General features: G+C 34.1%; 1 protein-coding gene and 1 long non-coding RNA gene across 8 annotated transcripts; one reads left to right on the plus strand and one right to left on the minus strand.

Annotated features, from left to right (window-relative positions):
* Window positions 1-2,971: 2,971 nt before the first annotated feature.
* On the plus strand, window positions 2,972-227,940 carry LOC129948599 (protein scalloped). Of its 6 annotated transcripts, none has more exons than XM_056059741.1 (11): window positions 2,972-3,535; window positions 193,128-193,264; window positions 193,749-193,887; window positions 219,420-219,550; window positions 224,110-224,391; window positions 226,673-226,713; window positions 226,782-226,974; window positions 227,033-227,095; window positions 227,160-227,326; window positions 227,390-227,624; window positions 227,693-227,940. In XM_056059741.1, exons 2-11 carry the CDS (start codon window positions 193,223-193,225, stop codon window positions 227,804-227,806), a joined length of 1,407 nt encoding a protein of 468 aa, XP_055915716.1. In that variant the 5' UTR covers window positions 2,972-3,535; window positions 193,128-193,222; the 3' UTR covers window positions 227,807-227,940. The 6 variants fall into 6 exon arrangements, with proteins under 6 accessions (XP_055915716.1, XP_055915715.1, XP_055915713.1 ...); XM_056059740.1 differs by lacking the exon at window positions 2,972-3,535 and adding an exon at window positions 26,773-26,874; XM_056059738.1 differs by lacking the exon at window positions 2,972-3,535 and adding an exon at window positions 136,661-137,511.
* On the minus strand, window positions 3,569-4,800 carry LOC129948600 (uncharacterized). 2 transcript variants are annotated; one of them, XR_008781901.1, is made up of 3 exons: window positions 4,577-4,800; window positions 4,220-4,504; window positions 3,569-4,118 (listed from the first exon to the last, which is right to left on the minus strand). It is a non-coding gene; the product is annotated as an uncharacterized LOC129948600 (long non-coding RNA). The 2 variants fall into 2 exon arrangements; XR_008781902.1 differs by lacking the exon at window positions 3,569-4,118 and having other exon boundaries at window positions 4,148-4,504.
* Window positions 227,941-232,828: the final 4,888 nt, after the last annotated feature.

Below are 232,828 nucleotides of genomic sequence, written 5' to 3' on the forward strand. Positions count from 1 at the left end.
GACGAAGCTATGATTTACAAGTAAATATTCCATGCGATTAGTTAAACTTTTTTTTCAATAAATCTGACCAATTATTCAAGAATTACTAATTTGTCGGTATAATTTCTTTTACTTTACCGTTAATATCAAAACAAATATGAATTTCTCTCAAAAATTGCCGTTACACCAAATCAAAAACCTAAAATGCAATTTTTTGACTTAAGACCTTTTTAATTCCATAGGTTAGGTAAGGTTAAATTGGCTGTTCAAGATGGAAACGGACACACTTAGGCCAGTTTAATGGCCCATTGTGATACCACATGAATCTTGAGGCTTCCTCCTTAGCTCAATTGAACCAGTTTGAGTCTCTTACGAAACGTGAGAGGCTGATTGTGCTGATATGATTTAGATCGTTTAGATCGTTAAAGAAGAATTCTCCTAGGTAATTCTTGCGTTTTCGAGCCAGAGCAGGGCATGTACAGAGAAGATGAAGAACTGTTTCTTCCTCTTCCAGCTTCTGCAAAAGTCATTTGAGAATACGCGTTGCGTGCTTTCCTATTAGACAGAGTGCGGTTACGACACCTATTATCGAGCTTATATGCGATTTGCTTAGAGACAGCAAGCAACTTGAACGTTTTAAATCCAGTGTTGATCTGATGTTTTTTGTGACTTGACACGTGGTGATGTTGTTCCACCTGGTGCCTGCCCTTCTCACAGCATCTTGCATTAGCAACAGTTTACAAGTAGCGATTGGTATACCAGTATCTGTCAAACGTGGTAGGATGGGCTGTACTGTACCGATCCTGGCGAGTTCATCTGCCTTATAGTTACCTGGAATGTCTCTATGGCCCGGCACCCAGCCAAGGTGAATATTAAACTGTTGTGCCATCTCCATCATAGATGATCAACAGCTATGGACTGTTATAGAGTTTATAGAGACAGGGTCCAGAGATTTGATAGCGGCATGGCTGTCAGAGAAAATACGGATATCAGATGTTGATATCACGTTTTCTTTGAGCCAAGACAAGCCTTCCTTAATCGCCAAAAGTTCCGCCTGGAACACGCTACAATGATTGGGAAGGCGGAATGAGAGACTTAATTTCAGTCGTTCAGAGTACACACCACCACCAACCCCTTCTTTGGTTTTTGAGCCATCTGTGTAAAAGTGGATTGACTCATCCTCCAAGAATGTCCTATCCTCCCAAAAAGATCTGGTAGGTATAGAAATCTGAAAATTCCTGTCGAATTGTAGTTGGGGGATGGTGTAGTCTGTGTGCTTTGGAATTGATTCTAAGTACCTTAGAATTACGGAGTGGCCAATGTTGTTGTTAGTCCACTGTGACGAAGCTTTGCGGCGAAATGCAGCTTTTTTTTGCTAAATATGTCAAGAGGTGTTGGGTAGAGCAAGGTGTCAAGTACCGCAGACGGGGTCGTGCGAAGCGATCCGCTTATATATACATAGGCTAGCTGAACTTTGGACTTTATTTTATTTATCCCGGTTTATTCCTTTATCTAAAGCAGTCCACCATACTGTCACACCGTACATTAAAATGGTCTGATTACCGATATGTATAGCCAATGCGTGATTTCAACTCCATAATCCAATACAAAATGATCACAAAAATGAAGTGCCCAGTTAACAGCGCTATTTCTTGAAATAAAGTTGTCGCCGAATTGATTTAACAGCAAATTATTTGTTGAGCGAGGCTTATGACAATTTGTGCCGTTCTGTTAGAACCAAATATTTTCAGTTTTAGGGTGATTTTTTTTTTAATTTCTTGACATTTAAAGAATCGTCATGTCCTCTTATCCATTTACATACGGAATTTTAAAAATCTTATAGAACGAAAATGTCAATTCAGTTTGACATTTTCAACTGTTAAAACATAGAAAATAAACATTGAACAACATTTAAATAAATTTAAACCACCCCTTCTTTATCAACGTCTTCAAAAACCCAATAGGAACAATAAGCTTCAGTGCTGATACCTTTTCATTAATTTTGTTAAAGTTCTGCCATTACTTTTACTTAATACTCAATTTAAAACGGCAACACTTACAAATAAAAACACCTTTAAAATAAGGCCTACAAGTCTTAAGCTAGCATATGAGGTCTCCACCAGCTTGGTCCTATAGTGCAATTGTCGAGTAAAACAAAACTAGTTGAACTGGTTGGTTTTTGCTGAAGGAGCTGTAATGCATCTGGATACAGGTTGTTTACCTCACACAATCGAATGTTTGTTCCACTAAACCAACCATATCACCATAACATAACCAAACCAAAACCAAAACCAACCCACTCAAAGCAAGTTCCAAGTTCCAACTATCCAACAGATTGCTCATTGCATGATTACAACGACCACGACGACGACGTTATAACTATATACCATCACAAGTTGCCTCGATTGCAACCAATCAGCAGAGCTTACTGCATCGCTCTACCAGCAGCGTAGCGTAGCGTCGAAGTCGAACTAACCAAACAACTTGATGCGTGATTGCTCAAAGCTTCAAACAGCACAAAAACCGGACCATGTTCTTTATAATAGAAGCTAAAGAAGAAGAAGAAGAAAATGAAGACAAAGACGACCAAGACGAAGACAACCAAGACGAAGACAAACGAATAAGAAACGGCCAAAGAATGACTCGTAACAACCAACAACGACGAAGTCGAGGTTTTCCAATCTAACCCAAACAAATCAACCCAAACCGAACTCGTTTTCCAATCCCCGATCCGATCTAAAACCAAAAGCCATCATCAAACAACGGAGCCGGCTGCTGCGGGGCTCTTGTTAGTCTTACTTAGCCTTGCGTTGTTTGGATTCCTGGTGCCATTCCATGAATTCCGTGAACGTAGCTGCCATCGTTGTTAGAGCTGTTCTTGTTCTTCTTGGTTACCCCTTTTTGCCTCCATCATCATCAGAGATCAGATATTGCCAATCGGCAAAGATTCCAAATAATCGACTTGACCAAAGACCAGCTACGACGACGACAACGACAACGACGACAACTCTCTATAGAACTTCACCTGGAGACCTGAGATAGAGATTCCAATTCCAATTCCAAACCAGCAACAAACATAAAAACAAAAGTCACAAAGATATTTTTCGCAATAAAATCAAATTAAAAAATACGAAGACTGTAATTGCCAATAAATAGTTTCGCCGCGTCGTCGCTGTCGTTTTGCTTTTGCGTTGCGTGTTTTGTATACGATACGTATACGTACTGTGTTGCAGCAACAGAAGCAGCAGCAGCAGCATCGTCATCGTTGTGGCTGCCGCTCCGTTCGTTTCGTCGTGCCTCCGTCCGTATCGTATGTGGTGTCCTCCATTCCTCTCGTGCTCATTGTTGCTTTGATTCTATGTTTGTTGTGTATTTTTCGAGAGAAAGAATTTCCCAGGAGAATTCCGCGCACTTTGGTATTTTATCTTATCCGCTTTTGGCGTGTTGTTGTTTATTTATGAAGTGAAGTGAATATAACGAAGCGAATTTAAACAAAACCCGAAACAAACAAAAAAATTAAAACAAAACGAATCGAATCTGGAAGAATTACTTGAAGGTAAGCTTGCATTTTTATTTAAGTTAGTTCTTGGTTTTTGTGTGTTTTCAAAACATTAGAAAAAGCAAAAACCCTACGCTGCTTCTCAAAAAAAAAAGAAAGACCCAACAACAGGCAGCTGGGTCGCTAATTCGCCGGTTCGCTGGGTGGGAGGAATGAGAAGGAGGTGATAGATAAATTCGCCGCAATCTACTCTCCAACTTGTTTAAGTGTGATCTGCTTCCCCTTCAAAAATATCCAACCAACTCTCACTCGCTCTTAACCTCTCGCTCTTATATTCATATATCATATACTCGCTGCTGTTGCTTCTGTAGGGCGAGGGCGGCGAAAACAATACACGTACACGTGGTGGTAGTGTAAAAATTTTGGAATGTGGCAGTTTTTCGTGAGGAATTTTCGCCGTGAATTTTTTTGAAGTTTTTGGAATAATTGCGTACATAGTGTACACATAGCCTGAATAACTCCGTTAGTCGAAATATTCTAAGACAGATGGCGTCTTTGTTGAAAGTATGTTTTTGTTTTTTTTTGTTGTTTAGATTCTCTCTCTTAAAGACAAAGCAAGAGGTAAATAGCCAATGCCGGGCTAGATAGAGTGAGAAGAAACGAACGGTACGTGTTTTGCTTCAACAAATTTTTATTCAATGAAATTCCTATTCCGCATTACTGTATTGTGTGTTTACTCACCGTTAAAAATGTGTGATGTGCGATTGTGAGACTGACTGAGAGCGAGTGACGAGTGAGTCTTTTTGCATTCCATGATGAATTCCTCCCCCATTTGTCTACTATTCTTCGTCGCAGGTTATATATTATAATTCTAGTACACTCTCTATAAGCTATAAACTCGATTCAAGATGATATGACGGTGAGTGTTTTTATTTTGTGGATAAATATGGCTGCTGCCGCCGTTACCGCACCGTCGTCAGTCGGTTGTTTGGCTGATAGTTGATTACAATTTACAGTAATCCATCTCTGGCAAAGCGGGTGGAGAAATGGCGAATTGAATATTCTTTCTTTCTTTTTATAAGTTGTAAGTATACTTACCAACTTAAATATTTATTCGTTTTTTTATTGTTGTTGTTGTGGTTTTTCGTAGTCGTCGTCGGCTTCGTGAGTAGGGTAAGCAATGAGAAATCTTATTCTGACACCATCACAAAAGTAAACCACAATATTCACGTTCCTAGTCCGCCAACAATACGCATATAATTTGTGGAAGCACCTGATCAGTTGCTGTAGCTTGAAAAAAGACTGAAAAAGAAAGAATTATAAGTAAGCAGGTAGGTAATTGATTTTTGAGGTTTTTGACTCGAAGTTTTTTTTTTGTTTTTGTTTCTTGTGTTCGATTGTTTAATGTGGAGATGCAAGGTCTTACATACATTACTCGCCTATGTATACCTACATTGATTTTGTTGCAATTCTTGAATTATTTTGAAATCTGTATAAATTTTAAATAAGTAAGTTAAATGTTAGCGCGTTGGACTTTCATGCGAGAGGTCTTGGGTTCGATCCCTCCCTGTGCCACCTAAAAAAAAAATGTGCACGGGTACTGCCTCGTGCAAGGAATTGACAAATTCTCCAAGAGTAATTCTTGTCATAAAAAAGTGTTGTTTTAAATTAGCCGTTTGGCATATAAACTGTAGGTCCCCTCCATCCCTGAAATTACTCGCACACAGGAATGGTTGAGAGTTGTGAGTCACTAGGCCCTGGTTCTCTACGGGCTAATTAATTTATTTTATAAGTTAAATGTCTAGTCAAGTTTGTAGTTTTTAGTATTTTGTTTAAATGGCGCCCGAGCTGGGATTAATAAGATTGGTGATTTTCAATTTAATTTCAGATTTAACCAGTCAATAAGTATAAAAATGAAGTGTTGTTTGCTTATGCCTACATAATGTATACTTTTTCTTAATTGATGCCTATCCTGCTCATTTCAATAGAATCCTCCTTTTCAGGTTCTAATAAATGAACTCAAAAGTATTAAAGTAAAAAGAATTGATTTATTAAGAACATAGTTATCATGTGAGTTATGAGCAAGATCTTTAAAGATCTAAAGTCCACCGTTGGGCGCCATTTCGTTAAAATTTAATAATATTTTTTTTGTGGCAGTTTTATTAACTTAGTAGGTACTCTTTTCAATAGAACCTTTTTGTTCTAGATTCTAATGACTGCAATCGTATCGTTTTTTTGAGCAGTATTTGAGTCCCATGTTAGGCGCCATTTCATCAAAATGTATCAATTGAATGTTTGTGGAAGTTTTCTTACTTCTCGATTCTTTAACTACAGGGTGGGGCGTGGTTATTTCCTTATCTGAAACTCTAGCAACTGAGCGGCTATTAATAGTAAGGCTTTGGTTTATGGCTTTTTCGAAAGCTTCGTTATGACTAGTTTAGTTTCAACAAAACAGTGGACAAATCAAGAGCGCGCGTTCGCCGTGGAGGCTTTTTTTTATTTCAGCCGTTCGATCATCGCAATTGAGAGTGCTTTCATAAATCAATTTAATATCGCCCCTGCAGGTCGTGTGTCTGATCGGAAATCGATTTTTTTGTTTGTGGATACGTTCAGGGATACGGGTAGTGTACAGAAGAAACATAATGAACCTTCCAGAGCAGTCATGACGCCAGAAAACATCGAAAAAGTAAGGGCCGAGATTTTGAAATCCCCTAGGCAATCTGCACACAACCATTTGGTTGCTTTAGGGACTTTTAGGCACACATTGAGAATTCTTCATGAAAATTGACATACAGTTTGGCACTGGTGGAACAACTTAATCTACGCGATTATGTTGCGCAAAAAAAACGCATGTGAAGCCTTCCTCGAAATCCTGCTTTAGGAAGCCCTTGTTTTCTTTAGTGACGAGACACTTTTCCATATTTCATGATGTGTGAACAAACAAAACATGCGATATTGGAGCCCCACTAACCCGAGAAAACTTCATTAGCAGCAATACAAAACGTGTGACTGAATCGGCAATATTGGCCCATGGTTCTTTGAAGAGAACGAAAGAATATTTACGATCAATTTTGAACGTTATGACTGTCGATTTTTTTCTGCCCAAAACTTGAAGAAATGAATGTAGGGGAAGTGTGGTTTCAACAGGATGGCGCCACAGCTCACACGGAGGTCTGTGAATATTTTGCGTAAACACTTCCCGAACAACTCATCTATCTTAGAGGCGATCTTCAGTGACCAGCACGATCACCAGATTTAGCCCCATGCGATTTTTTCCTGTGGGGCTACCTTAAATCGTTGGTATACACTGATCGTCCAATGACCCTTCGCCATCTTAAAAATAATATTCGTGTTCGGAAAAAGTGGAAAACAATTTCAAACTCCGACTATTTCAGTGCATTGATGAGAACGGTGGCCACTTTCGAGATATTGTTTTTAAAATCAAATAAAATAAAACTTTAAATGTACTTCTATACACAGAAAAAATAATTAAATCAATATTGCCAATACTTTTTGTGTTATGATTTTTGAAAATAAGGAAGTAACCACGTCCCACCCTGTACTATCTACTCTCTTTTCAATAAAATCTTTCTCTCTAGATTTTAATACATAATATCAATCGTATCGTAATTATAAAACAAGATCTTTAAAGGTCTTAACAGTATTTGAGTCCACCTTTGGGCGCCATTTTATTAAAATATAGTAATTGAATTTTTGAGGAAGTTTTCTTAGCTTTCGTTTGTTAAACTACTAATATACTTTTTTTAATAGAACCTTCTTTCCTTGATTCTTAAATAAATCATCTCAATCGTATCATAAATATGATTAGGATCTTTAAGGTTCTAAACAATTTGAATTTGAGTTTATCGTTGGGCGCCATTTATTAGCTTAGCTTTCGTTTGTTAAACCACTACTCCACTTCTTAAGTAGAACCTTATTTTCCAGAGTCTAAGAACCGTATCATAATTATGAGCAAGGTTTTTAAGTTTCTACTAAGAATTTGAGTCCACCGTTGGGCGCCATTTTATAAAAATATAATAATTGAATTTTTGAGGAAGTTTTCTTAGCTTTCGTTTGTTAAACTACTAATATACTTTTTTTAATAGAACCTTACCTCCTAGATTCTTAAATAAATCATCTCAATCGTATCATAAATATGATTAGGATCTTTAAGGTTCTAAACAGTATTTGAGTTCATCGTTGGGTGCCATTTCTTAGCTTAGCTTTCGTTTGTTAAACCACTACTCCACTTCTTAAGTAGAACCTTATTTTCCAGAGTCTAAGAACCGTATCATAATTATGAGCAAGGTTTTTAAGTTTCTACTAAGAATTTGAGTCCACCGTTGGGCGCCATTTTATTAAAATATAATAATTGAATTTTTGAGGAAATTTACTTAGCTTTCGTTTGTTAAACCACTACTCCACTTCTTAAGTAGAACCTTATTTTCCAGAGTCTAAGAACCGTATCATAATTATGAGCAAGGTTTTTAAGTTTCTACTAAGAACTTGAGTCCAACGTTGGGCGCCATTTTATTAAAATATAATTAATTGAATTTTTGAGGAAGTTTTCTAAGCTTTCGATTGTTAAACTACTAATATACTTTTTTGTAATAGAACCTTCCTTTCTAGATTCTAATAAATGATCTCAGTCGTATTTGAGTCCAACGTTGTGCGTCGTTTCATTAAAATTTATTTATTGAATTTTCGTGGAAGTTTTCTTAGATTTCTATTGAACTACTCTACTCCGCTCTTTTCAATATAACCTTCCTTTTTAGATATTATGAGCAGGATCTTGAAAGTTCTAAGCGGTTTTTGAGTCCAACGTTGGGCGCCATTTAATTAAAATGTATTAATTTAATTTTGTCTGCAAGTTTTTTTTTTGGGTTCAATTGTTAAACCATTACTTTTAAGAGTATTGAAAATGAAAATCCAGGTGCAAGCTGTCAGTTTAAAGCCAAACAGCAAATAAATTTGGCTCAAAAGATTCATCAAAACAATACCTTTAAGACAGAAACTATTATCATTTGAGAGGCTTTCGTCAATTAATTGTTTAATGATGATTTGATAAAGCTTGTAGCTCTAACAGTGCCCTTACAGTTGATTGCTCGTTTTCTTTTTTCTGGTAAGGATTTTCTAAGCTATACAAATTGTTAACGATTTTACACTCCACAATTTAAACTAAATTAGCTGCCAATGAATTACCCAACACTAATTTAAAGTACCTGCAAACAAAAAATAAATAAAAACAAGGATAAATTCCCAAACATTAATCTTCGTTCCATCAATTCAAGTCATTAATTCAATGTCAAGAGGTTGGACGTTGGGATTTTACTCCGCATCCACCTGCCAATACATAAGCTTTCGATTCATCAATTATATCTATTTCGCTATAATAACACGGCACAATTTTATACAGATTATCATTAATACCCCGATTACCCGTTGGGTGATAAACTTCCATCAACCGTGAGTTGTCTACGTCACCGTCATCATCATCATCATAGTTACTATCAGAGTCTTAGGGTATCGGTGGTGAGTCGTGTTGGCGCGGTTGTTTGTTGCTGGAAAAAGACGCGCGGCGAATTAAAAATTTTGTACGCATGCTGAGATTCTCCTGAATGGCGTTCTCAACGGAACTCAATGCGATGTTAAGTATTTTTGGAGCACAAAGTAGAGTTTAGTTTAGTTTCATTTTTTGTCCCGAAGTAAAAAAAAGGCTAGACAAATATTCACTTAGAGAGGTTAGCTCCTCTTCGAAAATATCTACTTGACTCAGTTCAAAGGTTGAGCAGTTTTCATAAAGTTTTATTTTTATAAAGGAGAGGAAACGCAATTGTTTGGAAATGGATGTGTTCGTATATATGACACATTCGAATCCGATTTCAATTCGAGATTGAAGCAACAGTTTTACTCTATTCCTCTTTTTTTTCTCCCCAATTCCCTGAGTCAAATAAATATTTTACACTTCTTCACTGAAAACACCACCTCTGTTTTTGATTTTGGACTTTTGAGGGAACTTATTGGTATTCAAGTAATAGAACCACCAAACCACACCAAGCCCTTTAGGTTAGTGAGATTTTAACACGTCTGTTCTGTCGTCGTCGTTGTGTAACCGTATAGTAGTAGAGAGGTCTTGAACGCACCATTTTTATTATCGCATCTACAGGTGCGTCGTCGTTGTTGTCCATAATAACCATGGTTGTTGAACATGCTCACAACTAATTAAAGAGGTAATAAACTTCGGGGAAGTTTAAGAGCAATGAGAAGCTATAATGGATCATTTAAATGTGATATTTGAACTTGTAGCTGATAATGATTGATTTTGGTGTGGTTTCCATGATTTGTAAGTGTTTTGACGCATAGTCGGAGCATACAGTTATTTTGTATGGGTACGAATTTTGTTTCCAATTTTATTATATGAAGTTTAAGAAAATTTAAATTAAATAAATGTAAAAGCATTCATCTTGAATCTCCTTTCCTCATATAACAAGGAGGTTAAAAAGACGCAGGTACACTTAAGTGGTAAAAGAAGATTTAATGAGGTCTATGGAAAGTGAAATTTTGAAGGTTGACATAATTTTGAAGTCCCCATTATGAAGCTACAAGCTTAGACGATGGCATAAGTTTTTGTTTTGTTAAATTCGACTGACTGATGTTTTTGACTTTCTTGTTCATTTTCATTTGAACGATGCAAATCAACTTTACTACGTTGACAGTTAAGTTAAGAATTTTCCTTAGGTAATATTCTAAAGTTTTATTTTTATTTGAGGTAATTTATAACTACTTTTTCGCATATTCAAGGTATCCATTAGCGGAAATAATGAACAATCAACTAAGACACTTCAAATGACAGCTGAGTTTGATAGATCTCGGGATGCTTCACAATATGCGATTCTCTTTTATAATTTTAACCACTTTTCGCACATTAAAGTGATCCGTTGGGGTAAAAGCATACATTCAATTAATGCTATGTTCCTACCCACTTAACCCCCTTATGGCTTAAACGTAATTACATATGTTGCAAGGTATAAATTTGGTGGACTTTTTAGATTTTAACCTCAAGACTTTTTTAGTTAAACTCCGTCTCCTGAGTCACACTTCCCCTCCACAATCTTGGGTTAGGTTCTTAGTTTATTTAAATTAGATTAAGAATCAGCTAGCATTTAAGCCAAATAAATTTCTTTATTTTTAACTTCCCATAGGAAGTTATTGTCATGGGTCCGATTTGTCAAATTGAAAATTTTGACATTTCTCGACGTTTCAAGGTCCCTAGATTCAAAATAAAAGATTTTTAGAAAGATGTCTGTGCGTGCGTGTGTACGTACGTTTGTACGTCCGTACGTCTGTACGTCCGTACGTTCGCGACGTCCTCCATAGCTCAAGAACCAGAAGAGATATCGACTTCAAATAAATTTTGTTATACAGATAATAAGGCAGAAAGATGCAGAAAGTGTTTTTTTGCCATAGCAGTTTAAAAAAGAGGTGAACATTTTGGTTAACCCTAAATACCTTAAGAACCAAAAACGCTAGAGACTTGAATTAAATTTTATATAATATATTGTAACGTGATATCGAAGAAGTATATTTTTTGAAAAAAATCCATCTAACAGTTTTTTCTATAAATCAAAAAAACTGAAAAACAAAATTGTCACCTCCAAAATCTTACGACTAAAATATGATTTCATCTCCAAAACAATTTTGTGCAACAAAGAACAATGTTTTTGACATCTCATACAATTTTGAGAAAAATCGAATTGACAGTTTTTTACAAAAAATAAAAGCCTAAAAAAAAAATGTATACAAATTGGTAAAAATTGATTTTCGACTCAAATATCTTTTCAAAAATTGTAGTATTGGCTTTAAACTACTTTTATCTTTCAAAAAATATTGTTGTTAACATTAAGTAAGCTTTTGAAAAAAATCGAATTGACAGTTTTTGTACGAAAAATTAAAAGCCTAAAAAAAAAACTTAACAAAAGTTGGTAAAAATTGATTTTCAGCTCAAATATCTTTTCAAAAATTTTAAATATTGGCTTCAAACTAATTTCATCTTATACGAAATGTTATTTTCAACATTCGATAAAATTTTGAAAAAAATCGAATTGACAGTTTTTTTTTTACAAAAAATGAAACTCTAAAAAAAAAATAATACTAAAACTTAGTAAAAATTTACTTTCGACTCAAATAGCTTTTCAAAAATTGAAAATATTGGCTTCAAACTTATTTTATTTCACAAAAAATATTGTTTTCAATATTCAGTAATTTTTATATAAAAATCCAACAGTCCGTTTTTTCATAAAAAATAAAATCTACAAAAAAAGGTACGCACATTTGGTAAAAATTGATACGAGTTCATATAGACAAACTTTTAAGCAAGACAAATCCACAGACTGGATGGGAAGTTATCAGTGTGGTCGCATCCCAGCCTCTTTTTTTGTTAGAACATTATGAAACTTTAATGGCTGAAACACAAACACGATTGTCGATTTGGCTTCAGCTTCGCCTGACGTTTACGAGTTCAGCCATCGAAAATCAATGCATGCTATCACAAAGAAGCTTCGACCGCACGTTTCATTTGACAATCGTAAGGAAATAACGTAATGTTACGTAGTGGGACTGTAAACTGAAGTTCTAGTTCAAATTTGCTGAACATTTGCTTCGTCTGACAGCTCAACAGCTGTAAAAAAGTCAACAATGATTATTCTAGGCTGTGTAAGCTACTTTCGGGATAAATTTAATTTTTTCGATTTTAAAACTCATATATTTTTATTTTGAGAAAAAATAACAGCTGCTAATGACAGAAGTGCCATTTTAAAAATGCCATATTGGAAGTGTCATTCAAAGCAACCTCGAAGCAGGCCCAACGTCACGCAGAAGAAGCCGAAGCTGAAGCGTGTTTGTGTTTCAGCCATAAATGTCAGTTGAGTTTGACAGTTGTTAAATGCTAGCGCTTACAACGGGAAACTAAGGAAACTACGAAATACATACATGATCATTTGCTTCCTTAAGTTACTATTAGAGAACTAGTTTTATTATTACAACAAACGAGTATTTTTTAAGAGAAATCAATAAATGCTTTTTTTATGGTAAAAAAAAAGGTATGAATGTCATTAATATGATGACCACGGCTACATTTGCAGCACCATACCATAAAATTTTCTATGTCCAATTTGAACATTTGAAGTCTTCGATATCGATTACTTCAAGAAATCCATTTTTAAGGTCTTGAATCTATTGTGAAGGATTAGCATATACATTATCTTTGATGTGGCTCACAATAAAATTTTAAAGGTGGTACATTCCGGTGGCCAATATATTAAAATCACCACTTGGAGAAATAACATGGCCAGAAAAGATTTCTTTTAAAATTGTGATTATTTCGTTGCTTGTGTGTATCATGTTTTTTGTAGTGAATCTTAATGAATGTTAAAGCTTGTATAGTTCCATTTCCAACCCTGGTCTTTACTTGTCAAATGTTGAAATATGACAGATCTTCAAATGAAACATTTGTATTTCAAAGCTCTATGGAACAGTTCTTAAATTTAGAAAGGGATTTGTATCAACTGCTAAGACGAGAAAACTGTTTATTGTCATTAAAAGTAAAATAAGAATAGATAAGATTCAAGAAATGTCATTTTATGACAGTAATGTAAAGATGGCGGACGAAATTTCGGTCGTGATCTTATTACAATGAATTTGATACAAAAAGAATAAGCACAAAGTTTATAACATCCGGGCTAAGCTTAACTTAATAGTGGGACTAAGTAACCAACAGTCTGTTGTGCAAGCGTAACGCTTTCTTACACAGATTCAAACAAATTATCGTATTGGTCAGTTATTGATTCAACCATCATTGAAACTTTTTTGACAGATTGGCTACAGTTTTCATTGAACATTTCTGTCATTGCACGCAAATTTCGTGATTGGAATCAACCATTTGAAATTAGATCTGACAAAAATGACAGGTGGGAATACACATAAAATGGAACACTTTCAGTGATCGTTCCGAAATGTTAAATCAACAGTCAGCTGTTCATTAAAAACAATTTCAATGTACACAAAATTGAAATAAACGTAAAAACATTTCGGGATTAACTAACATATTTTTTACAACAAATCTGCAAATTATCAGATTTATTTCGACACCAAACATAGGAAATTTGACTATTTTACTCGCTTTTGAATCTCGAAACAAAACTCTTAATTTTGAAAACCAATGACAGCTAGGTGTGTCAATTAAGTTCCGGGAATTTGTCAATTAAAAAACAAGAAAATGAAGTTTTAGGAAAAATGTTACTATCGACCTTCATAATAATCACCCTTTAACTCTTTATTTGAAGTCGATATCTCTTCCGGTTCTGGAGCTATGGACGACGAAAAAACGCACTCACAGACATCTTTCTGAAAATCTTTTATTTCAATTTTAGGGATCATGAAACGTCGAGAAATGTCAAAATTTTCAATTTGACAGATCGGACCCATTACAATAACTTCCTATGTGAAGTATAAAAATCAAGATATCAGGAACTAGATTTTAATAGACAGATCAATGAATCCTGTGGTGCGTTTTTGACCTCTCTTTTCTTTCAGGGTCTTAAATTAACAAAGGGCCGGACCAATGACTCCGGTCAACTTAAAAAATGCAGAATGGAGAGTAAAGCGTTTTAAGTTTTGAGTAGTAGAAAATCATGGTTAACTTTATTACTTTTAAAACTTGAATTCGAAAACCGAAAACTTAAAAGGGTTTTTTCCAAGGAATAATGTTTTTTAAACTCTCGGATAGCTTGAGGCCTTGTGGCTGAATCACAAACACGCTTCAGTTTCGTCTGCGTTACGTTGGGCCTACTTCGAGGTTGCTTTGAATGACATTTCTATTATTTCATCCCTCCAAAGGGCAAACATTTTGTTGGTTGTGAGCTGTCAGACCAAGCAAATGTTCAGATAATTGCACTAGAGCTTTCGTTTGGAGTCACATTACGTTACACTACGTTCTTTTCCTTACGATTGTCAAACGGAACGTGAGATTAAAGCTCCATTGTGATAGCATGCATTGAATTCCTATGGCTGAACTCGTAAACGTCAGGTGAAGCCTAAGCTGAAGCGTGTTTGTGATTCAGCCATTAAGAGAATCATTTAAGGACTTATATGCTCTGAAAATAAAACATATGTTCTAGAATTGCCATTGTCTCTTTGAAGCGAAAAAGAAAGAATTTCTGTCTTATATCTTTTTGATCTGGCAATCCCCCAAATAATCATTACATTGCAAATTCATAATTGCAATGCATTTTCCTGCTTAGACCTATTCTCGTTTTTCATTAATTCATTCCTTTTTATTATGTTCTTGTAATTTTATTTATGGCTGCCATTTCGTTCTTCTGTGTGGTTCTATCCGATATATGTAGATTTACCAACCCCCTCTCGCCTTCTATCTCTCACACCCCTTTATGTCTTTTTGTGCTTTAGTCTTTTTGAATTGTGTGTAGGAAAAGTATTTTTATCTACTTCTATCGCGCATGCTGCAGAACATTACTCATTTCAATCATTTTTATATTAAACAACAAACTGAAGATACAAAATAAAAGAATAAAGAAGTTAACTCCAACCAATTACCCATTCCCATTCTCATTTTTATCAAGTCAATGAAGTTGAAAACGATGAGAATTGAGTAGATAAGACAATTGATGCGAAGAGAGCCAGGCGTGTAACGGTCTGAATCCTAAATGCGTGCGTTTTTAGCGTAACGTGTTTTTGTTACGCCCCTCAAGTGCTGCACTCTACCTTCAAAAAACAAAAACAAAAAAGAATGAAACTTCAAAGTTGTGCACTATTATCTCATAAGTCATAGTCATACAAACATGTATTTATCTAATTGTTTTAAAAGGTTGCAGATGGCGCTGCAGCTGTACATATGGCTTTGTATTTGTACCAATTTATGTTATTTTGAGTGAGTTTTAAGCTGGATTTCGAGTCAACTTTCACAATTCGCGCTCTTTATAGCTTGAGTCCCCTCCCCACCAATTGAGTCACACATTTTTGAGAGAGAGAACAATATAGAGAGAATGCCTAGAGAGAAAAAGAACTCCCTCACTGAGTGCTGTATGGAAATCGTGCCCAAATAAAAACTGAAACCGAACCCCGACCCCGACTCTGAGTGCCTGAATAATCCCTGATGCGTGGAGTTGAATTAAATTGATATTTTGGTTGGTTTCGTCGTTGTAAAGGTCATGTCATGATTTCAATGAAATCGCTTTTTGAGTGTTGTTCTTCTTATTTGTTAAACCCCTGCCCACACTGCGCACCACACCACACCAAGTACCGACCGTTAACAACTGTGAACTGAACAACCCTACTCACTGGTGAACAGTTTATCAGTCAACATGTAGTATAAAAGATAGATACTGTTGCTCTTGCTTGCTCAGCTCAATGATATCATCCCCAACTCGTTTACGCCCGGCCCTGGGAAGAGTGTTGCTTGTCTTTTATATCTCCTGAACGAAATGAATCCTGTTTATTGGTTTTCTGGATGAGGACAAGGACGATTCTCTGAAAAGCGGCGCTGTCGACACAACGATGACATCGAGAACTACTCTGACGTTCCGTTCGTTTGTTTGGAGATGAATAAAGGAGCACTTTTGCTTAAGTAGAAGTAGATACACAACAGAATGTAGAGAGAGAGAGGACGAGGAGGCGGGAGAGGGGAGAGCCTGGGTCATGATGTGAGATGACTAAAGGAAGTCGAGGAGAAGATGGGTTACAAATTATTATTGTCTCGGTGATTAAGATAATGGCCGGGAAGGGTGTTTATTGTTTATTGACAAAAGCTGGTGGCGAAGTGTGTTTGTTGCTGCTAGCATTTAGTCTTGATAGAGGGGGTTGATGTCGTCGGGTTCTTTGGGATGTTTTTATTGGATTTTTTTTACTGTTGTCTTCTGGGTCGGTTGGTTATGTTTTCTATTTGTTGTTGTTGTTTACAACATGGCTTTAATGTGGATTTTTGTTTTGTGGGACTACAGAAGGACGAAAGGAGATTGTGTGTAAATTAAAAGAGAAATTGCTCAAAGATATACCATAATACCGGGGTTAAGGGCATAAGACGTTTCTTAGAAAGGAACACGTTCGTACAGTTATATATATACATTAAGTTTTCTATATATGCCTTTTGGGGGACTTCAATGTCAAGTATGCCTTGAGGGATATTTAATGCAATAATTGATTTGCCTTTGCGTATATTTGTTTCTTGTTTTTTTTTTTGATGGTGTTTTTGTTGTGTTCTTTTATTTTTGGGGACTGAGGTTGATAAATTTGGCACTGATTTTGTGATTATATAATATATTCATAGAAAACGAATGACATACATATTAACAAGATATAAATTTATTGCTTTAATTTAGAAATATTTGCAAGATTAGAGATGTTTTCTGTTGCCCCCAAAAGATTTATGGTTTTCAATTAAATTTCAAAAATCAAGCAAATTAGTTTTCTTATCGAATGGCGCCCAATGGTTGGAGGAACCATTGGGCGCCATTATGTCATTTCGAACAATTAAAGATGGAGTTAACTTTTAAAACTATACGCATATGCTCAGTTGTTACTCTGAGACCTTACCATTTGAAATTTCATTGATGATAATTAAATGGCGCCCAATGTTTACATTAACTGCATAATAAAGGGTGTTTCTACAGGTAACCTTAACTTTGAAATAAAATTAAACAAAATTGATTTTTTTTAAATTGACACGAAATTAATTTTATTATTATTTAAATATGATTTAAGGTATATGACCGCAACGACATTCTTCAGGTCGAATGTTCGAAAACTTTTTACAACGTTTATGGCCGTATTTCGGAAATAACGAGGGAATTGTTGTCCTTCACGTTGCCTGTCGTTGAGAAAACTAAATTGACCATTTTATAATACAACAACGATGGAGAAAAACGCTGCGATGTGAGGAAAGAGAGACGTGCAGATGCAGGAAGCGACCATCATCTGCTTTTAGCGACAATTCGACTGCGAACAGCTGCTATGCGGAGACGTACAGACATGGCAACCAGACAAAAATTCAATACAATCGCTTTTAGTGACCCGAATACTTGTCGTGATTTTGCAAACACTATTAACAACAAGGCTTCAAATGAGAGGTTTAACGCAAATGTTCCCATTGAAACGTTGTGGGGCACGGTTAAAAGAGTTTTTATTGAAGCTGGATCTGAAACGGTACCAAGGCAATCTAGAGATAAAGATTTGTGGATATCTCAAGACACGTGGGACAAAATTACTCACCGCAGAGCACTCAAAATAAATATAAATAATGAGACTGATGCTTAGTGGAAAACGGTTTTGCGAAGTGAGTATAGAACAGCTCATAGAGATAGGAGGGCCAGATTAGACAAATCACTAAAGATCTGGTAGGCCAACAAAATATTGTCAACCATCCTGTTCGTGACACGTACGGTAGTCTTTTAGTGTTAATGGAAGATCAATTGCGGAGATGGAAAGAGCACTTCTGGTACATTGCAGAACGATGGCCGGATTTCAAATGCAAACACTGATGCAAATCATCAACTGCTGGACACACATAGATCTACCAGAGGCATTAATATTGACCCCCCGACATGCACGGATATAAGAACTGCGATACACCTTTTGAACAACAACCTTTTTGAAAGAACAACAAAGCAGCTGTGCTGGATGGCATACCTGCCGAATTCCTCAAAGCAGACCCCGACTTGGCTGCTAGTATTTTGTTTCCACTTGTTAAGTCTGTTTGGGAAAACGAAACCTTTCCCAGGAAATGGAAGGACGGGGTAATCGTCAAGCTACCAAAAAAAGGTGATCTTAAGAACTGCAATAACTGACGTCGAATCACTATTCTGTCCGTATTTCCAAAATTAATGGCAACCATCATTCTTGAGAGGATACAATTTAAGATCGAGTCTACGCTCAAGAGGCATCAAGCGGGATTTCGCAGTGTTCGATCATGTGCGACCACATTAACACCTTGCGAATTATTCTTGAACAATTGTCTGGAGTACCAATCGCCGCTTTACCTCACGTTATCGTGATGTTATCTGGAGATCGCTTGTTGCTAAAGGCATTCCTGATCAAATTGTTGCTATAGTAAAAGAGTCTTACAACAACGCAGCTTTCTGATGCATTTGAAGTGCGACAGGGAGTTAGACAGGGTGATGTACTGTCACCGATTCTGTTCTTGCTTGCTATTGATGATGTTATGACTGCTACGGTGGGTGAACAAGAAAGATTGGGTATCCAATCGTACCTGAAGGAAACATTAAGCCATTTGGACTATGCTGACGACATATGCTTAGTGGCAAACAGAAATGGAGACCTCAGCCAAATGTGCCACTCTCTTCAATAAAATGTGGAGGTTGCTGGCTGGAGGATTAATTCCAGTAAGACTAAGTTAATGCACCCCAGCCGAAACCAAAAACAACAGGTTATTGCGAGACAAGTAGCAGTAGAAGAGCTCACCCAGTTTAACTATCTGCGAAGCTATTGGGCACTCGATGGTGGAACGGACCTGGATGTCACCAATAGATTAAATAAAGCCCGTTTTGCATTGGGAATGATGCCTAAAGTGTGGAAAGCGCTCCGTACCAAGTTAAAGTTGTTTGATTCCAACGTAAAATCCGTGCTGCTATGTGCCTGGGAAACGTGTATTTGCTCTGCTGGCATCTCGAGAAGGTTGCAAATTTTTGTCAACCGTTGTCTACGTTACATCCTGAACATCCGGTGGCCACAAACCATATCTAACGATGAACTGTGGCTCAGGACTGGGCAAACAAAAGTGGATGTTGACATCGCGAAGAGAAAGTGGTGCTGGATTGACCATACATTGAGGACGCCGGGCGACAACATAGCAAAGCAGTGTTTTTAATGGAATCCTTAAGGTAGAAAGCGGCCTGGAAGACCAAGAGAAATATGGAGATCATCTGCCATAAAGGAAGCTCGATCCCAAAACTTGGATACGTGGTCCCAGCTGAATTATCGTGCTAGGAATAAAAAGAGAGATGGAAGGAACAGGTTGGCACCCTATGCTCCAAGAGGAGTTAAAGTGCTGCTACTAGCAGCCGGAAACGAAGAAGAAGTCGTTGCCTGCTTATCCGCGTTAAATCGCAGGATCTTGGAGGCCAATCTACTTGTGGTTAACGTAAAACTATGAGTTGTTAACAAAACGTTTTCTTTAATAAATCAATAGTGACATGTTGCGCCACACTGGCCTTCCAAAAACCAGTGCTGTCTGTTGTTCAATTGATGAACGAAAAGTTCAGTAATTATGAGTTTAGAGTGGTCACCATTGACGGTAACGTTCTGGCCAGGAAGTAAGCTCCCAATTATTATTATTTTTGTGGATGTAAACCTGACTTAACCTACACTTGAGAATTATCAGGCTAGAAATATGGAAGTTTTGTTTATTGGCGTATCTAGTCAACCAAAAGTGAACTTCATCGCTAAACAAAATGAATGAATACATGATTTTCGAAATAAATTTAGAAGCGTTCTTCTAGCATCAGTTCTATTGATGTTGAAATGCCAAATCAAATTAAAAATAAATCACAATAAAATTGTGTTGCCAACTTAAAGGTCTCTACTACTAAAAACAATACAAATTGTATGTTTAATTTTGTGAAGAAAAAAAAAACTATATGTGGAGTGGTACAAGTTCAAAGTTAACTCTGGAATCCCACAAGGTAGTCACTTAGGACCTATACTTTTCATTTTATTTGTAAACGATTTAGTGGCTTTTGTTGTTATAAAATAAGAGCATTATCTTAATTATGATGGCAAATTGCAGTGTGACCCTAAATCGTTTTTTGATTTGATTATTATTTGATTATGAGCTTTGCGAGGAATATTTCTGTGATTTTTATCAATTATTTGCTTGACTGATTATCATTCTTTCTTGTAAGTGATACGTCTGTCCTTGGTCTGTTATTTAATGGAAAAAATTTAGTTCCAAAAACTGATAAGATCAATAACTAATAAAACGATTTTAATAAACTTTCTATCTTCCATTAGATACAACTCTACCAAATTGTAAAGTTGATATCGTCCTTTTTTTTTGAAATGTCAAATAATGAATTGTAAGTTGGCAAGAGTTCTCTTTTATTGTAATTTCAGAGCGTTAACTTCAGTTGGATTAAAATGGTTCCAGGTAAATTCAAATGTAAACAAATTAAAAAAAATGGCGCCCAACAATTTGAATTCAACTGCATTCAAAATGTCACATCCCATCATCCTTTATTTTATATTATTGGTTTGGATAATTATAACTTACAACTTGATGATAAGTTAAGTTTAAAGTACATGCTAAAGTAATTGAATACACTTGGTGCTTCTAGGAGGCTTTGCCTATTCTTCTCTAGAGTCAGTTCCCTTGAAAAGAAAACTTGGGTGGTACATGCAGGGTCTGAACTCAGATATTTGGCATGACAGTGCTACGCACTATAACCATCCCGCCAAGGTTACTTCAAACTAAATATCCAGTTACCTTGCCACTCAACGGAATAAGTATTTAACAGGCGAGCTGGCTGGATAAAGGTTGCTGTTTTCTATCACCTCCAGAATGCATTTCCACCAAAGTAAGAAATTAGGTAAAAATAAAGATAAAAGAAGAGAAGATTCTAAATAACTGCCACAGAACTTCATAAAACATATTCCTGACTTTTTATTTTCATTTTCACTTCTGAACACAAAACTAATTAAAAAACATGTGTGCTATAAAATGTTACCAACAAAAATGGCGCCCAACAATTGACTGGTCATAAATGTCATCGGGTTGAGCCCCTAAAAATATTCAACAAATTGATTTTTATTTTATTTTAAAGTAAATCTTTAGTCTCTCCAAAAAGCTAATCTATTTTAGAAGAAAAATCCTTAAAGAATTTTTCATTGCAAGAGGGAAAAAAACTACGTCAACTTAACTCACGCACACACTGATATAATTTACTTGGAACTTCTTTTTTAATTCATTTTCTTTTGAATGTATTTACTTTGATTTTTATTTTATTTTTCGTTTTATTTTTTTTCAACCATGCATCCAGAAGTGCACTACTGACAAAAAGAAGAAAACAAAAGAGCAGAATTAATATTTAATGACAAAAGAAAAGAAAATTCTCATTTAACCCGGCTAAAATGGGGAGTGTGGGCCAAGGGGCAACCCGCACCCTTCTTGCATATACTGTTGACTGGTTTTCTTGCTTACTTGCTGTAGCTGGCTTGCTGGCTTGCTTGCTTACTGGTGCTCCATCTCTTGGTGGACTTTGTTGTACGATTCGCTGTTGTTGTGTATAGAGTATAGCTCACTCATTTTGAAGTGGCTGTCGTCTACGAAGTCTGTCGTTGTTGCCGCCGTCGTCGCTGCTGTACGTACGTGGGTCAGAATGGAGAGTTCATTATTAAATTCTTTTTTCGTACACACGGGGAAAAAGAAGCAAATTGTTGAATTATTCATGAGAGAGGAGACATTTATGTTTTTTTTTTTTGCTTTAGCTTTTTTTATTTTCTCATGTTCTTTTCTTTTATTAATCTTTTATTCCAAGCTTCTAGATGGGAAGGGACATTAGGAGGCAGGCGAGATCGATTATCAGTAATTTCATAATAATGACAGCCTATCCTACAATAATCCTCCTTTCCTACTTCCCTCGGCCTCGCTGCCTTTAGCGTCCAGCTTCACGTCCATCTGGTGGGAAAAAAACAAAGCGTTGCTTTCATTCACAGAAAATCGATGAAGCAAAGATCCATGAGTGGTGTTGATGGTGTGTGGTATGGAGTTAGTAGAGGGTTTATATATATTCCTTTCCTGATATAGCTTCAACCGAGATGAAGTGAAGATGTGAAGAAATCAACAAAAAAAAAACATTGAAAAAAGATTCTGGATTCTGGTCAGCGGTGCTATTCAAATATGGGTCGCTTTTTGACAGAAAAAGCGAGAGAGAGAGAAAGAAGAGACTCATTTGAATATTATTGAATGGAAAACTCACATTAAATTATATTAGTTCCACTTTCGTTCATTGTCCCTCTTGATCAATGGACTTTCAGTGAGTTCAGAGAATTAATTTGCTTTTTTTGCGTGTGCTAATCTACATTTTATTTTTATTTTTATTTTTTTTTTCTTATGTTGGGCAAGGTTATGTACTCTAATATATGCTTAGGTTGTTTCAGATTATATGCTTTTAAGCTGTTAATAGTTCTTTTAAGTTATTAAATTTTCAAGAAATCGAGTATTATGCTTCATAACTTATTTTTGCTTCGGATTTATAGAGACACATCCACTATTTTCGATGATACTTTTCGGTCTCACATTGGGCGCCATTTATACAATTTTAATTAATTTTTGTAATTTTATAACTTTACTTTCATAATAACATTATTTCAGTTAAAAATTAAGGGATTCTGCTTCATACGATAGTTTTCGTTCTCGCATTGGGCGCCATTCGTACTATCTTAATGTATTTAGGTCTTGGTTGTTTTATGTGTGATTTTCGTATTATTTCGTACAATTACTTTTATAAATATACTATTTTATTTAAAAAATTGAGAATTCTGCTTCAAACCATGATTTTTTTGGTCTCACATTAGGCGCCATTCATACAATTTTAAAGTATATTTTTGTTGTTTATGTGTGGTTTTTGTCATAATTCATAAAACTACTTCCATAACAACATTATTTCATTAAAAAAAGTGGATGATTCTGCTTTATACGATACTTTTTTGTCTCGCATTGGGCGCCATTTATACAATATTAATGTATATATTGGTTATTTCATGTGTAATTTTCATTATAATTCATAGAATTACTTTCATAAAAATATTATTTACTTTAAAAAACTGAGGATTCTGCTTTATACGATGATTTTTGGTCTCGCATTGGAAGCCATTCAAACAAATTAAATTTATATATTTATTTTTATGTGTGATTTTCGTTATAACTCATGGAATTACTTTCATTAAAATACTTTTTACTTTAAAAAATTGAGGATTCTTAGGATTCTGCTTATTACGAAAAATTTTGGTCTCGTATTGGGCGCCATTTATACAATCTTAATTTATATGGTACTGATTTTTTTTCTGTGTGATTTTCGTTATAATTCATAGAATTACTTTCATAAAAATACTATTTCATTTAAAAAAATAGAGGATTGTGCTTTATACGATGATTTTTGGTCTCTCATTGGGCGCCATTTTTACAATTTAAAAAGAAGTTGTTTGTTTTATGTAAGGTTTTTGTTAAATTTCATAAATTGATTTTCATAAGAATATTATTTCATTAAACAAAATGAGAGATTCTGCTTCAAACGATGACTTTGGGTACCACATTGGGCGCCAGTCATAAAATGTGAAAATACTTTGTATTGTTATATACGTAGTTTTTTTTGTAAATTATTTATTGAATTTCTGTAGATACGCTATTCATTACTCTCCTCTTTACTTTTTTTCTATGCAAATATCGCTTAGTGAGAGGGAAGTTAATTTTAACTGAAACCAGACACTTTGCTATCTTTGTTGTTCCAGTCTTTTAAAAACCTCAACCAACATAGTTTAAAATATGTTATGTAACGCATCAGTCCGTAAAGAACTACGTTCCATTTTAGGAATGGAGGGGACCTAGATTTTGTATGCCGAATTCGAACGGCTTATATAGGGAAGCACTTTTTATCACAAGAATTTCTCTTAGAGAACTAGTCAATTCCTCGCAAGAAGCAGTACCCATGAAAAGATAGGCAGGGAATGAACTTAAGACCTCTAGGATGATAGTCATTAGCACTAACTATTACTCAACGGATTCTACCAAACCAACAGAATGTAAAATTTCATATATTTTAAAATGTTCTTATTGGGTGCCATTTCGAGTTAAATAAAATAGTTTTAGACCACTTAGACCATAGCTTATGCTACCTGGGAACTGGAGTCTTTCCTGTAGCGCAACGTAAATAAAATGGTTTTAGAGTCTTTTCCTGTAAGGCAACGTTCGGCACTAAGTTATAGATGTCCTGAATTGAAGCTATCAGGCAGATACTTGATATTTGTTAACTCAGGAAAGTGGAGATGGCTGCAATAACTTTGTGAGTAGATTTACCAAAAAAAAACTCTTTGTTGGGCGCCATTTTTTCTTTTTTATTTTCTTGTTACATTTGGGCGCTAATAAACTTAGCAGCCCCATTTATACTTAACTTGAATTCATTTTACAATTGCCGACCAAATTTTTAATTTCTTCCCAATACTTACACAAAAGATTATTAAATTATTGAAGAAAATAAAACAAAACGGTTATCTAAGTGTCACTTCTCAAAAATTGACTTAAATCCTATAATTTGTCCTACATTGGGCGCCAAATTTACTATTTATTGTTTTCGGTGAGATAAACAAAATCAAAATCAAATTTAAATTCACCCCTCTCTTTGAAAACATTATACAAACTCATCTTAATCAAAATATAGTTCTTCCTTATTTAAGCTATATTAAATGCCCTTCCTTTAAAAAATAAATTAAGACGATATATCACCTGCGCCAAGCCTATCATCTGGCAACACCACTCAATAACATTGTCACTTCGTAAGCAATACATAAAGAAACATAATTTTTAACATTCACACAACTTAAGATAAAAGATGACTATCAAAAACCTAGAGATACAACCAAAGGCATAAGGCCCAAAAACAAAAACAACAAAAAGAACCAGCGTTGAGGAAAACAACAGAAAGAAAGAAAACAACCATATTATACGAGTACACTCTCTGAATCTGAATCTCTGATGACATTAAAGTATGGGTCACTTCAACACTCAACGCCAAACTTCAACTCAAAACATATTCTCCTTCATTGAATGCACTCATTTTAAATTGAGTTCCCTGTTCAGTGTTCTGTTGTAGGTAGTAGGTATCTGTATCTTGTATCCGAAAGGCACAACATACAAATACAACAAAAAGCAATACGCAACGCACAAAGACGAAACGAAACGAATGAATGTTGGGTTGGGGGATTAGAGAACTTTTAGCTTGATCCAACGATATATTATTTCGGAGAGAGAATAAAAAATAAAAATAAAGTGGGGGTTGCCATAGTTGTTTTTGTTGTTGTTGTTGTTGGCTTGCCTTTTGCCTAGCCGGCAGCAGCAACAACGGCCGTTGCTCTCTCCCTCTTTATCTCTCTTAACCAACACTCAAATGAGTGTATCTCTCTCTCTTCTGGTCTGGTGTATGACATTTGTATGGAGGAACACAACTCCAATTGTGCAGAGCAAAGTCTTCTGATTGAATACCCGCCCGCCGCCTGCTAGCCAACCCAGCTAGTGAGTAGTTTTGTTTATGCTGCCGTCGCGTCAATGAGAAATTAACCGTTTCTTGTACAGACTTGCATCGTTGCCGTTGCCGCCGTTCGTCGTCGTCGCGCCGAAAATTTATAATAATAATTCTGCATCGTTTTATGACGGAGCGAAGCACGGAATCATTTTTTCGCGCTTTTTGAAGTTTTCACCCTCTTTTTGGGGCTAACCCTAATTAACGTCATTCGCTCGGATGCGGTGACATGACAAAGTGACATCTATTATTGTGTCTGTCAATTCAAGTGAAATGTACATGAATGTGTCAAATTTACAGGTGCGCGCGTTAAATGCAAAGTAAAATACAAAAGAATTGCAATGTCCCGTTGTTACGTTGGATTCATATGATAGTTTGTTTATTTTTTTTTAGTTGCTGTCAAATTTATTTGCAGAAGTGTCAAGTGCGTCAAATTTGACAATAGTTTTGACACATACAAAATCAGCTCATTGAAATAAAAAAAAAAATATTTTACAAAAATACAAATTGAATGTGAATGTCCCATGCCGATGCCATGACGAAGGGACAACGATAATGGCCCGCCAGTCATTCACTGATAATCTAATTAAATTGATAGACAAGTGGTGAAGTCGAAGAACCATTCGTTTGTGTATCTTCACGCGGATTTCTCTCACAACAATCAACCCCGCATTTGGTGCAACAATATACATATTTTGTAAATGTATATCAGAAGAAGAGAAAAAAAAAATAAAATAAAATATTGTTATTTGACAATCACTTTGATTGTCTTGTTGTTTTTGTTAGTGTTGTCAGTTTGTTGTCAGTGGTGTTTTTATAATTAAACAACAAATAGCAATTATATTTAATCAGTGCGTGTGCAATCTGTGTTGTGTATTGTTTTTTTTTTTTTTTTTTCATTTTATTGATTTTTTAATTTAGTATTTTCTATTTACTGTGAAAAGTGTTAATAAATAATAATTGTCAAACAATAAATAACAGAAGACATCACCTTTTTGTTTGTTTGTATAAATTAAGGCATCAACACAATCGGAAAAGAACCAGCCATGGATTGTGATTACTCGAAATTTCTTTATAAACGTGAGTAATTAATTTATGTCAATCAAAAAGAAGTTCGAAAATTCTCTAAAAAAACCAAAACGAAGGCATTGTCATTTCTTCTAATTCTTCTTAGAGGATGTCTAAGAACTGTATTTATTTTGCATCATTGCGTCATATCTTTTATACCCATCTCACACAAAAATGAAAATTTAGTTTCTGAGCGCGTTAAGTAAACGTGATTTATTGGCCATTGCTGAGATAGGTATTATGTTTTTTTTTTTTGTGTTTCTGGAAGGCAACTATATTTGAACTAAAAATAGATATTTCAAAAATAGATCATTTGAATTGGTTGAACTCGATGTGTTTTCGAGAAGAAGATATATGCTTCGTTAAATACTAACGGCAATATAGTGCCTATTTGGTGAATGTTAAAATATTGCCGCCACCACTGCCACCGCCACCGCCGACGGCAATGCTGTGATTTACTTACATCAAAAAGTATTGGGTGTTAGGTTTCTTTTTTAGGGTGATGATCCAGAGTTCGGGTCTTGCATTCCCGATTTCTAAAATAATTTAAAAAAATACTTTATTCGAAAACATTTTCCAAAACGGTATAAATCAACTAATCGTTAAGATTTTATTATGACATTGCATCTAGCCGTCGGCATTGAATCACACAATTGACAGACCGCCATTTTGTATCCACCAACTTTGTCATGAAACTTAATAGAAAATTTAACTAATCTGTCAATGTGACACTCAAATTTTGACGTGTAAATTTAAATTGGAAAATAATGAATAGTAAAATGTTTAATTTCAATTTAATGTTTGCATATATTTATAATTTGTTTAAGTTGCACCTAAGAAAAGAATGGCGTTTATGAACACATACAAGGACACATGAAAGGTGTTAAAAGTACCTACCTAATGATGTTTTCAGCCTTATAAAACATTTTATTAATGACGTTTTGTTTCAATCTTCAACTGTATTTAGCTTTGTCTTTTTAAATCAATTCTAAATTCAATTCTTTTCTTTTTCCCGTTTCTCAAAAAGAAGATATGTCGTTGTGTCATATTTTAAGTCTTAAATTCACTTTAAATTGATTCCAAAATCCACTCAAGAATCATTATATTCTTGAAGATTAATATACAATTCCTTAAGCTTCAGGATTATGCAAGGAATTCAAAAACAAAAACTTCCCAAAAGATTCAAAGGAGCTTAAACCCTTTGTGTTGTTTATTATGGATTATTCCGAACTAATGAAAGATCTTTGACACATAATAATAATAATATAATTTTGACAAGTTGATTTAGAACGTCTGATTTAAAACGTCTTAAATGCCCTACAATGTTTTAAAATCGTCCTTAAATCAAAAGATATTTACAATTATTACGCAGTCATTCGGAATCAAATGTCAATTTTTACAGTTCTACAAACTTAAAATTGTCATTAAAATAATCGATCTGAATTCATCAGATTCTATAATCCAAATGATCACCCAATAAGGTTCCCAATTTTTATAACTCTTAAATCTGCCGTTCAAAATAGTATCCTTATCCTTAATGCTAAATAGACGGTTTGTGCTCTTTAAGAGTTTTTTGCAGGTTTTTCGAACTGGTTTCAGTTCAAAGCGAGCGTCAAGCTTTTTAAAAATTATGCCGTAACTGAAAATGATTTTTTGAAGACATTTTCGATTGGTAATAGAGGATCCATAAATGTCAATTGTGCACAAGTTTTTAGATGGATAAGATCTGTTTGTTTCGTTTTTTTAATGTTGACATTTCTCCTTCTAGATTTCCAATCGTAAACTTCCTTAGAAAGAATATATTGAAAGTTTTTTTTTCGGTTGAACAAAGAATGATAGTTCTTGTTCTGAAAGAAAGAAGCGAACGTTACGAACAAAAGGCAGAACCCAGTACTTGTGTTCTTAGCCAAATTTGTCATTTTTCCCACACCTTATTTACACGTGCAATAATAAGCATGTGGTTTTTTTTCTCAATATTTTCAGGTGACATAAAATTGTAAAAAGTATTTGATGTCTTATTACCACTGAACCAAAATACAAATAAATGTAAAAATAAAACAAGCTAAAGCCAAAGCTGAAAATTTAAATCCAATTAAAAACTTATTCATTAATTCCTTCAAAACAATTAGGGTTGTAACAGAATAGGAAAGGGTTTACCCAAGATTAGACTCTTCTTTGACGAAAAATAAAAACATTTTCATTTATACCTGAGTAGCGTATGTTCTTTCAAGTTTCAACAAAGCATTAGATTAAAAATAAAATTAAACAAAAACACACAGAAAATGCCTTGCCTCCATTTCCCAAATAAATAAAGAAAAAGAAAAGTTCTATATTATGGCATAAATTGTAGAAGTAAATAGAACCGCATCTTCTTCTTTTCGAAACGAAACGAATCGAATTGAAGACATCCAATCACCTGTCAACCCTGGAGTGGATGGCTTAATTGAATTTTCTTATTATGTAAATCCCGTTTTAATCTAATCAATTAATCGCCTTCTACTTTTATTTTCCCTCAATAACTTTTTTTCGCGCAATACTACCTTTTTGATGTACCTCTATGTGTAGACGAGTTTCTTGTTGAGGAAAAAGTCTTAAGAAGGAAAAATGTTCTCAAAGTGACGACGACGACGAAGATGAAGACGGCTCGAAGTTAGTAAATAAAATTAAATGAGTGAAAATGCAATTGAATCAGAAGCTTGTCAATGAAAATAACTTCGGCGTGTCTTGCCTATTCTACTACAGTTCGAATTTCGATATCTGAATGAGATGTCAGATTAAACGAATTTCGAACTGTCAACAGTTTCAAATACAACAACTACTGTCATGTTACCCACATCTTAACATAATAAAAGAATAAGAAAACTAAATGCATGCAAATGAAGAAAATTTAAATTACAATTGGAATAAAAAATAAGTGTAAACAAAGTAAAAGATCCAAAGAAACGAACAAAGAAGGAGAACCAAATTGATGGCCTCGTAACCTAGTCACTACTTTGGCATAACATAACGTTGACTAAAAACAGAAGACACAGCGTGAAGACTTTGTAGACGCACTGGTATATCGTCGTAACTCTACCTGACATCCCTCCGCACCTCACCTACTCGCATCTGACTATTAAGTTGCTCTATGCCTTACCCGATTAGGTATAGTATTAAGCTGGTGGAAGTAATGAGCCATATAGTGGCTTCTTTTGACACTCATTGACATAAAATAATGGTCATAAAAAAAGAATATTTTTCTTTTTTATTTTTGTACTATTTCCGGCAGGCAGTGGCGCCCAAATTATCGTAAGATTATTATCAGCTGTCAATAAAAAACTTTGTTTAAAAACTATTTTAAAGAATATAGGGGAGCTTATAATAAGTGGTAATGACATTCGTTAAGTTTTATGTGTTTTTTTTTTTTTGAGGTTACATGTTGTTTTGGATAATTTTATGACATACAAAATCTCAAGTTGCTTATGGTAAACGATTGATTTTCATGCGGAAGAACATGCTTACATATTTATGAGGAGCATTTTGCGTGGAAGATGAGAAGTGAATGGATATTAATTTAATTTATGGATGAATACAAGAGAAAACATGGCGTTGATTTTGCGACGGATCTAGCTTATGTAGGTTTATGTTTTCAAAAAGTTAAAAATGCAACGTTCTTTGAACAAACCTAGAATTCCTGCAAACAAATGATTTTTTCCTTCGTCAAATATTTATTTGATTGGTGACTGTTTTTCATTTGACAAAATGTGTCTCATGAAATGTCAGAATGGCGCTACAAAAAGTTTTCCGATTTAAATAAATAAATAATAAATTGGGTGGCGCAACAGTCCGTTGTGAACCAGGGCCTAGTGACCTACAACTCTCAACCATTCCTGTGTGCGAGTACTGTTGTCAGAAATAGTAGGGACCCACAATTTAAGGCCGAATCCGAACGGCAAATTTGAGAAAGCACCTTTTCATGACAAGAATTATTTTTTTTTAAATTAAGGTGGCACAGGCAGGGATTGAACCCAAGACACCCTGCATGACAGTCCAACGCACTAACAATCATGCCACGGGTACTACTTTCCGATTTAACAAACCTTATTTATTACACAAATTCTATTTGACAGCTAAGAGTATATTAAGTTTTGATATTCTATACATATTTTGACAGTTTGTTGTAAAAAGTCATCCGTTTTCTGATTGTTTACGATATTTATGCGTTACATGGATTTGATTGTAGTTTTCTTATCCATCAAAGAATTCGTTTCCTATTCTCATGTGAAAGACATTGCAATTCCTGTAACTGTCAATTTCATATTAATAATAAAATGGCTGCGTTCAATCTCAGACAGATAGGGTATCCGGATACCTTTTTGTTAGTGTTTTACGTGTAAAATACAAGCTGATCAAAAACAGCTGAGATGTCAAAAAAGGAATCCAAAGGTATCCAAGAATTTCTGGGGTATTTAGGTATCTGACAGAACAGCTAATTCAACACATGGTTGAATTTCAAGAAACTTGAAAATTGATTGCGCAAGTAAATTAATTATTAATCGGTTAAAATTCGAATTGAGCTAAGAGGAAATCTAACGTGGATTACAAAGTAAGGTTATCTCCTATTTATTAAATTGTTATGCACCTATCAATTCATCATCGTTGGACGAAACAACTGAATTATCCATTAAATGTTTATCTTACAACAATTTTGACTTCGAAGCTTAAATGTTTCTCTGCTTTTTGTGAACAGCTGAAAGTTGTTTTTATTTTTTGACAGCTATCTTAAAACAGTAGTACCCGTGGCATGATGGTAAGTGCGTTGGACTGTCATGCCAGAGGTTTTGGTTCGATCCCTGCCTATGCCATCTAAAGTCTTTTCACGGGTACTGCCTCTTGCGAGGAATTGACAAATTCTCCGAGAGTAACTCTTGTCATGAAAAAGTGCTTTCTCAAAATTAGCCGTTCGGAATCGGCATATAAACTGTAGGTCCCCTCCATTCCTGACAACATTACTCGCACACAGGAATGGTTGAGAGTTGTAAGTCACTAGTCCCTGGTTCTTCATGGACTGTTGCGCCACCCAATTTATTTATTTTTTTATCTTAAAACAGTTATCCAACTCGTTCAACAACGTATCTAAAAATCCAACTATCCAAGATACCCTATCCAACACGAAATTGAACGCAGCCAATAACAACCAAATTTGAAGCTGTGAGGTATTTTTCTTAAATATTTCTCTGCTTTTTGTAAACAGCTGAAAGTTGTTTTTATTTTTTGACAGCTATCTTAAAACCGTTATCCAACTCGTTCAACAACGTATCTAAAAATCCAACTATTCAAGATACCCTATTCAAAACGATATTGAACGCACCTAATAAGAACCAAATTTGAAGCTGTGAGGTATTTTTATTTGAAGTTTTAAAAGTGACAGCTGTTACTTTGTGGCAACTGACAAAAAGCTAACTAAAAACAATGCATAACTAAAAAAAACATTCTGCTTAGTTATAATTCTTTGCTAATTTAACGAAATAAATATTCCCATATGCGTATATTTTTAATGAAATATGTCAAATATAAAGTTTTGACGTTTACCATCAAATGTGAAAAGGTTTCAAACCGTATTGGTCTCAATATAATTCATCTATTTATTAATTTTAACTCATCAAATAGTATTATTTAAAGAAAATTGGCATAAAGTCAAGTAAAATTTGTTTTATTATGTTCTATTCTGTGATGTGTAAAATGAACACGCTTCCCTTCGTTGAATTTCTTATTTATTTAGATAGCTATAATAGAGTTTGCTAGGCCCATCGTAGATCGCCGGCGTAGTCATTATGATAAATCAACATAATATATCTTTTGTACTTTTAATAAGATATTTTTAATGAACTATTCAAGTCAAAGGAAATAATAAATTATGCAAAAAAGAAGACAAAATGTCAATTTGTTGACATTGATGCGTTCAGAAAATTTTCCCGGTGACACGACAAAGACTTGTTATGTGAATTACAGTTCTCAAAATCAAAACTGCAAAAATATTGTATACAAATATATATTGTTTTAAAATGGATTATATTTGTCAAAGTCTTGCTGCCTGTTGTCTTTACTTTCTGTCAAAAAAAAAAAAAAAACATAATTGCAAAATCATTACTTTGACAGATTGCCACAACAATCTCAAAATTATGCCTACACTTGTGTTTTAAGTTATAAGTGATCTTTATTTGCTTTAAAGTAATTGAATTATTATTTATAAACAACATCATTCAGTTTCTTAAGTAAATACGAAACCACTTATGTTTAAAATTGGAAATATTACTATACTCACCTTTCGACGGAACGTTTAAACGTCACTTTAAATACTCATTTCCTTGTTCGTGTTGACGACCATACACTAATAGGTACAAATCATTGGTTTCAAAGTTTTGACACTAGCATTATTTTCTATGACTTTAGTGTTTTAAACAATCTGCCTTAAGATCCAAAGTTTTTACCTCAGTATCTTTCAGAGAAACTTATGGTTGAATCAGAAATACGCTTTAGATTCGGCTTCACCTGACGTTTACGAGTTCAGCCACAGGAATTCAATGCATGCTATCACAATGGAGCTTCGACCTCACGTTTCGTTTGACAATCATGAGGAATAGAACGTTATGTAACGTAATGTGACTCCAAACGGAAGCTCTACTTAAAGTAACTTAATTAATTCATAACCCTAAGTTTTAAGATCTTATTTTCCCGAATAGTTGAACAGTCATTTACAACAACGTCGTCGTTTCCTTAACTTTATTTGTGACATTGGAGTAAACGTCAAATGCAATTAAAAGAATTGACAGAACTATTACACAAAATTCTTAAACAAGAAGAAACCTAGGATTTTGTTCGATTGGTTTTCCTGTCACAGAAATCTATATTGAAATGTCATGTTTCGTTAAATCTTTTCCAATAAGTTTTATTTAAATAAATGTAAGTATATTCATATTTTCAAAATTATAATTTTGAATAATTTTATGAGTGCGTTCATCGTGCGAAAATTCATAAAACTCAATGCCATCGAAATTAGAAGCTTCTTTAGAATGCCAGCCAGGGAATAATCATCAAAATTTCTGTGGCACATGGCAAAAAAAAAATTCTGTCAAAAAAAAGAACACGATAACATTTCCGGAGACATTAGTTTGTTTTTGTTAATTTTTTTTTCTGTCATATCTTGTATTTTTTCGCCGGTAAATAAAATGAGTCACCGAACAATCACCAAAAAATAAAAAACTCGTTCTATGCGCAGTCGCTCGTGGTTAAGTTTAACTTTCGAACATAAATGTTATATAAATTTTGAATAGCAATAAATTTCAAACGGCCGGCAGCTTGTTTATCAAGTATAAGTTTTTTACTTGTTTTATTTCTGGATAAAAAAAAAACTCATATGAATTTTGTATAGGTATATTTTTTATTTGCATGACTTTTATTGGTTTTTAGATTTGTTAAATTACTTATCGATTTATTGGGAAATATTCATTTCCAGTTTTATTAACTTAAAAAAACTGTCCACGTAAATTCGCGGTGTTAATTAAAATAAAATATGTTGACAGTTAGCATAGGCAGACACATGTAATGCAGTTCATTTGTGATTGGACTAACTTCTTGTTCTTGACATTTATAAAAAGTATTCAAAGGCTTAGCAAAATACTCCAAAAATTGAAAATGTCAGTGAAAATATTGCACCTTAATTGATTAAATCAATCTGATCACAAACACAACTGAAATCTTTCGTTTTGACAGTTATCGCACAACAATGGCAGGACACATTTTCGTTAACTTCTCTATTCATTGACATAAAAGAGGTTTGACATAAAATGGATTAGTTGTCAAAAAGGGCCAATGTAAAAGAATAATGCCATACAAAAATTATGAAAATGTCAGTGAAATTATTGCACCTTAATTGATTGGATCAATCTGAAATCTTTAATTTTGACAATTATCGCACGACAGTGACAGCCAAAATTTTTGTTAAGTTCTGTAGTCATTGACATAAAAGAAGTTTGATATAAAATGGTAAATTGTCAAAAAGGGCCAATGTAAAAGAATAATGCCATACAAAAATTTTGAAAATGTCAGTAAAATAATTGCACCTTAATTGATTGGATCAATCTGATCACAAACACTCCTGAGATCCTTAATTTTGACAGGTTTCGCACACCAATGAAAGCCAACATTTTCGTAAACTTCTGTATTCCTTGTCATGAAAGAGATATGACATGTCAAATTATTATAATTAAAAAAAAGTGATGTAAGCAGCACCGTCAAATAAATTATACTCAGTCATGACAGTGAACTTATTTCATGGATGTGTTCAATGATCTAGCAAAATAAAATGATCCAAAGTTGTCAATGTCAATGAAATTCATTTACCAACATTAATTTGATCAATCTGAACACAAACACATTTGAAATCTTCAATTTTTACATTTACGATACAAGAAATAATGGTTTTTGAACAGAAAATAAATCTTTTATAATGATAACCAACACTTTCGTTAACTTCTCTATTCATTGACATAAAAGAGATTTGACATAAAATAAATTGTCAAAAAGGGCTAATGTAAGCTACACTTTCAGACGAATCTTAGTCTGTCATAACATTGGATTACATTTGTTATAGAAATAGTGACATTTTGTCAGGAAAAAGAAGAAATGACAAATGACAGATTTTGCATTTATCAATTTCGTTTGTTATTGTAAAATTATGGTGATAACAATGAGTTATCTTAAATAAAACGATGTTGTGTTTTAAAAGGTACAACAATAATTTAATATGTTTTAACGTACTTTAAAAATTGTAAAGAATGAGAACTGAGCAGAAATTTGTAAGCCTTCATAATATGCCAAAACTCAACGAAAAAATCACAAAACAAAATTTGACAAGCTCTTCTACTTACCAACGAACGAACACAACCGTCGGGATATGATAAAATTTTGCATTGAGTCAGTGGGTCAATGTAAATTATTTTGACAGGTGAAAGTGTCATCATGTTCGAATGATTTGCATTGACTTGGGAGAGCTTTTAACAGGGGATGTTCGGTCTTATTTGTTGCTTAAAAGTTTGTAAATCTATTTCAATGACTCTTTAAACATATTTTAGATATAGATAAGTTCAAAAGCATCAGAAATTTGCAAAGAAATCGTTTTAATCTCACTTTTTATTTTGTATGGTTCAGAATCTAAAATTTAGTTCAAAACATCTAGAGCCCTGTAATTCTAATACAAATCAAAAAATCATTTAAGCCCAGTGCTATAGCTGTTATGATTTCACTAAGAAATGAAGATTTAGTGGGTAACATACGCATTATACTTAATTATTTAATGGGCGGCCGGCGGCAGACGGTGGCACGGCAACAATTGGCTGTCTGAACACAATAGACGTGCTAGCACACGGTCGCAGCTCATCGCGCGTCTATTGTGTTTAGCCAGTCAAACATTTCCATGCCACGCCGAATGATAAATTAAATATATCACTAAATTTACATAATATCTAAGTGAAATTATCACAGCTTCTGTTCCACAACAATCCACGAAAATCTAAAACGTCAAATGATAGATCTCCACAATCTATATCAAATTTTTCCAAAATGTTAAGCCATACACATAATTGTGGTAATTTCTCCAAAAACAAAAATATACAAACTGTGTACCTAAATCTTTGGAATTACTCCACAGATTACATATAATTCATCTATATGATTAATTTTACAAATGATACACAACCCCCGCCGTGATACGTTCTAGTACTCGTAGTCTCCGTCAGCATCTTCCATCGTTCTTCTTCTCGTCGCTTGACGTTGTTGTCGTTGTCGTCGCAGAGCCAACATCAGCAAACATTCAAAAGTCATATTTTTAGAGCCAACGCATTATTATCTGACATTCAATTAAAATTTATGACCGTGCTTGTTCCTTATAGAAAAACTAAAATAAATTGTCGCCCGTTTAATGTTTATTATTTTCTTCACAAAAGCAAAAGATACAATGAAAATGAAAATAATTAGAAAGATATAATATACATTTTCAGCATCAGCTTCAACATCAGCACTGACTGTGATTGAAAATTTCTTCATTTTGGGGTAATTTCTAAAATTGAAATAATGAAAACGCTGCCAAGTTGATTCTATTTTTGAAGAAAAAAATAAAAAAAATAAAATATAAACAAAAAATAATAATAATAATTCACTAGTTTTTGGATATGTATCTTTTTTTTTGATTTTCGCAGCTTGAAATCTTGTGTCTGTTGATTCTTGATTCGCGTGTTTTTTTTTATTTTATTTCCTTTTTATTCGCTGCGAATTTTGTGTACATATCTGTGTTTAAAATGTATTTCCTCCCTTTTTGAGTTTGAATACATAGATGCTGCGACAGGGATGACAATTCTAATCGTTATTATTTTGTTGCCAAAAACACAGCATTCCAGATTGTTAAATGTTAGTTCGCATTTATTTCCAAGGACACGTTCTAAAACTGACATAATAAGTTTCCGTTTTTGACATCAAATATTTTATGACAATTTGCAACTGCTGAGAGCTGTTCTTTTTCTTAGCTATTTCGAACAATAGTTAACGATTGTCGTTCCTGACACACTATGACGTACATCTACATCTTTTCAAAACTAGTTGTTGAAATGTCAAATAGCTACCATTTGTAACAGATAATTAATTGACACGGCAATGAAATCTTCGACATGTGAAATAGATTACAACGTCATCATCGCTTTTGACAGCAAAGAAGTTGAATAAACCAAGTAGTTGTAAAATTTGAATGCAATTTCGTAATTAAATAAATATTGTCAAAACCAAAATAAATAGCGAAAAAGGCGGTGTTCATATTTTCATTTTGCGTTGATAAACCTAAAACACAACGACATCAAATTTACGGTTTTCGTCGGTCTAAAGCAGCATTCACATGAGCGCGACCAACGAACAACGAATGAATTACAAAATGTGAGTTTATATTCGTTTGAAGACATATTTCCACACAAATTCTTAACAAAACGATAGCAACATAGTTTTCATTTGATTTATGATGCATACTTTTACTTTTCATTATCATATATTAATAAATTTAAGACAACAAATTTATTCGTCAAGAAAAAATTGAAGTTGATATGAACTGTCAACTTCCACATTATCTACACTCGCAACGAAATACAATAATCGCGAGTCCATAACATAAAAAATCATTCTTGTTTTGGTTTCGGTGGTAAGTCAAACTTTTTTCGCGACGAATTAAAAACTCTCATGCGAATGAAATGTCAAAATCGACGAATATTCGTTAATTCGTTGGCCATTGGTCGTGCTCATGTGAATATTGCTTACCGTCGGTTTTACTATGTTAATGTATTTAATACTTGTAGCTCTAAAAAGTAAAAAGTAGTTGTCAAAGTTATTATTGAAGTTGCTAAATCGTCAAAGTGAATGACAGTTTAACAAACAGATATTTGTTTTTTTTTAGTAAAGAAACAACGATACATTTAAATCAATTCCTCTTCTAAATCGGACAACAATATTTTATTTTTTTTTTTGATATTGGAAGTTTTTAAATATCAAAAACTTCTTACAAATTTCGACAACTCGTAACAATGACAATTGCATATTTTTGACATCACAAAAACAAAGAACGTACCATTGGTCGCATTCAAAGGTAGTCAATCTGTAACTGTCATATTATTGACATATAAAATAAGAAACATTTTTGATTTGATAACATTAACTTATCTTTTGTGTTTTTAAATTCAATAAAATCAATTTTAGGGCACAATTTGAATGATTTATATTTGTATTTAAATACTGAACGATTTATTTCATTTTGAATTCGTCTGTCTTTACCGAGCAGCTGATTGTGAAACATCAAAATCATTCTTCACTAACTCTGTAGCCGAATTTTTTACACAACGTCGGAGGAGAAATTTCAACTACTTTTGTAGTTAGATTTAGCCAATCAGAATCCTTTGACTACGTAGCCACTAGCTTTGTGAATGCGACCATTTACAAACCCCAAGTAATTGAAATGTCAAAACTCACAACCATTTCATGTATGCGTTCACAAACGTAGTGACTAACTTAATGAACACAAAAGTTCACTCAAAGCTAGTTAATCCCAAACTGTCATATTATTTACACAAGTAAACATAGAAAATAAGAAACATTTTTACTTTTTATATATTCTAAAAAAATGACCCATTAACATAATTTTGAAAATGTCTAACAGCTGATTTTCAAATGTCAAAATCATTACTTTGTGGACAGCATTTTTTACATTACTTTGGTGTGCAAATTTTGACTCATTTTGTAGTTGTATTAAGACAATCACACTAAGTTGATTGCGTAAACACTAAATAAAGTATGGTCCTAATGTTTATGAATAAATAAATTTGTTGAAGTCATTATTTGACAGCTAAACAACTTTTATAAGAAAAATAATTGATTAAGGCATTAAGGTGGCAGTTCTTTTTTTTAATGAATTCTAAAAATATCTTTCTTTTGAGATTTTGATTTGGATCAGATAAGCAATAAAAACCAAAATTTGATTGAAGTACCAAAATTGATTTGACAGGGAGCCCTGTATTCTGTCAACTAGGTACATATGAAGTAAATTGTCAACCCTGGTTATTTTAACATGTATATAGAAAAAAAAACGTTACAAAAGTGCTGCTCTTGAATTGAGATTTAAGATACATTTTTTTTTAATTTCGAGGATGGGGAGGATTTCAGTTTTTATATGCATGTTGTATATTTACCTAAAAACTATGCAACAACTCACGGGAAATGTATTTTAATTGGAATGGAATTGTAGATGGGAATTCGCGCAAAAATTCACTCACTACAACTCAAGTCAAATGAATGCGCCTCTTTTCGTGTACCAATCTAGATGTAGATGGGTAAGTTTTTTTCTTTTTTTTGAGGCCGTTAACATTTGAAAGGGAATTTTATTTATGTCAGTGTATAGTGTTTATATTTTTACAGTTTTAACGATTTCGGGAAGTTTTTGTGGACTTCCGTAATCGTTATTTTATTTGGTATATTTTGTTTTTAAATTCAACATTTGTATGAATTTGAATACCTAGTATCTGTAATATTGACTTGGCAAATGTTATGAATTCATTTGCAGGATTTATTCAATTGGATGAAACAAATTCATCCGTATTTTCTAGGAAAACAAATTTGACAGTATGGTAGATATGCCAATTGGGATAGGTTATAGATATTTGATTTTAAATTGAAATAAAATGTAGGGGCGTTCCATCTCTAAAAATGTTTAAATGGAACCTAACGAATTTCTTAGAGTCAAAAGTGACAGCTGTCATTTTTGTAGCAACTGACAGATAAAACATGCTGAAATGAGAAAATTAAGTATAATTCGTTTGTAAATAACAAAAAGGACTTCATAGGAGTGTAAAAAGTCTGTTTATGTATTCTATATTAAATGCAACGGCAAAATCTTTTTACTAACAAAAAAGTGCAACAATGTCTAAAACTTAATGATTTCAATTTTCTTTCATGACACTGATGTTATCTTCCTCGATAAATTGACACACAAACAACTTAATTAAGTAAGGAAAACAAATTTCAATCACTGACAGTTTAAATGTCAAATTCACAAATCATCTTATCCGATGCAGTCAACCCTTTATGAATTGATATACCCTTGATAAAGATCTGTCAAAACATTTTATCTTACATTCGATTTCTTCCCTAAATATCTTCTTTTTTCTTTTTCTTCATATTTAATTATGGTATTTAAATCAAGAAAACAAAAAACATCAAATCAGATAAGAACTCTCAAATAAAATTGTCTTCGAATATATTATCATCCTTCATAATGTATACATTAAAATTAAAAAAAAAAAACAAACGATCCAATTTAAATTCATTTTCTAATTGAATTGGAAAAATTTACTTAATTTTAAGGTAATAAATTACAATTAAACTTTTTTTGACTTATATTCAAAAATAAAAAAGAAGGAAAATTAGCATATTCTAATGCTTCTTCATTTTACTTATTTGCTTCTGCACTGTTTGGTTCTCTTAGTCAATATTATCGAACTTGTTCACACTGACTGACAAGTGTGTGCTGTCTGTCTCGTATAGTCTAGGAAGGTATAGTTTCAAATAAGGAAACATTTTCAGAAGTATTGTACGAATAGATTAAACCGCCAGCCATTTTACATTGTTGAAACTGACAGACGCCAATTTCTAAGTTAAGATATTTGTCTCCAAAAAAAATTAATGGGCCGGTTTAAGCAACATAAGGGATCTAACTTGCAGTCAACTTCATTCTTTCAACGTAAATTTTGACCAAGGTAACTTGTTAGTTTTAAAAGTTACATGCAATTCAAATTAAGAACTTTAATCCACAAACCTCTAAAAAACACTTCTCAGCCAAAACACAACTCCATCACGATTCGTATTTTGCATTGTAAAGAAAGATTACTTATTTCTTTTCTGAATTGACAATGAAATCTTTTACAGAAAACATTAAATGAAGTTGTGATGAAAATTAAAGTTCAGCTTTGAAGTAAATAAAAAAAAACATGATCAACTGTCATTTTAACGGAGGTAGATTTGACTTGAAAGTTAGGGAGTTTTTTCTTGACTAACTTTCCAGTCAACTTTCAATTGAAGTTGCCTAAACTGAAATGCAACATTTTGGCAGCTGTGCACTAGAAACTTGCCTTACTTTTAAGTCCTTATTGTCGTCTGAACCTATCCATTGACTATCAATGTCAAAAATTAAATGTCAGTTTCAACAATGTAAAAGACTGTCATTTTCAAGTTAGGTTTATTGTCAATCAACACTCTTGTAGACTATTTTTAGTATCATTCCAAGAATCCGAAAAGGTTCCTATAAAAAGAATAATGACATTTCTCCAAAGTCACGAGTTTGACATCCAAATTGAAGAAAAAGATGATTTAAGTGGACTTGTTTGAAAAACGTTTAGATTATGACAAAAATGAGATATTATTTTACTATCACTAGGTAATATGTATGTAATCCTTTAAGAACGCAACACTACCTCGCAGACAACATAAACTTCAAAATGATATTATACTTCAGCTGTGTGTCTCAAGTTGCCCACAGGTACATTATAGAGAAATAATAGGGATAGAGTATGTTTTTTAAGAGGGAAAACAAATCTTCAATTATTATTATCGAAACACTTCATTTGTTATTCATAGCCCTTCGTTTCGTCATTCTCGTCTCTTCGTTCGTTTGAGAGGAAACATCTCCACGCTCTAAATTGACAGAAGAAATCAATATCACTGACAAAATGGTATAAGTGTAGTAATGGTTCGTTTATTTTTGTTTTGATAATCGGATTTAAATATTATTATGTTTCTTCTTTTTTTTCAAGAGTAGTGCAATTGACAGAAGCTTTTCAGATATAATTATTTATGTTGATGGTTTAATTATTAGGAGTATCATTTTTTTTATGAGTGGATGTGTACTTAAATATGATGATGGTATAAAAAGACCACTTCTAGAAGGTTTAAGGGCACTAAAGCATCGTTTTATTGGAACCCCAGCAGTTTGGATGTTTACTGTCAATACCTGAGATTATTGACGTTAATGGTGTCTCCTTTTATTACAAACATTCAGTTTATTTTTTGGTCAAAGACTTGTGGTGCGTTCACACTTTTAAAAATATTTAGATTATTGACGTAACCGCTCTGTCAAAATTAGGTGTTGCTGTAATTCATACATATATCAGCACAATTTTTATAGACAATTAAACAGCAAACTTAGCCTTTTTTGAATCTTTTTCTTTGAGATTTCAGGGTCTTTGTTGACATTTGACGTTTTGCTGGTTTATTTTATTCATTTCTGAACAGTCTGCCTAATTGGTGGCGCTATAGGCCCAACTACAATAGACTTAACCGATCTTAAGCTAACGAACTAATACGCAACCTTATATGTCACTAACCATAATAGACGTTCTGCTCAGTTTCGTTAAATTTCGCTAACTTTCGCGCAATTACGCAAGAGTCATTTAAATGGCTCGAGCTTAAGCAAATGTCAAATTTGCTTAAGTTACTTGAATCCATTATGGTTACTTTTTGTTTTGACGATAACTGTTTGTTCGGTTTTGACATTAGCTTACTTTCGGTTAAGTCTATTATAGTTGTGCCATAAGTCCAAGGTTAATTTTGACAGCTGCAAGAACATTGCAACTATTACTTGTTGCTCTTTTTCTAACTGTAGTTAACTCCTGTTGTTAGGTCAACAAAACTGTTCAAGGTTCATTGTGACGATATGTTAGTATTTTGGTAGAATCATTTAAATTTAAGAAGTTTTAGATTGTTGACATAACAACTCAGTTAGAAATGGGCGTCGCTAAAATTTATGAATCAGCAAAATTTGGATTCAAAATTAAACCGCAAACTCTTATTCATCGGGGTTTTTGTTAACATTAAAAGTTTCGCTGGTTTATTTGTCTGTTTGATGCCGTGAAGTCCAAAGTTAAATTTGACAGCTGTAGTAACATTGCAGTTTTGTATTCATTGCTAGGTTACATTTGTACTATTTCTAACCGTAGTTAATTGTTTTTGTTATGTTAACAAAATTGTTAGGATTTTGTTAGAATCATTTAGGTTCAATGAGCTTAGGAACGATAAGAAGACGTCATATTATTATAAATTGTTACGATCTGGATGTTAAGAAATGGCAATAGTTAACAAACGGACCACTGGCAACGCTGTAGAGTAACACTTTGTTCAAATTGACATGTTCTGCATTAGGTACCTATTACACTTTCAATTTTTCTCACTAAAAAGTATACTTCCTTAACACACTCGTGTTCATTGAAGCTTAGTTGCTAAAATCTACTACCTTCTTTTGAAATTATTATGAAACTGATCTTCTCGTTATCTTTCATTTAATTGGTTCAAATTCTGGAAATCTGACACAAAAGTAAACCAACTCAATGAGGAGTTACGAAAACTCTATCTCTGAATGGAACTTTGCTTCGTTTGCAAAGTGCACCAAAGGGCATCATCATCATCGGCGTCGTCATCGTCACCCACAAGCCACAACTTATACTATCTCTTCATTGCTGCTCCAGTTTTTTCTTCAAAAGATAATTTTTCAAAGATTTATGATTTGGTAAAATTTTGCTAACGAAAATAAAAAAAATGTTATAATAAACTTTTCATCTCCGAATCTGAATATGGTTGCACTTTATTGTGTAAGTTTTCTTGGAACGAATTGAATTGTTAAATGCTTATTATTTGCATTGTTTGTCATATCGCATTGTCCAGATCTTGACTTGAAGATGGCGATGATGAAATTTAACTATGCAAAGATTCAACTTTTTTAAAGTTGTATTATTTAATTCTTTCCACCCACGTTGCGACTTATTTTATATATTCAAAGATTACAGAGCAATTTTAACTTTTAGCACACCTGAATGCACTTTTGTTTTCTTTCCGCACTTTGGCTAAAGACTTCAAGACTTATCTAGAGTTAAGCTTTTGTGGTAACAAACATCAAACAGCCTTACAGTAGTTTAGAAGAACAAACAAATAAAAAATATATCATTACTTCTTCTTTTTATTTTTTTAAATACATTTTATAATATTTTTTGTAAGTGACTCAGTCGTGAAGTGAAATACGATAGCTCGAAAACGATATCAGGTGACTTGGTGATAAAACAAACTCTCTTCAATAGACTTTGATAAGGAACGTTGTTTTTTTTTGTTAGATACTTTTGATACTTTAGAGACTTTTGAGAAGTTGAAGTGTTTTTTTTTTGTTTCTTATGTGACCACGACCAGTGAATTTATAAAGTTATTAGCACGTTTAGTTTTTTTCGGGACAAGGTGTCAGATTTTTTGACCAAATTGCCAGCAGGTAACAAAGGTAATTTTGGTATTTGTTAACTATTTTTAAACAAAAATGAGAAGTAATTTAAGACTTTGTGAGCTTGTTCAAAAACAGATATTAATTATATTTTAAGTAACTAAAGAAAAATGCCAAAGGGAATCTTAACAATGTGAATTTCGTGATTAAAAGATTAGAAATCATGACAGTAATAATTTGATGCCGTAATAGGAAAATCAAAGTGACTTTATACAGACTTTATGGTAGGAAAACTTTCGTGACAAGATCCAATAAAAAACAAAAACGGAACTGTCAAAATATTATTTCCAAAGGAAACAGATCTCCGCATGCATCGAGTGTTTTATCTCTTGTCAACTTAATATACCGACTTATGGTAGGCAAACTTTTGTGACAAAATCCAACAAAAAACACCAACGGAACTGTCAAATTATAATTTCCAAAGGAAACAGATCTTCACGTGCATCGGGTTTTTATCTCTTGTCAAAAAATTCATGTTCATTGAATTGAGTTGTCCAACGGCATCGCTGGTAGATCTTTCAATATTTTATAAAATCAGAATTCAACACTTTTTACAACATTATTAACAGTTATTTGCAAATCAATTTCAAAGAAAAACTAAGACCATAAAGAACAATGAACCTTTAAAAGGGTTCAAAGAAAATGCATGTACACTGAACAATAGCAAGAGCAATCATTCTTATTCCGTCCCCTTTTGTGACAAAGTGCCAAGCAAAAAAAAAAACAAAAACGAAACTATTCCCCACTTCTTAAGCCCCAACTATAATAGACTTAACCGAGCTTAAGCCAGCTTAAGGGAACGAACCAATACTCAGCCTTATATGTCAGTAACCATAATAGACGTTCTGCTGAGTTTCGTTAAATTTCGCAAACTTTCGTGCAATTACGCAAGAGCCATTTAAATAGCTCAAGCTAAAGCAAATGTCAAATTTGAAACACATTTTGTTTGACATTTGCTTAAGTTACTTGAATCCATTATTGTTACTTTTTGTTTTGACGATAACTTCTGATAACTTTTCATTTGGTTTGACATAAGCTTACTTTCAGTTAAGTCTATTATAGTTGGGCTTTTAAATTTGGTGGTTTTAGATAGAAGAGAACGCTCACAAAAATAATTTACTCTCCTGACAAATTCTGCCTACCTTTGGGCGGAAACTGTTGGCGTTTCAAATGTCATATTGGGATATGTACGTACCTTTAAAAGGGTACGTTCAAAGAAAAAACATGAACAATAGCAAGAGCAACCATTTTTATATCGACCTCTTTTTTGACGAAGTTCCACGCAAAAAGAAAAACGAAACTGTCAAAATGGATCTGTTTAAAAATTCTATTCCAGACTTCTTAAATTTGGTATTTTTAGACAGAAGAGAATGCTCACGAGAGAGTAAAATAGTTTACCCTCCGGACAAACTTTACCTACCTTTGGAAAGAAATTGTTGGCATTTCAAATGTCATATTGTACGTACATAGATTTATTGTTATTAACGTCATCCGTTGCGTTTGCTTCGTATTGACAGTTTTTATCTCTATGAGTGACTTTCATCTCCATTTTTTTAAATTTGACGGGCCAACAATTTCGTTCCAAACATTTTGGGAACAATCTTTTTTTTTACAAAGGAAACAGAAAAAATTGAATGCTAGACAATTGAAACAAGTTGGATATATTCAATTCTTCCATAATAGCTGAATCACAAACACGCTCCAGCTTTGGCTTCACCTGACGTTCACGAGTTCAGCCATAGGAATTCAATGCATACTATCACAATGGAGCTTCGACCTTACGTTTCGTTTGACAATCTTAAAGAAAAGAACGTAATGTAACGTAATGTGACTCCAAATTATCTGACCATTTGCTTTGTCTGACAGCTCAACAGCTGTAAAAAAATGGTAAAAAAAATATTTGTTCTTTGGAGGGATGTAATAATAGAAATGTCATTCAAAGCAACAAAGTGTGTGATTCAGCCATTCGCTAATTTGACATAAAAAAGTGTTGTTCCACAAAGCGGAGTTGACTGTTTTTATCCGTTCAAAATAACAATGATGTAATTTTCAAAACGGTGTATTCCCAAGAACAACCTTAACTGATAAAGCAATTCTTATCGCAGTATTTTGGACTTGAACCTATTAAAATGTGTAGAAGTGACGTTGCGAAAATCATCATAAATATGCTGTGCCAGTGGTGACAGTTAATCAAGTTCACGTAATCATCACTCCTTCATGAGGTGACAAGGGAGTTTGTCAAACCGACGACACACGCCAAAAGTGTCCCACATCTTATCTTCGATTTGGCAATAACTCTACATTTTCAACGCTCAACCGCTCCATCACCCTTCATCATCCATTCGTTACAGATTCAATTTTCTTGTTTAAAGTTAATTGAATGTACACAAATTTAATTTTTGCTTTTATTTCCACCAGGCGGCGTTTGTTTGTTTTTCGACTTGAAGCACGTAGTCGTTAATTTGATAGTTCCGACACATACTTACCTCTGACAAATTTAATGATTCGATCATTAAAACAAAAATATCTACGTGTTTTATTGAGTGAAATACGTAAGAATAACATTTTATTATTTTTTTTTGTTTTACCTACATTTTATTGCCACTTTTTTGTTTTATTTATTTGTTAAAACATTTGAAAAAATAATGCAATTTAGTAATTTTTGCATCAAATTTGCGTCTTTTACTTTTCACATTAACAAAACAAATGTCACGATGTTGTGTACGATAAACGTGCAAAGAATGTACAAAAACAAACAGTGTGAAAAAACCTTAGGTTTTGCTAAATAATACTTTTTTGTTTTATAAAATTGCTCAAATGTCATGATTTTATATTAGATCCGGAGAAGTGGTTCGTTTTTAATTTCAGATTTTTTTTGTGTTACTTTTTATACAGCTCTCATTTTTAACCTTCAACTGAACAGAGCAGGTGATTCACTAATTTTTATCGAAATTACATGCATATTGACTGAGGAATTTCTTAAGGCAAAATATGTTAAAAAAACGCATACGAATTTTTAGCTTGCGTTCCAGATAACGAACAAAATAAATATTTAGTTAAACTTTTGCATGACACTTCAAAATACGTTTGTAATTTAGAATCCTTGGGAAAAATGTAATGCGATCGCAATTTGACATCTCCATTTAGATTTGTATAGCAATCAATAGAAATATGGTCCGTTTGATAATTGGGGCTCACGCAAAATTGTTTTGAAACTGACAGTTCTATTCTAAAATACTCAATTACAAATCATTGTAACTTTCACTCTTCCAAAACGTTTTCCTTACATTTTTGTATTTGTAATTTTGACATTTGTTTGAAATGCGTAACTAAACGCAATTCAGGGATCATAAAAAAAAAAATAAAATATTGATAGGTCAATTTTTGTTTAATCCTTGCTTTACGCTGGGTTCAGATCTCTATTTTTACTTTTTAACTTTTGGTTTTGCTGTCATTATATTGGTAGCGAACTTATTTGTAGTTTCATCATAAAAACGGACTGCACAACATAATTTCAATAATTTAACAACAATGAACATTGAATTTCTTACATTTCAGAATTCACATCGGAAAAGTTCATTAAGGGTGCGTTCGAAAAATCATAACGCTAAGGGCTAGGGCACAATTTAGTAATTTTTTCGTTTGTAAAAACCTTTACATGAATTGAATTTCAGTAGGATTTTCATAGTAATTTTTGTATTCCACAATTTAAGCTTGCATTTAGTTTTTAATCTGAAGATTGTTCTTGGAAGCTGTACTTTAGGAGCTTTTATTTAAATTTATAAATAAAATAAAAATGGGTTTCCCGAAAAAGAACTTTAACCAAAATTGTCGATAAAGTAATTAAACGATATCTTAAATTTCTTACATATTTTACCATGAAAAGCAATGAGGTCCAGAAAAACAAATTGGAATTTTTGAACCTATAATTTTTATATTTCAAAGAAAATAGAAAATTTTAATTAAAATTACAAGAAACCATTAAAATGAATAAGAAAAAGTCATCACTAATCTCCATGATTGGAGACTAGAAAAAAAATCAAATGCCAATTTTGACATTTCTACCATAGTAAAAATGTCAAATAATCACTTATGAATGTAGTTTATTTTAATTTACTTTAACTTACAATAAAAATATAGATTCTAATTTAAATTTAAAAAAAAGAAAAAAATAATCTACCGCTTTGATATTTTGTTAGTTATGATTGCATTGTTTTTGAACACACTCATGAAATTTTCAAAAAGATGAAAGAAAGCAGAATTTTTAACATATTGCTTTGCTCAGCTTGTTGGCAAACTGTATTTTAAGAACGGTTTCGCAGTCCTTGTAATTGAGTGTTGAGCTTGTTGGTGCTACAGCGCATTGTGCTCCTGGGCCTCAAGTAATAACTTTCGCCAACTTACTCGATCTCTAGCTTGCTGCCTACAGTTTCGAATACCAAGTTGACGTGCGTCGTACTCAACTTGTTCGCTCCACCGGAGATGAGGCCTGCCTCTACTTCTTGTTCCCTCAGGCTTGGAACTGAATGCCTTACGGGCTGGAGCTTCGATGTTCATTTGCTTCACATGCCCTAGTCATCTTAAGAGTTGTACACGCAGTTTTTTGACCAGTGGCAAGTCGCTGTACAGCTCGTATCCTGATTAAATCATCTTCGCCAGATGTTACTTTACCTGTCGACACAAACCGGGACCATAGATCGTACGCAGAACCTTCCTCTCTAAGATACCAAGAGATCCTTCATCCGACTGAGAGATGGTCCATGCTTCTGCAACATACAGCAAGACTGGGATGATTAAAGTTTTGTACAGTCTCTCTTTAGTACTTCGCAATAGGGCCTTATTCCTCAACTGCTTACAGGCTAAAGAAACAGCGATTAGCAAGGGTAATTCTGCGTTTGATCTCTGCGCTGATGTCATTCGCTGAATTAACAGCAGTAGGTACCCGGATAAAAATTTTCGTTTACCACCTCGAAGTTGTACCTGTCGATTGTCACATTCTGACCAAGTCTACGGTGTGGATCGAATCTATTTGACGGCAGTAAATACTTCATTTTGTCGTCCTTAATGTCAAGACCCATTTTCTTCGCCTCAGACTCGACATTAGAGAAAGCACCCGTCACTGCTCGTTTATGTTTATCCGAGATATTGTGTGGATTTTTGAAAGATGGTGCCACTTGTATTGGCGTTGGTGTTGCGCACCACTCTTTCAAGAACAATATTGAAGCAGCTACATGACAGTGCATCGCCTTGTGGAAGTCCTCTGGTGTTTTCGAAGGTTTCGGTCAAGTCTCTTCCAATTTTGAGACAGCAACGAGGATTTTCCAGTGTCATCCTGATAAGTCGTATCAGTTTGGTAGGGATACCAAAACTCAACATGGCACGCTATAGCTCGTTCCTGTCTACACTGTCATAAGTTGTTTTAAAATCGATGAAAATGTGGTGTGTTTCGATGTTATATTCTTGGGTATTTTTCAGGATTTGGCGTACAGTAAAAATTTGGTCGATGGTAGACTTTCCAGACCTTAAGCCACACTGGTAAGGGCCAAGATCTTGTACGCGATGTTTAAAAGGCTAATGCTCCTGTCGTTGGCGCAAAGAAGGCGGTCATCTTTTTTATGGATCGGGCAGATGGTGCTTAAGTTCCACTCGTCGGGCATGCTTTCTTCCGACCAATTTTAGTAACTAGCTGGTGCATGCTCCTTACCAGATCTGTTCCAGCGCACTTAAAAAGCTCCGCCTGGTGATGGCTAGTTTGATCTCACTCTGGTCGGGTGCTTGGAACTTTAGATCGTCAACCAAATGGATTTGACGTGGCTGCTCGCTGGCGAAATCGTAAACTTCTTTACCATTAAGCAGCTTTTTGAAATGATCTCTCCAGATTTTTAGCATTGACTGCGTCTCGACTACGGTATTCTTCTCCTTATCTTTACATGCTCCAGGGCGGCTAGTAAATCCCGTTGTTGTTGTTGTTTTCTTTTTGACTCTTCTATAAGTCCGCCCCTGTTTCCTGTTAAAATATCCCTGTATCTCCTCGACTTCACGCTGCTCATGGGCTTTTTTCTTTCTTCCACAATCTGTATGCTTCCGTTTTGGCTTTGTTGGCCTGAGCACATTCAGAGTCAAACCAAGAGTTCCTTGGTGGCGGCTGTGAGAAATCTAGCACCTCTTCTGCAGCATTCCTGATGGATTGTTTGCAAAGCTGATAGTGGGTCTCTGGGCACATCTCGTCCGTTGTAGGGTTTCTCGCAAGCTCTAGGGATACTCGGTCAGCAAAGGCATTGACGGTATTCTCCTGCTGCAGTCTTCCAACGTTGAATCATCTCCTCGAGGTTGCTGTTCGCCTAAGAGCGGCCATGGATATTCGTACGCTCAGTTTAGGACCAACTAGGTAGTGGTCAGAATCTATGTTGGCTGATCTGTACGTACGAACGCCACGTATGCTAGAAGAGTGTCTTCCGTCAATAGCAACATGATCTATTTGTTCGTATGTTCGATGATCGGGGGACCACCAAGTACTTTTGTGAATATCTGGGTGAGGGAATCTGGTGCTTCTCAACACCATGTTTTTCTCGGCTAGGAAGTCGATAAGCCTGACTCCGTTTCCAGATGTCATGTCGTGTAGGCTATGTTCTCCGAGTGACCTACCAAAGATGCCTTCTTTACCAATTTTGGCGTTAAAATCTCCCAGAAGAATTTCAACATTGTTTTTGATACATTGCTCATATGTTTTGACTAGGAGCTCGTAGAATTTTTCTTTCGTATTGTCATCCTTCTCTTCCGTCGGGACATGCACGCTAATAAGGCTTAGGTGGTGGAATTTGGCCTTAATGCGGATTGTCGTCACTCTTTCGCTTACTTCCCGAAAGCTTAAAACTCTTTGCCTTAGTTTCCCTCTGACAGCAAAGCCACATCCAAATAAGCGCTTCCTCCCATCGAGTAAGACACTTCCCATAGTAGAAATCGCAGCCTTCAACTTTCCTACTGCCTGGCCCATTCCATCGCAACTCCTGGAGGGTTATCAGATCAGATTTGATTTCGGCGAGGGCATCGGCAAGCTGCTCTGCTTTGCATGGTTGGTTGAGTGTACGCACATTCCATGCACATACATGTAAATAGTTGTCCGTTTTTAGATTGCGCGGGGGGGGGGAGGATGTCAACATTATCAGTCCGTTCATCCGACGCTATTACTTGTGTTTTCTTCACACTTTAAACTGCCTTTTATGGCCGGTGCCATGAAGCCTGCGCATGATTGAGATCGTAAGAACTGGTTCTTCAGAGCTATATCTGGTCTTTTGCTCCTACTTCCTGAGAAGGTAACTCAGGCGGCACAGCTTTGGATCCGATGGATTCAACGTTCGTCGTTATTTCACCTTTCGGCTATCCGTCGGGCACCACTAGGAAGTGACGAAACGAATTTGCACAGAGAATTAATTTGTGTGTATGCTTATGACAAAATTAAACACATCTTCTACTAATAAGACTTTGATTACACTATCTACTACATTCGTTGTCAAAAAGACATAATTGAAGTGACATTAAAAATATGTCACAAAACAAAATATTTATTTGAACAAATATACATAATTTTAAAATAGAATCGGAAGACTAAATTATTGAAGACATAAACATCTTGACTAAAAGTGTTAAAAAATAATGGAACCATTTACAAAATATGACGATGCAAGCCTTTTTGACACTAAATGTAGAAATTCGTCATTGCCATCGTCCAATTCGCGTATCTACTCCTTCTCAAATTTAGTTTTTTAACCATTTCTAAAATGATGGACATTGATAAAAACAAAAACACAATTAAATATTAAAGTCAGTATTTCTCCACTTTTGACTTTTGACAATCAACAATTAGAACAAATCAAACCTCTTTTGGTTCGACAAATGTGTTTTTTGCGCGTTCTGTCAAAATGACATTTTCAACTGTGAATTTATATTCAACCGTACGTTTATTCAAGATGGCGTCATTTGCTAAAAACTGGAAAATTTGCTTTTGGCTGTTAGAGCGCGCTTCTACAATTTGACTTTGATTATGACATTTTTTACCACAAATAAACACCCTTTTTAATGGCTTTCGATATATTTTGTTCTAAAAAGAGTTTTTTTCTCTTAATTTTGATAAAATAAAGAAACGTCCATTTTTCTGTGAATTCTTTATAAGAACATTTCAGTAGAGTTAGGTACCTCTCCACTTTTATATCTTAAGAAAATACTCAACTCAAAGAATGAAGCAACGTGACATTCCGTAAATTATTTCCTCTTTTCTCGTTTTTCAAAAACAACACAAAAAAAAACAGAAAATTAAAACAAAAATGCATACACAACATACACAAAATTACAAAAACAAAAAAAAAAACAAAATGGATGCCAAGGGAAGTAAAGGACAGCCCCTTCCTCCAAGAGAAACAAAAATAACAAAAAATCAAGAAAAGCAAAAATGCCGAATGTTGCAATGGAATGGAATTTAACAGACTTGCATTTGTCATGAATTCCTTTCCTCAGAGCGACAACGTAGTGTATAGGACGAAGAATCCGACAATGACGATGACGATGACGACGGACGAGTCGACAATGAAGACCGACAACGAATATACTGCTGTTGTTAGCAGACATAGTCTTCCTAATGGAATAGCTTCTATATGTCTTCCAAAACGCACCCAAGAGATGTATCTTCGTCTTGACCGTGATGGGAATAGATTGTATACATACAACAACCTTTCTCGTATTCCCTTTCTATGACGAAAATAATTTCGCGCTCTGACAATCAAAAAGCGACGACGACGAACTGAACCGACAAATACCAACAACAACAACAACAAAGACGAGCATGAGGATGAGGAAGTGTCTTTCTTCCTATACAGCTATTTGGTGTCCGTGCGTGAGTTCTCATTAATGTCCTGCTGCTGTGCTTCAGCTACTTCCATAGGGATTTCTTTTTGCTATACTTCTGTGCTGCTGATCGAACTCGGCTAGCGTGGATGACCCAGCGGCGCGGTGCACCGGCAGCGTGGTGCAACTCCTGCCTTAGCTTTTATCGTAGCCGCCTTGCGTTCCAAAAACAATCTCTGTTCGATGTGTGCAAAGTGATAACATACTCCTCCGGTTTGGTTCCAAACAGCCGCATAACTTGGGCAAATATTTTTGCAACTTTACAAGGGCATGGAAAATAATTACCTCCTCGCTACTGTCGCTGCCTGGTGCATGTTGCATTTATACCACCGCTATACCGCCATCTACAACTCCAGCTCCAGCACCACCATCGCCTTCGCCTTCTTCTGAGTGTCCATGTCCATTCTCCATTCTTCCCATATGAATGCTCTTGCTTAACTCTATACACGAGCGACGACGAGCGGATGTGCGCAAATATTTTCTGACGAAAATATGCGAAATTCGTACGGCCAATAATGTGAGTTGCTGTATACCATAGTTAAAGTTAGGGTTGGGGTTGGGGGATAGTTAATAAGGTTTTCCTGCTTCGCTAAACAGAACCACTCACTCAGAGCAAAGATACAGTATGTACAGCAGGATAGCAAATAACTGAAATTGTTCATGTCCATATTGCGATTGAAAGCACAGATAAAACTACACTTAACGAAAAATTTGTTTTCATCGTTAAGTATAAAAGAATCATGACTTCAAAGATGACTTTTGGCACTCGTAACTCCTGTCAGTACACAGATAACCGATAATGAAACGTCAAAATGGTTTTTGGTGATTCCTTTCAGAAAATTTTATTGATACCGAAGTGTCAACATGTTAACGTTACGTATTAACATTATGGCTGCTAAACGAAGAGCTTCTTGTGAAACACTCAACTGTAAAAAAATAACCTAGTTTCTTCTGTTTAAAAAAGCTTGACGTGTAAATTAGCATAGAGTCTACATTTTTGGCTCTAACGTACCGCCATCTGAATTAAAATTGAATACTTGTGAAGCCAATGGTTTGACAGTTATTACAGTCTTAGTTGTAGAATCCTCTCATTGGCTGCGTTCAATCTTAGAGAGATAGGGTACCCGGATACCTTTTTGTTAGTTTCTTACGTGTAAAATACAAGCTGATCAAAAACAGCTGAGATGTCAAAAAAGGATTCCAAAGGTAGCCAAGAATTTCTGGGGTATGTAGGTATCTGACAGAACAGCTGATTCAACACTTGGTTGAGTTTCAAGAAACTTAAAAATTGATTTCGCAAGTAAATTATTAATCGTATAGAATTCCAATTGTGCTAAGAGGAAATTTAACATAGATTACAGATTAAGGTTAACTTTTATTTATTGAATTGTTACGCACCTTTCAATTCATCATCGTCCGACGAACCAGTTGTTTTATCCATTAAATGTTTTATCTTACAACAATTTTGACTTCGAAGCTTAAATGTTTCTCTGCTTTTTGTGAACAGCTGAAAGTTGATTTTATTTTCTGACAGCTATTTCAATACAGCTATCCAACTCGTTCAACAAGGTATCTAAAAATCCACCTATCCAAGATATCCTATCCAACACGATATTGAACGCAGCCATTGTGTTCAGCCAATAAAAGTTAAGTGTGCTTAAGGTTATATTACATTTCTTAAAATTTAAAAACTTCATATTTCTCTAAGTGTAAATTCCCGCTTTAGAAGAGAGAGAAAGAGCGGGAATTTTCAAAATTTTTTCGATTGCCGTAACAGATAGGGCGCTAAATTAACAAGACAAAAGTTCGTTCCATTCACTGCCGCATTGTGGTCGGGTTACACTTATAGTTTCTCTCATGTTTCAACTTCTCAAAATAAAAAAAAAACACAACAAAATAAAACCAGGATCACATCATATATGAAACAAAGATCGGCTTTAAGTAGCAAGATCAAAGATCAATTAACATGTTATTTAAACAGAAAAAGAGAGAGAGGGATGCTTTTGATCTTCGCCCCTTCTGATAAGTGTACTAACAACAACAAGTTACTACTGTACAAGGTTTTATATCCTTTTGTTTGTTAAGTGCTACTTGGTTTGTTTTCCATGTTTTTTTTTTATTATTTGTTGATTGTTTTATCAACTTTATGGGAATTGTGGGAATATTTTACTTGACATTTTGTATGTAATATGATGTAAAATAATATAATTCCTTAATCAAACTATAAAGAGGTCAGTTTTTTATTAAACATTTTAATGTTTGTTCTTGGGAAATGTTTGATTTTCTAATTAATACTGTTGGGTTTTTGAAGTAAGCTCTCTGTCAAAATATACAAATCCATCACAATACTACTTCATACTGCCAGTCCATCCCGCTAACGGTTTAATCAAAAACGTCAAAGTTATCACTTGTCGGCAACTGTCATTTGTTTTTCTTAATTTGTAGGAAAATAATAGTGTCATGTGCATTGAATATTAATTAAAAAAGTTTAATGTTTATTCATGCATTTTTTTAACTAATATGTCAAAATTGATCACAAAACTCCTTCGAAGATAAAACCCGCCTTTTATGTTAGCTTTGTTATTTCACATCTGTCAGTATAGACAAAATAAATGATAGCTGTCACTCTTGACTATTGCCAATCATTTAATAAGATTTCAAATTGCTGCTTCCGATCTGTATAGTTTAAAGATTATTTAATATTTCATTTCAATTATTATTATTTTAACTAGATCTAAGATAGAGAAGGTGTCATTTCTATTTGTGTTGTCTTTATAAAGGTATATTTTAAATTTGATGCATATTGGCTGCGTTCAATCTCAGACCGATAGGATATCCGGATACCTTTTTGTTAGTGTCTTACGTGTAAAATAACAGCTGATCAAAAACAGCTGAGATGTCAAAAAAGGAAACCAAAGGTATCCAAGAATTTCTGGGGTATGTAGGTATCTGCTTTTTGTGAACAGCTGAAAATTGTTTTTATTTTTTGACAGCTATCTCAATACAGATATCCAACTCGTTCAACAAAGCATCTAAAAATCCACCTATCCAAGATAACCTATCAAACACGAGATTGAACGCAGCCATTGTGTAGTTACATTGAAAATCCTAAAAGAAAATAATTTGACAGTTGACAGTTAAGTTCCTGAGTTTAATATTTTTGTGGATACAAATTTGTTATAAGTATTTTAGGATGTCGAGGATATAAACGAAAAAAAGTGTCGACTCGAGTTGACTTCAGTTTATTATAAAAAAGAATTGAATAAAATATAATTGAGGTTAAGTTAAGAACACAAATTATTATAGCAAGTATTATAGAAAATTTGTCAGGGTTTAAAATTATGGTAAGTTCACAACAATAGTTTAAGTGTTAAACATAATAAAATAGAGTTAAATGCTACTTAATTCAACAAAATTAAAATGACAACTGTCATTTTTCATTAACTGTCCATAGGTGACTTATTATTGGTTTGATAACTTTAAAGAAAAGTAAGAAACCCAAATATATGAATAAACATTTTATTTGAAGAGTTCATAGCCTCAATGAAGAACTGATTTATTTTAAGTTGTATGTTGCTGATACAAGAGGCACAAATGATGTCTGTAATTTATATTTAATTTTAATTAATGGCTGAATTTTATGATTCCAACCTAATTCATATTATTTCCATGTTTTTCAAAAGCTATAAATTGTTTTATACTAATCTTAAAGTTTATAATAAATCAAAGAATTGGTATAATAGTCTTAAATAATTTATTTTATAATTTTTTCTTATATATTTTCAGGTAAGTTCCACATCATTGAACAGAACCATTTAGAAAGTGCAGTTGTTTTACTTCAACTGCTACGTCCTCGGTGAGTAATTAGTCTTCCATCCGTGGCTTGAGTTTATAGCTATTTAAGTACGAGTATAGTGCGGAAGACCTTATCGCGTTTAATTTATCTAGCGAATTGTAAATTTGAAGCAAATCTATGTATAGTTTTAGTTTGATTTTTATTGGAGATTAAGATTTAAAAAATCGATTTTAAATTGCACTATTATGCTCAGTACAGAAATAAAATCAAATGTAAATCAGTTACTTTCTCTTAACGAATTTTCATGTGCCCATTTGCAAAGGCATTACTTTTCTACATTAAATGGGAGAGCTTACTATTATAATTACAGTAAAAAAGAAATAGGATCATTTGCACATAAATAAAATTTAAGTATTGATAAAAGAAAAAGCAAAAACAATTAACTTCCGAGTTAACTTATTAATTGTAAGTTTAAACAATCAAGAAAACTAATAATTAAATGAAAAATCTGGATTCGGTTGACTGATTAAGTCCTTCCTCTAATGCTAATAAACTTGACAACAAAGTCAATGACCTCAACTCAGCTATGAACAGATCGGTGGAAATTGCTTGCCAACTTATACACATAAGAAGAAACCACAATAGTGGGCCTCAAAGCTTGACTCACTCAGGAAAGAATGCAGGAAACTCTTCAACCGAGCCAAAGCCACAAGACTAGCCTCTCATTGGGACTCCTACAAAGAATCCCCAAGGATTTACAAGAAGGCACTAAGAAAATCTAAGCGATATTCTTGTCCGATCCTTCTGTGGCACGATAGAAGAAACTTCCGAAGCCTCTACGTTACGGAAAACTCTTTCAACGAATCCAGTGATGCCAAGCTGCTTGAAAAATGCAGACGACTTCTGGAAAAATTCAAGTAATGAATCGCAGAACTTACTATTGGATACTTATTTTCCTGGCGGTTCTCTTACCGAAACTTGCAACAGTTATATACGTTCAAGTCCCAATGCAACATATCCAATAGGTCTGATCACAAGGGACAAGCTACAATAGGGTCTCAACAGCTTCAAACCATTTAAATCTGCAGGACCAGATGGAATAATACCAGCCGAGCTACAAAAGACTTCTGACCTAATTGAACCAATCCTTGAGGCAATTTTTACCAACTGTCTTTAACTGGTCCACGTTCCCTCGGATGGAAAGAAGTTATAATTGTTTTTATACCTAAAGCAGGAAAATGCTCGTAAATCAATTCGAAAGGTCTACGACCTATAAGTCTATCATCATTCATTCTTAAGACCTTGGAAAGATTGATTGATATCCATTTAAGGGCAAGTATTGATACTAAGCTTCCGTCTTCGTCTCAACATGCTTGTTGAAAAGGTAAATTGGTGGAAACAGCGTTACACAGTACGCATCGTCGAATATTCCCTTCATCATAAAGAGTTCACTATGCCTTTAACAACGTTGACACATCTGCACAATCTCTAAATGTAGAGAGTTCACTTCGGGAATTGATTCATTTAATGCTGACTAGCAGAATAATCAACTCAAAACTGGGCAACTCTTCTGGCAGACGATTCGTTAGTAGAGGGGCACCGCAAGTTGGTGTTCTATTCCTTCTCCTCTGGAACCTAGTGGTGAATGAAATCCTAACTAGTCTTGAGGCGGAGGGCTTCAGAATGATAGCCTGTTTGGACGACGTTGCTATAGCAGTGTCAGGAAAGCATCTTAACACCCTAAAAAACTCTAACAAAATGCTAATACTTACTAATAATTTGGGCTGGTCGGTGGGGACAGCACTTTAACCCACACAAAACCCATTTAGTCCTATTTTCGAGGAGATTCAAAATTCCATTTGTCAACCCTCCCTATATTGAAGGAATCCAATTAAAATTCTCAGACGAAGCTGAATACCTGGATCTTGTCTAGGATAAAAAAAAACTAAATTGGAAACGGAACGTACAGGAAAGAGTCAAAAAAGCTACTGTAGTTCTCTTTTCTTGCAAAGAAGCTATTGGTAATAAATGAGCCTTACAACTCAGAATCACGCATTGGCCGATTTTAATGTACGGTGTGGTAGTATGGTGGACTGCTTTAGAGAAAGCTATAAACCGCTACAGCTTGACAATGTAAAAGTGGATCGCTTTCCATTAACCCAACTGCGGCACTCGACACCTTACTCTACTTAACACCTCTTGACATTTTTATGCAAACAAATAGCTTCAAGCTCTACCATTCGCCTCAAAGCTTCGTGGCAGTGGACTAACAACAACATTGGCCATTCTTAGGTATTTAGAGTCAATTCCAAAGCACACAGACTACACCATCCCCCAACTGCAATTCAACAGACATTTCAAGATTTCTATATTCCCAGATCTTTCTGAATGATCGAAATAAAGTCTCTCATTCAGCCTTCCCAATTATTGTAGCGTGTTCTAGGCGGAACTTTTGGCGATTAAAGAAGTCTTGTTCTGGCTTATAGAAAACGTGATACCAACATCTGATATCCGTATTTTCTCAGATAGTAAGGCTGCTATGAAATCACTGGACTCTGTCTCTACAAACTCTATAACAGTCCATAACTGTCGATCATCAGTTTAATATTAACCTTTGCTGGGTGCCGGGCCATAGACACATTCCAGGTAATTGTAAGGCAGATGAACTCGCCAGGAACGGTACAGTACAGCCCATCCTACCGCGTTTGGCAAGTACTGGCATACCAATCGCTACTTGTAAACTGCTGCTAATGCAAGACGCTGTGAGGAGGGCAGGCACGAGGTGGAAAAACATCACCACGTATCAAGTCACAAAAAACATCTGGCCATCACTTGATTTAAAAAGTTCAAGGTGCTTGCTATCTCATCGCATATAAGCTCGATAATAGGTGTCACTGTTTAATAGAAAAGCAAGCCACGCTACTATGCGTATTCTCAAGTGACTTTTGCAGAAGCTGTATGGACTAGGAAGAGGAGGAAACAGTTCTTCATCTTTTCTGTACATGCCCTGCTCTGGCTCGAAAACGCAAGAATTACCTAGGAGAATTCTTCTTTAACGATCTTAACGATCTAAACCATATCAGCATAATCAGCCTCTCACGTTCCGTAAGGGACTCAAGCTGGTTCCATTGAGCCATTAAACTGGCCTAAGTATATCCGTTTCCATTTTGGACAACCACTTCAACCTAACCTAACCTAAAATGACTGAATAAATGTACCCCTTATTCAAACGTCAAATACTTTTTCAAGCGGAAGTCAATATCCTGATCAAAATAATAATCTGCAATTTAGCATACAATTAAAGAACTGCTGAACCGACTGTCATATGTTTTATTTTAGAAATTCGAATAATGTTTATATTTTCTTAGAAAATTACCTAAAATGATTTCCTGAGAGTCTTGGTTGAACTCTGAGTAGCTCACTATTTGGACAGCTGTCACTTGTGAAGTTGTCTTATTCTGACATTTGACAAGCACGCCACTTGGGTTTTTTCTTTTTTATTAAACTATATATTTGTATGTACATTATTTTTGCAACTTGCTTTTTCCAAACTCTTGGTGGTTTTGAGAAAGTCATTGAAAGTTGTTCAGTTTTTTATTTCGATCTTGATCTGAACACTCTCAATCTGTAATTAGGTCTGTTCTCAACCTTGGTCAAAACTTCCAATTTGAAACAATTGTCAATAATTAACACTTAACAAACTTTGTATTTTTGGGCGGAAGAAAAGCTCACAAAAAGTTCTTGGTCTGTCAAATGTCATATTATGGTTCGTAAATTTAATGTTTTTACCGCCGTCGTCTGTTCGATTTGCTTCGCATTGATAAGTTGACAAAATCAACTAACTACAATGATTCGCTTCAAGTTAATTAAAAAAGTAAAAAGTGAGGGACAATTTGTTTACAGTTTTCCTCTATCTGAGAGAATTTCATTCCTAGTTTTCTAAATTTGACAGATGAACAATTTCTGCCCAAAAATCTTAGGAACAAACCACTGATTTCTGTAATCATATAGAGATCAGTGGAAAAACTCATTTTGAAAGAAAAAAAGTAATAGAACTTTAAGCTCTAAACACACTAAACCGAAAAAAGCACAATTTTCTGTTTGACAGTTTAGGATCAGCCTATTGATCATTGGACATTTTTTCATGAAAAGGAGATGTTGCTGATATTGTTTTTCATAATAAATGGAATACTTTCCACTTTACACTAAAATACTACTTAAAGTCGATAACAAATTAATTTTATTGCAAAGTACGATTTTTCAAAGAACAAATCAAAACTTCCATAGAAGCACTTCAAATAAGTAGACTTTGAATTTCTTGAGCGGAATTCTTATTAAGTCCGCAAAAAAGTTTATCTTTTAAATCAAAATTATAGTAATTTCCATTCTATTTATTTTAAAACTTCAACAATAATATTTATATTAATAAACGTACATTAATTATAAGTTATCTTTTAATCAATGATAAAAGTGCGACACCTTATCATTCAAATAAAATTTAAAGTTAATGATGTCGATCAATTTATTCATACAAGTAGTTGGAGTGATTCCATTTAAAATAGAACTGGTTTTCCTAAATAATGAAGATTAAAAACAAAACACACGTGTAGATAGATAAAGTGTCAAATTTGTTTTGCATTAATCTTAACGAAAAAACAATTGCGATTAACTGGGAAAATTTGAAACAAATAAATAAATACTTTTCGATTACAACGAATTGTTGATTGTTAATTATTATTGTAGATTTTTGTATTGATAAAGTTAACGAAACTTGTGACAAATAAAACGAATTTTAGGTGAAAATTACACATAGTCGACTTAAGCACTATTCACATGAGCCCGACCAACGACCAACGAATGAACGAATACTCGTCGATTTTGACATTTCTTTCACATGACAGTTTTAAATTCGTCACTAATAAACCAAAACAAGAATGTTTTTCTTAGGTTAAGTACGTGCGATTATTTTATTCGTTGCGAGTGTGGATAATGTGGAACGCGAATAAAGTTTGACAGTTCGTTTCAACAACAATTTTTTTCGCGACAAATAAATTTATTAATAGAACATATAGAAAAAGTATGCATCATAAATCAAATAGAAACTATATTGCTATCGTTTTGTTAAGAAATTGTGTGGAATATGTCTTCACACGAATATAAACTCACATTTATTGTAATTCATTCGTCGTTCGTTGGTCGCGCTCATGTGAATACTGCTTTAGGCTAAGCCCACATGCATTTCAGTCTTCTATTTATAGAAGCGTAATATGTTAGACTTTTTTTTTAATAAACTATCAAAAGCGCAGTGTAGATAATAACCAATTTTTTGTAGATGACGCTAGTAACTTAAAACTCCTATATTTGCAAGTAATGTGAGGGATGAAAGGTAATGACAGTTTTATGTCAATCCCAAACAGCTATTTTAAAATGCTTTTTCTTATGACAAGAATTACTCTTGGAGAATTCGTCAGTTCCTCGAAAGAGGCAGCACCCATGAAACAAATCTTTTAGGTGGTATATGCACTGAACCCATACGTCTAGCATGACAGTTCTACGCACTAAGTATCACGCCATAGCCAACGGGTAGGTACTTGAAGGAGCATATTTAGAGAAAGAAGTTGCGTTTTCAACGTGCATATAAATTTAAAGCAACAGAAGTCCTTGAATATTGCATTTAAAGCTTTGTATATAGAAAAAGATGAAGATTTTTCTTCACACAATACATTTTATTAAATTTACAAAAATCAACGAAATCCTTTTTTAAAAATGTAAATACCGACATGCACAGAATACAATCATTGACTTGACTGCCATTGACTGAAAGCTGAAACATCTCAAATGAAACGAACTGTAAGAGCCGAAAGGTATGCATTCAGCATGCATAGAGTTAAGGTCCAGCAAAGTTCTTCTGAATGCAAAATTGAATTTCGTTTTCTTTTTTCATTTTAGAAATATTTTTCCTTTTGACAGAACTCTAAGCTGTTGTATTGTGTAGCTTAGTTTTTTTATAAGGATTTATCCTTCGATAAAATTCAAGTTAAATATTTCTCATAGGTGAGTTCATTTCTTGTCCATTCAAGTGACAAACAATGTATCAGGTTTTGAGTTTTATTTTCAAGTCTTTTTTTTTAATTTTCACATAACTCTGAGAATCAGCAGGGGTTTGCCTTCTATTAACAGGGTGTTTTCTCTATTCTATGATGAATTTTAAAAAAGTAAGAAATCAACCAAGATGTCTTCTGATCTGTCAGAAAATTCTCAAATACTCCATTGCTTACTATTTTCCCCGCCATCAATTTACTAGACAAGCAAAGGAATCGAAGTCCTTCTCATTATTTTATTTCTTTTATAAAAATTCTGAAAAGAAACACCCTGTAATCAGACGACTTATATGACTTGCATAACCGTATCGAGATGCAAACAATGTAAATTGCTACTAAGGCAGCGATGTCGGTGACATTTAATTTTTTTTGTTTCTGTTCGTTCAATGCATAAACGAAATGAATGCATTCAGGTCCACCTTCGGGAGTGACATGAACTTTGGTGACAGATTTATAGTTGTGACCCCGATATTTGTTTTTTTTTTTTTGTTTTTGTTGCTGTAATGCTGCAAGATTTATATTTTAATACTTTGCAACACAAATTGTGTGGAAAGTAATCTGATAGAAGCACATTTTAAATCGTATCAATATGAAACACATCTGATATTGTGACATTGATTGGGAGATTTTAAATTAAACTAATTGATATCACATATAAACGAGGCATTACTTGATTTTAACCGGTGGCAATTCTTTGAGAACTTGTGAGTTTTTTTTTAACAAAAATAAAAGTAAAAGAAATTGATTTCGAAATTGAGATACACTCAGACACATTGCAATTTGTGGAGATTTGATGTCACGAGGACCCGACTGACATTTTTATACGAGTAGCAACATTTTTTTTTTGAAAGAGTGAAACTTTGACCATTCGAGCATGAATATAAAACAATGCTTAAATTGAAGGACTGTATACAATTTACCTAAGTGAAATCAAGTGAATGGAATTATTTTGCGAATGGTTAAGTTGTTACAAGTTTTCAGGAGCTGTACACTGTGAAACATGAACCGAAGCGTATTTAAATGCTTAAGGTAAATATTCAAGGTGATCATATGAAATGAAAATAATATACAAACAAAATTTAATCAAATAGCAACGGTGTGATGTCTAAAATTAGCTATTTAGGCTTTATTTTGACAGTTGGTTCTCAATGTCATTGAAACCCGACTAAAATTAGCTATTTTTTAAAAGAAATGCTTCAAACCAAAAGTCATTGACAAATATTATAAAAAGAGCTGAAGAAACCTCTGTACCCTGAACACACTCTTTATTTATTTATTTTGACAGTTGACTGTCTTGGTTAACTTTAAAACACAGCTGTGATACTATTTATAAATGGAAGAAAAAGCGTCGTAGATAAATCTGTACCCTGTGCACACTAGATTTTTATTTTGACAGTTGATTGTCATTGTTAACAAATTACAATGTGGTCACTCTTATTTTAAAAAGTAATGCATCAAACATTTATATAGACTCCAGACACATAATATATCTAATTTATTTGTACAGGCTAAAAGTGTCAAAAAACTGATATCTCGATACAGCGGGTGTCAGAGAGCTAACAGCTAACTGTAAATGGCAGCTAGAAAAAATTCCAATATAGCTTGTCAAAGGCGAATTGTCAAAAAATAAGAATGGCTTCCCAATTGGCTCCTTTTTCCAATACTGAAATATTCAAAAGCATTAAAAAAAAACAAAAACAAAGTATGATAAAAATCAAAATTGTTCTATTATAAAATAAATTTTTATTTTATTGAATTAAATCTAAAATTATAGAAAATTTGTATGACGTTTTGATTTTAAAATCAATTCTTTTTGGCTAAAAAAATTAAACAAATGTTCGAAACTTTAATGTGAGTTTGAATTTTTAACAATGATTTGAATGGTAAAGGGCTGATTTAACCGCCATTTTGTTTATCGATGTTGACAGATACAAAATAACAAACAATTATAAAAAAAAATATTTTTCTTTTGTCCGTAAATTGTTTTTACCAATGAAAAAACTTTGATTCTGATTTGGTTTCTTCACTTCAACTTCATAAATGGTAAAGTTAAAATGGCTTAACCTAAAACGAAATATACAAATAACAAAAAAGATGTTTTCTTTATTAGAAATGATTATCTTAAACTTACTTACTTAGGTCCTCAGACTTGTTAAGTATGTTGGAAACCCCTTAAGGAGCATAGGGTCTCTACTACGCCTACGTGCCATAGTGTTTGCGGAGTTTCCCTCCAACTTTTGCTTAGTGACGTCCAGCCCTTCTTCCTTCTTGTGTAAGTGGATTCCACTGCATTGCTTGGCCTGCAATGCAGTCGTTACGTTTTCAAAGCGTATGTCCAATCCATTGTCACTTACATACGTCTTCGAAATTTAGATTCTATAGGTTCCTGAACAATCCTTCTATGAAGGACCTTATGTTACGAAGACATCTATTCACGAAGGTTTGCAGCTTTCTTCTTATGTATGAAGTAACCTTCCAAGTGCTGCACCCATAAAGAAGCACAGATTCGACATTTTTGCGAAACAGTCGTAGCTTTGTTCTTAAGCTGATAGAATTATTCCTCCAAATTTTTGACAGCATACCGAACGCCATTTGCTTTGCCAATGCGGCAGCTGACGTCTTGCTCTTGTCCGCCTTCGATGGAAACGATACTTCCAAGGTATTGAAAGCTCTCCACTTTTTGCACCGTATGCGAGAAAATATCTATTTGAGAGGACGGTCGGGTTCCGAGGCTCATCATTTTTGTTTTGTGGGAATTAATTTTCAGCCCCACAACTTCTGCTTCTCTCTCCACACTTGTTGTTATTTGATGAAGATCAATGATCCTATGAGAGAGTAAGCAAACATAGTCCGCGTAATCGAAGTGCTTTAAATAGGATGTCAAAGACCATTGGATCCCTCCGCTACCTGACAGAACTGAGCGCAGTTCATCGCTTATCACGAACAGAAACAATATTGGCGACAGAATACAGCCCTGTATGACTCCGCTTCGGATTTCAAAATCGTCTGACAACCTACCATCGTGTAGCACGTGACACTTGGATCCATCATATGTTGCTTTAGTTTATCCTGAGTGCCTCTCCTCCGCAAAGCAAACCAGATATACTCCCTGTTTACACTATCAAAGGCCTTCTCGAAGTCGATGAACAGCAAGTGTAGTGGTGATCGCTATTTAACTCACTGCTCAGTAATGATCCGCAGGGTGTTGATATGATCGATCCAGAGCGGAATCCTGCTTGTTCGGCATCGAGTGTGGCCTCAAGGTGTTCTCTGATGCGTTCCATTATGACTGTTGCTACTATTTTGGAAACGGCCGGTAGAACGCAAATTCCTCTTCAGTGTTCGCACTTTGAAAGATCTCATTTCTTCCCATCATTGGGGAAGCTTTCGGTGGCCCAGGCTTCTTTTATGAGCGGATGAAGCAGTTCGCTTGATGAGGTTGGTGCTGCTTGTAAAAGCTCTGCGGGAATTCTATCAAGTCCTACCGCTTTGTTGTTCTTAAGCGCTTTAATCGCGGCAACGATTTCATATTTACTGGGATTTGCGGAACGGATAAGGGGATTAGTTTCTTCAGGCGCTTCAGAAGGTATCGGCTGCACGTTGTTTGCAAACATTCGGTTTAAAACCGAGGAAAAGTGTTCTTTCCACCTTCTGTCTTGCTCATCCACCGAACTTATCGCAGTACTGTCTACTTCTTTCAACAGGTGTTGCTTTGAGCTGTGATGTGCACCGGTCAGCTCTTTGGTTATTCTGTAAACGGTCCTGCTGTCGCACCTGTTTGCAGCATCTTCTGCTTCTTGCACCAATGCGTTGATGCAGTTACGGTTGTCAAGGCGCACACCGCGGTGAACCTCTCTCTATTTTATGTGGCACGAGGACTCTAGCTCGTTTCTTCCTTCCCCTTGTGCAGCAGTTATTCGAGCCCTTAACTGTTTGCGTTCGTTGATCTTTACCCAAGATTCTTCTGAAAGCCAAGTGTTGTTGCTTCCTTCTTTCTGACCTACTATTCTGTCGGCTCCTGAAATGAAAAGATTTTTCACAGCATTCCAATGGTGTTCAATGTCGTCACGTACTGTGCTGCTGATTGTTCTCATTTCGTGTGACAGGTGGTCCCTAAATTGTTGCCGGTTCACAGGGTCCTTTAGTCTGGCGATGTTGAATTTGGGGGCTCGTGTTATTCCGTTGGATCTTTAGCTGTACGCAATCTTAGGGTACATCCAAGAGACTGCTCCTTAAGCGTCGACTAATCGCGAAGTGGTCAATTTGGTTGGAAGACGCTTGCCTGCTAATTTTATGACAGAGTTTGTGTTCAAACATATTGCCACCAATCACAAAGCTATTGGCGTAGCAGAAGTCAATGAACCTCTCACCATTATCATTGCAATTACCGACTCCCTGAACACCAATTGCCGACCTTAGCATTAAAATCTCCCATAACCAAAATAATATCTCCGCGGGGAGTGTTGTTGTAGGCGGATCCCAGTTATCTTAAACTCGGCAACGCTGTTTTTTATGACAACTTCATTTGATTTGACACAAGAAAAATGTCTATGTTATTGTGCGTGCAATCAAGGGTGTTTTAATACCCTTATAATCATAAAATACAGTGCTAGGAATTAGGAATAGAGAATTGAATAAGATAGAAGATATTTGCTTACATTGGTTATGAATATCAGAGAAGTAAATTACTTGAATTTCTTTTGAAATTATTTTAGGAGAGGAATGCAATTGGCAGAGTTCCTGAAAATAATACCAAATTCCTGAAATCAAACAATTAACCCATAAACGTCATATAACTATCTGTCAAATAAATTCAAATTCAGTTTTAAGAAATGAAAACCAATTTTTTAGATTAAATTTAAAATCATCCATCTCTTCAAAAAAAAAAAAACATCCCTTGGATCAATCCTCTATTTATTTTAAGGCTTTCCTATACCTCGAGGTGCTTGCGGACAGAAAACCCGAAATTCTCCACCAAACATACCTGAATTATGTTTGATTAAATTCTCCCTTAGATGCCTATATCCGCATTGCAATAATTATTCATACACATATATACAAAAGCCTAGTAGATAGGTTAATATACAACACAACAAAACCACAATATATTCAAATCAGTGTCAGCAGCATCAATTAATAAACCTTTTCAAATGCCTTTTAAATTGTTTCCTCCCGGAAATATCTCAAATAGTAATCATTCTTTCCACACTCAACACATATTTTCTACTATAGTAAATATATAAACAATAAATAAAAAAACAACATAACAAAACATAACAACAGCATCAGCAGGAAAAAAAATCAAAAATATTTGATAGAAAATTTCTCTCCCTATTCTCATCCCGTGATCCCTACCAATGCCATCTAGTGGACACAAAAATGTTTAACCACTATCATCATCGAGTTAATTAAGATGCCCAAGTTTGGTGGCGCTAGTGGTATGTTTTATATATGATTTTTTTTTTCATTCATCCATTATAATAGATACGACCAGACCATAGAGTGGAAGCAACACCCCCCAAATGGATGGATATGGATATGGCCAGTAAATATTCATTAAGTTTGAAATATTTTACTCTCCATGTGTACATATTAGTTAGTTGTTATAAACACGCATAACCGCACCGACTCGAATGTGCATCCATAAACCATCGACCCACGACCATAAGTTCCCTGCTTTCCTTGACCCTCCTCTGGATATCCCTCTCTGGATAACACCACCGCCACCTCTTCTTCGAGCTTTTCCCATTCCCATTCCCTGACCTTACCATCAATTTTCATTTCATTTTTATAATAAAGCAGTAAAGCCCGCATAGAAGCCTTGATGATGATGATGATGATACACATCATTACAATAAATGAAACCATCACCCATCATCAGGAAACATATCTAGGATAATAAAATTTCACTCGAAATGCAACAACAACCAAAGCGGAAGGACTCCAGGACGACACGACACATGGACATCACGACGACAAGGACGACGATGGCGATGGCGATGGTTATGGATGAACTGGACATGAACATGAAAAACAACATGAAACATGGGCGGCAAATAAACCTACACCTAACGCACAGCACTTTCCGACTGCAAAAATAATTTTACTTAATAAAAATATCCTCAAAAATTTTTCCAAATGAATAATTTTCATTCAGCCCTGAAATATTTTCCCTCCCCTGTACTGATGATGGGTATGGTTATATGGGATGTGTTCAGAGGGTGCTGCGCTGGCTATATAGACCGATATGTGTAATGAATAACCCCAAAATTTACTGCAGCCATTACTAGAGGAGGAGAAATATATATACCTCCCCCCATTCCCATCCTCTTCTCTCTTTTGGCACTCCCAAAAGTGTGGGTTTGTTTTAAGGTTGGTTGGTTGACTCCTGGATGTAGTAATCGCATAATGAAAAGATGTTATTTTTCATTTATGACGACCTACTGCATTCCAAAAACATCCCACCCATCCATCCATCCAATCCAATACCTCGAATCAACCAAACCAACCCATCCTTGATGTTGTTTATAGGGAGAGATATAGATAAAATGAAAAGGAAGAAGGATTGAATGATCTGCTGTGCTGTGTTTTGCTTCTGCTTTTTGGCCAATTCGAAATGGAAAATGCATTTTTAATGCAACCGCAGGATGCAGAGCTGCTTTTCATTTGGATCTCAATGTGACGTTGTTGTATATTTCTCTACATCACAACACATATCTGTTGGTTGGATAGGGCAGCAATAGTAGCACCATCAGCATCAGCTTCAACATCAACATTAACATCAACATCAGGACGATGATGTCGAGGAGTGAATATTTCGTCACAGTCGACAATTAAACATACCCTCTCTTTGGTTTGGTTGAATCGGTTTATGTGGGTTATATACAACTCAACTCCTGTTGGCTTCAGCTATGCACACTTTTACAGTGACGGATTGGAAATTCCAAAGGCCTAAAGGCCTTGGCATAAAAGAACGCAATATCTTTCTGATTTGGCACAACAATTGTCAAAAAGGTTTAGAGTTACCAATTGTTGCCGAAAGGGTTACGATTCCAAGATCTGCTGTCAAAAAAGTCTAAAGCTCAGTGGACAAGATTGATCAGTCTATCAAAACTGTAGTACCTTACAAATAACAATATCTGACATTTATCTATCAATGAAATTCGATTCTCGAAAATCTACCTATCTCCAAAGTTATTTGAAAAACAAAAATAAAATCCATTTGACACTTTCAAAAACGTTAGAAAACGATATAGCCAGCGTCAATTGTCAGATTTCCAAAAGCTTATTGTCACATAGTAATTGATTGTCTGACTAGTAACACCGTCAACACATTGACGTTCACTTTCCAAAACATTACGAATAGTATGAAATAGATACACCCAGCGTCGATTGTCAGATTTTCAAAAACTAACTGTCACATAGTATTTGATTGTTGGACTTGCAGCATACCGTCAACACATTTACTTTCGCTCTGCACAAAATTAAGAGTAATTTGACATTTATTTTGACGTATTTTGAATATTTCTTCATAAATGCCAAATCGCCTGAAATCGATATTTTATATAATTTTCAATTCAACGAGATCTCAACCGTTCGCCAATTGACCGTGACATTTTATGGCTTGGCAGATACAAAATAAGCTATATTTTGAACTTGTCAAAGCGTTTTTAAATCGCAATTTTCGTGAACAACAAAAATTAATTAATTTACTACGAAAGAAATTATTAATAGTTAGGAAATAAACTTCATTTTGCTTTAATGTCATAAATGATAATGTAAGATTTTGTCTGTACTTTTGTTTTGTTTAGTTCGGAACAGAGCCTGAACTTTCAAACTAAAAATTAATTACGTTTCTTTTTTTACATTTGAACGTTCAAAGAAAATTACAATATCTGACATTTATCTATCAATGAAATTTGACTCTCGAAAATCTACCTATCTCCAAAGTTAATTGAAAAACAAAAATAAAATCCATTTGACACTTTCAAAAACGTTAGAAAACGATACAGCCAGCGTCAATCGTCAGATTTTCAAAAGCTAATTGTCACATAGTAATTGATTGTCTGACAGGTAACATACCGTCAACACATTGGCTTTCACTTTGCAAAAAATTACGAATAGGATGAAAACGATACACCCAGTGTCGATTGTCAGATTTCCAAAAACTAAATGTCACATAGTATTTGATTATTTGACTTGTAGCATACCGTCTACACATTTACTTTCACTCTGCACAAAATTAAGAGTAATTTGACATTTATTTTGACGTATTTAGAATATTTCTTAATAAATGCCAAATACCCTAAGATTGATATTTTATCTGATTTTTAATTCAACGAGATCTCAACCGTTTTCCACTTGAATGTGACAGTTTATGGTTTGACAGATAAAAAATAAGCTATATTTTGAACTTGTGAAAGCTCTTAAATCGCAATTTTCCTTACCAACAAAAAAGAATTAATTCGCGACGAAAGAAATTATTAATAGTTAGAAAATATACTTTATTTTGCTTTAATGTCAAAAATGCCCAGTGTAGTTCGGAACAGAGCCTGAACTGTCAAACTAAAAATTGTGTTACTTTTTTTACCTCTGAACGTTCAGAGCTTGTTCAAAGCGTGCCTTATGAGGTCAGAATAAAAAAACTGAGCAGACCGACTCAAAAGCTGATCACAATCATTTGACAGGCCATTGTCTTATTACAACTATTTCTTCCATTTTCTATTTAAATTTGGTTATTTCTTCTCAAAAACGCTTCAGCTTCGGCTTCGTCTGCGTTACGGTGGGCCTGCTTCTACGTTGCTTTTAATGACATTTCTATTATTTCATCCCTCCAAAGAGCAAATATTTTGTTTGTTGACATTTATTTACAGCTGTTGAGCTGTCAGAAAAAGCAAATGTTCAGATAATTGAACTAGAGCTTCAGTTTGGAGTCACATTACGTTACATTACATTCTTTTCCTTACAATTGTCAAAAGAAACGTCAGGTTGAAGCTCCATTGTGGTAGCAAGCATTAAATTCCTATGGCTGAACCATAATGACAAGTGAATTTAGAAATGCCAAATAGTGATATCAACGTGTTCAGGTGTGTTTCAATCCTAATTCTGAGCGTTCAGAATACGCTTTGGCCCGAGGATGTTCAGAGCATGATCGATATACTCCGATTCATTTCTGATTTAAAAAAAACAACACTTATGAAGTCACAAATTAACAGTAATATATTAATGTTTTACAGGGATGTTCTTAATTGCAATGGAAAGTATAATTTCTTGATGTCAATTTTGAGTCCGCGAAGCACGGACTTGTTCAGAACTCTCATACAAACAACCCTTTTGATTGGTTAAATACGCTTTTCAACATTTCGTTAAGAATTTTATTTGTTTCCTGTGTATAAGACTGCTTCTTTGACTTTCTTTTGACTGTTTCTAATGTCACCTAGACTTGATTAAGAGATCCTTTAAAACTGAAACTTTAGAGCAGTTTTAAGTAATTCTTATTTTAACTCATATAAATGATGACTTTTGACATTTGTCATCAAATGTTTATTGAACACTTTGACCTCATGTTACGTGCTTCCTTAATTTGTGGTCTTCACTTTTATTGGTTAACAGCCCCTGGGTCTTTTTCAATTTAATTACCATGCGCTATTAATTTTTTGCAATACTTCATGGCTGAAACACATACACGCTTCAGCTTCGGCTTCGTCTCCGTTACGTTAGGCCCGCTTCGAGGTTGCTTTGAATGACATTTCTATTATTTCATCCCTCCAAAGAGCAAATATTTTGTTTGTTGACATTTTTTTCCTGCTGATGAGCTGTCAGACAAAGCAAATGTTCAGAAAATTGAACTAGAGCTTCCGTTTGGAGTCACATTACGTTACATTACATTCTTTTCCTTACGATTGTCAAACAAAACGTGAGGTCGAAGCTACATTGTGATAGCATGCATTGAATTCCTATGGCTGAACTCGTAAACGTCAGGCGAAGCCGAAGCTGAAGCGTGTATGTGATTCAGCCATCAGTTCTTCATGGAAATTTTAAGTCTTCCATATTGTTTTTTGGTCATTTGGTTTCCTGAGAATTATGACAACTTAATTGTAGGTTTTATCTATGGCTTGTTTCTCTTAAAATCCAAAAACTTTCACAGAATCAGTTCCGTATCAGTGTTCTGGCTAAAAATCTTTATTCAAGTATGTCAATTAGGGAAGACCTAAATACTAGCTCATTGATTCCGGTAAGTGTTTTGGATTGGCTTTTGAATCATATTTGTTTACCTTCCTTTTTTGCCGTCCTTACAGAACAAAAGCTCTTCCAAACCCTTCTTTGAATTTAAGGAAAATGTCAATCCGACACTGTATTACCCCATCTTACCCCCCAATAAACCACCCATTACCCCGGAAGAAAAAAAAAACCTATCTGCATTCATTTTAAAATAAAATACAGAGATTTCCTGCCTCTTGGACTGACAGACCCACAGACTGACAGATAGACGAGTCGACAAACGGTTTAACAGGCGAATCTCGGGATGAGGTTGTTATAAATTTTATTGCGCTCTGTCGTCAACCACTGTAGTTGTGCTAGCTCTCGTTCGGGCTTCGTCGGTCGGCTTGCATTCCATACGTTCGAATGACTATTGGACTTGCACCCATCAACAACAACAACAACATCAACCATGAACCATCCATCTACACCACTCATCTAGAATTGGGACGAGACGTCAGATGTATAACGGGAAACAGTATAAGTAAAGCTAGGTATACAAAAACCCACCATCATAGTAGATATACCAGGAACCAGGAACATAAAATATTTTACTCATTCTGTGCGAATGAAATTCCATTCTTGTCCATTTTCCGAAAGTGGAATCATTCAGCAACATCAAGCGGTAGCCTTTCGTTTCAGAACTGAACGGACATCATCATCATCGTCAGCATCATATAAAATATATTGTGTATATGTACCGTTAGTTGGCAGGACGAATACGAAATAATAAAACAAAAATTGAAAAAATAAAAAAAATAATAAAAAATCATACAATTCCTGTTTTCGGTTTGGAGTGCAGAGTGGAGTGGAAAATGCAGAGGAGCCTAGAGGTTGAGGAGCGCAGTCAGCCTCATCCTCAGCCTCGAACTCAGCCGATCTGACCAGCTAGCCAGCATACATGTTAATTAACAATTTTGTTTGAATTCCAATTCTCAGAATGTTTCGGCAGCATTCATTCAGCTGGAGCTCTGTAGCTCTGGACCTTCCTACCTACAGCATCAGCAAACCACTTCCCTTGTGCCATCAGGATTTGCCTATGTGCTCGTAGACGACCTGGATTTTGCTGGAACTCGTGTATTAATTTATGAATGTTAAGGTGGACACGAATGAATTCTGCCGGGAATGAGTTTTAAATGAAAAAGAAAGGAAAAAATAATATTCACAGCACACAGGTTAAAGGATCTCCATTTCATCATCATGATGGGGTGGATGGTCCTTGCTCCCTGCTCCTAGTCCTTTAGTGATGGGTAAGCATGGAAGGGTGATTATTCATGGGGCATGGTGCTGTTGTTTTGTGTTATTTTGGAACGATAAAGCTGATTTTATTTCAGAGCAACAGGATGTAATGTTGGTGAAATTTAAATGGAATGCACTCGTGTAAATTTGGATTTTTGTTTTAAATATCCTTTTTTTTCAATGCGCATAAATATAAGCCAAAAAGGATGTGAGACACTCTGCTCTCGTATGTAAAAATGTATATATATACGAGTAAGTACACACATTACGAAACATTTTTCTCAATTAACTAAAAATCGAGTGAAAAAAATTGAGATGTGGGCAATTGCATCGTGTGGACTTTCATGCACTGTCCATACCTTTGCATGTTTTTGTTGCTATGGGTTTTTAACTTAATTGTATTTTTCTATAGATACATTTTTTTGAAATTTAAAACTGCAACAAAAATAGGATGTAGGTTCATGATTCTCCTTCAGGAGAAGGGGTGTTAAGAGACTTTTAGAAATGTGCGTTTTAGAGCCTCTTATCTGACATTTAACAGGGGGCATGTTCAGCAGACACTTGCATGGGGCTTGACGTTTGGATGGCAGTGTTTTGTTTGTCGAGTATTTAAATATTACCTCTTTCTTGTCTAATACCCGTATGAATACAAAATACAACATCTGCGGTCAAATTATTAGAAGTGTTTTTTTAGGAAATCTCATCTGAAGTACTGTAATAATTTATATGAATAACATTCTCAGTAAAATTACTGCCGATAAAAGTTTAAGTAAAGTCCAGCTGTAAATAAGGATTTGACTTTTAGCGTTTGAAGTTTTCATTGATTGGAGTTTGGGTACGTTTATACTTTCTTGATTTTCAAACGTCATTTAAATAAAGTAAAACGTCATTTATGTTATAATGTCATTTACGTCAAATGAATTTTGATACTTCCACAGAATTTCTTTTTAATTTATTTTAACAATTTTTGTTAAGTGTCCAAAGAATTCATAAAAACAATTAAAAATTGCTTTTTTTGTATCAACCACGTGTAAATACTGAATACAATTTCAAACTCATATAAATGACATAATACTATAAATATCTTTGTAAACAAAAACAGTCACTTCAAGTGATTACACAGTTGGTTTGAAAATTGTAAAGAAAATTTTATTAGCATCATCAATGAGCTTAAGTATTGTATTGACTTAAAAAAAAATACAAAAACAAATATTGACTTTTTTTTTAAACAAAAAGTATCAGGTTCATGGTAGTTTATTGACGTATCCAGTACGTTTCGTTAAAAACATTATGTTCATATGTGAGTCATATTGTTTATTTTTTCCTGGTATTAAAAATTAAAGGAAAAAAGACATGAAGTTGGCATCACTGTTGTCTCTTCTCTGACAGTTAATTTGACAATTGTGTTGAAGTTTCGTTCGCTTATCGATCACGCTCTAAACAAACACACATTTAAAGCTTTGAACGTTCAGAGCTCTGACAGTTCATACTCTGACAGTCAATTGGACAACTATTTTCAAATTTCGCTGAGTTCAGGTTGTCAAGGTTTTTTCTGAGCTTATCGATCAGGCTCTAAACAAACACTCTTTTTAAAGCTCTGAAGGTTCAGAGCTCTGACAGTTTAAACCCTGACAGCCAATTGGACAACTATTTTCAAATTTAACTGAGTTCAGGTTGTCAAGTTATTTTCTGAGCTTATCGATCACGTTCTAAGGAAATACTCATTTAAAACTCTGAACTTTCAGAGCTCTGACAGTTCATACTCTGACAGCTGATTGGACAACTCTTTTCAAATTTCGCTGAGTTCAGGTTGTCAAGTTATTTTCTGAGCTTATCGATCACGTCCTAAACAAACACTCATTTAAAGATCTGAACGTTCAGAGCTCTGACAGCCCATTGGACAACTATTTTCAAATTTTGCTGAGCTAGGGTTATCATGTCTTATGATGGAGTTAGTAGTGAACAAAAATAGTTCAAGCGCCAGCTGTCTCTGAAATCTCACATTAAGTAGCTCAATATGTCATAAAGTTGAAGTAAATTAATTTTTGACAGTTCAGTATAGCTTCATCTTCTAAATGCAATAAAATAAAAGAATAAATACTTTAAGACTTACTCATTTAGGTAGAACTAATTGATCTTGACCTATTCATTTTATGCAAACCTTCTTATGTTTTTCCGAATGAAAAATATGTTAAAGGGAAAAAACACAATTACTTACTCGCTAATTAGAGTTTCCATTTTAATCCACAACCCAAGATGAATCAGCATATTAACACCATCAAGGTTAATGACTTAAAGAATTCAAAAGGAAGGTAAATGCTTAAAACAGTAGGTACCTAAACCTTACATATTTTTAGCTTTTGCTTTAGCGAACATTTTTTTGGCTGTGTTTGGGAATACAATATCTCCCCATTCGAGTTAAGAGTTAATTTGATTTTAATCCAAAATTAACAGTTTTATCTGATCGAGATTTTTATACATTATTATAATTATATTTATTCATCACACTTTTTCTTATTCTTGCACCTCTTTCCACCTCAGTTATATTCTGCAGTAATTAACCAAGTAATTAATATAAGTTTGGGGGATTTGCGCCTTTTTTGTTTTATATCGTGGTGGAAATGGGAACCATTCAGTTTTATATTGTTATACAAATGAAAAACACAGCCCATAAATTAAGTTTAATTTATGCAAGCTAAACACGTGTTGCCAATAAAGAGCAAGTGATTGAAAGTAAAAAGTTAAAGCACGAAAAAAAAATAAAAATAATAATAAGTTCAGGGCAAAGCAAGTTTTTTTTTCAAATAAAGTAAACAAACGTCACTTAAACATGCCCACGGATTTAAAACAAAGACCAATGAAGAGTTCTTAGTTGCATTTACGTTAGAGCTGTCATAATAGACGTTTTTATTTTTAAGCTCTGAGCACATCCTGAGCAAATGGAGTTCGCTCTGGGCAGATTTTGATCAGAGATCTCCGACTTATTTATCAAACGCAGTGGAGGAATGAACTGTCAATAGCTTAAAGCAGTATTCACATGAGCGCGACCAATGAACAACGAATGAATTACAAAATGTTAGTTTATATACGTTTGACGACATATTTAAACACAAATTGTTAACAAAACGATAGCAATATAGTTTCTATTTGATTTTTATGCATTCTTTTACTTTTCAATATCATATATTAATAAATTTAAGAAAACAAAATGTATTCGTCGCGAAAACAATTGTAGTTGATACGAACTGTCAAACTTTATTCGCGTTCCACATTATCCAAACTCGCAACGAATAAAATAATCGCGCGTACTTAACCTAAAAAATCATTCTTGTTTTGGTTTCGGTGGTGAATGGTGTTCGGCTGTGACTGCTTGAAAAAATATGGATAAAAGGCAAAGAAAATTTGATTGATAATACAATTATTTGAATTGAATGGATGCACATGAAATCTCTTTCTTGTTTTGTTTATTAACAAAGACACCAATAACTTTTTTTAAACAAATATATTCGACCGCATTTTCTCAATCATTTGTTTTCAAAACAAAACACAATAATGATAAACACAAAAAATAAGAAAAACAATTGTCAAAGTCAAACTTCATTCGCGATGAATTAAAAACTCTCATTTGAAACAAATGTCAAAATCGACGAATATTCGTTCATTTGTTGGTCGTGCTCATGTGAATAGTGCTTAGGATTGTTCATCTGTCATTTTCATACCACACAAAATAAACATGAAGATAGCCATGATCAGCTTCTTACTCCATTTGCGCGGTCATTTCATTTAGAACTCATAGAGGACGTTCCAACCTAGCTATATCTATATGAGCAAAAACAGAACAGAGATATTTTTTTGACAGCTCAGTATTGTAATTTATTAAAAGAAAGGCATCTTTTCGTTCACTTGATGGCTGCGTTCAATTTTAGTTAGTGTTTTGTGCAAAAAATCTGACAGACCAGTCGAATTTAAAATAAACTTAAAATTGATTATGAGCACCTAAAAGTTGTTTTTTTTTTTTTTGAAAAATATCAGTTCAGTAAAGTTATCCAACTTAATCAATAAGGTAGGTATCCAAAAATACACCTATTCGGGATAGCCTACCCAACACTAGAAAAAACGCAGCCAATCAGCGATTTTTGCATAGATATGAATGCATTCAGAGCTTAATAAATTGCAGTTTTTATAAAGTACCTCAGATTTAAGAGAAAAATATGTGCTTTCAAATTTTAATGACCGCTTTTTAGAACGAGTGATTTTGTTTCAGACTGTGATGTAGTTTAAGATTAGGCAGTTCACATAATTGGTTAAAAAGCATTAAGACGTATTTTTTCATTATTTAAACTAATACAGGAATTAGTGAGTGGATCATTTATTTAAATTGTCAAAAACAATTAACTTTACTTTACTCACACCATTTCTGTTGTGACACTTGGATGACATTCTGCAAAAATGAAAACATGATAACGGCTACACTTGTGAAGAAGGTTTTGTAAGTGACAATTAAACTATACTTTTCCAAAGACTTGTTAGTGGCCATTTGTTAAAAAAATCAAAAAGGTTTTTGTAGACTATAAAAATGTAAGATGTATTTTTTTTAAATTAAAATTTTGGTGATTCTCCAAATCTATAATCCCAATATTACTATTATATTTTTTTTGTTTTTTATTTACTTTAGATAAGGTTTGTGTTGAAACATATTTGGTTTTTAAATTACACCTTGTGCACATAATCATTTAAGAGATCATGCAGTTAGATCACGCTAATTCTATCACATGCATATTTGCTTTGGAGATTTTTGACATATGGATTTTTTCTTAAAGATTTTGGGTGTGGAGATTTAGGTGTAGAGATTTAACATTTGTTGATTTTAGTTGTAAGATTAAGTCTTGAAAAAAACACCGACAACCCAATAAATAATATTAAAAAAGAAAAAAAGTATTGAAATTGGCAATTAGGAAAAGTAAACAAACAGACCTATTTTAAACGCACTTTCATCTAAGGTCTGCATATCTGTCATAAATTGAATCCTATGCTATGCCATCTTTTAGCTGCCAGACGTCAGTTTGACATTTTTTATTTTGTCTAATGTCAAATTTTACATATTTATGATATTGGCTCACTCAAGTAGCCATTTTGAATTTTTGACAGCTGCTGTCTAAAAGAACTTAAAGTTTGAATGCGACCAAAATAAAATGGTAATAAAAGTCCCGTTTAGTTAACTTTTAAACAACATCATCAGTAGCAAATTAATTTGAAATAAAAACAAATTTCGTATTTTTTTTAAAGTTTGTTTAATTAGTTTCCTTCTTTATCGTTTTTATTTAACAACTCGTGGTTATGTATTTCTAAAATAAAAATGTATTTAATATCTAGAAAAGCCTATTGGTGGATGTTTGGCTTTGTCTTAATCCATAAATTTAATTGCATTTTTTGTATTTATTACAAGGTATAGTATGCATTCCTCTTTATATAAACCTCTAAATCTAAACTCCCAGAAGCACAGCGGCGGCGACGACGGAGTAGATAGTATTGCAACAGTTTCCTTTCATTTTGTTCCTTCATATTGCACGTCACGTCGTCGTCGTCGTCGTTGTCGGAGTCGAAGTGTGTGGCGTGATTAAGGTTGTTGTATTTATTATTATTTTGTTTTTATAGAATTGCATATTACAACACCACGCAGATACAAAAATTAAGATACAGATATACTCACGTAATTCTTTTTTTGAAATGAAAACAAAAAAACCTCGAAGAACTTTTTCGACTCGACGACAACGAGGACGGAGAGGTGTGCGAGGTTTTTATACGCAATGCATAAAAATAGGCAACCAACAAGCAACAAACGGAATCAAATAGAATAAAGTATCTATCTACACGACCATCTAAAACAGCATGTTATATCTATCTATTCGATAATGACGACGACAACGCGAACGCAACGCCGAGAGCGATGCGAACGGTGTGCAATGCGTGTAGTACCTAATGTCAGAAATAGGGTAAAGAGGTGTGCAACTACAAGGGGTTACTTACTATACAACATGAAAAAATAAAAACAAAGATACCAACGCAACGCACAGCACACAGAAATACTTAACTTATTCCTAAAGCAAATCCAAAGAGATCTTAAGTATCTGAAGTATCTTTTAATATCGCATTTATACGGTTTGATATTTATGTCACAATAATTGTGGCTTGTTGCGTTCATGTTGGAGCATATAAAAGTTTATCGACACAAAACTAGCGGGCAATTTATTATTAGTACAAAGATCTGTACCTGCCTGACAGGATTGCCAGATTGGGCTACTTATCGGAAATTGGGCTATTTTTTTCCAAATTTGCTTAAAGTAGCCCAGATCTAATCTTTCGCGATATTTTTTTCTTCAGAAAGGAAGCTTGAAGTAAAGATATTTTGCGTCTAGGAATTGACTTCAAGCTATAAATTATGCCTTGTGGATTATTTCTAAGGGTAACACAAGTTAGCCAAACAATTTTCCAATATGAAATTGGGCTATTTTGGGCTACAAATAGTTTTAAATTAGACTTTCGAACTATTTTATGACATGGCAACCCCGGTACGTATATGTAATAAAATATATAGAGTAAGTAACGTATGTTAAACGTACCATGTAAAAAGTAGATAGATATAAGGCAGATGCTAAGACAGAACTATAACGAAGACTCTTGGCGAGCGATGTACCTAGTTTTGAGTTTTTTTTTTCCTTCAAAATTTATGGATATAATCATCATCATTGCTTATGCTCTGTTGAAACTTGTTCCGCATTTAATTTAAAATAAATCGGAAGCAAAAAGTGATTGTTTATACTTTCGTAATTTAGGAAGATGTTTATCGATTTTGAGATATCACGCTCACGCACCTTTATCTATTTATCGGAGATGAGAGATTGCGATCTCAATTTAAAAGGCAACCTTTAATATTGCAGAGCGTTGAAAGAAGTCTGCGTATATTTGTATTTATAATGGCAAAGAACAACCCAACATAAACCAAAGGCCTGTGGTTTAAAGTTTTAAGCTTACTTTAGAAATAAAAATAGAATTCACGACTAAGTTGTACAATGCTTGTTCTCAGATGTTTTTTCACAGTATGGACCCAACCTTCCATTCACTTTGGGAAGATGTTAAGACATTATTTTAGCAATCTTTTTAACCATACATGAGCTTATTGTGAAATGCGAAGGATGCAACAATGGAAAAAGTTCTTCGGGGAACGCACCCAAATGAAATGACATCAAAAATTTCAATTCGTGAAATTCTTTCAAACTGATTGTGAAATGTAACACTTTAAAATTTTCAATAAGTTACAGTGCACTTTGACAAAGAGGCTCAGTTTCCACTCCTATCCTGTCAGATGCTGCTCTGTAAGTTCAGAATAAATAAAACGTGAACTTGATTGAATGCAGCCATTAGCATACAATAGCAGTTTTACTTTTTATCGCTGAACAGACCTTGAACTGTCAAACTCATATTTGGGCAGTTTATGTTTCTTAGACTTCTGTGATTTTTCTCAGTCAGATTAACAGCGCAGTAAAATGAATTCACTGTTCAATCTCACTTAACAATCAAATCAGATTTGCATTTCTTCACTTCCTTTTTAAATACGATAATGAAGTCATGAGAAATTGAACCAACAAAATTCTATTTCTGACAGCTAAAGTCATACATTTTGTTGATATTTCTGAAGATACTCACATTTTCTAGTCTTAGAAATATAAACTAAACAGTAGTGATATTTTTTCTATTTATTTTACGTTCTCACTTTCAAAAGCTTATCTGTAATAACAAAGATATAAAGAGTTGTGATAATCCAACTAAATTTAAGTTTTAGTTTAAATTTTCAGCTCTAAATGTTTAAATTAATTTCATAACAAGATCTAAATGTTAAGGAAATATTTAAGAGCAAAACAACTTTTAAGCCTATTCAGAATGCACTGAGAAGAGCTTAGAGCTCTGTACCAATGTTCTGTAACTCAGGCGATAACTTTGCTCATCATTTAACGAAAGACTACTCAAATCTCATATACCGCCTCTAGAAATAATTGGGTTTCTTTCACTGAACGCGATAAGTTCAATTACCAAACTGTTCTGACTGGAAGGCGATGATTCCAACTGTCAATCTCCTGTCAAACAAAAAAATAAAAACAAAGAAAAAGTTGGAAAAAAGTATATATGGAATAATTTTACTGTCGGAAATGGGCTAAAAATGCAACCATATGCATTGAAATCAGAAATGACTTTGGGATAATACTGATCCATTCGAAATGCCGGAAGAACGATTTCGTGAGTATATAAATACAATTTTACGAACACCACAAAAGTTCACCAACTTTTAAATTTTTCGTGCAGAAATTTTGACATTTCAAAATGTATGGTATCTGCTGGTGCTTTTGAGTGTTTGTTGTAATTTCGTGGTTGAATAATAATGAATGAAAATGGACAAAATCTTAAAGCGGTCCATCAAAATATTCAAAAGCTGAAGCCAACAAATGAAAACAAAATATAAAATGTTAAATAAGAGCATTAGAAATAGTACAAACTACACTGCTTTTTGATAGCCTTTCAAGCTGCACCATTTAGTTAAAACTCCATTGCAAATTCCTATTTTATTCAGGCACTTAGACGGAAAATTGCTAACATTCTCGTTGAAAACTCCGCCCGTAGAATTGACTGATTTGAATGGTGTGCTAGTAACACCTGAAGAGAAGCAATGTTTTTAACACTTCGACAAACCCGTTTCCTCAACGTCAGAGTAAAATAATACAACGAATAAGTAGACTCAAATTTTTACAGCATAAGCAAACATCAGCTCATGTTAAAAACCCAACGAAACTTCACTTAAGTTTTTGAAATTACTGCGGATAGCCATAATGCAATTTTGCTCACGCATCTACATATCAGATTTTACTTATGCGGCGAGCGACTGGGATCGCTCTTGCTTAAAAGCCTAACTATAATAGACTTAACCGAGCTTAAGCCAGCTTAAGGGAACGAACCAATACGCAGCCTTATATGTCACTAACCATAATAGACGTTCTGCTTAGTTTCGTTAGATTTCGCTAACTATCGCGCAATTACGCAAGAGTTATTTAAATGGCTCGAGCTTAAGCAAATGTCAAATTTGCTTAAGTTCCTTGAATTCATTATGGTTACTTTTTTTTTGACGATAACTTCTCATAACTTTTCGTTCGGTTTTGACATTAGCTTACTATCAGTAAAGTCTATTATAGTTGGGCCATAAGTTTACTTAAGTTAACGAAACTGAGAAAAATTGAACGAAACGGAGCTAGACTCTATTATATTCACTCGTATTGAGATTCTTTGTATTCGCACGTTTACTTGTGCGCGCATATGCTAGCTTATGTCTATTATAGTTGTGCCTTAAACGTTATTGACTGTCTACTAGGGAGAGACCTTCGACCGATTGACAATGGCAGTTCAATGATTACTGACAGGGCTCGTTTATACATTACATTTAAAGTTGACAGGTTCCTATTAGAAAGCACGATAGCGTTCTCGTTGAAGAAATGCCCAGGAACAAACAACGACCTCTATCTCATCCCTGCCCACATCTGTACGGCACTGTGTTTTTTAACAAGAGTTTCCTATTAGCTCTTTGAAACCCTTGCACATATCAATATAGTTTCGAAATAAATTATTTATTGTTTTTGAAGTTTGATAAAAAAAAATAATGACCATCTTTTCGTCACTGTCACCGCAAAACGTAAAATTACTTTTCGTTCTAAGTTTCAATGGGTAGGTTCAAGCTACATAATGGACTCGAAAGTAAGGCAAGTTTCTAGTATCCCATTGGTCAACTGCCAAAAATTTACATTCCAGTTAAGGCAACTTTAATGGAAAATTGACTGGAAAGTTAGTCAAGAAAAATCTCCCCAACTATCGATTCAAGTCAACTTATGTCAACTGAAAGCTGAACTTTATTACTTTATGATATTTTAGTTTTCTGGGATTCCTTGTCAAATTGGAAAAGAAAAAAGAGGCTGGGATGCGACCAACACTGATAACTTCCCATCCCGTCTGTGGATTTGTCTTGCTTAAAAGTTTGTCTATATGTACTCGTATCAATTTTAACCAAATTTGCGTACGTTTTTTTGTAGATTTTATTTTTTATGAAAAAACGAACTGTTGGATTTTTATATAAAAATTATTGAATATTGAATATTGTTTTTTTTTTAGAATTTTATATTTTGTTAAAAAAACTGGCACTTAGAATTTTTTTAAAAATCTTACCAAATGTTGAAAATAATATTTCTCATACGATAAAATTAGTTTGAAGCCAATATTAAAAATTTTTGAAGAGACATTTGAGTCGAAAATCAATTTTTTTGTCAATCAATTTGTCCTAATGTTAAAAACAATATTTCTTATAAGAAAAAATTAATTACAAGCTATTATCTCAAAGTTTTTAAAAGATATTTGAGTCGAAAATCATTTTTTACCAACTTTTGTTAATTTTTTTTCGGTTTATATTTTTTTATAAAAAAACTTTCAGTTCGTTTTTTTTCAAACTTGAACTGAATGTTGGCAACAATATTTTTTGAAAGACAAAAGTAAATTAAAGCCAATATCTCAAAGTTTTGAAAAGATATTTGAGTCGAAAATCAATTTTTACCAACTTTTATAAATTTTTTTTTTAGGTTTTTTATTTTTTGCAAAAAAACTGTAAATTCGATTTTTCTCAACATTTTTCAAAATGTTAAAAACAATGTTTCTTATAAGATAAAATAAGTTTGAAGCCCAATTTTCAAGTTTTTGAAAAGATATTTGAATCGATATTCAATTTTTACGAACTTTAAGTAATGTTTTTTTTAGATTTTTATTTTTTTTAAAAAGTCTGTCAATTCGATTTTTCTCAAAATTTTATCAGATGTCAAAAACATTATTCTTCGTTGCACAAAATTGTTTTAGAGTTGAAATCGTATTTTAGTCGTAAAATTTTAGAGGTGACAAATTTTTATTTTCAGTTTTATTGATTTATAAAAAAACCGTTATATTGATTTTTTTCAAAAAATATACCTGTTTGGTATCACGTTACAATATATTATATAAAGTTTAATTCAAGTCTCTAGCGTTTTTGGTTCGTAAGATATTAAGGGTTAACCAAAATTTTCATCTTTTTTTCAAACTGCTATGGTAAAAAAACCACCCACGCAATTTTCTTGAGAGCCCTTTTCTTTCTGTCTTTTTATCTGTATAACAAAATTTATTTGAAGTCGATATCTCTTCTGGTTCTTGAGCTATGGACGACGAAAAAAACGTCGCAAACGTACGGACGTACAAACGTACGTACACACGCACTCACAGACATCTTTCTTAAAATCTTTTATTTCGACTCTAGGGACCTTGAAACTTCGAGAAATGTCAAAATTTTCAATTTGACAAATCGGACCCATTACAATAACTTCCTATGGGAAGTTAATAAATAATATTTCTTTTCAACACAAAATGCTAATCGTGATGGACTTGTAGCTTGTTTGAGAAGTGTAGGCAATAATATTTTTAATAGTTGAATTGGAGGAAGAACTGAGTGAAATAAATGTTGAAGTTTGAAATTTGTGACAATTGAAAAACTAACTAGGTAAGGGTTATGTCCAAAGATTGCAGTTGACTGCCAATGAAGTCCCTTATATTGTCTGAACGTACCCAATGTTTCTCGAGGAATTGTATTGAAAGTTAAAAGAAAAATCCCTTACGTAAGTTATCGTGAATAATATTTCCCTTTTTATGATTTCGAATATTGGAAATTAGGTTGACGTGGATTGACGTTGGATGACTTTGACATATTATTGATATCCTTATTGAAGTTTTAAGAAGACCTTGGTTTTCCCTTCAAGTAAGCAAATTTGAGCCTTTAGGTTATTGTGAATATCTAATATTCAGCTTTTTAAAGGGAAATTTTATAAACGATGTAACAAAATGTTTTTCATGTAAAATGAAGATCTAAGTACGGTTATTTTTTTTTTCAAATTTGTAAAAAACATAAAAATATCTCTATGGGGAAGATTTTTAAAATAAAAATGACATATAGTTGTTGGATTACATGCTGTAATAGGAAAAAAAACATGAAACTGACAAATTACCTAAAACAAATGTTATGTCAAAAGCAAAACACTGACATAATTTTATTTAAAACACATCTAGATTTTTCTTTATTATTTATTTCTAAAAAAAATATTAAAAGGGATTTATTCGAATAAAATCTTTCAATTTATAATCCATAATAATGATAAATTAAATAAAATAAATTTCCCATCTCTTGACAAGGACCAACTTTTGGCCCCAATATTTTCATTTGGTGAGAATAAATTAAATTTATAAAAAAAGGAAATTTTACAAATTTAAATTCACACTATCACGAATAAAAATCAATCAAAATTTAGATTAATTTTTTTTTTGTAAGCAAATTTTTCGAAATTTTGTTTCAAATTAACGTACTTTTCTTTTTCTTGAAATTTTTCATTTTTATGTAATAAATTTGTTCATTATAAAAAGAAAAGAAGATAATTCTAAGAAATTTCTATCTCGACTCAAGTATGCTGTTTTCCGATTGCTCGAAAACGTTCTGTCTTAGACAAGAAATAAATAAATAATTTAAAAAATAAAACCTTGTCCGCCCGTCTCGTCTAAATTATATCACAGTGAGTTGATGTTGCCTGTTGCCAGTTTGACTACACGAACCAACTCACGACGCCGATGATGATGATGATTGGGAATTTCCAAGGAAAACAAATCTAAAATTAAACAACTTTGTACGTTTTCCAATATGATTTCATTTATATAAAATATAATTAATGTATCGCATTTAATTTACTCATACTCGAAATAATTTCTTCGCAAAAAGAATCCATAAATAAATAAAACAAAATAAATGTATTCTGACTGTGTTTTTGAAAATAACGTACAAAAGTCCTTTAGAAGATTGAAATTAGTTCAATTACCTGTTTTTATATTTCTGAGAAAATCAAGTGTTTTATTTTATTTCAATTTGTATTTCTCGAAAACAATTCAGAAACAAAGAACTTTTTTTTGAGTCTAATCTTTTTTAAACTGCAAACACAAATATTTGTTCAAATTGCAAAAGAAAAGGCAATGGAATGTTTTTCAAAAATTACAAATAGATACTATATGAGTTACGCGAAATGGCATTTTAATTTGCTGTTTACATTTGATCAAGTGTTTTCTTTTATTTACACAAAAACGAAACAAAGTGAAGTTTTATAAACAAATATAACACGTGTAATTATATCGCTATTCATGTATGAAGAGGTTTAACAGCTTTTAATGGAATTTTACAACTGTTTCTTTTTGACATTTACAACAATATTTTGTTGTTATATCTTTAATATTTAAGTCATAAGGTAAAATAAATACTCTGTTTACACTTATTTTTGATGTAATATTGTTAATAGTAAATAAACACTTTAAATATAGGAACTTGAACCACGGTTGTTAAAAAAGTTGAAGTAGTTTTACAGCAGGAAGGCTTGTTAAATACTTATGTTCAGGAAAATAATATTAAATTCTATCTCGAAAAATTTAATGGTTCACTATTTGACAGATCGAAAAATTTAAAATATCCATCCTCATATAAGATGTCAATTATATCAATTGATGGGCGATTCTTTGAAACCAATTAACGGGAGTCTTTCTCTTTTAGCTCAGAAAAAAGTTCTAAACGCCTGAACTCTTATGGCGTTTTTTTTTAGTTGAGAGCAGAGCTCGAACTGTCAAAAAAAATAATTGTGTTTCTTTATGAGCTCTGATCGTTCTGAGCATGTTCAGAGCGCACTCAGTGAGCTCAGAATAAAATAACAGAGTAACCCAAAGGCTACGTTCAGACGATCATATTTTTCTCGTATACCGTATACGGGATTTTATCGAATAGAGCAGTGCCAGCAAGTATTATATGTGTACGTTCACACGAAGCCCATGCGGGAAAATACCGTATTCGTGAAATATTTTTTTCCGTATATCGTACGAACTTGTCACTACGATTCGATAAATCTCGAAAGTATTTTTATCGTATACATGATCAGTAGCGCTTATCTTTATATTATGTCGTTCACAGGAACAAAATTTCTTCGAATTCGTTCATTACGTTCAAAGTTCATTAGGTACGTCGTGTTTTCGATTTTAAAAAATAAGTGGAATACGTGGATGCATAATGACGATGGTCGGTTGACTGCCTCGTATTGTCTCGTATTCGATAAAACCGCATATGTGAAAAAATCGAATCGAATAGTCACCGTCTGAACGTAGCCAAACAATTTGATATTTGAAAGCCGAGAATTTAAAAAAAAATCATCGTCAAAACAATAAAATTGGCGGAAGAGGCTCTAGTGCAGAATGTAAGATAATTTAGAAAAAACTAATTGAATATAACATTTTTATGAATCAAATTTATTTCAGGAGTCAAATGAACCAACGCTATGACTGTTTTCCAAATCATGACAGTTTGGTGCTCAAGTTGTTTCACAGTTAAATCAGCTCTGAACATACTCTGCTCAGAACTCTACCCTACTCTACTCTGTTCTACTCAGGCTGTGCTCAGTGCTCAGTTCTGAACTAAAAAAATAAAACCGCCATTAGGTGTCACTTTTTGGCATTTGTCAATTTACTTGTCATGAACTTCTACAGAAACAAATAGTGAGAAAACTTAAAAAAAAAACATGGACAAATTAGTTGTAACATTCAACTCGCTTGACAATGACAGTTCTAGGATTAATAAAAGGGTACGTTCACAAATTAAATTCAAAATTGTCAAGATTCTATTAAAAAAACACGATGTACATTATTAACTCTGAAGCACTTAAGGACTTACTATGGGAGGACGGTGCAGGCTATAAGAATTTTTTTAGGATGTCGGTCGACAGCTTTGAAGCTGTTCTGTGCCTAGTATAGATAACTTAAAGTTAATGAATTTAGGGCCTCGACGACAATTTAAACGAAATGACATTTTAATTTCAAAAAGACTGTGGAAAATGGACGTTCACCACTACATACAACACAAACGTCAAATTTAATGACAGGATTTTGATCCGCTCGAAAAATCCAAACTGCGATGAACGGATCATGGACTGGATGTTGGATTGTTGGTCTCTATTGGATTATCTGATGACAGGCCGGAGACCCCTAGCAAGAAAACTTAAATGACTGGCTAAACACAATGGTGAACCTGAAACTGAAGCTTGTGGTATTGTCAAAGTAGAAAATTAAGAAAACAACACACAGCGCTACAATGCGAAGTTAAAGCCGAAGCTGAAGCGCAAGTTAAGTGACCTTTAACTTTCGACTTCATGCCTTGCACATTTTTTGCATAGAAAAAAATGAAGATACATTTTGTATTTGACAGTTGAGGCTCAATTCTGAAATGGTCCATTGGCAAAACATTACGCAAAGTACGCCATAATTTTATCTGAGCAATGCTCAATTCCTGAGGCCGACGTGGAAGTGACTGATTTGGATCGTTTTCTACGGACGCCTTTGCAGGGACATTTTGATTGTTAGACCAACCCGTTATCTTACTGACGTGGCAACATCACAAAACCAATATGTAGACCCGATCCAAATTTTTGTTATTATCTGTCTAATAAAAAGAAACATGCGGCCGAATGACAATGACAGTTGGATGATTAGTGAAAGGATGCGTTCACAAATCCAAATTCAAAGTTGGCAAGTCCCAACTAAAAAAAGTATTTATCATATTTGCCGCACTTAATTGAAATGTAAAAATGTAAGTTACTTAGTTCTCGGTTTGTAGCGTTTGCTTTGAATTACAAACAGAATGATAAAAAGGTCACCAAATCCGAATCTCTGAACGCTCTTTCAGCTTAAATTTGAACACACATTTTTGACAACTTGGATTCTACTCTTCGAATCCAATCCCGAGGGACGGCGCAGTAGAGGAAGACCGCGACTCAGGTGGGAGAGGACCTCAACCAACTTGGCGTGCGAAACTGGAGACAGCTAGCTAGGGACCGAGCTGGCAAAATTCACTACAACTGTCAGAATTTTGCAAGTTTTGTTAATAAGTGGAAAGTTTGCGATACAGACATTTGCAGACAATCATTGACCCACGTAAACACGGCACCTGTCAGCTCTTGAAAGGAATAGCAAGAAAACAACAACAAATACATTAAGAAAGTTTTTGTTGTTTGCTTGCAATTGCCCTACAATTGAAATGGGGGCTTAAGTCAGATATTCCTCCCTTAACTGAAAGATTCTATTTTTTCGAGGCAATTCTTCATCATAGTCTTAACATAAACTGTATTTCTAAAAATTGTTTGAAGACTGCTGCAGGCTGTCATTTTTGACACTTCGGTGAGAGTTTAAAAGTTCATTAAAAACTCGTGTACGATGTGTGTAGCGAACTTTTTTTGTGACATAAGAAAATCCTGATCTTCACGTGAACGAACATGCATTTCTGAACTAGCAAAGAAGTGTCATAAGTGACAGCAGTAAGAAAATTTCAAACAGGTAACTCTTACACATCAATTTTGAATGGATTTTTAGCTAATGACGTATATTTCTCATAAGTTGAAAGATCTTCATTTGATTCCATAAAATTGAAAGTAAGTCAAATCCCCAAAAATTATTAATTTTGTATTATCAGCTCAGTAGACATGTCAATTGAAAAGCTTTTACAAGATCTAGCGAGCTCGATGAAATGTAATTTATTGTGTGTTCTCTCTCAAATTTCAAATAAAATCAATTTAGTTTAATATAACAAACGCAATCGCAACTAACGCCTCTTCTTCTTTTTTTATTATGTCGTGCATCGTCATGATTGCGGTGCTGCTGTGCTACTATTGCCATCATCGTTATTTGCAAAATACGAAGTGGCGTAAATTTTGATTTCGATGAAAAAACAATTAAATAGATTCTGAGATATAAAGGTTCATTTCAACCAGAGTGGCAAATCAATTCAATTTATTCGATTACGCTCTTACATTTACAGAAATGACATGCTCACATGTAAGGTCTAATAGGGGCCTAAAGAAGCATACCCAATTCTAACTCCTATACTATTTTACAACTATTGCACTTTCTCATCAATTGTCTGACAATCATGTCATCACTTTAAAACCGAAGTGACAGAAGTCAAAACTAAGCATATAGCCTGCAACTAATGCTTTATTTTCTTCTAGACATGATTATCCTTAAAATTACCTTAAAAAAAAAGATAACATTAATTCTACGATTTTAGACTTAATTTTGCATAATAAGAAACCGTTTTTGAAATAAAACTTACATTTTGACTTATGTCACTTGCTTTTCCAGCAACGATGTGTTCCCTTCGTTGTGCTGTCTTTAAATCAACTGTCAACACATTAAGCTATCAGTTAATTATAAGGCGACCTTTTGTAAAGTACGTATTTTAAAATCGTGTACACAAAGAGTTTAGTGTCAGGCCTGCTAATTTTAAGCGAAGTCTGACGTTTTTAACAACATAAAATGTTAAGGTAGTAAGGTACACTGTCAATTATCAAGCAATGAGCTTCAGTTAAGTTGTGTGTTTACACAGTTTGTGATCCGTCAACTAATAGTGTAAACACACAACTAAACTGTTATCTCGTTGGTAGATAATTATCAGCCATTGTTACCACTCTCACTGACAGTTGGATTTAACGCCAAAAATCAATCTGTCATTCGTAACAACTCTTCCCGCCAGGCTATGAAGTACAAAAACGAACACAACGAATGGAGCAGTTAGTAGAACACACTCGAATCCATAAAACACAAAACAAACCCCCATCCTTATGTCCATACGTCCAGTCCAAGTCCATGTACATATATGTACAACAACCCAGCTTAGAGAGACAAATGACTTCCTGTAGCAATGAACAGAAAATCGCAATCCAAGGATTGAAAATGCTTCAAAAAATAAAAAATACTCTATGCATGAATCTACGTATTGTTGCGCAATGTCCGTCTGTTCCGTGGCCCAATAAATGCATTGTCCTGGCATTCTTGCAAGTACATATACTATAGGCAGTAGCTAGCTACAAATAGTGCTTTCGGTCGGTGGTGATCTGTAGAGCTCTGTGGAGAGACTTCCTCTGCGCTAAGCTGAAAAGCGGAAAACCAGAAATGTGTGGAAATCCGAGAAACGAATTTTCTATATTATTCCCCTGTTTTATGTCCGATGGCAGAAGGCAGACCCCACCACCAACTGCAAACCAGCCCTCTCAATCTTAACCACATTGGCCCACAAAAGCGAGTATCCAACCCAACCGAGCGACCAACCATACATGAATTGAGGTTATGTGCTCTCTCATAAATCGTCCAACGATATAGAATAGAGTCATCGCTTTTGAGTGGAACGGGTAGGGATGTGGTGCCACTGCTGTACCAGAGTATCACACTCTCCAACTTGAGTGTTCCTTTGTGATCAAATTTGTCCAAACGGACAACGGAGAACGGCAATGGCAACGCAAAAGCTAAAGCCAATGCGATGCGGATTGGGGGGAGTTTCATTTCAGAAATTAAATCAAAACCTAAAGTGAAAACCCCCTCTCCCCTGACTGGAAGAAAATGTGTGTTTGGATTTTATTTTTAATTTTTATTTTCTATTTCCCAGTTCCCACCCGCATTCATGACCATCAAATTGAGCATTTATGACCCTTTTATCGTTTACACGCCCCCGCTTAATAACCCCTTCCCACCGGCGGCTCGGTGGCGAAGGCGGCATGGCCGTACTATATCGCCTCATCGCTATCTCCATCGCATCGCAATGCCGCAAGTTTCTGTGTTGATTTAAGCGATGTCGCGCGAATAGGTGACGATGATGATGAAACGAGTGTGCTGTGAGTTTTTGATGGGGTGAAATATGAAATGAGCCGTAAAGTTGGGGTTTCGTTCATTAAATACACAAAACATCTTTTTGATTTACACAATAATTATTTTATTCAAGGTTGAGTCTTGAGTTTTTCTCTGATTTTTGGGGAAATATTTTGTGTCGTAAATCAGAAATTTTGTATTTTTTTTTGGTCGTTCCGTTAGAAAGCATGTACACTGAACGAAATCCTTACGTACATTTAACGAAAAACTTTGTTAAATTCATTGAAATAAAGTTTATTTGCATAATAAAAGAAAGAAATTGTGGTATTTTTATCGAAAAGAACGTAATGTGACTCCAAAGGGAAGCTCTAATTCAATTATCTGAACATTTGCTTTGTCTGACAGCTCAACAGCTGTAAAAAAATGCCAACAAACCAAATATTTGCTCTTTGGAGGGATGAAATAATAGAAATGTCATTCAACGCAACCTCCAACGTAACGCAGACGAAGCCGAAGCTGAAGCGTGTTTGTGATTCAGCCATCATTGGCTCATGGTTCTCATAGGAAAACTTTAATTGAACGAGACAATTTTCTCCGACTTTTTAACGAAATATTTTGTTCCTTATTATATCGAACACCATAAGTCGGTAATTACACGATGAAAATATTTGCATGCAACATCTCTGAAACGTCAAATAGATGCACCGAAAATGTTACCCACAGGTGAATTTTATTTTTGATTTTTAAGCAGGTTTCGTTAAGAAGAAACATTTTGTCTCGTCCTTGTTAATTTTACGCTCAACACAAGAACGTTTTCTTTTATTTTGTTTTTTTGACAGTTCCTTCATTTTGTAGTTTGAAAGAACTGTCTTCAAATAGCATTCTGGCTTTTTTCTTATTTTTTAACGAAAATAATTAATTTCTTTACACAAACCAACCGACATTCCTAGCAACCAATATTTGTTTGACAGATAGTAACGCAAACAAAATTACATTATTGTTATGTCAAATACTTTTTCTAACATAACGAAAGTTTCGTTGTTTTTTGACATAATGTTATTTCAACTATACATTTAAGTTGAGCTTTAAAGTTTAGCAATGGAATTTCATATAAGAAATAGATACGAAATATTTATAACGAAAGAATAGCTTTTGAAATATTGATTCGATCAAAAGATGGAAATATAATTATAAAACAAAAATCAAAAGGAAAAATAAGAAAAATAAAATTTGTAGACATTGCAGTTCTTTAATATTCCTTTTTTCCAGTTTAAAAAAGCTTTGAAACAAAACTTTTTATTCTATTCATAAACAGTGTTCTATATTAACGAAATGTATGTCTATTCGTTATGTTACGTTATATCATCTTTTATAAAGGGGCCTTTAAGTTAGCAAACAAAGAATTTGATTTTATAACCAATTCTGTAAATATTTTCGTTGAGAAAGTCAAATTTTCGTGGAGCCCATGAAATTGGAGATCATACATTAATTTTGAAGAAGTTTACTTCGGCAATTTAACGAAGTTATTTGTTTAGAAATCTACGTTATGCGTTGTATAAATTCCTCAACGAACGAAGCTTTTCGTCATATTCTTAAATAATTTTGTAGATGGACGAAATTTATATTCGTTATATATGAATTTTTTCGTAAGTTTGACCAACTTTTAAAAAGTGCAAACTCTGCTTAAAGGATTGTAATAAATAAATGAAGGTTTTATTTTATGAAATAATTAATTAATTGTTAATTGTTCGTTGACCCAATTAAATTTTTTGTTAAGTCAATAAAATTGCAATGGATTCAAAGACTTTCCGGGCTGGAGCATTTCCTTTTTTACCCTAAACCCATTGAACCCGCTTTTACCCCCTTTGTCTTAATAATCACAAAAGCCCTATTGACATTACGCTGATTGTGTCAATGTCATCAGCATATGCTAAGAATTGGACAAACTTTTGTAAGCTGGGGTCTCTAGTGTTGACGTGGGAGCTCTGCACTATTCTTTCATGTATAATGTTAAAGAAATCGCAAGACAGCTCATCAACTTGTCTAAAGCTTTTTTTGACATCGAGAAGGTTCTACTAAGTTGTTTATAACCTTTATGGATCAGCGTGAATTCTCCATGGTCTTCCTGCACAAATGGACAAGTTTGGCAGGAATGCAAAATTTAGATATGGCTCAATACAGCTCGTCCCTGTAGATGCTGTCATATGCGGCCTTAAAATCGATTAAGAGATGGTGGGTGTTGATTTGATCGACTGTGGACTTTCCTATCAGTTTATTGAAGATGGGCTTTAGACGTGCACTTATTACGGCAGAGAAGATTTTGGAGGCGATGTTGAGAAGACTGATTCACTTTAATTGGTGCAGTTTAGAGACTACTTTTTTCAGAATCGGGCAAACAAAACTGAGGTTCCATTCATCGGGCATGCTTTCTTCCAACCATGTCTTACAGATAATTGTGCATGCTCCTAACCAAATTATCTCCAGCTGCTTTAAAGAGCTCGGCATTCAAGCCATCTACTCCAGCGGCTTTATTAGACTTCAGCTAAGATATGACAATCCTTACTTCGTCTTAGTCGGGAAGGCGGGATTGTTGACTTTCGTTGTGTATTTTGAATGGGTCAACCTCCCTGACAGCGGTTCGTCGTCGCCGTTATAGAGCAACTCATAGAGCAACTCTCGTCCTTCTATGCAGTGCTACATATAAGAACCAATTTAATTGCTGAATCACTGAAAGCGTCTGAACGTATTTATTTCACGAAATTACCCCACGTGCTGCAATTTGCACCGCTTCCTCAGTACGCAGCTCCGTATTTGAAAGATGAATTTCTTTATGCACCATTCTTGACTACTGAGATTAAAAATGCCAAAATGGGTAAGGCTCCGGGTGAAGACCGAGTTCCAGTAGACTATTTAAGAACTGTTCCATAAGAATTCTTATCCGTATTGACAGAGAACTTCAACAGGATTTTTGATCGCGCAGACGTTTTTGAATGCTTCAAGAGGTCAAGGTTATATCCTTACACAAAAAAGAATCTTATGATGTACCGGAAAATTTATGGGGGCATATCCTTTTTGAATTCTTCCTCAAAGCTTTTCAGTGCTCTAATTTTCAATAGGCTTACACATTGGACCGAAGAAAAGAAAATTCTTAATGTATTTCAAACAGGATTTAGAAGGAACTATTCGACTATATACCAAGTATTCAGTTTGATAAACTACGCCATTTTTGTGGGTTATCGAGCTGCGTTTGCTGCTCTTTTTTATAAGCGTGAAGAGCTTTTTTATAAGCGTGAAGAGCTTTTTTATAAGCTTTATAAGCTTTATGTTGCAATTGTTTGAGAGCACAGATACTCAGGGTTTTTAATAACATCTAACCTCAACTTAAAAAAGCATTTTGAGTCCAAGCTAGCGGAATCAAAAAGAGCAGTTTCTTCAGTGTGGAAACGTTGCATCGATAATAAAGGTGTCGAGCATAGTTCATGCGACAGCAGCTTCCATAATGCTTTACGAGGAGGTGGAAACGTTCCTCTGGTATTTCTTAAAGCGCATTTTTTGGCTACCAATTTGAACTTCAATTTATAGGCTACATTTGGAAACAACTGAACGTCCATTGTTCTTAAGGATCTTAAAGCTGCAATTTGACTTCATTATTTAGGTGATGGAAATGAACGAAAGAAAGATTGCAGAGACAAGTACTTAAAAAGATTTTGTCATCCAGGAGTAATCTAGTCTAAAAGTGGAAGGAGTTGGCTCTTAGCTTAGGTGAAAGTATCGAATTTTTACCCGGTATAAGCTTTTCAGATCTAAAAGACAATTTTAAAACAATAATAGAGAATTTAAGCGTATAGAAGTTTTAAAGAGGAAGCTCAATCTTCGCAACATATTATAATTTACAGTCTACTAGGTCTTCAAGAACGAACACCCCTCCTCAACCGTTTCCCCATAAGTATTATAAATGTTATATTTAAAGTTAGAGGCAACCTATTAAATTTAAATTACTTTCCGCATCGACCAGATCTGCCGATCCTATGCGAACTTTGCAATCTTAATAAAAGAGAAGATGTACACCACTTCATTTCAAGATGTTCTGTTTTGAAAGAGTTTTATAATTGTTAATTTTCAAACCATTTTTCAAACAAAGTTTTTTTTTAACTTAACGTAACTTTAACAGTGCCGCAGTTGACGAAGCAAATATCATACTTTTACGGAAGCTTTTTTTCAGTGTAGATATTTGTGGAGAGTTATGTGTATCTTTAAGCCTAGTACATACTTCCTCGTGAAGTGAACGTTCGCCAGTGGAGAAAGTGAACTTTTGACATTGCTCACTGGTACACACTTGTGAGTACACGTTGTGAACATGAACAAACCAAATGTCAAAGCTTCACCAACAGTTCCCGTACATTTTGCACGTGAATTGCCCGTGAACGAAAACTCTCCACTTTGTTCTCCACTCAGCTTCACGAGCAAGTTCACGGGTGAACCAAAAACTGAAATTTGTATGGGTTCACGAGATGGTTCACAAGTATGTACTAGGCTTTAAGGACAAATGAACAATATCCGAAAACAAAACGATGGAATTGGTCATTTATCATAAAAACGCACGTACGTTAAAAGTCGTACTGACGTAGAACCAAAACTCATAGTTTCTTCTTCTTCAAAAAAAAAATTAAATATCATCTTAAGAAACTCACGATTAAGAAAAAGACAATCAAAATAAAGGGAATATTCTGTGATGTTTGGTTACGATTTTGTATTCAGAACGCGTTCTATAGCAATCATCAAGAATGTCTTTTTATTTTATTTATAAAGACCGCTCTATTGTTCATCACCGTAATGAAATGAATACTCGAATAATGTATTTACTCTATGTAAGTGAAGAAAAGTACGAAGGAGGGGGGGGTTCATATATTTTTAGATTGATTGATTTTTTTTTTCTCAACTTATGAGATGTTTTATTTAATATTTCAAGGAAATATAAGACTTTTCAACCGTAAATTTCTTTAATTTTTTTTTTTGTTGAAGGAAAGGTATTAAATCTTTTACAGATTTTGATGACCTAGAAACTTTTTAATGTTTTATTATAAAATTAATAGGTTTTTTTTTACGATCTGCAATTTAAAAGTGAAGAATTTTCGGGATGGATTGTCTTTTTTATGTAAAGGAAAAGTTTTGTTAAAACATTTTTTAAATAATTAATTATTTTGCAACAATTATCTCTTTGGTTGTTTATTTTTTTTTCATACAAAAAACAAGCGTTGTTATGTTTAAATCTTGGTGTTTTATGTGGGTGGAGCTATAATTTTGTTTATATAGTTCTTTGGGACATCCTAGCAGTTAAAAACTATACTTTATAGTTCTTAATAATTGGATACGTGGTTTGCTCAATTAATTTAAATTTTATATAAATTAAACGTCGATTCAAATTCTTAAGTAAGATAAGTCCTTAAAAAAAAAACAACAAATGTCGGATATTTTTTTAAGCTCCTGATAACTTAAAATAATGACAAGACATAGAGAGAAATATACTTGGAATTAATTTTGTATGACACTTATTTTTAAAAGTGCAATTTCCGGTCTTTTTCCGTCGTGGCTACGATTTGCATTGTCCATTCGATCAATTCAATGTTTTTACGATAAATTGGTGGTTAAGTGTGCCGTAAAACCAATGTCACCATTCAGTTAGAATTATATGTCGTTTTGTTTAGCTGATTATATTTGAAACCTAAAATTAGTCCAAAAGAAACAATGTTGCTTGCAACTTACCGCTGTTTGGATTTCAAAGGCTACTGATTAGAAACGTCAACACAATATGACATTCCCAACTGTCAAACCAAATTATATCGAAATTTCTCATGCAGTTAAGAACGCACAAGTTGCGCCGCCATCTCATTGAAACCGAAATTAAAGCTGGATCATTTTTGAAAAGAAAGAACTTAGTAAGCATTGTTTGACATTTACTTTAACGGCAGCTTTTTCTTCTTTAAGAAAGAAACAAGGGACGAAGATGACGCCAGCGTGTAAACCTCAGCAAACAGGCAATTGCAAAGGATTTTTATGAATTGTTAACGGTTTGAGGATTATTTTTTGAGGAAGCCATTTAACCAGATATGACCTTCATTACTTACTTCCTTTACTTTAGTTGGCGCTACAGTGCATTGTGCTCCTGGGCCTCAACTTTGGCCAGCTTATTCGATCTCTAGCTTGCTGCCTCCAGTTTCGAATACCAAGTTGACGTGCGTCGGCCTCAACTTGATCACTCAACCGGAGATGAGGCCTGCCTCTGCTTCTTGTTCCCTCAGGTTTGGCGTTGGTTACCTTACGGGCTGGAGCTTCGATGTTAAGCGTTGTACACGCAGCGTTTTGACCAGTGGCAAGTCGCTGTACCGCTCGTATAACTCCTGATTCAATCTTCTCCGCCAGATGTTACTTTGCCTGTCGAAACAAACCGGACCATAGATCGAACGCAGAACCTTTTACTCGAAGATACCAAAAGATCCTTCATCCACCTGGGAGAAAGTCCATGCTTCTGCACCGTACAGCAAGACTTGGATGATTGAAGTTTTGTACAGTGTCTCTTTGGTACTTCGCGATAGGGCCTTATTCTTCAACTGCTTACTTAGGCCAAAGAAACAGCTATTAGCAAGGATAATTCTGCGTTTGATCTCCGCGCTGATGTCATTTGCAGAATTAACATCAGTGCCCAGATATAAACAAATTCGTTTACCACCTCGAAGTTGTACCTGTCAATTGTCACATTTTGACCAAGTCTACGGTATGGATCGACTCTATTTGACATATTTTCTTCACCTCAAACTCGACATTAGAGAAAGCACAAGACACTGCTCGTTTGGTTCTTCCCATAATGTCGATGTCATCTGCTTATTCAAGAAATTGTGTGGATCTTTTGAAAGATGGTGTCACTTGTATTGGCGTTTGTGTTGCGCACCATTCCTACAAGAACAATATTGAAGCAGCTACATGACAGCGCATCTATTGGTCTCGAAGGTTTCGGTCGAGTCTCTTTCAATTTTTTGGCAGCAACGAGCATTTTCCAGCGTCATTCTGATAAGAAGTATCAGTTTGGTAGGGATACCAAAACTGAACATGGCACGGTATAGTTCGTTCCTGTCTACAATGTCATAAGCTGCTTTAAAATCGATGAAAAGATGGTATGTTTCGATGTTATGTTCTTGGGTCTTTTCCAGGATTTGGCGTAGACTAAAAATTTGGTCGATGGTAGATTTTCCAGGCCTGAAGCTACACTGGTAAGAGCCAATTAGTTCGTCAGTAAATGGCTTCACGCGTTCACATAATACGCTGGACAAGATCTTGTTTAAAAGGCTAATGCCTCTGTAGTTGGCGCAGAGAAGGCGGTCACCTTTTTTATGGATCGGGCAGATGGTGCTTAGGTTCCAATCGTGGGGCATGGTTTCTTCCGAATAAATTTTAGTAACTAGCTGGTGAGTGCTCCTTACTAGATCTGCTCCAGCGGACTTAAAAAGCTCCGCCTGCAGACCGTCACCACTGGCCGCTTTGTTCGACTTCAGCCTGGTGATGGCTAGCTTGATGTCAATCTGGTCGGGTGGGTGGAACTCTGGATCGTCAACCAAATGGATTTGTCGTGGCTTCTATGCTGGCGGAATCGTTGACTTCATCACCATTAAGTAGCTGGTTGAAATAATCTCTCCAGATTTTTAGCATTGACTACGTCTCGACTACGGTATTCTCCTCCTTATCTTTGCAGGCTCCAGGGCGGCTAGTGAATCTCGTTGTTTTCTTTTTGACACTTCTATAAAAGCTCCGCACCTGTTTCCTGTTAAAACATCCCTGGATATCCTCGACTTCATGCTGCGCATGGATTTTTTCTTTCTTCTGAGCAAGCGGTTCTTATTCCTTCTCTTGTCGACGTAGAACTGTCGTGAAGATCTTGTCCTCCTTTGCTGCCACAATCTGTATGCCTCCATTTTGGCTTTGTTTGCTTGAGCACATTCAGAGTCAAACCAGGGGTTTCTTGGTGGTGGCTTTGAGAAACCTAGCACCTCTTCTGCAGCATTCCTGATGGATTGTTTGCAAAGCTGTCAGTGGGTCTCTGAGCACATCTTGTCCATTGTAGAGTTTCTCGCAAGCTCTAGGGATACTCGGTCGGCAAGGGCATTGGTGGTATAATCCTGCTGCACCAACAAGGTAGTGGTCGGAATCTATGTTGGCTGATCTGTACTTACAAATGCCAAGTATGTGCCTTCCGTCAATAGCAATATGATCGATTTGTTTGCATGTTCGATTATCGGGCAACCGCCAAGTACCTTTGTGGATATCTGGCCGAGGGAATCTGATGCTACTCAACACCATGTTTTTCTTGGCTAGGAAGTCGATAAGCTTGAGTCCGTTTCCAGATGTGATGTCGTGTAGGATATGTCTTCCGATTGACCAACCAAAGATGCCTTCTTTACCAATTTTGGCGTTAAAATCTCCCAGGAGAATTTTAACATCGTTTATGGGATGTTTCATAGCTCATTGAATTCTTCTTTGGTATTGTCATCCTTCTCTTCCGTCGGGACATATGCGTTGATAAGGCTCAGGTGGTAGAATTAAGCCTTGATGCGGATTGTCGTCACTCTTTCGCTTACTTCCCGAAAGCTTAAAACTCTTTGCCTTAGTTTCCCTCTGACTGCAAAACCACATCCAAATAAGCGCTTCGTCCCATCGAGTAGACACTTCCCATAGTAGAAATCACAGCCTTTAATGTTCCTACTGCCTGGCCCATTCCATCGCATCTCCTGGAGGGCTGTCACATCAGTTTTGATTTCGGGGAGGGCATCGCAAGCTGCTCTGTGTTTTCATCACACTTTTAAATTTTCTTTCATGAACGGCTTGTGAGGCCTGCGGATGACTGAGATCATTAAAGCTGGTTTTTAATTCAGGTGACACAGCTCCGTATCCGATGGATGCAACGTTCGTCGTTAGTTCACATTTCGGCTATCCTGCGGGCACAACTAGGGGGTGACGACACGATTTTTAACCACAAGCTTCATCACTTAATACCATAAAATAGACGGAGTGCTCCATTTCGCGAATATATTTATTTATTTCAAAGCGCATTACCACTTATGACATTCTCAACTGTCAAACTACAAAACGCCCTATTCTTATGGGTTATGTGAGTGTTTGAAGTTTGACCGCTGTCTAACGTTTGACATATTTTATAAATACTGTTTGTTACTGTTTTGCTCAGCTGCGAATAATTGCGTACTGCAATTTTGAATCAGTTACAAACTAGCCTTACAGAACCTTTTATCATTTTGTATAAATACCAGTAATTGGCAGTGGAAGCTGTGGTCAATTTAATTGATTATTTCACATCTAAATAATTGAAAGCTTTAATTAAGAGACAAATGTAGATATTTATATATTTCTTAACCAATATATAAATTTGATAATTAACACAAAACATAAATAGGAACGTTTGCTTTCAATCATCAAAGAGTTTAAGTTTCCGTTTATAGGGTGAAAGATATTAAGTACTAACCCATCCTTATATGAGCCAGTTCTAGTTTGGATTTTTGACAGTCATAATTTGGTGAAAATACTTGACAAGCGTATTTGAAAATTGGTAGAACAAATGTTATAAAAAGCTGCATAAATCTTAGAGTGTTTCCACACAAACGGTTAATCGTTTATAAATAAAATAAAAACAATAGAGCCTTAATGACTACGTTGCGGGATTCCAGAGTTTTCTTTGACATTCTTTAATTCTGGCAACGGTTGACATTGCATTGTAACTCTTCCCTGGCGGACGTTAGACCATTTGGCTTTATATTCGTTGATGGAATTGCTTTGCCAAAGTCTTGCCAAATCTTGCTCTTATGTAATTTACACTCCGCATAATCTGAGTCCCAGAACCATTACACGATTTCGGTCTCCTGTAAAGTTTGTTCATGTGTCCAATACTTTCCAACTCCTTTTTCGTCATTTTGCAGGCAGTCTAACTTTATTTCTTTCTTTTAATTATTGTAGTTTTTATTTTTTGACCAAACATTTTCTGACAATTCAAAATTGAAAAATGCTGTTGACAAGCACATTCAATTGAAAATTTGGTGTCAACTTTTTTTCTGTCACTTTTGACAGATAAAACTGGATGTTTAAATGGCTGATAGAAAACTGGTTATAATTGTTTGCGAAAAATCTGTCAATATTTGAAGTTCTTCCAATTGTGTACACTCACCTTTAAAGCGTCCTTTTGTAAAATAGTGGAAGATTAGAAACATCAAATCTTTAACGAAGTGATTCATAGACTAAAAGTGTTTAAGAATTAAAGAATTAAGATAAGAATTAAAGATAAACTAGAAGTAGTTCTGTTATTTTTAACATCGTCTTTTGTATCTCTTTTATATAAAGTCTATTTATTTCCCCGCTTTATTAAGCTTTGTCAAGTACCGTTTAATTGTTTCAATCACTTTTATGATACCTAAATTGATTTTACTCAGAAGATACACATAAATAATATCGTAGAGCGCTGAGGCGTATACGCACTTTTTTGTATACAGACATTTAACAAATACTCAAATTTTTTTGTATTCATGATTTTGAGACTGTGAATCTTTTTCTTTTACGGTGATATTCAAACGTTGGTAAGCAGAACCCCACTCTTATTCTTCCCTGCCATCAATCCATAAAAAAGCGTCAATGTCATCACAATCATTGCCGCATCATTATCACCACATCAATACCAGAATTTTCTTCTTCGACGAATTACGCCAGAAAAATACCAATGAAACGCTAGCTACCTAGTAACGAATTAAAAAAAAAGACAGTCTTTTGAAGGTACATAAACTAGGTAGGTACTTTGAGGCAGCAACATTTCAGAATACGCAGTTACCTGCTTCCTTTTCTGACGATGACGATGGTGGTATTTAAATAATATCAAAGCTTCCCTCAGGCAGCTCCATCAAGGCTAGGTTAGGTACATCATGTACCTCCATTCCATCCTATTCTTCCTTTTCAACAAGTAGGTATACGCGTGTTATTTTTTTTCTGTACGTATATTTTCTCGCAAAATGACTCACACACGACATCAATGTTTATCCTGACAGCTTCTCAAATAAAACTTCTATTATACGAAAACCCCGTTCTTTCCCTTTCGTAGCGTATACCTATGTTACTTACGTACGTCAAGAAACGTACCCTCATCCAGAAAATAAAATAAAACCTTCCACATCCCATCAAGCTTGCTTAATGCTTCATTCAGTTCGTCATCGTTATACAGAAAGAAAGAGATAGAGAGAGAAATAGAGGGAATGGTTATTTTATATGATTTTTATTTTTTTTTTATTTTAGAAAATATACGACAACAAAGTGAAATTCTTGGAATTCCATTTGATATGAAATGAAAAATCATAAAAATGCGCCGCGGCATACGTTTCGCGTTTACAAAAGATGAATAAAACAATAAATGTGCGAGATACGTTTACGTTTTTTATCTTAAAGAAACCCTTCACTCTCCGCTTCACAACAACTTCGCATACTTCAAGCTTCAGGTACTTGCCTAAGTTCTTTTTTTATATCTTTTTCTTTAATTTTTTAATCTATATACGGTGACCATATTCTGTTTGTTTGAAGAAGGTAGATAAACGAGAAAACTTTGATTATTTAATAGTTCTAAAACAACATTAACCTGTCAGTTTCAACAAACATTAAGCTATCACACTTGGCGTTTCCAGTGTTAGATTTAAAGGCCAGAACATTATTTGACATTAGAAGAAGTGATTTAAATTATTTCAGTTGATTAACTATTCGTTTATTCAAAATGAAAATTCAGTTAACACTGGTTTATTATACTTTTTGACAGATTGATTTTTGTTGACATTTCAAATTTGACAAACAGTTCAAATAACGATCTGTTTCTTTAAAAATTCTCAGTGGCTGGTCACTCGTTTGTTGATATAGCGTTTTTATAATAATTCCACGTTTCGTTTTCTTATGCCCGCACACACTAGGTAATGTAAAGGTATATCTATACGTGTTCTTTTTGTATCTCTCTATTATTTTTAATTTCTTTTAAAACAAATGCCGCAGGTATGCCAAAGCTGAACTCTAACCAAGCCCCCCACCCCTCATCTCTCGACAACCATACCTCCATCATCTCTGGTTGCACCCCTAAGTTGGCGCGAATTCGTCTTTCAATCTTTTAAGACTTCGTTTTCTTTTCATCAAAACAACAAAAACAATCACACACAAAAAAAAAAACAAATAAATATAAACAATCCCGTTCTAGTCCAGCGAATTACATTTCATCTATAGATAAAGATATACAGATACTTTTGCTTTTGCTAACATTTTTAAGTTCATATATATGTAATAAAAAAAAATATATATAATAAGAATAAGAAATACGAAAAAATAGTAAACATTCCTCGAATACCGTTCCCAGGTTCCAGAGGTAGACTTTTAGACTAACGAACAAACAGAACTTGGTATATCTATACTTTGGTATACATGTGGGTACGTTCGATCGGCTAGGTTGGTTGGTCGGGTTCGGGTTCGAGTCCTTGAGTTCTGTTTGTGTTTGTATTTTTTGTGGCATAGAGAAAGGTTTTATATTTTTGTTTCGAGATTTATTTATGTGTTCTTATTTTTTTTCTGGGTTATGGTTTAGGTTTAATTCACAATTATTATGAAAATTAATTTTGACGAACAAAAGGTTAGAGAGCTTTGACAGGTCTTTTTAGGGTTGGTTTTATGTTAAAGGGTTCTTCTATTTTTATACTTTTTTTTCTAACTGACATTTCATTTTTTGTTAGGTATGATAGTCGAAATGTTTCTACTCAAAAAATAAATTTTAAGATTTTTTTAAAATATTTGTATATCTCCCCCTGAAAGCTGATACCTGTGAATGTGAATAGCTATTTCAAGAAAAAATAGAAAAATGGCTAATACAAATACTGCCTTATAGCAATATTAAAATGTAAGGTGTACTCTATATTACAGCTTATAAGTTAGTTTAAAATCCCTAACTTCAAAAATGCATTCTTTTCCTTTTTGACATAATTATAATTTTTACCACTTTAAGATGTCAGATGTCAAAAGTAAAATGCAGTCCAGCTTCCTTTCCGCAATTCATTGTTTTTTTTTTACTGGGCATATTATGTCTTAACATGAGCAACTTCAAATGTCAAATGTCACATTTGACATTAGAAATGGTTAATCTGTTGTTTACTTTTTTCGATTGACCTTTAGTGTCGGTAGTAATTGGTTTTGGGTGAATCAATTTCTCGAAGTAAGAACTTCATGATTTGGAGGCGCACCTACTCAAGGACTTACTATGGGAGGCCGACAGCTTTGAAGCTTTGATTTTAGGACTGCGATGACCGGATCATGGACTGAATGTTGGATTATTGGACTCTATTGGATTATCTGATGACAGGCCGATTATCTTGTGAAATGTTGAATGGAGACCCCAAGTTTTCATTGGATTTCCTATTGTAACGAATTATTGGAGATGTCATTGAAAATTTCTGTTATTGGACAAATCTTTCCAAAATTGAATCAATCATTTTTTGAACGAAATCACGTATTTGAGCTTAGTGTGTTATTACACTGAGACGTTTTTAAAAAGACGTAAATAAGTGCGAAAGAGAAAGTAGGTGAAATAGAAATACTTTAAAAAGTCTCAACCCGCAGAGTTCTGGGTTCAGGATTCTTGGATGGTTTTTGACGTTTCTCTTTCTTGCCTTTCTTTGTTTCTTGGCCTTGCTTTATTATTGTTGCTAATGTTTCCGAGTAAACAAGAAATACTCCGCCGAACAAATTCAAGTGGAGCAAAGACCTTATAACGGAATTAAATGAAGGAATGATTGAAAGAGTCAAGCTTTCTAGTTTAAGCTTTGGAATGTTTCACCCGTTGAAACAAAGTGATAGACAACTTTTCTGTCTCTCAAAATTGTATTTTTTTAATGTTGTTTTCAATGAACTATGAAAGCAGGTTAAAAGTTTCTTCAATTATTCTTATATAATTTAAAAACTATGGTTTATCATTTGATTTTAGTTCATTTGTCAAGAAAATGAAGGATTCTCTCCAGATTTCCATCCAATTCCTTTCTTTTGCTTGGGAATTTTAAAAGCATCCTCACAAAGGTCCAACACATTTAACAACATTTCGGAATTATTATCCCTATTCATGATGTCAATATTCATTGCTGTAGTAAAATATGCAGTTTTCTTTAATTATTTTCACACTTTGACTTTGTGGATGAGAACAAAAAATGAAAGAGAAGTGTCAAAAACACGCAACCAAAAAACATCCTAGTGTAATAATGCGAAATTGACAGGATGGGTGTTCAAAAAAAAATATGCGAAACACACAGCATCCAGAAAGTCTGGTTGTAATAACACACTTAGAATTAATAATTAAAAGTCAAACTGACAGGTAGGGATACAAAGAAAATGAAACGCTTTCAGAGGAACAACTTTGTTTGGAACAATACACTGAAAAATCAGCTGTTAATTAAAAAATTACAATCAACTTTTGGGTTACATAAAGTACGAGCATTTCTTTTTTAAGGCAAAATTCTGCAGCTTATAAGCTTAATTTTGAGACCAAAAATAAAAATTGGAATCTTTTAATCGTTTTTAAATCCTAAAACTAAATTTTAATAAAGAAAAGTACGGTATAACTAGTTCTTTAATTCTCAAACTTGGTACTGCTTAACCCTTAGGTGCCAGTTATTGTAGCTATCATTGGTTTTTATCATTGAAACTAATCATTTTAATTTTTTGACAGTTCGTTATTAACGATCCTTAAAAAAATTCCTGATTGAAATCCACGAGGAAATGTTTTGCAGGCAGACATCTGTCATTGGAATTCTATGAAATCGAAACACAATGAGTGGAATAATTTGTTTCATATTTGACAAAATAGAATTATTCCTCATTAATTCTCCAATTAAAACTTTTCTTCAAAAAAAAGATTGTATTTATAATTTAAATTCTTCCAGATTTCAATGATGGCTATAAGTTGGCTTTTTGTGTTATACAATTAAGTTCGTTTCCAAGTTATTTCATCAGTCAAAAATTAAGCAAAATATTGGATTTTAAAGGGAGAGTATCCACGGTCTACAACTCAGGCAGTAACTTTTCACATCGTTTAAAATTGAAACGTGTCATTACTCAATTATCGCCTCTGGAAAAAAAAAACGAGTTTTGTGTTTGATTGCCAAACTCTTCTGACAGGAATATCTACTTCGATTTCGGGAGCTGTACTGATTTAGTCTGAATGCAGCTCGTGTTCCCGTTTAAAAAATGCGTCCACATATGAGGCAGGGCGTATCTGTAAGGCACACGCATTTTTTTATCTGAATTCTACCAAAGGGAAATTGGATCGACAGACATCATTTTATTCTACAAAATTATCGACTGTCAAAGTTATAAAACCCCAATGGTGTTATAAAATGACTTTTGTCCTGAATTTTAATGTTTCTCGAAATGCGGTCACTTCGATACAGTTGATTTTGTAGTGATTAAAACCAATTATAGCTATAACTGGCCCGTAATAATCCATTCAATTAATAAATATAGTAGATGTGTATCTAAGTGTCACTTTTCTAATAGGTAATTGACAACGTAAATGTAGTTTATGAACGCACCCATTTTCTACTGATGTAAACATTTAATATTTAATAATTTCATCAAGGTAAAGTACACGAACGAGCAAAACCTGTAATTTTCTGTCGTAAATCTCGACCTAAGAAGACAACGTAGTACCCGCAGCATGACGGTTAGTGCGTTGGGCTGTCATGCAAAGGGTCTTAGGTTTAATCCATGCCTGTGCCACCTAACTTTTTTCACGGGTACTGCCTCTTCCGAGGAATTCACAAATCCTCCAAAAGTAATTCTTGTCATGAACAGTGGTTTTTCAAATTAGCCGTTCGGATTCGACATATAAACTTTAGGTCCCTTCCATCCTTGACAACAGTACTCGCACACAGAAATGGTTGAGAGTTGTAAGTTACTAGGCCCTGGTTCTTCATGGACTATTGCGCTACCTAATTTATTTATTTAATGGGTTAAATGTCTAAAATACCTTAGCCGTTCAGGCGTTCGTAAATAACGATCTAAATCAATCGATACCACAGCGTTCTTCACAATATAGCTTTTTTTGCGTAAGGATCTTGGTTTGCACTCAAATAAGACTAAGCTTACTCGACAATTGAAGCCGATTAACAATTTGAGTTACGAACGCTCTCTGGTTGGAAAAGTTTAATGCCAGATTATTGACATTTGGTCACTCGTTCAGCCATTTTACTTTTCTGACATTTTGAATTTTAACAGCTAGACTAAATTTGTCTATAAAATATCGTAAAACCTTGATTTAAAAGAATAGTCAAGGTAACTGTGCCATCGATGTACAAGGCAAAGTCCATCTTTTCAGGATTTACCCAAAAGAAAAAACAAAGGTTAAAAACATTCGAAATCGAATCAAATGTCACGAAACTCTTCGAAGGCTTAGATAAACTATACCTATCAAGTAAAGGTACTATAAAAAACCACATGCAAACTTATGTCATCGAAAATGTCAATCAAATTTTTCTCTAAGATTCGAAAAGCAAATTAATGCAAAGCTCTACAGAACTCGTAGCGTATATACACAAAAATAGCAACCTCAGCAACTGGTAGAAAAGAAATCGCACTCTACACACGCGATTTAAGTCGTCACTATTTATTTATTTCTTCCTTCTTATAAATGAATACTGCGCGCCGCTGTGCTGCCAAATGAAATGTGTCTTTGAGCGCTAAATTTATGGACAGGAAATTAAAATAAAAATAAAAATGTATCTACAACACCACAACCGAATTCCATGAATTTCATTTCAAGTTTAAAACAAAAAAAATTAAAATGTTTAGTTAATCTATTAGAGGAGAATATATGTACAATTTACATGCATACCCTACCCTTCCTGCCTTATGGAAGCCGCCCGGCCTAGCCCGACGCGGCCCTAAGAAGTTCAGTGCTCAAGATTCAAGAATCAGCAAATCAGCACACACATCTCTTTCATCACGCTATAAGTCTTAAACGTCGACTCGACATCGACATTTCTTTGTGTTTTTATATTTTAGTCCGAATATAAGCTAAAGCCCAAAAAACCATCCATAAGATACAAGTTCTTCATATACTCACAGAGCAATAGCAATAACTGGCAATAGGCCAAAACTCTATTTACGTTGCTCTTTGCCTTCTGCCAGAAATGAAAATAAATGAAAAATGAAACCGGCCGCCTCACCGCGTTGTTCGCGTTGTTGTTTTCACCGCCACCGTGTCGCTCGTCATCGTCGTAGTCGCTCACGTCGCGTCGGTCGTCAGAGAGAATTTCGCATTGCGAACATCATCAAAAGATTCACCAAAGAATTATTTGAACTTTTAGAGGAAATAATTAAAAAGAACGTATACGAATGAACACAAACTAAGAAAAACAACACAAAAAAAAACTAAAACAAAAATCTAAATAAAAATACAAAATTAGACGGCGCGCGTGGACACTGAATTTCAAAAACTGCTTGAGTCTGACGCTGACGTATGCTGCTGATGAACGCATCGAGGCGGAACTTATTTCTAATGGCTTGTCTATGATGGGCTCTAATTGGTTGCTGTCTGGTTTTGCAATTTTTTGAAAAATGCTTGTTTTTAGACTGTTTGGGCATAAAAAGCAAAATATGTTGGTCTAGATGGTTTTTGAGTGACATTGACCTCATGTCAAATAGAACAAACAAAAATAAACCAACTGCAACGTCACAAGTCGCAAAAAGGTTTCAAGATTTTGAAAATTTTAGTTCTGTTTGTGTTTTTTTATTTATTTTATAAGTCTTAATTTGTACAGACAGGGAAATCAACGGGAATAATTTTACGCTTAATAAGAGCTGTCAAGTCAACTGTCGTACCATAGAAAACATTGCTACCAAGTTAATCCTACGACTAGAATATATTTTTTCTAAATAGGTTTTGTTTAAAGAAATATTATCTGTAACTACCACAAAAGTACTAAATTTCAAAATTTAAAGCTACATATTGACATTCCTGTTATTTTAATCCAAATGTATATCTAAATAACGCATTTTAAAACTCGATGTCCCATTGAAAATGACGTTTGTTGCTTCATGACATACATAGATCTAGAAGTCTGGATTGATGTGCCGCATAATTCATACCAAAACAGTACTAAATTACTTATAAAAACGGAATTCAAGGGCCTTGAGAGGATAAACGAATGGACGAACATTTCAAAAAGTAAATTTCAAACAAAAACATATCAAAATTTTAAGAAACCAATTGACACTAATGTTAGGATAATAAAATTTGCATTTTGTTCTCTAAAACAAGAAAATTTGAAAATACAGTTTGGTAGGAACGAATTGCGTGTGGTTGCTACGAACTGTTAAACTCTATTCGCGTTCCACATACCATCCACACTGCAACGAATAAATTGTTTGTTGAAAAGGGTTATTATAAATAGACAATTCGTCGCTGACTGCGAATTGAAATAAAGCTCATGTGAAAGAAAATTCAAAATATGCGAATATCCACAGTTCGCAGTTCGTAGCTCATGTGCAAGATGCTTAAGACCAGTTCGGCGGTCAATTTGAGTCCATAAGAAATGCTTAAGTTCCACTTGCTTAGTTTAATGTAGACGTGAAACTGGTCTTAAGTATCATCAAATTGAAAAATTTTGCTAATTTTTAATGGAATAGAATGTCAGGCATGTAGACGGAGATTCAACGGCAATAGCTGTCAAAATATTGGAAATAAATAAATCCATTCAAGCGCAATGAAATTCACAGCAATTTATGGAGAATTTGTGACGTTTAATTATGTTTATTGAGCAAACTGAGCTACTTTTGTTCTACAATGCAATTTGAACTCGAAGTTAAACCTAAGAAATACAAATTTATCATCTGTTAATATCATTGTTTTTTTTGGAAATGCACACATGAAAAAATCCATTGTAAAAAATCATACAAATTTATGACAGCTGTGACTTAAGCTCCAGTTTGAATACGCTATAGGAATTTTTCTTTTCTAAGCTAGAGCTACGAACTCTGAGTCTTTTTTAAAAATTATTTAAACATTTAAATTTCGTTTTGAAATGAATTACAGTGTGGTTGCTACGAACTGTCAAACTCTATTGGCGTTCCACGTACCATTCACACTGCAACGAATAAATTTTTCGCGAGTCAAAAAATATGTGAACATCTACAGTTCGCAGTTCGTAGCTCATGTGCAAGATGCTTAAGTTTGTTCAAAACTCGCTGTCCCATTGGAAATGACATTTGTTGCATATTGCAAGTCGTGACACAAATCCCGAATTCTGGATGGACGTGGATTTGAACACCTTTTTTCTTCTGTCAGTAATTTTAAGCTAAGATCTAAGCAACTAAGAACCAAAATCATTCGAGATCATTTTTATGTAAAGCTGTTAAAATATAATACAAACCCAAACGAAATAGACACTTAAGCTCATATGTTCCTACCTACATTTAAAATTAAAGATTAATCTCATAAGACCTCTACCATATTGTATATAGAACTTGTGGTTGGCATTATGGCAAGCCTACACAAAAGTCCAACAGCACCGCCGCGTGCGAGCACCTCTAGCACTTTGCATAATTACAAAGTCACTCACATTGTTCTTGCCTTTTTCTTTCTCCTCTGATGTACCTCTAAAACCATACCTTGCACGTTGAAATGTCACTAAAACCATCCTAGATGTAATATACAAAAAAAAGTACTAGAGCTTAACTCCAGTTGACAGATAAGAATCATCATTTTTAGTACAACACGATGATGACAGTAGAAATATAAGTAGTAAGATGAAGTTAACCAAATAAATGTATGATGATGAATTCTTTTTTTTATTTTTTTTTGACTTTTAACAAAAACGCGACTGAGGAGAAGGTGTGGCATACAAATTCAAAAAAGGTTTGTCGTCGTCGATTCATAAATTCCATTAAAAGATAGAGCAAATATAAAAGCGAGGAGTAGATATATAATTCATGCACTATAGCGATAACAAGAATATCAACAAAAACAACAATAATAACAAACAAAACAATGTCTGATGTGACGACAACGACGACAAGAGGTTGTAAACTTCAATATGATTGTGTGTTCTTTATTTATAGACAAATCTTATAAAGGCTTTTGTAAATAAAAACGTTTTATCTAGATTAAAGTAAACTCTCGTCATGATTTTTTGTTATATTTGTATTTAAACTTGAATATGATAGACATGTCTAAGTACTTATAGAGGATCTAGATGCAGAGACAAGTTTACTTATAAAAGCGTGTAATAAAAATTTATTTTGGGTCAAAATCGACGATCGGCAATTCCGAAGTTCCCTAAATGTCAGTGTCAAAAGAATAAAACAAATTATTGAATTAAAACAAATTTTGACAGTTAAAACTTACAACTCTTACTTACTTACTTAAGGTGGCGCTACAGTCCGGGGCGGACCTGGGCCTCAACCAACAAGCGTCTCCAGCCAGCTCGGTCCCTAGCTAGCTGTCTCCAGTTTCGCACGCCAAGTTGGTTGAGGTCCTCTCCCACCTGGGTGCGCCACCTGAGTCGCGGTCTTCCTCTACTGCGCCGTCCCTCGGGATTGGATTCGAAGACCTTCCGGGCTGGAGCGTTGATGTCCATCCGCTCTACATGACCTAGCCATCTAAGCCGTTGGACTTTGATTCTGCTAACTAGGTCAGTGTCGCTGTACAGCCCGTACAGCTCGTCGTTATATCTTCTCCTCCATTCTCCATCTATGCGTACGGGACCAAAAATCGCCCGAAGAATTTTTCTCTCAAAGCATCCTAAGACGCTCTCATCTTTCTTTGACAGGGTCCAGGCCTCAGCGCCATAAATGAGAACCGGGATGATGAGTGTCTTATAGATGGTGATTTTACATGCTCGAGAGAGGACTTTACTTCTCAATTGCCTTTTAAGTCCAAAGAAGCAGCGATTTGCAAGAGTTATTCTTCGTTTGATTTCAGCGCTGGTGTCGTTGTCTGCATTAATAGCGGTACCTAGGTAGACAAAGTCCTTAACTACCTCAAAGTTATAGCTGTCCATGGTGACGTTTTGTCCAAGACGTCGTTGTTCAGTGTCCTTTTTTGATGACAGCATATACTTGGTCTTGCCCTCATTGACCACTAAACCCATCTTCTTCGCTTCCGTCGCAATGCTCAAAAACGCTCCACTGACATCACGCTTTGATCTTCCAATTATTTCAATATCATCTGCGTATCCGAGTAATTGGATGGATCTTTGGAAGATTGTGCCTCTAGTGTTGACGGTTGAGTTTTGCACAATTCTTTCCAGAACGATGTTGAAGAAGTCGCATGACAATGCATCGCCTTGTCTAAAACCTTTTTTGACATCAAATGCATCGGTAAGATCTTTTCCGACCTTGATAGAGCAGCGTGCATTCTCCATCGTCATTCTGCACAAACGGATAAGTTTGACAGGGATGCCAAAACTAGACATTGCTCGGTAGAGCTCTTCCCTATAGATGCTGTCATACGCGGCTTTAAAATCGATAAAGAGATGGTGGGTATCGATTTGAAGCTCCTGGGTTTTTTCCAAGATCTGCCGTAGTGTGAATATTTGGTCGATAGTGGACTTTCCTGGTCTGAAGCCACACTGATAAGGACCAATCAGGTTGTTGACGAATGGCTTCAGACGTTCACATAATACGGCAGAGAGGATCTTATACGCAATGTTAAGAAGACTGATGCCTCTGTAGTTGGCGCAGTTTAGAGGGTCTCCTTTCTTATGTATCGGGCACACTATGCTGAGATTCCACTCATCGGGCATGCTTTCTTCCGACCAAATTTTGCAGATGAGTTGGTGCATGCTCCGTACCAAGTCATCGCCTGCTGCTTTGAATAGTTCGGCAGCGATGCCGTCAGCTCCAGCAGCTTTGTTTGACTTAAGTTTAGATATAGCTATCTTCACTTCGTCAAGGTCGGGTAGGCGGAATTGTTGATCTGCGTCGCCGAGGTTGAGTGGTTCTATCTCCCTTACAGCGGAATTCGGTTCGTCATCGCCGTTATATAATTTGGAGAAGTGATCTTTCCATATTCTCAGCATCGACTGTGGTTCTACTACGATGTTCCCTTGATCGTCTTTACAGGCTTCGGTTCGTGGCTGGTACCCTTGGGAGGTTTTTTTTACCTTTTGGTAAAATTTACGAACCTCATTCCTGTTGTGACATCCCTCTATCTCCTCGATCGCGCGCTTCTCATGCTCCCTTTTTTTCCGTCTAAGAAGCCGGTGTTCCTCTCTCCTCTTCTGCTCGTAGAGCTCGCGAGCAGCTCTCGTCCTTTTGTGCAGCGCCGTTTTGTATGCCTCTTGTTTCGCTGCGTGAGCTTGCTGGCATTCGTCGTCAAACCAGGGGTTTCGCTGTGGTGGCCGTGTGAAACCTAGCACTTCAGAGGCGGCATCTCTGATGGCTGCAAGCAATGTTGCCACTGGTTTTCAATGCTTAATGCAGGAAGCATAGGACTCCTTAGGAGGTTATTAGAGACTCGATCAGAAAAGGACATGGCAGTCTCTTGCGATTGTAGCCGTCTAACGTCGAATCTTCTCACAGTACTTCCTTGTTTTGGCTTGGATCGGGATATCCGTAGCCGTACCTTGGCTACAACGAGGTAGTGGTCCGAGTCAATGTTGGCCTCTCGGAATGTTCGGATATCCTGGATACTGGAGAAGTGTCGTGCGTCTATCGCAATGTGGTCAATCTGGTTGACGGTTGATTGATCAGGAGATTTCCATGTCCCCTTGTGGATATTAAGATGCGTGAACTGCGTACTAGCTACCAGAACGTCTCGCCCCGCAGCGAAATCGACCAGCCTGAATCCGTTGTCGGAGGTAGTGTCGTGCAGGCTGTATCTCCCGATTATGCCACCAAAGATGTCTTCTCTTCCTAGCTTGGCATTAAAATCTCCTAAGACAATTTTAATGTCATAGCCAGGGCACTGCTCATATGTCTTGTCCAAGAGCTCGAAGAACATATCTTTGGTGTCTTCATCTTTCTCCTCTGTTGGGGCATGCGCGCATATTAGGCTTATGTTGGCGAATTTAGCCTTGATGCGGATTGTCGTGATGCGCTCGCTCACACTGTTGAAACTCAAGACTTTTTGCCTGAGCCTAGTTCCAACAACAAATCCACACCCAAATAGACGCTGTCTTTGTTCTCGGTAGCAGTCGCCGTAGTAGATATCGCAGTCTTTTAGTTTGCGTTTACCCGGTCCATCCCATCGCACTTCTTGGATGGCTGTAATATCTGCCTTGCAGCAGTTTAGGGCTTCCGCTAATTGTTCGGCTGCACGTGGTCTGTTAAGGGACCTAACATTCCACGTACATATCCGAAGTTCGTTGTCCTTATTTCGTTTGCGTGGGTTGTCAACAGTGAATCCGTCCGTATCCGAGGCTTGTTGTTGCTTCGAGACTATGATGTTTTTACGTGGCCAGGAAGTCACCCCGACGGCACAACCCCCAACCTGGAGGGCCAGATCCTTAGTATAACTCCAAGGAAGGGGAGCCGGATGAACCGCTCCTTATAGGCCTGGGCTCCGAATATGTCGAAGAAGCCCTATAAGGTGTTCACTAAGTAGTTCGACCTTACTGGAACTGTAGACGCCACCGTTGATTCTATCTCGAGAATTCGTCCGCTGCCGCCTGGATAAGGAGAGGTGCCTTAGTGGAAACACCTCTCCCCCCCTCTCTCGTTTGCTGCTCCCAACAACTTTCCACTGGGGTTGGAACCCAATCTCCAGTTGAGGTACTAGGCACCCGATGTTCACCGCGGGGAGGTGAGAGTAGGAGTTGATAGACAGAGGTGGGTTTTGAGAAAAACCTGTGGACGCTTGTGTCCTCTTGAATGCACATGTCTACCATTTGAACATCAACAAACTTACAACTCACAACAGAAAAAAACATGACGATTTTAATGTCTCTCTTATTTTTAACACAAACTGTCAAAATTAGAAAAGGAAATATAGTTTCAAGAAAATCCCAATGAGGCAATAACAAAAAAATGGCACTGTCTCGCTTTGTATAAGAAATGTCAAAAACTCCACATTTAAACTGGCACTGTCTCGCTTTGTATAAGAAATGTCAAAAACTCCACATTTAAAAATATTTATCTTAGTTTCATATTTCACTAAAATGTTGATAAATTCGTAGTTTGTAATATATGTATACGTTTTTCTTTGTAAGTAAAGTTCAGTAATCATTTTCCACCCTCTTTTTGCAATGCTAAAACTTCTTTCAAAATAAAATTGAATTTCAAACAGTTGTTCATATAATCTGACAACTCAGTCTCAATTTTTACTATTTTTTGACAAATAAAGTTTACATTGACATTTCTGACATTTTGTGTCTCAATGGCTGTGTTCAATCTCAGACGGATAGGGTATCCGGATACCTTTTTGTAAGTATCTTATGTAAAATAACAGCTAAGAAGTCAAAAAAGGAATCCAAAGGTATCTAAGAATTTCTTGGTTATGTAGATATCTGACAGAACAGAATATCTATCAACACATGGTTGAATTTCAAGAAACTTGAAAACTGATTTCAGCTTTTTGTATTTGTTGATAAACAAAGCTAGTTGTCTATGAAGGTAATTATGATCTATTTTTTTAAACTTCAAAATAAACTTAATTTTTTCTCGTTTTGTAGATGCCCAGTTTTCTAGGTCTTACATCCAGTTGAAAGTTGTTTTTATTTTTTGACAGCTATCTCAATACAGCTACCCAACTCGTTCAACAAGGTATTTAAAAATCCACCGATCCAAGATACCCTATCCAACACGAGATTGAACGTAGCCAATATATAATTCAATGTTTAACTCAAATTGTGTTAATTTTTTAATTTTGTACTACTTTTTTTCGTTCAAAAAACGGGTTTTGATCTTGCCATTATATTTAAATTGTGATTTTGACAAGTCGCCGCCGAGACTGGCTCTAAGAACTTAGAGTCGAAAAGTTCCATTTTCGACCACTTTTTGCAGCAATTAGGTGCTTTATCTAAGCAGTAAAGCACGAAATATTGCGATGCAGAACACACTATCTGGGGACAACCCTATCCACAGGCCTACGATGCGACGATGCTGGAGAATGCGTTCACCAAAAGTTTCCTTAAATAAATTGATTGTTTTGATGCGTCGCAAAACATACGACATTATTTTGAGAATAAATTTGAACGATTCCCAAACGTTCATTAGTAAGTTTATTTGTTATGAAATGGCAACTGAAACTGAGGAACATAAATCAAGTGACATCTGTCAAAAAGAACATAGAAAACCATACGTCTAAAACAACAGCCGTTATTATCAAATTTTCATAGAAAATTGTATACAAAGGTTTTTTTCTCAACATTAATTTATGCAAAATTATTTATTTCCAACTCAAGTCAAATTTTCGTTCAGTTTTAGATAACAAAAATCGCAAACCCTAATTCCTCAATTCAAATACTCAAATGCATTTTAATACGTAATTTAAATGTTTAAACAATTTTTAAAAAGACTCAGAGTTCGGGGCTCTAGACTAGAAAAGAAAAATCCCTATAGAGTATTCAAATTGGAGCTTAACTCAAAGCTGTCATAAATTTGGATGATTTCTTACAATGGATTTTTTCAAGTATATTCTTCCAAAAAACAATAATATCAACAGCTAATACATTTTTATTTGTTAGGTTTGACTTCGAGTTCAAATTAAATTATAGAAAAGAAGTAGCTCAATTTGATCAATATACATAATTAAACGTCAAAAATTCTTCAAAAATTGGTGTGAATTTTACTGCGCTTGAATGGATTTGCTTGTTTCCAATGTTTTGACCGCTATTGCATTGCATCTCCGTCTTCAGTCAGTTTGTCTGACATTCTATTTCATTAAGAATTAGCTCAATTTTTTAATTTAATGATACTTAAGGCCAGTTTCACGTCTACATTAAACTAAGCAAGTGGAACTTAAGCATCTCTTATGGACTCAAATTGACTGTCGAACTGGTCTTCATCTTTCACATGAGCTACGAACTGCGAACTGTGGATATTCGCATATTTTTTTTCTTTTTACATGAGCTTTATTTCACTTTGCAGACAGCGACGAATTGTCAATTTATAATAACCCTTTTAAACAAATAATTTATTCTTTGCAGTGTGGATGGTATGTGGAACGCGCATAGAGTTTGACAGTTCGGAGCAACCACACTGCAATTCGTTACTACCAAATAGTTTTTACAAAACTGTCTTGTTTTAGAGAACAAAATGCAAATTTTATTATCTTAACATAAGTATCAATGGATTTCTTATAATTTAAATGTGTTTTTGTTTGAAATTGGCTTTTTGAAATGTTTAAAATCAGGTTTGTTCGTCCATTCGTTCATTCGTTGTTCGCTCTCATGTGCAAGGCCCTTAAATAAAGTTGTTACAATTGTGTGTTCTTTAGTTTAAGTGTCTATTTTTCTTACTTACTTACTTACTTAAGGTGGCATTTAAGGTTTCTATTTTAGCTTAAAACTTTCTGAACACATTTTGTGGAGCCTATCACACCTTAAGGGTCAGTTTTAAAGTACTCACTATTGAAAATAGTGGCACTTGATTTGAATGTGCTTATACTGAAAACTTAGCCTCAGATTAAGTTGGGTCTGCACTGTGAAAATTAGATCTTATTTTAAACTGGTCATTTTCGTCATTCAAAATATCCCCAAAGCACTATTCACATGAGCACGACCAACGAATGAACAAATATTCGTCGATTTTGACATTTCTTTCACATGAGAGTTTTTAATTCGTCTCGAATGAATGATTTTTGTAGGTTAAGTACGCGCGATTATTTTATTTGTTGCGAGTGTGGATAATGTGAAACGCGAATAAGAATTTGTGTGGAAATATGTCTTCAAACGAATACAAATTCACATTTTGTAATCAATTCGCCGTTCGTTGGTCGCGCTCATGTGAATACTGCTTAAGATCCTTTCACCTTTAATGGATTTGTAAATAATTTTTTGAGCCTTAGAAGTTATTTAAAGTCTGCATTTCTTATAAACAATGTTCAAATCAAAAACATTGCGTGTAAATCAGGATTAACCTCTCGAGCTCATTTAGATTGATCTTTCTGTCAAAAAGCAACTGACTAACGCCAAATACTCCTTTTTTATAAAAAATTAACTACTTTGGAAATTTTCCATCAAAATTCCTACGGTTATTTCTTGGTCTCATCTCCAAATTATGTGCGCTTAAATAAATTAATTTGCATTTAAAGCTCATAACACGTGTCACTTAATTAGTTACATTTTTCAAGAATTAATGTCAAAGTTATTATGACAATCAGAACCCGAACATTGACCTCTCACTTAGGTAGATCGGGTTACATCTGCACTGCAACCTTCAAAATGCAAAATCAAAATACAAAATAAAATCTTTTCCGCGTTTAAGATCTTTGACCTGAGCAATCCTAATTGATAATTATTTCTTGAAATTAAATCAAAAGATTTTACCTTGCATTTTATAGTTTAAGTTGAAACTTTGTATTTGTATTAATTGTTTCTTTTTATTTTGTCTCATTTCAGGTACGTATCTGATCACATCTCATCTCTAATCTCATCTGATTGTAAACAAAACATCCATCAGAGGAGTATCTATAAAGAAAATACATATCTTATCTTTCCTAAGCTTTTAAATTAGCAATTCAAATTTGTTGAAATATATAAAGCAATTCAGCATAGGGACTTAAAATGTATACGTAAACGTGATGGACTTCCGTGCACTGCCTCTTTGTGGGCCATTCGCCCCTCGTTTGGTGACAATGATCTTATATAGAAGGTATCTTTATAAACTTAAGATTCCCACGAAGCCACTTCTAGACACAACAATCGGGTTGTACCGGACTCGGGCTACACGGTTGATTGCTCGTTATATATTTATGAATATGGTGTATAGGCAAGGCACCTATCTACAGGGAGTCAGCATGTCTCGATCATCGTAAGTTAGACTAAGAAGATCTGTAGATCGGATTGTCGATGCTTAAAGCGAGAGACATCCAATTTAAGTTGATTTTTGAACGTTTTTATTTTTTCTATTCTTAATTAACTTTCAGTCAATCGGAGGAGAAAGACTTCATATAGAGCAACGGCGCATCATTGTTGCATATATTGGTCGATGGAGGTCACTGCACTGGCCCCTTTCCGTTCCGTCCCTATTGTAGAGTCTTTTAGTCTCTTGGGTTCAATAAACCGCCACCTGGGGGCGCCATTTAATTTGCACTTAAATAGACAATTTTTCTTTGTTAGAAATGTGAGATGTGTACTGCAATCACATATACTGGCGTAAGCCTTTATAAAGATTGTTCTGATTTAGCTAGGGGCAATTAGTGCGGTTGCCAGTAGCTGCCACTTGAGTTACATTTTTGAAGAGTCTTCAATCTGTATAATGCCTGTAGACTTTTCGATGTAAGGTGAAATCATAAAAGATCGACAAAGATTATTCTAACCTCAAGGTTTTATGAATTCCATTTGAATAATTTATGTATGATGTTCATCTAATTCCAGGTGCTGTATTTTAATTGATAATAATTTAAGATTTAAGCACAGGTTTTTCTTTTATATTTTAAGACTTAAGCTTTTTTTGTTTGGTGGTAATTGCTTTTGGTTTTTCTTTTTCGAATTAATGGAGAGCCCTCTACAAACCTAAAGAACCAGCATGAATTTTAATGAAGCCCATTGGATATGGTTTCTTATGAATAATATAAAATAACTAACCTACTTTTGTTATCATCGTAACATAAACCAAAGAAGACGAAGAATTTTTCAATAAAATCTTCACAATGGTTATCTATAACAGTAACATAAATAAAGTTATAATTTTCAATTACATGAAAATCACTCCATTGTGATTTAACCTTTAGAAATGTCTTTTAAAATCTTAATCAAACGAACCTAACTTAAAGCAGAACAGAACACTTTCAACATTTTGACAACTGTCATTTAAAATTAAGTAAAAAGTAATATTAATAAAGTTATAATTTTCAATTACATGAAACCCTTAGAAATGTCTTTTAAAATCTTAATCAAACGAACCTAAATGAACGCAACGCAAAACACTTTTAGCTGTCATTTAAAATGAAATAAAAACTTCAAAGAAAAACATTTCCAAATTTACTTCGTCTAAGCCATTAAATCCATCTCTAAGGTAAGGAATTCTAAGATATGCAGAAATAATTGTTTATCTTAGGTCCAGAAACTATAGTTTTCCCAAGGTATGGGACATCATTTCCTTCCACAACGTTCGTCCTAGAATGTTGTGTTAGAATTAATAATTTCTGACCAACAAACAACTTTGAACATAATCTTGCAAAATTCAAATAGTTTGACAAGTAAACATTACTGTTTAAGACATTTTTACCTCTCAAATAAAATCTCCGCTAGTAACCTATTGGTGTGGAATAAAATTTCGAAACAAACAAACCAAACAACAACAACAACAACAAAAAAATGCCTGAAACTGTGTTTCGCGTGTCTGGTTTCTGGTTACGCGTGGGCTTTGAAAAACTACAATTCTGCCCAATATGGATTATGGAAAATTAATGAAACAGTGTGTCGAATTTTTAATTCATTTTTATTTCTGTTATTGTTATTGGTTAGGTTATACTTACACTGTACTGTTTTAAAAGCCTACAGACAAAACAGCTATGCATTGCATAATTTGCAGGAAAGTAAATTCAATTAAGAAAAACCAAAAAAAAAACTGAAAACAAAAGTCCCAACAAAGAAATTCAACTTTTTAGCGAAATTTTATTTATTAAATAAGCCGCAGTGGCGCACGTGTATGTGCTGAGCGCTTTTATTATATGACGTCTGACGTTATGAAGTCCACCAAGCGTGTTTTGCTTCGTTCAGCTTGGTTTGCAAAACTATTATTGTTTTTGTTGATTTATAAAGTTTGATTGAAATAATCCAGCTTGTCATGAAAAAAAAAAAAAAAACAAAATAGCACGAATTCCATTAATTAAAGTGGAAATTTTGATCTGTCAAAAAATTAACCGAACTTTCTGATAAAATAGTAAAACACAATGTACATATTTATGACAGCTTACGTACTAATATAGTTGACTTTTATAAACGTCAAATAAAAATTTCACCAAAAACAATCGGTTGTTGGCAAACATTGACAAAATTATCCATATTTTTTTTAGTGTTAAAAACACAAGTTATTAGAATTTACAAGTTTTCATAAAACTCCAACAAAATTGTCCTCCTTTTTTTTAGTAAAATTGACCTTTGGTATTAATAAAATTGAAGTATCCCTACATATGGTATGTGTCATATTTATTATAATACTCAGAACTCTACCAACCAAACCAACACCCAATTCAATCAATCAATCACTCAAAATACAATTCTGTATTCATTTAAAATTATCCAACAACATTCGAAACACCCAAGAACAACAACAGTCAACTGTCAGGTCAAAAAGTCTGCAAAAACAGTGGTTAAGACGAAAGACTACACAGCTACCTACAACACATATTATGCAGCATCTCCTTAACCCAAAAGCCGTAAAGTATGCCAAAGACTGTGAATCCATCTCTCGGGTTTGTTGCACCAATACACTTCGCTGCCGCGCCACCTCGCCGCAAATTAAGGAAGCAATTGATTCGATGTCCCAGTCCCAACCAGCAAACCATCTGATGGGTTGTAGTTGGTTGTTATTTTTATGCTTCTCTTCTTCTTTCTGCAAAGAGTCTCGCCAACCTACACTCACCATCAATACCCATCTTGTATACCTCTGCTTAACGATTTTGCTGGCTTGTGCGTGTAAACTTACAATACCACAATATGCCTTTAACCGTTAAGAATTGAAATTGAAAAATGAGGAAGAGACCGAAAATTGTCAGAGTTCTATAAAGGAAATGGAACCACCGCATCTCCAAATAAAATTCAGATTGAAAAAAGCGGTGGAGATATCACTTCTTGTCCCACTCCCAACCTTTGCCTCGCCAACAACTCTACCACCACTGCCGACCGCCAATTGTCCCCGTGATGTTGCCGGCGCGGCGTTGAGTCGCGCCATTACAAACGTCACTTTTAAGCCTTACGGTAATGAGCTTTTTATTTGCTGTCAGCATGCAGCACGACGGAAAATTTGCATGAAAGATCCGACTTCGCGTCTGCGCGACTTTGGCTCCAAATCTCCTACTCCTTTGGTCGTGTGTGACCCTCATCAGACAGCACATTTGCATGCTGCTGGTGTGTCGTAGTCGTAGTCTTAGTGGCAGCCGTCTTCGTCGTTCTTCGTCACCGTATTCTCATATTCGTCGTTTTTATTGTGAGTTCTGAGCTAAGCTGGACCGAAAAAACCAGTAGCACTCCACAGCAATCTGTGCCAATTCAGGGTAATCTCTTTCCAATAACGCTGTCGCCAACATTGGAACATGCAGCAGCAACCTAGCTATGCTCTGCGCCGCTGCTGGATTTGCCGCCATCCGTTCCGTATCGTGGCCATGTGTCATGACAAAGCAAAGCAGCTCAAATAAATAACTGGTTTCCCTCTCCCATCATGCTGGGACCGTCCAAGACGGTGATCATGATCTGGTTCTTTTGTGACATAAACCAGGTTAAGATATTCACAACATACTGTTCTTGCAAGAAGAGAACTATACCGCATCTTTTCTTCTCCCTTGGCTCTTGATCTTCGACGCCATAGCAGTCAACAATCAAAAACAATAACAGTGAAAAAATAAAACTTTGCCGAGATCGTAGAGAGCAATTTGATCGAATGAGTATATGAGGAGGTGCTTCCACAAAAGGTTGCGGCATTGCCCACTCACTTACATCTAATTGGAGCGTAACCAATCAGGTGTCTTCTGCCATATATTATTGAGGTTAAGTTTATAAAATTTGCTTGTTATTGTTACGTAATGTGAGCGAGCGCGCATCGAGCAGCACTTTTTAACCATTCACTTGGATTCGCTTGGAGGGACTCGCGTGTGCACGATGCAATTTCACGCTAACCACAAGAAGTATAGTCGCGTCGTCGTTTTCTTCGGTCGCATCGCAATCCCATCAGAGAATGGAAATATTATTGGGTGTTTCTTTGGATATTCGAACGAAAACTTAAGGTACCTTATACACTTATGAACTAGGGATAAAAAAAGGCTAAACAATAATCTTCTATGTAGCATGACCAGAAGTGATTTCGGAAAGGTGATTTCTTTGATATTTTTATAGTTCATTAGACTTGGTGAGATGGTTGAACTATCACAATTATGTTGTGTTGCATTGCATGCTGGATGCGATGCGGTGTGGTGGCAGCAACGATATATAATTGTGTAACCCTGCCATTATGATGCGACTGAATGTTTTGTGGTTAATAGAATTGATGGCTATGCCTTATAGCGGTATAAGTTAAATTGGAAAAAAAGTTAATTGGATTTTAAAAGACTTTGTTTAACTGACATTCTGTTTAGAAGATTGTGTTTCCACCTTATATGTATAGAAATATCAGATGTCAAAGATGGTGAACATGAAAAAAGAACATAATCATCTTTCAATTCTGAAGTTCGAAATTAATTTGAATTTAACCCATTTGACAGATAGAAGTTCAACTATCAATTTCTATGACAAATGCTGAGTCATTCTTGTCGTTATGTTGGAAGGCAGAGGAAACGCCCATTGATTTTTTAGATACTGAGCGAAAATTGTTACACAAATCCATCAAATCACTTCCATCGATTTTTTTTAAAGATGAAAGCATTACTTAGAAAAATTTCGTTTAATAAAATATCATTCTGAAAACCGTTTTTCAGTTTGATGACTGCTATATAAACAACTGCCATAAAATAAACATTTGATAATGACATCCTTTGAAAGGTTAGTTCGTTTTGATTTTTCTGGTCAAAGGGAAACTAAATGTCAAAACTTGCCCGTAAATAAACACTTATGAAGTATGAATAGGTATACATAACATATATTTAACAATTTTCACGTCTTCTACAAATCAAATTATGTAAGAAAATAATAAATTTTCTTCGTCAATTCGCCGCACATCACAAGCTCTTTGATTGTAGTATGCCGAAGGCCGTGTTATCTCTACTAAACGAACAGGTCGCAAAAACTTGTTGCTGACCCAATATCTTAAAATATGGTATATTATGTCACATTTGCTGATTATATTTTAAATAAATGTATTATTTTCCCTTTTCTCATAATTCATATTGCAAGTTGAAAGAAAAATCTTTTGTAAATCCCCGATTGCAAATAATATTTAAATTTAAAGTAAACAAACTTTGAATGCAAACTTACAAGAGGATGGCCGCCGCGCCGCAACCAACGGCACCTAGTGAATTAATTGGATTCGCGTGTGATCTGTGACATTCAACGATGCGACGATTGTTGGTGAGCGACACGAGACGGCGCTGGTGTGGTGAATTCAACGATATAACAAAACAACACCGGCGAAAGTGTGGGCTGTGGGAAGACAACGTCATAAAAGTTAAGACAAATGTAAAATTAACTGAATATTTTTCAATTATTAACCCACGCTAAGTCTTTGTTTGTTATTTTTATTATTTAAAAAGACCTGCTTTTTGAGCTTTATGTGTTCATAAATGTACATAGATTCTGGAAATGCAAATTTGTCCCGATCAAGAACTAAAGAACGTTATGCAATTCTGACATTTTAAGGCTACGGGCATACGGGTGATGATAGTTGGATTTTTGATCGTGTGATCTGTAATGTGAGAACTAAAAATGTAATAGTATTTTCTTCAACCCACGTGATCTGATCCGGATCAACTACTGATGATCTTGAGATACAGAAAATCTCTTACATGAGCATTTGAATCATATGTCAACTGTCAAATTATTTGTCACTTGAAAAGGTGTTACCAAGTTAACATATTACACATTTGTGGTTAAACCAAATTCTTAAGTTTCTCAATCTTATCTCAAACAAGTGGTCATTTGATATAACAACAACTATTGAATAACATTCTATTTAAAAAGTTCACCTAATACAGCATTTAAAATGTCAAATTTAAATCAACACTCGTTCAACTAATTGAAAACGCCACAGCAATCAATTGCTGTCCCCTCTTTTTAACATATGCAACACGCGTTTTTCCGATATCATTTCCATTAGATATATATCATACTCGTATACACTTCCAATCATCATACACCTGGAGACTTTTCTTTTTCTGTGGACAAATAAAGGAAATGCGACGCATTTAAGATTGTTGGTTGGTTGGGTATTGCTCTAGAAACCCCATCCACATCCTCAGACACTTTAAACCGAACATACGCTACGCATGTGCGCAAGCCTCCAAACGTCATCGTCGTCCGTAGCAAGATAATCTCTCCTGTAGCAGCATCAGCACCACCACTCGTACCACGGCAAACAACGGAAACTAATGACAGTTACAGCAACAACAAATGATAACGAGTTTCCGATAACCGTCCTCCCCGTCGGCAGACTTCGGGCTTTCTAGCTTTTGAGTTGAGGTGGGGAGAAAGAGGAGAAGTGTGCAAAAACGGCAACACTCTTGTTTGAATGTAACGAGTAACGATTGTGACCTCACGAAGCACCCAATGTACCAAGACGCAAGATCTTTGTTATGTTATTTTATAGTTGCAGCTTCCAGCAACTACTTGGTGGAGACTCCACCATTCAGCAATAACGAACAACAACAGCAGCAGCAGCTACATCTGGTAGCAGAAGCAGGCACAAGAACTACAACTGTACGTAATCGCTATCATCATTTATTATTGAGTGTGTATAGTCGATCGAGTTGAACCCCATTGCGAGCTTACTTCAACTATACAGAGGCTACAACTAAGGCTACGGTTACATATAGCTCAGTGGTATCGCGTATCTTTAGCAACAGCAGCGTCAAACAACCGCAAATCTATTCTTTTGCACCTGGAAATAGTTATGCCTCTGAGTTATTATTACCTGGCGCAAATAGGTTTATTACTTTTTTTTTAAAAGTTAAGTTTGCTTTTGTATACGTATGGTACATATAATCTGCTTCACCCCGCGTGTATATTTCCTAATCTGCAATCAAATGTCGATATATTTTATAAATAAAAAGCAAAACACTTGGTTTAAGCGTTAAGGCCACTTGCGTCGTCGTAGTAGCTGTCATTATTGTTGTTGTTGTTTGTGGTAGGTTAGTAGATATGCTACGCAAACTCGCAACGTAATATTGACTTCCTTTCTCTTTTCTTTTTGTTTTGTGTGGAGTTTTGTGTTTTCCTGTCAAGTTGGCACCATAATATGAGATGCGAAAAAGGTTGTTGGGATGTTAGGAACATCGAACATACCTTCTCGTAGGTATATTGATTTACTGTTCAATCAGGTAAGCAATTTATGCTAAGAATAGGTTCTGGAAGCGTTACAAAAGATTCACAGGAAGGAATAGGAAAGATCGGAGGAGAGTATTGTTGGCCAATGATTGGTATTGAGATTTAATATTTATAGCGTATACATGGGCGGATGTGGGTTGTGGTGCAAACGTTATAACTATAATGATGCTGACTTGTAGGATGTTTCAAAAAAATTTTGCCGTACAAGAACATACAAATGCTTAATTATGCATTTTGAAGTATCATTCCTAAAATTTCAGTTTGACATGTGACCAAAAAATAAGTTAGGAATGTGTCAAAAAGTCTATGACAATTACCCAAAAACAAATGTTACGGATTCTTCTTCACTATTTGTTGTTAGCCCTAACGATCATTCAAAAGAAACACTGTTGTTAGATTAAGAATGTGTCAAAAAGTCTATGACAATTACCCTAAAACAAATGTCACGGATTGGTCATCAATATTTGTTGTTAGCGGTGACGATCATTTAAAAGAAACACAGTTGTTTCGGTTTGAAATTAAAGTTTAAAGCTCCTGGGTTGATATATTGGTTAGGGAACTGTCATCCCAGAGGTGTTGAGTTTAATCGCTTCCTATGCCATCTAAAATTTGTTAACGGGCACTGCTTCTTAGAAGAGATTAACAAATCCTCCAAAAGTAAATCTTCTCATGAAAAGTGTTTTTCAAGTTAGCCGTTTGAATTAAGCATTCAAAAAGTGTGTTTGTTTTCAATCTCAGAGCAGAGAACATAGCTGTCAAAAAAAGAACTGTGTTTCTTTTTTAGTTCAAACATATCAGAGCGCTCGGTTTGCGTTTCTTTTTTTCAATAAGAACCAGAGCTCGGAGTGCGCTCTATGACCGAGCTTACTTACTTACTTACTTAAGGTGGCGCTAAAGTCCTGTGTGAACTAGGGCCTCACCCAACAAACTTCTCCATCTAGCTCGGTCCCTAGCTAGATGTCTCCAGTTTCGCGCTCCAAGTTGGGAGAGGTCACCTTCCACATGTGCGCGCCACCTTCTCTACTGCGCTGTTCTGTGGGTGCGGATTCGAAGACTTTCCAAAGACTATGATCGAGCTATTGGAGGATAAATATCAGTGTGGCTTACTTCTGTTTTGTTTAAAGTAGTCTGAAAGAGACAGATGTTAAATTCAAAAACTATTGACAGTTGAGTTCTCCACTGTGTTTCATAAATAAATGGGTGGGCTCTTTAATTGAATTGAAAATATAACTCTCTTTATCCACGTCTGAAAATCACTAATTTCTTACTAGAAATAATTGCGGTGATAGTGATCAACTTTGAGGAACTCCATGATGTATTTTATAACAAGTAGTTTGAACGATACTTTCAACTCAACCCCAAAAATATTGAAACAGAATTTGTGCAAGTGACATTTACAACTGACTTTGAAAATTATTAAATACTTTACTTCTTTCCTCAATTATTTGTAACAAAATTAATGAAGAGAATAACAAATGGCAAACACAAAGCTCATCATGTAAACAATAAATTCTAACTTCTTTATTTTTTCCATTGAACAATCGAACATCTGTCACTGTAACATACATTTTTTGAGGTTTGGGAAATGTCAATTCAAACAAACCTTTTCCGTCTCCATATAACGTGCTTTCTTGGCAACAATGAAGAACTGAACAACTTTTTTCCATTTGTTGTTTATATGTTTTTGGCTCCCGCTACTATACAGTTTCAAGGCATCCCAAATCAACACAGAGGCGTGTACACACCTCGCCTTTTCTCTGCCCCAGCAGCGTGTATAACATTTATTTGGATGGACCTACCTTTTGCAGTTGCTTCCAAATTTTGTTTTCTTTTTTCTATTTTCTTCTCTTCAAAATAAACCAACATTCGTTTATATTTGCAGAAGGAATAAATGCAACAATAAAAAAAATTCAAGCTCCAACGACGCCTACATAATAAGAGTCTGTAATGAATAAAACAAAGGAAAAGAAAACAAAAACAACACTTCAGAAGTGTGATCAGAGTCTTAAGTTCATCTTCTTTTAACATCACCTTCTGAAGAAGAGTAAGAGACAATGATGCGCGCTGTTTTATCCATTTTGTTTAAGATTGGTGGCACAGACGCGAGCGCCCGTGAAGCATGAATAGCAAATGCTTATGACGATGATGGTGTCCTAAAATAACGGCACAGTGTAGTAGCAGCTTTATCACTGGGCCCCATACATAGAATTGTGCAGCTGACTGCTGAGAGACTATGACTATACGGAGGAAGAGATTTATTTATGCGAACACGACTTGTGGTACAATCTTCGCGCCGCAATCTTGTTTTGCTGATTTTTCTTTCTTTTTTTCTTTTGTAAAGGCGACGTTTTTATTTTTCTGGCGTTACTGTCAGTTAGTGTACATTTTGCTATTTTATTTCAGTTCAGTGTTGCCATTAAGTTAGCACTTTTGTCAGTTTCTGAGAACAATTAACATCCAACAATTACAATTCATTGGTTTTGTTAATTGTGTCCTTAAAATGTTTCACTAGATTTCAGAATTTTCAAATTTGGAATATAAAAAAAGTAAACGAACAGATCTTAGAGCCAGTTTTTCAGTTGCAAAACTTACAATTGATTCAATATCTACTCACTGACAATGAACTACGCTTGAACTTCACTTAACTCACCAAAATAGTTTTTAAATACTGAACAACGATAGTAAAACTAAACCTTATTCCAACACTTCAGATCTTCAAGTTTGACACTAAGAACTCTTTTTCGATTATGACTTTGTGAAAGCTCAACTTAGTGTAGACCTGACATCTGAATCCTCTTTACTTATTACATCATTTAAATTCCTAAGTGATCGTCTAACAGGAGCCTTAGATTTGACACTTCCTTTGCTTTGGGTTGATGTCTACGACCCGTTACATAAAAAGTTCTTGTTCCGAAACGTAAACTATTAATCCATATCAAAATTTCGTAAATGGCAACGCCGACACCCTCAAATGCCAAAGTCAACTAAACTCTCTTTGGGGTTTGTTTGACTTGCAATTTTTGTATGTTTCCCAGCCCCTGCCTTGCCTAATAACATCGCGGCAAGCCATTCCATCCATTCGATTCTCTCTATGGTGATATTGTATGTACATATTTATAAAATGCTTTTAATTGACGTCACTTTGACAAGAGAGACTGTGGTGTGTCATTGTTGGGCGAATAGTATGGCGACGGGTGCGGTAGCAACGCGATATTTATACCCAACTACTGTGCTATCATACAACCGACCGCGCCGCAGCCGCGACCGTTCGTCTGTACGAGCTAAATGCTGATCGGGCTTACTCATAGCTCGATACGTCGCTCGCGTCGTTGATCTTGTTTGCGACTTGTCTTTAATAGCAATAGCAACAGCAACAGAATCGGGTACTACCACAACTTGGCTATAAAAGTTATTTCAATTGAATTTTGGTCTTTTTCTGATTTAGTTATTTTTGTTATTGTTGTTCGATCTGTCAATCATTCTTTATTACTTATTGATTATCTTATTCTGTGCTTCTGTGGGCTTTGAATTCTTTTTAAAGTATATTTTTATTCTTTCTTTCTTATATTGATTTATATTTTTAGTTATTTATTTAGTTTAATCGGCAAAAATAAATAGAGTATTTTGTTTGACATTAAATCAAATGGAATTATTCACCACGATTGTGATGTAGTGCAGTGTGGTGAATTTGGTATCCAAAACTAAAGGTGAACAATTTATCAACTTTAACTTCAAAAATATTGAAAAGGGCAAACGTGTGTAGATTTTTATTTTCTTTCTGCATTCTGAGCATGTGTGCCTCTTTCGTTTGTCATTTTCTTCTGCATATAAGTGCAAGCCCAGGCTTAAACTTCACTCAAAGCTATTCAAGACATTTTCTGTTTTGAGTGATATTTTGGAGAGAGTTAAAGTTATTTGATGTTAGTTTTTTATAACTACACTGAAAAGAGAAGTTTTTTCTTTATCGTTTAATTCAAAACAAATTACTGAAACGCAAAAATTATTGAAGGAGCTTGAAAGATCTGGGATTTGTCTACTTGGTAATGCTTTGTTCGGTATTCATGATATAGGGCTCCTTTTAAAGGTTCTAATTTAATTTAATTTAAGTAATGCTTCTTGAATTTAAAGGGCTTAAGTTTCAGTCACTTGACCCATTTAGACCCATTTCAAATTCAACACAAACGTATTAGTTGTTAGTGGTTTGCTGGAAAAGTTACAGCTTAAAAGTTGACATGCACAATATATATTATGATACTTATGAAACTTTGACAGCTAACAAAGAATTTTTGCTTATTGCCCTTTCTACGGTTTTAAATGTGTCTATTTTCTTTTTGACTTGTATGAATAATTTATTTATAACTTGGTCGCATCCATAAACTATTATCGGGTTTTCTAATAGACTTTACAACTTTTAATTTGATTTGTGAACGCACCCTTTTAGTAATCATGGAACTGTCATTGTCAAAAATTTGGTGTCGGCGACCGCAACTTTAAAATATTTATTTTTCTGATTGTAGCTCGTTTTTCTCTCACTAGTAGACAGACAATAACAAGTTCATTGCAAAAATCTGAGTATACATATTCGGTGTGGTGTGATGTTGTCGCGACCTTAAAGCAGTATTCACATGAGCGCGACCAACGAACGACAATTACAAAATGATAGTTTATATTTACGTTTGAAGACATATTTCCACACAAATTCTTAACAAAACGATAGCAATATAGTTTCTATTTGATTCATGATGCATACTTTTACTTTTCAATATCATATATTAATAAATTTAAGAAAACAAATTGTAGTTGATACGAACTGTCAAACTTTATTCGCGTTCCAAATTATCCACACTCGCTACGAATGAAATAATCGCGCGTACTTAACATTAAAAAATCATTCTTGTTGTGGTTCATTCGTGACGAATTAAAAACTCTCATGTGAAAGAAATGTCAAAATCGACGAATATTCGTTCATTCCTTGGTCATTGGTTATGCTCATGTGAATAGTGCTTAAGACAATGCATGGGTTGTAATGTCAAAAACATCATTGCAATTCAGGCTTCCGTTGCAAACGACCCAAATTCATCAATTCCATAGCGTTTTCAGTTACTCCAGGGATCTTGGTTTACACTCATACAAGATCAAACTGGCTCAAGGTTTGAAGCCGATGGACCATTTACAATGCCGTGCGTTCTGCGTTTAGACAATTAGTCCTTATTGAAAAACCTTTATGAAGGGTTTATTCAACCAGAAAAATGAGAGTGTAAAGTAGTTTAGTACAGTGCAGATGCATGGAAATGTCAGAGAAGAATCAAGCAAAAAAGTCATCTGTCAGAAGAGTTATTAAATTATCATTAATTAAGTTATAAGATTAATATTTCTGTTTCAACTTTATTCGTTAACAAAATATATGTTCACAGTTTTTACAAACCTGCACTATAGTTCGAAAGGTAGTGCAGAATATTCAGAACTGAAGTACTCTAGCTCAGCTCAATGAATGCTTATTAATGTTAGTTAGTGCACACATTTTTTCAATGGCGGATACCAAAGGGGCGTGGTGTCAACCTACTTTTCTTCTATTTGGTATTGTTTATACTACTTCTGGTTCTTGCAGAGTCAAGAAATTTAACAGAGTGGATGTGATTGACGTATTTTTAAAGGCGGGAATAAAACATCTGAGAATATACCCTCAATGGGCGTTGTATCCACCCACTTTTCGTGTTTATGTCATCATTTACAAGAAGCATTTCTGTTGCTTGTGTATTGATGAAATTTAACAGAGTGGTAGCGATTGATGTGCATAGAAAGACAAAAATTTTAATTTAAAAAATATAAATTCAGGGAGAGTGGTATCCACCCACTTTCCTAAATGAGGTTTAAATGCGAAGAAGATTCTTCTATGACGGCAGGATTAGCACGAATATAGACCTAAGTTTCTGTTTGGTAAATGGGACCAAAGGAATAGTTGGAAAGGTTTCGTGAGGTCTAGATGATAACAAAAGAGGTAAATACACAATTTAGCTATGGAACCGTTTATGAGTTTTGACCACTGAAAAATAAATTTGAAGTAATTATTCAACGCAATTATCTGTCATGATTAAAAATTATTTGCTCCAAAATAACCTTTCGAAAAATAAATTCATATTAAATCTTTGTAAACTTAGAGCTTGGCGGGTTTTTCGATCTCATTACTTTTTACGGCAGAATCATTAGTCAGGTTTTTTGTATGCAGCCGAAGTTAGTTCCATTTTCAACATTTATGTTTCTGTCGTGATATTATTAACTTCCCATAGAAAGTTATTGTAATGGGTCCGATTTGTCAAATTGAAAATTTTGACATTTCTCGACGTTTGAAGGTCCCTAGAGTTCGAAATAAATGATTTTTAGAAAGATGTCTGTGCGTGCGTGTGTACGTCCGTACGTTCGAACGTTAAAGACGATTTTTTCGTTATCCATAGCTCAAGAACCAGAAGAGATATTGACTTCAAATAAATTTTGTTATAATTTAGGGCAACGAAAAATAACAGTTTTTATTCTGGTAAGGTTTTGAGAAAAATCGAATTAACAGTTTTTTGTATAAAAAATAAAAACCTAAAAAAAACAATACTCAAAGTTGGTAAAAATTGATTTTCGACTCAAATGTCTTTTCTAAACTTTGAGACTATGGCTCTATACTACTTTTATCTTTTTAAATATATGGTTGGCAATATTTAGTACAATTTTGAGAAAAAACTAATTGACAGTTTTTTTTACAAAAAAATAAAAACCTAAAAAAACAACACTAAAAATTGGTAAACATTAACTTTCGATTTAAATAGCTTTTCAAAAATTTAAAATTTTGTCTCAAAATGTTTGTTATTTCACAGATATTCAGTCGTTTTTCTTATAAAAATCCAACAGACCGTTTTTTCATAAAAAAATAAAATCTACAAGAACTAGTACGCAAATTTGGTAAAAATCGATTTTCGGTTCTTGATGTCTCTCAAATTAATTTCATTCATCCAATTTGTAAAACTTTAAGAAATGCTAATAAAATTGGTAAAAATTTGTTTTCGACTAAAAATCTATTTAACAAAACTAAGTTTTCAAACTATTTCTTTATTTTTAATTTTTAAGAATAATTCAACTAACAACTTTCTTAACAAAACAGGAAAACCTACAAACTTTTAAGCAAGACAAATCGACAGACGGGATGGTAAGTTATCAATGTGGGTCGCATCCCAGTCTCTTTCTTTCAAAATAGATTAAAAACCTGAAGAACTTTTGTCAATCCTCTACTGTAATCCCATTAGACTCCAATAAGACTGCCGTTGAGTCAAAAGGTCATTTCAATCCACTCTTTACTCAATCAAACAAAATCTTACCAACTGTTCACCTCAAAGAACTCATTAACTTATTTCCGTCTCTCCCCCCTTTGCATTTGGAACGAAAATAACAAAACAAAATCACTCATTCACCTTGCGATCTCTCTCCTCCTTGTTCGAGTCAAAAACCCCATTTAACTCAAACACCGAAACGATCGTGAAGTGTGGAGTGGAGTGAATCCAAAGCTGAGAGTATATTTGTATCTATCTCAAGTCTGAACAACACAGAGAATTGAGTTATGTTAGTTCTCCACTTTTAGTGAGAGAAAAACTGGGTATACCAACCGCGAGGTGATTTTATACACTAAGCCCTAATAGTGTGATACCGTACGCGCGCGTTACAAAAGTACTGGCCCCCTGACTTCTTTCTCTAAGATATATTCGCGTGATTCAGTTTTTTTCTGTTTTTGTGGTTAGATGCAATAAAATTGAGAAAATAAATCTAAAAATCTATCTAATTACAATAATTTTGTGTTCATTGCACTCTTTTCCATAATCCAAAGTGTGCATTGTGGTCACATCACATCGCATTGCCATTGCACACGACTTATATAGTTCCATTTTATGTGTTTTTCTTTTTTGAGATACAAAAGTATCTATAATAAAGTAGTGTGTTGTACACATATGTAGCTACGTTTTGTGTAGATATTTAAAAAAAAAAAAGTGAATCATAATCACAATATTCACAAGTGTGAAATATACAAAAGCAAGAAAATAAAAAGAAATAAATAAGAAGAGAAAAAGCAGAAGAAAAAGAAGCAATACAAAAAATAAGTGTATATTTATCTTGAGTGGCGGAGACCGTGAATGAGTGAAGTTTCAAGTGCTTTTAAAATATTACAAGAAAACGGCCTCAGGATAGCGGATAATCAGCAAAAACCCCTTTCAATCATATCACAGCATTTAGAAGGTACTTGTCACAACACACAGTGTGTTTTTTTCTTCGTATCTGTATCTTTTTGTATCTTATGCTTGGAACAAATTACTAGATATAAATGTATCTTTGGATAGATATCTATCTTATTTTTTTTAATATGCGCGCAACCAATAGGAGTTACCGTGTGTGCTGGTTCTGTGTCGCATGATCGTCGCTCGTCGTGTATACTGGCTTCTTCCACACAAAACACAGACCTGGACCTGGAACTGGGCCTGGGCCAGGTGGGGCAAGGGCTATCTTCAATAGGAGCAGCAGCAGCAGAAACACTGAGGCTGTGGAACACCACCAGTCACAGTCACCATCTAGTACAAGAAGTTGTCCTACCTGTTTTGCCACCTTCCCTACCGCGACCGAATTCTAAATCCAACAATCTCTGACTCCGACTCTGACTCTGACTATTTCTTCAAAAGGTGGTAAAAAGCGGTTTTAGTCTTGTCTCATGTCTCTTGTATTGGATTTGGATATTGAATTGAGTTTTGAGTGTGGTTCTCCACATCTTCTTATGGTTTTCTTTGATTCTCGATCTTGATCACTCCCGCTCTCTGTTCCATTCACTTCTTTCAATATTATTTTTTTTTTCGTTCTGTTCACCTTGCTTCCTTCTTTCTATTTCAAAAAAGATACTAAAGTATCTAAAACATAAAAAACCAATTGGATTTGGATATCTGTCGATCGATAGATAGATACTGTGTATCTTTTGCACAACAACAACAAGATACAAAAGTATCTATTACTAATGACGCAAGCATTAGTGGGCTGCAAATAAAAGATAAGCATCTTTTATAGATACTTCTAAGGTATACTCTACTCATCTTAGCACTGAACTGACCTGAAGTCGTATTGGAGAGAAATTATTAATCATCCATCTATTTACCCTACGAGAGTTTACCTGTGGTCAAATTCGAAGAATCGATAAATTATCTATGGGTTACCTTTTGGAAGTATCTGTCAGATACTTTTGATTTCTAGCCGATATTTTCTTAAGAAATGAAGTGAGAGAGAAAAAGAAGAGGTTGATAATAAATACAAAAACTAGGCAGAGTAGAAAATGAAAAATAAAACTTAATTTTAAAGAAACTGCGAAAACGAGAAATCACCACATAAAAGCAGACATCAAATTTAAAGAAGTAGAAAAAAAAGAAAGAAAACAAAAAACAAGGAAAAGATTTAAATTTAGAGAAACACAAAACTCGTTTTATTTCTTCCATAGCCTCGCGCTCTTTCACTCAAGTGCGGCAGCTACTGTTGTTATTTTTTTCTTTTTTTTTATTTTCTGCTGTTAGTTTTGTTTTTGGTTTTTATCTCACTCTTGCTTAAGATTTGCTCCTTTGCATATTTCTCTTTCTATCTTATTCGTCATCGGCGTTCGTATGCATTATTATTACATTACCGTGATTCTGTTTCTTTTGAAGTTTCTGAATGTTGGCAAAAGTGGAAACACCTGTGTGAGTCATCGGAAATTATTATTTTTATTTTTTTTTCGTTTGTAGATTTTGTTTTTAAAATAAAAGGAGGAAAGTGTTGCCGTGATGTGATTTAAGCGTAAGGAGTGATAGAATTGTTTTTAAAGAACGACGTACCTAAATATGAATATTGGTTAACATATGAATTTTAAGCTGTCACATAATGAAGTTTCTATATTAACATTTACATGAAAGTTCATAGCATATCAACTGAATATTGAAGAGCAATTTGAGACTAATGGCAAGTTTCACAATGGCGGCTAAAATCAGCAATCAGATTAATTTGAATTTCAGGTTTTAAACGGGTCCACTTTGTCTTGAAGGTTTCTATTACTTACAATATTATAACACATTGACGTTTGTAAGTGTCAAAAAAAATTATGTTTGATTAGTATTTCCTGTTTACTGTCATTTCTAAGGTGTTAAGTAGTATTCACATGAGCGACCAACGAACGACGAATGAATTACAGAACGTGAGTTTATATAAGTTTGAAGACATATTTCCATACAAATTCTAAACAAAACGATAGCAATATAGTTTCTATTTCATTTATGATGCATATTTTAACTTTTCAATATCATATATTAATAAATTTAAGAAAACAAATGTATTCGTCGCGAAAAAGATTATAGTTGATACGAACTGTCAAACTGTATTCGCGTTCCACATTATTTACGCTCGCAACGAATTAAATAATTGCGCGTACTTAACCTAACTTTTGGGTTCGGTGGTTAATGGTGTTTGGCTGTGGCTCCTTGTCAAATTTCATTCGCGACGAATTAAAAACTCACATGTGAAAGAAATGTCAAAATCGACGAATATTCGTTCATTCGTTGGTCGTTGGTCGTGCTCATGTGAATAGTGCTTTAACCTGTACATTATTATTGAAATTCGATAACATTAATACTGACGTAATATTTTGCTCAAGTTATATTTTACATGCAGTGTAAACTGAACTTAAGATCAACTGAGCGAAATTCAAGCACTGTATTTTTTATAACTTTAAATTGATTTGTCGACAAAACTACTTTTTTCTTTTTTAAAGGATTAAAATATCCTGAATTCGAATCTCACCTTTAAATTTGTCAGGTTTTTAAAATATTCTCCTTTAAAAATGCTAAAAGCAATCAAAAACAGTAAATTGTAGGATGATTTTGAAAAGTACAAATATTTTTCTTTCATGAGCTACGAACTGTGGATGTTCGCAAATTTTGACTTTTCTTTCACATGAGCTTTATTTCTATTCGCAGACAGCGACGAATTGTCAATTTACAATTAAACTTTTCAAAAAACAAAACAAGAGTGGTATAATTTGGAGGTTAATTTGAGCGCGAACAATTTATTCGTTGCAGTGTGGATGATATGTGGGACGCAAATAGAGTTTGACAGTTCGTAACAACCAACTGCAATTCGTTACTACCGAATTGTTTTTACAATATTGTCTTGTTTTAGAGAACAAAATGCAATTTTTATTATCCTAACATAAGTGTCAATTGGTTTCTTGTTGTTTTTGTTTGAAATTGACTTTTTGAAATGTGTAAAATGACGTTTGTTCGTCCATTCGTTCATTCATTATTCGCTCTCATGTGCAAGGCCCTTAAGAACTTTCGATGGAAACTTAAATTTGATACTTCCGTACTTTTGAAAAAACTTTAATTTTAACTATTTACTCATGTTTTAAAATACCCGTTTTCAACGTTATTTTTATGTTTTTAATAGATTTCAAAAACTTGATATAATAAAATTGCTTAGACAACTGCTTCGTTACAAGAACAAAACTTGTTTTCAAAGATTTTTGCCTTATTTTCTTGAAAATCATTTAAGCAAACATTTTAGAAGTTTCTTTAAGATTTTTGTAAAAAATGTAAAATCTAACAACTTTTTAAGTTTTTTTCAATACTTTATAAAAATAATATAAATATTTCAACTGAATATTAAAGAAAAGGATTAAATATTTGTAAAACCCTCGCAGATTTCATTGGAAACAAGCTACGTCATAATTTTAGTTAGCCTCTAAAAGCCTTGTGTACGTGTTTTTTCGAATTTTAAAAACTGATTTCTCAAAAACCAAACGTGATTAATTAATTTTCCAGTCGGTTTTGAATTAAGGCCAACAAAACCCATTGGAAAAGTCCAGAAAGAAAATTTTGTCGAGCAGTGTTCTCTTTCGTAATTTTTTTTAGCATTAATTAAAAAAAAATTCTTTTTAGGGTCATTTCAAAAAAATAAGAAAATGGAAAGGGAAATTTAAAAAAATAAGAAATGTTAAAACTTGTTTTTAAAAGTCATGACTTGAGTCAATTGAAGAAATCAATTGACTAAGTCTTCTGACTGCACCCTCTTTGACTTTTTAAGGACATGCATAGGTCAATTTTGAATGTGAATCAATTATAAAAGTTAGCAAGTATTTGAATGCAGTCTTTTACATTTAAAAAGTCAGCAAGTCATTCACTCAACTTTAATCAATTGCTTGAAGTAAAAAAATTGATGTTGGTGAACCTATCATAAATTCGATAGTGCTGAGAAGTAAAAAGGGCAGATTCGGAAAGGTTGATACTCGGATGTGTTCTGGGAGTATTTGTATTAAATCTAAATGGACTGAAAAACTACCAGAAAATATTAATTTTTCTACTGGAAATTTCAAATTTTTTGTGTCATAGCAAAATAAATTTTATTTCCAAAATGTCAATTTAAACACTATGTAATTCGTTTGACCTTCAAAGTTATATTGTTTGTTTTATTAAAATTGCGATGCGAAGGCTTTTGACAATCATCTGAAAAGAAAATATTCTAAATACGTCAAACAAAACGTCAAAAACATGAACTATTTTAAGTGCAAACTCTGTGTAAAAACAAAATTTCGAACGATCCTATGTTTTTACATACAATTACGTCAAACCAAACGTCAAATTACTCCCGAAAACATCAACTTAGGCAAGTGCAAACTCCGTGTAGAAACGAGCTCCCGAACGCACCCGATCTTTTTTTAGAAGAAGAAAGTTTTGGCTTCGGAGACAATTTAAAAAGATCGAAAAAAATCAAGACTTCATTAAAGCAAAATGTAAAAACATAATAAATGAAAACAAAACAAAATTATGCTTATACTGACTATTTTGACATTCAGAACCAATTCAATAATTCAATGTTTTCTCAATGGTTAAAGATAATTTTTTAAACGGCGACGGATGCATTTTTCTTACACTACTATCAAGTACATTTTATCATTAATTTCCGAACTCTAAAGCTTTTATAACTTATTAACACTCACAATTAAAAAGAACAAAATTAAAAAGTGGTAGCTGTCAAATCAAATAATTAACTTATTGAATTCAAGTGTTCTCCACGGTTAACTGAAGTTTCAACTGTAATTTACACTTGTTATACAAGTACTACAGATTGAACCTAGCTCAAAGATTAAGCGGGCCTAATTCATAGCCAAACTGACGTTTTAACAAACATAAAACTGGACGTACGTATTTAAAAAAGATTTCTGTTCCAAAATTTTAATGGGTCCATTTTATCTTAAAAGTTTCTATTACTTACTTCATTATAACACATTAACGTTTATAAGTGTCAAAAAAAGTTATGTTTGATTAGTATTTCCTGTGAACTGTCATTTCTTAGGTGTTAACCTATAACATATCAAATAAATGGTTCCTTGGAATTCTATAACATTAATATTGTCGTAATATTTTGCGCAAGTTATGTTTTATATTTTCTGTGAAAGTCATGCATCGAAGTCTAAATGCATCATGGCAACACTGTGAACACAGTTCCTATATAGCCAGTTCGGCCAGATCGTTTATTTATTTGTTGATGTTGAGTTGTTTTTGGTTATTTCGCTGTGATCATGTTTAAGATATACCTACATACATTTTTTTTCTATTTTGCTCTTTTAGTTGTTTATTTTGTTCTTAAAACATGATTTTCTATATTTTCGTTTGTCTTCTCCTTACCTCTGGACAGCCTTTCCACCACACTTAAGATCTCTCGTGTCTATTGGGCTTACCTTTTATTTTTCCTTTGTTGGATTCGATTTGAATTTATTATTTACATTTTTTTTTCTTGATATAAAATTTATATAGCACACTGAAGTATTAAGCATAATAAAATCAAATCGACTCACCTGTGTGTTGTGTATGGTAATGATGATGATGATGGTGAGTTTCTTTTGTTGTATATATAGTTTTCCACCATACCATTTGAAATTGAGTTGTAATAAATCGGGTTTGGGTTTAAGTTCGCTGTTCTGTGATTATGGTGGAACTCACGAGATAGACATAATCTTGAGTGAGTGATGAAGAGGAAGACAAACATAAGGAGAATGAAGAATATAAGAATAAAAAGAAATAATATAAACACAAAAGAATATTGAATGAAATGTATTGACCGATTGTGTTTTTTATAGAATGTTGCACAATCGCGGTTGTTAATGGATATTTAATTTTGTTTTCCATCCACGGCTACCGTTTGGCAGTGAAAGATAAAACAAAACATTGATGTACACACATACATGTTTGGATGTTGGTAGTTTATGGACTTTCATAAAAAGTGTAATCAAATGGCAAATGTCAAGTTTGACAGTTTATGGGCTTATTTCATTGTTTTAGTGGTAAACTTTAGTTTCATAATTACATTACCACCTTGATCTTGTTTTTAAGAAACTTAGTGGGTTAGCACAATAGAACAGCTGTAAGAGAAATGTCAAAGTGGAAATATACGAAAGTAGTCTAAACATACGCATATTGAAGGGTCATTTTGACACTTCTTTATATTTGTTTAACAACTGCATCAAAATGAATTCTTGGGTTCATTCAATAGTAGATTTTCTCGCTAAAAACTTTAAACCGCTGTCTCATCTGTCAAATTGGCCTCTTTTTTGGAAAATCGAATAGTACCTACATAATTTGTGACTATTTAACTGAATTTTAATCTTAAAAATATCCAGCAAATTGAATAAAAATAGGAAATTAAAAGAAAGGAGAGAAGGATCAGTCGTCAAGACGAAAATCAATTATTCACCTTTTTGAGGTGAAAATCAATTATGTATCTTCAATTTAAACGTCAATAAGTTCAAAAGAAACTATTTTACTTCGTTCATAAGTTATTATTTATCGTGATAAGGTTGCGATTATATTTTTCAAGTTTTGTACTTGATTTTCAATTTGATAATAAATTTCGTTGTGTAAATTGATTTCCCAATTTCATTTGTTGTTTCTTTTAAATATGAACTCCCTAAAATAACAATCGTACATCAACTATTCTCTTTCCGCCTGTCTGCCTGCCATAGTTGTCAGTCAGTCAATGGCACAACATTTCTATATAAACTGTTGCCAATAACGGGAGCATTTTTCATCAACTCAACCCGAAATACCCCGACAACGATAGATATACCTACCTTCAACAATCCCAAATTCAATAACACGTGCTATGGTATATAAATCAGCAGACAGAATCGAATGGACGTAATCCAACATCTGCCAGATGGATTATTTCGAATTTGTTTAAACTTTTCACCCCGTAAATAGTATTGATTGAAAATATCCCCCAAAAGAATTACCTTAAGTTTACATACATGTATAAACACCTTGACATGACAAGTTCCTCTATTTAACTTACAATTAGTTTGTGTCTTTTGGGTTATTTAAAGTTTCAACAAAAATCCACCAAACATCTGTCTTGGTGAATTTCGTAAGTCTAATTCACAATATCAACAACAAATAAAAATTATATTTTTATTTTTTTCGTCTAAATATAAGACAACATTTTCTCGATTGCCAACTTTTTTGTTATTCTATATAAACAACAAGTCCTAAAAATGTCTTATTTATTCAAATCAAATTGGTTAAGAAACTTACATATTTTGATAGTGATCTATTTAAACTTAAGGGGGTGTGTTAAATTGTTGATTGCAATTTTTGTTGTATACTTTAATTCTGTGATAAGACAAATAGTTTACTGGATTCTTAAAAATGTCATATTGTGTTATGGATTACGAGCTTGCAAATAGTATTGATTTAAGTAAGTTAATATTTCCCACCACAGAATAAAACAAAGAATTAACTATTTTACAGTTCATAATTTTGACGTTTTCCCTAAGCCTTTTTGACAAGTGTCGGCCATTTTTCAAACCTATACGAATATGAAATTTGAATACCTAAAGTGATTTCTATCCCATCTGTTTATTTTATTAAGGAAAGATAATGACACCTGCATTGCGAATTACGGTTCAAACCCATAATTGCGGATTCCATAATCAACACAAAAACACTCAATGAAAAAATTTTAATAAATCTTAAATTAAATATTAACTCATAGACACACCATAAAGTGACAAATAAATTCTCCAATGTGCTTCTTCATCAATTCAATGTCAGGGTTAATGTCACAAAATGACACCAACGCGCTTTTGTTGACTGTTGCTTCTTTATTGTTTTTGTTGTTAAGTGAATTGAAGTGATTTTCAGCTTAAGCTAGATTCATGTCATGCTGTGTGTGGTGTAGTGTTGTGGGAGAGTAATACAATATGTCTTGTCATTTAGTTGACATGAAATTTGACAGATGAGTTTTTTTTTGTTTTGTTTGGTTATCATGTTCATCTCTTCGTTCTATTAATTTATTTTATATATGAAAAGTATGCGTTCATGGCAATTATGATTGTTTCAAGAATAGTAAATAATTAAATATACTACTAATTCATTTAGTTGAAGTTCTCTTGTGATGGATATCAATCTGTCAAATGGAGTTGATTCTCCAATTGGAGTCACGTGATATTTTGACACATATTAGACAGAGCAAACTTTGCCCCTTCAAAAATATTAAGGTATTATGAGTTTTGTTGACATTTTGTGTAAAATTTATCCGCAATTTCTAGTTAAACGGGTAACAAAAGAGAAAAGGTCACGGAAGAAAAATAAATATTTTCAAACTTTGAAGATTCACGAATTTATGGTATGGGGCTTTTAATTACGTTTCTTAATTGATTCTGGTACCTTAATTTCTATTGTTTCAAGAATACAATGTGATAATAACACTAATAGATCATAATCTGTCAAATAATATTAATTTTAAAATTGGAGCCAAATCATATTTTGACAGATATCAATCGGAATCAACTTTAGTCCTTTCAAAATATTGAATTGTTATCAAACTTATTGTAAATTAAATGATCATTTCATTTAAATTTCTAGTTTGACAGTCAACAAAACAAAAGTATTGAATACAGTCAGAAGAAAATTAAATATCGTTAACCCTCCTTTGTAATTGAATTGACAACTTAACGAATCTCTCAAAGTCAAAAGTGACAGCTTGAACTTTGGAGAGTCAAGAACTAAAGTTGGTTATAGCATTTAATTTAGTCTTAAATTTAGTTTCCACAAATAATAAGTAAAGACTTTATATCACTTTTAAAAGTTGTGATTTTGACGTTTCAACAAAGGAGTCAAAAAAACTGTCATTTTTAAAATGTATTTAATATTTAAGGCTTTGGTATAGGCAATATCAGATTTGAGCCATAAAATAGTGAAAGTAAATCTATTTCAATTAAAAATTTGACAGATAATATCGATAAAATACAAATATACCTACTCAGAAGAAAAATAAACATCCGCCATTATTTTTCGTAGTTAAAAGGATAACTTAACGAATATATCAATGTCAAAAATGGCAACTGGTATTTTGGAAAACCACAAACTTATGGTTTATGGAGCTCAAGTTGTTTGTTGCATACAAAAGTTTTGATATATTTATACAACTTAATTTATTTGACGTTTCTTAACAAGGGAGATATAAACAACTGCCGTTTCTTAAAATTTATTGGATATCCAAATATGACCCTTAAAATGGTGAAAGTAAATCTATTTCAATCACAAATTTGACAGATAATATCGATAAATACAAATATACCTACTCAGAAGCGAAATAAACCTCCGCCATCATTTTTTGTACTTAAATGGATAACTTAACGAATCTCTCAATGTCAGAAATGACAGCTTGTACTTTGGAAAGCCAATAATTGCATTTTATGAAGATGAAGTTGTTTGTTGTATAATAAAGTTTTGAAACAGCGATATATTCCAATAGAATGAGTTTGTTATGTTTCTTACTATCAACTGTCATTTGTTTTTCCTTGTTTCTTTTTAAGTGGGAGCTTTTAAAAAATATCATTCAAACTATTTAGTTTTTTAAGATCTATGTAAGTAAAATGTATAAGTCTATTTTAAATGATACCACAGGTTTGAACTTCAAAATGGTGGCACTAAATTCTTGTCATTTTATAATTTGACATTTGACAGATAAACTCGATATAAAGGAAAAATCTTTGGAGCTCTAGTCAATTTGTCATTATTTTATTAAAAAAACTAATTAATATATATCTGCATATAATTACATTTGCAGAATAATTTAAACTTAAATAAATTAGTCCTATAATTAATTCTTATTTAGACAATCGAATTTTGTGTTAGAAAAGTAATTGAATAATTATTCTTTTAACAAAATATCAATAAAACACACCTTTATCTCGCATATGTCATTCATGTCTTCTTCCCATAACATACATTTATAGCAACTGCGGAAAATTATGCATCAAACTTTTGACAGATATAATTCACTCGCGCCTCATAAAACACACCAACAACAAAAAACACAACAGACCCACTCACGTCAAACTTCTTATGATTGATATCTCAGGGATGAAATTTGGAATTTTGCCATAAATCAACTTAAATAAAATAGACAACAAACTATAATTTTATATTTCCGAATATCTTTATGCACATAAACTTTTTTCCTATAAAAACCCAGCAGCTTATTGTTGATTTTATTGACATATTTTACTGCCAAAGCCATTTCGATCCTAAAATCAATTTAAAAACAAATGTTTTGTAATTCAGCACAAAAACTAATTACTAAAACAAAATAATATATTCATAAAAATTAATAAATCACAAAGACAGACCTCTATAAACTATAAAAATAAAACCAAATAAATCCTAAGGAAAGAGGAAATAATAAAACAAAAGAATATAAAAAGAGAACCCATCAAAATCCAAAAGTCCAGATTTTATTAGCACGTGTGTTATTTTATAGGGTACATCATTTTGGAGACTCAAATTAAATCAGAAAATTATGTCTGCCTGATGTGCATTCGCTGTCCCCAAAAATTCTGAACTATATTTTATTATATGGCTGGAAAAAATCTTAATGGTCTCAGTCTCATCCTCAATTAATTTCAAAGATGGACATGGAATTTTTTTTTATGATTTCATATTCATTATAAAAATATTGGAGAATAAATTTGTGTCGATCACGCATCCAGCTCAGCGTGTTTTCCCTCTCGAATGTCGATTCAAATATATGTTAATTTGATTGACATACTATATGCTTGTAGCCCAATAAACTTAAATTTATACAGAAAAAAGAATAAAACTAAAAAAACTGGAAAAACTCGTAGAATCGCTTTCGAATTTTGTGTTTTTCTTGTTTTGTTATATTTTTCTGAGAAATTCTATTTGGGATTCATATTATTAGGTCATTCTTTTTCAACCTAATGAAAAGCTTTTAAGTTGTTGCATTTTTAATTTATTGTTTTGACAGTAGAAACAAAATACACACACGACACATTCACGGTGACAAAAAAGAGAACTACAAATCTGACCTTGTGAACACATCTTTTGGAGTGATCGAAATTTTGATAATGTACACTTTACATAAATTCATGAGAAATATTCCCGCATGGAATGTACAATTTGAAACTTAAGTTTAAGCCCGTATGACATAAAGTGTAAAAGGAATCAAGATAATAACCGATAGTTAAAGCTTTTATCAGCATGTAACTGTCATTTAGAAATAAGAATATTTTTAAAGAACATTTCCAAATATTTCAAGTTATTTATTTCTGAGAAATTCTAGACTTCACCTAAGCAAAATCGATACTTTTCCATAAAAAGAGAAAATGTTAATACAAAATTATAATATGACATTCCTGCATCATATAAACAGTGGATGGTTTAGATAGGTATTTAATAGAAGGGGTTTTGACATTAAGGAAACAATTGCTGACAGTAAATCTATTCATTTCCAAAAATTACACGTAAATGCACAAAATAGTCTGTTCCAAAAACTATATTTTTAAAATGTTTTTGTGTCAAAATGTAATAGGTAAAGTAAATGTTCCTTCGTATCTGACAGCTAGACTGACATATTAATGTGACAAATTCGAACAACTGCCACAGAGTGCTTCATTTCCTTTTTATTTATTTCATAAATCAATCCAGCTATAGCAAATTTATTTTTAAAATTAAATTATTTTCTTTATTACAAGGTTTCCATTTTTACGTTTTGACGTTTAATTTAGCTCTTAAATTCAAAAGATCGTTTGTTTGTGTCGATCTTTTTTCGAAAATAAAAAATACAAACATGCCCTTAAGTTGTTATTTCATAACTTTATTTCACGATATTTATAACCTTTTAATATTGGCCATCTGTCAATTTGCATTAAAATCTCCTCATCAAACAGGTCCATCTTTAAGAATAATGAAAGATTCATACCTACTTACTGCTGAATTCTAAATTATTGTAATAGCATTTGACTTTTATCTACAAAAACACTCTACTACCTAAAGTACCACGTTTTATGATACCTTTTAGCATTATAATCACAAGTTCTGTCAAAATTATATATGTATGCCCATCACTTGACCTTCTTGCAACCCTATCTGTTGCTGTCATCTTAACGTCAAATACAACAATTATAACACCCCGTTTATACCAAGTGCACAAAATGTTGATGAATAATAATATTCCCTCGACTTCATGGTTCAAATCTCGTGTTTTGTCGTCTTTAATCTTTCAAAAGATGTTTCCTATGGGTTTTCTGTTTTTTTTTTTTCTATTTTTTTATTCCCCCTGATGGTGCAAAAAAAAAAGATTAATTGTCATGTCGTGTTGATGATGGGAATGATGGGCAATTTTCACTTTTTTGCGCGCGCACACGCGGATTTCTATCACTGTCCATGTCAAGTCCATGCCACAGTTGATTACATGCAATTGGTTAAGGCTTACGGTGAGAGACATAAAGACGAACTCTCTTAAAACTACGATACTAACAAATCTACAAAATAAGCAACAACTAGCTAAAAACAATAAAATGGCGGGAGAACCTTACGAGTACATTACATGCTTTGGCAATACAAATCAAACACTCAGTTTATCTAAAGTTGACTAAACTTGGCAGTTCTCCATGTCATTCTGACAGAACTCCACTCCATGGCAAACAGAACTTTTGTTTGAAGTAAAAACAACAACAAAATGAGGGGTGGGTCAGTTTGTTTCTTTTTTTTCTTCTTTTGTTCTTTCGTATGAGAATCGGACACAGAACACAGCACACACAAAAAAAACAATATTCACAATCCAAGCCCACAATAAATGGTGTGAAGTTGTTAATTACAATTTCACATTAATTAGTTGAAGCTTCAACTTTGAAATAAATTACCCAGATAGGCAAATTAAAATGAAAAACAAAAAGAAAAAGAAAGAAACAAAAAATTAATAATAATAATCGAGGCGTTGACAAACCTTAGCACATAAAAAGTTTTTATAGTGAAAAGTCATGCACATTCTTGGTTCTTGTCAAACCCAAAAAAATAAAAGATTAATAGTTTGATATCTAAGCTGAAAGCACACGAGAGATAATAAAACTACTATAATGAATTTTTTTTATCACTGCAATGATGAACAGTTTATTTTTGATACTAAAAATTAATTGGTAAGTTTTGTTTTTGATAACAAACTGCAGATTTATGTATTTGATTACAAAGCATTGTTGCTTAAGCACAGTATAGATAATTTTACGAATCTGTCAGTGAAAAATGACATCTAACACCTTAGATAACAAACAATAAAACGTCAAAAATGTTTGCATTAAAAGTATAATTGGCTTTTGTTTTTCTTAAAAAGCCCTGTTTATAGTTTTACTGACAGATTGATTGATTAATGTTACATCTGTTCAATTTGTCAGAAATCGATAGCTTTGGAGAGACGTTTTCAAACAGGTTTTTTTTTTAAATCGTCTTAAAAAATAAAATAATGTATAAAATAAGCGAGCTGGAGTTAAAACCTCAGTGCGGCTAACTTCACGTTTGTTTCGCATGGCATGAAAGAGCGAGATGACATTTGTATAACTTTTGATAGTTCAGTTCTCCTCGACATGCTCAGTGCTCTTTTCTAATCTTAAACTAAAAAACGCCTGTAAATGAAACCAAAAAGGAGCAAAAATGACCAACTGTCGAAGTGAAAACTTAAATGTCTAGTTCCTTAATTTCCCGCTATTGCATATATTTTCCGTGTTTTTCAATCTCAAAGTTAATTTAATGATGGATTAATGTCACTTCTGTTCGGTTTTTTTTCAGAAATCGATAGTTTTGGAGATACAAACAGGTTTAATTAAAGCGACTTAATTTATAAAATCAGCGACTTAGAATTAAAACCTTAGAGCCGATAACTTTACGTTTGTTTCGTATGGCAAGACAGAGTCAGATGACAATTGTATACAAAAACACTCTATATAAAGATATAAATCCCCGGTAGACATCTTGGTTTGCCTACAAGCTAAACCGGAAATCAGCCTCATAAACTTTTTCATAGTGTGCGTGTAATTTCTCCTCCAATTTATTAAATTTCCCCAAAAAACTCAGTAAGTGTGTCTATGTATGCGTGGAAACACGTCAATTTTTTCTCGTTGAATTCGTTCACATTACAAATACAACAATGTAAACAAATGGGTTTTGGAGGGTGATACGTACGAAGGATTTATATCTTTACTAGAGTGTTTTTGATTGTATAACTTTTTATAGTTCAGTTCTCCTCGACATTCTCTTAGCTTTAACATAAAAATACCTGTAAATGAAATTCAATGAGAACCAAAAAGGAGAAAAAATGAATGACTGTCAAAGTAAAAACTTAATGGTTGAATCACAAACACGCCTGGAAATGAAATTCAATAATAACCAAAAAGGAGACAAAATTACCAACTGTCAAAGCAAAAACTTAATGGCTGAATCACAAACCCGCTTCGGCTTCGGCTTCACTTGACGTTTACGAGTTCAGCTATAGGAATTCAATGCATGCTATCACAATGGAGCTTCGACCTTACGTTTAGTTTGAAAATCGTAAGGAAAAGAACGTAATGTAACGTAATGTGACTCCAAATAAAAGCTCTAGTTCAATTATCTGAACATTTGCTTTGTCTGACAGCTCAACAGCTGTAAAAAAATGTCAACAAACATTTGGAGGGATAAAATAAAAGAAATGTCATTCAAAGCAACCTAAAAGTAGGCCCACCGTAACGCAGACGAAGCCGAAGCTGAAGCGTGTTTGTTCCTCAGCCAATTAATGTCTAGTTAATTCTTTTCCCGTTATTGCATATCGTTTTAATCTTTTTCAATCTCAAATTAGGGTTATTGTGAACAAAATTTCCCCCGGGATTTTTCCAACTTCAAATTTTTAAACTTGTATAAAGTCCAAAGAATTCATCGATGCCTATCAAAATAACCAAAGTTAAATATTAGAGACTTTCAATACACACAACTTTTTTGATAGAAATGTATTAAAATTTAAATTAATGTAATTTTCTTTGTTTTTTATCTACTTTCAGGTAAGTTCAACATTTCCAACGGAATACTAAAGCTAAAATTTATTCCTCAAAAAGAACGATGGCATAGATGAGTATAAATTGAATTTATTGGTTTTCATCGAAATTTTTAGCAATTTTAAAATTTTAGCTGCTATTTAACTTTCTCAAAACACGCCATTAAAAAGTCTCTGACTTAGAACTGGAAGCTTTACAAAGTATTCAAATATTGAGATATTTTCGCATATCACATTTCTCAGCCATTGAAAAGTCTCTGACTTAAAGCTGGGAAGGTTTAAAAATCTAGCATTGAGATAGCTGCTTTTCTTCAACTCTTTCTGATCTCACTTTGGTGTTGAAGATTTCTTTTGTTTTGTTGCTATTAATTTTCACTTCAAAATAATAAAAACAATTTTTTTTTTGACAGTTCTTCGTTTCCTGTCAAAATGTTGACGTTTGCTGATCTAAATGCAAGTACGTCAAAATTGTTGATAAGTGGCAAATTGCTGATTTGGTTTGCGATTCAAACATCTCGTAAACCCTCAGACTACAACATCTGTAATCAAACACTGGTTATCTGTACAAAATGTTTGCCAAATGACTTTTTCTGATGTTCATTTGACAAGTGAGTGAGTGAGCTAGTAGAATCAGTTTGATTTTTGATTTTTGACTCCCATCCAGCTTTTGCTACGATGATTGCCGATGTGCTATTTCATAATTATATGAAACTTCAAACTTGTAATCCATTTTTATTAATTCAGCTCCTCAATCACCGCATTCAGCTGAATTCAGCAAAATAAATCTTGTAATTTGATATAAAATCTTATAAAATTATGTGTAGGCAACCATTTTCTTATTTATTGTTTAAGTATAGCTTTACTTAGCTGACTCGTCATCAAATAAATAAAACACCTTTTCTTTTCCTTTTTTTTTTATTTTCTGTAAAATACAACACTTAAAAATGTTTTATTTTGCAAATATCAGCAATTCAGCTCACATTTAGTTTAATTATTGTTTTTGTTTTGGATATTTTGTTTTTCACTCCATTCAGCTTTGCCACTTGAATAAATAAACGCCATCGAATCGAGTTTGCTGACGCAAAAACTTTTTTTTATTTTATTTTGTTGAATTGTAGTAAAATTAATTTACTCATCCCATCCCATGTGTTACATATACAAGCTTTAAGAGCTAAGACGACAACGAGAAAAACGACGCGACGCGATGATTGCAATTGCAGCGGGCGATCATGCATAAAGAGGAGACAACTTGGGCTTTGCTCTTGCTCTGGTTTTCCAGAAACAGATACTTCCAAGTCCAACCGAATGACAAACCATGGAGAATGTAATGTTTTAACGCAGCAGATACGCGTCTTAGTTTGTAGTCAATTCGCGTCGTTCTCTCTCTCTTTTTCTCGTCTCTTTTGTCTCCCTTTACTTCGTCTCGCCACTTAACGAAACGCGCGCATGCATAATTTTCGCTGCTTGAAGATAGTTCTATTCCACCAAACCGAACCGAACGACAGTGATTTGATCTATACAATTTCGTTATGTGGCTATGGCGGTATGGTGCTGGAGCCCCTCGCTCGGTTGGAGTCTATTTAACGAAGTGACCCATTGGGGGCAACGCTGGCTGCCGCGCTGGGTAGTGTTGCGCCGAGAGGAAAGATCGTGATGATGACTCATCCAGCATATTAGCATCATCAACGGAACGGACAAACGACTCGCTTACCCGTTCTTGGTTGAGTCTGGTCTCGTTTTATGTGTTTTCCAGTTTTGTACTTTTAGCTTGTATTTTCTTTTGCAGAATGAGGGAGCAGAATACATCAGCGGTGATGATGATGCATGATGATGAATCTTTCAGATAGTTTTTTATTTTTCGTTTCTGATGTGCATTTCAGTGGGTCTGGGTTGCATCTGTCCAACTTCTCTCCCTCCTGTCGTCGTCGCTCGGTCTTCGTTCGGTCGTTTTGGTTATGTCTTCCCTGAAACTTTATGCACGCTGTAGGTAGGCACTGTGAATTTTGTATACACGGAGCTGGACTATATAGGAAAGTTGGTCATGTCGTGCGATCACATTTTGGGGGACGACGACGCGACGACGGACGTGCGTTGAGGTCTTGATTTTGAGGAGCAACTATTAGTACCTACACTATATGCAAAGCACAGTTCAGTCTTCAGAGTCAACTTGAGGATCGAGAAACTGGTTTTGGTGGAAGTAGTTAATGTTTATTGATTGAATTCATTAGCCGAGTTAACTTTGTTAAATTGATCGTCATTAAATGGCCGATAAAAGTTGTACCTATACGTTGTGTGTCTAGGCTCATGCGATGCCTAGGATGAGGTGATGCTATGTTTATTGTGTTGTACACCTAAATATGTTCCTGGGGATTGATATGCGAATGTTTGGTGCGGGCTTTGAAATTTTAAATCCATTTTAGTTGTCTAGCAGGCAATTGTATTAATGGGAGTTCATTTCAAAGTTTAACTCGTTTGCTTGCTCGAGCTCGAGCTCTCTCTATCTCTATCTCTTTCTATACGGTTAAATTTTATACCATAAGTGGGTTGTAACGCAAATTATTGTTATTAAAAACAATCTCAACCTTAATGACTTAATGTTTTGTATATTGATCGTGTAAACACGCCATAATAAATAAATGCTTTCCGATATGGTTCAGGTGGAGTGATGGATAACTAACAAAGTTTGTGTGACCTGACCTGATATGACCTCTTATATTGATTGTTAATGGGATGATTTATGAATATAATTGAAGTTTTTAAGATAATTCTTATAATGGAAAATGGCCAGTTTAATTATCTTACAAACAAAAAAAGCTCAATCTAAGCTTCTCTCCTAAGTCTAGGTTTTATTTATCTTACATATGAACTGTATTGTCCAAAAAGAACAAGCTACGTATTTTCTGATGTGATGTGATATTCTATGTGCAACAAGGCCTTATACTTAATATGAACGTGATCATACAATTCGCCTTTGACAGTTAAGCACATGAAAACATGTGTAGTAAGCGTAGTAGTCTTAATATCTTGACAGTTGACTCAAAGTATTATAGTTGACAACTTGTCATATTCTAGCAAACAAAAGTTAGGAGTATTCAGTTGGATTTTTTTTAAATTAAAAAAATTGTATACTCTTTCTTTTAAACAATCGATATTTCATATCAAATTGTTCTCGCCACAAAGGAACTACGCAAAAAAACCCTGGATGTAGAACTTTAAATTAGAATTTTTACTGTTACTTTCAAAATTTAGTAAAAATAAGTTCAAACTGATTAAAATAGTCAGGTGAAATCCTTTTTCAAACTATTTTATCGTGGTACCGTGGAACTGTACTAGGAATGCCCATCGGTTTACCCACGTTTCTAACTTCGGCCGCTCTGTGAAGTACAGATATTCGTTCTTATGTGGTACTACACGAATGTGGAATGCGTTACTACGATCCGTCATTCCCATATTTACGAATTCAAAATAATGTACTCGACAATCGACTACTCTTTTCTAACCCTTCCTTTTTCCTAGCACAATCATAATACAAAAATGCAGTAAATAGGCAGCAGAACTGTCAAATTTGCTATTGCGGGGATGTCAATGCCAACAGGAAGTAAACTCCTCAACTTGTTGATGTCCCAGATTTATTAAGAACACTTGACTATTCTTTTTTTATAGACATGTAAGCGTTCCTTAAAAACTTTACTTACTTAACTATACTCCTTCCACATTCCTTGGAAAGTTGAAACTATGCATTTTTCGTCAAGTCGAGTCTATTATGTTTTTGACTTCTTAAATTCCACAGGCTTTCGAATCGGGAATAAACGTTCAATAATTTAATCACTGTGTTTTGAGTTACTTTTCAATCGGACATTCTTCAGAAAAAGCTTAATCGGGCACAATTTTTAAGCTCGAACGAATGAAATCCACAGATCTCCCGTCTTTATCAAAATGACAGTTCGCCATACAAGCATTCTCTCCTTTTTATGCTAGTAACAGCTCATATAATAAGGGCTTTAAGTACCATCTGGTTGATTGGATATTGAGTTGCAGTTTACGAAACGTTTGTTAAAGTTTCAGAAGTTTTACAGAAATGACTTATTTATATTTTTCTTGTAGGTATTATGTTCGTTTGATCATCATCAGTGGTATTTTATTTTTATTTGTAAAACTGGCGAGTTCTCGGTAAAACACATCTCTATTTTATCGTTGATTCGATTTATTTTCACTCGATATTCTTTTGAAGATTACAGACATTTTAAGTGGTTCCACTTTCTTTTTCAGACAGTTAAATGTATCCTAATCTATACGTCAAATGCTGTATCACCGAGTTTAACTTAATAAAGCTGTTGAACAATGTTGCTTTTATACTTGTTGAACTAGAGAACTTCTAAAATGTAAATTTTTAATGAAATTAAATCACTCGATAAATAAATTAACTAGCGATCTTTTTTTATTCAATTTGACATTTGACGTAAACCTTTCTCACATCATTTCTTTGTTTTCGCTGAGACATCCGAAAGTGTGTTAATAATATTCTATTGCAGTCTTTTTATCTGTGGTGGTGGAATCGGTCATGACTATAACTGAATTCAATTTGACTGTTGCCATTGTACAATTTTAAAAGTGGTTCCTATAATTTGTCTCAATATAAATACTCAATTGGCTGTCTTTTGAGAATATTCCTATTTTGTTGTTTTTATTTCGAAGGCCATACGCTTTGTCGGCCACAAGAATTTTTTTTAATTAACCTTTGTGCAAGCGTCTAGTTGCTTATTTTACACTGCAAAAGAAACGTCATATTTGTTCGAAATTACTTTTTTGTTGTGACAGTTTTTTTAGCTGTCAATGGGCACGTTCATTAAGCTAGTGACTACGTCGTTAAAATGTAACTAGCTTTGTGAATGCAAAACTGTACTACAAAGCTAGTCAATCCGGAACTGTCAAATAAATGACAATTGCCAATATGAATATAAAATAAGAAACATTTGTGTTTCGAGGACTTCAAATAATATGAGTGATTTTTATTTATATTTAAATACTGATTCTTTTATTTTATTTTGAATTTGTGTGTCCTTACTGGGCAGCTGATTGTGAGACGTCAAAACAAGTTTCAACTTACTTTATAGGTAGTTGCCAATCAGAATGACTTGAATGAGTAAAGTCAAAATTTGGCTATCACCTTACATATATCGTCCTTTTGACTGTAATTTATCCAAAATCACCCTATCCAATCGCACTCCTAATTAGACCTTTATATACCTAGATAATAAAGGTAAGAAATATTTTTGACAGTTCTCTTGATCGTATCCTTGATGAGTTATTTCCTATAAACTTTTGGTTATATTTAAATACCAAAACAAAACTCACATAACCAAATATCACTAAAATCAAATACTCGTGTATCTTACCACTTATATAGAAATATATACCACTCTTGTACCATTCTCAATCGTTTTTCATGTACAAACTTCAAAATACAGTATTTCTGTCAAAAGTAAAAACTATTCACTAAATCTTGAAGTTCTCTCTTCTTTCAACAAGAACTTTCTTCTTTTTTTTCTTTTTATCGAAACATAGAACAAAAAAAAATACACAAATGTTAGCCACACATTTGTATCGTTTCAATTTTCTAAAAACTAAAACAAAAGTTCGTAACCTTCAAAAATATACAAAGCTTTAAGGTATATACTCGTAGATAGGTTAACTTTACGTTAACGTTTACGAAACGAAAAGGTAAATGTAAAGTCTTTATCGCCCATCACTATCATCATTCCCATCACACTCGTTCTTCTCAAAAAGTTCCTTTCCTCTTTTGTTTTTAACTTATTTTTCTTCTTTTTGGAAAAAGGGTTTTTCGCCTTACATACACGTTTAAGGTTAGGTTTACCTTTTATTTTGTTTGCCCTTAAAACTTGGAATGCTATTTCGTAGACAAAACTTCCAAAAACTCACTTTATACCTTTCAACGCTCCCAAACAAAGTTCACAAAAAAAAAAGAAAAATGAAAATGTGTATAACCCCTTCCCCACTCAAGGACCACCTTTTTAGTTTTCTATACCAACCAACCGCCTCCAGATAACGAAACGAAGTCGGTACTCGGTAGTCGGCGGTCGGTATGAAGGCATAGGGAAAAAGGATATGATGTGTGTGAGCGGTGTTTCGTTGTTACGTCGACAAAATACATTTTTGGAATTCTTCGCAACATTTCAATATAATATTCATTTTCGTTCTGTGCCACGACGACGCTATACAACAACCCTTCGCCAAAAAATATGTAAACATAAAAGGTCTAAAAGCAGCAGCACCACTAAAAGGAGTAAGGAGTTGAAAGACGTAGGTATACGAGGAGTTAACATACGTGGTAATGGTTTTGGAGGGAGTGAGAGAAGAAGGAGGACATGGAAAATCACCGAAGCGTTCTATACCTTGTATACGTGTACCGTACTCCTCTCTGTCTAAAGTCGGTGTACCGTTTTTAGCTATAAAGGAGTAAGAAGTATTCAAAAACCAACTTCGATACTGATGTTACGCAATGCAACTCAACTCAACTCACTGACTCGTGCAGTACAACGGTACAAGGACTCGAATCTGTTTCGCTTTCGTTGCATTTGAAAAAGCCCACCACCACTCCGTAAATGTTAGCTTGCCTTTGCCACCCTTAGAACTATAGGTACGTAAAACGTAACGTAGGTACACATCAGCAGAACACATGTACTACGAGTATATGTAGGTTGTTTAGAGTTCCTTAGAGCTCGGAGCTCAGCACAGCTCGGAGGAGTATCTTTCTATAGGCAGAGTTTCTTGTGTCGTGTGTGAATTATTTGGTGGTGCATTTATCCTGGCATTTCCCTTCTGCGAGCACCGAAGGACACGCTCAACATAGCCTTGCATGAATTTATACTTCCACTCGAGGAACGGCGAGGACGACAAGGACGACGAGGACGAAACTATGCGATATGGGGTGAGAATTTCTTCGACGTTCGTTGGCGATAGCTACATCACTGCTAGCTAGCCCTTATACTCGTAAGTTAAGTGTCATGCTTAGACTCACTGAGAAATATACATATAGAGCCAAAAGCAGTAGGCAGGTGTGTGACGCTTTTCGTATAGCATGATGATCTTTACTGGAATTGTTCTTTACATCGTCGATGGATGGTGGTGGTTTGTTGTTGGGCTTGCCTCATTCAGTTTGCAGCAGAATCGAAATGGATTCTACGCCTATTTATTGTGGAAATGTCATATAATAGATTATACTCGTTGGTATTTTTGACAAGAAAGGGTGACGTTTCTTCGTTGTCGTTCGTTCATATCACCGTTACAATTTTTGTCGTGTAGAAAATTTCATACACATAACTATGGAAAATTTGTTGATGATGATGACGATGATGATGCCCATGTTTTAGTAGATGGGTTATACGAGATACGACCTAATATCATCAAAGATAAAGAGTAGAACTCTGCTTCTGGAGGATTAATGAAGTATGCGTCATTATGACATTTTATACCTACCTACGTTGACCATCATTGTCATTCATTTTAATTTTCAATGATTTTATGATTTTAACAATCAACCCCTCGGAAGTAGGTTTGTATGTTTTTTGGGATAAAGTTTTTCGTCCTATCAGGTTTTTAATTAAATTATGAAGTTTTGCTTCTTTGATGTTTATCCTTTTATCTATTATACGAGTATAAATGAATAGCAATTTCTTTGCTCGGTTCTATTGTGGAAAATAATCACTTATTGATGGTTCAAGAGGCTCGAATGATTAAATTTAGAAAATTAAATGTTATTACATGTTCTGACTTTTCATAGAAAACTATAGTAAACTTTTTCTCTCTTGTTTGTGTTTTTTTTTTTTACATAAAAACATCAAAACTTTTACTTTGGAGAATTGACATTTCAATTTTCTTTTGTATTCTGATTATTTATGTCATGAAGTACCGAATTCTATTGAAGAATCATTTGACAGTTGTCTTGTCACTTTTGATTTTAAAAGTTTTCTTATCTACTCAATGTTTGTCATAGGAAACAATAGTGGTTTTTAATAACTACACATGTTTTACTGTCTTTTATTTGTTTGTTTATATAAACGTCAAAATCGTAACTTTGGAGAATTGACATTTATATATCAAAAACAAATGTTAAATTGTTTGTTATGGCGATAAGAATCTTCTTAATCTGAATATTTACAAAAGTGGTAGTTTTTGTACGATGAAGGTAGAGGTTGGTGAAGAAAAGTTTTGAGTTTGACACTTAAAGAAACTTCTACATGCCTTAGTCAAAATGTACATTTGTCCCAAGAATTCAGTTGATTGCAAAGGGAGTCTCTTATGTTGTCTGCCCAATGCTTGTCAAACTCAATACTGGTTTTTAACAATCAGATATTTTGACGTCTTACGGTTTTCTTTTTTTTAAACCGTCAAAATCGTAAAGTTGATATCAATGCACTTTAAACAAATTTGACGAACAGAGTTTGTGTAAATGGTTCTAGTTCATGTAACAACCAAATTTTGTAAGCAGATTTTTTATGTCATAAATTATAAATTTTTTCTGAATCATCTGTCAGTTTTTGTCAATGCTTTGAAGAATTGACAATGATGTATGATTCTTACGAACATTTTATTATTATCATCTGGCAGTTATCTGTTATTTTTGACGTTAATACATTTACTAAGCGTAGTACCCGTGGCATGATGGTTAGTGCGTTGGACTGTCTGTTGATTAAGGGAAACTACAGGTTATCAATTAACAAGTACTGGGACCGCAAGATCCGGTCAGTTAATTCCAGTGACCCTAGTATGTTCCCCAAAATCAACAATTTATTCAGAAAAAAAAAATGATAATGACCTTCCGTGTCTGAAACTCCAAAGAACTGAAGAGAACAGAGACGTACTCAGAACAGCGCAAATAGATCCAGAAGAAGCCATATTTGACAATGAATTTTGCATAATTGAAGATCCGAAGGAAAAAGTGGAGGCGGTGGGAGCTGCTTTGCAGCAAGTGTACAAGGTGAATGTTAGCATTCGCCCCAACCACGACCTGGAAAACAGAGCCCTACTTAATCACTTTTACCTCCGAAATGATATCACACAATCGCGATGTGAGAACCACGGTTTCAAGCGGTTCAATGACGATTCCGTGGCAAATGCCATAATCGCCGAGCAAACGGAACCAATTAAAAACATAAAGTCAGCAGGTGTCGATGGTTATTCAACTTTGTACTAAGACATTTACCGATGGAGTTAATTGACATTTACACCACACTCTTCAATAATGCACTGAATAATGCATATTATCCAGTGCATTGGAAGACCGCTGTGGTTCATCCTCTCCCGAAAAAGGGAAAGGACAACTCCAACCCGTCAAACCATCGGTCGATAAGTCTTCTTCCGAGCATCAGCAAAGTTTTCATAAAGATCATCATCAACAGGGCTCTGAATAAGTGAGCTGCGGACAACAAAATAATTCCGGATAAACAGTTCGGGTTGAAGGCGGGTCATGACACAATTTATGCTGCGTCTAAACTCGTTCCTGATATCCAATGGAATAAATCAAAACAATAATACACAGGTGCTGTTCTGGTTGATTTGGAAAAGGCCTTTGACACGGTATGGTTAGAGGGTCTTTACCTAAAACTGAGCAGGCTTGGCATAAGCAAGCCGTTGTTGTATATACTTTATGATATGCTTAACGGTAGAAAGTTTGTTGCCAAAAATGGCAATGCAACTTCTACCACAACACTCTTAATTAAAAATGGTCTTCAACAAGGAGCGGTAAATTCGCCGATTCTCTTCAGCATTTACACCAGCGATCTGATAGGTAATCTTACAAAGGCAATACGCCGACCATCTAATTGCTTACAAAATGGCCCGAAAGGTTGAGGTTATTAGAATTCTCTTGCAGCGTGATTTCGAAAAGATTCGGCGATATTGCGACGACTGGAAACGACGACTGGAAACTGAAAATAAATGTCCAGACATCGGGGACAATTTTCTCCCGGACTCCGTTGGCTAGGGCCACGAGGAATACGTGCAAGATGGTCATCGTTGATCTTCACGGGCAGCCATTATCGAGCAAAAGTGTAGTGAAGTACCTCGGTAACTGGTTAGATCAGTATTTATATTTCGACAGACATAAAAATGCTGCTCTGACTAGGGCCAGAGGAGCTTTCATTCTGACGAAACGGCTGTCGGCTTGACCCCAGAGTGAAGATAATTTGCTACATGGGGGCATTTTATACGAACGATGAGTATTTTGAAAGTGCACGCTTGAGCGGATTTATTGCACCAAAGGCATTCATCTTGTTAGACAGATGTGGTCTCATACAGGATAGATTGGCAGTTCCGCTAATCTACCACATCAGACGTCGTGGTTCCTAAAAAATAGGTTTACTGCAAACTTAATTTTAAGTGAGTTTAGATTCTCAAGCTTTTCAAGAAGATTGATTCAAGATGCCAAATGAATTAAAAAAGTGTATGATAGTAATAATTTCAAATTACATTTACATCAAATTTCTGAAACATCTAAAATTTAAAACCCTTCTAAACTAAATTTCCGTTTTAAACTACATTAAAGTTAAAAAATTCTATAATGATATGAAATCAACTCTTGAAACTGGCGCCCAACGCGGAACCTAATCTTTTCAAAAGTTAGTTTTAAACCTTTCTGGTAAGCTAGTTTAGCACCTTATATAGATTCTTAAAATGTGCTCTGCATTTGTTTGATTGGATGGTAGCCAAGCGGAACTTATTATTTTAACAAAAGTTCCCAATGCTGAAGTTAGCACAAGTTCATTTCACTCTATCGATCTGGAGTGTCCCTAATACAAGTACACTACTTTTCCTTATAATTTGTAATAGTCATTGGGAAATTTATTCAATACAATGATGAATTTATTTGATATTCTTAAAACTGGCGCCCAACGCGGAACCTTTTATTTTATATAATTCATATCAACACTTAATGGTAACATATTTTTTCAGTTATAGACTCAAAATCAATATGTTCTTTTTCAAAATCCTGTCCTCTTATTGCTTGAACTGTTTCAACATGTCATGTTTCAAAAATTATCCTCTCAAGTAACTAACAATCTTCTACTACTTCCACCCACTAATTTAATTCTATCTTCCTGAAACGGCTGTCTAATTTTGATTTCATTTCTGATTCGCAATATAACAATATGAACTGCGCATCACAGATAATATGAAAAGATAAGCAACTTCAAAAATGACGGGTTATTTTATTCCGCAAATTAATGCCCTACTAAATCATCAAACTGGCAACTTTTATGAATGAGTCTCTCCTCCAATTATAATGCAACATTAATGCGTAACTATGCAACTGCATATAGTGCTTGTATTTATGCTGCAACAACAATAACTGAATTGAAACTAGCGCTAAAGCCGACGATGACGGAGCAGTGCAAAAGCGGCGGCGCGGTGCGGCGACGGCGTTGAAAGCAAATCATCATCATCGTCGTCAAAAGCGATGATTTTCTTATGTTGTAAAAGATTATGAGGTAAAAATGAAAATCCTGTCTCGAATTTAGTAGCAATTTAAATCGCGCATTCACAACTTTGATGTCTACACTTTATACACACTGCAGCGCCACTGCATTGCGCCGTCACAGCCGTCTCACCGTTCCTCCGTCATGCCGTTGTATATGCGCAATGCAAATGCCAGTGATTCGCCAAGCCGAACCATACACAAATATTACAACCTCGAAGCTTGAAGAACATACATTAAAATGGTATTTCGAATTATTTAGTGCGATTGTTGCTCAAAAGTAGATCATGAGCTTTAGAGAGGCATCGCAAGTCAAGTCATATAGAAATTGATAGGAATTGCGCATCGATTTAGGTTGCTGCATGTAATTTTTGAAATTACTATACGCTTGTAATTCCATCATCAACGACGAAATACATAAAGTTTTAAATGTTCAAATGTTGTAAATGCTTAATAAATGGGGAGCGCAGCGGCGGGAGAGCGCAGAAGGCAGAACCGTGCAGTGGAACTGGGCGATTAATTGTTGCAAAGCAACTCTCTATTTCTGCCTTCGACAACGAAGCCTATACCCACGAGGATTTTCTACACGTCATATGTTATGAAGAAGACAATGAGTAAGGCTTTACACAAAGACTCAAGACGTTGGTTGTTGTTCAACCAAGAAGAAAACCATTGCCGTGCTAGAGCAATTATTATCTATGCAGCTATTTGAAAGACTTTATAAGACGAGCTGGTTGATTCATTAGAAAAGGCGCGCGCGCAATGCGCATGTTTGCGTTGCGAAAATAAAATTTGAATTATTTCACTTAAGTGAGATTTTGAAATGGAAAAGAAGATAACAAAAAATTTGTTCAACTCATATTCGCTAAATTAAATGTTCATTGTGAGTAGAAGGTAGTTTTTTGTTTGTTTTGTTTATAAAGGGTGTTTTTTTATGACAAACTTTATTCGAATGAAAATCTTCTGGAGCGACAGCTGGATCGAACGTAGTCTAATTTGGGAAAAATTCTTGCTGACTTTTTCCAACATTCTGAATATCGGCTTTATGGCGATGAATGTTGCCCTCCAAGTATTACATTGCTTTAAGCTTATAGGCAGCTGAAACTAGCGACTTTACATATCCCAACAGAAAATGGGTTGAAAATCGCACGATCTAGGCGGTAAACTCAAAGGTCCGTAACGTACAACTTTTTCAAACGCTTCCATCAATAAATCAATTGTGGGGCGAGACTTCTTGATGAAACCACATGTCCTCCACATCATGGTTGTTAAATTGATAAATTATGAAGTCAGAAATCATGGGTCCTTATTAGTCCCCATCAACTGTAACGTTCTGGCCAGTATAGTTTTGAGGATTATCATCACTTTGAATTCGGAGGGTTTTCTTTATTGACGTTACATTTAACTAAAAGTGAGCTTCATCGCTTAACTGTAAAATAGACTCGGTTCGCGATAGCGACTTCAAACTGAATTATAATTGTGTAGGCATTACTTTATTAATTTTGAAATGCCTTGGGTCCTCAGATCTATTAAGTGCCTGGACATAGAGCCTCAACTACTCCTATGCTTGATCGGTTGCGGTTTCCAGCTATGTGTTTGAGCTCCTTCCAGCTCTTTCTCAATCTCGCCAATTCCTCCTCGACTGTTCTTTTCCACGTGCTTCTTGGTCTCCCGACTGTTTTGCCTTCTTGAGTGATTGGATTCTACTGCATTGATTGTCCCGCAATGCAGCCATCAACTTTTCGAAACGTTTGTCTAATCCACTGCCACTTGCCTGGACGAGTTCCTGACCAGTTCTCCTATACAGTTCTTCAATTCATAAACGATTTGGCCAGAAAACCCTTGAAATGTTTCGTAGGCACCTATTAGTGGAGGTATACAATTGTCTAATAATACGTATAAGGATCCGACGTTTGAACGGAACAGTCGTAGCTTTTGAGCAATGTTTATCTGAGAGGATGACTGGGTGAGGTTCCGAAACTGAAGATCTTAGTTTTTCCCATTATCCTATGAGAGAGCAGATATATTGTTAGAGTCCATCTCATTCCTCAGTTTCCTGTCATAAATAGAATTGGTGACAGAATGCAGCCTTACTCGACTCCACTTTGAGCTTTATGACTGAAACACAAACACGCTTCAGCCTCGGCTTCTTCTGACCTTTACGAGTTCAGCCATAGGAATTCAATGCATGCTATCACAATGAAGCGTCTACCTCACGTTTCATTTGACAATCGTAAGGAAATAACGTAATGTTACGTAATGTGACCCCAAACCGAAGCTCTACGTCAAAATTTCTGAATATTTGGTTTGTCTGACAGCACAACAACCGTGAAAAAGTCAACAAGCAAAATACATTTGCTTTTGAGCTTCTTCCGCGATAAATTTAATTGGTTCGATTTTAAAATTCATATTTTTTTTTTAAATTTTGAGAAAAAATATCAGCTGCTAATGACAGAAGTGCCTTTTTATGATCAATACAGGAGGATCTAGTAAAGAATCCTGCTTGTTCAGTCTATTCAAGTGTTGCTTCGAGGTGTGTTGCTAAACCAATCTAAAAATAAATCACTTGACAGCTGTCAAAATGGCCATTAGCAGTGTTGCCAACTTAAAGTTCTATATTTCAAATTAAAAAAACACCCTTTATAAACTCATAAGACATTGCACGCTAACTGATTAAATCACTAGACCTACAAAAGCATATGTTGGAAATGTTTTGCAAAACCCTTTACGCAGCCGCCTTACATGTTTTGCATGGTATAATTTTGACGCTTTCGCAAAAAGTTATTAAGATTTTTTATTTTTTTATAACATACCTAACTGCAAACAAGCCATCGTAAATAGTGTTTATTGAAATTGGAATTTAATTGGATGTTTTGTTGTTGGTTATTTGCTGCTGGGCTCTTTGGAAAGGCCTTTGGGTCTGACGGAGTGCAAAGTTGTTTTAATTAAGGCTATGGGTAGGTAATTAGTGCGATGTATGTGATCATACGAGTATAATATTCTTTCTAAAAGGCGGAAATGCTTGAGTTTGCTTGAAGCAAAAATGTTTTGTTTAATTAAATCGAGGTCAGAGCAGTTGTATTTTAATAGACGTTTTTATTTTAAGATTTAATGATTCTTTACTATTGAAGCAAGGAAGTGTATTGGTTTTTTTCAAGCCTTGAAATACTCTTGAGAGTGTTGAAGATAGACAAGTACTTAGATGTTAGTGCGTTATTTTCCTATGACTTTCTAAATATTAGGTCAATGGGAGTTTTTAATTTCTAGGAAGTCATCCAGCTTACTATCTCAATTGATGTTGAAGTTTTATGAGCATCCGAATATGGGCTGTTTATTTATAATCTGCTTGCTATAGAATTATACACTTCATAAAATTAAACTTGATTCAAAGGAAACTTTTATATTAACTAGTAGTAATAAATAACTACAAGAAAATTCTGCATGGAATTGTTATCGACCTCGAAGCAAAATAAAGGATGTTCGCTTAATATTTCAATACAAAAATAAGGTTTAGAGTTATTTGGCGCCCAATGCGAAACTTCAACAAATAGTTATTTAGCTATTTCTCAACGTTCTTAAAATTATAACTTGTTCACAATCCTACATGAAGCATATATAACATTTTATAAAATGCTTGAAAACTATTTAAATTTAAATGGCGCCCAATACGAGGTAAATAATTTTAATAAAAATTTCAATCATCACACCAAAAACTTAAATGTGTAACTTATTTAAAAAAAAGCTATATCGATGGTTACTGGCTTTTGATGGGTGTACTATGTTTTATAATACTTAAATGTGGACAATAAATGAAGCACTGTCCTGTGGGTGTGGACTCGAAAACTTTCCATGCGCTCTACGTGACCCAGCCATCTTAGTCGTTGGACTTTTATCCTTCTGGCTAAGTCGTCGTTCCATCTTCTCCTCCACTCCCCATCGATGCATACGGGAACGTAGATCAAACGAAGAACTTTTCTCTCGAACCGACCCAAGGCTTCTGCACCGTATAGCAGAACGGGGATGATAAGGGTCTTATGTAGCAACACTTTGGTCCTTCGAGAGGACTTTCCCATTCAATTGCTTTCTTAGTCCAAAGAAACAGCGGTTAGCAAGAGTTATTCTTCGTTAGATCTCAGCACTGGTGCTGTTTTCGGCGTGTACAGCGGAGCCTAGGTAGACGAAGTCCTTGACTACCTCAAAGTTACGTCTGTCGATGGTGACGTTTTGACAAAGACGTCGGTGTTTTATGTCCTTTCTTGACGACAGATGTACTTTATTTTGGCCTCATTAACTGTTAAAACCATTTTTTGCCGCCTCTGCCCCATTGACATCACGCTGAGTTCTTCCGATTATGTGAATGTCAGCAGCACATGCTAGTAATTGGACAGTCTTTGAAAGATAGTGCCTTTAGTGTTGACGTGTGAGCTCTGCACTATTCTTTCAAGTACGATGTTAAAAAAATAGCATGACATCGCATCACTTTGTCTAAAACCTTTTTTGACATCGAAAGGTTTTGCTAAGTTGTTTCCAACCTTTATTTTTTCTTGGTGATGTTGCCACTGGTTTTCGATACATAGTGTTGGCGGCGGAGACTTCGAGAGAGGTTACTTGTAACTCGGTCGGAAAAGGATTTAGCGATCTTTTGCGATTGTAGCCGTTTGACGTTGTACGTTCTCCCAGTACCTCCCTGTTTTGCCTTGGGTCTTGAAACCCAAAGTGCTACCTTGGCTACAACGAGGTAGTGGTCCGAGTCGTTGTTAGCTCCTCGGAAAGATCGGACATATGATGCTGGAAGCGTGTCTGGCGTCGATCGCAATATGGTCAATCTGGTTGACGGAAGATTGATCTGGAGAAATCTAAGTTCCTTTGTGAATGTTGAGGTGTGGAAAACGCGTACCCATGAGGTTTCGCCCCCAAGGAAAATCTATGAGCCTGAATCCGATGTCGGAAGTGTTGTTGTGCAGGCTTTTTTCCCCGATTATTCCGCCAAAGATGTCTTCTCGTCGTAGCTTAGCATTAAAATTGCCCAGGACAATTTTAATATTGTAGCTAGGACACTGCTCATATGTTTTGTCTAAGAGCTCTAAAAACATATGCGTGCGCGCATATGAGACTAATGTTGCCGAATTTAGCCTTTAAAAGTGGGTGGATACCACACCCTCTAGAATTGTGTGTGCTCGAGCACTTACCACTCTACTAAATTTAATTATTTCACAACTCTTAAAAGCGTCAATTTTTATTCCTGCCTTGTGTATTCTTGTAGGTGGAAACCACGCCCCCTTAATCGAAAACTAAAACATTTAGATTTTTTTCCTTGCATCATAGAGTTACCAGTTCCAAGTTTCTGCGATGTGTACGAGTGCCTTATAATATCGATGATCGGTGAGTGAGCCAGTCAGTTACGGGTTTTGTATCTCAGAGAATCTTTTGGTCCCGGATCTGAAATTAAGTAAGAAAGATGCCAGCAATTATTTTAGCAAGTGTTGTAAATTTGAAGCTCCTGGCTTGGCCTGTTTGGAAGTGAGTTAAAGTAAACAATTTCAATAATTGCAAACAATAAATTATATAAAATCATTCTAGGTGGCGCTCAAAGCCAGGCTAGATATAAATTCATATGTTCCCTTTCTCTCTTGAATTATCAAAAATCATTGTTCAATCGACCAGGGAGCAATATGAATTTGACGCTATTCACTTCAATATTTACAAGAAAAAAAAGAAAAAGTAAACGGTTTTAGGTGGCGCCCAACGCGGGGGCTCATGTTATTTAATGTGTCTCTTGAACTGTCAAAAATCGTTTTTTTATCAACCAATTATCCCTATGAAATTCAAAAAAATTAATTGTAAGCAAAAAGTAAAAACAAAAGATTTTAAGTGGATGGCGCCCAACGTGATGCCTGATGTAATTTAATATATGATCTCCCTCTCATGGACTGTCAAAAATAGTTGTTCGATTAACGAGTGAGCTATATAAGGTTGATTCATTCCGTTTAAATATATAAAAAAATACATTTTAGGTGGCGCCCAACGTGAAACACAATTCAATTTAATGTGTTCCTTTTCTCTCTGTAGAGAAATTTTTATAATTTTAAATTTTATAACATTGAATCAAATAATCTTTTTACTTGACAAAAACAATCAAACGAGTATTTTTCTTTCTTTGGAATTTACTGTATTAAAGTATTAAATGAACAAAGTGATATTGAGTATCTTGACTTTTACTTTTTTTCAAGATCTTTACAAAGAATAAAACAATTGTTGTATTACTGTCTGTTCTATAGACAAACAGAAGAACATCCAATTAGACAGCACTTAACTGAAACTGGACACAGACAACATTCTGCGAATACGAACGATCATTTAAGTAGGTCTACAACAAAGGGATGGACATTATCTGCCTATATTGCCCCTGAATCTGTACCTTTACCTTTCAATTTTCCTGCGTCTACCTGTTTTAATTCAAATTTTGGTGTTTCCCATGGGTTTCCCAATTTTACCCTCGAATATCAACACACACACATCAAAACACACACAATCACATACGATTTTCCAAAATAGTATTCAACGATTTTAAATATTTTTGGGGTTCACTGTAGAACATTCTTTTGTAGAATTTTTCAAATTCCATTTGATCGTGTTGTTTGTGTGTTTACATTCGATTCGATCCTTCTCCCTCTAATTGTCAAAACTATGAGGGTTGATTTCACTATTTTTCCTCTAATAAATTCCTACTACCTTTATGCAGCATACTAGCACAATTTTTAAGGGTCGCTATCGCTACACTTCACTATAGCTATGGGGTGGATTCGAATACAATGCGAGAGAGTTTATTCGGTGGCAGGATAATGGTCTCGTAGCATACCAAAAAGATACGAAGATACGACCCCGCTGCACTGCACAAAAACAGTTACGTTTGGGAATTCAAAAAGTGTAGAAGTGTTCAGAGAAAAGCGCGTTCTCTCTTCCGATATTGTTTTGGTCTTCTGTCAGATTCATCTGTCAATAATTCGTGTATTGATGAAAGTTTTTATCTTTTATTTATTCCAATAGGAAAATGTGAATATATAATTTTTTAAACAAATTTCAAAATATGTAATGGTTTTTTTGAATTCAAGAAGGTTTTTAAATTTTTTGTGATGAGAAATTCATAAAGTATCAGACCACAATTTTCTAAAGCAGCTGCATTTTATTTTCCAATTGTGTTTTTGTTGTGTGTGAAAGTGTGTCTGTGTGTATTTGGAAAACATCAATGACGGTAAAATTGACGAGTGTAGAATTGTTTCGATATAAATTTTATAGAAGAAGTGAATATCTGTGAATTAAGGGGAAATTATTCTTTGTATTTGTGTAATTGCATTTGAACAACATCAAAAAGTAACAAAAAAAAACTACTTACCTTTTTTCTTATAACTTGGATTTTGGATAATAATTTTTCAACATTATTTGTGGTAAGAAAAACTTGAATTTAGAAAAACATATTTTGTGATTCTTCATCTAAAACTTAATTTGATGTAAATTAACTCTTAATTTAAGAAACAACGTCAAAGGGATTTTAAAAAGTGTATTTGTTAGTAAGTTTAAAGGTCCTTTACAATTTTCAATCACTTTACACATATTTCGAAAACTGTCTTTTTAAGATTTTCAATCAATGGTTTTTTAGAATTGTGTTTTGACTTATTTTTGTAGCTGAAAAATGCATTCAATAAACTTGTTTTGAGAAGGAGCCAATTCATATTTTTATAAAATATTTGGAACAGTTCAAATTCTAATCGTTTTTGATTTGTACTAACTTCAGAGAAATGAGTTGTAGGTCACTAGGCCCAAGTTCTCAACGGACTTTTGCGCCACCCAATTTATTTATTTATTTATAACTTCAGAGAAGTAATAAACGATTTTCCAACTTAAGTTTTGTACAATCCCTTAACCTTTCAAAGAAAAATAAACAATGGTGGTCGAAGAACACTCCCTTGTGGAATGCCAATGCTTTATAATTTCTTCATCTCTGAAAATGTTTTTATATATTCATAAATTGGTTTACTTTACAACAAAAAGTTTTATCAATTTTTAGCTTAAGATCATCAAGTGGCACGGTTTAAGATTTTGCAGGCATATTGACTTCTTTGTAACAAATAAGTCTCCAAAGTAACAAATAAGGAACCATAACCTTTTCGTAACTTAAAATTTGAATAAGGTTCTGAAAGAACTAAATTCTAGTTCCTTATAAATTACAACTGAAACTACTTTTTTATCATTTTAAATTGTAACAAGGTTTTCAAGGTGCAAGTTTTTTAAAGTTACACAAAAGTTGCATACAAAACTTCAAAATATCACGAGTGTAACAATTAAGTAGCTTTCTTCTTACACAATTATAATTTACGCCACTTAGGATGTTTCGTAAAGCAATGCAATCGTTTGTGAATGCAATCATTGTAAATCATTTTTCAATCATTCAACCAACTTAAAGATTGTATTCATTGTGACTTCACCTACAGATTGAGATGTCCAAATTTTGCAAATACCAATCACTTGATCTTAAAAAGATGTCAATTATTTTTACCCAATCAATTGACTTCAAAAAATGCAAAGACTAAAAATTAATGTATTCAGCCTCAAATGATCGTTTTAATTGATGTCAGTCAAATGATTGGTGATTGAAAAATTTGAAGTCCCAGTCTCTAAATAAAATGAATTAATGCAATTTTTGAATTGAAGTCGTACAGGATTGCATTTGCAAAAGATTGCATTCTTTTAGAAGTTTATTTAAGGTATATTCATAAAAAGTAAAAACATTTGCTTTATTTCTTCGATGTAAGTGCTTATGGTGGCACAAAAGTCTGAAGAGAACTCTCAACCGTTCCTGTAAACGACTCATGTAAGGTATGAAAGGGACCTACAGTTTTTATGCTGAATCCGAAAGGCTTTTTTAGAAAGCATTTTTATGACAACAACTACTCATGGAGGACTTGTCAATTAATCTCAAGACGCAAAATCAGTCAAATAAACACTTCGGATGACACAGGTAATGGGCAGGTTAAGGCCACATAAGGGATTTGAAAGTAAGGCATGTTTCTGGTATTTGATTGGCTAGCTATAAAAAAATTATCAGGCAACTTTAATGGAAAGCTGACTGGAATGTTAGTGAAGAAAAATCTCCCTAACTATCAAGTCAAGTCAACTTATGCCAAAATGACAATAAACCATATTTTTTCATTCAACTGACAGCTGAACTTTGTTTCTTTATAATTTTTTTATTTTATGACCAATTTTATTTAATGTTTTGTAGAAAAGGATTCCTTCTCAAATTGGAAAAGAAATAAGAAATATATTTTTACAATACAAAATACAAATGTTGATTGACATGTAGCTTGCCTATAGGGTGTTTTGGAGACAATATTGGTTTTAGAAGTTTTTGTACGCCGAAGTTAGATGTTAGTGCAGTAAAGTTCTGAGTTTGAAATGTATGCCACTTGCAAAAGTAACTAGCTTCCTTGTTCAAGATTTGAGGTTAAAGAATGCAGTTGACTGCAAATTAAGTCCCTTATGTTGTCTGAACCTGCCCAATGATTGAACCGAAGACATCTGTAATTGCCGTTCTACGCACAAACCATCACACCTAGGGTAGCATATCAAATATCATTGACAATGTTTCCTTGAAAATTATTTATATTATTTATTATATTAGAGACAAATGTCTGGCTAAAACTTAAAAATTCCATAATCTAGACATTAGAAATCAACCATTTTGTCATTTGAATTTTATCGTTTTTTAAGGTGAGAAAAAAGTTGGAGTCCATTTGATACAGAATTTGGCATATCATCTTAATTAAGACGGTAGTTAAGAAAAAATTCCAGCAGGTAAAGAGTGATTTTTTAAGAGCTATCGAAAATAAAAAAAAATTAATAAAACTAAAAAAAAAACATAATTTTTTTTATAAAAATCGATAGTACGGTCAATACGTATAATTTAATGTTTGAAGATTAGCTTCGCCTCCGCCTCAAATGGTACATCCGCTTAGTCCAATTTTGGCATGTTCTATCTAATATTTCGTACGGTACCTCAAGAATTAATACATCAATGTTGGCAACCAATCCGTCAATCAAATCGGCCAAGTCGATATAGACATAAGACGTAACATAGTTCCACAACAAATTGGAGAGGCTAAAAATCACACGATATAGGCTGTCTTTGGCACCAAAACGAGGAAGAAACTGTTTACAGAACTCGCCTCTTAGTTGGTACATTGTTACCACATGTTATACAATTCAAGGTCTTCGATTTCACTAACTTCATCCTTGATATCTCCAGCCCATGACCCACACCATACAGTGACTTTTTCTCGCCTTCACTCCAAATACGACAGTTTTGCTTGTTAACGTACTCATTCAACCCGAAATGAGCTTCATCGCTGAACACAACTTTTCGATAAAAAAGCGAGCGATGAACTTTCTTAACAGAGCATGCTTTTTGCTGGACCAAACTAAAGGTGTTTAACAGTGGCACAAAGTACTTAGCGTACAGAAACTGTCAAAAATCAGTATTGCCAAATGTAAAACAATACACAAAAGTCCCCCTATATTTCGAAGTCAAAACCAAAGCTATTCCTTTCATTTCGGTGATTGCCTTAAAGCACTATTCACATGAGCACGACCAACGAATGAACAAATATTCGTCGATTTTGACATTTCTTTCACATGAGAGCTTTTAATTCATCGCAAATGAACCCCATTCACCACCGAAACCAAAACAAGAATGATTTTTTTAGCTTAAGTAGGCGCGTTTATTTTATTCGTTGCGAGTGTGGATAATGTGGAACCCGAATAAAGTTTGACAGTTTGTATCAACTACTATTTTTTTCGCGACAAATAAATTAGTTTTCTTAAATTTATTAATATATGATATTGATATTCTTAAGAATTTGTGCGGAAATATGTCTTCAGCGCGTTGGTCGCACTCATGTGAATACTGCTTAAGAATCTTACACATGAGAGCGAACAACGAATGAACGAATGGACGAACAAACGTGATTTTACACATTTCAAAAGTCAATTTCAAACAAAAGCACATTTAAATTGTAAGAAACCAATTGACCATAAAGTTAGGATAATAAAATTTTCATTTTGTTAATTTAAACTAAAAAATTTGTAACAACAGTTTGGTAGTAACGAATTGCTGTGTGGTAGCTACGAACTGTCAAACTCTATTCGCGTTCCACATACAATCCACACTGCAACGAATAAATTATTCGCGTGCAACATAACCTCAAAATTATACCACTCTTGTTTTGTTTTTCTGTGAAAGATCATGGCTGAGGAAAATATGGAAAAAAGGGTAATTCAATTCGTCTGTCTGCGAATAGGAATAAAGCCTATGTGAAAGAAAAGTCAAAATATACGAACATCCACAGTTCGTAGCTCGTAGCCATGTGCAAGACGCTTTATACCGCCAAAAATGTCTGTTTTAAATATTGTTCACCTATGATCTTCTACCTCAAGTCTTAAAACTAGAAGATCCCATTCTTTGGTCAAATAATGCTGATAATACCACAATCACAATTTTGACAACAGGTGATACAAAAAGGTAATTTTAGGAGCAAGCTTTACTATAAGAAAAAACTCCCTCACTGGATCAAATAACTGCCAGTGAAAAATCCCTCTGCTCTATCAAATTCACTAAAAGAAAACCATAAAATACTTCGAATATCTCTAATTTTACCCTCAAAGCAACTTTTTTTTGTGTCTTGGATCAGACTTCTTAAAGGGGTTTAAGGTCAGAGTTCAACTCCTTGACGATGATGCTGTGTAAATACTATTTATAAGAAACTTGTCTACCTACAGCTTTGCCACAAAGATCTTAAATTACCTACCTTAGGTATTTTCTTTAATTCATTATAGGGAGGGAACCTATCTTACCCTCCATAATTCCACCATAATCAAAGAAACCCTACACGCAGTTTATAAGTCCGCGCGTGTTCATATTTTATTACAGTTTTCATTTCATCCAAGACACTTTCAACAAATAAATATTTTATTTATCTTCTTCTGCCTCACTCTCACTCTGATAATGTTGACGAACAACTCCAAGAATTGTATTTTGGTTTCATATTCTCTGTGCGCCTTGTGAGTCCTTGAATATATAATTATGACAAAAGAAAAATTTTATTAAAACAAATTTTGTATTCCCCTACTGCGGAATCTCTGTTTTATTGGCAGCTGGTTTGTTCATCATCCACCATCATCACCATCAACCCTCAGCTTTAGCATAAAATTTGCATCACTGAATTTGGCACGTGCCATTGAAGATGAACGCGATTATCTGTCGCGAGCTATTAAAAAAAAAAAAATACGCACTATAATAAAGAGAAACTCATTATTTTATATAATATTATATCCTCAAGGGTGAGCTACAGGCTATGTTTTTTAATAAAAAACGAAACTAAGGTACTTCAACTTGGGTCAGTAGTTCAATTGCCCTTCCTCCATTGTGTTACGTAATAACGTAACGTATTGCCAAGGACGATAGCCAAATGGCTTATTAAAAACTTCGTCAAGTGCCATACCTATCTCAAGTACTCCACTTTGTCCTCTCACTTCTCCTATATAGCATCAGCAGTTGTCTATTTTCACATCATCACTGCAAGACTTGAGAACAGAGAGCGCTTGCAGCGCCAGCAGCGCAACGTTGGGGTTGTAATCGAAAATGGAACTACCGCATTCCACCTTTTTTTAAGGGATGAGTAAGCGAATAACGAACGACAGCGAGAAACAAACGGTAACGCGCGATAATCCACTTGAATTTACACTTCAATGGGTCACCGTCATCGTGTTGCGTGTATACGTCGAGAACTACAGAGATACGTCGATATTAGTGCTGCCGCAGTTGCAGTTTCAGTGTTGATGTTGCTGCCGGCTGCTTTTGCAGTAATGGCTACGTTACGAATTCAAAAGACTTCTAGGTTATTTGTCTTTTCATTCATTTTATTTACGAAATACGACGACACGTTGTTTTGCCTAGAACCAGAGAAATATTTGGACGAGTTCGTGCGTATTGTAATGCTTCCTTACGGTTGAGCACGCATCGATGTGTTTCATTCTTTATTTCCATGTATTCCACATGTATGCGCCGAGCCGCGCCATGCCGCTCCGCCGTGACGCACCGGCACGTATTTCGTATATACAGTTGTGTTCATAATAATAGCAGTGCAATAAAAGAAACACAAATCAGTTAATATTTTCAAACTTAAAATTTATTTTTCGAAACAATACATAACATCTTAAAGTACTTCATTGATTATTTATTAAAAAGTAGTCAACATAAAATAATAATTTATTTTAACGGTAAAATTTCAAATCATAATTTTCCACCTTGTTCACGAAAATAGCAGTGCTAACCATTGCATAATTTCTGTAGGGAAAAATGTTTAAAACCTTGAAAAATCACAAAGAAAATCAATTTCAAAATAATGCTTACAATTAATACTTGGTAGCAAAACCTTTATTTTTAATAACCGCAAGGCATCGCCTTGGCATGAAGTCAACCAACGTTTGGCACCTCTTTGGGGGTATAGCATTCCACGACTCTTTCACAACTGCCCACAATTCCTTGGCATTTTTGGGATTCGCCTCGCGGACAGCATTCTTAACATCCCCCCACAAGTTCTCAATGGGGTTCAAGTCCGGAGATTGTGGAGGCCACTCCATAACGGACACTTTTTTTGAATCGAACCACGACTTCGCCAATTTCGAGGTGTGCTTTGGGTCGTTATCCTGTTGGTAGACCCAAAGTGGTGGCATTTCCTCCTCTGCATATGGCAACATTACCTCATCCAAAATTTTGACATATTCTTTGGCATTCATAATTCCTTGGATGGGATATATGGGCCCAACACCGTGGTAGGAAAAGCATGCCCAAATCATTAATTTAGCACCTCCATGCTTTACGGTCTTTGTTGTGTACCTCGGGTCATTTGCTGAATTTGGAGGTCTTCTGACATATTCTCGACGTCCCTTCGATCCGAAAAGGACAATTTTGGTTTCGTCGCTCCATAAAATATTTCTCCACTTCTCGTTTGGCCAATGTTGGTGCTCTTTAGCAAAATGCAATCTTTTTTTAAGGTGTTTTTTGGTCAACAGTGGTACTTTGCGGGGACTTCTGGGTGGCAACTTGGCTTCAAGCAAACGCCTTCTTATCGTTACAGCGCTTATTGAAAGTTGGAGCTCCTCTTTTATTTTAAAAGAGCTCATTTCAGGGCACTGTTTAACCATCTGAACTATTTTGCGGTCTGTTCGCTCCCCGTCTTTCTTTTTGGACCGCGTGTTTCGGGATTTTTTTTCCATTTCAGAGCATTATTTATCATTTTCGCTGAACAACTCAATAAATTTTGAATTATATAGGAGCACCCCTCTGATCGTAATTTTTTGATTAAATTCCTTTCTTCTTCCGAGCAATGTTTTCCTCTACACATTTTACTAATTTTAAATAACAATTTTAGTGTAATAATAATCTTAAAATAAACATAGACATTTACATACCTGATGAAAATAAATATTAATAAATTTTACACTCTTTTTTAATTAATTCAAAAAAGCACTGCTATTTTAATGATCACCTTTTAATTGGATACTTTCAATGAATTATCACTAAAGTTAGAAGTGGAGCACGTTTCAAATAAAATAATTTCAGGCGTCACTTAAAAAGTACCGTTAAAGAAAAATAAACTGGTTTTAACTTTAGAGACAAACGCATCTACAAAAAAAATGGCTTGAAGTGGAATTCTTATAAGTACTGCTATTATTATGAACACAACTGTATATATGAGTTGTGGCAACTGCAATAATTTGAATAGACCTTTTTCGAATGAATTATTTGTTATTTTAACTTTTGTAACATCGCAAAGAGGTTGAACTATGAAATTAATTCACGCTCAGTGTAAGCTATATGATATTTCCATATGTAAACGTACATTAAGGTATAATGCACAATGCACATGAATGCATTTGTGGATACTGCAGTGTGAACTGTAATGCGTGGTAAATAAAATTGGTATTTTTGACACGTATTGACAACTGCAACGTCTAGGAAGAGTTCTTTAACATAGAATGTCAAACAAACACTTTCCCTATTCCCTTATCCTCACTTTATAGGTGCTTCTATTAATACATAGGTGGATATAGAGAAGACTAGACGCGGAGTTGACAAATAAAAAAATAGTTTTTGATAAATTAATTTGTTAGCAGAAAATTGTGCTAAGTATTGGTTGGAATATTAAATCTTGAATTAGATGAATGAGACATAATACCAAGGAAGGGGTTTTGTTTGTTTTTCAATTTTCTTAGAAACGCTTAGGACAAATTATGAACTAAGAAGTTTTGTTTTAAAGGTTCCATAACTTAAAGTGTAAAAATACAAGAAAAAACGATACTGACTTATATAAACTAACGGATTTTTAATTTAAGAAAGAATTTTATCAACTTTTTTCTTAATGGATGCTTTTTAGAAGCTCTATTTGGTGTAGTAAATCTTACCACAACAAGTTTCACTTACTTTTTAAGATTCCTTCGTTCTTTTTTCAACCCTTTATTTTTGTCGTGCGGTTGCAAAATGTTGGCAAGGGTTAGAGTTAGAGTGAACTTGGTCCACTAGCTAGATGCTTGCCCTTAAAGTATCTAGGAAGGTAAAAACTAATGACAAGTGACAGGTGGTTTTTTCCAACAACAACAAGTGCGAATGAAGGTCCAGATAACAACGGATTGACACGATATGTCAGTGCAAACAAATCGTTCATATAAACAGCATCGTTTGAAAATTCTTTCGAGCTCACCGTCAAAGAGTGACCCAACGTAAAAAGCGTCTTAACAAAAGCCATAAAGACCTTATTGTAAGGCGATTCGTTATTGCCTTTAAATCTACTCGAAAGTCTACTGTTTTAATTTATTTTGAATTGGCAATTTGATTTACCATTTACAAAAAATGATAAGAATTTGATAACTCAGGTGCGCTGAATACGTTCATTGCTCAAACTTCATTGTGAATGGTCCCTTATAAAATACAAAGAAAGAATGATATCAACTTCTTTCTTACTTAACCTACAAAAATCATTCTTGTTTTGGTTTCGGTGGTGAATGATGTTTGGCTGTGGCACTTTGTCAAACTTCATTTGCGACTAATTAAAAACTCTCATGTGATAGAAATGTCAAAATCGACGAATATTCGTTCATTCGTTAGCCGTGCTCATGTGAATAGTACCTAAAACGCGTACCTAATTAAAGTAAAAAAAAGTTCAACTAATACAAAAGATTGAATTTAAGATAAAATATTTTATTAAGCATTGAAGAAGCTTTCACGAATTTATTGCTACTATTCGAGTTATTCCACAAAAGCAAAATTATTCGTTTGAAAACTAGGAATTTCGTTTTTCAGAATCACCTTAAAATGAATCGTGATTACAAAAACGGGATTTTATTTCCAAATCAGTGATTGCATACAATAATTATTTTGAAGGGATTTATTTTTTAATGACAGCTATGCAGTGTTTTTTATTAATGATGTCTCCTTTCTTAAGGGTCAAATCGATTTAAAATTATCTTTCTTATGAGTCCGTTCAACCTTAAAAATTTAATATTGAGATAAACACGTTTGAAGTTTTAAGTAGTGGAAAATCTCTGTAAAAGTTGACAGAAAGATTCAAACAATACACATTTCTTACCAAAAAGTTGAAAAGTGACGCATGCGGATTCTCTTGTGACTTTCTTTAAAAAAACACGTATTTAATTAAATTTCTTGGAATTTAGAATTGTTCCTGAATCCTTCTTACAATCAACACCTATTGTGTCTGAAACACCACATTACCTGGCACTTAGTTCCACTACGATGAAGAAAATGAATTTGACACTTAGTTTGACAGTTGATCTAAGAAGTTAATGACCATCTGATAGTCTTTATTTTACAATGTAACTCGAGGGCTTCAATCATAAACAGACTTGGAGATGATACAAACATTGAAGAAATGGTTTAATAAATTATATAAATAATAATTGCGTCAGGATGTTGCTTTTGTCATTTACATCAAATTCAAGTTATGCTTCTTCTTCTTAATAGACACTCACGACAAGAAAAGTCATATAGATATAGCATAAATTAATAAATAAATTTAATTTTTAAAATATTCCAAATGTGTTCTTATCAAAATGTTTCAAAATAAAATCACTCAACTCAAAATCCTTAAAACTGACATTGTTAGTAATATTCTACAATGTAAACATATGTTAGAAGTATAACTTACCTTCTATCTTGAAACGTCATCTCATCATTTTGAGCTACCACCCCACACACATAGAAATTTCTTATTTTACTTCACCTTTTCGGACACCATACTGACAGCTTAACAGACATATTCACTTGCAACACATCATGTTGTGTTGCATTGCATCTAGATCTTGTATATTTTTCCATATGACATATGGACGACGACGATAATAATAATACAAGAAGGAGGAAGGAGGCAATTCTATCAGAGTACGAGTACATATAGAATATGAAGTATACTTCACAACATCACATAATGTTCATACATACATACCTACCCACATTGACAAAAATAAAACACAAAAAGAAAGACCCATACTTTTTGACAAGACGATGGACAGACAGACTAAAAACTACGAAGAAGCAGTATGACAATATATTATAAAAGCTGACGGACCCAATGCTCAAAACGTTATACAATATAACTACAATATGTACTGTACACCAAGCAAAAGAAAACTTTATTATTTACTGCATTTTCCAGTGTATGTATGGTTCTAAGAGAAAAGACAAAAATTCCTCGAGGACATTTGATTTATGAGCATATGTGAAGAAGGTAGAGCTTAAGTCAATAGTGGATTTGAACTTACCTCTGAACTTTTGAAAGGCGCTAAGCTAGTGAGGGCTCAGTTCTTATGAATTTCCAATTTTCAGTCCATATATCCAAAAGTGTCTACAATTTTATTCTATGTACATGTACTTATGAATTTACCATAGTTCATTACAAATTTGACATTTATTTTTGACGTTTCTCGTGTTTTATTCACCTCAAATTTTCGAATTTTTGAAACTCTTGTCTCTAGGATGAACATCCCACAGTTTCAAAACAAAATTTTATTCTATTTGCATGTGCTTGAGATTATCTCAACGTTCATTGCAAACTTGACATTTATTTTTGACGTTTTTCGTGTTTTATTCACCTCAAATTCTTGTATTTTTGAATTATAGGATGAATATTCAAGAGATTCAAAACATGTTATTCTATATACATGTCATGTGTTCATCGTAAATTTCTTATTTATTTTTGACGTTTCTCATGTTATATTCACCTCAAATTTTTGAAACTCTTGTCTGGAATTCTTGGATGAACATTCCATAGTTTCAAAAAAAAAAATTTCATTCTATCTGCATGTGCTTTAGATTATCTCAAACGTTCATCGCAAAATTTGACATTTATTTTTGACGTTTCTCGTGTTTTATTCACCTCTAATTTTGTAATCCACCCCTGTTTGAAGTGAGAGATGTGTTTCATGTTGCCATTTGGGGTTGGGGATCTAAAAGATAAAATGAATTAAAACGCACGTCAAGGCTCGTTCTTATCCTGTGAACGTTGGCATTATTTATTCATTAGACAGACAGTGAAACATACAACAGAGAATGAGTGAAGTGAAGTGAATACCTATTGCTGAAAATGATAGAAAACAAAAGAAGACGTTGTTTTTTTTTCATCGCATATTTTTTAATGTCTTTATGAAGTCTCCATGTTCACTTTGTCCAATAGTCTGATGGTCATTCTTTTTATGGGTGGTGATGGTGTATTTCTGGCTTGGGCTATACCTCTGGCTTATGGCTATGTGAGGCTATATGCTGATGATGATGATGACGATGACGAAGGGCGAGAAACATAAACAAAATTGAAGATAATTTATTTCCATGGAATTTCATTCAAAAATTGTCATTCAATGTGGTAAATTATTTAAATTTAAATTGACCATAAGTTAGGCAGGCACATGCGACTATACTCATGCATAGTATATAGATATGGTCATAAAATATACAATATAAAATGTACTACGTTTTGTTTTTATTAAAAGGGGAGCTATGCTGACTAAAAAGAACTGGACATTATTGGGATTTTGTCAAAGGGAATACTGTTTAAAGTTTAATTAAGTAAAATGCAATTTAAAAAAAAAATATATAAATGATTTTATTATTCGTAAACATTTTTTTTCTGGCTTTGCCTTTAATAAGGGAAGTAAATTATTCTATTTAATGGAGTTTCGAGAAAATAAAGATTTTGTATTTAATTCGATGGAATTTAAATTCAAATGAAAAAGTTGTTGGCTTTCAAAAATTTAAAATTGACAGCATTAACTTTAAAACGGAATGAACAACATCAAAATAAATACTAGTGGATGATAAAATGAATACATTCCACATTCATCTCCAGCCTAGATGAATGTTTGTGGAAGATGACATCTATTCACATTCATCTATTGTAACTCACCTTTTTAAATATTTTTTCTTTTTTGACAGAATCAAATTCGAAGTAAAACTTAATTTAGGTACCTCGTGTCAAAACACTTTTCACAATCTTTCTCACCACAAATTTTCACAAGTTTTGACAATTTGTTAACTATAAAAGTTGTGTTATGAAAAGTTTATTTTTGGTTTCATTGTTTTGTATATGTAGGTAAATTCTTTGCAAAATGTTGAAAGAAAATTTTCATGAGCAATTTTCAATTTCACTTTGGTAAAGTTTGACAAATCTCTGGCACCTTTACAATCTGCACCCTCTTATAAATTTATTAAATACACTTATGGCTGAATCACAAACAAGCTTCATCTTTGGCTTCACTTGACGTTTACGAGTTCAGCCATAGGAATTAAATGCATGCTATCACAATGGAGCTTCGACCTCACGTTTCGTTTCATAATTGTAAGGAAAAAAACGTAATGTGACTCCAAACGGAAGCTCTAGTTCAATTATCTAAACATTTGCTTTGTCTGACAGTTCAACATCTGTAAAAAACTGTCAGCAAACAAAATATTTGCCCTTTGGAGGAATGAAATAATAGAAATGTCATTCAAAGCAACCGCGAAGCAGGCCCACCGTAACGCAGAGGAAGCTGAATCTGAAGCGTGTTTGTGATTCAGCCATTAAACGTCGAACTGTCATTTTCGTAAAATTCACCATAATAAATAAGTGAAATTGTCTTCGCTTAGCATTATATCTGAGCTTAAAAAAAGTACAGATTTGTTTGACAGTTGCGTGAACTACTCAGAGGTAAAAAGAAAAACGTCAAAACTTAAACTTTCGATTTCAAAACACACTGTGTTCGTAGGGGAGAAAATGTCAAATAGGTATTAATTTTTTTTCACAACAACAGTTTAAACCATTCTTCATTGTTATAATTGTTCACCTCTACATGAATTGAGTAAAAGTTCTGACAAATGTCTGAGTTACGTTATGTAAATCATTAAAACATCCGTGAAAAAATTTTCAAGTGTGATAATTCCAAATCGGAAACGCTGCATAGGAAAAACAAAACTAATTAAATTTCTCTTCCAGTACATGTGTTATATTTAAGTCGTCGTCGTCACCATTTCGATTGCTGTACTCAATGAACCATTAAGTGCGTCAAGAAGGTGCACTAATGACGATAGCGAACTTTGCGTTGAAACTAATGAGGTGAATATTAAAACGAAAGAGAATGAGAAAAAGTCGGCCTCCAACTAAATACTGGCAGCAGCCCCTTTTACCCATTACAAATATTTCGCACATCTCATTTTCAAACTTGAACTAGCATACGGGTAACTTCCTATTCTATACCTACGATGACAGATATTATGAAACAAAAATAGACTCATAATATCATACTCACCTCACATCTGTTGACATTGTATTCAAAAAGTTAGATGCTACTTGTGTAGGTTTTTGTTGTTGTGCTTGTGACACTTCAGTCAGTTTACCCATATGTCTGTGACGTCTATAAAGAGTTTTGTTTTTGTGTTCAAGTAGTTTAAACACATAGGGCACTTGTTGATCTCTGCGTGTAAACATAAAGGGTCCATCACCAGACTTTTATGCTCGACGACAACGGATGATGACATTTTGTATAAACTATGAAAATGCATTTATTATTATTATTTAACAACTATGTTTTATTGTACACCTGTAATGCAAGTTTGTTATATCTAGACTTAATATACCTGAACCTGAAGTACAGTTGATGATGGAAAATATATAGTCTTGAACTAACTCTCTCAGTCTAATGATCTCAACCCAAATGAGGAATAAAGTATGTTTTTTTTGTTTTGTTTTTATTTGTATTCATTAAAGTGGCGTTGTCTGGTCATGGACTGCTTTCCAAAAAGGTCATCACATCATCATCATCTTTGTCATCAACGTCATTGTCACGATGTCGTCTCGGTGTAATTAGTGTTTGTCTATATAAGATGCCTACCATGTTTACTTTGTAAATATAAGTGGTTTTATATGATATTGCCATGCCATAAGCTATGGCGAACTATGCTTCTATGACGGCATTATTTCATAAAACTTTGTAATTTTTTTGTGTTTAAACTAGAAAACTTAGAGGCATAAACTACCTACCATTTCAAATTGTATTGACAATAAAAGAATCTTCTTTTGACATTTCTGAACCTTTAAATGTGTTTTTGCCACAAACCTCATGCGTGACAGTTTTCCGAAAAAGTTTACACAAACAGATTCACATTCTATTTACACATGTTGGGATAATTTTTCGGTAAAAAGTAGCTGTCAAGGAGACTTTCATCTCATTCTTTTAGTTTTGACGTACGCTGTCAAACGATGGATGGATTTCGACTGGAATTTGAATACAAATTGTTCTGTTCACAAGTTCAAATCGAATTGAAAATAAAATAAGATGTTTACTCCCATTACAGAATTCAATTGGTAGGCTGCGGGGGGATTCAAATGTCAAAAACTTGCTCGGAATCCATTTGCAACTTATACGTCGAATTCTGTAATCAGCATGATTGACATATGACATATCTAAACCTACAAATTGTGTGTTAGCTTTTAGACTCTGAATGAAAGTTTTCTGAGAAAATACACAAACTGAACGGACGTAACTGATATTCACACAAAGATGGTTGCGAAGTAGCGTTGTGTAAACTTTTTGTCGATGTAAGCTGTCAAACGAGTACGATCTCCGTTCGGTACTTGTTAAACTGTCATAAGCAATCTGAGGTGGCAATTGCAATAAAGGATGGATATTGAATGCAATAAAATGTCACCCAAATTTCTTATTGTGATCGCCAACTTATCTAAAAGAACAAATGTCACAGTAGAACTCCTTTGAATCTGGCAACCCTGTCAAGCTTTGGATGTAATTTATTCCTAAATTCTGACTAAAAAAAACCTCAGTATTTCCTCTTTGGCAGATTTTAGCTGTATCAAACATAAGGAAGAGAAGAAAACAGTTGTTGTTGATATTTTCTTCTTTTTTCTCTTCCATTCCTAGTATCAGGACTCCGACGACCGTCGACGACGACTTAGAGCCAGCGTCGTCGACTAAAAAGGAACATATTTATGATCGAAGTTGTCTCGAAGTTCTTGAGGTTCTTCGTCGTGAGTTTTTTTTTATGATTGTCTCCGCTGTTGGTTTCAAACAACAATATTTTCTTCTTGCAATTCGTTTGCGATTTGCAGAGGCGTCATTCGGTCGCTCACACCGTATCGTGCCGTTGAATCTTTCATACGCATTTTGAATGACTAATGACTTCTGTCGTGGTTGGTGGTACAAAAGAAAAAAATAAACTGGCTTCAGGAAGATACTCATATTCGTATCTACTTGTACCTAACTTGCAGGGTGTTTTTTTTTCGTCTTTCTTCATCTGATGCTAGTATTTTATTATTATGACTCTACTAGGTAAGATTTGGTTTTGTGTGATGGCTTTGGAATTGGTAAATGAATTGTAAAATTGTTAAACGTGCATTTATGGTTTGGTGTACTGTAAAAACAAGCTCTTAGTCTTGATTGTGGAACAGTTGGTGTCTGACCAAATAAAATGACTTGAATGAGCATATTTAGGAACTTGACATCTTAATCTGGATTAAATAATTTTAAACGTTTCGAGGTTTTTTGAATGAGAATTGACGTTCATACTAATTTGCCAAGTTTAGACTGACCATAAGGCTAAATTAGTGAACCCCTCTTGAGATACTCAATTTCGAAACTATCAAAACCACACACTATAGTTAACTCGCTGACTGAATTCTATAACCAAATTTTGTTAAGCTTTTGGTCATACTCATTTGTAGTAATTGGAATCTAAGACTGACATTTCGAAACCCTTAAAGCTCCAAAGGACTACATAAGTATATGTGAGAAAGCGTTCTCGCATTTAGTTCTCCGACCAATCAAAAAGCTTCTTTTTGAAGGTTTCATGGGCGTGTTCAAGAACAATGCAAACCTAACAGACAGAATTTTATTTTAATATGAGGTGATTTTTTTTTATTCAAATATTATTGTGTATTTTTCCTCTTTTATAAAAATTTTAATCCTCAGAACTTGGTATGTGCTTTTGGATGTTTTGTAAATTAAATCGTTTCTGCATCAATTGACATTAATTCCCATTGCATAATCCGTTGGATGAGTTGCGGGCCATTCTGAGTGATTTTTTGACATTTGTGTTATAGTAAAAGTGTCAAAATTGATATTTGTCATGCCCCGCAAATTTCTTCTTCGACTATGCTCAATGTAAATGTTATTTTTTTTTTAGGCCTAAACATAGTTTGGTTGATTTATTTTCCTTTTGCACTGTTGTTAAAATATGGGTTGAAAACAATACCCAATTTGTTTTTCTAGAACTTATAGATTTTCTTGTTAAAATATGAAACAAAATTGTGAAATTGTGATTTGGTAGCACTTTAATAAAAAATGTTGGTTGCAGAATATTTATAAGTTGATATTTTTTTGAATTTTATTTATAAATCTAATAAAAAGTTTATATCTTACTATTTCCAACATCCTTCTTCGGTTGAAAAAGTTAATGCAAACTTAAATGGTGAAATACAAAAACTGCTCTATGAAAATTAGCATAGAATTGTGTGAATAGAAATTAAACAAAAATATATAAGAACAAAAATGTAATTCAGCAGCAATCAATTGTGTCCCCACCCTTAAAAATATGATTTTTCGAACACACCCCTTGGCTCACTTTTCTAAAGTGAATTCTGGAATTTGATAAATTATGTTGATTTTTGTTAGTTATTTAATTTATTGTATTGAAAAGATGTTTTTAGTATGTTTTTATAACAAAATTATAAGTTTGACTGTTACAAACATAATGACAATTAAACTAAAGCTTAACTTAAAATAGAAGTTTTCGATGAAAAAAGGAAAAAAGAAAAATCTGAAGCTATCATTTTTTTGTCGTTGACTTGGTAAATGGCGTAAATCCCTCAGCATAAGAAATAGAGACTTGGCAACTTGGAATTTAATTTATGAACGCACCCTTTTACTTACCATCGAACTGTCATCGTACATATTGTTTGTATAAATAAACTCAACTTCATCATAGTAAAGTACACAAAGGAACAATATCTATCTAAATTAAGAACCTTTGACACCAAATTTAAGAGCGTTAACTCTTCTGAAGTTGACCTGTCAGTGAGACAACATTGGTAGAAGTGTCAAAAATATTAAAGCGTTGTAAAAGACTCAAATCAGTCAATTTTACGAAGTTTTTGAAAAATTCTGCATCGCTCAGACAACAATATGGGAGGTATTTTGCGTAAGAATCTTGGTTTACAGCGATACAAGATCAAACTGACTCAAGAATTGAAGCCGATAGACCATCTCGAGTGACTTGGATTCCTCGATTGGGCAAGTGTCAAGTCCTTATTGAATGGACATGTCAAAATTACAGATACAACAATGTAAACGCGCCCAAAACACACGTTCTCTCAAAGAGAATGAGACAAGCCGCCATATCTTTCTCTTTTTGTCTCAGATAATTGACTTTTAAAAATAATAATTTCAGAAATGTCAGAAATGTGTCTTTTTCTTGAGCCTTTGCCCAGCAATTATAGTGTCTTCATTAGACCTGTAATATTTGAATTCACTGCACGAAAAAAGCTGCACATCTTTTTAAGCCTTTAATATTGTCCCTAAAATAATAACTTCAAATTAAACAGAAAAAGGGTCTGGTATCAGTGTCATCAGAGTGTGCTTTATATTCGATTCAAGTTTATTTCGTATAGCTATCAATTTGATAATTTTTCTCTGAATTGATTTAATATCATTCCTCTTCTATACACACCTACATATCTCACAATTGAATAATAATCCGATGACACACAAAACTATAATCTCAAAGTAAGCATAAAAACCCTCTTCATCGCATATATTTGATTTCATCAATATCGTTAATGGAAACCCACTTTGGTTCCGCTGAACAACAAAAATAAAAAATAAAAATAAAGTCTATCTCATAAATCAAATATCAGAAACCATTCACTGAAAGGTATAGGTGCCTATATCCACTATCCAGTGAGTACGTACTCAACCACTGTATCTGATTTGATTTAATCCATTCCCTGCTTCAGAATTCAGTATTTATATAGTTCACTTGGTTTGGCATCACACACGCTGCTACGCACGCATGCCATACAAAAAACCCGCAACGCAGTAAAACAAAACCCTACTAGAAAACATCAACGTAAAAATAAACACTTCATCCACTCGTGTCCCTATACCCTAACGCTAACCCTTTATAAATATAAAACGAATACAATGAAATTCCCCATTTATCCAACATAAAAACAAAATAAAATAAAAACAAAGACTAAAAAATAAACCAAACGAAAATTCAGTAAAACGCGAAAACTATTCAACTCTCGACTCGATTTCAACACCTCTGCGAATTCCCGAATTGAAATTAGAGTAATTTGAAATGCTTCACGTTCGCAGCGCAAAAACACCGCACTATCCCAAGTATTGCTCAGTCAGCCATTTCAGCGTGAACGTGAATATCTGCCGCCACGCCATCCCCGTCATCATCATCATCAACATAGCCCTAAAGCCCCCTACCAACTTTTCATCGTAGTGCATATACGGGTTAAAAATTTAGTCGCCAACTCAGCAGGCAAATATTGTGCAGGGTATGTTGGCGTTGTTGGGGTTTGAGCTTGAGGTCCCCGGGCTTAACCGCACATATGCACTCGAAGCCGATGTGTGCAGCTAAAGAGCAGAGATTTTCGCATCGAAAGTTCCCTCGCCCCAACACACACTCTCCGTTCCCATGCATACACGTCCTGCGGCGGCTTCGAACGAACGGCTTTATGGTGCAACGCTAGATACGTTCATATGAGTATATCTACTCCGGATCCGGATGCGGATCTGTGAGATTGATGCTCGGTGGGCCATTTTTGTGGGTTATGTGGATTATTTACTTAACTTCTTGCATCAGGCACGTTGTTGCATCAACCTCATGACAGCCCTGTGCTCGAGTTCGAGTTCATGATGCAGTCGGGGATGTTACACACAATATTGTGTGCACTTTTGCAAATCCTTTTTCCATATTCAATTCACATCATCCCGTTTCCGGCCTGGGCGGCCGGCCGCCTTTCCGTCTTTCCGTCTATCTGCCTAGCCACCTTGCTTTTGCTCAACTTGCCAGCAAACAATCCCGTCCATCGCATCGTTGTGGGTCGTCGACGTCGCTCGTCGCCCGTTATGCACTTTTTTAGCGCATCTTTGGCTTGCAATTTTCCAGTTCAAACATAGAGGGAGTTGGGTTTGAATTTTTTTCGTTTATTTGGCATAGAGAATCCATTGTGTGCAGCCAACTTGTTTAGCCACAGGGAATCAAACTGGATTTGGATTGTGTGTTAAAGTTAATTCACTTTTTATGCAGTTTTTGATGCGTATGATTCGCTTTTATCAATGAATGCAATGTAAGGCCTTCAAAAATGAGTTATTTAACTGTGTATACGCTTTTTTCTCCTTTCTTCTTTTTCTGTTTTTGTTGTTATTGTTTTCTGTTGCGTTGCTTAGAAAGGAAGCCATTTTTGTATTTGACAGTTTGAGAGTTTCCGACATGCAATAATATTTCCTCGTTCATAAGGACATCCAGTTTAATTATCTTGTCAATGTTTTTTTGTTGTATACATCATTTATTCATAAGCTGTCAGAGTAAGCTACACCATATAAAACTAAATAGACCATGTTTGACAACTATATAATTCTGTCATTTAATAATAATGCGGGGATATGGAGCTGGCTTAGTGTTGTTTTTCTTCTTTTTTTATTGGAAATATAAAGAGTGGTGTTCGATGTCATAACATGATGTTAACAGTGGCTTTTTAATCGCAGGACATAATGCTTGTTAAATGTATCAAAATTATTAGTATGACATATGTCAGAAAATTCAGATTAATTTACATTTTTGGTATGATTTGTGCAAAGGATGTTAACCATTTTTTATACCCAAAAGAGAAAAATTACACATTATGATATTTATTTTCTATTTAGCTCCACCCGTAGTTTGTAGAATATAGTTGAGAATTTTCGAAAATATTTTAATCTTAGAAAAGAAAATCAATACTTTGTTGAACTGACAGGTGGACAAAAGTGCTTCAAAAATATTGCCTTCTACTGCAATCTTAACACAATTATTTTGACAGCTCTGATTATTATTTAATTTCAAATCCAGAGCTAAACAAAATCTGATGCGAAAATTCGGATTTTATTCAACTCGAGATTTTCATTCTTAATAAAACAAATAGGATTCAAATGACAGTTGTTATAAAAACGTGGCTCTTTTAGGTTTGTTTGTTTTTCGTATTTTTGTTTCTACGTCAGATAATTTAATTAATGTACAATAACTTATGTTACGTGTTACGCAAATATCCTTAACGAAACCCAAATACCATTAATATTTTCGAACCACGTTCAAAAACATCTTTGAACTCTTTAATTTGCTAAAGAATCACTTTGATGTGGCATAACTCATTCATTTACTATTTCATTTGACAACTATATGTACACCTCCACACCACAGCCGTAAAGTGTCGTTTCGTTCGGGTTTATTTCATCGTCGTCTTCTTCTTTCCTCGATGATGATGATACGAGTTCTATAAGCGGAATATTAATTACATACAATAATCTACCGCAGCGACATACATATCTCCTAAGGTACTTCACTTTGTCTCCGCAAAATTCTCTGCATTTCCTGTAGTTAGACAGAAGAATTCTAATGGAAATCTTCTTATTCATGTCAAAGTCAAAGAGATATGCTGCATATATGGGAATACCTTCTGTTTGTTTTATATCTTTTTTTAGTTTTTGATGAATCGCTCCCACAAACACCTACGCACTAGCAGTTAGAGTCGTGGGTTAGTTTGATTTGATTTCAAGATGGCACCTACAATATAAATATATTTTTGATGAATTTCCTCGAAAGAGAACAACAAGGAAACCCCAAGTAACTCCTATCAAATTTGCATATTTCATCATTTTGTTTCAACAAATATGGCGGCTGAAAATCAACTTTTATTGATTTTAATGTTAAAGTGTCAAACTTAAAATTTGAGTTTACTTGGAATTGTCAAAAAGCCATTTTATTTTTGTATTTCTTTGTGTTTTGAATTTAAAACAGCTGTCATACTCCTCAATACTTCTCTTAAATTTAAATTGACGTTTGATATGATTACTTTCAAAATGTCACTTATTTGCTTAATCTATTAAATTTTTGAAAACCTACATTTGTTTTTGATTGACAAAATGGCTTTTGACAAATTAAGTAAGTCTGACTTTGTTTTAAAAAATGCAATAAGATTGAACTGTCATAAATGTTTGACATTTGCACAAACTCATTTTTCCTAAACAATGTTTAAGATTAATTAATTTTCATGTACATATAATTATTTATTTTTACTAATTATTTTGTTTTTTCCCTTTATATTTACAGACGGTATTGTAGGAGCCGGCGCCATAACGTCGCGGTGGACACCTGTAGGTGCCGGTCCCCCAGGTCCATTGGGACCGGCAGACACAAATGGCAGTATGGCGGATGCCAAAAATTTAGACGTCGGAGATATGAGTGACGTAAGTTGAAAAAAAAATATTGTTTGATGACAACCCCATACATATGCATAAATATAATATGTTAGAAAATGACATCAAAATTTAGAAACAGAATCTACATATGTATTTTTTCATTTTTGTTTTCATTTCGTTCACTTGAACTTTTATCAAAAAAGTTGTCAGTTCAACGCGGAATAGTTTGAATAAGAGGTTTGACAATCAGTTTGACTTAAACATTTTGACATGTATTTTTCTGGATCAAGAAAGTTAGAACACGTTGACTGGTTCGTCAGAAAGCTCACGGAATTGACATTTTTGACATCTTACATAAAAAAATACATTTTTGATATTAAATTATTTACGATTAGGGTATTGCGGCTATTTTAACTGACGTTTACGTTTATTTTTTGACTTGTGAAATTTTGACAGATAGCTATCAATGTTCTATTTATGTTATGCAAAATACTTATATTCCATGATTGATTTTGAAATTTCTTTTTTTTAGGACGAAAAAGATCTCTCATCAGCTGATGCCGAAGGTGTCTGGAGTCCTGATATCGAACAGAGTTTTCAAGAAGCCTTAACAATATACCCACCATGTGGCCGAAGAAAAATCATTCTCTCCGACGAGGGAAAGATGTACGGTAAGTGCGCCAAACTTCAATTTATCTACTTACCTCATTATACCAGCGCCAGCGTATTCATAGCTCGTAGCCTAGCTTCATAATAAGCTTGAAACAACTATGCCCGATATGGTTTTTCTCTATCTTTGTATATAATTTTCCTTAACAAGCAAAACCCATCAATGACCAAATTGCCATCATTACTTAACTGATACGATTTGGGTTGTAGGTGGGTTGGGTTTTGTTTTTTCTGTTACTTTTTTTATCCGCTCGCGTGCCCATTCATCCATCCATTTATCCATCCATATTGCTAACTCTCACTTAAAATTGCAATCGCAATCCGAAAAAAAGTAATTCCAGTAGTTGGTTGATTCACTATCTCTACTCGAGGCTTGTGGCAGAGCCACAGCAGAAAGAATCGTCCGTCGACGTTCGTCGGAGTCGTCGTGACAAGCGATCGCAAGTCATAAATCATCATCACTAGCGTTCCACCATTGCTTGCTGGCCGGATTGCTTGCTTGTTTTAGATTCAACGTCTGCATCGGTCTCTCAATTGAAGCGAAGTTTGCAATTACTAGAAAGAAACAAGAGATTCCATCATGACAGTTCCTGGTTGAGCGATCGAATGTAGGTGTCGCTGACTGCCGTCATAGATTCTGTGTAAAGCACTGAGCTCGAGCTAGCTACTTTTTAAAGGGTAGTATAGATGCGCGAAAAAAAACTACAACTACCTAACGTTCCATAGCTTCGAGTTCACAACATAATTGGCCTACCAACTACGTTTTTAATACTTACAGATGCATATAGATATGTATACTCTTATATCTACTATTTCGCCTGTAGACACATTTTGCGAATGTTTCATTGGGGTCTAAGTTATAAACGTCAGAAAAATAAAAACAAAAAAAAGAACGCCTCCTTTAGTGTAGAGTTTGTGGTGAGTGCTTAAGGCCGCCTACACACATCCTCTGCGTTGTGCTGTGCTGCGCCACGAGTATATTACTTTAGATTTGCTTTGATTATTTTTCGTGCAACTTTAATCTGTGTAATATATTCTCACAGTTTCATGGAAAGATGTGTCTTTTCATTCTTTACTTTTTGTTTTGTTGTTGTTTGAATAGGGCGCGAAGAGTCCGCAGCTAGACTCCTTTATAGTTATAGACAAACAGTCACACACAAATCGACGGTAATTTGTTTAAACAAATTTGTCACGCAGGAAAGTCCTATTGTTGAATATTTTATTTGATGTGAATTGAACCCACGCCAAAGATGATGATTGTAGTGTAGATTAGAAGGCACCATATTTACCAATGACTGTGACTGACTGGCTAAGTGAAGTCTTTGATATTTTAAAATGGAAGGATTGTGGGTCAGTTCAAAATTTTGAAGAGGGAAAAAAAGCCCGAAGTCATAAATTTTATGTCTTCGCTGCATTTTATTTTTGTTTCTGATGTCTGTCAACTGAAGGCGATTTTTATTTTGCTTTGTAAATAAAAGTTTGCAAAACGAAAAAGTCAAAAGTTAAATTATATGTTAGGCACATATTTGGGCAAATGTGACCCAAAATCTCTGAGACGAGTAGGTGGATTTGGAAAACAGATATTGAATAGCATTTCAAAACGGGTGTGTCCTCTCCTCTTGTGGAATTATTCTTTTTCGTTTTACAAAAGAAATAGTTTCTATACTGCAGTCAGTTTAATCTGTCATGTCAGTTTTATAAATGACATTAGTTAAATCATGGAATGTCCGTTAAAAAAAAGACAAAAGAGGTTTGTAGCATTCATCGATTAAACTTAAAACTTTGTACGTACCTTGTCTTCGGAAGAACAATTCATTTCATAGGGATTATTTCAAACGTCAATTTGACAGATATGCTTAGCCAAAGCTTTGTTTTATCTCTACACAATATGGTCGCCATTTTGTCTACTGTGAAGCCAGGAAGAAAAATACAAGGAAAATTTCGCTAGTTTGTTGACAGAAAGAAATTCTTAACACAGTCCCATAAAAGGTAATCGAAAAGCGTCTCAAAAAACTGGGACTCAATTAACAGGGCCACTTCTGGAAATAAAGTCTTCACAAAAATAGTTTTGTAATAATGTATGACAATTGTTCCATCTTATGGATCAGTCAGCATAGCGTGAGCACTACGCCACTAACCCAAACTGCAGCTTTTCCTCCTTTTGAAAGTAATAAAGACCAATATGCCAACGTGTAAACCCCACAAAACATACAATTTCAATAGATGACTGGTGATTCGTAATGGCCTGCTCTATGAATTTCAAAACAAGAGATTAATTTTTCCAAAGTAAATTTCAACAATTTAAAGACGTTGTTCTGGTGTTAAACAATTTATGATGAATTGTCAAACCCTAATTAATAGAAACGTCAAACACAGTTTGACATTCCCAACTGTCAAATCATAACCAACAACAACCAACGAAGATTCTGATGCAACTAAAAACAAAAACACTTTTTAGAAGCTCAAATATGATCGGTTAAAGCTATAAGTTCTTCCAAAATAGGTGGCTATAATCTTTTCCAAAATAGGTGCTTCTAAGATCGCCCCAATTGTTTTCTGTCTACATTTTAATTGAAAACATAGTTACAGCATTTGAATAACAAGTACTCTTTGGAAGAACGGCCTTGATTAGCTATTCTATTTTCATTACTTCTTAACATGGTTATTTTTATCGAAATAATTAATGCTAACACGATTTTCATCTGATATTCAAAAAACCACTTCTATAACAATTTTCCTAACCCTATAGCCCTTTTGCCCTAAAACGATGGATCACAATTTTCGTCATAAATAATTCCCACATAACAAGTCCATATCAGCGAAACCCCTTGTCTTGTATATAATTTTTCCTGACCCATTTCTTTACCGCCAATAAAACTCAACAAATAAACAGAACTTTCCTCCCTTTCGTCGTTTCGCCCTTAAAATATACACAAAGACCATCGTACAAACAATCAGCAGAAATTCCCACCACGCATATCGAAACCACCATCGACCTAAACACGACCGCATAACACAACCAAGGACATTGGAGCACTATTATGTAGAATCAACCATCACCACAGAGTTACAAGCTTTCCCCTTTTAACTTTAGCACCCTTTCTGCTGCTCCACTTCTGTCCAGTGACTCCCCAGAGGGAAGAGAACTAGGAAAAACTCTCAAGCTCCTTATAAATACAAGCTTCAAAGTACAATGAATAAATTTTCCTGCCTTGCTCTGTCGACATCGTTCGCTCGTCGTTTTCGTTGTCGTCGCCACCACACCATTTCCAGCTTACTATATCAGCCAGCCATCATCAGGCCCAGGCCCAGGACCGTGTGCCAGGCGGAAAATATTTGTGCGATAATCCCAGTAAATCCTTTTGCCTTAGGACTTAGTAGTAGTATCCTGATGGGAAGCAGGCAGACAGAGGTATAGTGGAACAGTGAAGCAGCTTGTTACTGCAGTCGAATTGTCGGTCGGCATCGGCACAACATTCGGGGTGGCTTTGGGAAAATCCCGCCAAATAAATAAAATTCATCCCCTTCAAGTGTTTTACAAAATAATGTTTACTACACGTCCTTCGTCCTTAAGCCAAATAGATGGTGGAATGGGGAGTTGGAAACTAAGAAGGAGAACACTCCATCGTTTTGCTGGTTCTGAGACAAAAGCTAAAGCTTCGCTTTATGTCGGCAAGTACTTTTGTTGGATGAAGGTGGGAAAGGATCACAATCTCTCAACCAGCATAAGAGAGGTTGACTTAGTTGAGGAGCGATGAGGGAGTTATACTCGGATGTATGTCTATTGGTATAGATGTGAAGAAGGAAGACAAACGAAAGGCCAAAGACCAGCAGCAGGCCTGTAATTTATGTTCCCAGGATATTGTTTTCTCTGCTTTTTGGAAAGTAATTAATTTTACTATGTGACAACAAAGATGCTCGGCCTTCTTCTTTGGACTCGGTATTGTCGTTTATGCTCGTGCTCGTTCTTACACATCACCCAAGAGTTCGTTGCTGTTCCAAATCCAGTTGAGTGTGGGGGAGTGTGGAAGGATTTGAAGTGAATGCCTGGCTTTTGTTTCTATTTATGATCAGTGTTGAAAGAATGGGAAGGACTGGTGGGTGTTGGAGACGTTTGTCGACTTTGTCGTCGTCTCCAACGCTGTTGGCGGTGTGTCGAAAGAGGTGAATGTGTGGTAGAGTTTTTGGTTCCAAATTGAAACTGTTGAGTGTTAAAACGAAGGATATATGACCAGGATTCAGGGATTTATTCTCGAAGTTCCTAGATTCTAGACCTTTTTTTTTGTCTTTTTATTGTTTTGCTTTTCATTTATGTGGACGACTTGAGTATTGCCGGCTTCCAAAATTGTTTCCTCTTTCGAAGATAAAAAGAGATTTGCTATGTCTCGTCCCAAAGCAGCAGCACACTCTCTGACATGGAGACCGAACTATATTGGAATAGGGATCTTTTGCAGGCCGTTGGAGAACATGTAATGACAAGGATAATATAGGTAGGCTGGAGGATACATGGTACTGTGTACACATATCGAGATGCAGGCTATTCTTGGAGCAAATTCGATGTGGATCCCTTTGTGATTTCCAATCTGAGAACTGAGCACATTGTCTAGGTTTAAGAATTTACAACAAAATATGCGGTTCTGCATATATCCTGCACAGTGCACAGCATCAGCTAAAGGACTATAAGGACTTTACTATAATATAGGACACAAGAAGATGAGTGTGGACGTAGCCTTGTCGTTTTGGTGTGGCCGTTTGAGATAAATTTCAGATGTCCCAGAGGGAAAGTAATAATTTTGCTGATTTCGTTAAATATACATAGGGTTGGCTCGACTTGGGTCGGGTTGACTTGGTTTGGTTTGACTTGGCAAAGTGATGTTCCGGATTGTTTAGCTGAATTTTCGGATATGCCAAAGAACATGTACTCTGCTAAATTGAAGCTTGTATAAATTCCAAAGGATATAGTAGTTACGTCTTATATTGTAGGTATATTGCCTATCTTCCTATCTATGATGAACGATGTAGATTATAGTTTGAATTAATATTTTGCCAAAGCATCGTCATCATCGGAATAGGTCAGGTGAATGTGTATAATTTTGTGTATAAAAGCTTGTGGTTGGGTTGGCTTATATGATGTTTTCTCGAAGATTCAAAATGCTTAGATATTTTGTAATATCCTGAGAAAATCACGTTTGCTTGCTTGGCTTGCCTTTGCTTGGCTTGGGCTATCGCAATAATGAATTGAATTGCAAATTTTGATTTTATTTAAAAAGGCATTTGGATCAAAAGGATTCGATTCAATACGATTTGATATGATATACGATTCGATTTGATACATTGAGAATTGGAAATAGAAATTTCTCAAAAATATCGAAAGGAAATGCCCTGATTTAATCGAAATAAACGAAAATGAAATTCCATCAATATCTAGACTAGGAGGAAAATTATTGTAACATCAGTGTAGAGATTTCTTTTGAAAGGAGATATAAATCATGGAACTTTATCTTTACATTCCATTTGAATTGAGTTATGTTTGATTTTGAGAATGCTTAATATACATTGATACGTACATAGATGTCACTGCTTTAATTAATCTTTGCAAAATTGTTTAGTTGGCCCAAACTAAAAACCAACGAGTAAAAAGCTCAAGGTGAAAAAAAGAGGGGAGGTGAAAGTTTTGTCATCCAGATGGCGAAGCAGCTGTCTCCATCATTCACACACTAAACAAGTCTTAAAGTCCTTAGAGAACATGAAATCTTGAACACAACCGAGTGTTTCTGAACCTGGAAGTAAAAATATTCGCTATAAAACAAATCTTAACGCCTATTGAAAGAATGCAATATAGCTCGTTTTTAAATAAGTGTTGAATAGAGCCAAAGAAATGTCAAAATGTACTCGCACTTTGCAGCTCTACTCGTTACTTGATCTAACTATAATGGATTCGCTAACGCGAATCTAATCTAAGGATTGGGTCTGTTCCCAACCTTGACCAAACTGCCAATTGTCAACAATTGTTGCCCAAATGCTGTTCCACATTACACAAATTTGGTAGTTTCGTGAAAAAAGAGCGCAGGAGAGAATCGAATAGTTCGTTTTTAAATAAGTGTTGAACAGACCCAAAGCAATGTCAAAATGTACTCGCACTTTGCAGCTCTACTCGTTACTTGATCTAACTAAAATTGATTCGCTAACGCAATCCTTCGATTTGTTCCCAACCTTAACCAATCCTTAGATTTTTTCCCAACCTTAACCAAAATGCCAATTGTCAACAATTGTTTCGCAAATGCTGTTCCACATTACACAAATTTGGTAGTTTTGTGAAGAAAGAGCGCACGAGAGAATAAAATAGTTCATTTTTAAATAAGTGTAAAACAGACCTACAGAAATGTCAAAACGTACTCGGGCTTTGCACCTTTAAGCAGTATTCACATGAGCGAGACCAACGACCGACGAATGAATTACAAAATGTGAGTTTATATACGTTTGAAGACATATTTCCACACAAATTCTTAACAAAATGATAGCAATATTATTTCCATTTGATTTATGATGCAATTTTTTTACTTTTCAATATCATATATTAATAAATTTAAGAAAACAAATTTATTCGTCGTGAAAAAATTGTAGTTGATGCGAACTTTAAAACTTTATTCGCGTTCCACATTATCCACATTTTCAACGAATAAAATAATAGCGCGTACTTAACCTAAAAAAATCATTCTTGTTTTGGTCAATTGTCAAAGTCAAACTTCATTTGCGACGAATTGAAAACTCTCATCTAAAAGAAATGTCAAAATCGACGAATATTCGTTCATTCGTTGGTTGTTGGTCGTGCTCATGTGAATAGTGCTTTACTTGTTACTTGATCTAACTATAATTGATTCGCTAACGTAATTTCAAGGTTTGTTTCCTTTCCAACTTCGGTCGTTCTGTTGGTCTGTCAAATGTCATATTGCTGTACTTAAATTGATTGGCAAAAAGTTTTTAACAACCTATATTTAAGGGTTTAACAATTTGCTAGTTAGGAATTTTCTGAATATAGCAATTTACTAAAGGAGCCCAAATGTAAAACCTTTATTTTCGTTTTGCTAACTAGTAAATTGTGAATTGTCTTTTATTAAAAAAACGAGCATCCAAACATATCTAAGAAGTGACAGTTCGTGAAAATCAACAACTAGACCATTCCATTCACTTTTCTTATAATAATAGTTGTACAAATGTCATATGAATTAAACAAATTGCTTAAAGCTCAAAAATAGATAAGAGACAGTAAGATGTAAAAATCTTTTAAAATTAGGTAAATCATCATTTAATCTTAGTAAATTGCTTAAAATAGCTTTAAAATCTTACTAAATCGTTTAAAATTTTAGGCCATTGTTATAAGTGTCGTCCGTTTGGTTTGATTTCCATTTTTGACAAGAAACCGTTCCATACTTTTTTTGCAGTTTTCCTTTTCCTCACTTTTGAAAGTTTTTGACAGATCAACAAGTTAAGCGAGAATTGCACATTGAATAAATTTGCGTCCAATACAACACTTGCATATATTTTTAAAAAAAGACAAATCATATCACGAATTACTTTTGATAAGTTTATTTCTATATTTGAATAGTCTCGATAAATTGATAAATGAAAACTGACAGCTAAGCACAGACTAAATGATGTGTTCAATCCAATACGAGATTGAACGCAGCCAATACATGTTGCATTTGACATATAGGTGTCGTCCGTTTGGTTTGATTCCCATTTTTGCCAAGAAACAGTTCCATATTTTTTTCGGCAGTTTTCCTTTTTCTGAAAGAATTTCATCCTAACTTTTGAAAATTTGACATATCAACAAGTAAAGCGAGAATCATTAAATAAATATGCGTCCAATACCACACTTTCATATATTTTTTTCACGAATTACTTTTGATAAGTTTATTTTTATATTTCAATAGTTTGGATAAGTTGATAAGTGAAAAGTGACAGCTGAACACAGTCTAAATGACTGTTTAATCCAATACGAGATTGAACGCAGCTAATGCATGTTGCATTTGACACATACGCAGAAATAATCAATTTCATAAATGTCAGTGAAATGTTCAGACTTATTCAGAGAATCTCGTTTTTCTTCAAATTTAATAAAAGAAGGTGAAAAGTAATATCTGAACACAGACTAAATGGCTGCGTTCAATCCAACATGAAATTGAACGCAGCCTATATTATGCATGGAGTTTGTATCTATAAGTTATATACACACATGCCTACAGGACTGGTCATTTGTTCCGTGTCCTGAAACTCTGATGTTGCTAAGACTTCAAAAGATAGCATACATACGAGTTGGTATTAGACCTAGAGTTTCAGAAACTCTATTCGCTGAAACTTATAATGCTGAGCGAACACTTTTTCCATAATTTCAACACAGACCGCCCTTTCCTCTCACTATAGACGCCAAAAGTTAAGCATGTTGAAATAAAATCATAAAACATGTCACATAACTCATCGATATCATCAACTGAAAAACTGGGAATTTCAACAGCCTTCATACGCTTGTAAGGAGGAATGAGACAGGTATATATATAGCTGGAGAATTGAAGCTGATTAACCCTTTGACCCAGAACTAGCTGCTGTGGCACAGAAAATGTACAAAAGAGTGATGATGATGATGGTGGAAAAAAAGAAAAAAGAACACAACCAACTTTAGGAGAAACCAATGAAAAAGTTTTGCCATTTGGCTTCTGAGTTCAACTTATGGATCATGATGACGATGATGATGACAGTGACACAAAGTGCATGTGAAGCAGTTTTTGGAAACTGAAACTCCGGCTTCGGCTTTGGTGTTTGGCATTCGGCGGAGAGCTATAGCTACCAGGAACCCGGGTATATCATCATCAAACCATCGTTGTTGTTGTTGTTCGCCTGACGTTTATCGTTGTCATTGTCATCGTCTGCATAAAAGTTCTCGTGTGCAATTAAACAGCGTGATGGCGGTGGCGCGCGGCACAACACTGAATCACATTTTTGGGGTTTTATATTAATTTTTCTACCGCCACCAATCTCGTCTCTATAACTTGGCGTAGGTTTCCCCCTGACTATAAATCCATAGAAAAAATAAAAAAGGGAAAAAGCAGACACCTCCAATTCGTTGTTCATCATCATGTCACCGATTTGCATGGGAAATCAAAAATTTTCGAAAGTGATAAAAGATGAACATTTCAAAAATGTCTGCTTACAATATTCCTTTCATATAGTTTGGTGGAAATATATAAAGCGAGGACATATTTTACATCCTTTAGAGCCTTGTCATCAGCAAGCGCAAGGATATTATAGAGTAAAACCCTACCTATACGTTTCATATACCGTTAACTATGCAGGTTTCTATGTACAGTACAGTGCAGCGCAGAAAATATTAAGGATCAAAGTTTTACATTATAACATGTTTGGTAAATATTTTTCTTTTTTTTATTTGCTATTGCAGTTGGTATTCTTGTGAAGAATGGAATTTTTGAGCTCATGTTTAAAAATTGTGCTTTTCCTTTTTTTATAATTTATAAAGTGAAGTAAAAGTTATAGTTTTAAGGTGATAGTTGGAAAATATTCGTTGGTTATTGGAAATATGACAAAAATTCGGATAATGGTGGTCGATAGCTCTTTTTTAAAGAAAATCAGACAAAAAAAAAACGAAATATTACATTTTAATTGTGAAAATATAGTATTTTCAGAACTTTACATAAAAATAGCTACACCAAATTTTATGTTTGCAAAATCCTTATAAGCTATTTTACGCATGAAGTTTGTATCTATAAGTTTTATATAAACATGCCAACAGGACTGTTCGTTTACAAAATAGCAATACATAAATACCTCCTCAGCGTTTATTCCCAAACGTCAAAATATTTATTTTTGGAGAATGGAATTTCTGTCAAATTGCGTTTTTTGTATCTAGAACTGAAAAATGGTATAAGCAGGAATTTTATTAAAAACAATATTTCATATTTTGAAATTGACCTGAAACTCAACAAATAACCAACTGTCACTTTGAAGTTTGGGACTGACGAATGGACAATTTAGATAAGTCGTCCTAAAACTTTCTTCACCACACATAATGACAATTCTTTCAAATTAAAGAAAAAATGTACACATTTAAATAAAAACTGCCACAGAAATACAATCAAAAACACAACGAAAAACCAACTGTCACTTTGCGGAATGACAAGTGGAAGATTTCCAGTTATTTCCAGTTAGTGTCGTTTTGGAGCACAATCATAAGCACGACAAAACTGTCAACTATGACGTAACATCAAATTTCACACTTACTATACAAAAGTTTGTTCAAAGGGTTTAATAGAACAATAGGTCAAAAAAATATCCAAAAATTGATATCACAATCAGACAAATCTAAAAATCAATCAAAATTAATTTTTCCCAATGACAAAATTAACGTAAAATAAATTTCCAAAGGACCATTTGTATCGCCAAAAACCCCAAAAAATCCTAAATTTCTTATTTTTAAATAGCACTTGACACAACGTCAGCTAGCAAAAGCAAAGCATCATTTTTGTTTTGGAGATTCTTAACATGGGGTTTGGAGATGTCGCTTTGGAGATTTTAGGTTTGTGGATTTTAATTTGGGGACAAAATCGGAAAAATCGGACAAAATTTTCAAATAACAAATTGTTTCCCACTAATAAAAAATATATCATATAAAATTGTATGTAAACGAAACTTGAGACCTAGCACTTTGGAGACAACGGGCAAAATTCGCACTATCTTGTTTGACGTTTATAAATAAACATTCCTTAAAGGTTTCTTATGCGATATTTTACTTTAACATTAATTTATTTCGTTACAAAGTTATGATTGTGGATATGTGCAGATTCTAGGATTTCCGGATCCCATCACTTTCCAAGTAAAAGTTAAACGCTTTTTATAGAACAAAGGCTGAGCTTAGTACAGAAGAAGATAGAACCAACATCATTAACCTCTTTTAATTATAAATTCAATTCACAAATGTTAATGCAAATTCGATAAAAAACATTTATGTGGGGTTTCAGCACTTAGTTGTACATTATTTTCTCTCTTTCTACAAATAATCCTTTTTGCCTCTTTGTCTTTCATATTCTTATTTCTTATACAATTTTTTGACAGTCACTGACAGTAATGATGAATAAGTACTCATCACCCTCTTTTCTGTCATCTATAAGAGGTTCACTAGCCAACATATTATTGGATCAACTATGCCCGTTGGCACATGATTCTTTGGAATTAAAATAAAACTTAAAAATAAAAGAAAAAAATTGCACACAAAATCCTCTTAGGGTTTCTTAAACGGTATTCTGTGTTAAACAACAAAAATAAATAGCAAATAAAAAGGAACAACAAAAATTTATTCCTGCGCATTTTACAACGCAGACATAAGGTTAAGAATAAGAATGTGTCGTCGCGGAAAAGGGAACTATATTATGCTGTGGCATTTGACCTAAAGAAAAATAATCCTTTTCTTATTTTATTTGTTTTTTCCTAAATGACGTTTAATATAGACATATACATACGTTAACGTTGCGTTCGTATAATGTTATGTTACTTTTGACATACGTATGGATAGAAATTCTACAAAAAACTTGAGGGAAAAATTGTTAAGAAGTTACTTTTTGAAATCAAGCGTGAAAAACGATTTGTAGTGGGTATTTTGTCTTGAGACTTTTATAACTGTAAGAAATACAAAGTACCTACATACCCTTACCCATATGCAATGATGTGAACAAAGATTTAAGAAAATAAAAAGACAAAAAGATTATTATTTTGTGTTAAACCTAGTTCCATGCTATCATCATATTTTTATTTATTCAAGTGAAGTTTAATATTTAGGTTAATTAGGTACAATTAGTGTTGCCAATTAATTGTCAAAAAGTGCTTTTTTTAGTCTGGCATTCAAGAACTTTTGTTTTAAGAATTTAAAAATTCTTACCATTTCCTGCATCGAACGAACTTTAATTTCGGTTTACACTTACGCTAATGTCAAAAGTGACAGAAAAGCTAACACTCCATAGATTTGTCAACTTGTATTCGACTTTAACAAATCTCTAAACGATAAAAACAAAGTTCAGTAGACAATATTTAGAGGTAATTGAAATAGTTCCGAAACACACTTGAGCTCCGAACTAATTTGTTGACAAGCATTACATTTGCCATCTTTTGCGGAGCAACGTACTTGTTCTATCATTTAAATTGTTATGAGAATTTATATTCATTTTATTTTTTTCACTAGTTTTAAATGTATTCGGTCTTATTTTTCCTAGCTTGAAGACTCAGAAGACGCGTCCTCTAAATAAACAAAATTAAAACACCTTTGAAGTTTTGAACACACTGAACCGAAAAAAATGCCATTTAGAGTTTGACAGTTCTAGATCTGTTCAGATGCAAAAAAGAAAAAATCCTATTGAACCTTCAATGACATTTATTTTAAAAGATGCGTTCAGTCAGTTATATTGACATAACATAACATAAATGTATTCGGTTTTATTTTCCGAGCTTGAAGACTCAGAAGACGCGTTCTCTGAACGAAAAAACTTTTAAGCTCTGAACACCCTGAACCGAAAAAAACACACTTTTGAGGTTGACAGTTCTGGATCTGTTCAGATGCAAAAATGAAAAAATCCTATTGAACCTTCAATGACATTTATTTTGAACGACGCGTTCAGTCAGTTATATTGGCATAACATAGCATACACATTTATTTTTTTTTTTCACTAGTCTTAAATGTATTCGGTCTTCCTTTTCCGAGCTTGTACACTCAGAAGGCTTCCTCTGAACGAAAAAAAATAAAACAACTTTGAAGCTCTGAACACAGTGAACCGAAAAAGAAACGCAATTTTGAGTTTGACAGTTTTGGATTTGTTCAGATGCAAAAATGAAAAAAGCAAATTGAACCCCCAATGACATTTATTTTGAAGGACGCGTTCAGTGATTTATATTGACACAAATGTCATTAGATACTTCCAAGTATAGACCTTGGTAACTGTTTTAAATTTATATGTTATTTTTTTCGTTCTAAAAATAAGTAAATCAAAATAAATTTTCTTCAATTCAACCAAGTTTCTAGGAATGTCAAATCAATTTTCTATAAGTTATCGACTTTTAAAGTGAATTTCATAATGATTGCGTTGAAAGTTCAGTGTGTAATTACGTCACATAAAGTTACATACATACCTTTATATATAAAATTTACCATCTTTGCTGGAGCAACCTTCTTGTTCTATCATTGAAATTGTTATGAGAATCGAAGGATTTCTTTCTTTCACTAGTTTTAAATTTTGTCGGTCTTATTTTCCGAGCTTGAAGACTCAGAAGACGCGTTCTTTAAACAAACAAAATTAAAACAACTTTGAAGCTCTGAACACACTGAACCTAAAAAAACGCACTTTTGAGTTTGACAGATCTGGATCTGTTCAGATGCAAAAAAGAAAAAATCCTATTGAACCCCCAATGACATTTATTTTGAAGGACGCTTTCAGTGATTTTATTGACACAAATGTCATTAGATTCTTCCAATAATAAACCTTGGTAACTGTTTTAAATTTACATGTTGTTTTCTTCGTTCTAAAAATAAGTAAATCAAAATACATTTTCTTCAATTCAACCAAGTTTCTAGGAATCTCAAAGCAATTTTCTATAAGCAATCGACTTTTAAAGGGAATTTTATAATGATTGCGTTGAAAGTTCAGTGTGTAATTACGTCACATAAAGTTACACACATCCTTTTATATTAAAAAATAAAAATGCCATTATAAAACATTTCATAGACATACATCACCTTCATTCATACCCTAATGCTGACGCATGAAATCTATGTCAAATTCATATTTCTATCAATATTTTAATAAAAAAATAAAGGTTATTTCAAAAGGTAACTAAAAATTTGAAGAAAAGAAAAATGTCAAGTATTATTTATGTACGTATATCCTTCGATACTCTGTTCCATATACAAACTTATGTACCTTGGTATGTTACAATTAAAAAAACCCAGTTTGAAATCAAATAATATTCTCTATTTTTTTTTTTGACAAAAGACTTCTATAAAATCTGAACAATAATATAAACACACCACACGTATCCTATAACTTAGGTACATACCACATCTGAACTTCTCATATATCTCTAGGTATACCTACCATACCCATGGTAGGTAAGATACGAGGCATGACTTTGACTTAGACTACCACACACCCGTATGTAGATAGGTACCTAGATATCATTATATTTTTGTATGCAAACGTTTGGCCTCCAACATGGAATCTCCGTTCGCTCCACATGACAATTGAATTTTATAAAGTGAAACAGAGGAAAGGACCCAAGTCCTGTGTGAGTATCATTTATATTAGAAAATGCAAAAATATAAAAATAAAAAATAACCCCAAACCAGTAAAAAACCCAAAAGAAAGAAAGAGAAAGGAGAGTGAGTTCTATAGTCCTTTGACTTTGCTTTTGCTTGCGATGACGGCAATATATGTACGTATGCTTTCATTTCGACCGAACTATAAGTTTAAAACTATCCTTTCTCTAAAATACGCTAGAATATAAATTCACACAAGCAAGAGGTATCCCCCGAAGCAATATAGAGCCATAGATAGCTTCACCTAGTATATTGTATCCAGTGCCGGAATAAGTTGACATACAATTCAAAAAATCATCAAATGTCAAAATTAGAAATGTCAGAAAAAAAATCTGCTTGATTTCTTCATTCAAAAGTGACAACTGAACAGACAAATATGATTTATTATAGACAATACGAGTACTTCACATTCAGTGTCCTTTTATAAAAGTGCACGAACATTTCTTTTAAGGGTAAGATAACACTCGATGTTTTTGAGTTTAAATTGATTTTTCATCAGTGTAAGCAGACTTAATTTTAAATTCTTAATATAAACTGTTTGTTGTTTTCCTTACAATCCTGTCAACTGGCGCTGAAAGTAGAGTTTTTAAGTTGACAGATGTCATCACCTTAAAAATAAACGTCACAATATCCTAGTTCTATCGAAAATAAAGAAATGTCATTGTTGTTATTAAAAACATACTATCTTCCAACTAAAATTGAAAGTGTGTGTAACTGAATTATATTGGATATTCTTTAAAAGCTTGCGGGGAATTATTATATTATATAAGCAGAAAGATTATTGAAATTATTTTAGTATTTCCTAATAGTGATTCCTTGGTGACTTGAGGTTTGTCCTATCTTCCTATAAGTCAATTTTGCTAATTGACAAGGAAACTTATGGCTGAATCACAAAAACGTTTACGAGTTCAGCCATATGAATTCAATGTATGCTATCACAATGGAGCTTCGACTTCACGTTTCGTTTGACAATCGTAAGGAAAAGAACGTAGTGTGACTCTAAACGGAAGCTCTAGTTCAATTATCTGAACATATGTTTTATGTGACAGCTCAACAGTTGTAAAAATATTTTAACAAACAAAATATTTGCTCTTTGGAGGGATGAAATAATAGAAATGTCATTCAAAGCAACCTCGAAGCAGGCCCACCGTAACGCAGACGAAGCCGAAGCTGGAGCGTGTTTGTGATTCAGGCATTATCCACATATGAGCTTCATCTTTAAACACGATTGTACTGACCGTAAAACCAACGAAGTTATCTATAAACTTCACGAACCGATTTATTAAATTTCAATTATTTAGAATTATGCATGATGGATCGATTCATTTGGCCAGTTTATATATCTAAGATCTCAAAAGTTTTCCTTGTTCACAGAAATATAAACAAGATTTCTCAAACAGATTTCGTACTTTTGCTGTCAGAAATCTGAGAACATGATTCAATTTCTCAAGAATTCTTTGACGCACAATTCATATAGGAGGAAAAGAAATGGATAGAAATTTTTTTTAAAAATGTCAACATTGTTTGACATTCTCAACTGTCATACCATTAAAAAAACAACTATCAAAACTTCTCATTTAGAATTAGATCTGTTTGATTTATTTTAAAGAACATTAAATGTACATATATGGATTAAAATTATGTTGTATATACAATTTCACAGCAGGTTGAACTGTCAATAGCTAGCAAATGGTTTCTGATCAAATTTCAAATATCCCTTAAAACATTTTTGTTTTTTTTTGCATTTTGAAGGTAGAATGTTTTTGACAACGCACCAGCAAAAGTTAATGGTTGACTTAAGTTTATGGACACTTTTATGTAGATTGTTGGCCTCTGCTTTTTCTTTGTTGTTGATTGTTGAACTTGTCATGTAATGGATTTCTATATCCAAATGGGCCTAAAAACTCTGAAGCTCATGAATCCGTCACTGAGTAGATATAAATGCTTTAGTTGAAAGAAAAGACCGGGGTGTATTATTTTATTTATGCTTGCCTTCTGTAGATATGCTAAAACAGACCGACACGACTCCGACGACAGAGTGTTCTCCATTCGGAAGGACGACAACGACGATGTAGATGATGATGATGATGGTAATGATGATGATGACGGCGACGACGACGACGCTCTGTTATACGACAACAGACCAAAAGCTGGAAATGTGAATAAGACACACAAAAGAAGGGTGAACTATAGGGGGTGGTGCTGGGAATGGAGCTGGGGCTGAATATACCTACATACTGTACTATATGAATGGCAAGGACTTTCATGGGATCTCAAATAAGAATAAGAAGATGGAGGCAGGGGAACTGCTTTGGATTCGGTTAGAACTGAAACTATGCCAAGAATGTGCAATTAGTGAGTGTACGAAGCGTGTTTTAGAGCCGTAGGGTTGTTTTCCAGAGCCGGTAGCAATAGTATAATGTAGAAGAGAAAAAGAAGCACCAAGCAAAAGCAGAAGCACACCAACACTAGAAGTATAAAAGCAACTTGCTCTAACTTTAGTTTGTGAGCTGATGTTCTCTTCCATTATAGTCCTTGTTGTCGTTGTTCTTGTCGTTGTTGTCGCCGTCACTGTCGTCGTCGTCGTTGCCGTTGCTGCCGCCACCGACCGTTGCCGTCATCGTCCTTTTGCACATAGTATAAAATATCAAACGTGCTCCTTCTTCTATACTTCTTATATAACAAAAACTGCCAGAATAAGGATTATAGGTACGTCGTCGTACATACGATATACGTACATATAAGCACATCCATTTAGATATAGAAATGTAAATAGAATTTATATTCAAAATCGTTCCAAGAAGAATCGTTCTTTCAACTATACCAGGACCTCTACCCCTCAAACCCTCTATAGAGCTCTATATGTACGAATATATCCAAAGGCATCAGAGCTCTGTCAGAACCCACTTTGACTTTATGCCACACTATATTGCTGATGGCTGGCACTCAACAAGCAAAGTAAGAAAGACGAAGGAAGTCCTTTCGATGTTTAGATAGATGGATCTCTGACCATTGAGAGACTTGAAAGATGCAGTGCCGGATGGGTTATTCGCTTTGGTGTGTGTTAAGTCCAAGGGCCCTACAAACATTCATAAATCTCAAGAAGCTACATGACAATATTGAAATATCCCTCTTGTACTAGGGGAAAACTAAAGTGGGTTATTCACTTCAAATTTGCATGAAGGTATAAGAAGGAATATTCGTTTATCCATTTAAAAAGACAAACAAGAGTTATTAAGGACAAATAAGAGAAAGTTTAAGGTGGGTTATTCACATTTTATTTCTACCTAATTTTTCTTTTAATCAACAATGGGTTTAAACAGAAGAGGTGGGTTATTCGTTGAAATGATTGGCTTTAGTTATTCATATTAAATTATAAATATCAATCTAGTTCACATATTCATAGTAACTAAAGAAAAAAATCAGATTTTGGAGAAATACAAAGTGGGATATTCGGATATTGGTACCTTTTCCAGTTAAAATTTTTTTAAATAAAATTTGGGTTATTCCCGTAAAAGGTTATAACCGCTACCTGAAAAGTAAGGAATTTATGCAAACATAAAAATGGTAAACTTCATTACAACCTAATTTTGTTTTAACCATCAAGGGGTTTAAAAAGTACAAAAGGGTTATTCGTTTAAATGATTGGCTTTACTCATTCATATTAAATTATAAATATCAATCTAGTTCACATATTCATTGTAACTAAAGAAAACAATTAGATTTTGGAGAAATATCTAGTGCACAAATTCATTGTAACAAAACAGAACAGTCAGATTTTGGAGAAATAGAAAATGGGATATTTGGATATTGGTAACTACTCCAGTTTAACAGTTTTGAAAGAAAATGTGGGTTATTCCCATTATATGTTATTATTGCTACCAGAGAAGTAAAGAATTCATGCAAACAAACAAAAATGACACTTGTGAGAATTACCAGATACTCCCACCCAATATCCCACAAAAGGGATATAGCTGGCTATTGATGCAGTGAAAAAACTGCCTTTAGGGCTCTAAATGACATATTCCAGCCATGGTGAATTTGCAACCACCTACATACAGTCAAATACTCAGATTTAAATAAAAATGTAAACTTTTAGCCTTATAGAGCAAGAGAAGTGCACAGAGTGATGAACAAAGCGTAGAAGAAGTTCGTCCACTTGGATGATATGCAATGAATCCTGTGAACAATAGTATGTCTTGCCTCAGGATTCATCTTCTACTTTTTCCTTTTTTTTTCGTCTTCATACTCCAAACTATATCTGTCGGACAAAAAGGACTAACGCAAATTGTATTATATATATATAGGTATGTGTACAATGCGCATTGTGCTACAAAACATCGTCTATAGATGTAGATGCACTTCTCTGCACCCACACCTCTTTTCTCTATATCATTCGGTTCGGACTTCTTCAGGTCTTGCTATAAATCATCATGGATGAAGGAAATTGAATGAAACTCTTATTGTGATCTGACTTTGACTTGGGAGTGGTGTTTTTTGTGCATTTATCTTTACTCATTACCCTCGCTTAGATTTTTATTTGACTTTTGTTTTATTGACTTTTAATATAATAGATAGATAGATGGTACCTATGTATATAGATTTGTATTGCATTCATAAATGGATTAGATTTAATTCTGGAAAATAGTTTATTGTTTATTTCTTTCTTATTTGAATTCACCACACTCTATTGTGAATGCTTTGTGAAATATGGGTGAAGGATAAAATTGTATTTGTTTTGAAAAGTCAACAGAATCTTTCTTGATTCTTGGATTATCTAATACACTTGACTTCCATGTGTCATATATGATTTAATAATGAAGTGAACGTTTTTGACAGGCTGGAAAAGAACTTTGTAGTTGGTTAGACCAGTTTATACCAATGAGTGAATAAATTAGAAATTCTTGTAACAAATGTGTATTCAGTCTAAAAGAACAAAATAATAAAATATATTTTTGAGTGAATAATTGATTTAAGATGATTTAACATACATTCACTAAATAATTTTATACCATTCAGTAGTGTATTCTTAAATTCCAGGAATATACCTTCTTGGATATTTTGAAAGTAGTCTATTCTGATTTAAAACTTCCTCTCTCATTCATTTGCTTATATTCCATCTGAAGGGGTAGATACTAAGTTGGCTTTTGCATAATTTTATACCAATTAGCGGGAAATGTCATAATTATTCTTTTGTGTAGTACCAAAACTTGACGTACCAAAATAGCCCAGCATCTTTTCAACAAAAAAAAGTTTCAGCTTAAAAAAAAAAACTTTGATTTGTCAAATATACAATGTAATTTGCAGATTTTGTTTTTATACCATTCAATGTAAATTTGAATATTATGCTGATTTTAAGCATTTCAAGGTTTCAGATTCATTAATGGATGTAAGTTTTTTCATTTTACTTAACCTACGGCCTTTTCATGAATAACTTATGGCTGAATCGCAAACACACTTCAGCTTCGGCTCACCTGAAGTTTACGAGCTCAGCCATAGGAATTAAATGCATGCTATCACAATGGAGCTTCGTCCTAACGTTTCGTTTGACAATCGTAAGGAAAAGAACATAATGTATGTGACTCCGAACGGAAGGTCTAGTTCAATTATCTGAACATTTGCTTTGTCTGACAGCTCAACGGCTGTCAACAAACAAAATATTTGCTCTTTGGAGGGATGAAATAATAGAAATGTCATTCAAAGCAACCTCGAAGCAGGCCTACCATAACGCAGACCAAGCTGAAGCGTCTTTGTGATTCAGCTATTAAATTCTGAATGGTATAAAATGAAATGTCTCAACTATGGGTAATAATCCTTAAATAAATCAATAGCGACACGAGCTGTGTGACATGCTGTCTTGTTGATACTACAGCTACTGCACATCAAGATTCTTCAATTGAAGAATTAGTCAGTTATCATGGCTCTATAGCCATGAGGTATAGACCAATTATTCTAGCAACTCATAAAGCACACCAAATTGTCAGTTTTTGTAAATGTATATTTGTCATCACTCTAAATAAATGAATACAAAATAAATTGAGTGTCGCAATATCCCGTTGATAACTTGGGCCCAATGACTTACAACTCTCAACCATTCCTGTGTGCGAGTACTGTTGGCAGGGATAAAGGGGACCTACAGTTTAAAGCCGAATCCGAATGGCTAATTTGAGAAAGCTTTTTTCATTACATGCATTACTCTTGGGGAATTTGTCAATTCCTCGCAAGAGGCAGTACCCGTAAAAAAAATTTAAATGGTATAAGTAGGGATCGAATCCAAGACCTCTGGCAGTCCAATGCACTAACCTCATGTCACGGGTACTACCACTCCAAATACAGTTTTGTTTAAATTGACGTTACCAAAAGTAAACTTCATCGCTTGATAGCAAAAAGGTCATGGCTGAACGTATTTCATACAGAAAAATGATTTTCAAAATTAATTTGAACAGTTTGGAAGCATTGTCAGTCTAATAATGGCTGCCAATCAAAAGAGTGTTACCAGCTTTAAGTTCTATAATTGTAAGAAAAAGCAAATAACGATAAAATCAAATAGAAACTAATATATATTTGGTATAATTTAATTGGTATAATTAATTGAATAGACATATATCATCAATGAAAGTATAAATACTCTCAATATTCTTATATCATATCCCTCCGTTTACTAAAAAAAACACCAAATTTCCAAATCATGCACATTTCAATCCTCTGATTGGTATAAATTGTTTTAAACCACATTAAATGTCACATTTTTGCCTTTTATGTCTTTTAATTATTCTGTCATTGTTACCTGTTGTAACAAAAGCTTGTCCCTTATCTTTAAGAATTTATATTTCTTATCCATGTCATATTGAATACAAATTAATTCAAGTATAAAATTTATTTTATATTCAACTTCAAAGAATGAAAATAATAAGTACCTTTTACAAAAAGCAAAAAAAAAAATAAATAAGGATGTCAGATAATAACAAACAATAAAATAAAATAAAAATAAAAAAAATCTCTTTAATTTCCCACCATCACCATCTTCCACCCTTTAAGCGTGTTTTGTTTTCCTAAAAAAGTCTGTTGCTTGTGCTATTTCTGTCTTAAGGTTAAACGTGTTATAAAATGCCACCCCCAACCCCTGCAACTTTACCACCCCAAGCCTCCAACTTTCATACAAACCATTTACAAAACCAACCCCATCCAGTTAACCCAACCAAAGTACACAAATTCTTCTCCATGATGCTTATCCTTCTGCGCTCCATTATTTTTCGCTTGTTCGTTTTTATTGTCCTTTTATAAAATAAAAAATATATATATATTTATAAAAGTGTGAAAAAGGATAAAAACTTTTTCATTTTAATTTAAACTCTTTCTCTGAGTTCTATATCTATTTGTGTACGTACAACTTCTACTATACGACAAGAGCGACGACGACGACGACGATGAGAACGAAACGAAACGTACGAAAACGACAACCATAGAAAAGGAGTCCCTGTCAACGTCAGCTTCAACAAGCGCGCCTGGGCTTCTTCAACTTTTATATAACTAAATCTATATATTTTATTTCCTCTTACTGATGTTTTCAGGGAGGGGGAGTGCAAAACTGGGAGATGGGGAGTTTGTCCTTTAGTCTTTCCCTATTTTATTATCCTTTACACGTCATCACATCATCACTTTCAATTTCCTTCTTTACCCAGATCCAGCGATATTCTCTAGGCGAAGGCGAAGAAGAACGAGGACTTGACTTGACTCATTCTTTTTTCTTTTTTATCGTCGATTTTATTTTATCAATTTTTTGTCTTCGTTCCTAATTTCTTCCTCTTTATTTTTGTGTGTCTTGAGTTTTTACAAGCGCCAAGAGCAATTTTTAAAGAATAATTTTTTTTTACAGACAGACTCTTTAAGTTTAAAAAAATAAGCCCGTACTCTGAGGGGCTTTTAAAGAGGTGTCTAGCATGGATTTAATTAAACATTTTCCAAAGTCATATAAACTACGTGGTTGCGTTCAAAATCCTATTTTGAAAGAATATCCTGTATATGTGATTTCTGAGATACCTTATTGTTTACCTAAATTGTGAAAATAACTTTCACCTATCAAAAAAATCAGACAAACATTTAGACTTAGAGGTCCAGAATTATTTGTGGATAAAATCTTTAATAAATAATTTCAATAATACTCTGAACATCGGACTAAATATAAAAAGTTAAAATAAATGTTCAAGTTCCTTAAAATTGAACCATGTGTTGAATCAGCTCTTCTGTCAGATACCGACTTATGTAGGAGTATATTAGAACTTCTTCGGTAGCTTTGGATTTTTTTTGACAGCCGAACTATTTTGGAGCAGCTGTTCTGTTTCACATACAAAACTAAGAAAAAAGGTATCACGATACCTTATCGACCTGCGCTTGAACGCATCCAATTAAAATCTAAAAGATTTATTTGTAATACAGGGTCCGGCAAAAAGATCTCCCATATTTTAAAAGGCTATGACATAAATAAACAATAAAAAAAAAAAAATTTATTGAATTTTTTAAATTGGAACCAGACATCTTTGTGGTTCCTTGTAAACTGAATTAAGTTTGGTTGGAGGAAGGTCTCAATCATGTGACAGTAGCGATCCGCACTGTTTGCCCATTTTCTTCAAAAAAATACGGACCTAACACACAAATTCAGCAACCGCACACCAAACTGTCACTTAAGGGTCACGCCATTATGATTACTAAAAACGGCACGTAGACCTCTATCTATCTATACCCGGAATACCATTTTATCTATAAAAAGCTTTAAATATAAACGTTTAAACGGAGGGTATTTTTGTGGGACCCTGTATGTGTCATTTTTGCCAAGAAAATTTTACCTAAAGTGTAAACAGTCGGAAGATAAATCTCTATTCTCCTAATAATAAAAATAATAATACACACCAATTGTCTCTCTTAAGCGGCTCATAGACCCATAGAAACCGGTGCATGTGTTGCGTCGTCCACTTCTATAACTGATAGCTCCATTAATTACACACGTTCCTATAAAAAGCGACCCATAAGCGACGCATTTACCGAACGCACTCAACGGTTTTAAGGGCCTTGCACATGAGAGCGAACAACGAATGCACGAATGAAACAAACGTGATTTTACACATTTCAAAAAGCCAGTTTCAAACAAAACACTTTTAAATTATAAGAAACCAATTGACACTTATGTAAGGATAATAAAATTTGCATTTTGATCTCTAAAACAAGACGATTTTGTAAAAACAATTTGTTAGTAACGAATTGCAGTTTGGTTGGTACGAACTGTCAACCTCTATTCGCGTTCCACATACCATCCACACTGCAACGAATAAATTGTTCACGCTCAAATTAACCTCAAAATTATACCACTCTTGTTTTGTTTGTTGAAAAGGGTCAATTATAAATTGACAATTCGTTGCTGTCTGCGAATAGAAATAAAACTCATGTGAAAGAAAAGTCATGTGCAAGATGCTTTAACTTTTCTCTCCGGCAGATCCTTTGACATCAATTGTCAATAATAGGCATGTTAGATAACATGGTGCATCGCTGTGCTCCAAACTCGTTCTAATAAGGTTTATTCACTCTAGTTTAGTTGCGACCAGTTCAAAGTTTTTCTCTATGCACTAAAAAATCTAATACATAAACTAAATATAAATCGTTTCTATTAAATGCTCTGAAATTCCTCAGTAGGCATTGGGTTCAAGAAATTGAACAGGCCTAGTAATTGGAAGGTTGTCTGCCATTTATAAACGAATACAATCCCAAATCCGTTTCGTACGTCAATGTCAATATGTTTGTTGCAGCAACAAATGCGACTTCAGAATTCATTGAATTTTACACCTTTTCCAAGAGAACACGAATTGAGTTTGACAGTTCCATCTCTGTTCAGATACAAACAAACCTTATATTACATCTGTTGGTTGTGTAAAATGACATTTCTTATACCAATTATTTTTATTGTTTTTTTTTAAAGATTGAAGTCACAAAAATGTGTTATTGGTATAAACTGGTATAAAGTTCTTAAAAACATATCTAGCCATTCGAATAACTTCTGAAGTGTAAATAAGTGTACATAAAATTACATTTGACGGGAAATCTAATTTATTTTAGGGATTATTTAAAGACCATCCATGTTATAAAACTATAAACGGACCTGCTTTAAGGACACTACACAGAATGGTGTAAGCTTCTTCTTATCGATCGATTTATAAAATTAATATCAAACACACATGAAGAGTCAAAGTAGAATAAGAGACGATATACACATATTAAATATATACAAAAACAACAACAAAAAAAAAGTAATTAAACCCTGAATGTCCTTTGGAAACAATTTTTATTGCATTCCAGGATAATTGATTATATTCGAAGCAGTTTCTGACTTAGATATTACTATACTATTCATATATATTCATATGGGATGTTTTGTTTATATGTATATGGAAAGGACATGGAGGCGGGTGTGTAATTGATATGGACATGAAAAAGAAGGCAAACCACTCATTAATCTCACCCAAAAAGAGCCTGGGAAAAGACAATATATACTACATACATATATCCTGATTCTTATGATGTGAACGCCTAAATGATATCACATATACACAAATATAAAGGATATTTTATTCCAAAATGCTGAAGGTATAGATAGAGGATATGACCTTGAAGATGATTTAAATGGTAGACCATCTTTAACATAAATGTTCGTTCATTCAAAAAAAAAAAGAATGATTCATATAGAAACCCATGATGATATATTACATCTTCTCAAAGGACATTCTATTGATTCATTTTTGGTAAGGATATGTACCTACTGCTACTTCTAGTTAAGAGGCGGATCTGTTTGACAATAAATCTTCGGTAACTGTTTATGGCGTTTCATTTATTTAAAATAAAATTTAAGGAAGCACCAGAAAAAAAAACCATTTTCGTTAGGTATATCCTGTGACTGATTTGGGACTTCCTTTCAAAGTTAGGTTCTTTAAGAATGCATATACATATTCAATTCATATTATCGAAACAAAGTTTGCGGGGATATTCAAAAATCAAACAAACAAACAAACCTTTTTTTCTGACAGATATAATTATTATTAGCGACCTCTGTGTATAATATCAAAGAACTTAATTGTATTTAACCCCTTTTCTGACGTGAAAACATTATTTTTCTAATTACAGGACGAAATGAACTCATAGCACGATATATTAAACTTCGCACAGGAAAAACGAGAACACGAAAGCAAGTTAGTTCACATATTCAAGTGCTGGCCCGACGAAAACTGCGAGAAATCCAAGCTAAGCTTAAAGTAGTAAGTATCTCTTTTTATTTATTATAGAATTAATTATAGAATTAACAAATAAAAAAGTAAGAATTTTCTTATTTTTAATACCATCGTTTTGATGGGTAGTAAAAATAAAATAATCTTAAATAAAAATAAAATAAGAATATTAAAAAGGGATTTTGTAGTTGAATTTGTTTGTTTCATGCTTTAATTCATTTTATTATACTTTAAAAAAAAATAATCATTTAACTCTTAACCACATTATAACTCTTCATTATGTATTTATTTTTACTTAGTTTGTTTAATTAAACATTTCTGAGGGTTATGTTTTGGGGTAATAATCTAATTTTTTGGTTAAAAATACTTGGGCATTATTCTATTCAAAAGAATTAAAATAATCATTAACCACTTTTCGATAGGGCTTTTGACGTTTAAACATCTTGACAGCCAGCGACAGAAACATAAAAACGATGTATTCATGTCTAATGACAAATAACTTGAGTAGGACATAACAAATGTCTTTTTTTTGTTGCCTTATTTAATTTAGTAATAACCATTTGTCATTAGCACTTTTGACGTTCAAACATTTTGACAGCTATTTTTCTGAAGTACGTTTCTTTTGAAAAAAATTACTTTAAATATGACAGAATGAAAGTCATTGACGTTGGCTATCTTTATTTTTTCCTAATTTTAGGTAAAAATACTTGAACATTATTCTCTTAAAGTAAAACAAATACAAATTTCAATTTATAACCACCTTTCAATCGCGGTTTTTGGCGTGCAAACATCTTGACAGCGACAGAAACGTAAAAAGCGACGTATTTATGTCTAATGACAGACAACTTGAGTGTGACATAACAAATGTCATTTGAAACATTCCTTTTTTGTTGCCTTATTTAGGTTTATATGTGTCAATCATTTTTCATTAGAACTTTAGACGTGCAAACATTTTGACAGCGATTAGAACCTGAAAACTATTTTTCTGAAGTACTGTTTATTGGAAAAAAAACTATTTTAAATATCTTTATTTTTCCTAATTTTAGGCAAAAAATACTTGAACATTATTGTTTAAAAGTAAAATAAATTAAAATTCAATTTATAACCACCTTTCAATCGTGGTGTGGGGTTGCAAACATCTTGACAGCGACATAAATGTAAAAAAACGACGTATTAATGTCTAATGACAAATAACTTAAGTATGACATACCAAATGTCATTTATTTATCAAAACTGAACCATTCCTTTTGTGTTGCCTTATTTAATTTAATATGTATTAATAACAATTTTTCATTAGCACTTTTGACGTCCAAACATTTTGACAGCGATAAGAACCTGACAGCTATTTTTCTGAAATACTCGTGTCTATTACAAACAAATTACTTTAAATATGACAGAATGAATGTTATTAATAAGGGACTTATTTTTCCTTATTTTAGGTAAAAATACTTGAACATTATTCCCTTAAGGTAAAATAAATTTTAATTTTAATTTTAAGACGCCTTTAAATAGCGGTTTTGGCGTGCAAACATTTTGCCAGCAATGTAAAAAAACTACATCCATTTTTCTAACATCCAATGAAAATAAAATATTAAATATGACAGAACAAACTTCATGGATTTGTCATTTGTTTAGTCAGTTCGTGAGAAAAATAAAATGATTAGGTATACATCAAAATATTCCGAGTGCATTATGGCTGAATCACAAACACGCTTCAACTTCAGCTTCGTCTGCGTTACGGTGGGGTTGCTTCGAGGTTGCTTTGATTGACATTTCTATTATTTCATCCCTCCAAAGAGCAAATATTTTGTTTGTTGACATTTTTTTACAGCTGTTGAGCTGTCAGACAAAGCAAATGTTCAGATAATTGAACTAGAGCTTCCGTTTGGAGTCACATTACGTTACATTACGTTCTATTCCTTACGATTGTCAAACGAAACGTGAGGTCGAAGCTCCATTGTGATAGCATGCATTGAATTCCTTTGGCTGAACTCGTAAACGTCAGGCGAAGCCGAAGCTGAAGCGTGTTTGTGTTTCAGCCATTAAGTTATCTGAAGATCACCCGAGTATTCATCGTCAATCTATGTCGTTTTGTCGAAAACTGCCTCCAATATTTTAAAAGAACAGGTAAGAAAGAGCAATAGTCAAAACGACTATCAACAAGCTGTCTGTCAGTACACTATCAACTCATCCTACTGGCGTTCTTGCTAATTCAACAATATACATGTTAACCAATTTTCTGTCTTCAAAACCAAGTAGTTATAGTATCGCCTTAGAGTGACAACAAAAAACAAAGTAGTTTGAAATTTTAGACATAAAAATGTACCTTATTTGTAAACTACGCCGCTCTAAAAAAGGGATAGTTCCACCCATGCATTTTAAAACGTCAAACTTGTGACTTTTAAGAAATTTTATTATTGATCTGATGCGAATTTTTTTACGATCTGTCTCTGTTCTCAAATGTGTCTTTTTTTGTTGAGAGATTTTGTACTTTATTAAGCAGTGTTCACATTACACTAATTTCAGCAGATTCAGATTGATATCTCATTGTTTTATCGCGTTTGATGGTTAAAATGAGATTAGCAATGAGATTCAAGGAGACGTCAAAATGAGTCGCCTGAAAAGACTCCAATATGAACAGATTCTAATGTCATGTATTCAAGCTGTCACTTTTTTTTAAAGAACCTTAAAATTCTCTATTGTCAATTAAGGTATATGCAGAATGAAAACAGTGCTGCCAAATGTTATTTGTGTTCACACATTCATTCTTTAAATCTTCGTGTGTAAAAATACTTCACCTCAACTTAATCTCAACCACAAAGCAGTTAGAATAGAGAACGTAGTTATTCCATAATCTAAACAAAGTAAAAGAATATTTTACTCATTTGTCCTTCAATGAAAACAATAAACTTTTCTTTTTGCTATTTTTCTTTTGCAATCCAACTAGAGACTCAAAGTGAGTTATTTCATCGTATACAAGAAGTAAATTTTGTCCTGGATAAAAATGATTGCAATTTGAACTTTTTACTCTTTATATTTTTATTTTATTTCAAAGTTGAGGTTCGTTCAGTTCGAATGAAATAGGTTTTAGGAACGCAAACATCGACTTTTGAGTACAATAATGCACTAAGTTAAGGGGGCGGATAACTACAAAAATATATTTACAAACAAACGACCCAAAACAACGAAAACTGGCACAAAGGGTACTCCAATATACGTATTTTTATTTCTTGTTTTGTTGTATTTTTGTTTTTTTTTTTTCTAATTTTTATTTTAACTTTGCTTTTACCGGAAGGTGGTTGGGATGAAACCTCAATTGACGTTCAAAGGAATTTTCTTTGCTACTTATTTGTTCCCTGAATGGAAGCCGAAGCCGAGAACATTTCGTTTTGCTTTAGAGCTGTGCCTTTGCTTTTCGAAGAGTTCATGTGCAGCACTTGAAAAATATTGTGGTTTGTGAATAGTTTTTTTATTTTCTAGTTGAGTTATATACTGCCTTAGAAGAGGTTAAGGTGAAAAGGAATGATTTATTTTGCTTTAAAAATAAAGGAGTTCAAGTGGATTAGAAGAATTTTTTGTTTGAAGTAAAAATAAAAAAGGAATTCTTACACGTGTCTTGTTAAATGGCAAAGTTAAGAATTAGGGTGGATGGATTAGAGATCTTTTGTGACATATGTCAAAATGACAGGTTACGCATTTGAAAAAGCTCTCAACTATGATGGAATAGCCATAAAGTAGGGGTTAAGCAGTATTTACACTACCAACCATAAAAAGTAAAAATTATATTTAAATCACAATAGCTAGAATCTTAAAATATTAGTCAACCAATTAATTTGTTAAATTCAGAAAAAAATGTCTGTTAAGAAATGTCAATTTGAATCCAAAATTCGAATTCACAACCTATAATTAATCTAATCATATTCATGAATTATACATTTTCTATCGCCTCGTTTTCTTCTGGCTTTATTGTGAATTGGGCTTTTTAAAAATCTATCTGTCTTTGGTCCTCCTGTCACATTTTTCGACCATACACATTTTGGTTTAGAAAGAGTTTGATTTTCTTCTGAGTATCATTTGTCAAAAAATTATTTGACATTTGTTGGCAAGTTTCGATTCAGGCATCATTGTAAATTCATAACTACGAAAATCAATCAATCTTATGACATTTAAGGTGTGTTCGTTTACTTTTTTCAATGTTCATAATATAAACTTTGCCAGTAGTTTGAACTGGAACTGTCAAAACTTGACAGTTTTGGGACTTAGTGACTGATTGGGAAATAACACTTTGTAAAGAATGATTTTCAAACAACACTAAGCTTGTTAACACACTAAAAAATCACTTTGTCTTCATTCATATTCACTTTCACCTAATCAACTCCCAATCGTCCATCAAAAGAACTTTCATTCCTCATCAAAAAGAAAAAAAAAAAAAAGAAACATGCGTTCCATCCATTGAGCATTTAACAAAAGTTGGCAATAATCATACAAACAAACAACAACAAATACGTTTTTAACAAGAAGTTTACAAAAAGAAAACAAAAAATCAAAACCACAACCACGTCCTATTCCTTTTCCGTAAATTTTTCTAGGATCATATAGGTAGCAGTATTGGGGGCAAGGACAAATCTCTTCACACAATGTCCTCTATGTCAAGTTCGCAAATAGTTTCTGTAACAGCGGCGAAAAATTTTGCAGCACTTCATCAATCAGCGTCCGCCCAACACCACCCGCATCATCAATTGCCACAAATTCCAACTTTGGCACAACTCGACCAGCAGCAACAACAGCACCAACAACACCACCTGCAACAATCGCAACTTCATACGCACCATTTACACCACCCACTACACCATCCGCCGATGTATCCTGGTGTAAGAAGAGTCACAATCTATCTTATCTACTTTTATTCGATATGCTATTATTATATAGTCGTATGATTTATATGTTCCTTTCAATGTTTCATTAAAAATCAAAGTGATTTGCCAGAATTATTCTTAAATGATGCGCCCCTCATAAACTTTAATAAATCGCTATGCAAAGTGTGCTGCCTTAAAAAGAAGCCATCTAATAAATTGTATTTATGAGATTACACAACTCACAAACTGTCACAATTTCTTTTAAACTTCATTTTATTCTTTATTCAAACAATCTGTCAAATGGGTAATATTTGACAACGTCTCTTAACCGTCATTTTGCAAGTCAAATGTGACAGTTTGTAAGCCGTGTAAATCACATACAAATCATTACAGCATACTTACATTCAAAATGACTGTGTTCAACATTCGCAAGATATTAAACCAACTTGTAAAAATAAAGTCGTTGACACTTCAAATCGAACAGATTTTTTGAGAACTGTTCGCGGCACGACTTTAAAATTTGCATTTGAAGAAATATAGCGCTTATGTTGAACTTGATCAATATGTCTATATACCAAACACACATACATACACATCCTATTAATTAAATGCTACCAATACAAAAAACTAAATTATCTCTTTTGAATTTGTTGTTGTTTTAAGTCGTATATAATTAATGTACCTTAATTCAGATAGAGCTAATTTTAATTTTAATTATAACGTGTAGTAACTATTTAATACATAAGCTTATATGGTGCTTATTGGTGAATAAATTGGTTGAAAGAAGGTGATGGTTAAAAGAAAATTTCACTAATTTGACATATGTTTTTATAGATTTTAAATTTTTACGTTCAAAATAAAAACTTAACACATTACTCATAATTGCTTTTAGTTCCACTAATCGATCGTTTGTTATTATCACTTAGACAAAAAGTTTCGAGCAGTTTATCATTTATTTTGTAAAATTCATAAATGGTCATCTTTTATCTTAACAAGCGGATCAAATCCTATAAATGGTGTGAGCAATTGTTTTATAAAAGGTGACATTTTAAATTTCCAAACACTTCGAGATATTTTTTCCAAGGATTAAATTGAATAAAGAACAAATAATAAAACTATATACAGATGGATTGTCAAACGTTCGAATATTGTCAGATCTGTCAGTCAAAAAACTGTGCCAGATGTCAAACAATCGTCCGAACCCATAGTGTCTGCGTTCAATCTCAGACAGATAGCGTATCCGGATACCTTTTTGTTAGTGTTTTACGTTTGAAATAACACTTGATCAAAAACAGCTGAGATGTCAAAAAATTAATCCAAAGGTATCCAATTTCTAGGGTATGTAGGTATCTGACAGAACAGCTGATTCAACACATGGTTGAATTTTAAGAAACTTGAAAATTGATTTCAGATTTTTGTATTTGTTAGTAAACAAAAAGATACAAAATGTTAGTTGAAGTTGTATTTGAGGATGTTCTGTACATAATAGACGATGTTCTATTATCCATTAAATGTTTTATCTTACAACAATTTTGACTTCGAAGCTTAAATGTTTCTTTGTTTTTTTGTGAACAGCTGAAAGTTGTTCTTATTTTTTGACAGCTATCTCAATGCAGCTATCCAACTCGTTCAAGATATCCAAGATACCCTATCCAACACGAGATTGAACGCAGCCATTGTATTATATAATAAAATGCCTGCCAACCGTCTATGACAGTTTTCATCATTAAAATATTTTTAGAAACGTCATTGTTATAGAATTGTCACCTGACAATGAAATTATGAGATTTTGTGACAAAATCGGCGAACCCTGTGAGCAAACAATTTTTCACTGAAAGTTAATTGGATATTGTCAGAGAACTGTCAGATCTTACAATGTTGCCAGATCTGACAACCATCTGTTCAGAGTCAGATTAAACATGAGAATAGTTTGTACTATGATCCTTTGAGATCAATTTTAAGTATAAATCTTTAAGTCCCCGTCATACTGCAGCGGTCGTGATATTGCTCTACATAAACGTCAATTCCTAGCTTTTTCTCAGGTTTAAATTTACCCTGAGCAGATAAAAATAACCCTTTAAACATCATCATATCAAAATTCTCATATGCTTCACTAAAATTCTCCGCTAAAAGATTTAAACACATCGGTGGTTGGCTTAGCTTTAAAAAAAATAACAAGAGTTGGCCTAGTGTACCTAATTTCCATAAAGTTAAATCCATTAAAAAAAAAAACTATAGTCTTTTATGAAAAATTTTACTAATGTTTTTATTTTTCTTAATTTTCTTTTTTTTTTAGCAATTCTGGCAGCCGGGTCTACAGCCAAGCACTTCACAAGAGTAAGTCCATTTAAACTAAATATCTAACTGGAACCATTTTTTGAATAGTAAATTATTTAATTAAGTAGAGAATATCTTTCCAGCATAAAGCCATTTACACAACCACCATATCCCGCCGGAAAACCATCAACAGCTGTGTCTGGTGAAATAGAAGCAGGTCTTCCACCAGCCCAGCCACCATGGGAGGGCAGAGCGATAGCGACGCACAAATTCCGACTACTTGAATTCTCCGCGTTTATGGAAATCCAAAGAGAAGAAATTGTAAGTATTCAAAAATAAACTAATAGACCAAAAATCAAATTATACACTTATATTTCAGTATCACCGGCATCTTTTCGTACAACTTGGAGGAAAACCGTCCTACACAGATCCCTTACTTGAGGTAAGAATGTTCCATTGGAGATTAGAAATCGTAAATGACGTTTGTTTTCTTTGTTTCTTTATAGTCCGTTGACATTCGGCAAATATCAGACAAATTTCCTGAAAAAAGTGGCGGTCTTAAAGATCTCTATGAAAAGGGCCCGCAAAATGCTTTTTACTTGGTAAAATGTTGGGCAGATCTAAATACCGAAATTTCAGGAGAGGCTGGTGTTTTCTATGGTGTAACTAGCCAGTAAGTATATTCAATACCAAAATGATTTTTGTGATCCTAAACTTCGTTATGATTATTTTTTAGATTTGAAAGCAATGAAAATGTCGTCCTTATTTGTTCAACAAAAGTGTGTTCGTTTGGCAGTCAAGTTGTGGAAAAAGTCGAAACAGAATATTCCCGCCTTGAGAATGGCCGCTTTGTCTATCGCATACAAAAATCACCCATGTGCGAATATATGATCAACTTTATACAAAAACTGAAGAACCTGCCCGAAAGATACATGATGAACAGTGTCCTAGAAAACTTCACAATTTTACAGGTTAGTATAACAGAATGTCAAACGTCAAATTTTATGAATTTTTGATTATTAACAATTTCATGTTGTAGGTTATTGCGTCGCGTGACACACAAGAAACACTACTTTGCATAGCATACGTGTTTGAAGTGGCGGCCCAAAATAGTGGTGCAACACATCATATCTATCGGTTGATAAAAGAATAGCATGAGCTTCTACCTTTGGCCACCAGGAGCAATAGCAGCAGTAACCTTAATGAGAACAATAATAATAATAATAGCTTAAGTTTAAGCCACAATAATAACAGTAGTAGCAGTGGTAACAATAATAACAACAACAATGAGACTATGAACCTGAATAATAACAGCAGTTACATGGCAATGATGCCCTTACCTGTCACTGCGGTTGTTATGGCAAAATCGCCTATTGTTATGGCCTTGCCACCACAAATTGTAGATAGCACAATCACTTCTTCAGAAAAACAGCAGCAACATCAACAACAAGAGCAACAAACTTCAGCAAAGTATTTAACATCCGTCAAATCATCACCCCAATCGCCCTTATCATCGCCACAATCACCATCATCAGCATTACCATCGCTGCTGCACCAAACGTCATCATCGGTGCCATCTGTCGCCGCATCATTGACAATATCATCAGCAACAACATTATCATCCGCCGGAGGATATCATAGTAATTTAATAAGTAGGATTAGTAATAATATGAATAGTAGTAGCAATAATAGTACTATTAAGGATAAAGTTCAAATCTCTTGTAATTTATCACAGGACATGGAAGCAACGGGGTCAAAAAACAATAATAATCTTAGTAACGAGACTAGTGTTAATCTAAATTTAACTCATAACAACAACAACAACAACAATAACAACAGCATCAACAATAATAATAATTTAAATTTAATTGAAAATAATACTCCGATGCGAACGCATGGCAGTAATAGCATTATGAACGATGCAACATCCTCATCAATACAAATGTCATCTTTGTTAGATGACAGTTGTTGCCCGTCCAAGATGGGTTCGTCATCGCCGTTAAATTTCTTAAGATTTCCCTCTATCAATTATGGAACAGAGATGAATAATGCTTTGGTTAATAGACTCACAAGTGAGAATGCTTTGAATTTGAGTAACATTGGGAAAAATAATGAAATGACGGTAACGACGACACCATTGATCTCGTCGTCGGGAATAGTGCAATCAAGAATGACAACAGTAACAGGGATGCCAACATCCCTAAGAAACGATGAGGGTAGTGATTTGATGAGAAGGGGTAACTTTGGTCGGAATTAGATTTGACAAAGAAAATTAATATTGACGTTTGTTTTCTACATACATATTTTTTTGTTTATTAATTTATATTTGTTTTGTTTGTCCAATCTTCTATTCCACTAGTTTTATACAGGGTTTTGTTTTTTGGTTAACTTTTTGAATTTTGCAGTCCTTTCATAGTGTTTTAGTTTTTCGTGTGTTGTTTTTATCTTGGCAAACAATTGAAATATGAAAGAGGCAAACAAGGTGTGGAACTATAAAGATATAGTCAAAATATCAGTGAATCCATGGACATTAATGAGGTGAATTTTTAAATTTAGTACGGCATTAGCGTAAAATTATGTGGCCCTCTTTTTTCAAGAATTGTAATCCAAATGAATTTCCCTTAGCCATATGTCATATACAAAAAGCAGCTTTCCGAAATGTCATAAACTGGATTCAGCCCTATCATACAATTCTGACATTGTTGAGGTGAACTTTGAAATTTAATATGGAAATTAAGTGCATATGTATTTTTCCAGACTTGTAGTCTTAATGCATTTCCCGTAGGCATATACCTATATTATATGTATTACCATGGACAAAATGTCTAAGGTGAGTTTGCGACCGCTTTTCTTTTCCGAAAACGAATTTATATTGTAACAATCCGTAATTGTAACCATTTTTGGCCATCACTTGACATTTTACTCTACTTTATATATGCTGTCATGGCTTTTAAAGAAATTGAAAAAAATCTGAAAACCATATTTTTGTAACATAGTAATTTTAGTTTTGCCCTTCACGAGAGATTTCTATGAAAGGACTGAGTTTGTTTGAGACTTGAATGGATGTTCAAAGCATATTTAAAAAAAATACGTCTACTTGAAAAATGCAAACTAGACATCCACAAATAGTTTTTCCTTAAGTTTCTTGATTTTTTAACGAATTTTGTTTCTGAATGTTTTTAATTTGTTATCAAAAAGATACATACAAGCTAAATTTAAACTCTCCAAAACCGGTTTTCATATTAGGATTTCTAATAGAAACTGTACATAAACAGAGCTTCTAGTTATTTCTAGTAGGTCTGTTCCTTTACTCTAAAACTCTATAAGCATTTTTCTTTATAAGTTCAGAACAGAGCCTAAGCTGTCAAACAAAAATTATGTTAATTTCTTACCTCTGAACGTTAAAGCTTAAAAATTGTGTTTCTTTATGGCTGAATCACAAACATGCTTCAGCTTCGGCTTTACCTGAAGGCTTCATATTTAAAAAAAAATACGGTCTACTTAAAAAATGCAAACTAGACATCCACAAATAGTTTTTCCTTAAGTTTCTTTATTTTTTAACGAATTTTGTTTCTGAATGTTTTTAATTTGTTATCAAAAAGATACATACAAGCTAAAATTTAAACTCTCCAAAACCAGTTTTCATATTAGGATTTCTAATAGAAACTGAACATAAACAGAGCTTCTAGTTATTTCTAGTAGATCTGTTCCTTTACTTTAAAAGTCTATTATTAACCTGTCGTTTACGAGTTCAGCCATAGGAATTCAATGCATGCTATCTCAATGGAGCTTCGACCTCACGTTTCGTTTGACAATCGTAAGGAAAAGAACGTAATGTGACTCCGAGCGGAAACTCTAGTTCAATTATCTGAACATTTGCTTTGTCTGACAGCTCAACAGCTGTAAAAAAAATATCAACAGACAAAATATTTGCTCTTTGGAGGGATGAAATAATAGAAATGTCATTTAAAGCAACCTCGAAGCAGACCCACCGTGTTTGTGATTCAGCCATTATTCGTTCTGAACTTCTGCTGAGCTTGTTCAAATCGCGCTCTATGAGCTCAGAATAAAAGACTAAGTTGAACGTTGATCACAAACATCAGAAACTTCAGATTCACTTTTTCAAAAATTATGTAAATTGAATGCTTGCTTTATTATAATTAGTGTTTCCTTTTCAATTGAAGTTTTAAATTTTATTTTTTGTTGTTTAGAAGAAAATGACACTTTAAATTGACAAATGTCAAATATTGACAGTTAAATGCTGAGTATTGTTTCAAAAATAATTCCAAGCGCTCAGAGGATGCTCGGAGTAAAAGAAAAACATCTAATGACGAATTTTAAAGTCCTGTCATTAGGACGGTTGTTGCTTTAGTCTGAACTTAAATGACTAAATCTAATTTTCTGTCAAGTTCATATAAAAAAGCTAAGTGACAGAAATAAGGACTGATAATCAAAAAAGTCACAAATATTCAGAGTTAAAGCCTAGACCTTAAATTGTTTTCCCCATAACATAGGAAAATAAGTTCTATTCAGATCGGTTTACATACATAATCGCACTGAGCTGTCAAAAAAGATTTGTGTTTCTTCGTTTAGCCCGTCAGAGACTTCCGGGTGCTCATTCTATACAACAGTTATGCATATCATAGAGTTAGAAACTGTGTTGAAAGCTTGAATTATTTTGACATTTGACAATATTCTAAATGTCAAATAGAAAAGTTGCAATCCGTGTTTCTTCATCGTAATTCAAATTATAGTAAAGTTACATTTCTAGCCCATCAGAGACTTCCGAGTGCTCATTCTATACAACAGTTATGCATATCATAGAGTTAGAAACTGTGTTGAAAGCTTAAATTATTTTGACATTTGACAATATTCTAAATGTCAAATAGAAAACTTGCAATCCGTGTTTCATCGTCATAATTCAAATTATAGTAAAGTTACATTTCTAGCCCATCAGAGACTTCCGAGTTCATTCTATACAACAGTTATGCATATCATAGAGTTAGAAACTGTGTTGACAGCTTAAATTGTTTTGACATTTGACAATTTTCTAAATATCAAATAGAAAAATTGCAATCCACATTCTACCATCATAATTCAAATTATATTAAAGTTAAAATTCTGTATGCTTCGAAAATTTTATTGCATTCAAGTCTTAAATGAATAAGTTTTTATTTATTAATTTATTTTTTTATAAAATACAAATCAACTGATCTCATCCCACATAAATAAACTAAAAAGAATCTAGCAAAAAGTAAAAATATAAAACCAAACCAAAAAACATATCCAACTTTATCTACTTTTTTTATTTAAAAAAGTAAACGATATAAATTCCCAAATTCTCATTAAATCACTTAAATCAATCCACCGCTAAATTAATTTAATTAAAATTTATCTTAAAAATAAAATAAAAACACACACATACGAGTTTCAGATCTAAAAATAAAAAGAAGAAAAAATAAAAGGAATTTTCCAAAAATAGTGCCTACATGAAAGTTAATATTAAACAAAAATTAAGTATAAAATATAAAATATATAAATATATATATATTATATATTTAAATTACATTAAAACAAAAGAATAAAAGAGAAAAATGCGACTAAAATTATAATTAAAAATATATATATATTTAGAAATCACAACAATAGATTTTAGAAAGTATTATTAGTTTTATACTTAAAGTATTTATAATTTTCTTTCTAAAGTTTTACAATATATTTAATATAAAAAATTAAAAACAAAAAACCTTTCTACTTTTTGCAAAGTAAAACATAAACAATTTAATTTAAAAAAAAAACATCAAACTCGTGATTTTGTATCTCTCATCCAACAATAAACAATTTAAAAAAACACTAAACTTCAACAGTTTTTAATTTTTAGCTATACCAACTTCCCTGTGCATGTTTTTGATATTAATTTTTTAATTAATTTCAATTTATAAATACAAATTAAAACCCGATTAAATATTAAGAATAAAAAAAAGTTTTGTATTTTATTTTAATTTATAATATTTACTCGAATGCAATGCATTCAACAAAAATTATATAATTTTTTAATAATTCTTAGAAAGAAAATAACGTGTTTTTAATTTTAAATTTTGTTTTTTTTTTTATAAACGTATGTACCACCTGACAAAAAAACACCGTTTTGTATTTAAATTGTTGTTCTAAAACT

This window comes from Eupeodes corollae, chromosome 2 (assembly GCF_945859685.1).
Source record: "Eupeodes corollae chromosome 2, idEupCoro1.1, whole genome shotgun sequence".
Classification (NCBI taxonomy): Eukaryota; Metazoa; Arthropoda; class Insecta; order Diptera; family Syrphidae; genus Eupeodes; species Eupeodes corollae.

Coding starts and splice junctions, on each gene's coding strand:
- LOC129948599 (XM_056059738.1), top strand. CDS start 137,409: ATGAGTGAAGTTTCAAGTGCTTTTAAAATATTACAAGAAAACGGCCTC. Junction 193,265..193,748: donor ACGTCGGAGATATGAGTGAC/GTAAGTTGAAAA, acceptor TCTTTTTTTTAG/GACGAAAAAGATCTCTCATC. Junction 227,625..227,692: donor AAAACTTCACAATTTTACAG/GTTAGTATAACA, acceptor TTCATGTTGTAG/GTTATTGCGTCGCGTGACAC.